Genomic DNA, 286265 nt, shown 5'->3' with positions numbered 1-286265 from the left:
TTCACTAAGTGAAATTCCCTGTTGTAATTGTGGGATCTATTTTTCCTTCTACTATCAGTTAAGAAAGGTTCAGGTGTTCTCTGGGTGGGAGGTGGTAGGAATCAATAATCCACTCTAACTCCCCCTCACACATACTCACAGTGACACACTGAGCTACTGTTAGCAGCTAGTTAGCTCTGAATAAAGACCCTTACGATTCCAAAACACTTGGGCCCTTCAAATGAGCTTCATTCAAGATAGTCAAGAGCCGACACAATAACTATATACATATGTAGACACATTTTAACATTCAATTTATAACCACTAGCTGCCTGCAGAAGCTTGTATGTGAAGAACCATTCTAGCCAGATATGATAATTGAGTGGTTTTAGTATTTTTTACTCAGTAGAAAAAGACTCAAGTCCAAGGAGAAATTACCCAAATATTAGCCCAACAGCCACAACATTAAAACCACTCACAGGTGAAGAAGATAACGTTGACCATCTTATTACAGACACACTCCCAATACCAAGAGCGCTCCCAGAGCAGGACAATACGCCCTGCCAAATCAGAAAAAGGCTTGAAGAACACTTGCATCCAAACTCCAAACATCCCAAACTGATCAAGCATCCAGAGGATACGCTGGAACAATCCAGATCCACTGTCTAAATCTCAGTGCCAGACTCCACAGTACACCAGAGGACCCAAGTCAATGCCTCGAAGGGTCAGACCTGTTTTGATGGCACTGACACAATATTAAGCCGATACTGTGGCTGATCAATGTGTATACTCTTAATAGTATAAATAACTATAATTAACTTAATATACTAATGATATTTTTTTATTTAAGCATCAGTAACTGCAAGTAAACTGCATTCACAACTGTGTATAGGTACTAGCTGTCTGATTCATTCATTCAAATCACTATCAAACACTGTAGTTTGACATTGGTTCATCTATCTATACATCTGTCTCTTTGTTTGTCCCTGTCTAGCTTACTTGAATTTGTGAGGTCAGTTTTTATACAAACTAATATCAGCAATCTGCTTCAAACGACTTTACAATCACCCAAAACCCTTCAACAGAGAAACAGAGACAGACTGCAGGAATCAGTATCGTGCAACCGTGGGCAACATTTAAGATGTTTGAACAATTCTCCTCTACGGTATGTTAACACAAAGAAAGAGAGACCTGCCCGACACTGTGATCCATCACCATGTCTGTGCTTGTGCAGTTAATGCATCCTCATGTAATTAAATTACAAAATCAATACCAGTGAGCTACTAGTAACCTTACAACTGTCTCGTCTCCCTTTGTCTCTGAGCTCCAGCACTGTGATCACATCTTGCAGGTGAAGTTGGACTCAAGTACAAGCATTTTATTTTAACACCTTCCTTCCTCTGAGGCTCTCTGAAGATGCTCTTTTGGCTCAGGTGGTTTTGTCGGGGAGAAAGAGAGGCAAGCCAGTAACCCCCACATCTGGAGAGGTTAGAGGTCACGTGATGGAGGTTGAAGGGCAGTTCCCTGGCTTTAGGCCACGGTCAAGGCAGCAGAGGTCAGTGTCTGAGCCTTAGCCTCATCCTGCCCTTGGCTTTGAGCAGATCAATAAGAGCAGGTTCTCCGTCTGCCCGGGTCAAACGATCAATGGGACATTAACATGTAGCCAAGGGACTACATATCCCGATATCAGAGCGCTTCCCCACCTTTACTATAGGCTGTCTTACAGTATGCTGCCTACTGTCGCTTTGTTTTACAGGTAGAACAAATGATAACTCATAACTTAAATGTAGTCTTAATTATTTCAACTTTTGAAGATCAGCGTTTTGGTAAACTTTCTTATACATGTCTAGTCTGGCCATGTTTTGTTTTTTGGTTGTTTTTTCGGCACAGTTACAATGCAACACAGAATTTTTAAAAAGTATCGTCTAATGTTGTGTGGTGAATAGCTTTCCTACTGAACTTTTTTATTTTTTAAAGAAAAATCTAGTTTCTTCTCTGTTAGCTATTCGTCGCCGCTATCATGGACCTCTCCCGTCCTCTGCAGCTTCTCTGTGACATGGGACGTTTAGACAAACTGAAGCTATGTTGTTTGGACAGGGTTTCCTATTAAACGGCCCTTCCTTTATATTCACACATGGTGCATTTCCAGTCCCAGAGCAATTATACACATGACTACACTTGGAGCTAAAGGAACAGGCTGAATCTTTATCACCAGCCAAAGAGCAGCAGCAGCAGCACCGTGGCTTCTACTGAGCCGCCCAGCTTCTGTGCTTGTGTCTCCATTCCCAGTCAAAGAACAGGGAATATTATTTTATTTTAATCAAAATGAACGGGATTTGGACAAGAAAACTTAACACGTGCCTACATTTGAATTTTGCATTGTTGGCGATATTACTCCAGCGAGAAAGCTGATAATTATTCACTGCAGCTCTGTAAGGTCAATAATATGACCTAACAACTAGAATGACGAGAACAATAGCGAGCCAGGTCCAGACACCACCTCAGTTTTATTTGCTTTTCTGCATTAGTCTCAGTTCAGCTAATAATCAGAGTTGCCCAATCAGAAGACAAGTGATTGGCCTCTCAGAGTGAGAGGGGTGGTGTAAAACTTAATCCATCCATTCAATATTAATATTAAGAAAATACTAATGTCTAATAACAACGTGAAGGCTTGAACCAACCAGTCTGAAAAGATGAACAAAGCCAGAATCGATCTGGGCAGAGCCGTTGAAAATGTGGGTCTGTCTCGGTCTTCTTCTGTTTAATCTTCTCATTCAGTGTCTTCAGTTAAGTTTGGTAAGAGAAAATTGGTTTTGGGGCATGTAAAAACAAATCTTTTCAGCTTAGTGCCCATGTTAAGCTGGAACGGCATATTTTTCGCTATGCTCTCTCCCGTTCAGAAATGCCCACCAAATTAATTTCTCACCGATTTCTTTCTTATCTAATGTCCATTTCTGACAGAAAGGACTCACGAACATGGCACCAAACTAAAATCCAGCATTAATACTAAGGCGATCTGTTCAGCTGATATAAAAAGAGCTGTACACCCCCAAAATGTTTCCAAGTGGAACAAACAGGACATAAAATATTACTAGTGCATGGAAGGAGCTTCTTCCTTTCATCCTCAAACCCCATATGGAAAAATTAAAATAAAAAATACCATCAATGCCGCTGCCACTCCATCTGGGTTCCCCTGAAGCTGCAATCATGTTATCATTGCCAAAGTTTTGGGTTTTTTTTGCCTCATTGCTACGATTCGCAGAACATTTAATGGTCTCTTGTTGCAACATCACTGCCAGTCTCCTCCTCTGCCTCTTAAGACTTGTAGGATATGGGACGGACTGCTTCTATAAAAATAACGTTATCATGTCCGATATTGTTCAGTCTATAATGTCTGTGTGATTTAGCTTGTTGATGTTTTCCTGGAAGAAAACCTGAATGTTTTACTCAGGTTTATATGGAGAAATACACTACATTGCCAAAACTATTTGCTCATCTGCCTTCACATGCATATGATCTTAAGTGACATCCCATAGGGTTTAATATGACATCGGCCCACCCTTTGCAGCTATAACAGCTTCAACTCTTTTTGGAGGGCTGTTCTATCAGGTTGAGGTCAGGACACAGGCCAGTCATGTTCTTCCTCACCAAACTCACTCATCCATGTCTTTATGGACCTTGCTTTGTGCACTGGTGCGCAGTCATGTTGTAACAGGAAGGGGCCATCCCCAAACTGTTCCCACAAAGTTGGGAGCATGAAATTGTCCAAAATATCTTGCTATGCTGAAGCATTCAGAGTTCCTTTCACTGGAACTAAGGGGCCAAACCCAGCTCCTGAAAAAACCCCACACCATAATCCTCCCTCCACCAAACTTCACACTATTAACAATGCAGTCAGACAAGTACCATTCTCCTGGCAACCGCCAAACCCAGATTCGTCCACCATATTGCCAGATGGAGAAGCGTGATTCATCACTCCAGAGAACGCGTCTCCACTGCTGTAAAGTCCAGTGGCGGCGTGCTTTACACCACTGGATCCTACGCTTTGCATTGCACTTGGTGATGCATGGCTTGGATGCAGCTGCTCAGCCATAGAAACCCATTCCATGAAGCTCTCTCGCACTGTTCTTGAGCTAATCTGAAGGCCACATGAAGTTTGGAGGTGTGTAGTGCTTGACTCTGCAGAAAGTTGGCGACCTCTGAGTTGCTGTCCTTCCCGAACACTTCCACTTTCTTATAATACCACCGACAGTTGACAGTGGAATATTTAGTAGCGAGGAAAGTTCACGACTTGACTTGTTGCACAGGTGGCATCCTATCACAGTACCACGCTGGAATTCACTGAGCTCCTGAGAGCGACCCATTCTTTCACAAATGTTTGTAGAAGCAGTCTGCATGCCTATAGGTGCTTGATTATATACACCTGTGGCCATGGGAGTGACTGGAACACCTGAAATCAATTATCTGGATGGGTGAGTGAATACTTTTGGCAATATAGTGTATCACTGTTGACCTTCAATAAACCAGTACTCATTTAGGTTTAGTTTCTAGGTCTATACAGTGAAAGTCAGCTTATGTAATGTCTGAAATGGCCTCCAAATCAAAGAAAGTCCATCAGATTAAGGACAAACGTGTACAGAAATGAGCAGCATTTCCACTCTTCTTGATATTTCTAGGTCTAAGCAGTGGCAGAAAATCTGGCAGCAGCTAAGATGAAGGCAGGACTTTTGAAGATGAGGAAGGATGTTTGAACCTGCTCCCTCTTCTCTGTGTCCCAGCGGGGGGGGGGGGGGGTGTGTATGAGAAGACGAGTCATGTATTATTTAGAGTGAAATCTGACTTTGTGCTTGATCAGAGCTTGACTGAGGGGAGCTGTGACTGGGGTTTTCCCCCTGTGTAAAAATACGAACGTCTGCTCACAAATGAAGGTGAACTTGTGACCTACACAGAGAACTCCTTCTACACCTGCACACGCTGAATGCAAAGGAAAAGGAAACGCATTGCACACTAGATGGGCAGGCCACATCGCTCTCATATGCACTTCTTATCAGACAGCTGTGGGTTAACCTGCAGTCCACGTGGAGGTGTTTAAAGCACCAACAGGCCCGAGCACATGAGTATTGGTAATGTGTCAGGACCGCGGGGACCGGTGTTTTAGCCGGTCCTTAATTAAAGAAGAAACTGTGAGCAGTGTGTTATTCTGCTGCTCAGCAAACGAGCCATAGCTAATATGCTCCTTAAGTCATTAGCGGTTCTGACTCACAGCACCTAGTTAACAGAACAAGGTGTTATAATCCCACGACAAGAGGCTCTGGAGCGGATTCTCCTGTCCAAAGTGGAACACGTTTCTTTTATCAAGTGTCTATTTACTATACGGGAACAAAAAAATGCATTATTCTTTATTAATGTTACGGTGTCAATCAAAACCCTGTGACCACGAGGACGACGACTAAACAAAGCATCAAGGTGCACGTGTGCAGCTGGAGATATTTGTTCATTTGGTGTAATATAGAAATTCACCAGGAATATTCAAATTGTCAAAGTGCATCAATAGGAAAGAGAGACTCAAACCACAAATACATCCTCTGTATCATTTAATCTGTTTAAATCACTGAAAATAAGATTTTTAACCTTCTTTTTTTGGTGAATATTCTTCGTCTTTCGAGAAAATAAGCTTCTTTTTCTTATACCATGTTCCACCTGATCCTCAAAATATTTCTTGCATCAATGAAGCTTTTAAAAGTTTTTGTCTCTGTCAGTTTTGTGGGCACGATTAGTCGAGTGCATGGTTTGCCTCTTCAGATGCTGGTATGAAGATGTAAACGTGCGTTTCTTTTTAAATTAGCATATTTTCTTTTCAATGCAATCACATGATGACTCAGATTCTGGGAGCTACTGCCAATTTTGCAAGGCTTCCGGTGCGGCCAGCAGATATCTGGATGACAGACAATCTGTCCGAGACCTTCCTGTTTCGTGCTCTGGAGAGTGTTTAAAGTCTGACTAGCATTAGACATGAAAGTGGAGTTAAGAGTTAGCAGTTAAAGCCCACTACAGCAGTTATGTTTAAGCAATTTGCTTGACAAATGTGACATGTTAGCTTATTTGCTGGAGAGGGATGACAGGGAGTTTAGCGTCTTTTCACAAACTGCATGAAACCAAGGCCCGCTCAACCACGACGGGTCGAAACTACTTGGACTAACACCCAACAGACTACCAACTGAGAACAGAAAGCTTCGTGTACTAAAGGCTTGTCTTTTTTCAGCCGATTATGCATATTCATGTGTAGATATCTCTACGTAGAGATTACAAACTTGATTGTGTAAGCCTTTCATGGATTTTCTGATAAATCTCATGCCATTAAACCAGTCAGGTTGCCCTGCTTTGCCTGGGTTAAAACAAAAAGGTTGAAAAAACAACTACCTTTGTAATATTAGTGTAAAACAGTTGGGTGGAGTGATATACACAGATCAGACATAACATTACTACCACCTTCCTAATATTGTGTAGGTCTCCCTTGTGCCTCCAAAACAGTTGTGACTCATCAGAGAATGGACATGGGCCTACTGAGGGTGTCCTGTTGTGTCTGGCAACAGGGTGTTGTTAGTGGGGGGCCTTTGGGTCCTATGGGTTGAGGAGGGGTAGCCTGACGTAGCCATACTCAATTCTAGTCAGAATGTGAGTCTGATACTGCTCCATTGGGCTGTGATTATGGGGCGTTTCAACCGAACCAGGAAAAAAAATGCCTCTGCACTCAATTGGATAGACCTATAACCAATCAGAGCAACGGAGTGTGTGACGTATGTTAAGCGACGCATAGTTGTCAACAGAACTCAACTGCACGCACGCTGGAAGAAGTAGAAGAAGAAGATGAGTGTAAACGATTTTTGCCGGTGTTGTCATCTTCTTAGCGACCATCGGAGCCAGCTGATAAATTAAACTTTTGCCGAATCCCGTAGGACGGACGGCAAGAACATCTTTCCGATTAACAAATGCCTTGATCGCATTTATCTGTTCCTCTTTTAAAATGAATGCGCCGTCGATACACATCTCAGTTCTCCAGCGGCAGCCATCTTTGTTGTAAACAAATTCAACCCAAGCGCTCTTTGGTGACGTGGTTGATTACGTTACTGTTGATCATCTGTCCATCATCGTATAAAGCCCGCCCTGAGAATCTGATTGGTACGAACAGCTCCTGTTCGAGCATAATTGCGCCTCAACGGAGCGACACCAGACCGAACTTCCAGACCAAAAAATGTTGTGGGCGGGACTAAGTTCGGCTGGCACCCAGGCTAGAGCAGGGGGGCCTCTGTGGATCATCCCACAGATACTTGATCAGTTTGGGATCTAGTAAATTTGGAGGCCAGGTCAACACCTTGTGCTGTTTTTCATGTTTTTTGAGTTGTTCCTAAACCGTTTTTGTGTGGCTGCTGCCATCAAGCAGCGTCATTGCTATGGGGTGGGTGGTACATGTCTAAGTAACAGCCACATGAATATCAGGTCCAAAAGTTTCCCAGCAGAACTTTAAATTTTACAAGATGGTCAATGTTAGTGGTTTTAATGCTGTGGCTGACCGGGTGTATAATACTGAAGGCCAATGTGAATCTTACTGCAAAGTCTGAAACAGAAGTTCTCCATAGCTGTAAAGTCTACACTACATCTACATCTGATCTGAACGTTCATTCTTGAACATAAAGTGGAACACGTGTATTTTACCCGTTAGAAAAAGTTCGTCTGAAGCCTTTTGTGGCTCCAGACGGTGCCGCATGAAATCATCAAAAACCTGTCGGCATCAGTTAGACTCAGTCGGAGCTGAACGTCGTTTAAAAAAAAAAGACACAACATCTGGAGGTGTGGATGTAGAAAGAAGTGAACTTACAGAACTCTGGAGACTGCTCCTCATCTCTGCTGCTCGAGGCTACGTTAGCTTCGACGAGCAAAACACACCTGGAACGCCAAATTGTAACGAATTGCATTATGGGTAACGTAGTTTGCAAGTTTTCATAACGTAAAGTGGTGTCTCAGGTTCGCCTGTATCTATTTTGAAACTGGTTTTAAATGTCTGAAAATAAAGGAGTATGATAAAAAATGACGGTACATTTCTTCTCTCTCTCTGTATTATTTACATCTTTTTGGAACTTGTTTCACCCAACTGAGCCATAAAAATACCTTCATAGTCCTGAAGAGTGAGTTACCAGCGCTGTCTCAGTTGGCTTGGTTTTATAGAGGAATAAATACAGAATATATATATGTATATGTATGTCTGTAGGTGTTTGACAACTTGGTTTAACAGTTTGATAACATAGAAACTCAAGAAATGGAAGGCAGTACTGAGATTTAAAATTAACTTCTAGTCCTGATGATCAGTTGAGCTTTAACCAAGCAAATCAATTTGATAGATTAGATCAGCATCCCGTTTTATGTATTATCCCCTTTCCCCACTAACTCAGACCATCACCGAACCATGCACTGTGGATGGACAAATGCTGCCACACCCTGCAGGCTGTATTTGAATAACAAATTCAAACAAATGGCAGGTTAACCTTCAAGCTACACTGTACATTGATTCAGTGTTAAATATGCATTCAGAAGATTTATTGTCCTGCGTTGATAGGTCTGTGAAGTTGGGACAAACGCCGCCAAAAGGCGGTTTATTCTGCCTCTCTCCTCCTCTCCGTCTTGTCAACGCTCGGATCTACAATCAAGATAATCCATCATTGTGGCACATAATGCGGAAAAAGATATTAAACTCACTGTGAGAAAATGTATTCCCAGGGACTGAAATGAGAATAAAATGCTGCTTAAGCATTTAGTGAAGGTTAAAAGAGGAGAAGACTGCAGGTGATGCACCTTCAAACTTAGTTATATTATTATATTTATTAATATACTGTATATTCATTTCTTATTCATGACTCCATTAGAACCAGATTAACATTTACATTTTTGTGATCCCTCATAAATTTGTGCTAAAAGAGCGGCAATGAGCGAATGACATGAAAAATCTTTATTGTACTAAAGCAGGATGATGATGTCAGCTTCACTATGCGCTGGTTTTAAAACGTGACACAGACAGTACAACACACACACAGGGTGAGCAACCAGTATCATTTTTAATCTGTAACTGATGTTCAGCATCAGTCTGAGCAAAATCAATGACAAGGAATCATATGTCATGTAATTTTGCGCTGCATTACTACTACAATAAATGTAATTAAATCGTAAAACAAAAAAGATTTGGCTGCTGAATAAAGGAAGCGTTCCAACTAAAAGGAACAACAAGAGGACGCAGACTGAGAAAGCATTCACAGCAAATCCACTAAATACTGATAGCTGTGTTTGTATAGAGACAAGTGCATGCCAGTCTGTCAGGTGGGTGCCTATATTCATCATCTTGGGCGATAAACACCATTAATTCAACAGCTGGAAATGAATATGAAATACCTATATAAGCATTCATTTTCTAAAAACACAACCAAACAAAAAAATGTGGACGAAAAACAGGTTTTATCGATTTATGTAACCAAGTGTGGAAGGAAACAGTATGTAGAGGAAAATGAATATATTTATCTCAATAGATAGGTGACCTGTTACATAACGAGGCAAATATTTCCCCAATAATACAGTTAAACCCTTCTCATTTATCCAGCATGTGTGCAGATGCCAAGGCCCGCTCTGAAGCCTGTTGCCAAGGGCAACCCGTTCAGCCCCTCTGTCTGCTGAACAGATGCCCCTTTGGTCGTCCCAGAGGCTCAGATGTCACCATGCCAACGAGCAGGTGTCCAGTGTGCCACCGGGCTCAAGACCTTAGCATGACATCTTCTGTTGTGAGTGGAGAGGCAGAGGAGCGACGGTGCTGGGATCTCATACAGACTATAACCAAATAAATTTTTTTTTTTAAAAAAAAGCTTGTATATAGAGTTTTCTGTATATTGTTGCCAGAGTTGCAGACTGGGTGTTGATTCTCAGCGGGATCAGCAGCTTCAGCGGTCACTTTTTGCATAACTTCCAGTCCTTTAATTGAACTGTTGGCATCTGTAGCCCTGTTTAGCGGGCTGTAGTCCACACCAGTGCTGGGTCACACATACATCCAGTACAGTATGTTCACAGTTCATTTGCTGCTACGGTGGCAGACTGTACCTGCGGTAGGACATTCTCCAACACGAAACACCATTACTGGCGATGTAATCCTTGTGTGTGAGGTGTCATAGGAGCAAAATCCTCTGCCGTGCACTTCCACCGCTGCCCGACACAGCAGCAGCAGCACACTTCTGCAGAACCTCAGCGGCAGCTAGAAGACGTCAAAATCGTAACCGGCATGTACAAACTATGAATCTATAAATGCAACAGCAGTCTCTTAATTATGTTAAATCTCATGCATACACTTTATCCTTAAATATGTCTAATTATATATTTTTTTTTTAAATGTAATGCTTTTCTTTCTAATGCACATCAAGAGTTCAGTGGTTTATGTTTACGTTCAAGAGCTTATTTTCCTTTTGTCCTGTTTATGATACTACTTACAGTGTTTGCTTCATTTGGTTCAAATGAATTATTAGTATTTTGAGTGCACTTCCAGCTTTCAGAAACCTTTCTTAAAAAAAAAACACGTAAGACATATTTCAAACTGTAGTATTGTAGTTTAATGACGTATTCTTCTTGATGTCTGCAGTTGTAAAGTTCTGTCACTTGGTTATCTTAATGTGTTTTACCTTTATCCTCATCTAAAGCATTTACGCTTCGTAAAAGTGTGTTTCATTTGAACTTGTCGTTCAAAAGCACACAAATTCAAATGGTATGTAAATCGTCAGCGCACAAGTCATCATCCGAGTGTGTGCGGCCTCCAGAAAACGGTATCTGTGATTATTCATGTCATTCAGAGTGAGAGTGATTAAATATTCCTTATACCCTCAGAGCAGCGAAACAAATGAACCACGGCCACGTTCTAACAGGAGCTGACAGATCTTTTAAATAATGTTTATTTATCAACGGTAACATTTTTCAGCCCTCGTACGTTACCCCCTGGCACATGACCTCAGCCGCCTCAAGACCAGCGGCTTCCTCCTCCTCCTCCTCCTCCTCAGCTGGCATTTTTCTTCCTGCTCTGTAAAACTTTGCAGAACTTTGCGCTCTGTTTATCCAGCTCCTTTTAGTTCGTCCTCAAACTCGAACCAGAAAGACACTTGGACGGAGCGAGGCACGAAAGGAAGGAGAACACATAAGGTCGCGGAAGATTCAGCAAAGACGGAAAGTGCGAGAGGAGAGTATGAAAAATTCACGCGTCTTATAGCGTGATGGGAATAATGAAAGCTTCGTTGTGTTCCCAAAGTTTGAATAAACATACAACTGATTAAATGTTGCAGAGAGTAGATTTTAATGCCGGACTGGAGGAAAAAAAAATAAAAAAGATATGTTTAATGGCAAGTATAAGGGCAAACTAAGCTGCAATTCAAATGTATAAATTAATAAATGAATATATGAACATATTCATCTGCATGGGGATACATTATTCACTGCTTTCTTCTTTCTCCAACATCCGGAGATATCATTATACTTGAATTAATACTACGTCTACTTTTACCATCGCGAACTCTCTTTATGCAAGATTTTACTTTCAAGGAGTGTCAGTCTTACTTGGGGTCAAAGGTATAATTTTGCGAGTTGAAGCCAGTATAAAAGCACGGCGGCAGCCAAAGGATGAAGACACACGTGAAGCTTGTTGTTTGCCGTGGTAAAAGGATTGTAACGTTACTCTTGGCTTCCATTCATCTTCAAAAAAAAGAAAAGGATTGTTTTACGTCTAGGCCGCTACAAAGGAAATGCAGGTAAAACCTTCGGCCTGTGCCTGAATTTAATATTTATTACTTAACCGTAGCTTCATTTCTGATTCCTTCTCTTGTGCTGCTTTCTGCGTGTCTTTTTTTTAATTTGCCATTCTTCTTTTTGTGTCGTGTATGTCGGATTCCTGCAGAGATTTTTGCTTTAACTTAACGAGTCCTGTAGCGTTAACAATTCATCGTAGGGTTTAACCACCTTCATTCATGAGTTTATAACTTTTTTACAAAGTATTTCCTGTCCTAATCAGAGCCATATTTACATCAAGCAACAGAAAGATACCCCGCTCTTGTTCTCCGGAAATCTGAGCCCAAGAGGTCTGGTCGCTCCACTGGAACTTGAGTCACCCTTGTTAATATCACGTCGACCCGACTCCAACGTCGGTACAGATGTAGTTCAAGTGTTAATAATAGGCCTGCACTGCTGTAATTTCAATGCATCATTTTCATAAATGTTACGCTAATGAAATAGGGTTGCACATGCAGCAAGTCTTATGAATACACATGAAGAGCGAAACAAAGGGAGTAGAAGTCATTTGAATAGTTGCATTAGAATTGTATATTTATTTTCTATTAAATATGGTAAATAGCTCTCGTCGCTGTTTGTTTTTTTTGTTTTATTTTAATGCGTTTACACACGCTGACACGTTTAAGACTAGCTGATATGACAGTCCCCTCTTGGAAAAGGGCATTAATAAACATGCGTAACATTAAAAGACACACTCTGGGGTTGTGGTTCGGCAGAATGGAAGAGCAAGCACGTTTATTGTTGAATTAAAGGTTTAAACTAGACCGTAAAGAGGGGAGATACTTTTAAAAGATGCTGGTGTTTAACTTTTTCTATGTGTTTAGAAAGTATGGCTGCATGAACTGTTAAGAAAACGCTAAAATTAGATTTTCTTCTGGACAAAAAGCTTCTATGAAGAGAAAACAATACCTAATTTTACAAATATGTTATCTGATATTTATTTACGTTCATTTATGCAAAAAAATATACTTTTTTAAATGTTAATTTAACAATTTATCACCACAGATGTGTGTTAAATGGTTTTCTAATAAAATTAAAATAAATATTAGAACCTATTAAATAATTAAATAAGAAAAATGGGAGCAAACATCAAGAATAAAAAATAATTACTCTGAAAAAATGTCACATTTCAGCATGACATCTTGTTAAGTCTCACTTTGTCGTACAAAGGTGGGGACAGGTTTGCTGTTCACATTGGGACGGATAGATCCGATACACAAAACCCCCGGTGACACAGGAGCCCCCGATGGCTGCCTCACCAACGCCCAGTGTTACAACGCTGCATAAGAAATCATATGCGGGAGGTGCATTTGAATATTCATGACCAAATCCATCGGCTGTTTGTACTGTAGCATTAATTAATTGCTTGAGGGGAGGCTAAACCCAAATACGGAGCTGAAACACTCGGTGCTGAAGCGCAGCAATCCCAAAGAAAGAATTAAAAAGTGAGAAGTGTGTGACTAGCGAGCGCTAACACAGTGTGGTTCTTTGCAAACAGCACGGGACGGTGTTTTAAATAAAGGGGTTTACCGACGAACAGACGCCACAAAGTAAAAACAGCTTCAGAATCTCTCTTTGTTTAAGATTTGCGGGTACACATGTGCCATTAGAAACGTATGAATATTCAGGGGGGGGGAGAGATGGAGTCCCAATCATCTCCTACACAGTTGCTTTGGCAGTGAAAAGAGAGGCGCTGAGAGGAGTTTCACCGCGAAAGACATTAGCATGCCTTTGAAACAAGAGACCTTGCGTATGAACAAGGGCTATCCAGACACACTTTGGAATGTAATTTATATGCACAAACTGAGGTGTGAGGCCAGAGGATGTGAGAGGGGCAGAAAAGAGCCACTCAATACAGGTGTAGCTTTCACCGGCCAGCAATGTAACAACCATTTTTATACTGCCAGCGCCTCTTTACACATCAGCGAGTTTTCTGAACTCAACTGAAACAATCTGACGACCGAAAGAGATAATATACGACGGTTATGGATAATTGGACGCCTTTGTGTACCCTCTGTGATCTTTAAGGAATATGTCGTTTCATCAAAGAGATTCTGTCGATCGTTTCAAGCCGCGCGGAGATAAATGCGTAGACTTTCGACTGTTTGTTTGCGCGGCCCGAGTTACTTTTTGTGCCGCTGCCACCGGTGACCTATGCGCCCGGCTCTCTGAATTATGCATGGTGATTATACGACGCAGTCCTCTGAATTGTAAATTCTCACAATTATACAGCCCATTGTCTATTCATTATTTCAAAACGAATGGGAAATTATGTAAAACTATCTCTAAAGAGGAAAGCAGCGTGTAATATGACTTGCCATATTGTTCATGCAATTCAAATACTTTGCTTTTTTCCTGAGAGTTGATAGTAATCAGATTTAAATGAAATCAGACTTGCATGTCATGTGGGATTATGATACATTTGGAAGATAAGCTATGATAACTACACTACGTGCCATGAGGTGAGAGCGCTCAGGCAAAGAGTGTTTTCCAATTAACTCAATCCTCCCCCAAGGTTAAATATACGAGTGTTGACTGAAAGCTGAACTCATCTTCTTTGCTTGACCAGAGGAAGTGAAGGGCCCGTCTCGCGGGGAATCTCTGCTCCTCTGTAGACTTTCTTTCTTGATCCCTACATACATACTCAACACAACATGACAATACACGCATACGATACACTTACACAGATGCCAAAGCTATCTAAAACACCTCTGCTACTATAGACTCAGCATACTTTAAGGTTCCTGTGTTCAAACATAACAGAACTCAGACCAAAAGTCCTCTTTTCCTATATCAGCGACTTCCTTTGGATCTTTTCTATAATTTTACGAATGTATATTTTTGCATTAAATGTTCTCCTCTCCTCCTCAGTGTGTTTTTATTGTCGTTCCCCGGCTGAGACGTTTTGAGTTCCACTGTGCGAAGTTAACCGCGTTCAGAGTTTGATACCAGGCGACCGACTGTTTTTACATTCGCATGCCCTCGCTGCACTTAACTGGTTTAGAAGCAACGTTTCCTCCCGTGTGCAGCTTTCAAACGCGTGATTAAAATTATAAAGCCTGCAGTGCGAATGCACGGTGAAGTACAGTAGAAGATATTTGTGTTTAATAGTAAATTAAAATGAACAATGCTTCAATATTGATAGATTATAGATTATAGATAGAATTATATATTAAGCAAATAAACGCAATAGATGTCATTGTAAAAAAAAATACAGAAATTATTTCGTACTCTTTTTCTTTGTTTTATTTATTATTTATTTTTCTGTTCTGTTCTGTTCTCCAGTCTACTTTAGTCTTGATCGTTCTGTTTAAGTCTGTTTTGCCCCGTACTAGTCTGTTCCCCGATCGGTTCTGTTCTAAATTGTTATGTTCTGCTGTGTTAATCTACAGAACCTGTTTTGTTCTGTCCTGATCTGTTCCAGGGGATTCTGTCAGTTTCTGTTCCACACTGTTCCAATCAGTTCTGTTCTGACCTGCTCTGTTCTCCAGTGTAATCTAGTCTAGTCTGCTCTACTTTAGTCTGTTTTGCTCTGTACGAGTCTGTTCTTTTCCAGTCTGTTCGGTTCTATTCTAATTTGTTATGTTATATTCCAGTCTGTTCTGTTCTTATATACTGGTTCCTGTTTTGTTCTGTTCTCTTCCGACCTGCTCTGTTCTCCAGTGTAATCTAATCTAGTCTAGTCTGTTCTGCTTTAGTCTGTTTTGCTCTTCACTAGATTGTTCTCATCTGTTCTGTCCCAATCCCTTCTGTTCTGTTCCAATAAATTCCAATCTGTCCCAGACTGTTTTGTCCTATTCCAGTTTGTCCCTTTCTGTTCTGTTCAGTAGGAAATCCAGCAGTGTCTGTTCTCATTTTTCTTTAGTATAGTCTCTGGCTTTAGTCGCATTACATATAGGACCAGCAGCGAGACCACTTCTTCTTCCTCCTCCTCCTCCTCCTCCTCCCTTCTCTGGAAGTGTTACCCTCTCATCCTCTATCTCCCCTCATCCACTATTCTCCTCCTCACCTCCTGCTGCACTCCATCCCTCTGCTGAGCACAGGTATTTGTTTAGGAATCTCTCGGTGGAAATTATACTCCATCTCCGGCGCTCCCTATCAACACACAATTATCATGGGCAATCATGCAGAACAGTGCTGAATTCAGCTGGGACTCCCACTCTGATGACATTACTGACTGCACAGCCCGGCTTCGCTGCTGCTGGAGGTGGCCCGCCCCACACCTGCATTATACCTCTATCTCCGTTTCGCTCCTTTTCTGTTTCCGTCTTTCTCTGTCTTTCTCTTTGTCACACACTGTCACTTGGAAATAGATAGAGGGGTGATTCATTTTTTTTTTTATCTTATTATGATTTAATTTAAAGCAGGAAGTACACCAAACAAGAACTCAATTTCCAAGGGGAGACTTGGCTGAAAGGGCCGCTCCGACCTCAAACAAGACAAATCTTGTGATCTTAGAATTTATTAGCAGCTGCAGACCTTTGCGGCCTCCTCCTTTGACCTGCAGTGAATCACCTCTACATGGCTTCTCATGTGGCCGAGCTGAAGCTGATGTGGTTCAGTGTGGGTAGATAGTAATTTCCAAAAATTTGGAAGTGTGAATCTCCATCATTAGAGCCTTGCGTGAAGTCAATCTCACAAAATAATCAGCGCCTTACATTGTGTCACCCCCTCCTGCATTCTGGGGCAAACCGCAGATGCATTTCCGTACGTACGATGATAAGTACATTATGAATCTTGAAAGGCGCCGAGTTGATGCGGGCACATGAGAATCAACACAGGAGTCCATTCAGATCCTGATCAAATGCTCCATTCATGAGTGAAATTACCATCCGCCTGTCAGCAAAGGTGTGAATTCTTTCATCTGCAGATCCTACCTCTGAAGTTGTGATTAAATGCATAACGCCACATACACTCCACATAGACTCAAGATAAGCAAAATGGGATTTCTGCCTCTCAAGGTGCAGGTTGATCTGTAAATAAAGTGAGAGCGCAGTGCCACCTTGTGGTAATTTGGTCAATTGAGCCAGTTTCATACAAAGATAAGCTATCAACACACCAATATAAATAAAGACATAAAGGAAAAAAGGCACTTAAACTAAAGAAATATATTTTTCTGTTGCAAATTAACATTTTCCTGACTGGTCGTAACTCTTATATCTTCTTTATGTCTAAGTAGCAATGGGCCTTTTTCCACATTGCACAGAAAACAATATGATTCTGTTTAAATCTACATTCTTGAGTCTGTGGGACTACACATCCTTTGAAACTCCTCTGTTAAAATGCGAGCAAATACCTTCATGCAGGGATAAAATGGTTGAGGTTACACACAAAAGCCTACACCTTGTCATTTTAATGGCAAACACATCACTGAAAAACATTTATTTGACAACAACGCCATATCACAATCTCATGTACAAATGTAACAGCATAAACAAACGTGTTGCTTCACTTCAAACCGCAACAATATGATCGAGAAACTGCACAAAAAGCAGAAAATATTAGGCATCGTACGCTCAAAACTAATTTATTTCATGGAGTAACTTGATGATCTTCAACATCCTTCTTACCATCAACAAAAAGGGGACCAAGCAGCAGCGGTAAACCGAGTGCCAACAAATGTTTTCTGTGTGTTCAGAGCCTGTTATTGCTCTTCCATGGCTATAAAGCTGTCCAAAAGCAATTGAAGACACAGAAACAAGCCACACTTGAGCTCCAACACGGGCACTGTGGTTTATTTTGTGTTGATACTCGCATGCCGTCCTGCTGTCGTACGGTCTGTATTGACCAGAATGCCAAATGTGTATTAATGCATGGCTGCAAATAGTCCCAACAAATGCATCATTTCCTCCTATTATCTTTGACCTAATCTAGAAGCTAATCTGAAAGATTTTCCTCTTTGGTATAATTCAGACGGGCTGGGCTTTTGAGAGACTGAAGTGCTACAGAGGAATTCTTGGGATTTGAATATAGATTATCTGTAATACCATGGATGCGGAAAAGGCTGCTGGCCAAAACACACTGCCCCCAACATTACTGTATATACAGAGCATTAAATAGATCGCATCACTTTGCTTTGAATTGTGCACATACACAGTTTAGTTACAGTACTAAGTAAAACTATTTAACTACTTGTTCAAGCAGTGTACAGTCAGTTTAACTTATATTGCCAAGCAAAGAGAAAAAGCTTAATTTAACAACATTTTTCCTCACCAACATTTCATGAACTCGTAACTCTCACAACCACCAACACACAGGATTAAAATTCATGTGCACCACAGGTATTTCTAAATAATCAGGGTTGTTTTGAATTGCATGTGCTATCCCAGTGTTGTTTTCAACTTAGCACAGCTCAGAGTAGCTTATTTTGTATAATTGTGATGCCATTTTTGAGCTCAGATCTTATTTTTAATTTATTTTTTTTGGAACAAAATGTCCAAGCGTGTCAGATCATTTATACCACAGGTCTGCCAAAACAGAATCTACAGAGACCTGCTTATACGCGGCAGCGAGAGTGTGAATATATCAAAATCTGTCCGTCGAAACACTTACGCTCTTCCTTTAACCTGCTGCTTCAGGTCAGTTGTAGTGGATCTGGATGGATCGGCCTATGAGGAGGAAAAGGAGGCCGGCCAGGAGGCAGAAGAAGATGGCGACGGGGGCAAACATGAAGGAGAGGCCGTAGTGGAGGGATAGGTTGAAGTCTGAACACAACAAAGAGCGCTTGGAGTCTACGTAGACCGTTACCACATCCAACACCTGCACCCACAGGACGTACATCACCACCACGCACAGCAGGAAAAGACCTGGCGGTGCATAGAAGAGAAATAGAGTTAATGTTTAATCAGTGGTGGGAGGTCCATTACTGAAGTACCAACAAATTAAAGTAAAAGTAGGTCATTAAGACTCCTGAATTTAAAATTAAAAGTACTAATTCTGCAGAAAATTGACCTCATATTACCACAAATGACAATCTGAGCTGCTGATCCAACTGTGCCCGTGAGTAACCATCTTTAATATTACATTTTATATGTATGCATGTTTTGAAAGCAAAACCTGAAAAGCCTCCAATGATCAGAGTTCTCAGGATCACTTGAGTGGGGTCAAAGTTGTACCATAGAAAAGGTCTTATTACATTTATGTCCTGCACTTATAGGTGTGTGTATACTCACCAGACACCAGGAAGAGGCCGCCCCCTGCTTTATACAAGCGGTGGCTGGCAAATGGAGCAGCACAGATGATGACGAACCCACCGAACGCTACGGCTGCCACGCCGATGAGCATAAAGATGCTCCAGAAGCCTCTGTAGACTGAACAAGAGGGATGTTAGCCAACTGCTTCCAGAGCCACCGGATCGCTGAGGGAAATCACTGAAGGCCAATTTAAATAAATACTCACTAATGGCAGAATCATATGCTGTGGCGTTGTGGGTCTGATGAGACACGGGGAATGGGAAGAGGTAGGCGGGCATGCAAACCTTGGAGTGAGGCTGATTTGCTGCAGAGAGAAAGAATAAATGTGTTTTTGCACCATGATAAGTAGATAAAGAAATTAAAAAGGGACAAAAACTGCAAGTGTCATACATTGCGAAAAGAGAGTGCTGGCTATTTGCATTTGTTTTGTACATTTAACCTCTTACAAATGTGTTTTTCTATTCTTCTTATTTTCTTGTGAGACTCTGGTTTTGATAAATCTTTCTGGAGTCTAACTAAACTGGCACTAACTGTGCACTGATTTTATATTCTCTCCCCGCTCTTCGCTCTTCTCTCTCCTCTCGTCCTTTTCTCCCAACATGTGAAATTCCACAGATCCTCACAAGGTCCTTTCATTTCTCCGGGCCAGTTCCGACAATGGCCCACCATTCAAAGTCCCCGTCAGAAAATAGATGACACACGATCACCTGACGGACGACCAGAATAACATCACATGGCACAGCCTCAAAACAGTCACATGGGGAGGTTTTTCGACCACAATGCAGTCAACAAACGGGCAGGAGCAGCAGCAAATCAGAAGCAGAGATTTACTCCGCAGCAGAGTTGTAGAGCTGCCATGTGACTGTATGGTGGCAGAACGCTGGAGGAGGATAGTCTCTCATCTTAAAAGTGTAAGCTTCAGAAAACAGACAACAGAAATACTTCAACGGCTAATTTAACGCCAGTGCTGTGTTTGGCTTACTGGAAATGCCAGACGACCTTAAATGGCTTCGAAGTACGTGAAATGTGAAAGTGAAAGTTTCTTTATGGTTCTTTTATTTTATGAGCTATAAACAAGTTTCTTAACTTATGACTTCTTTCAGATATACACAGCAGAAAATTATGCACATCTTCTGTAAGGGAAATATGCAGGGACACACAAAGGAAGTACATCTGCTTTGTAGTACACAACTTTTTGCATGCTTTTTATAGTGTTGTACACTCGTTGTGATCTCTGAGTAATCCCAAGTATAAGCAATGACACCTAAATTCTGCACACGTCTGCCTCTGCAGGCCTTCATGGCAGACCAAGGCGGAGGTATCTGTTCAAACATTAAGTGTAGATTGCATTTGAATGCAGCTATAAAACAATGCAAACAGGGACAAAATAAAGCCAGTGTCGCGCATCTCACTTACTGAACCAGAGCTTCCACAGCAGGTGCTCATCATCCACGTCGCTTTCAAAGGAGCACCTCCAGAAGAAGCCCTCGTGGTATAAAGTGACATTGTTACTGTCCTGCTGCACCACCACATCTCCACGCTGGAAAGAGACAGAAGAAAGAGATGTATTGCCAAACGCATTCTGAGTTTAGACGGCCTGCAGAGTGTTGTTTATGTGAGCAGACCTATGGATGCCCCCCATGCTGCTGCAGTTAAAGCCTGTGAGGGCTGTTTCGAGATGATGTGAGGCAGGTGTGCAGTGTGCTGCCACGGTGTCTAGGAGCAGCTTAGCAGCTGTTAGGTAAGGTCAGGGGTTGAGCTGAGCTAGCAGCGGCCTGGTCTAGTTCGGGGTCGAGCGAGAGTGCAGGTTGAGGATGTTCTCGTACAGGAAATGCTCATTGTTGGAGGTTGCTATTTTTGGACATTAAAAAAAATAAAACACACACATCCTAAATTGCCTGTTGTGGTGTCAACTCCCCTTAAAGAAACAAAATTAGAAGACTCTGACCTTCGAGCTTCTAAAAGACAAGCTGAATCCAGGCAGGGTATAAAATTTGCCTTTTCCTACTTTTTTTTTTTTTTTTTTTGACAAACATTTGTTTTAAACTTCCCAAAATCTAACCACAGTGCTGACACTTCTACTAAACTAACTTTCCTGTTGGTTTTCATACCCTGAAATTGGCGAATGGATATCATTTTACACCATGATCATGCTGCATTATAACGTACAGTATTCACCCCGTACCAGACTGGCTTTATTGTGCTGCTATCATGTCTCGATTTCAGTATCAGTGCCCACAGTGAAAAGTTAAGTATGTTCTAGTCGGTGATATTTAATATGGTATCATTCCACAGAGACTACTGGTATTTGTGCTCCCATCACAGGGGCACATGATACAAGCTACGTCTTCAATCACTGCATAGCTGCACACACGCTACATTAACCAGTGTCCTGTTACATGAAGAGGACCTGCAGGGATGCCTCCCCAGGCTGCAGTTTATCTGCTGAAAGAGTGATTGGAGCAACTGATTTCCAAAATAGAGGAAGAAGCTGTCTAGTTTCAAGATCCACCAGTACACAATATATTAATATTTAATCATCAATGTCAGTATTTGGGATCGGAGAAACTGGATCTTCACTGTACACAGTTGAAAGCTTAAATACAAACTAATAGAATTACTGGGGTTGTTTCTTGGATTTGAAGCAGCTTCACTTGAATTCCAGTGGTAACAAATTTAAGTTTTTAACCCCAAAAAGTAAATTAAAGTCTCAAAATACTGAATAAATGTCTGTGTACTGAGTCTCCTTGAGCTGCTGCTGCACCCACCTCTATGGTCACACCGCCGGGGCCAACAGATCCGTCAGGGTTTGGGTGGCATGTCTCTGAGGCCAGAAGCCAGTAATCAGTTCCAAAAGAGAGCAGGGTGAACACAGCTGCCAGCGCCCCAAAGAGCCCTGCAAAAAACAACGCCACACTAAGCTTCATGGTCCGGGATTGACAAGCCACTTGGCAGCGGGACTCAGTCGGACTTTCCTTCCTACAGCAAGTGTATGTGACAAAGTGAGGCACAACCACAAGTCACTCCTCTTGAGCTGTGTTATATCCACTGAGTGAGTCTGTCCTGCTGGTTCTCCTCGGGTTCCTGGATATTGACTCCTCTCCTCTGCTATCTCTCTCTGTGTATGTTATGAGAGGACAAAGTTGTGCACATGACTCCTTTGGACCCTCCACTGGGGTCTGCAGCCAGCCCAGCCCCCCCTCACCCCGGAGCTATTTTTGGTGTCTGATTGAAGGCGGCTGCTCCGCTCCACAGAGGAGCTGAATGTGTGGAGCGTTTGGAGAGTGTGAAGGAAGGAGATCAGCGCAGAAATAGCCGGTGGCAACTGGACACCTAACGTCTACACGGGAATGTCAGGGTAGACTGAGAGGACAGAAGAGGAGTAAAGTACCCTACAACACCCTGCCTAAAACCTCTGCCACTCCAGGACAAGATACAAATAAACACACACACACGACAGCAGCTATCATTTCCCGTAAAGAGGATGATGGAGGTTACTGTAAATGAAGCCTTTCATGTAACTTGTGTGGGACTTTCTGTTGTGTCAGACGCTAGGAAGGCAGATATAACGTATGCCAAAATACGTTTTACAAACTAGCTGTCAGAATTTCTTCACAAAACGTTAATGCTCTAAAGCAGATTTACACACGGTCAATAAATGTTTTGAGAAATCTGATTTTGTGGTCGATCGTGGTCAGAGTGAGTTGAGGGAGACTTCTTGTTTATTAGCATCTAAAGGGAATATTTAGCAGTGAACCTATATGTAGACACTGGCTAATTTACACACTGATGTGACTGAAGGCCGCCCTCAGTCAGGAGCCCTCCACAGAACAGAGTGAAAAACTCACACTTTGTTATTTTGGATGGTTACCAATTCAGCCGCTTTGATTTGACTTCCATCTGTTGATTAGACATCGCCTGTTACACAAACTACTTAGTTTTTCTTTGGCCTTAAAGACGCAAGTGTGATTTGGAAATGTAAAGTAAATACACTGATCTAAGTCCTCAGAATTTTGGCATAAGTGTACACAAAGTTTGTATATTTGTATGTAATCTTTGTATAAGTGTATGGTCCATAGTGAGAAAGGTCAGTCTTAGTATAGACAGTGTTGTCCCATGACACTATCAAATCTTATATAGTAAAATAGATGGTAGCTATCGATTCTTATGTTTGGGTCCTTAACTGATGTTTCATTAGAACGTATTTCACATTTTAACAGTATTGTTTCCTTATACAGCCTGAGCTTAAATAAACTCTGTGGAGGTAGCACAATAAAAGGTTTCTATCTTTGAGATCCTTATGATCCAGCACTCACTTGCAAGTTCATTAGGTGCACTTGTGAAAATGAATGCATTCTAATGTAACAGTCGTGCTCTAACGCTGAAAGGTTCATGAAAGGTTAGGGTATTCAGCATTTGTTTAAAATGACGCAGAGAGCTGTTGATTTGATTTAGCTTTGTTTTCATTTTGGAGGCTGTGTTTTGCAGTGCTGTTGAATTATATTGTGTTAATTATTTTGCCAGCCCCATTTTAGTCAGTGGGCTAGGGTAAATAACAAAGATACTTTTGGGTTTGACCACTGTAGTTTAACAGCACCACAAACTACATCCTACATCCTCCAAAATGATCATACAAGTTGAATGACTGCCTTCCTGACGCTGTTTTCAACATGAACTGAACATTAATAACAGTCACAAAGCTAAGATTTGGAGCAGGACTATTAGAATGTATTTGTCTTCACCAGTGTACGTAATTACTTGTCCAGTAAGGCAACACTGCTTTTTCACACACAATGAACATGTCAATGAGTGATGTAATTCTTTTATGTCCCAGAAGGTGGCGGACAAGTAACAACGGTCTCATAATAATAATAATAATAATCTGATAATCTGATAATCTGAAGGCTTGTTAATAAACAGAAAACATACATGAAAATAGTTAATAATAATGTATTTAAAGTGAGCATAAATATCAACGTTGTAATTAGTTAGGGTTACAAAGAATAATGTTATGCTGATAACATCTTCAAACATTATTGTATGAAATTCGTTTTAAAATATAGCCTACTTCTTAAAATATAATAAATAAATTAACTCAGAGCCAGATGGATATCTAACAAGTTAATGTTCTACAAGAAATAGAAATTTCATCCATTCAATGTTTTAAAAAACAAAAATCTGTGTCCGTGCTACGTCGGTGGACGATACCATCTATCCGGGAGTCGCGGGGGAGTCAGACCAGACAACAAAACAGTTCCGCACCTGAGAAATCAACCACGACACCGAGAGTCAACATTATCGCCGGACTTGAATGTTAAATTTTCCCGTAAAATACTCCGGCGTTAACACCGTTCACGCTGTCTGTGCAAATTTAAAACCCAAGGGTTCATAGCCACCCCCTGCTTTTGAGAACGCCGCCGGGACGGTTTTCTGTTTGGGTGATTTTTACAGTAAGGGCTGATGAGCGCTTCCGCCTTGGCTGTATCCGTGCTGTCATAGAGGGAGGATGAACAACCACAAATGTAGGACTTTTTTTCTGAAGCCAAGAGGACGGACGAGGATTATACAATGCATCTATGTGGTGGGCTTCATGGTGAGTAGCTCTCTGAGGGCTTGGCGGCGCTGGTTTCAGCTGTCTGAGTGAGCCTGTGCGGGGTCATGTAGTCATGCTTTCATAACTCAGGTAAACAAGGGATAAATAAATAAATTTGCTTTAGAGGATATTATTCTGAGACGTGTATAGGGTGTGCATAGGTTATAAACATATATTAAAAAGTCCACTTAAAATAATAAAGAAAGAAATTGACTTAATTGAATTCAAACATGCAAATACTATGCTAATATTCCTTACAAAAAAATCCTTGAATCCCTATTAGCCTATTTCCTGCTTTTATACATGTCTGCAGAGGGTTTATGACCTCTTAGGATGTTTATAAATGTTGTATTTAATAAAACTCGTTGAGTAAATATAACTAATATCATCAGATATATAAATAGGTGTATAGCTATATAAAAGAAGGAAGACGTAACAGAGCAAACCAGGCTGTTGTGACACTTTGAAGTTCACCTCTTCAAAGAATCACTGTCAGTAAAATGTGTTTCACCATGCACTGGTGCTTCCTCAAATTTAAAAACCCGTAGCTTATACTGTTGTATTGTAGTTAACATACCAGCAAAGCAGGTCATTCTGAAGTTATTCAAGATCCAACACCCTTGCTGTTTAAGACTTGACTTGTAGTCATGCTTCAGAGAGCTGTCTCTAACATATCCAGCCTGCATACCTGGTTTAACAATCATCGAATTAAAGGTGACTAAAAGGATCCATGCCGTACAGATTTTTGGCACAAGGAGAAGAGAGGAAAGAACAGAACAGTAATGCTGTTCAAGATTAAGCAATTTGTTTAATGGGCTGTGTTAGAACATTGCATGAGTTGCTGTGTGACTTCAATCAAGTCTTTGGCAAGAGCTCCTCTGATCTCTGCTATGCAGATAAACAGGATGAGCTATGGCTTTCTGTGTCCATTGAGTAGTCAACAATGGCTTTACGTTATTAGTTTGATTTACGTCTTTCCAGTTGACCAGGGTTCTGATGTAACAGGGCTCATGGCTCGTATTGTTTTTTTTAACTCCCTCTGTTTTCTTTAGGACTTGTTCGGGGTGAGCATGATCATCCCACTGCTGAGCCATCATGTGAAGGCTCTCGGAGCAAGTCCCACGGTGGCTGGTATTGTAGGTAAGTTGTGTCGATAATTTGTGGAAATCTGTTTAAGTTGGGTAACTGGCGGCCTGTGGAGTCAGTCCTCAGAGTGACATAACTATTAATGGATAACTGGGCTGAGAAACGTCTTAACCAACCAATGATTTAGGAGAGATATTCGTTTATATTTATATTACAAAGACAAATGCTTAAATAAGTTCACAAATCAAAAAATCGGTTGACAAAAAAAAGTTTTATCAATCTTTAAGCCCAATATACTCCAGATAGGGGAATTACAAATTGCACAGAACAGAATGGTATTGAATGTATATCGTTTGCAGGTTTTTATACATTTTCATGTGTTTTCTTTGGACTGTTGGTTGGACACAACAAGCAGATTGAATGTAACCTCAGGCCTAGGAGGAGGAGGAGGAAGCAATGAGAGAAAATATATATATTTTTTTCTTAATCATGGTAAATAAAGAGTAATATCTGAAGCACATTTTTCCCTAACAGCAGGTGATATATTACTCTATATTGTATGGGCCTGTGCTATAAGTTACATCGAATATTAACATTATGTCAGCATCATTGTAGCATCAGTCTCAGTGAATCTTAGCACACACGTAGCCTTCTCTGCTCAAATCTGAATTAAAACTAACTGATGCTAAACTGTTGCAGGATCCACATATGGAATCTTGCAGCTCTTCTCAAGCACCATAGTCGTAAGTATGGACTTTATTCCTCTCTGAACAAAAAACTGGAACTTTGTCTCTGCGTCTAACCCCCTATTCAGTCCCTCCTGCTTGAGAAGACACGCTCACAGTTAGTGGCCAAAATGGTCGCATTCCACGTCACCCCTGGTATTTTCACGGAGACAATAAACACTGGCTGTTTTTGGTTGATTGTGGTCGCACAATGCAGCCAGTCTCCACATATTCACACACACACGCGCGCACACACAAGCTCCTCCCGGTTAGCCGCAATTGCACAAATTCCCTCGTTCTGCAGAGAAATCGATTTTTAAAACGTTGACGCCACCCCTGAGTGGATGCTGGTTTCAGCAGTAAATGAACATTTCGGTGGCGTGGCGAGAAATCAATCATTCAAAACCGCACCCAAGCAGCAGTCGACAAGAAGACGCTCTGAAGTCTCGTTTTGGGTTTTCTGCGTCTCCTTCCTGCCGCCCAGAGCTCCTGAAATTGGTGTAATTCTCAGGGGTCATGCGACAAATTAAACAGATAAAGGCTCATGTGTTGGTTCCTCTATGCGGACCGGCAGAATCCTAATTAATGTGGGGCTACGCGAACAGCTGGGCCACTATGATAATCCCACTCTGCTACATGCAGAACACAGCAAACTCAATTGGTTCTAATGTCATTATTTCATCAGATGGTTATGTGTACGTGTGTGTGTGTGAGAGAGAGGGCGAGAATCTAATAAAGACTTGTATAACAGTCCTGGCTGCTGCTTACAGAGGAATCCCAAGGTTTTCGGATTTGCGCTTCATTTTTTGAGTCATCTGATCTTTAAGACAGTTAACACTTACGGAGTTTCAAAACAAAAGCAAATATTGAGTTAGCGTTCCAGGTTTTGTCTGGTGGTTTTCATTTCTTTCCTTTGTCTTAATCCCATTATTTAATACGCCCATGTTCTGTTTGTATTTGCGTCACATTTCCTCTTGTGTGATCGGCAGGGCAGCTGGAGCGATGTGGTGGGACGGCGGTACTCTCTGCTGACCTGTCTGCTGCTCAGCGCTCTAGGCTACGCCCTGCTGGGGATGTCCAGCAGCATCGCTTTGTTTGTCCTTGCTCGGATACCCGTGGGTAGGTTGGTGAAAACTGCAAGCCAAAGGGTGCAGGGATTCAGCTATAGGCCTTACTCACAAAACAATACATGCCAGTGTCAAATATGTGGAGGTAAACGGTGCAGAGTTGTGTTTTCCTTCACTCTGGGCGTTATGATCCCTGACTTTACCCTTAAGGCAGTGCCTCCTTTCTAGACAACAATAAAACTTGTCTTGGAGAATCTGTGTCTTAAGGTCAACAACATGGAGCAATTGTCCCTTATCATCACACTATATTATTGGCTTATTATCATTAATGAGTTCATGTGTGGGCAGAGTTGTAGCTAGTTAAGGTGGAGCTATTTTATATACTTTTGGGAAATGTAAACTTAGAGAAAATAATCTCTACAGTTGTCAAAAAAGTAAAAATACAAATTTAAATAACTGAATTCTATTTACCTGCTCTAATATCAGGTCTCTGGTTTAGTATCACACTGGCATGGATTACTGACATGTCTTTTGCAGCACATCTGAAAGAGAGCATACAGTAAAGTCAGTCAGGTAGTTCACATTCTCAATGTGTTCTGTTTCAGGCCTTTTCAAGCACTCCCTGTCCATCTGCAGAGCCCTGCTGTCTGATCTGGTGTCAGAGTCAGAGCGCCCCCTGGTGATGGGACACTTTAATGCAGCCTCCAGCGTTGGATTCATCCTCGGTCCCGTGGTGGGCGGCTACCTCACTGAGCATGAGGGAGGTTTTTATACGTCCTCCTTCACTTGTGCAGCCATCTTCGTTATAAATGCTGGTGGGTCTAAAAGAGAAACAACTGATTTGTATTTTATATATATATATATATATATATATCTAATACCGTGTGTTCATCGTTCCAGGGCTGGTCTGGATGCTTCCATGGAGTGAGACGCTAGCCTACTGTAACGGCACTAACTCCAGCAACAACATGAGCAAAGGTTGTGATGACAACCACTATAGTAAGTCCGCACACAATGGTTCGCATGCAAACAGCCACCTCCCTGTGTTGACAGCAGAGACTGAACCGAATTCCAGAGCTCCTGAGAAGCGTTGTGGTGGTCTCAGGTGGAGGGAGGTGTCTCTGCTCCAGCCTGTCTGGAGACAGCTGTCCTCAGTGTGCTCCAAAATCCACATGGTGGCCTCTTCTGACATGTGGGACCTCTTCCTTGTGCGTCTTCTCATGGCCATAGCTATTATGCTCTACTACAGTAACTTCTCTCTGGCCATGGAGGAGCGTTTTTCACTCAAACCAAAGATGACAGGTTATCTGATCAGCTACAGCAGCACCTTAGGCGCCCTGGCTGGGTTCCTGGTGGGGCCGGTCACCAAGGTCTATGGGAACAACATGTCTGCTCTCCTGCTTCACTCCACAGTGCTAACCTCTTCACTTATTTTCCTCTATGCTGCTGCGCCGAGTGTGTGGCAGGTGCTGCTCACCTCCACCTTCTTTGCTATTTCTACCACTATTGGACGGACATGTATCACAGACCTGGAGCTGCAGAGGGGAGGGGTGCAGGCCAGCGGGACTCTGATCGGAGCTGGGCAGTCAGTTACAGCTGTAGGTCGTGTCCTGGCTCCTCTTCTCTCCGGTCTGGCCCAAGAATTCAGCCCTTGCGGCCCACCCAGTCTGGGAGTCGTGCTGGCTCTAGCAGCTGTCGGTTTACTGCTCAACAGAATCCCTAAATGGGACGGGAGGGGGATGACCAAAACAATTAAACTCTGAGTAACTGAATGAATTTAAATTCTGGAAATCTGGGTGGAAATGCAGATCCACCACTCTTGAGAAGTGCACTTATCTGCAGGAGGCCAGCTGTGACGATGAACAGGGCGGACTCATAGGGGGAACGGCGTTTCCCACTAAAGCGTGTTTTCTAACAGGATGCCTCTGCCAAACGTTAGACGTGACGACATCACTGGATGGAAGTGGCTCGTCACCACCAGCACTACAGTCCTTCTCTCAGGGACAACAGAATCAAAAGTGCAGCACTGAGGTGACGACAAAGCTGCGAGGTTAAATGTGTTTCCCACTGTGCTGCAGTCTGATGAGTCAGAAACATACAGGCCTTATCGCGGCACAAACACACTACTTGATTGACGCCGTGCTTTTAATGCAGTTCTGTAACCACTACATGTTCAAATCCCATGAAGTTGCACTGCAAGCCAAAATAACTACTGCTTCACTCAAACACTCCTTCACAAAATAAAGATGTAACTATGAAGAAAGTCTAGCAATAGGTAATAGATTCTTAAAATAATGAAACTGTGGCAAAAGTGGACAATTTCAATGACAATAAGGCAAATTGCTGTACTTTTTTTTTTTTTTTTTTTTTACAAATTTACCTCAATACCAGCTTTTTCTTCTACTGAACTGTATCAGAAATGGTTCCTGTGGTGGTATATATGTATATATATGGGTGAATGTCTTAAAATTTTACACTTCTAGACATTTGTTAATTTATCTGAAGAGATATTTAAATAGATACTTAAAGAAGTTTTGTTTGTTTGGTTGCTGTATTTCCTCTTCTGTTTATGACGAACCCAATCGCCACCTGGAAAAGAAGGAAAATTTGTCTTTAACATTTATGTAAAGACGTCACTGAATCCTTGAAGTACATGCCTTATTAATGCCAAAAAAAAAAAAAAAAAGAAAGAAGTCACAAGTAATAAAAGACAGTTTTATATGTTTGACTCTATGGTGTTTTGGATTGTATATTAAACATATTGAACTAGATCACACATGCACATCTTCTCATCTTATCTTCCGGTGTAGATGTAGTCATGTCACCTTTGTTGAAGGGGAACTACTGTTTTTTACAACCTGGACCTTATCTCTGGCATAAAATACGATCGTTTACTCACCCATATAACCTTGGTGTCATTTGGAGTCGTTCGGAGGATATTTAGATCCGCGTATATCCATATAGTGGGAGTGACTGGGGCACCGAAAAACGCAGCCTCTAAATAACGCATTATCTTCCGTGAAACTCGTTCATTTCACCAATATTTTGTTATGATACTCTAGTGCTATTCCCCGTTGAGTCCGGAGTTACCGGTTGTCTATTTGCAGACGTGCAGCGGTTTGTTGTTCTTTGGCCAGCTGCCCCTCCCTCTGCCTCTACATCCTCCTTTCAACAGGCTCCTCATCCGTCATCATCATACTCTGGCTCAAAACAGTAAGGACGTCCATCATAAACAAAGTCGTCGTCCACAACCTCAGAATCGGAAAAATATTCAGCCATGTTGCAAAAAACAAGCAGTAGCAAATTACAGGTAAACAAGCTGCGGCGCTCAGAGATGACATCATCCAAGTCAGAGGTTAGTAAGTCAATCTGCAGACCTAGGATGATGATGATAACAGGTAACTCCGGACTCAACGGGGAACAGCACTAGCGTATCATAACAAAATATTGGTGAAATGAACGAATTTCCTGGCAGATAATGCGTTATTTAGAGGCTGCGTTTCGGTGCCCCAGTCACTCCCACTATATGGATACGCGGCACTCCGCTGGATCTAAATATCTTCCGAAGGACTAAAAATGACACCAAAGTTATATGTGTGAGTAAACAATCGTATTTTATGCCAGAAATAAGGTCCAGGTTGTCAAAAAACGGTAGTTCCCTTTTACGTTATATTCACCAGAATAAGAGATAATGGCTTTCAACAACATAGAAAAATTTATTACACAATAGGTACAATTGCAAAGTGGGCCAGAGAGTCCATTAGTGTCACAGACATTCAAAAACAAACTAAAAACAGTAAGTCTTTAGAGTGCTCCACAGCAACGGAAATTTAAATGGTCTACACAAAAATCACCCATGACAGGCAAATAAAATACAGAAACGCTATCATATTTACATGTAAGGAACAAAAATGACAGATAGTTACATTAAAACATTAATAAAATTTCTACAGGAAGGTATACAGTATTTAAAATGAAATCAGCAATGTGCATCAGATGTGCCCGGTGCCTCTCGTCTTTAACGTATTTGTCCATTTTGGCTCAGTTTGAAGGGGGCTTCACCTCTGGTAAAAAACAAAAAAACAATGGACCTCCAGAGTGAGAATGCAGCTCTACAGTTCCTTGACAACCTGACATTAGTTCCACTGCTGCTCGAAGCCCAGGAGCATTATTATTTTTTACTTCTTGGGGTTCCACTGAGGCCGTCTGAGCAGAGGGTTTTGAGTTGCGCTGTCTCTGGGTTCAGCTGCCCAGGCTGGAGGTGGAGACAGAGGCTGCGGCGGCTGCTCCTCCTCCTCCTCCTCTACCTCTTCAGCCCCATGGCGGTCGCTTCTTGAGTTATCCGCCGAGCCGTTGTTACTGCGAACAGAGGGGTTCAAGTGGCGGCGAGAAGCGGGCACGTGGGAATCGCTGTAGTAGGAGTTTGTTCTGGACATGCCGTGCCCCGACCCGACGCTCCCGCTCCTGCTTTCATTCAGGACGTCAAGGGAGGGAACTTCCGTCAGGGTGTCCAACCTGCGCAGAGGCATCCCGGCTCTGGAGGAGGAGCGGGTCGGCTGGCCGAACCGCGAGCGCCGAGTGGGGTAGGCAACCTCTGACATGGTTTCCGGATCATCTGGGGACAAGTGGAGAAAATAGAAAGATAATAAAGAAGTGACTTAACCTATATTATAGTCAAATTGTGATACTGTCGTTGCGTAGTCTAAAATACATTTAAAAGGAAAATAGGAAGGGGAAGTAGGTATTCAGGAGATTTAAAGGTAGATTCAGTACCTGCATAGCTCTGCCTTGCAGACGGAAACTTTGACTCCAGACTCTGTCCAGCAGGAAGAGAGAAGTACTTGTGCGACTTGGGCACCACCTGGGAATAGAGGTGAAGATAAAATGCTGTGTTTCTAACCAAGAATCTGAGAAAATAAAAAGACTAATCCAACACCCTTAAGTTCCTGCTCACCGATGACTGGAAGCTGCCAGGTCGAAGGCTTCGACGGATGCTGGCGTGGCGTCTGATCAGGATCTCTTTGGTTTGGCTGTCATTGGGCAGGGCGTGCTTATTTGTGTATGCGACAGTCTAAATAATTTTTTTTTTAAAAATAGAAAACAACAGTGTTAAACACATTGCAGATCAAAAATTCCATCATTCAGGCCGTTGTGTAAAACCATAACATATCCTTATTACATCAACCTTGTGTCAATAACATCCTCTGGAGACAACAAAGGTTAATGAATACATAAACTGAATGCAGAGACGCTTTAAGTGCATTCTTTAAAGCTCAGATTACTTAACCAAAGCCGCCCACGCCTGTTTGTAACACAATGGTAAGTGTCTGTTTGGACTTTGCGAGCTACCATCCAAACCTCCCCTCACATACACCGCCACTGTTTCCGTCCTGCGGCTCACGGTTCGACCTATAAACATACATAACCACCTTTCTGAGACTCTAAAGGTCGCCATTGTTCTTTAGAGGGAAGACTCGTGAGAATTAACTGCCCCGGTCTGTTTCGCAACAGATCAACACAGCGGCATTAATACAAATTAGCAACTACTCGAAGAAAAAACTGAAGGCACGCTAATTATGATAACTCTAAAGTGGTATGGATTTAAAGAGGTCACACTCCAGTAATTTCAACAGAAGCTAACATAAAAAAAAATTAACAACACAGACAGTAGGAGACGCAGGGTTTGTGTGAACTGTAAATATGCGATGAATGACTTTAAGAGAGGGGTTATTAAGATAATCTGATAAACCGTCGGCCCGAGCACAGAGGCACATGCTCCCTATTTGTCTACACATCAAAGCGTCTCTGAGGGCCTTCCTCGACGGTGATGTCACGTCACCGGTGGAAAAGTACTGGCGGCCACAGCCTATGCAAAACAGTTTCAGAGTTTGTGGTTATGGCATTCGAGTCAAAAAGTCTCTGCTCTCTCTCTTTTTTTGTGTGAAACCCGGGTGAAAATAACACTTTCCTGATTACGGACACATTTACGGACTCGATGTTTAAAGAGATGCAGCCGCACGAGGCTTAATTTTAGAAGCTGGATCAATTTTAAGAAGCCGTGCGTATGTCTTGGCTTGGCCTACTGACGTTGAACCGTCCTGGCACGACAGCCACACAGGTTTCACAGCTCTACACATACAGTCAGCTGCTGAACATTTCAATTGCAAATGCTTGAAAGCTGACTGTAGCTTTCTCACTCATACAGAGTATATATTACAGGATAATGGCTGTAGTTTTGACGTACAGTTTGTGTTTCCTGTGTAGAGGTAACTAGTGCAGCAGTGGTGGAAGCAATTACTAAGTATTATACTAAGTAAAAGTAATAGTATCAATACATTAAACTATAAATACTGTATATTTACATGCACACAGTATATACACTGGTCAGCCATAACTTTGTGATCAGCACAGAGGTAGAGGCCCATTTGGTGATTAACTTCCAGTGATTATGTTAGTAAAGCTTAGCACTGACATTTCCCTCTGAGAGATGAACTGATCAAAATCAAAACCAAACACAACAGGCTGCATTAACACAACATAATCTACAATACTGGGCCCGGTATTATATTGTCTTACTCACAGCTCTAAAATTTTACAACTTTGTGTTGTGCACTGCTGTTTATATACACCAATCAGGCATAACATTATGACCACCTTCCTAATATTGTGTAGGTCTCCCTTGTGCCTCCAAAACAGTTGAGACTCATCAGAGAATAGCACAAAATTTAAATACTACAAATTCTAAATAAAAATCTCTCAAAACTGTTTAAACTACAGTATTCAAATTCGTATGTAACTCTGTGAATACAGCATTCTGCAAAGTTATGCTTATTCTCACCCGTTGTCTGATCTTGTACATGTTCTTGGACAGGATGTCGTGCATGTTCTTCACGTCAGCGGCCAAGAACTTCTTCTTCCCTTTACCGGAGTTTTTCTTTTCCTCACTAAAAAAACAAAAATTGTTGCTTTAGTAACTCTGAAAAGACAATGTGTGATGTGTTGTAATAGTCAGTAACACAGAGAGGGGATCGAGGTTTCGTACTAGAGAGAGACGATGGAAGGAGCAGCGCTGATGTCTCCAGACACCGTGTCCAGGATCTCCATGGCGTTCTGCAGCTCCAGCTTCTTGTAGAGCGCCACGATACTGGACTCGGCCCGGCTGTCTCGGATGAGGATCTTACGCAGGATTCGATTGTTGAACTTCATGAATCTGGTGTTGAGAGGAAGAAGGCGGCATTGATTAAAGTAAGCATCCACCATCTTCTGAAAAGACACACTGTCCTTCAGCAAGTTGGATTTGAATTAGACAGTAATACAGAGACAATGATCGTAAATGCACAAGAATTGTTTTAAAAAGTTTCATTTACTCAACAAATCCACTTCAAAGATTAAAAAATAACAATGTGTTAGTCAATCTGTCAAAGCTAAAAACATTTTCAGCACCATTCATATTCATTTCTACCCCTCTAAATCTATAAAAACGTGTGAGAAATATATTTTAACTTTGAGTATGAATCGTTTTTCACAGCTAATTTTGCGTAACTGAGGCTCAAAGTGTAGGGGACTGAAATATTTTTCCAGCTTTTGTGAAGTTTCTTGTCTAGGTCATGTCTTTCTGACCTGTTTCACTGTCCCAACAAGTACTCAGTCCGTTTTGCCTTAAGGTATTTTCCCTGCAATCCAGTGGATGACTGTTTGTATCTGCGATCTAAAGACATCGGGAGACGTTTGGTATGTTCCCAGATGATGATCTGACAGGTCTGTAATGCAGCTATTTTTGCACTTCCTTATTGCTGATTTTCGCAATCAATCAAGTCACGCCATGTGTGCATTCTCCATAAATGACACGTTTGACAATGAGGCCAGGTGACTAAGACGACAGGATGACTGCCGCTTGGCCGTTTTAACATCTAGAAAACATACTAACATAAATACCCCCATAAACCTTTAAAGCTTAAAAGTCCGTTAACCTAAAAGTCGCTGTTCTTTCTTGCTAATGTGTCAAACAGAACATGTTTATGGTCATGTTTCCACCGCATACTGTGGCTTGTTAAATTGAAGTGAAAACCGGAAATTAGAGACTTGATTAACCCGTCACGCAGGACAGACGCGAAGAGCAGAAACGAAACCAAGAGGAAGAGAATCAGGAATGAGGAGAAAAGGGAAGAAGAGAGAAATGCAAGCAGTGTATGCAGTCGCGGATAAAATTTAAAAAGTAAAAACTGGGGTAAAAAGAAAGAAAGGTAAGTAATGGCTAAAATGAATACATAAACACACACACACACCAGTCTTCATGAGGCTACAATGTGGAACTAGACCTAATTACAATATAAGAGGGATTTTCCCACATGCCATCCTGAGAGAGAGGCTCTCTATTGTCCCTTACATCTACTTTTCCTCATTGTTACGCTCACAGTATGGCTTCTACCTGAATGTCTGTGGTTTGATGATTATCATGGGAGCCTCAGTAGAGAAGCAGCACAGCTCGACTAACAACATCTATTCACGACAAGCTACCAGAGGGCCAAAATTACAAAATTAAGAATATTGCCAAGTCCAGTTATTACAGCAATCAAATATCAAGTAGGAAATCTGCAAAAACACTGAATAAAGATATTTAAAATACATACTGTACATGAAAGGCATTGATATAAAGAATATAAGATAAAACAAATACTAAAATATTGAACGTAATGAGGCTAAAGCTCTGAATTAAAAGAGGTTAACGGGGTTTGTGATATGGAAACTGGGGCATGTGGAAGAGACAATGAGGAACTGAGGAAGTAAAATATCTCAGAGCCACAGGAAGAAAATCATCAGCGTCATGCTGACGGTGGAAGCCGAACATGAGACCAAAGTCTGATCGGTCGTCAACATTCCCACACAGTCCCCACGTGAACAATGGCACTGTCAAAGGGAACAGCAGGTAAAGCAGGTAAACTAAAACCTCCCTTTTACTTTCAGTTCCACTGCAGGGTTCGCTCTTCAGCTCTGTTAGTATGAAGCCATTAATTAAGTGGTTTCCGCTTCGTTCACGAGGGTCAGCAAGAAGTATCTGTTTTGACTGATTTTGATGGCTGACATTTTGTTGAGCAGACCAGAAAATAATCTTACTTGTCTTTCCAGTAGAAGTGGCTCCACTGTCCACAGAGATCCTCTATGCCTGCAATGGTGTGGTCCATGAGCTGAGAAGCAAAGTGAGAGCTGTTTGCACCGTGAGCGGAAACACACTTGTCAGCTACACGCACGCGAGTCCTTCACATACCCTGCAGTGAATCTCCACATTGATGGTGTCGAGGTTGCGGTTGGTTCTGCGGACGTTGATGAACTCAATCAGAGGTCGGATACTGATGCCCTGTGGAGAAGATGTATTGATTGGAAAGTGGCAGCAGGACCTTTGGTTCTCAAACCACTGTGATTGGGTGGACAAGGACCTGACTGGAACTCTTGTGGCTTTAAATCATGTGGTGTGATCAGATCTTACAACAAAATCATGATACAGCACGGGCCACAAATCCGTTTCACTCTGTCCCGCTGATCTTTTCAGACTTCAATAAAAGATTTTTTTATTTATTTGTTTCTAAAAAAACACATAGACATCCTTACCTGAAGAAAGACGGTGAAGAGGATGATAGCGATGGTGGCGGTGACGAAGAGCTGCTTGCGGACGATGTTATCGGGAAGGGTGAAAGCCAAGGCGAACGAAACCGCACCTCGCAGCCCACCGTAGGCCAGGCCGAACTGATCTTTCAGGTTGAACGGGATGGTGCGGAAAGGGTTAATGATCTGAGTCAGGACCAAGACACCTGAGAGAGAGAGAGAGCGGGGCAGGAAAATGATGTGCCATTAGCAAGTTTAAAGCTGCATTGATGGATGTTTTTCGGTAACGGTGAGTGAAGTGATGATAAATGATACTCTAACAAGCAGTTTATCATCTTTCAGCCCATTGTTTTGGCTGTATGGTAAGTCATTTATACTTGTGCCACCCAAACGCTAGTCGGCGCTGCTTCACTTTCAACAATGGTGACTGAAACTTTTGCGAAAATTCCCCCGAAAAGGACTCATGCACATATTTGTATCTCCAAACCTCCTCGGTTAACCTTACCGATTCTTTATTGATCCAAAACAATCAACTAAAAATTTTTTGCAGTCGGAAATACTAACGCGAAAACACGCTACTACCAAGCGGGACCAATCGCAATCATAGTTACATTCCTGGGGAGGTGGATGTCAGCTACGGCGCCAGGCTCTGCGTAGGTGTCTGCGTTATCGCCGTAGCCTGTGCGTCAACTTAACGCAGAAGTCTATACTCCCTATTAGTTGGAGCAGGTAGATAAAGCTTTTAAAGGCGTTTCATAGCCAATTTCAGTATTTAATTGTGTCTGCCAGGAGCTGGTGGAAACCAAACACAGATAAAAGGCGTGTACACACAGGGCCATGGGTAATGTTCTTGTAAACATACAAGAGTTAAATGACAGATCAGTTACATGTTCTTAGTGCTGCATTATCACCATCAGCTGTTGCATGTAAAACAGAATGAACCCAAAGGAAGGGTTTGAACCACGCTACACAGCCGACTGTACACATCAGCAGTTGCATAGACAATGTTCATTTCCTGTAGTTTGCAACTTTAAACTTTGCAGCCACGCTGACGGATGCCAAGACAAACAAAACCTGCAGCTCTAACACGACACAGATACCCTGCCCTTTACTTACCCAGACCTCTCCATATGAAAGCAAAGAGCAGCGTGAAGAGGATGTAGCCCCAGTTCCACTCGTGCTCCGTCGTTATGGTGACGACCCCCAGGAAGAAGAAGATGAGGGTCTCGGAGATGGAGCCGAGCATCTTGACCACGTGTCGGATGGTCGTGCAGGAACGCTGGGAGACGTTTTCCTCCACGTAGTACTTCATGGTGAGGGCACAAGTCACGATGCTGCAGGAGCACATGGACACACCGACGGGTTAAACTTCCTCCGATTCAAATGTTACAACCTGCTGGCATTTCGAAATATACTCACGCCATGATGGACGAGATGGCAAAGAGCTCGGCCACCAGGTAGGCCAGGTAGCTGTACATGAATATGAAGAGCGGCTCGATTTCTCTGACCCTGGAGGTGAATCTTGTGGTGAAGGCGGCCACGAAGCCGAACAGGATCCCGAAGCCCATCCCGCCGAGCCCGACCACGAAGAACCTCGCCACACCCAGGAACACGTCCACAGGCTCCACCACCGGCATGTCCGCCACAAAGTTGAACATGTTGTACAACACCTACAAAAAAAAACAAAAACAAAAAAAAACACATACATTTTTGCACAAGAGAACAGAACCCCCCCCCAATAGGAGGTCATGGGTGGTGTCAGGGGCTGTGGCCTCTAATGACGCCGTTTCAGATAAGAGTGATTTATTTAAATATTTACCCTGCACTGTTTGCAATCTGATAGTCTCATTATACCACGCACCCGGAATGAGTCATGGAAAAGGAGCATTTAGCAGAGTGACCAGCTTTGTTCCTTTTACCCCTGTTGTTCTGCACATGCTGCTGACAATGAACAGCTTGGCCTTTTATTCGCTGCTATTCATTGGGCTGAAGACAGAGTGCATTTAAATAAAAGAGGAATGTATATAAGAATAAGAATCAATGCCATTTATGGATTCATGCTACTAAATTGCGGTTTTAATAGCACATAATAGAGCCGCAACACTTAACCATTCATCTCTCTCTAAAGATTTACCGGTGCACCAAATGTGTGGCAAAATGCAAACTTAAACAAATGCAAAATTGACCTGAGCCTTGTTGTTTTGTGGTTAAAAGACAAGAATTAACACGGCTTTAAAATGTTATTCAGCACTGGACATTTAACTTAGCATATCAGCACATATACCCTCTTGAATTTTCTTTTAAAAATGTAAGTTATATATAGGGTATATAAGGTATGAAGGTATTTGAAATCATTTAGTATGTATAATTTATAGATTTGTTAGTTATTGATTTTTAATCTGTTTTTCTGGGATTTCCTGTTTGTTTTTCATTATTAACAGTTTCTCTTTTTGGTTTTATCACTTTTAACGTGACATTCAGACGATAGTCTCTTAATATCTACTATGCTGGAGTCAAATTTCCCCAGATACCGTCCTGATAAGGTCATAAATGTGCATAGTCATGTCAAACAAGGCCGACTCAAGACAAGTCAAACAGGAAACGTACTCTTTATATAGCCGGGCAGCCGCGTGTCATGTAGCATGGTAACAGTTCCCCGTTTAAATTTGCATATCGGTTGTTGTTATACATCGCGTGAACCTGTCAGAAGCTCAATCTTGGGACTGCCTGACACTGTCCTGTGAGATTTGTTTGCCTTTGCGGCGACCACACTCGTCTCGCCCGAAACTCCAAAGTGTTTGTGTATCAGATTATTACATCTTGTTTGATAGGCGCACTTCTACAACACAAAGGCCTCTGTGCAGGCCACTCCTGGGCTTTTACCGTTCTCCTGGGTAAATGTTTGTCTTCACTTTCTGCCTCTGCTCCACTACTGTGTGTACTAAACAAAAAAAGGGTCACCACACCAGAGCTGAGAGCAGGTTTATGTAGGTGGCTGGGTGTGTTTAAACACAATATGAGGAGGACAAGGAGGGAAATTTGAGCATGATCTCACTTCAGTCAGGAACATGATGTGTGCACTTTAACTCCTCCCATATAACCAAATGCTACAGTGACCTCACAAACTGGTTTGGCCGCATCTGAGCAAATAAACTCTGAATGGTTCATGGCTCGGCATGTGTCAACATATTTGCTTCATGCGCCTAACATTCCCTCACTTACATTGTATTTGTTGTTGTTTTTTTAGTTTTTCTGTTTGATAATGTTGCCAGAGCAAACATCCCAGTACCACAGGTTATGCTCTCATAAATGCACCTTAACTCGGGGGAGTGATTGAACAAATTGTCCAGTATCTGACGAAACCTGAGCTGCGCCTTTTGAGGGTGGAAGAATGGAAAAGCTGCAGACAAGACAATAGTGGGTCTGCTCAGCAGTCTTGACACTAAAGGCCACCAAACAGGGCCTTAAATGGGAGGTGGAGTAACAATGGCCTCCACATAAAACTAAATGATTGTAATGAATGGAGCAAAGGTCAAATAATAATATTAAACTTCCTTCTATTTTTAATTGATTTCTGTATTGTCTCTTTAAAGTTTTTTCTCCACATATGAAGAGACTACTGGCAGACTTTTTTGTAAATTTGTCCATGACTCACACCCCACTACCCTAAACAATACAATTAACACACAACAACAGTTTGACATAGCACCTTTCACCCAATGTTGTCACAACAAATAGTCAACCACAAGTTGCCAAAGCAGGCTGATGTGTTGCAGCAACTCTCAGTTCAATCTAAAGGGCCCTCTGAGCACCTATACGTGTCATAAAAGTAACACCAATCTGCACAAATTCAAACCGTCTTCGCCATCGCCAACTCACCACAGTGACAGCATCATTGAAGAGACATTCTCCGAACACCACGATGTAGAGCTGCTCGTTCACGGACACGTCCTCGAACACATTCAGCACGGCCACGGGGTCCACGGCCGAGATGATGGTGGCGAACAGCAGGTTCTCCTGGAGGTTGATGTCCTGCACGCCGAACGCCTCAATCTGGCATATGGCAAACAGGGACATGCCGATGCCGATGGTGTTCCACAGGGTCCCCACCACTGCAAACCACAACACCTGCACAAGGAACAAGGAAATGTCACGTTCAGTCGGAAGGGGATGTTTAACACCGTTCTGGAAGTCCGGTGACCGGTTTGTGACGAACCGTGCCGACGTTCTCAAAGAAAGGCCTGGTGGGCATGAAGTAGCCTGAGTCCAGGACAATCGGGGGCAGCATGTAGAGGAAGAAGACGTTACTGGAGAGCACAGCGGGGGGCTCCTCATGGACAGAGTGCATGATGGCACCCACGATCAGACCAATGCTGATGAGGAGGCACGACTCAGGCACCCAGATGGTGATTTTGTGGTAGACATGGAAACCTGAGAGAAGAGGGAAAGAATGATTTAGAGGGAAGATACTTGCATCATGTATGAGAATGCCACACTGATTATTGACAAATGAATCATCACCTACATTTGGAGCACAAAAACGTAAAATCTGAGCATGCCACTCACCAATTTTTGCGAATGAAGCCAGCAGCATCCAAAGAGTGATCTCAAATGGTATCTGTATTCTCGCATAATCCATAGTAAACACTGGTAAACTTGCTTTGTCGGCTTCTGGATAGGCCTGCGGTCCATTATCAGGCTTAACCGGGGGCAGAATCGTGACAGACCCCGTTGGTTTAGGAGGAATTTCTGCTCTGGAGCCATACAGAAGACTGAAAGTGGTGCAGATGATTAGTAAAACCCCCGCCCGTTTGGTAATTGTTAAATCCATTGCGCACAAAAATCACAGTCCTTGCAGCGTACTCCAAACGAAAGTGATTTTCCAAAGCCGGTATATTTCAGTCACTCCATCCAACTTCACACAAAAGGAAAAGTATGTAGAGGTGGAAACTAATCAACACCCCCCCGGGAAAAAAAAGAATTAAAAAAAAGTTCACAATCTTAATTTTCTAGTTCTCATTCCAGCATCTGCTCTGAGAGCTACACAAGTGGGAAATGAAAAAGTTTCCCTGTCGACTTTTTTCAGAAGCTGTTCCGGAAGAGTCTCCTTCTAACCGCGCAGGGACAGCACACCTGCGATTTACCTGCAGCGCGTCCATGAGTTCCGATACTGGTTGGGCGCGGCCACGAGCCCCACTCTGATTGGGCGTAGCGCGGAGCAGATAAAAAAGGGTGGGACGGGGGGGGTGTTGTTTCTGCGCCATTCAAGGGCCGCTGGGGAGTTTCGGTGACACCGGCTACCTGAGCCACGAGTTTCAAGTCTCAGTTTTCAGTTTTCCTGATTTCATCTGAAGGGGTCAGTTCTGGTCATCTCAGAGAAAATAATCAAGTCTGGGAAAAATACCCATGATTCAACACTCATTACAACATATAAAGTTCATTTTAGTTTTCAGCATCAAAGCCACGTTGAAACAACCAAATAGTTAATGATGAAAATGTATTTTTAAAAGCCTCCTCTCTTCAGATGACCAAAATGGCAGAGAAGACCAGAAACACATGAAAGTCACACACTTAATTCACAATATGCACAGCATCTCTGTGACACAGAACCTGACATGAATGATAAAGATTAGCTTGACTAATGAAAATAATTCTTAATAAAAAAAAAACAAAAAAAAATAAGCTCAACACTGTGACTAAATTTCAGGATAGTGCAGCCACCAGGAGAACACAGGAGAGACACGATGTCCCGAGCATGTTTTGCCCCTCGGCCTCCATCACATCTGGAGTCCCATGTAAGCGTGCGCGTTGCAAACGGTGTGTGGCTTCCAAAATAAAACCCCAAGTCTTCTGTTCCCCCGTGTCTTAACAGCAGAGGGAAATAAAATGCAACAATCAGAACAATTCAGCCTATGCTCAGCCGCAAACATGAAGCGTGCCAGATGTTTGCCAGCAATTATTTAGCTGCACCCTGGGCTGAATTAAATAAAATGCATGAAGGCACTTCAGATCTTCTACAACCGTGCTTCCAAAAAGTGATGCAAGGGCCTCCTCAAAAGGTTGCAAGTATATGAAACACATTTTCTTGTCATAGTGTCAAAAAATGATCCCATCAAACATTAATTTCACCAGTAAAATGAAATTTACACATCATGTAGGTATTCGTATATTAGCACACAGTAACCATTGTGTTGTTTTAAAGGGTCACAAGCTGGACAGGCAGACTGGCTGAGACCCACTGGTCCATTGTAACCAGGTGTTGCTTGAAACCTCTGAGTTCTGTCAAATGAATACATAAAAAGTTAGACTTAGACTTAGATAAACTTTATTCATCCACAAGGGAAATTGCTTGGTCACAGTAGCAGTAACACTCTTAAGAACCACGGATAAAAAATAAAATAAAAATAAGTAAATAAAAACTAGTAAAATAAAATAAAATAGTATAAGCAAAATGTACAAATTAGCATATTAGTATATATAAATGTACAAGAAATAGAGATAGAAGAATATATATTATATACACAGGGATGATAGTAAGGTGCAATAAAAAATGAGAGAAAGATTGCACTAGTTACCACTTTTTTTTATTTACATGCAATTAACTTTTGGATCTTGGAATTCTGACTGAAATAGCCCATCATTTTAACTTTTAAATTCCCACCATCTCATCTGTTTCTTGGACGTCTGCCTCCAAACAAACCACTGGCAGCTGCATGTGAGGTCGTGTGCGTGTTTCCAGACCAGACTGGGGCGACGGCGCCTCCTACTGGACGGACGAGGCGCTGCGTCCAGCGGAGGTATTACGTCTCGATGTGTCAGAGGGAGTCAGGGCGAGTCTTGACTGCAGTCATCGTCGATGCAACCGGGATGCGCATCAGTATGAAAAGAAACCAGCGCTTTCCTCTGAACGGTATGAAACGTTTGTTTGTTTGCTTGTTTGTTTGTTTCGTGTGTTTATGACATCTCATCATTTCAAGGTTTGTTTGTCGAGGGCGGTATAGATGCTGTCACTGAGCCAGAGCGGCTGCATCCGAATAAGACGTGTTTACAGCGAAGGGAAGAAGATCTCAAATGTCGGGTGTTTTCTTTTTAATTCGTGGCCTGTTTTTATTTTATTTTATTTTTTATTTGTGCTGTGACACCCTGCAGCGCCATGCCCAGCATCACTGACCGAGCGCAGATCATGACGCAATATTTGTTATTGTCCGACTGCCAGTGAATAAAAATACATCCACACTCAAGCATAATGGCAATATCATTGGCTGATGGAGCCATAAATAGATTCCCATTGGGAAGCTCTGGCCTGTATTTATCTCAGCCAAGCCTCAGACAAAAAAGGCAGCTTGTTTTTTCTGCAGGTTTTTAAAAAGACCCAGAGAGTGTTGGTGTAGGATTATGAGGATTATGTCACATATTCGTTTTTTTTTTAAATACTTGTTACATCCAATTCCGGATATGCTGCTTTATGAATCAACATGCCACGCCATTGCAGGCCTCCCTGGTTTTCCAAAGAGAGCGTAAAGGATTACATTTGATCTGTTGAGTCCCTGTTTCCATAACAGAGTGAGGCCTGAGTCCCTTTGTGATCCACTTCTGTCTCTGTCTGATATTTGTGTGTGCTCGTGTGTGTTTTTGAGGAAGAAACTGAACAAAGTCCTTCTGAACCTTTGCTGAATGTTATCTGCACACAGCTGTGTTGAGAGAAGAACAGCAGGTCGTCATCACCAAAGGTTCCTGATGCTCAGATTCTTTATTCACTTCATGTTTGTGCGTGGATACTTGTTCTCCACTTGGGTTTAGAGGCATTTGCATATTCTCCTCCTCTTTGATCAGAAAGCAATTGATGGCACGCCCTCCCTGCATGGGACAGCGCGTCCTCGTGTCCATGGTTACTAAACACATTTCTGCACCAAGTAGACTATCGTAGATCAGACCCCAAGGGACAGCGTGTCAGCACAGGTCAGCTCCAGACCCAATCTGAATCAATACACTGAAATTGAGAAGAACATCGGGGCTGCAGCGGGACGCAGGAAAGGAAGCAGACAGAGTTGATGACAGAGCAGAAGAAGGGGAACATTTGTCAGGAAGGAAGAGGATGTGAGTGAAAGAAGGGGACGTATGAGGGAGAGGCACTGCAGTGCAGCCGGTGTTGACAGTATCTGCAGGGGGCCAGCCTCAAAAACTGGGTCATTTTCGTCTCCAGACCGTCCCAGAGGACCGAAGCCCACCTGAATCTCTCTGCTCGACGCTACACATCAGTTCACTCACATCTCAGCCGCGCGTTCGTTTCATGGTATTTTCTCCCGACGTTAAAGCTAGAAAACCACTGATCTTTAGTGTGTGACTGGGGTCAGAGGTCACCTGCAGGACAGCATGTGGTCAGGATTTAGTGTGTTGCTCGTTGGCACTTCATCAGCGTGGTTGTTTTCAATTAAAGACCTTGAACCTAGAGGTCTGTCATTTTATCCAAGCTGAATTGAGCTGAAATATATGTGGTTTTAACAGCATCACAAAACTGTGTTTTATCTTTACAAAAGCCACAAAAGGAATCATTTTTGTCTTTGGGATTGTGTTATTTCTCAGATTTCTAGCCTTTTATGAGCCAAGAGAAAATGACCAGAAGATCAGTAAGGATCCTTTAGCCATGGTGTCCAAACGACTGGTCAGTTAAGTGATCAGATGATCAGCTGTCGACTATTAAAGGGGAACTACTGTTTTTTACAACCTGGACCTTATTTCTGGCATAAAATACGATTGTTTACTCACCCATATAACTTTTGTGTTATTTGCACTCCTTCAGGAGATAATTAGATCAACGTATATCCATATAGCGGGAGTGACTGGGGCACCGAGACGCAGGCTCTAAATAACGCGTTATCTGCCACGAAACTCGTTCATTTCGCCAATATTTTGTTATGATACGCTAGTGCTATACCCCGTTGAATCCGGAGTTAACTGTTACCATCATCCAGGGTCTGTAGATTAACCTACAGACCCTGGATGATGTCTTCCGACCTGGATGATGTCATCTCTGAGCGACGGTCGGCTTGTTTACCTGTAATTTGCTACTGCTGTGGTTCGTCTATAACCTCAGAACTGGAAAAATATTCAGCCATGTTGCAAAAAACTAGCAGTAGCGTTTCGGTGCCCCAGTCACTCCCACTATGTGGACATACGCTGATCTAATTATCTCCTGAAGGAGTGCAAATAACACAAAGGTTACATAAACGATTGTATTTTATGCTAGAAATAAGGTCCAGGTTGTAAAAAAACAGTAGTTCACCTTTAAAGTTAGCTGGTTTATTGTTTAAATAGGTTTTAAATCAAGAATAGAACGGTTAGATGAAACTTTAAAATGGTCACTTTGGACTTTTTGGATATTGATAAAAGTATTTTAAATAAGATAGCGTCAGATGGCCAACCAACAGTCTAAAATGAAAGATACTTTATTTACAGACAATGTGAAAACTTGTTGTTTTAATTTCTGCTTTGCGTGATCATTTCTAATGATCAGTTGTTAATGGCGGAAATTGCTTCAGGACTAGTTTTGTCTCCCTTCTGGCTGACTGCATGTAGCTGATGACTGTTAGACATATTAAATGAAGATGATCCTATGCTTCCTGTGGCTTTACATTACATCCACAGTGGTTTTCCTAGAGAGCTTCCCTTAGTGCTCCAGGCAGTGGGGATTATATCGTGTCGAAAGACGTCTCCCGCTGTCACTGACTCCCACACGGCCTAATGAGGCAGAGCATCCGTGCTGTAATTGTCATCTGTTTTGGTCTCGCATGAAGGTGCCACAGCGGAGATTAGACTGGCAAAGAGCATCACCGTCGCTGGACTGTGTGTGAGATGACTCTGAGTTCGTGTCAGTGTCGGAGACAGCGTTTTCATTTTCACGTGCTGCGTGACGTCAGAGCGAGCTCACGTGTAAAAATAGACCTCCACTGGAGAAGTCTCCACGCATGAACGAATGCACAGTGACACACACTTGTTCCCACTTCGTCGGTGTGGCATCGATAAACAGCCGCGCACACAAGACGCATGTAAACCATGTCAGATAGTCCCTCATATTTGTATATGAGCGCTCCAAATTTCAAATTATTCCAGCTGATATTTTTAAGAAAAGGCAAGTGGATATATGTGTGGCACCTAAATACCAAAGAGGGAACGTTAACCGAGTCTGACAGGCCGCAGGATATGTAAACATTTACCTCTCTGGGTAATTTAGAGCAGCTTTCAGCTCAGGTTAGTCATCAGACCACTTGCTGTGTCCCTTTCCTTTCCTCTTAACATTTTCTTCGCGCATCCCTTTTCTTCTTTTACGGTTTTTCTCCACTCTCTGTGCTTTGGTTCAGATTGGACTTTAGTTTTCCTGTGCAGAAGCTGAATCAACCCTTGTCATTTCTCTTAGTGACATGTTTCTTTGCACTTCTCACCTGCTCAGAGCACAACAGATGGTATGTTATATTTAAAAGTACTGCTTCCTCTTTCAAATCTTTTTGCCTCTCTGTTTGCTGAAATACGAACGCTTTGTTCTACACTGATACCAAACAAGAAACTGCAGAAAATATGAGAGCAAGACGGGAACAAGGAGAAAGTGGCACCTGACAGGACAAAGGTGAAAATAGAAAAAGCGTGAGAGCAATTGCTTTTATAGTGCAAGTGATATCTCTGCAGTATAGAGCTGAAACAAAGAGATTTGTTTTTCTAAAGCCTCTAAATAGACGATTTTTGTTATATCAGTGACTGGTCACAACAAGTGATTTTCTTACTGATTTTGGGGGCATTTTTCTTAATATAAACAAATAACCCATCAACTAAAAGGCTAAAATTGGCCAAAGAGGACTTGGTTTCATCTTCTGTCTTTTTCTATTGCGTGAAAAAAACAAACAAAAAAAGATGAAGACACACGAGCTGACGAGGGGAAAAAACATAACGACGAGAGGTTGTAAATGTTTCATTGGAGCCAAATCTCCGTGCTGGCACACTTGGCACAGCTTCTGTTTCCTGCTCCCTCCCTGCCGCATGTAAAATTTGGCAGGTGCAGCATAATGAGCAGCCCTACGAGCGCTGTGGCTTTAACTTTGAATTATACCACAAAATAATCACATTATTGTGATGTAAATGTGTGGTTTAAGTGCATACACGTGCAGTACACAGATTGCAAGAAACGGGGCGTTGCCATGAAAACCTGATTATGGGACTCGAGCATCAATTTAAAGGTCTACGATATCCATGATAAATATTTGCAGTCATTCAATTTACCTTTGTCTTTAGGGAAGCATATCCTGATAACCACAGGCCTGATTAACACCATGTTTCTCACTCACAAACAACAAATAGAACAGCACAAGGTGTTGACCTGGCCTCCGAATTCACTAGATCCCAAACTGATCAAGTATCTGTGGGATGATCCACAGAGGACCCTCCCCTCAACACATAGGACCCAAAGGTCCCCACTAACAACATTCTCTTACCAGACACCACAGGACACCCTCAGAAGGCCCGTGTCCATTCTCTGATGAGTCACAAATGTTTTGGAGACACAAAGGAGATCTACAAAATATTAGGAAGGTGGTCGTAATGTTATGCCTGATCGGTGTACATCCTACAAGATGAATACAATACAAACCACGCTTGTGTTGTTGGGTTTTCTGTTTCTCTTTGGGAGTTGATCGACTGTTGCTGTCTCATCTTCACGATCAGACTTCTTAACCTGCGTGTTCGTCATTAATCTGCTGAAAAGCAGAAGAAGTCAAATAGCGCAAATAGCATCGGGAGATTGAGGATGCAGATTCAGTCTGCTGCAGCGCTGCGTTTCATTTTCTACAGCTGTGTGAAAAGTCTCACTTTTCCCTCGCAGAAATATTTCCCACTGCTTATATTAGCACATGAACATGTGGAAAGCAATCACTTGAGCACTGCCGTTTGGTGTTCATCTCAGAGTGAAGCATTTCTGCTGCGGCAGCTTCATGTGAGACTAATATTAGTTGTTTGTCCTTGTGAAAAGAAGAGTGTAACGTCATGCTGAGCTAGTGTGCAGCAAACAGCAGCCTTTATGTGGATAATTACGAGCAATATTCAGATTATTCTGAGGACATCAATCAATGGGGGACATCAGTAAGTGCTGATAATGTCTGATTCTACGAGGACTGGAAATAAATCTTTGTTGTTTTCGTCTTCTGTCTTACAGGTTTATCCCTGACAATCGTGTGACCGCTCCAGATCAACACACAAGAGGACATAAACACAAAGCGTGACGGACGAGTTTTGATTTTCCATCCTCTCGACGTGGTTCTGCTCTTCGGCCCCTTTAATTCTTAAAATCCACCCTCGGCCCCCGACGTGATCCCACCATGTCCGGGAAGGAGCGCAGCCCCCGCCATCGGCCGTGGTCCGTCTACCGGGCCAACACGTTTGATCTCTCGGCTGAGATGATGGGGCTGGCTCTCTCAGGTAACTAAGTAACTGCTACCATGGTTACCCGCATGCTTCGCCGGTAATGACATTACGCGCCTTGTAAATCGGAGCTTCCCCTCCTCTTTTTCTCGGTCACGCAGGCAACAGTCAGGATCCAGACGAGCCGGTGCTGGAGTTTAGCGTGGGTAAGTTCAGGAATTTCACAGATGGTGATGCAGATGGGGCAGACTGTTTATGACGTCATTTAACTGTTAATGGTCCATCTTGTTTCTGTGGGGGGAAAAAAACAGAAGTTTAAAAGAGGAACAAAGTCAGAATCAATGTCGGAAATGTGGGTCCTTCTTGGTCATCACCGTCTATTGAATGAATTCAGTGTATTCAACATAATTTGTGCTTGATTTTTATCCACTGTTCAAACTGAATGAATGACTTAACAACCGCTGCTCATCAAGTGCTAACAACTCAGACCTACTGTATTACAGTGGTGAAGGATTACTGAGCATCCCACTATTAAATCCCACAGTTTGTAATCTCCTGTGTTTATATCTTGCTGCAGCCTGCAGTGAGCTGGTTACCCCTACACTGGACCGTAAACCAACCAGCTTTGTGGCCGTCAGCTGCACGACTCCGCCCCAGGCCTTCTGGACCAAACACGCTCAGACTGAAATCATTGAGGTATTGCACGGCTCGCTCGCCCCTTGCTTCCTGCCTGCTCTTGACTGCTTCTAAAACCCTTTCACCTCTGTCTCTCTTGTCTTCAGGGCACCAGTAACCCTATCTTCCTGAGCAGTATAGCGTTCTTTCAGGACGCTCTCATCACGCAGCAGACTCAGGTCAAGCTGTCTGTCTACGACGTAAAGGACCGCGCACAGGGCACGGTACGCCCCAAATTACCCATTAGGACTCGAATAACACCTGTATTAAACAAATCCCTTATAGTCTAATCTTACCTGGAAATGTGTGCTCTCGTGTGACAGATGTACATGCTCGGCTCGTCCATGTTTTCTGTGAAGGAGCTGCTGCAGGACAAACACCACAGACTGCACTTGACTCTCAGGTAACAGGCAGACATAACGCACTGTAGTTTTTTCCCTCTGTCAACGGTAAATCATGTGCATGCCAAATGTGGGTTCGGGGATGCTGACCCGACTTGATGTTTCTGTGCGTCAGGTCAGCGGAGAGCGAGCGCGTGGGAAACATCACGGTTATCGCCTGGCAAATAGAGGAGAAGCGCGAGCAGAGAGCTCCCGTTGCAAGATTACAGAGAGGAGACACCGTTAATGGAAGGGTGAGTAATAAAGACATCTATTTTTCATGATGCATAATAAGATTAACTTTTTTTTTTTTTTAATGAAAGTATTCTTCGGTCTATTTTTGAGTTCTTTCTAAAGCAAAAAGAAAAACTTCATCTTCTAGTGATTGTCTCCCCTTTTTCCTTGTTACATGAAATGCCTTTAGGCTTGAAAACAAGCTGTTTATAAAGGCAGCATCTGCTTGTAAAAGTCAAGTGGAGCTCAGGAAAATATATTTAACTTCCTGTTATTTTGTCTGAGTTTGTGTATCTATCCACACTTCATCTCTGGTTGCATTGTTTTAAGATGGACAATGAATGAGGAAGTCAGACGTGTAAAGGTCAGACGCATCTCTTTACACAAACATTATTGTTTTCATTTTGTGTGTGTATGTATGTGTGTGCATTTTCCCAGATGGTTCTCCCTGTTGACGAAAGCCTAACAGAATCGATGGGCATTAAATCCAAGTCTTCATCTTTATGTAAAGATCCTCTGCTGAAGGCTGGTGAGTGCATTCCAGTATGAACTATAAATATTACAGCTGCTTCACTGCGAGCTATGAAAGAGTTCATTAACAGGTGACATGCGCGTTACTAGCTGTGTCATAGTGATTCACATCCTGTTCCTGTCTGCTCCAGTGTTCGGAGGCGTCATGTCGCGGACGTACCGCTTCCCCACGACTGACGGGAACCACCTGCGGATCCTGGAGCAGATGGCGGAGAGCGTGCTCTCGTTGCACATCCCTCGACAGTTTGTCAAGCTGCTGCTGGAAGAGGATGCTGTCAGGTAATGGCTGAAAGTGACTACTAAAAAAACTATTTATATGTTCAGAGCGTGCATATCTGTCCATATGATGTGCAGGGTGTTGAAAATGTTGCTAGTCTACAGAGGACCAGCTAGTTCACAGCAAGGCTTATGAACTCTTCCTAAAAATAACATACTGTGTTGTTCTGTCATTGGCTGGTGCATCTAATTTTCTTGTAAACACAATCATTTTCCTAAATGTGTGGAAGATGTGATTCTTTCAGAGTTAGCTTGTAAAATTGTGCAAGAACACTTTGTTTCCAATAGTTTTTGACCTTGGTCTTGACCTGCTCTTGAAACATCTTGACCCCTAGAAGTATTTATTTACAGTTAACTTCAGCCTATTCCTGTCTCACAAAATGCAGATGTTTCCAAGTAGTTTAACTAAACTGTGATGTTCAGTTCACAGATTTAATTTCAATAGTTAGTTTAGTTTCAATAGCCTTTAAACATCAAATATACAAGACACTTAAAAACAGTTACTCAGCAGAATTTAGTTTTCTTACAAATCTTACAAATCACAGTCTGGATTTATATTGCAACCTTTCTAATGAGAGGTACCAACCCCCTTTTAGAAACACTATTATATTGTGCATGTTTTCTAACCTGAATGTGTGTTATCCTTAATGTACCCTATTCAATAACACCATACTCATTACCACTGCTTAATGTTTGCTTGTAATGTCTGTAATTTGAGGAGTCGTAACTGCTCACCTGCCGTTTTCATTGCAAAGTCCGTAACTGCAAAATACAAGCTGAGATCGGCTGGATGCCCTGACTGTTGCTGCATGTGTGTGTGTGTGTGTGATGCACAGAGTGTGTGAGCTGGAAGAACTGGGCGAGCTGTCTCCGTGTTGGGAGAACCTCCGCAGGCAGATCATCACTCAGTACCAGACCATCATTCTCACCTACCAGGAGACCATCAGTGACCTGCACGAGTACAAAGGTTAGAACCGGGAGTTAATTATGTCGCTGTAAAGTGGCACTACAGTAGTTTTACATGTCAATATAAGGGCTGGTTGGTGTCGCTAAAAAGTGGGGATGATTCACGATGTTAATATATTTTCTCCGCCACAATACAGGAATACCAAAGCATGCAATAGACATTATATTTAAGGTCTTCGTGTGCAAGATAGCGGATTCCAGATAGCATATTTAAGTAAACAAACATCTTGTGTATTGATACCTTGATCATTTATAACTACTTTCTCTCCTTTCTGCTACCTCCCAGGTCCTTCATTTAAGTCCAGTATGTTGAAAGCTGAGAGGAAGTTGGAGTTTATTCCCACTAACCTGCATGTGCAGAGGATGAGAGTACAAGGAGAGTCTGGTTATGGTAGGTATTTATGCACATGTGTTTACTGCACGTCTATAACTTTTAATACCGTTTATTTAGTGTTCTTCTCTTATTTTCTGTCTTCTGATCAGACCGGACGTACGATGTTGTGACTATTGGTGCTCCTGCTGCGCATCATCAAGGCTTTAAAGGCTGTGGCCTCCGAAAACTGCTGCACAAGCTGGAAGAAGCCAGGAAACAGTGAGTCGTTGAAGTTCCTACTTGTTGCTACTTGCTCATTGTTGTGTTTGGTTGGAAGTTATTAACAGATCTTTTTGGGATTTTTTATTTTTTTTGCCTCATTCCATCAGCACTTACGAAGAGGAAAGGTAAGATTATGTAAAGTTGTTTGTTGCGTCTTGTTGCCATCTCAAGGCTCCACACCGCATTGTTCCTCTGTTGATTTTATTTTTCATGTCTCTTACACACCTGAAGCTCTGCTGGCTCTGGCCCTAAAGGAATGTCTTACCAGCCTCAGGATGTCGTGAAAGCAAAGGAGCTGATTGGTCAGATTAACACTCTGAAGACACAGGTGTGTTACTACACTGAACGTCTGTCCCGAACCGCCAAGGAGCGCTCAGCCAACGCGCTGGAGCGGACTCTGGCCATCCTGACGGAGAAGGTAAGACGCTGCTCAGAGGAAATGGAGTATTCTAGTTTCTCCCCTCCTTTGCTGAAAACACTTTTCAGTAACTCCTACAGACCAGGATAAATAAATGCATGGAAGTCTATGGGGATATTTATTCTGATGATGACGTAAATTTTAAAATTGAAATGTATTCCCAGAATTACACATCATAATGTTTCCCATATGTCTGATTTGAGTAAAAATAACTAAGTGCATTTTAATTTTCAAACTTTAATTCACATTTGTGTCATTGTCTTGTTTAGTTAAAACACTTTTTCCATCTCCGTTATATTTTGGTCAACCATGCAGATGGGTGAAAATGCAAATTGGATGCATTCTCTATTAATTTAATCTATAAACTAATAAAACATTTAATTGTAACACTGAAAACCTTCTAAAAATCACCCACACCTCACCCGTCTGTCGTCCCCCGTCTCGTCTGGCAGACTCGTCAGCTGGTGGCCGTGTGCGACTCCAAGCTGCTGTCCTCGGCCATCCTCGCCCTGGCAGCCGCCCGCCCAGAGTTCTCTCAGCGAAGCACCCCGTCGCCGTCCTCCTCCTCGCTCTCGCCCTCCTCTCGCTCTCCGTCCCGCTCCCCCTCCCGTCACTCCCCGTCTCGTGCGTCCATCTCACCCTCACGCCACCACGCAGCTCCTCTGGAGAACAGCGAAGGGACTAAAAACAAGCGCGCCTCTTTGCAGGCAGAGTTTCACGAGGAGGAGTGGGTAAGAGTCCATCTGCCTCTTTCTCTTCAAGTGTTTTTTTTTTTTAATATTGTGTTCGCTTACAGTGTGTGTTTGTGTGCAGGAGAAGGTTTGGCTAAATGTCGATAAAAGCCTGGAGTGTGTGATCCAGAGAGTGGACAGGCTGCTGCAGAGAGACAAACTCCAGAGCGACAGTAGCTCTGAGGACGTCTTCCTGCTCGCCACAGAGGAGCAGAGTAACACTAAGAAAGGTATAAACACACTGATTACTCTTATATCTATCATGCATTGACAGTCATCATAGCATCTCTATGTACAGCACAAAGGTCAGAGAGTTAATATGACTGTGTCGCTCTCATGAGGTTCCCATAGTAACCAAGATGTTTTCTGGATACATCCTGAGCATAAAAAGAGGGATTTGTCATCGTCGTCATCATCGTCGCTTCAGCCAACACGTCATTCTCTATTATCATCTCCATCGTCACATCCTCCTCGAAATCAGCAGCCGTCATCGTCGTCGTCCTCTCACACGACTCCTGCATGTCCTTATCGTCCCGTTGATCACATCTGTAGGTTCTCTCTCATCAAACCGGCTTCAGTGTTGAATCCTGCTCTCGTCTAAACATCCTTTACTCTCTGTCGTTTGTAGATTGCAGTCCTGAGGTGGAAAAGACGTCCCCAGGTGAGAGCAGCATCTCCTTAGCAATCAGGCAGTGTATGGGCGAGGAAGGATAAAAGTCAGGCTGCAAGCACAATAAAGGAAACATGAGTTTGATCGGCTTGTTTAGAAAAGCTGTTAAGATGGGAAAATGCAGCACTGATAAATGCACATTAAAACTCCTCATTTGTAAATACACTTTAACCTGATGAATCCATTCAGACTTAAAGAAAAGGTGATAATACTTGAACCTGACATCAGAAAATCAAGTCCAGCCCCTAGTTTAAAATATTACTTTACAAAATCTACTATCCATCATTTTTATATGATCCACTTAAGGTTTATTTAATTCTGTTAAAGAAAGCAAGTAATGAGACAACTCTACTAATTAAATTTCTACCTAATTCTAAAAGTTTCAAGTCGACAAACTGCAGTAAGACGATAAGAAAAACATTTAAAGGTGATAAAGGGAAACAGCCTGTACCATTTGATCTACATATCTGCAGCATGTATGTTTAATTTGGGCTTACCTTCAAACAATATAGGTGTGAATCCATTAATCCAGACATGCAGACCAAATTTTTAAATCCCATTTTTAAAACCAAAGTGTCTTTAAATCGTTGTATTAATGTTATTAATTTCTGATGGGAATCTCGTCCTCCATGTCCGCAGGTGAGTGGAGCGACGCTCTGTATCCTCTCCTCACCACGCTGTCAGACTGCGTGTCTCTGATGAGCGACAAAGCCAAGAAAGCCATGGTGTTTCTGCTGATGCAGGACAGCGCTCCCACCATCGCCATGAGCCTCACCCTGCAGTACCGCCGCGACGTCGTCTTCTGCCAGACGGTCTGTCAGCTTCACTAGCTGCTCCATATGCGTATCTTAAATTAATACGGATATCGCGTTGAACTGAAAACATGACCAATGTCTTTACTGATATTAATTGTACTGCTTACAGCTGACAGCTCTGATCTGCGGCTTCGTTCTCAAGCTGAGGAACTCTCTGTGTGACTCGGGCTTCCTCAGGCAGCTGCACACCATCGGCCTGCTGGTGCAGTACGAGGGCCTGCTCAGCACCTATGGTAACTGTGTGTGAGGATGTGTGTGTGCTTCTTTAAAAATGTGTAACAAAAAAAAAACATTTTAAATTTCAAAGAATCTTATTCCTGGAGTGCCACCTATACCGTTTGAATACTACTATACTGCAAATACCTAATAATGTTGGCTTCTCCATAAAGGGGAGGAGTTGGCCATGCTGGAGGATATGAGCGTCGGAGTGATGGACCTGAGAAACGTCACCTTCAAAGTCACCCAGGCGACTTCGGGCTTCGGCCCAGACATGCTGCCGGTGATCACAGGGAACAGGAACGGCTTCAACGTCAGGGTCCCAATGCCTGGGACGATGTTTGACACGCTGCCACGAGAGATCCAGAACGGGATGTTGCTGCGAGTGCAGCCTGTCCTCTTCAACGTGGGGATCAACGAACAGCAGACGCTGGCTGAGAAGTGAGTCACTAAAATTAAAGACGACAGGAAAGATTAAAGGTTAACAAACATGCACATAACAGGTTGAAGCTAATAGTGAATCTGACGTTGTAAATAACAAAACCGATGCATTATAGTATAAGGTATTTGTTTAGACACTATGGTGAACAGATGTTTAATATATATGTGGTGTTCTGCATAAATCTACTCGCAGAAGGACAGTAAAGAAGGAAATGGTTGGATTGAAAAGGAAGAGGAGATTTTAAGTGGCTATTATTCAAAAACTAGAAAAATTTGAACTCTAATATCATACGCATGTGTCCAGGTTCGGAGACACGTCACTGCAAGAAGTCATCAACATTGAGAGCATGACTCGCCTCAGCTCGTACTATGACCAGTTTAAAGAAGTCCTTCCAGAAGACTGTGAGTTACAGACATGTAGTATCAGAAAGAAAAACGCTGTAGGCCTACCTGATAATTCCTCCTTTTCGTCCTTAGGCCTCCCTCGCTCCCGCAGCACCACCAGCCTGCCCGATCTCCTCAAACTCCTGAACCAGAATGTGAACGCCAAGAAAAGCAAGAATGTGGAGATCCTGTGGCAAGCGGCCGAGGTACACTTGCTCATCGTGTCATCGTATCATCATCTGTGTCGCCCAAAAACTTTACTGTCCGCTAAATTCCTCTTCCTCCAAACCCCGAAGGTATGTCGTCGTCTGAACGGAGTGCGTTTCACCAGCTGCAAGAGCGCCAAGGACCGCACGGCCATGTCTCTCACCCTGGAGCAGTGTCAGATCCTGCAGCAGGAGCACGCCCTGGCCCCGCAAGTCTTCTACCAGGCCTTGGACTGTATGCGTAGGTGAGTCCAAAAGCTCCAAAAGCATCATTTTCTAAAAAAAATAATACAGTAGTCAAAATAAATAATCCATCACTTCTGTCGCTTCACAGTGAGGGCTGCAGGAGAGAGAACACCATGAAGAATGTAGGATGTCGTAAATATGCCTTTAACTCTCTCCAGCTCAAGGCCTTCCCCAGACAATACCGCCCTCCAGAGGGGACGTACGGGAAAGTGGAGACCTAAATGGACTCTTGTGTCTGGCGGAAACCAAAAGACTGAAGTGGATAATGATGGTGGCACCACACAGAAAAAAATACAAACTGGAACAACGACAACCCTTTTGTTTTGTGCTTAGTCACTGTTAAAATGATTAATAATGTCCAAGTGCCAGTGCTGCTGTAGATCGTTTTATACCCCTCTCCTCTCAATAGTACTAGAATCACACACTTTCACAGCCACTTCACAGCCAGCATCAGTAAAAGATACGGCTTTCTGTGTCACATCGTAGCCAGTGAGCAGCAGACAGCGTCGACTGCTGTACCAGTTGTAGCATCAGGAAGCGTCTAGCCGCTCTGGAACTAGGTCGTTTTAACTCGTGTCCCTGACGTGCAAATGGCTCAGCCTTTAGAAAGATGTCCTCCAGATTTCTTATTTGATGTTTTCACTAAATGATGAGGTTAAGTTTTTTTTTCTTGGTAAACATATCAGATGCAGAAACAAACAATTAATGTTTACCACCAAGTCTTGTGTGTGTATCCAAAGTTTTATATATAACTTATTCATATGTGCCACTAAAAGCACACCAATGACCTACACTGTATTTCTTGTGTTACCGCAAACACAGTCACATAGAATGCAGTTGTACAATATGAGTTCCCGGCTTAAAGTATTCCCCAACTACGACATTATTTTTGCCCGTTTGAGTAACATTTGTTATAAACTACTGGGCCTATTGGAGTTTAAAGACTGACATGCTCATTATATTCAATGGGCATCAGGGATGTTACAAAAGTCAGAAGGTTTATAATTGAACAACCCATAGAAACAAAATAAAAAATAACACCAGCTTCCCTCTTAAGGCAACACAAAGCAAAACTTATATGTATAATTCTCTATTTACAAAGCTAGGCTCCATTAAGATGCCAAATTTCACCCTATTTGTCAAATATGGAACCAAACCAGAAACTGTTCACTAAAAGCAGCAAAAAAAAAACACGTCTATTTAAATGTATAGTAACATGCTAACATATATCATCGCCTTTTTTACTTTAAATCCACACGAGAGGATCAGCTTTATCAAAATAAATGTCTTTACCTGTTAGAGATATTTCTCTGGACCTAAACTGCACTGTTAAAAGACCGCCTTTGGTTTATTTTACTGCTGTTAGCCTGCCGTCTGTGTTACCCCACCGTCTCTGCTTCTTCTCATCACAACGATATTCAACACCGTATCACTCCACAACAAGCACAGATCTTCAAGAAACATATATCTGACACTGCTCTGATGTGATTTCAGAGGATGCTTTGTGAGTTTTGAGCGGTGCGTCACATTATTCTGTAACATATCTGCAGATATTTAGGACATTTCTACATATGCAGCACTATAGTGGTACGATAGCCCTTCAGACTTGGGTTCTTATTAATTAAAAGTGTATGTTCTCAGTTTCACAGTTATAATTATGCAGAACTTTATGATCAGATTCAGTTTAAATTAATTTACATTGCATGAAGATTTAATGAAAAACTTCTGCTTGATACTAGTGCAATTAAGAGAATCCATAAGCACTTGATAAATAGTTTTAGGCTAAAGTGAAATAATGCATATTGCATTATTGTACTAACATCAACAACACCTCTTCTGTTGTCAGTTTAACAGCTCAGTGTACCTTAATGTACCATACTTACAAAAACAAGGGATTTTATTTTGAAAATGTTATTTTGCTTAAAAGGTATTTTTCTTACTTTATCTGTGGCTGCCAAATGCTGTTATTAGTTTTATCCATCGTTATTGAGTAAGTTATGACTTTGTTCTGATCTGTTATACATGCACACAGGTTGAAGGAGGTGCTTGGGAGAAGCCTGCACCCCCAACAGAGGTATGAACTGAACCTGGATAGTGAATAAAGGCTTGTTGATGCCAAATCAGTGTGTCACTGAGTTAAATGAATCATTCTGGTGTGTGACTTTAGCTGCAAATACTCTCTCCTGACGAGAGTCCCTTTCAAAAATGTGGTTTGGTGGAATTCATCTGCTGAAAGTGGGAAGTGTGTCTGAGCTCACATCGAATCTTTAAGACACGAGAGCTAGTTTGGAAGCAAGCCCTAAGGTCGAATAAAGAACTCTATGAGATGTGGGAAACTGAACACCTGTATTGCACAGACGCAAAAAAAATGGGCTTTGAATAATTTAGCATCTTGCATCTCTCGAATAGTTTAACTTTTAAAATTAAAAATATTTGCAGATTCATGAATTATGATTTTTTTTTTCAGTAAGGATGGAGAAATAGATGTCTTTTTAAGAATTTCATTCAGATAATTTTTAATAAAAAAAAAAAAAACCGACATATTTAATGAGACATCTTCACACATGCCTGGAGGAGACATTTCAATTGCTCATAAAATGTTTAATTCATGGCTCTCTCTTTTAAACTCAGCTCCTCTGGGTGATTTCCAAAAATGTACAAAGTCTTTTAAAGAGCGATAAAAAATTAGATCTGTTGCAGAAAACTGTCCAGTTCTTAACTATCATGAGCAAGACCGATTCGACATTAATTTGATGTAAAATTTTTTTAAAAATAATCAAATTCAGACATGGCTGAAATGACTTATTTACATCTCAATAAATAAATAAATAAATAAATATTTATCCAACGTATTCGTGATTACGACATTGGCGTTCAAGTGGTAACATCAGCCGTAAATGGTGAGAACGCTGCTGCTTGGCAACTGTTGGCGTCCGGAAGTCACTGATTAGCAAACTAACAACCGGCTAAGATATTAGGCATCATGAATGGGGGAGCATTTTAACATCATGTAACATCTTACGACAAAATTTACATTATTCATTACTAAGTTAATTATTATTATATTATCTTACAATCCAAGTCAAGTCCGTAAACTCGGACTTTTTACGTACCAGAAGAGGGAGTAGTAGTTCATACGTCTCTTCCCATGAGCAAGGTAAACTGGAACACATAATTAATTTACTCTTTTTCTTCTTCATTAAAGCTGGCTTTCTTTCGCCTCTTTTCAAACACTGTAATATAAAATTCAATTTAAAACAAATATGTACTAAAAGTCCCTTTACCTTTTGGGTTAGCGCCGGAAATGACGCCACTACCATAGCTGTACTTTAAGCGTGAAGAGGAATCACTTCGACACTTATTAGTTCACTGTAGTCGGTGTAAATTTGATGTCACGCATGCGCTAACTCCGGTCTGGCATTACACAGAATTAGATTTTTTTTAAAGACGCTTTCAGTGAAAATAAATCTTTATAAGTATACTAGAAAAACTTGTGAAATGCTTAATTACACGGAAATCAGAGCAGAGTGAGACCTCTTAACTTCTCACCCTCCACTCAAGAGTCATTTTGCCCGTATGGCCATCGGGATTTTAATATGTGCTGCAGGTCTAGCTTCAAGGTCTCATCCTTTCTGCAGCCCTGTGTGGAGGAGGTGAGGCGATGCTGTACATCCTCTCCATGACTGTAAATCAGGGCAGCTGCGTTCAGACCTCATCTACATATTCATAGTTCTTTCTGATAGCTGTCGTATTAGCTTGTTGTGTTTTATCATTGCACTGTACCGTACTTTTTATTGCACCGTTATTGTAGATTAGCTCCAACCTTAAATGCTGCTTACACATTAATACACCTGTGTATAATGATAATAATAATTGAAAGCTGTTAGAAGAGCCTTTTCTGTTCAACATTTTGCAGCTAATCCCTTTTAAGGAACTTTTTTAAACGTTGGACTTTGACTTGTGTTAATGGGCTTCAACCTGTTTGCAAAAGACACAGTGTGACAGTCAATAGACAGGATATCCACATTTTGTGTGTACATTTTTTAACTGATCTAAATGTGTTTTATTCTGTGATGGAAATAGATTAAATGTCATCTTGTTTTCTATTCTGTAACTCCTCCCATTCTCCTGTAAGCATTTGATATCTCTCTTTCCGCTCAAAGGTTGTTTTCAGCTGACCAACGCTTGTTCCAGTCTGTGAGAGGATCACACAACAGTTCGTCTTTCTCACACTCAGCTACAGGTGAGTGTTATTCTGTTAAAAAATAATAATTGTCTGGGAGTAATTTATTGTAATTTTCTTTGTCTATATATGTTAGGGAACTGTTAAACCTAACTTATTCATTTACCGACTGGACTGAACACTAACCAGATAGTTTTTTTTTTGTGCCCTTCAGGGTCCAAGATGAGTAAGAAGCTGCTGGTGGACGTAGACTGTGGCGTGGACGATGCTCAGGCCATCATGTTGGCACTGGCTGCCCCCAACGTGAAGCTCCTGGGCATCACCTGCGTTAATGGAAACACCACAGTGGAGAATGTGTGTAAGAACACACTGAGAGTCCTGAACGCCTGCAATAAACTTGAGGTGGGTGCAGCAGCACTGTTGTGATTGTCTGTTCACATTTTCTTCTCAGTCGACAGTGTTGACGCTATCTGGAATTTACTAGCATCATGTGACGATCAGGTTGCTGTTTGTGAAAATGCCCCACAAAGACTCGTTGTTCCTCAAATCGCATGACTCGATGCATTAAGTGGACAACCAGAAGCAAGATTAGATGACTGCAAATATAATTTGTTGCAGAGAAACAGGAATTAAAACATTGTGTTTTTAGTAAATTACTGCTTACAAGTTAAGATTTGAGCAAAGCACATTGTATCACTCGGTGGGGAAAAATATCTTTGAATCCGATTTGACATTAATCAACAAGATGAACATTAACACCATCACACTAAACTAAAATCACAAAGATAACACTTGTAAAAATGTGCTCTGTTCCTCTGGTGTGCTCTTCTGGTCATGGATCAGATTCCAGTGTTTAAAGGTGCTGCTACGTCTATCCTCGGGAACAGGATCGATGCGGGACACTTCCACGGAGAGGACGGCTTTGGGGACGCTCCCGACCCCGACGCTCCCGGTCTGGAGCTAGTTCAGAAGGAGCACGCCGTCTCCGCCATGATCAGGATTGTTAATGAGAACCCGGGAGAGGTGAGAAAAAGAAGAGCCGTGTTTGTGTGTAGGCTGTGTCTGTGCCAAGGTTATAATAGTTTGGGATTTTTCATTTTAGTTTAGTTTTATTTCGTTTTGACACTTTTTCCCCCTCTAATTCAGTTAGTTTTAATTATTTTGTACTGTGGGTTTGCTAGTTTTTATATTTTCAAAAATACTTAGTTTTAGTTTAGTTTTTATTAGTTTTAGTTTTTTCATACTTTGGGTTATTTGTCAGGTGCAGGATTCAAAAAGTTCGGAGTGAGTATTGTATAATAAATTTCAACAAAAGATACGTCTAAAAAAAATGAGGTTGAGTTAATAATGTCTGACTTTTAATTTTTGGGTGAACTATTCCTTTCTCAATAAACATGTTAACCAATGGATCTTCCCACTTGTGGTGTTCCTGCGTATTTACTAACCAGCAGCTATTTGGTCGTCGGTGAAAGCAGTCCATTATAGTTGTCTCCTTCCCCGTGCTACCTGGGCGGGATGTTGCTTCTCTTTCGGGGGGGGGGGGGGGGGGGGGCGGCGGCGGACTCAAAGAGGCCAGCTTGTGTTGGCACTCGACATTAGCCGCCTTGTGCGAACTTCTTAAATGGACTTTGAGATTCGTGGGGTTTCTCCCCTTGAGAAGCAAGACACATATTATGTCACAGTCTGTTTTTATCACTACAAGACACTTGCTTTTATCTTTCTCGTCGTCGTATTCAAAAAAAGTCCCATACAGGACTTTGCTGCTTTCTCCCAGCTTGCCAGGTGACGTCACGGACCGTGAAGTGCAGTAAGGTGCTGCCAGCTGACGTAAAACTACCAGAGCAAAATGAATCGATCATATGAATCCAACCAATTGAGGCTTATAATTAAATTGACAGAGACGAAAACGAAGGGAATTATATCTATAATTTCAGTTTGTTTTAGTTCGTTTTCTAAACACGCAATACAGTTTCAGTTATCGTTTTTTTCTTTTAATTTTTGTTTTTATTTAAACTGAAAACTTTCAATTTTAGTTTTCGTTATTTCGTTCGTTTTCGTTAACGATAATAACCTTGGTCTGCGCTTCGTTCATGTCTGAAGTGTGTGTCTCTTTCCCAGGTATCTCTGGTTGCCACGGCACCCCTCACCAACTTGGCTCTGGCTGTGAGGATGGATCCATCTCTGCCAAGCAAGCTGCGAGGGCTCTACATCATGGGAGGCAACACTGAATGTGAGTCCGTCAACTTGTAGTTTGACAGCTGATTTATTGATCGATAGATTTCTTTGACAAATCTTTAATGATGTTATTTTTGAAGTCTTGAACATTGTCCGGCATCAATTTAAGCATAATATCTTTTGGTTTTAAACTGGCATGACATTTTTCATTATTCTGTTTACCCCTATAATAAAGCACGAGGAAACACCACAGTGTGTGGTGAGTTCAATTTTACTGCTGATCCAGAAGCTGCATACATTGTGCTGAATGACTACCAGTGTCCCACCTACTTGGCCTGCTGGGAGTTTACCTGCAAGCACAAACTGCCCTGGGTAATGCTGCCTTTTACACATGTCAACATGTAGATTCCAGTGACTCACTGACAAACGCCACATTGCTGTACGACTATTATGTTTCGACAAAGATGACAGAAAATGCTGCAGCATGTCCATGTTTACATTTCTCCAGGAGTTCTGCGACGACTGGTTGGCGCAGGACACCGATAAAGCTCGCTTCATGGCACGGATCTTCCGCTACAGCATCAAGGCGGCGCAAAGCGAAAGGATCCAGAAGGAGTTTGTTACTGGCACAGGCTTCATTTCCTGCGACTCGTACGCCATGGCGGCCGCTGTAGACGATTCATTCGTCACAGAGATCGACCAGTACCCAGTCAGCGTGGAGCTGGCGGGCACGTACACCAGAGGAATGATGATAGTAAGCACTGCGTGTTTCATGAAGAAGAATCACAAGGCGTTTATCATGAAGAAGGTGGATATGGAGAAGTTCAAGCAGATGATGATGGATGCTTTAAAATAACAGCTCTGACAGTATTGAGGAGTCGTCATTCCCTGATTTTTTACCTCATACTGGATGTGAAAAAACAATGGTGCTACGACTCAGATTGTCTCGCTAAGCTATTTGTAATTTTAGTGATAGTTGTATACAGGAAACACTAGAACTGACTGAAAGCTGTACTAATTTTCACTTGTTAATGCATACATAGTATACCTCATTTGTATGATGAATCCTAAAAGTAGTTTTTTTAAATAATGCATCTAAATAAAATTGTAATAAATTCTTACACTTCAGTCATTATTTATTTTATTCCAAGTTTCATAACACACAACACAAACACTCATTCATTCAGCATAGCACATTTTTCTTGATGCTCAAAGCTCCAGGCCGTGTAATGGCGCGGTTTATTTACCAGCACTTTATTCTGCTGATGTTTTGATAATCCTTTTTTTTATGTCAGTGTGAAATGTCCTCTCATATTTTGTAGTCCTTTGCTACCCACGTTCTTGTCACGTGTCCGCCACTTGGTTCCTCAGTATCCTTTCCTTCCTCTGAATCTCGATCTTGTGTCCAGCTGCAGAAAAGAGGAGATATATTGGTCAGACTTTGCAACACATCTTGAAAGAGGAGACAAGTTCTCTTCAATGTGAACATACGTGTCCAAAACTTTTTTTAGTTTTTGTTAAGGTCAGTGTGGGGGAAAACACGACTTCCAGGCTCAAATATAGAAAGAGGAATATCAAACATTCCTTGCTTTCTTCATTCTTCCTGTTCCCACCAGACTTTTATCCATTCAGTCCCTCAAGGACTGTCCTAACTTCCTCTTTTGTATTTGATGTCTCATAGGGCAATTTCGAGTTCTGCCAATCTTTTCACAGTTGCGGTGCAATTACCACCGGACTTACCATTGACCTCTTGCATTCAAAGAAGGACGTCTGCAAGGCTTTGCAGTGGCCTTCCTTCAGACACTGACTGGGCATCTTTCCCTCCTGTCATATTAGGAAACCAGGTACAATGTATTAGGTCAGTCCTGTCAGTAAACGGTTCATTTTTTTATCAAAAGACACAACAAGTGCAGCTAACAAAAGCCTTCAGTTCTGTCTGAGAGAGGCAACAAGAGGAATCGGGAAGCGTGTAAGTCTAAATGAAGGTAGTGCTTACATAGCAAGATGTTTTATTTGCTTATAACGTGATTTAAATGTAAAAACTTTTATATCGGTTTCTTTGTAGATATCTAATAGTTTGTAAAATGCTGTAAAAGGTTTATACGTCAATATTTATGCTGTGATCAATAAGATCAATAAGAAACAACACTTTTACTGACAAGCTGCTTAAATTAATATTACAATACAGACATTTGTAATTGAGCACTTGATCTTTTGGCTTGAGTCTTTCCAGGCAAAACTGGGAATACCAGTAATTAATGCTAATAACGAATGCTAATGCCAACATGCTACATTAGCTTTGCTGTCTACGACCTAGTCTATCACAGTATCAGATCAGTCACTCTTCCAAAATGTGTCCATCAGGCTACAGACTGGACAAAATATGCATGTCTAATTTTAAATCCACTTTATCCTTTATCCCCCTGAAAAGTCCTTGTCATTGAGGTCCACCTACTGGAGACAGACCGGCGTAGCTTGGGCAACGCAAACTCTCTTCATCAGCTAAAGCTGTTAGCTTAAAGCGCGTTAGCCAGTTTAGCTAGCAAACGATCATTTGAAGCTTCAACTGTTCATATGTAAACGTATCTTGACTGCCGAATTGAACACCGTCGCACAGCAATGAAAGTAATCTAGAGTGTGTGCATAGTAAACTAAGTGTGTACCATGTATTGTACAATTGAAGGTTTCTATAATGGAGTCTGGCGCAGCGTTCAATGACAGATGTGGCAGGGGCATAGCTAGCCGCGATTATGACCTCAGCAGGCTACCCAAATGTTAGCTAGGTGTTTTATTTTCGCGGTTATAGCTTACACGACACTGTGGTTAGTTGGTTGGGGTTTAGGCTAAACGTGCTCTGCCAGGCTTCATAACACTTACCTTGACAACACAGTCGTGCTGAAGGAGACATGCCTTGAAGTCTTCTCTGATACCGGCGCAAGCTCTGTTATCCTCCTCTTTGTCCTCGTAATACTTCGGCATCGCTCAGAATTCACTTCGACACCAATAATGTCGTACTGATAAACTCAGAAATGTAATAATTAGCTAACCAACAGCAGTGACATCGATGTTGTTATGAAAGCTGCAAGCCACCATGTTTCTGAAAGTGCATGATGGGAAACCGGAAGTGATTGACGCAATGACGTGCTTCCAGTGAATGCTTGTAGTTTTGCCATGTGCGTCAACAAATCATACATCCGTGAAACTCTAACTGCATTTTCTGGTCACATTAGCAAAGCTTTCTACTTTGCTTTCAACTCGTCACCTCCAAAAGTATAATGAAATCAAACCTGGTGATGCAGATGATATGAGTAATGCAAGTAGAACAAAATCACAAAATGGCTATGAATACTACCAACTTTTGTCATTTATTTCAAAGATGTCCATGGAAAATGATGCCATAACCATCAGTCAGGCATACACATGTACACGATGAAGGCACATAAACTGATGGGTGTCAGGGGATGTTGAGCAATGGCTTCTTTCTTTCTTTCTTTCTTTCTCTCCTGTCCACTTTCTGCAAATGAAGTGAGATAATCCCAAGGATCACATGGCCGTTCCATGCATTCAGTTGTATGTGGATCAGTTTGTATGAGGATGCAGAAAAGGAGTATGAGCCAGTCCTTTCAGCATTACAAAAAATTGTCCTTCCACTTTCATATGAACACAGTTTAAGTGGCCTGCTCCCATTCCCATTCTCCCAAATAAAAATTCGATGAAGAGGCAGCGACTGAACCTCTTACTAGATTACAGCTCTAGATGTAGATCACGGGGTGGAGGAGCCTGTTCTGACCAAAATCAAAACATTGTTCATAAATTAAAAATAATAATCATGCATGTAAACGAGCACAATTACCCAAAAAAAAAATAAGTCCCATCTTCATGTCAGTTCAACCATTAGGCACTTCACTAGACCCTTCAATGAACCACCAACCAATGTAAAATGGGTGAAGTTTCACTTAACAGACCACACACACTCTAACCATGTCAAGTGGATTTCAATAAAGTGTTAAGAGAATGTGTGAGAGAGAAATAGATAGATCGTTGCCGTTTATGTATTTACAATCAGTGTCACAATCTGCAGTAATCAGTAGTCGTAATATTCTGTCTAATCAGAAAACAGATATGTGAATGGATCAAATGAATTGTAAAGTGGAGAATTGTGTGAATAAAACTGAAAGTTACATACAGTGATGAAGGATGTGATTGTGACAAAAAAAAGTTAAAAAGCAGTGCAAATCACGCCGTTTCAGATGATAATCTGAAATAAACCTCCCCCTGCCTTGTTTACTAATTCAGCACATATATATAGATATACATATATATATATATATATTCAACCACTTATATGACTGTGTCATTTTTAAAATATTAGTATGTCCAGCAATCAATGTAAAGGCAAAAAGTGAAAGGGAACAAATTCAAATAATGTTGTTGGGACCTGGATATAAGGCACATTTTTTTTCTTACAATTTTGACCCATATCCACAACTACTTCAACAGAATCTATTCACAACTTCCCTAATCTTCTGCCGCGTAACAGCGAAAATGAATTGTTTTAGTTATGGTTCACTTCCAGTGAAAAAGAAACTGGTACAGACTGAACCCAGGTACTCGCACCAGCAGACAAACCACTTTAGCAAGCAGCTGTTCCAATGAAAAACAAAATGTACAACAGCAATTTAGAAAACAAAGGTACACGAAAACACAGACTCTCAACTACCATAAACATCTCTTAATAGAATAAAAATATATTTTACCTCTTGTACAAATTAAAGATTTATTTCAAATAAATTAAGTCACCTTCATAGATCGTCAGTTGTAGCTGTAATAATATATCAGTATAACAATATATTCCTTCAAATGGCGCAAAGGCAATGTCCGATTGGTTTTTCTATAAATGGACACTGAGGTCGTACACAGCCTTTCAGACAAGAGGTGAGATAGATATGGTGTCATGGTAATATTTTCTTGATGGGTTAGAGTAGTTACCACTGGTACTGGCCTATGGTCTAAGTTGTCACCAGTTGGCTACAGGCAGGATTTGTGTTTCAGGACGTGACTTACAATACTCTGGGAGTGAGGAAAACGTTTTAGTTTGAGCTGGTGTTGATCGAGAGCTCGGTCATCTCTGCTGAGAACACAGAGCAACTGGCCATTAGTGATGATAACAACATTCGTGATCATCACGGGCTTGGCTGAGGCGCTAGTGACAGTGCAATGCCCCAGTTTACCCAAAGGTGGCAGCATCGAGTAATAGAGAAGGGTTTGGCAGCATCTACACCAGTGGCCAGTTTGACCAGTTCTCCCACTTGTGATGATTCGACCTCAGTCTTCCAGGAATTTTCTGATTGTTATCAAAGTTGCGGAACAACACAGTCACACTGAGAGCCAGTGCAGGGAGCAGATGATTTCACGCACTCTGCTGCTGTTCATCAGACAGTAGTATTCACATTCTCACAAATAAATGAAGAGCACAAAGAGTGAGGCAGAGGAGGGGAAAGAAAAGGAGAAATCGCTCAGTGAGAAGCAAAATAACAAGATACATCGGGAGGAGCGGAGACGGAGAGGTGGCGTTCTTCAGACAAGCTCAGATGAGCAACTCTAGTGCTTGTTGCTAGGTGCCAGAGGCCCTGCGTAAGCAGTCTAGGAGATTTTGGTCCCCCATGGGGCCATGATTCATGTACCCCCTCCAGAAGAGTCAGCCAGTTATCCTCTTTATATGTATCTGCAGGGAGAGAGCAGACCACAGCGTGAGTTAGTGGATAAAAACAAGGCTGTATGTATCTGGAGCAGGTGATATTTATCACATATTGGACAAGAGATTAACACAGGGCTTACTTCACTGAGGATGGCCCACACAGCAGAGTCTTTGAGTACAGAAAGCCTCAGTGCCAAAACAGGATTGAAGGAAGGATCAACAGCTCCTTCTGCCACACCTTTCTCAAACTGACCTGTGTATTTAAAACAAATGATTAAAAAAAAATGTGTAATTTATCTACAGTTTTACTTAACTATTAACTATTATTTCTTTTAAAGAAACCTTCTTTTTTTCAAGGAATATTAAATTAAAGAAACACAGAGCTAACTAGAAAAAAATATCAGGACAAACAAAGAATTAGAGATGAAAGTTGGAGAAGTTGCCGAAAAAGGTGACGGAGAACATTTCATACACCTTTTGTACATTCGCACGTCAGTGTGAAATCTGATCATGATGGTGCAGTGTGTTTGTAAGCTTTAATACATCTATAAAAATAGAAGACTGTTAAATTAATTTACCGATCCTGTAAAAGCGATCTTCAGTTCGCTTGTACTTCTCTTTGGTCTGCAGTCCACTTTCCTAACAAATGAAGACAATAACAGATAAAATGTAAGCTACAAACTAAAATTGATCTTCATCCAAACAGGTGTCAGCAGCTGTTCTTAGTGGACGTGTGGATCACCGTGACAGAATGTATCACCTCTGACAGGGCATGCAATTCTGTCACGCTCACATTCCTGTCAATAATCAATAAGCTGCGTCCCCCTAAGAGCAACCACTCAATGTAATCTAATCAGAGCTATTTGCACATTGCACGAGGGAAGGGTGACAGACGTGCGTGTGTGTGTTTCCCTACCGAAACAGGCAGTATTTCCACTGTGGTGTTCTCGATCTTGTCCCCAGGATGTTCCTGGTTACCACTGCGAAACAGGAACCTGCCAATCAAATCAAGGATTCATCTGAGTATTTAAAATTTAAGGATGCGCATACAGGACGTGACCCCCAAGCACAGACAAACACAGTCCATCAATATCATCTGTGGACATTAGGTCATGTCCATTAAAATTAATTAAATGGAGGTGTGCTAAACGAGAGTAAACCCCTTTGTGACCCGAGAGCTTAAATCTCAGGTTTACTGACAGTTCATTTGGTTAAAAGATTAAAGCTGGTTATGTCTCATATTTAAATAATAGCTACAGGATCAGAACATTAGAAATTTCTGCTTTTCTGCCAGCAAAAGCAAAAAAATAAATAAAAATCAGTAGATTTCAAAGGAACTGGTTGGAGAGCAAGACTGCAAGATTCAAAGGGTAGATTCACTTGTATTAAATGTTAAACAGCTAGAGAGTATGAGTCAGAGGAAAAGTCCAGAGAGAAGCAACGACAGATTATAATACCTGCATGTTTTGACGAACTGCTGATTAGATGTTGACCAATCAGCACGGCCAAACGGCCACACACTGGAACACAACCTGGCCCCTTTCCCACTAACTGCCACTTACCACATGAGTGACCGACACTGTCTTAACACGATCTTTACAGAAGCAGTCAATCCATCCAGCCATCACATTTTTTTTTTACCCAATATGAACACAAATTCAAGGTCTGCTCTGCTATAAGCTACCAGGATGTCTGTCACCTCCCTTTATGTTCACAGTCTTGCTCTTTTTCCACCAGAGAGAGTAGGTAGCTGGCCCCAGAATGCTTAATTTAGAGCACTCTCATTACCTCACTCTGATCCCTAGAGTCCCACAGTGCAAGCGCACACACACCCACACACACAGAGACACACAAAAGCTCAACCTGAATCCCTGAAGGACGACAGGCTAAAAGAAATGTAAAGATGGATATTTCCATGTGCCTGTACTGAATGTGCAAATGTTAGGGCCGTGACATCAGAATGCTGAATATATGGAACTATAATAAGGAACTATACACATTAAGCACCCCCTCTTTATATTTACCTCTCTATGCTAATAGGCCTGTCAAATTTGAAGAGGACGTAGTCCCCTGCAGTAGGAGTGATGGCCCAGAAGAAATCCTCTCCTAGGTACGTCTTCTCCAACGTGTGACCCTGATACACCTGCAAGATGCAAACGATATCACTTGCTCTTGTGTTCTTCTCATAATTTGGAATTCATCACATTCAGTATGACGTCACATTTACTGTAACTGACTACACAAAAAGATGACAAGCATGGGAACTCTGAAGTGATACCTTCATTGACGTAGAGACCTCAGCTGGGGGATTTACATGCATCTTGTGGAGCAGAGGCTTCAGGAAGTCTTTGTCCTTCAGATTCAGTCAGAGGGGAAACAACTGTTGAGCACAGGAAGTAACTTCTTCTGCTGAAATCAACTGTCAAGATGCGATACTCACTGTGAGTTTCTGAATCTTCCCAGCAAGAGAAGAATGAAGCCCCACATGCTGAAAGAGAGACGGTCTGAACCGCACACGAAGGCTGGATTTTTGACGCTCGCAGTGTTTCTGGGGGGGAAAAAAAAAGAATGAAAGGTCAGGAATAATGAGACTGATTCTCCTCACGCTGACAGTTTTAGCCGTACAGTGAGACAGCACATACCGCATCTTTCTCAGGATTGCAGACTTTCACCCAGAGAATATGATCCAGCAGCCAGTCAATGGGCTTCTCTTTGTAGAACATAAAAATGAACTCAACAATCAGGTTTAGATCTGGAGCCTGGAACATTTTTCCTGCAGGAAAGAAAAAAAAGTTTGTAAATGTTCATTGATCCTCCACAGAAGCTCATCAGCAGCCAGTTTTTTTTTTGCAGCAAGTCAATTCAAATAGCTGAGAAAACCTGTTGCTACACTGTAAGAATTAAAACAAAATGAGCAATTAACTAGGATTTAATAAAATAGTTGTTAATAAAACTTTGTCTCTCTAAGACTCATGAAAGAAGTGGAAAAAATGTTAAAATTTGCCCATAAGGCCCTGAAATGGCTTTAATTGCATATAACAAGTGTTTCAATTGTCAGCTCTGTCTTACATTGTGTGTCAATCTTTATACTTGAGACTACTTAGTGCTGGAATGTGCTGGAGGCACATTGAATGTTCTCACGTCAGTCACAGCCATTTCAAATGAAACTATATTTGGCAAAGAATTAAAGAGAGGGGGGAAAAAAATAAAACGCCCACTGGTGTGAACGAGGTGTGAAAGCAGCATTAACATGGACAGGGTTTCATCAGTCCAAATGATATAATTCTGATCTGTTTAGAGGGATGTTGAATAAAATAGTAAGACATACACTTTAGCTGCCCCTATACATCAAGAAGCTAAGTTTTTTTGACATGCACAAAGTTGTTCTGCCTGCTATGAACTTTCAAATCTATTGGAAATATAACAGAAGAAAAAAAAAACCTCTTAGGCTTTTAATTACATATCATTAGATAGATAAACTAAAAAAAAATGACTCTGAGAAGTACCCTTAGTCTGAGGAATGAAATTAATTGAACTGACAACAAACCATTCACATTTTGTAGTAACATGTTTAACGTGGATTTGCTTTTCCCTGCCAATTGCAGTAACCTAATTTCCACAGTGATCAATATAATTTCCATCTCTTTCTCCTGCTCAGTCCGGACTCATCCACATTGCATTTGATTGTTCGTCATAAATCTACAAGTGTAATGGTAAGTGAATGCCTCGATGAGTGGACTGAAAAATCCATTCAGCCAGACATGCCATTGTTTGCAATCCGCTGACGACACAGATACAGATCTCGCTTTGTTTGACAGAGCCCTGGTGGATGCTCAGTATTGATTGGGTGCTTAATGAGTTGTACCAATGAAGCCCAGCTGAGAGAACTCCAGGATCATCCAGTCCTCCGATGAGAGCTGCAGGGCGAAGTTCTTCATGGTGGCAAAGTAGTTGGGCTTGGCCACAATGTCGTCTTCCAGCTAATGGGACAGATGCGGAGAAAAAAATCGAAATTTAAGGCAGAAGAAACCACTTTTGGGTTGGAGATGGGACTTAATGTTGATGGAGAGGGTGAGCAGCAGGAGGGAGACTCCTCTATGTTTACACAAGGACAACTCTCTGAGCTAAGAAACACTTCTGAGTTGTTAAACTAGAGTAGCAGTCACTACAGTAATAAGCCAATACCTCTTCCCTCCATGTGAGAGCAGTCAATGGAATGAGACAGATAAATAACACAGAAAGATTAAATATTTACAAGGCAGTAAAACTTTACAGTCAGTTTAGGGTGTTTGCTGAACACTTAGTTAAGCTAAGACAACAGATCAGTAGATATCAGATTTCATAGCTGCAGAAATCTAAGAGGATTAGACTAATGACTGAGACTGGCTCCTGACTGGACATAAACAACTTTGGCTCTGAAAAATGACTGTAACAGTGTCCTTCAAGTACTTGTCATGTTTAATTTTGCATGAGAAACTATGAGAAAAGCCAACGTTTGTTTAGCAACGGGATTTCACCCTATGAAAGCACTTCTTAAAATACCCTCTAACAAGTTGTTAGCAGTGTAACGGTACATGACTTCAACCTGAAGTGTCCATATGAAGCTTCCTCCATTAGGTAAACCCCGTGAATCACTCTTCTCCACTTGTTGTCTATCAGCTATAGCATTCTTGCAAGACTGTATTCGAATCTGGACAGATTTTTATTAATCTTGAACAATGTGATAACTCACACTGCACGTTTCAGTTCCTTTAAAGGGGAACTACTGGTTTTTACAACCTGGACCTTATTTCTAGCATAAAGTACGGTCTTTAACTCACCCATATAACTTTTGTGTAATTTGTATTCCTTTGGGAGATAATTAGATCTGCGTATATTGTTATGACCCAGGGTCATAATTCAGTATTTCTTTTGGTCGTGATGTGATTGTTCTGTGTTGTTGTTCCTCCTTGCCTGAGGGTGGTGGTGCTACCACTCTTAGAGATTCTTTCTCCAGGTGCTGTTCCTCCTTGCCTGAGGGTGGTGCTACCACCATTGGTGTCTCTCCAGGTGCTGGCTGATGATTGGATGATTGGACGGACGGAGCTGCTATAAATGGCCGCCGCTTGAGACACTCGTTCTCTTCACCCTACTCCCAACTGCACCAGGCTCGGTTGTACTGTGTTGTGTCATGTTGCTTGTTTATTTGTAATGTTTGATGAGACTTTACTTTAGCAGTCCAGGTAGTAGTAGGGGTGAGTAGCTCTTTCTGTTTATCTAATTTTTTCTCCTGTTTATCTTATAGGGAGTCAGGTTAGAAACCTGTATTTAGTTTTCTTTGTTTTTGGTTAGGTAAGTTAGCTTTGGGTCAAATTGTTTTGTTTGTTGTTTTGGGCCATGCTCACCCTGAAGCTAAATGCTACCATCATTTGCAATAAATTATCTTTTGTTGGACTGCAGCTCTGTGGTAATATTCTTCCTTGGGAGTGGGGAAAGAGGGGAGCATCTATACCTTTTTTTTTCTTGTTGCGTTCGGTTCCCCTAGGCCGGACGTAACAATATCCATGTAGTGGGGGTGACTGGGTCACCGAAACGCAGTCTCTAAATAACGCATTATCTGCCGCGAAACGTGTTCATTTCACCAATATTTTGTTATCGTACCCTAGTGCTATTCCCCTTTGAGTCCTGAGTTAACTGTTTTCATCATCCGGGGTCTGTATATTGACCTACAGACCCCGGATGATGTCTTCTGACCTGGATGATGTCGTCTTAGAGCGGCGTGCGCACCCGCGGCGGTCGGCTTGTTTACCTGGAAATTGCTAGTTTTGTTTGCAACATGGCTGAATATTTTTCCGATTCTGAGGTTTTGAACAAACCATAGCAGTAGCAAATTACAAATGAACGAGTTTCACGGCAGATGAATGCGTTATTTAGAGAGTCCGTTTCGGTGCCCCAGTCACTCCCACTACATGGATATACGCAGATCTAAATGTCTCCTGTACATCGTCCAGCTATGACGTGGACCTTACAGTGAAAGTAAGTAGTCTATGTACAGAGGCAATTTGTTCAATCCAGATGCTGTGTTCATATAGCAGAAAAAAAGAGAAAGAAAAGCTCAACCATGTAGGTTCAGAAAATAAAAAACTGAATTTTGACACTTTTAGAGCTTATAAGGGTCTTTCTTTACTTGTAACGCTTTAGCTCAAATAACACAGTTGGTTTTAATGACTAATCAAAGTTAATTATGAATATGTTGCACCTGTCTAATTGAACATTGAGTATTTTATTTATTTCATACTTAAAAGTGCAGTTTTGTTTATTTTTTCTTACTGACCATATTAAAGTGTTTAAGTGCCTTAGCTGTTAAACTACAAATTATTCTCAATCAATTGCTCTGCTCGATTAATAACTGTTTTTCAAACTACATGATTCTCTGCTGCATTAAACACATGCGTACTCCAAATCTGAAGTACACACTAAACTGTGTACTGCCCCAAACGGAAGAATTAATCTTTTTATTTATGGACATACCTGAACATAATAAACTCCTTTGCTCACAGCATACATCATGAGGAAGGAATAGTCCAGGTTCTGTTTTGTTCGCCATCTAAAACAAAAAAAAACAAACAAAAAAACATAGAAACAACTAAATCAATTTATTGTATTCTCATTATACGTGTGGGAGACATGTCAGACACTGCTTTGCATGCAGAGAGCAAACTTGTACTCTCAGGTACGAGTTGCTACAGCAGCCTGAATAATTTATAAACCAGAGCGGTCGCGTTAATTGTTTGATCTGCAGGTGTTATTTCTGAGTGTGCATGCTCTGTCACATATATACACAAACAAAGACATCGGTGAGGGGACATCACAACAATAAGGGGCAGAGATGAACTCAAAAACTCAGCGAGGTGGTTGAGTGTTGCTTCTGTTTATACCGCTCGCACAAAAATTTAAATTACAGCAAACATGTTGAACAAGATCCTAACTGTGCCGATTCCCATCAGAAGCGTCGGTGCACGCAAACACCCACAAACACAACACGCAGTGCTCTGTGCCTGAAGGCTATTATTCGAGTACATGTTGTAAGTCTCCACAAGTGTCGGCGCAAACTGCACCATAAACACATTTCTAATAGCGCCAGTTGTTAGCCGACTATAAAGAGAAGATGAGCGCGGGGGATAATAAGACCGAGCACTACAGAGAGACGGAGATAGAGGGTGCTGCTGCTGATGACCTTGATCTGACTTTGAGAAATGCCTGTGGAATACTAAGTACCTAGGCAGCCTATCTAAAAGCTCTCGCCTTCTCTCTCCCTCCCACCTTCCCCCTGACTCATCCTTCTAGTTCTTCTGCAATCCTCATCACAGCTCTCCTGAAATTCCATTCTCTCATGGCTGATTTCCCCCCCCCCAACATATTTTCGTCAATTCTTTCCTAATTAAGTGTCAGAGCAAAAACGAGACGTTGTGCCTGCTGCGGTTCTCTTACTTGACTCTGTCTTTGGAATCTCCGAAAGTCTCTTTGAGGTTGGTGAGATCGGGGTAATAGGCGGCCGGCGGGGAGATCACCTCCAGCAAACCTGAATTCAGCTCTGTGGAAAACCTGAGGAAATGAAACCATCTGTTATGATTTGAGGTGTCAAGAAAAGAATACAAAGCTCTCTCTGGGTCACGGTGCCTTTTCAGCTGGTAATATTTTCACCATTTCGGGAGCTGAGAAGTGTACTCACCCTTTCTCCAGTCCAGCAACCACACTTTGAACATATTCCACGTCGGTCTGCAAAGATTGTATTGAGATATTACTCCACAGACGTTTAAACATTTATTTTTTATTTTTTTTAATTCTCTATGCAGATGAATCATGCTTTGTGTAACAGTGTACATAAATAGGCAGTCTCACCTCTCCAACATAGACTATAATGACACAGTCAAGTTTTTCCTCTGGTGACAGCTTATCTATTAAAGAACGCAGAGTTTCTGACAGATAAGACTTCACCTTCCGCTTCACTGTGGGGATCCCCATCACCATGGTTACTGAGAAGAAGACAAAATGTGAGATGTGAGGTGAGAAACAGGAAGGGTCTTTATAGTACACCGTATGCAGAGGTCGGAGTTCCTTCAAGTGGGTGCAAAAACAAATAATATTTGGAGTGAGTGAACAACAGATTACACTCTCCTATGTCAACATGAACAGACATTCGTGACCAGACTGACGGAAGGAAGAGAAAAAAAAAAGTATCTACTCTTCACGAACAAACTTTCCATGCAAAGGCAATAACTGTCAGACTTAAGACATTTAAAGAAACATCATTTATTCTACGTCTGTGTTTATCCTTGGAGATGCAGAGTGCTGCTGAAATAAACAAAATTGGATAAGGAAACAAAATAGGGGAATAAAGCTGGAAGTTTCACCTAAGGTCTAGCGACTCCAGTCTTATCTGAAATCACTGATTAACTGTGATCAATTTGTAAAACGTCAAAATAGTCTACACCTCAAGTGCATATTTCCCAGGTTATCTTTCTGCTGGCAACAAGTTATTTAACCCCTACTGGTGAAATGAGTAGCTTCTCATTTCTTAAACAACCATGTTGAAAGACACATTCTGTGGTCGTGGAAAAGATGTTAGTCTGTTTGAGAAAGGTCAAATCATTGGCATGCATCAAGCAGAGAAAACATCTAAGAAGATTGAAGAAACTACTAAAACTGGGTTAAGAACTGTCCAACGCATTATTAAAAACTGGAAGGATAGTGAGGAACCAGTGCATCAGGGTAGGAAGAGATGAAGTGATGCACCCATCATGCCTAGTGCCTACTGTACAAGCCTGTGGGGGCAGTGCTATGATCTGGGGTTGCTGCAGTTGCTCAGGTCTAGGTTCAGCAACATTATGTGTCCAAAGAATGAGGTCAGATGACTACCTGAATATACTGAATGACCAGATTATTCCATCTATGGATTTTTTTCTTCCCTGATGTTCACGGGCATATTCCAAGATGACAATGCCAGGATTCATGGAGCTCAAATTGTGGTTCAGGGAGCATGAGACATCATTTTCACACATAGATTGGCCACCACAGAGTCCAGACCTTAACCCCATTGAGAATCTTTGGGATGTGCTGGAGAAGGCTTTGTACAGTGGTCAGATTCTCCCATCATCAATACAAGATCTTGGTGAGAAATTATTGCAACACTGGATGGAAATAAATCTTGTGACATTGCAGAAGCTTATCGGAACAACACCACAGAGCATGTGCGCTGTAATCAATGCTAAAGGCGTTGCAACGGAACATTAGAGTGTGAAACCTTTTTTTTGGTGGCGACTTTTTTTTTTTTTGGCCAGGCAGTGTAGATATAAATAAGTGCATTTTGATGAGCTTTAAGTTTTGATACTTGACTTATTAAATCTTAACTGTCATCATTTTATTTTTTATGTCAACTAAGATTCACATTCAGAATACCAGCGAATCAAGAGAGACAGCTCCTTATTGCTCCTGTTGCATAAAGATAAATAGATCACTTCTTTAGCATGGAGAGAATCCCTGAAATACACATTAGACTGAAAAAAAGAGACTGTTGCAACACACAAACCAATTCATTTTACTTGGTTGATTACATGGAGATATTAAAAGAAGGAACAAGCACAATACGACAACACATTCAAATAGGAGGGCAAGCAAGTTCATCAGGATGGCTATCTGACACTTAATCTGCATTTTCCCATTTGCCTGCCAAGAAATATAGGCCAAGAAAGAGACATAAAATAAAGCAATTTGCTCTCTTATCTATGTTCAGCGTCCTTATTCTGTTTACCTGGTCTACATGCCCTGAATTCAATTCCTAGTTTCATATCCAATAGACTGTTCTGCATAAATGTCCCAGAGAAAAGGTAAACAATGCACAATCTTGCCAGAAGTTCTGAAAGACTTGCTTTAGTGTATCTGGAATGAGGCTAGCGTGTTTGTGTGTGTGTGTGTGTGTGTGACTTTAAAGGGGTACACGTGCTGACTGAGCTCATGTGGGGACTCAGGAGCCCTTAACAAACAGGCACAAAACTAATTTGAGGTGCAGCATGAGTGAACAAAACTGTGGATATGCAAAAGTGTGCAATCCTCTAGAGTGATCTGTGCAGCGTGAAGAATCTGTCCCAGTTCTGCTTTGTGTTTCTCACACTGAGCTCCATGTCGTATAGCGACACCCACCACCGCCAAGAAAGTAGGTCGAGGATGAAAGAAGAATGTGGGAGGACGGAAAGGAGACAGGGAGTGACAGAATAGCAGAGAGGAAGGCTGACAATGAGTGAGTGATAATGCATGCAAGGTACAGCATGAGCGAGACGGACTCCAAGCCTGCCCCTCCCTGTGTCTCTTGATCAGCCTGCCCGCATCGCTCTGCCACCCTTTCATCCCCTTCACGGGGGGAAAAGAAAAAGCAAAACAATCTACATTTCTGTCACATCACTGAAAAGAGATGATTCGACGCGCCATACAAAAAAAGGGTGCTTTAGTTCAGCTGTGTCTATAGGCCTTCAATGTCCAGCAAAATGTGTTCAAAGACCATAATGGAGTTTCTATGTTATGTAATTTTTTAATATGCAACTAATAAAAAAGGAGTAAATATGATGAAATACATATAGAATAATGTAATGTCTGGTGGCTTATGTTTTTGGATTATTGCTGTTGTTGTTTCCTATTTTCAACAGCAGAGTCTGGACTTGTTGCTGAGTGCATGTAGGTTTTTGTTATTTGTTAATGGAAAAGCTTTTTGAAAACTGTAAAACTTACAGCGGGTAATTTAGGCATCAATGAACTGCAGTAAATGGGCGAGTAACACCCCGTAGAAACCATAATCGTCAGTAGAAGGCCTCCAATCCCCATCCTGAACGGACCACGCTTTTAAAATGGTCCAGATAAAAGTACTTGCATTTGGAAAAGCGGTCAAGTCATCCCCTCAATAACCAGTCAGAGCGATCATAAATCGCACTTCCATTAACACGGCCTGCAATTTCCAACCTACGGTGTGTTCCGGGAACATTGGCAGAAACAGTAAATGTACACCTTATTGTTTAGTGTGTGCACAGTACCACAGTAGTTTGCCACAATGAAAAGAAGGAATTCACAACAGATTAGATGACTGACAACTGCCGCACATTTACATGACACGCTGTCTGACATACGTCCCAAAACGCCCTCATCTTAGGTATGGGTAAACAACAAACCTGATTATTATAGCCTAATGTCAACAACAAGTGGGCATCGGGTCTGACCCTTTTAGTGAATATGCACCACAAAAAGTTGCTCCCTGTGAAACTCAGCTGCACTGACGTGCGTTGCTAGAAAATAGAACCATGTCCTATTTTTTCTTCATTGTTGCATTGCACCAATGCAGCTGGCCCCTAGTCCAGGTCACCTATGTGTGCTAAAATCAAAGGGGGAACACCATTTTTGTGTGTAATGCCAGTTTGCATGTGTGTGAGGTTGCAAGAGAGAAAAATAATACGCCAAAAAGCTGCAGATTTGCCACTGAAAGGAATTAGTTTCCTGATTAGATTCTGTCGAGTAATGAACTGGAGTCAAGACTCCTGCCACTCAGACGGACACAGTAATCAGCTAAATCTACGCCACTGTGATCCATCTGCGGACGGCTTACAAGCAAAGCAGGAAATGTAATTTGTGTAAACATGCAAAGAAAGTAGCAACGTATGCAAAAGTAAGGTTTCTATTACTCTAATTTGATTGTTTTGCCATTTTTTTTCCCATGTAAAGAACAAATGCAGCATTTTATAGTCCTTGAAAAATCTAAAAAACTGGTAACTTAAGTCACTCTGCCATACTTTATTGTTGGCCAACACAAATCACAACCTGAAGCACAACAGGAAACAGCCAATCAGACACCTTCAAAGCATTGGACTTCCTCATTGTCACCTGAGCCAATCACCTGCAGTCTTGCCAATCACCTGCAGTCTTTTCCACCTGGTATTCACCCCTTCCTTTGTTTGAAGTGAACTCAGCTTCATTCAGACGCACAGCAGCCACTTGATCACACCGTATCACTCAGCATCAGAATCTGTATTATAAACCAGCAGGAATTTGGAAACAGGACTTCTCCTTGGATTGGTGAGTCACATCTCAACTGAAACAAGTTGGAAACTGTTCAGTATCAGAGCTAACAAATGCTAATGCTAACAGGCCTCCACCATTCCATTACCCAACCATTTCTACTGCTGCTTTGGATTTCTGGATAATGACATTTGGCTGAACACTGGTGAGACTGAGGAAAAGCGCATACATTAATGTGGAAAGACTGATGATGATGATGATTCTAATGATGCCTGTTTGCAAAACAGGTTAGGCTTTTATGGATGAAGAGATTCGAGACTGATGGCGAGCTACCCCTTTGAAAGAACTGGACAACTTCTGAAAGGATTCGAGGATTCACCCATTCACCCACCCCACCTATTGGCAGGCCTCAAGCCTACCTGCTTCATGCCCTTTCTCAATGGTGTGGTAGGAACATCACATCATTTACTGCATTCACTGTTCACCTCCTGAACAAAGAACTGCCATATCATACTGCTTTTGATTTAATTGATTGAAAGGTTTGAATTTGAGACTTAGAGGTGCATTTAACGAACTTATACGGAAACCACTACTAGTAGGACTGAATATAAACTATTGCATTGCAACTGTGAGATTTTTTGTTACTGTTTTGGCTTCATCATTTTGCTCATTGTTTTTCTTGATGCATTTCAAGTATTTTTTGTTCTAAGAATATTTAATACAATACCGGTAACATCAGTACTGTGTCTTGTGCTTCACTGATCTTCACACAGCTCCATGAGTCGAACCTTAGCCCAACATGCATTATCCATAGTAGCCTAACAAATTATTATTATTATTCCTCATATCTATTGTGCATTGTTTAATAGGAATATTCTATTGTAAGTGTTACATTTGCTACTGCTATGGTTTGTCCACAACCTCAAAATCTAAACAATACTCAACCATGTTGCAAAAAACTAGCAGTACTAAATTACAGGTAAACAAGCCGACTGTCGCGTGTGTGCACGCTGCTCAGAGATGACATCATCCAGGTCAGAAGACATCATCCGGGGTCTGTAGGATCATGATAACAGGTAACTCCGGACTCAACGGGGAATGGCACTAGCGTACGATAACAAAATATTGGTGAAATGCGTTATTTAGAGGCTGCGTTTCGGTGCCCCAGTCACTCCCACTATATGGATATACGCCGATCTAATTATCTCCCGAACGACTGCAAATTACACAAAAGTTATTTGGGTGAGTAAACGATCGTATTTTATGCTAGTAATAAGGTCCGGGTTGTAAAAAAACAGTAGTTCTCCTTTAAGTGTAGAGAAGTTGTATTAGTAAGGAGGAATAACTGGGACCACGTGGGTCTGAGCAGACACATGACTGTTCTTCCTCTGCTCTGAATAAACACAGTTAGCGGCAACAAAGACCGGAGCAAAAGCATTCCAATGAGAGGGGAAAAGAAGATGAAAAGAGATCGTTAAGTGGAGCCTGTCACATGTTAAATAGCTGGCCAGCACAGCCAACAGTACTACAAACAAAGTAGTGACTGTGTAAAAGGGAAAAAGTTGGCAACCAGACGACTTGCTAAAGGCCACATATGTGTTTAGAACAGGCAAGGTTGTGTTTTACAGTAGTGCTCTCATTGACTTCTGTGTAAAAAGGCGGTTTACTCGGTCCCACTAACACCATATAGTAGGTCTCAGAGGTTCCCTCAGCTGTTTCTTTCCATAATCCTGCTTCAGTTTTAAGTGGGATGATGTCCTAATTTGCGGATATAAATATCCCAATGTCAGATATGCTTAGACTAGCAGAGAAAGTGGATGAAAAGTAGAGGGGAAAAGAAAAATGCAGAGGTAGTCTAAGGAAGACTGAACAACAAACAAAGGACATTAAAGTCACTGTTGGTGCCTTGAGGCAAAAGTTGCTGGTGGCCAATTAAGTATGTCATGTGGCATGCACGGTCAGTGGAGAGGCAAAAAAAAGTCTGAGTGCAATCACTTGTCTCTGTGACCCGCAACTGCACAGATCAACGATCACTTGCCAGAAGCAGAACCCCCAGCTTGGTTGTGCATTCGATCGAACACAACCAACAGCCTGTTAAGGGTGGAGAGCTGGTGACAACAGTGCAGTTGACAGCAGCAAATATTTGCCTGTCTGCCATAATGATGGGCCTGGTATTTTTTAGGGTTTCCTGCTTCACCTTTTTACTGCGTCTGTGTTTCTGTTAAAGCAGATTTTAAAATCAGCAATATTTGAATGAACTGAAATTTAGGTGGTTACTTGAAAATATCAAAGTGGGACATAACAATCCTACTGTTTGTTCAAATCAAGCTAATCGCTCCACTCGCTTCCCAAAGCCCTTCCATACCTTTGTAGATTTTATCTCTTATAATGAATTTTCTTGTTTTGTTGCTAAAACAGGCTGCCTCGCCAGGGAGAGAAAACTTAAATTTGTTCCCAACCTGTCTCTGCTTCCTTTCCTCTAATTTGTCAAGAGCCTCTCTTCTTTCCCCTCAGTCATTGTCATTAGGAATGTGGAAACACCATTGGAGCTGTCAAGGCCCTAAACTTGCTTCCCTCGGGCCCCAAATTCATTCCACCTATCGCGCTCACAAAGCCAGATAAGTAATCCTCTTAAAAGAACTTGATATAGCTGAGGTCACATGCAGCTGTTTTGGGGGTAAATGGGGCACATTCGTGAAAAAAAAAGAAAGCTGCTACACTGGATTTTCTTTTTTCGTGGCCTGAGCCAAAAGATCTCCCAGTGTTTTGTTCAGTATGTGCTCTCAGTGTAAACTGTTGAATAGCAATAACAAAGTGCCACACAGGCTTATTTAAATAAAGGGAAGAATAAGAATGTGCCAGGATTACAAAGTAGGATAGAAAGTTGAAAACAAGCAAGGAAACTATATTTTAATCGCATTAAAAGATCATATACATACTATGCGGACTATAATTATCTGCACTGCAATTGTTGTTCAGCATTGTTCTTTTGTAAAGCTATATCCAGAGGGGGATAGCTGTTGTAAACTTTTCAAACTGAAACCTTGTTGAAACTTGATTCTCCCTCTGGTGTTACAACCGCCTCTGGAGATCTTACTGTGTTTCAGTAGCATAAGCACGCATATAGTGGAGAAAAAAAAAGGCTCATACAGTGGGAACACTGCTGTTGTACTGAATTTGCAGCGCGCATGTGCACTTCTCACCTCCCGTGCGTCCAAGACCAACTTGCACTGCGGGGTGCAGGCTGCCCTCATTGTTGAGAAGATGAGGCATGTGGTGGTAGATATTTGGCACCTGGAGAGGTTTCCTATTGGCAAGCTCCTTCAGTAGTTTTTGGGTCTCATCTGAAAACAGGCACACAGAAAAACGTTGGGCGGATAGTTCAATCAGTTGATGACTGGGGTCAAATTATGTGGACATAACCAAAATTGCTGATTCAATTCCTGGCCGAGAGACGTCCTCCCCCTCCCGTTTCTGCTCTTATTTCCGATCTCTCTACAGTAGACTGTAAGCTGTCAAAGGGAGGCAAAATGCCAAAAGAATAATCTAGTAGAGTTGTTAACACGGACGTGCTCCGGTAGCACGGCGATTCTTTCACTAGAGATTTTGGATGAAGTATTTAAGTATTCACTGACTTACAATATAATGTTAAATCAGAAGCCTTTAAGTGAATACTGTATATAATGATCATAAAATAAAACATTAAAGTCTACATTTAGCCCTATTTACAATGAAAGTAAAACTGATGGATCATTTTCAGTTGGCTTATAAATATAACTTACACCCATGCACTTTAAAGTTAATAGACAATGTACAATACAAGCTTTATAGCAGAGATTCTACTTCTAAAATATGAATATGAAATACTTGCTGCTTTTCTTCATCACAAATATTGACAAAATTAAATATCTTTAGGTTTTGGAATGACTGAATAAAAGGAGCAATCTGATTACATGTGCATCAAATGTTGAAAGAGAATATGTATTTTCCAGGATTTTATGATGATTTACAGATGAGAAGATTACTCAAATACCCTTTGTTGCAACCTTTATAAGCAAAATAAAAACAACAACTTCTAAAATAATCTTGCATTTTAAATTATGTGCTGCGTTCAAAAGTAAGTAAAGTGGAAAAACAACAACCATTTTCACCAGCCAGCAGGCGCTGGGGTGTTACAGCCAGCTAGACTGATGCCTACATAGTGGTTTTGAGGGTGACTAAGAAAAATCAGTTGCGTTTTGTTTTCTCTAGAAATGAGTAAGGAGATAGGTACTTTCCCCTCAACATTGCTGTTGACTGAATATGCCATACATTTCGCTATGACTAAAAACATCTCAGTTGGAGTTAGTGATTCCTCATTGAATGAGTCACTCACCTGAGAAGTTGGTGAGGGCATCTTTGCTGTTGTTAGTTTCAGCAATGGCACGCCTGAACTGCTCGAGAATGTTGTTGAGCTCGGACGAGCGCTGGAGCGTCCTGTGCTCTGCCACGCGAAGACGCTCTCTCAAAGCGTGGAACTCCCGCTGGTATGCTACCAACTTTTCTATAAGGAAAAACAGGGGGCATTAGCAATTGATATAATGTGTTAAATTGTCTATAATCTCTTAACAGAAAGCAAAAAAAAAAAAAAAAAGTGTTTAAAAGGAGAAGCTGTGAAGAAAAAGGGAACAGCTGTGGTTTGTTGGCTGTGTCACACCTTGCGTCAGCCTTGTCTTAGTTCATCTCTGGTGACACAACTAACTCAATGAAATGGACATTTGTATTAGGAACATGTAGGATAACACTCCCAACTACATTTGGCACACCTGGTGCAAAGAGATAGAAAACAATCTTGTTCTGAAATATTCTCAGATGAGGATCACGCTGCCTTCAATGGACAGACGGATGGATCATGGTAAAATCTCCACACTGAAACTGACACACATACATAACTCTTCATTTCAGCAGGTAGCTGAAGTCTGCATTCTTCATGCAAAAGGGGAAACCGGAAGAGCCACTCAGGGGGCTAGGAGATTAGGAAAAAATCCAAGCTGTCTTGAATCATGCTCAGGAGGATTATCCTGTAGTGAAAATATTTGTGTTTTAACGTTCAGATTAGATAAAATTGAAAAATGAGAAGAACCTCTGTGCGTGCCCTTTTAGCTCTGTCGTTTTGTTTACTTTCATCACTTCGGTTTCTCTTCACACGCGCAGGATTCTTTAAGTAGGACGGTCATCAATCATCAGTCAGTCAGTCATCTACTCAACAGGATAAGTGGGCTAAGCCACCAACAAAGGACACACCAACTGCAAACAGCCAACCCTGGGCTTGGTATGTCATGGCCTTTACACAGATCAATTAAAGGAGAATTACCGTGGAAAAGCACTACTGTATCATAACAATATTGGTGAAATGAACAAGTTTCGTGGCAGATAATGCGTTATTTAGATGCTGCGTTTCGTGCCCCAGTCACTCCCACTGTATGGCTATACGCGCGCTCCGCTGGAGCTAAATATCTCCCGAACAACTCCAAATGACACCAAAGTCATATGGGTGAGAAAACGATCGTATTTTATGCCAGAAATAAGGTCCAGGTTGTAAAAAAACAGTAGTTCCCCTTTAACTTCTTGAGCAATTCATGAAGAACAAAGATAACAAAGTTAAAGTTAGTGCGTGAGAACTTCCTTGGTTGCGACTTTTGGCTGAATCATTATGTTTGTGACAATCCACACTGTGAAAAGAAATTTGCAAGTACTTTATAAAAGTTCTCATTATTTTTGGAGATGGTTAAAAATAAGAATGAAGAAGTATATAGTGATCACTGCAGGTTCTAGCTTCTAGTGTTAGAGGAGCGTATTTAGAGGAGAGAAGATTAAATACAAGTGAAGACTCGACTTCTCAGGTGTGTATGTATGTTAGGTGGGGTTGTGGGTTTGGCCCGTCTCTGATCTTCCCCTACTGGTGGATTTATTGTGCCCTTTCACACTGCCCTTCCCAACAACAAACCCCAGACTCCCTTTATCTTCCTCTCTCCATCACTCTCTCTGACTGAGCTATTGTCCATCGACTCTGCTCCGGGTCCTCTGTTGCACAGAACCATGTTGTTCCTCCTGAATGTTGATCTCTGAGGCACACAGACAGATGCTGTCATTTGGCTCCAACCCTCGTGAAAAGGGCAACTTCAAACTAAAACAAGACTTTCATCTTCACATCAGTCCTTTGATTGCTGGACTCCTGCCCTGCTGAGATAAAACCACACCTGCGATCCCACAGCGAAGTAAGAAGACGCATCGAGCAGCGGAGTAAGAGAAGAAAAAGTGGATGAGGTTTCTATTTTAACGATGCATATTCCGTGCACACGTGTATGCAGTGGTAAAACTGTAGGCGGCTTTTTCGGGTGCATTGAGTAATATCACGTTTGCGGTCACATTTACCTTTCCATTGATAAACTCACATTACTGCTCAGTAAAATTTGGACATTTTTGCCTATTAAATTCACACGAGTAAGAAGAATTTGCAGCATTACATCATGAGAAAAAGCACCGTAAACTAACACTGTGAATGGTGAGCCTGTTTTATTGGTCCACAGCCTCTGCATGACTGAATGGGTCCACAAAATACATTAAATAATTAGACCTACCTGAGGCCTGGAGTACATTACAAAATCTCATTATTCTTCTCTGCTCTCTAGCACAATGACTATGACGTGGGGGAAGGGCTAAGTGGCTCGGCTCTGCCTCTGAGCTTGACGATGCCTCCTCTCAGTTTTGCTTTGCATCCAGCCTATTAACACTCATGCCTCATTCCTTCCTCTCCCTTTCACATTTTAATATTATTTAGTGGCCTATATGCAGCGTGTCCAATGTTCTACACCATCTCCACCTTCATCCTCGCTTACTGCATCATTCTTCTTGATCCACAGCCATTCCTCTCCTGCAACATTTTGTCTTGGTGCGTCATCCTTGCTTCCATTGTGATTTATTAAGAAGGATGTATGGGAGGAATGAGGGGGTCAGCTATTTAATGGCCATTCAACAACTAGCCTATAAGACTAACTCGCTCAAGGTCTAACGCGCACACACTTATGCACAAAAAAAAAAAGATAAGCTATTGCCTATAGAAATCTTTCATTTAGCGGTTTTGAAGTTGTCCAGTTGTGTTTCGGACAGGGATGCTATAAATGAGCAGTGGTCTTTCTTTCTGCTGTTCAGAAAAATAGAATAAATATCACTCATGAAGCAGCAATGTCATAAAATTAGCTGATAAGCATTGGTTAAATCCCCCAAAAAGCAATGAAATTAATACAAAACAATACAAATTTAGCAGTAAGCCGCGTATTGCAGTTTCCATTTTTGCAACCAAAAACAAAAAACCAAAACAACACATACATGTTTGGATGATCTGAGAGAAGGTGGAGTCTATCGCAGCCAGGATGGCAACCGCCATGCCCACCCACTTTGAGCTTCAAAACTGCTCTTCGGAAATTCAAAGCGTGATGTCACAAGGGATTTTTAAAATCTTTTAAATCAGGGGGTCTTCAAAGTTTTCCAGGCCAAGGACCCCCAAACTGATGGAGAGATGGAGCGGGGACCCCCTACTTATGTATATGTGTATTTAAAGACATTTAAATTTATGGAGAAAAAAAAATTCGCGACCCCCCCTGCAGTACCTCCGCGGACCCCCTGTTGAAGACCTCTGTTTTAAATGGTAAAAAATTAAAATGTCATTACGAGTGATCTTTAAACGCAAGCAGTGACTCGTATACCGGATGTTATTCTTGTTATTCTTGTTTTACAACACTGTATTTATTCAGAAAACTGAACGTGTGACAAAGAGAGGCAGTCTAAGCCTAGCCTCCCAGATATTCAAACTGCCCTCTTCTGAATTTCAAATTGAGGGCAGGAATGATCTCAGTGCTGAGATATACTTCACAACAATCCAACCCTGAACCCACGACAGTGTTAAGAGTTTTATCAGTCAATCTATTAGCTCATCAAAAGTCCTGACAGCGATCTTGTCCTTGACCTCCTCCCTCCCTTGCTGATGTATGCTGCTGACTGCTAGTCCACGAGTGCTGATGAGGGACTTGTACAGTTTATGTCTGCATGAATGAGAGAGCTGCAGTACATGATACGCAAATGCCACTATTAAAGCAAATATCTTGCAAATTTTCCCAACCACACCAAACAGTCAGCCAGATGACTTTCAGATTTTTAGGAAATCCATACATACAGCATGTGCTAGGCAACAGGAAAGCAATCTGTGAAGTACCTCATTCTCATGAAAAAGTAGTTATTCATTCTCCCTGAAATACAAGCTCGGCAGAATTTACAGATGAGTCTTCACCAGCTGTTGGGAGGAAATTGTGTTTAAAGGGTCATTTAACTGAATTACACACACAAGTGCACAGACACGGACAAAGATAGAAAAATATCCCGTTGTTGCCGTGGAATCGAGTCAGGAAATTTAGATATTTCCCTTCTGTGATCTCTGCTGCAGATCCAATTAAATGGGAATGAATGAGTTTTTATTTTATTTTTTTATTTGGTCACTGCAGAAAAACACATTTAGAAAAATCTCCAAACCTAGCCATGAAACAGTCCCCTTGGGATAAGTCTCATAATCATCCTGAGTAACCACAGGTGGAATACAAGCACACATACAATACAAGATCAGTAGTATACAAGTGTAGGAATCAGCTCAGTCCAGAAATAAACAGGAGTGGGCCAGTTTACCTCAACGACATGTCAATTTTATTTAAATTTCGCTATAAAACAAGCCACCTTAACAATTTGAACAGCCCGTTAACTAGTTTGTTTTGCTGAGAAGCATGTCTACATGTATTATGCACGTACAGAGACCAAGTGGTGCACCTGCTAGCCATGTGGTTCTGCACTGCAGCTGCTACACGCAACACAAAGCATTTAACCGGGCTGTTATCTCCCCAACACAATGAGAAGTCGTTGGTTTTTAGAGACCAGATCTAAACGCACGGATGTGAATTCACAGATGTTAACCTAGATCTGTTAAAGTGACACTGGTTAGGCGAAGTTTTGTTTTCGCGCTCCGTATACATCCCGCGACGCTGAAACACGGGAAAGAACGAGCACACCAACGCACATAAATAACCCTGCGCACGCACAGAATAGTAGTATTGATTTTTTGAGGTATTTTCCTGACAAGAAATGCAACACGATCGATGAGTGGGCAAGCGATACTCCCTGAACAGTTCCGAGTAGTTTGCAGACTGAGAAAAAAACGCACACTTTTATCCCGGTCTGCCCTTTTTTATCTTTGCAATAGCCCTTTCACGTCATTTTCAAAATAAAGAGAAAAAAGTCGCGGGGTCAAAAGTGAAGCAGTAGCTGTAAAAGCCCCTTTGGCAACTTTCCAACACAGATTCTTATTATTTTTTTTTTTTCCTCCTCTCCATGAGCTCATTGTTTCTCCTGACCTCCACCCACTGTTCCTCCACTATTGTGCTGTAAGTCATGATAAGCTACTGTAGCCAGTGGTGTGTCTCTGTTGCAGTGTGTGCTGTCTGACAGCACTTAGCTGAAAGCATGGCCCCTGCCTTGGCTTACTTGAACTCCTCTGGCTCCACTTGGCTGCCGCACGGCCACGATCCGATGGGGACGGCGCTCTTTTTTGGACACTCCACTTCCAGAAATGTCCCCAATCAATTGTTTAATGACATCCAGTGGGACTCGGAGCTCTGAGTCCATTAAAAACTATTTTTAGTGTTGAGAGGATTTGCTGATTTACTGGTTAGTTGACTGACAGGCTGCTTCTCAAACATTAAGGTTCAATATTTGTTCTAGTGTACATGACAGTCAACAGACTATATTTGCAGTGTAAAATGTAACAGCGCAAGGCAGGATATGTTCCAGTACTGACTGCAGTGTCTCTTTTTAAAGGCAGAAACATAAATGAATAATAAGAACACAACAGTAGTCAGATTATAATTATTATAACATTCACAGGGGCCCCTGGACTCAACCCATATGACTCCACTAACAACATCCTGTTGCCAGACACCACAGGACACCCTCAGAAGGCCCATGTCCATGTCTCTGATGAGTCACAACTGTTTTGGAGGCACAAGGGAGACCTACACAATATTAGGAAGGTGGTCATAATGTTGTGGCTGATCTGTGTAAATCACCTTGAGGATAAATGTCACTAAAATTGTAAGCACGCATAATCACATCTACAGATTATTAAATAAGGAACATTCAGAGCCCAACAATCACCGACTCTCTTCTGGACACTGAGGAGAAATTGTCTGGAAAACCTGAATGAATGAATAGAGGGCACTGTGGGAAAGAGGATGTGAATAAGCACGAGGGAAACAACAATGATTGTGAACTTACTAACAGCTGAGTGGCTGTTTAAACAGAATAAGGACTGTCTGGGATAAAATGAGGCAGATGTGTGTGTGTATGACTATGCAGGATACAAGACACACAGAAAATATTATCCCACTGTTTCACTGCCTTGTCAGCACTCTTGTCCTTCCTCTCCATCATACAGCCCACCTCAGGCTTTTCTTACCCTCTCTCTTTTAAAGATTTGGTCTTTCTACTCTCTTCTTCCTTCCAGGCCACTTAGGATATGTCTGGCACCTCGCAGCACGCACAAGCTAAATGTATATGCACACACACACACACACACACAGTCAACAAATGAGAAAACACGATATGCAAGTCATATCCTCTCCTATTCTAACAAATAAACTATACGGCCTGCTCATTCACTGCTATTTTTGTCCCATTGTGTTCGGAAGGAAGACAGAAGACAAGCATGTCTTTAAACTCAGAGGAAGTGAAACATATAGGCTTGAGGAAAGCACGGAGGAAGCAATGTTAGCAAAAAAGGAAGGGGGGTTTATTGAAACAATACGACCGTTAGAGCTGCCTTAATCGAAGGCCGGAAACCACGGGAGAAGTAATCACAGGCACAGCAGCAGCGTTTATAAAACATCTGCAATGCATCCATTTTATAAGTAAATTGAATTTCATCCCACAGTTCCTCTTCTGTATCAGAAGCCCATGCCGGTGCCGCAGCCATGAAAACCTCCGGATCGCATTTTCCACGGCGGCATTCGACTCATTACTGGAGACATCGGCCACACTTAGCGGCTCTGATTTATGTGAAAAGGCTGGATGGCTCTCGCTTACACCTGGAAGGCGTCCACTTAGCACTGCGTACGTTACATCGCAGTAAATGCTGCTCAGACACACGACATTCTTAACCACGTTCAAAGTGAACGAGCGTGAAATCAGATCACAGTGTCAGTTGGCTTCCTCATGCCAGCTTAAGACTGGAAAAGCCTGCTGTTTAGTGCTGTAAACCCAACTAATAGAATGTAAATTAGTGTCTGAGAACTCTCGCTGTCAATGTATATAAATATATATATCTCGCTGACTATACCTGAAGAACAAAATCAACAAACGAGGTGGTTAATGCAGGCATGTTTTGTCATTAGGGCCCAGTTACACCAGCTCAATGTACGCCCAGTTGTAAGAGCAGGCTAGGCATAAAATAGGCCTATGTCACGCAACAATTGAATATCGAAGAACGTCTCTGAGTGGGGAGACGACACTTCCGGTTAGCTTTTTACAATGGCGGAGGCCGATAAATACCACTGGACCAAGTCTCTCCGTAACTTGCCTGAAGTCACCTACGACGACGTGGTTCGGACTGTAAATGAACACTCTCAAGTATGAAACGTCCAAACTTTGGAAGGGATACAAGTTCTTCTGGGAGAAATTCATTTTCAATTACGCTGACTCACCTTCGTTAACGTTAGCTAGCTTGAATGTCAAAGTCAAGTGTATTCATATAGCAGAGATAAGTGTAATACATGTGTCAGATAAAACATCCTTTTTAATTAATCGAATTTTGTTTTATTTACAATCATTGGTGGGAATACATATTTAGTTTCTCAGTGGCTCCGAAACCTTGCCTGACGAGCCCCAAGATTGGTAGCATAGTTAGGTAGCAGCTGTACATGTAAATGTCGCTAGCATGTCAGAGAAGCTCCAGGTCACTACGTGAAGTTGTTACGTTGGTTGTTAGTTGAGTTAGTTGTACGTTAGTTGAGAATTATTATTACTAGTGCAGTGCCCGTCGGAAGTATGTATTCCTATAGTGGGAGCCTACAGGTGCTGTGTATGAGGATTAGTGGAAATATTAGAGCGGAGAAAACCTATTTTACCGATATATTTTACATTTCTTATCCAAACAACGTCAAACTTAGCAGTGCACATCTTCGTGCCCGTAGCGAGACACCTGCCCAGTTTCAAATCAATCGGGCCAACGGTTCGCGAGATATGCGTGCCACAGACACACACACACACACACACACACACACACACACACAGACGCTTCTTGATTTATAGATAGATGGCAGACTACTTGCTAGTTTTCCTGCCGGAGAAGATATTGAGCCTATTAGGGTTACCAGGGCAAAATATCATTTCTCCTTGAGTTTGGTTTCTTCTAAAGCCGATTTGTTAACAGTGCTCAAGATTTGTGCGCATGCTCCGCCTCTTCCTCTCCGTTTTTGGTGAATTTCTGAAAGTGGCTGTTTTTGATGCCATGGCAACCGGAGTAGTGGAAATATTAGAGCGGAGAAAACCTATTTTACCGATATATTTTACATTTCTTATCCAAACAACGTCAAACTTAGCAGTGCACATCTTCGTGCCCGTAGCGAGACACCTGCCCAGTTTCAAATCAATCGGGCCAACGGTTCGCGAGATATGCGTGCCACAGACAGACAGACACACAGACGCTTCTTGATTTATAGATAGATTATTACACTACAAGAACAACTGCGGGTGGAGGCTGCCATTGTTGTCATCGTTACAGTAGCGTTACTAGCAACGACCGGTTCTATTTCCCTACTCCGCGTTCCGGAAGCAGGAAGTGAGACATAAGCCTATACACTAGAAGTAATCAATACTACACTAGGAGTAAAGAAAGATAAAACTTTTTCCGAATGATCTCATTGTGAGGAAGTATATTTGGATACCCACGTTTTTTTATTTTTTTAGAAAGACAAAAACAAACAGTGGTTGCCAGTGTACTTTCACACAAAAAAGTAAAGCACTACACTATAGTGCTGCCCATATCAAGCAACCCAGCATTACTATTCACCTTCTAGTTGATACTGTTATGGTCTTCTTCAGATATAGCCGCAGAGATAGCAGAGGGCCGTCTCTCGCTGGGGGATGGAGACTGACAGAGAAGTACACATGCCGGGAGAGTCATTCAACATGGAGTGTTTGGACAGCTGACTGGCACTGCTCTCATTCACAGCAGTCAAGTGACCGGGAACAAGACAAGCTGTCAGACGCTAAGGTTTACAAATTAAAAAGAAATCAAATTAAAACTTTGCCCAGGATTACCTCTCTATCCCTATAGGCCCACAAACAAAACTAATAAATGTGCCTTTAAGCTACTGAAACATAAATATACACCGATCAACCACAACATTAAAACCTCTGACAGTTGAAGTAAATATCATTGACCATCTTGTGACAATCTAATGTTCCGCTGGGAAACTTTTGAACCTGGCATTCGTGTGGATGCTACTTAGACATGTAGCACCCACCTAGACCGGACTAGGCACCCCCACCACATAGCAACGACGCTCCTTGACGGCAGCAGCCCTCAACCCATAGGCCCCAAAGACCCCCACTAACAACATCCTGTTGTCGGACACCACAGGACACCCTCAGGAGGACCCATGTCCATTCTCTGATGAGTCACAACTGTTTTGGAGGCAACAAAGGAGACCTACACAATATTAGGCAGGCGGTCATAATGTTGTGCCTGATCGGTGTGAAGTCGTGAGCATAAATAATATATGCTTCCTGTTTCTACAACTGCTGGCATTATGTATATTTTAAGAAGGAACTAGTCAAGATGAGAAGCCATATTTAGACACGGTATGTAAAATAAAATGGAAAGTACATTATTTGCTTGTGACGCTGTCACGCAGACTCTTGAAAGGGCCACATACGAATCTGAGTTTGATGTAACGTGGGATTAATATAGTAACCAAAAAATATATAAACAGCCAGCTTCAAGCGTCATGAAGTGACATTTTCTGACGTCAGGATGCCAGTGTGGTTATATCTCTTTTTTTTTTGTCACTTTTGGTTAGTGTCTAGCTCACACCTCCTCCCACTACAATAGTCAGGGTTATGTTTGATCTTTGCGATGTGCACAAACAACAAAAAAAAAAAACAATCGCATATATATATATCTGAATTCCAAAAATAGGCCCATGAATATTTGTCACAAGTCCAAACTCAAAGCTCAAAGCTTAGGAAATGACATGTCAATAGCTCAAACGCAGACAAATAAACTAAAAGATAACACAGAGGAAGCACTTACGGAAACTGATCATATCATCGTATCGACTGCTCATCATTGGTGTTCAGAAATTTTTATGCAAGTGGCAAACAAAACTGGAGCTAGTTACGGAAAATTTGGCCTCCTTGGTGCTACTAGAGGTCACATATTCCACGGGGAACCTTAAAACTGCCGTGTGTTGAGATCTTTATGCCCCCGATACAGCCCAGAGCGTATTTGGCCTTTAAATAGCAAGCACTAGTGCTACTTTGCTCGTGGGCTTTTTTTTTTTCCACGTAAGACGCTCTGACATATCTCAGCAGTAAAAAAAAACCTCGAGCGCAAACAGTAAAAGTGTCACAAGCCAAATTCCTGCTTCCGTTTCGCTGACTTGGTTCTGAGCGTACGTGTTCACTGTCCTGCAATTGACTTGAAAGCAAATATCTCTTTGAAACTATGGATTACTCTCATTGTTGGGAACTCCAGTGGGCTAGGATTTTAGGTGAAGGAAAAAAAAAAGTATCACATGGAAAGTCACAATTTAAAGGCCCACGTGCTCCCTCACATTTTCTCCGTGATGATCAGGGGAGTAACAGAATCCCTTTTGCACATTTTAACGGTTCAAGCGTTGTACATTTGACATCGATATTGTGTGGTACAGATAAAAAAGGTGGTTGTTTCCAACATATAAAAGATAGCAAGCCACTTTATTATCACCTTGGCATCGCGTGAAAACAAGTGACTACAAGATCTGACAGGACAGAGGGCACAGCAATAATCTCTTGACCTGTGCTTATCACACACACACACACACGCACTTTAATCCAAACAGCGGACCCGCCTTTGCCTGCTCTGGTGGTGCCGTTCGCCGGACCTCCATTTAAAGGAAAATATTTCATCAAGCCGATAAGCTCCACCACGGTCATCACAGCATGAAGTCTCGGCTTGGAATTTATCTAAAGGCTGCAATTATTTACACTCTGCTGATAACACAACACACACTAAGGGCCCACAACCCTCCCTCCCCGCACACAGACAGGGCCAGTGCTCATAAGTAAGCGTTCGGCCTTGGGTGGGTGGGTGGGTGGGTGGTGGGGGCTACTCAGACACAGACACACTTGTGTAAAAAGTCAGAACCCAGATGTTTGACAGGATGTGTAAAGATATAGTAAACGGCCAGATGAAAGAAGCCTTATGTTTCTGAAGGCGCAAAACGCAATGGAAGATTAAAATGACTCAGAAGTGGTGTGTGTGTGTGTGTGTGTGAATGGTGTTTTAAACTGATGACGGCATGCTAAATGATCTCTAACTGATTGAGGTTGGACAGAAGCAAAAACTGTGGAAAATGAGCTGGAAGAAATTGGTCTGCCAACCTGTTATACACGTTGTTATAAACGATTTAAACACATTAACTAGTATAAGAGAGTGGCCCATGTGTAATATGGTGAACTGCAGGTTTTACTGGTACACCAATACCCATCTATTGAGCAACAACCGGATGGGTCTAACACCTGCTGTCTTTCGACAAGCTGCAGGTCACACATCAGCTTGATGTCTAACCAGTTTGTTAACCGGGGCCTCCTCCGAACGAACGAAAGCTGTCAGTTCTTGTAAGAGTCAACCGTATATGATTAGTGTGAGAACCGATACATCAAACGTACCTTTCCCATTCTGCCATGCCGTGTACCAGGAGAGGCTGAGGAAAGACGTGAAGAAAATAATTGCGGTGGCCACAGTTCCATTTCTGAGCCTCATCTCATTTCAGCGATGCCTCTCCTCGGCTGAGTTGTCGGGGACCCCGGAGCTGCCGTTGCCTCCCTCTCCCTCCGTGTCTCTCTCTCCGTCTCACGCTGCCTTTCAGGATGTTGAGACGGGCGTAGGCGCAGACATACGGGCGCGACGAGCGGTTAACAAGGCTACAGCCGCGGACTTGTGCGCTTTCGAGGGCAGTTCTCGGATGTGCAGCCGTCGGTCTCCCCGGTGCGTCTTTTTTCCTCTCGTCGTCGTCGTTGTTGTTAGGAGGGTTCAGTCCCGCGGTCAACTGCTTTTCGTGACGATGTAGCTCACATGGTCGGTTAGGAGGGGGGGGGGGAAACGAGCTAGCTGCCGATACAATCCATTATTGTGTTTACAGCCAGTCTTTAGCTACAAGTTACAAGTAGAAGGCATTTCAAGTGTGTGACGGTTGGTCCTCCGGGATAGGCTGCTGGGTCTGTGACGGCGCCCGAAAGGGCTACGCCTCGAATCACGTTGATTCCGCTTCAACTGGCAACAGATGAATACGCAATTAAAAGCAGCGTGTTGCAACCCCACAGAGCCGACGACTCAACGCAGCGCCCAAGTTTTACCTGGCACGGCAGCCGGCGGAGCTGCCGACTGCGACACGGTTTCCGTTAGCCAGTTAGCCACCGGGCTAGCATTAAGTTGAAACTCCGCTGGCTAGGATCCGTCAACCTGCGGTAACCGTAACCACAGCTACCAGAGGAGAGACGACGGTTTTTGCGGTTCGTCGCAGAGTAGCTTCTCGCTCCCGGGTGTCCAACCTCCGTTAACACGCGGCTATAAATAAATCAACCTTCACTCATTACCCCCTTCCAAATATTACACCTCAGCTCGATGTAACGTCTCCTGTAAACTAACTAGCATCGTCCACCTGTCATAACAGCCAGTATGTACAAACTACACTTCCGGTAAGAACTTTCAAAATAAAGCAGTTGCGCCTAAAGTGAACCAGTTTTTTAATTTTAATTATGAAAGCTGTACGTTTTATCAATTCAAATATAAGTCAGCGTTCATTAATTCAAGAATTAAATAATTTGAGATATATTTTCAGCAGAATCTCTCTCTACAGAATGACTCTTATTTATAAATACACAACACAGATATGTGCTAATGACCGAAATACTTAAATTAAAAATATAAAGCTGGATATCTTGTAAATTATCCCATATTTTATTGTGAAATTGGCCAATTTATATCTATTTTACTAGAGGAAAGCGCACCACCTAGTGGCCATGTCCTCAACAACAGCACTAATCTGGATGTTATTTGTATGTTAGCGCCACAGGGCGGCGGTACGGGGCAGTTTCCCCTATTTTATTCGCAGGTACCCCTTTACCTGTCATTGCTTTCTCTGCCATTATAAATGTCATCAAACGACTGAGGCGTGTGTGTGTGTTAGATGTAAATTCAACACCTCTGCACACCGATGCAACTCTCCTAAAATGCATTTTCTATTTAAGTAAATGTTTATGCAAAAACTTAAATGCAAAACCACCTCCACTTGCTTGTGTAGCATTCACATTGTAGTCGTGTGCATGCTGGCGTCGGTATGTGTTATGCTACGTTCAGTGTTTAACTACTGGAAAATAATGTTCTGTTATGGATTATACTGAATGCAGTTCATAGTAAACTTAGAAGTAAAATGCAGTGGTCTTCTTCAGTAGTGGCTACTTACTCTTTTTGTGTAACATTCATTCTGCAAATACAAGACTATTTGGATATTTTGTCCGTGTTGTCAGTTTGTTGAGAACTGGTTTTCTTTGTAAAAGTTTTAAGTAAAACTTTTTTCACTGTAAAACCTGCATGTCCATGCATTTATTTGTACTTGGGTGATTTCTACTTTTAAGTCAGATATTATCAGGAACGCAACAATAACGCACTGTTTCCGTAATCGTTTCTTAAAATTGACTTTACTTGGTCCATTGACTGCATTCAGATAAAATACCTACTCATTCCAAGTAAATTTGCTCTACCCACTGAGATCGTAAAATTAAACTTGTGCCAAACTCAGTCCTTGTTTTTTTGCATTGGAGCCTGGCTTGCATTATGCATGTATGCGTGCAAGTGAGCTTTTATACATTTTCGAGTTATGTTATGTTCCAGACAACTGTTATGTTTCACAGTCTTGACTTTGGGGGAAAACAAGTATATTCTTGAGCTTTCAATTATATGATCCTCATAAATTAATCACTATTAAAGGAAGCCTGAGCAGGGATGGCTTTCTAAATCATTTTGAGTCGTGTATCTTCAGTTAACAAATCTTTATTCACCAAAAACTGTCAAAAAAGGAGAATGGAAATTAAAATTCCCATAAAGATTTCAGTGGAAACTGAATACAACAAATGAACTTGAAATGTATACTCAATAACTGAGTGTGGTAATATTCATTCGTTTTTGAAATGGCACGCATATCCCAGTGCAAACCCATAAACCCAGCGCTTAGTAGGATTAAATGATACGAAAGTCATTCAGAATAACTAACTTATTTTCACACTTCAATAGCAGGGAACTGATTAATTGATCTCATGTATCAAGCTGAGCTGAGAAAGAAGACAAAGTGTAGGCGTGAAGAACATTCATTCTCACAAATTAAAATAGATACTGAAAAAAATATAAATGCTTTGTGAATTCTCACACCTTTCTGTAACAATATCTGTGATGCACACAGCTCAACTGAAATGTATTTGTAGGTTGATGATGATGCAGGGGGAGGGATCCTCTCAGAAGGGCGTCGCTTTGAAGTATTCCTCCAGGGGAATGAGTGATATTCCTCCTACCCAGTCCTGCAGCCACACCTGGACCAGCTCCAGCTTCATGAAGAACCACTTGTGTCCTACTGGCCACTTCGCCATCACAGGATGTCTATGAAAAATAGAGCAGTCCATGAAAATGAATGCACCAAATGTTCCTCTAATTCTGAGCGTTAAAGGAAGCAGACAGACAGTATTACAATACTACGGTCACCTTGAGAACATTGCCTCCTTTGCAAACGTGAGCTCCTCTGGGGACACCTCCACCATCTTGCCTGTTAGTGTGAGTCGAGCACATCTGGGATCCTCTGGATCATACACCATTTGCCTTGAAAAACAAAAGAATATGCTACCGCTGCAACTCACACTGTTCTTCATAGCTCACAAGAAATGTGTTGGAATTGAAATGAGGTCAAATCAGTTAAGCAAACTGCTCAGGGGCTTCAAAAGCACCAGGGTCACTGGTTGTTATCAGGGCACCAGCAGTTAATGTTTCTGGGCCGTTTAGCAAATTAATCTGACCATGACTTAAGTGGAGGGACTTTAAAAGCCGAGGCCTACCTGCAGAATTCTCCTTCTGCCTCTGAGAAGGTGAGAGAAGCATAGGGGTTGCTTTTGAGGTCTGAGACAGTGTTGTCCATTGGAGTGACATAAAAGTAAATCACTCCAGTGCTGTTGTCCAGCGGTCCATCACTGATTGAGAAGATGTTCCCAAAGGGAAGACCTTTGATCTGTGAAGAAAAGAAAGATTAAAGCGATATTAACAGCGATAGATGAGTGAGGACACAGGTTTCTTTCAGTAATAATACTGAATAAACATGAAAGCAACACGTTTAAAATAAAAATGCAAAAAAAAATAAATAAAAAAGGTAGCATTCAAAGGGATTAATTGAAGGACTCTTGGAACAACACTAACATGTAAAGCAGTAAGTAATAATAACTTTCATTTTTACAAATGTTTTTTCAGCTAATCTCTAGAAAATAATAATAATAAATAATAAATATGTCTCTGAGCAGTCTTTTTCAGGAACATCTCACAACACATGGTGAATTTCTGGCACTGAAACATCCGTTTGGGCAGAGGTGGAAAGTAACGAAATACATTTACTCACGTTACAGTATTGAGTAGTTTTTTTGTGTATTTTGTATTTTTCAAGTAGTTTTTAAAATCGGTAATTTAAATTTTACTTGATTACGTTTTGAGTGAAGTATTGTATTTCGCTACATTACAAATCCCATCCGTTACTGAGTAAAAAAAAAAAACGTTGACTAACGAAAACCGAAAAAAAAATCGCGCCCGGAACCACGTAGTGAGTGACGTATGGTCAGCATGTAGGCTACCACTACCAAGCGCCAAGTCTTTCTGTAGGAGATTGAGAACGAGATGGAGGTGGATCAGAAGAGCGACGACGGTTCAGAGACAGTTTGATTGACAGTTGATTGTTTGAAAAAGTTTTATGGGATGGTCAGAACTAAAATTGCACATTATCCCTTTCTAAGGGTCTTACATGTCATGTGTGACATGTGTTATGTTGTCATTACATGTGTATACATTTGTATAGATTTTTATACATTTGTATAGATTGTTCTTTAATTAAAAACTAAACAGTTTTGGATGTATGACCCCTTGTCCTATTTTCACTACATGGGAGAGATCCCCCGCCCCGTTCAAGCCTACATGTTTTTTTTTTAAATGTAACTAAGTAACTTTTACTTAAAATACATTTTAAATTAGCTACTTATTACTTTTACTTGAGTAATTTTTCAGATGGGTAATTTCATTTGTACTTGAGTAATATTTCATCCAAGTATTGGTACTTTTACTTGAGTACGATATTTTAGTACTTTTTCCACCTCTGCGTTTGGGTGTTAATGTATCATATTTTATAAGCTTGTTGCTTCGTTTGTCTTATCTGTGAAGGTCAGATGTTAAGTATGTGGATAATAAATTGTATCTCAGTCTACCTCCCCTGTTCAGAGGGGTGTTTTCCAACATCACACAGATGGCTTCCTTTACTAGTCTTAAACTATTTGCTTTCTGTGGCTAAAATATGTACGTAGTTGTCCTGGATGTACCCCTTGCCCCTTGTGCTTCAGGCGTAGGTGGACTGCTGAATCCTGACCTGAAGGAGGCCATCTTTGTAAAATTGGAAATCCCTTCTCTTTGTAGAGGGGAGGTGGACTGAGACATAAAGTGTGAACAACCCACAGATGTTCCACATGAAAACCTAAACTCCCTACCCGTCATTTAGAACTGAAGGAGCCACTTGGATGAGTGGTGAAATGTCTTTTGGTAACTCAACAAGTCAAGTTGCCTTTGTTTTAGTTTTGTGTTTTGGACGCACCTGACTGCCTTCACAGACAAGACAAGACAGACAAGACAAGACAAGACAACCTAAAAAATGTTCTTAGAATAAAATTAAAACAGTATCTATGGCTGACTTGATTTTTGCACATGATTAGTCTATTAAATATGACACAGCAATGCAGATCCCATAGGTTCCTAAAAAAGCTAAACTTCCCATCCGTCTTTGAGAACTTTGCTTGTTATGTTTAAATGCACTGACCATGACCACGCATTTGTTATAATGTCCCGAAACACATACACCCAGCCCAGGACCAGTCCCCTGTGTGTGTGTGTTACCTTGTCTTGAGTTGAAATGGTCGCCAAATGTCCCCAGTCACTGTAGTGAGCTATGTATCTGGCTGTCCTGGCAGTTTCCTGATGTGGAGGAGGAGGTGGAGGAGGGCTGCTGCTACTGCTGCTGCTGGCAGACTTCTCCACCTTCTCCAGCCGATATGAAAACAGCCGAGAGGAGAGCTGGGCTACATTGTCGCCTTCGGGCTTGACCAGCTCTCCGGGGCTCTCTGCACTGTCTCCGAGGACGTCGGATAACGGATAACCCTGTTTCCACAGCCCGGCGCCGTCCACCAGCAGCGCCGGGGCCACCTCCTCCGACAGGTCCGCGTCCTCCACCACATCGTTGGAGGACACGACCCAGGAGACGGAGCTCCTCAGGGTGTAGCCGAGGCACAGGGAGAGGATGCTGGCAAACACTGCCAAGCGAAAGCAACGGGGCCTCATGTCATTGAGCTGGGAGGAATGGCCGCCCTGCTCCACTCACTCTCTTGTTTACAAACTCACGTGTATGTGCTTTCGTAACACGGGGACACCAGACCCAAAGCGCGTGTTTACAGCGACTCCTACCGACAGACCAGGGGAGAGCATTTTATAACCAAGCCAGGTGCTGACATTGACGCTCTGTATAATGCACTGTGGTAGATATAGGTTTGGTTGACAGTGCATTTACTGGTGGCTACTCAGTTACCTGCATATTTTATATTTCACAAGATTTTTGAAACACACTATACTAAATTCTGCATCTGTGGTCACTTCCCTTGCAATCTCACAAGATTGTGTTTATGTCCTTAATCCTGGAAGGATTACGCAAGTAGGTCTTCATTATATCCTGAAGGTTAACGTCCTGCTTGCAAATATTTGTCAAACATTACATGGTTACAAGTCTCTGCAGGATCGGTGCATTTTACAGCTGTGGAAGACGTAACCCTGCAAAGCTGTGACATGAGCTGGTTATGTCATGTTGGACTGTTAACTGTCCCTGCAGGAAATTATAAATCAGCAAAATCTAAATTTAGTTCAATCTAATTTAACACCTTTGATAAGTTCAATAAGTTTTATGAGTTTATTGAGTACTAAACTATATTTACAACCGTGCAGGAGAGTTCTGTTTGACAGCAATAGTATGGTGATATCAGGTCTCGTCCAGCCTTCATTAAAATACCTGGCAACAAAAGCAGTCAACATTATAAATTTTATTATTCAACATAAACCTTTAACAGCAGTGAATGCTGAATCACATCAAACATTCTTTGTAAACACACCTTATCTTAAAGTGGTCACTGTGGAGAAAGATATTTAAATGACATTTCAGAATATACTCTGCTTCTCTCCCAATAAAACGGCAACACTTCACAATTTAATATAAACACAACAACCTCAACGATTAGCATGGAGTTGAATCAACAACTCTGACCGCCTCAGCAAACATTCAGCACATTAAACTTAAAAAAAGGTAGCATTCGTCTGCAGGGATGTTTACATTCTTGATTTCATACTCTGTTTTCCGTCTTAGTCCATGGTCTTATCACTCCAGGCCATTGACTTCCTCTTGGCTAGCTCCATCCAGGACGGCTGCTCGCTGTCAGACATCGACTGCAACACTGACGGCAGAGTGGGCGACGACGACGGTGACGAAGGCGTAGCCGGATTTTTCCGCAGCCATTTTTCCTCACGAGGCCTCTCTGGAACTTTGGTGGGGCTTGACTCTACAAAAACAAAAGCCTGTGTCACAATGCTGCACATGAGGTGTTTGTGCAGTTATTGTTATTATCAATACTATCATATATATCAACACACCTGCAAGTTTCACCCCTTGCTTTCCCTCTGGCATTGTGTCTTTGCTTTGAGGTGGCGTTTTGGACAAGGCGTGGGCCTCATCGGGTGCCTGCATTTCTGTTTGAACTTTCCCCAATTCCACCTGAGAAAAATACTGTATGTTAGAGCATCACGATACCTTGGTTGTGGTAGTTAAAGAAAAGATCTGGTTATGTTCTGTAGTTCAATAATTGTCAGAAACTGCCAGTGAAAGACCCAATAAAGCTTATTTATCTATGCCAAATTCCTCCATTGGTGTCCAAAACCTATTTAAAATAAATAAATGAGCCACCAGTTGCTCTGACATGTTCAATACCCTTGTGTATTTAATAGAGGACCAAATGCGCAAACTACTCCTAGACATAATCCACTAATCCACATAATTTTCTTTTTTAAAACTTTAAATTACGTTAGTGACCTGTTTTTAGAGATACGCGTTCAGCATGTAGAGGGTTCAGACAGGGGAAGTCAAATAGTATTGAGAGGATGACATATCACGCATGATATGAAAGACAGCAAAGAAGTACCACAAACCCCCTTGGGTCCAGGCGCCATGGCCTCCTCTGCCCGTCTCTGCAAAAAAGCAGCCCTCTCGCTCAGTGAACCAGCCAAAACCGCTCGCCTGATTGAGATGGTCTCCTTTTGCACCGTGGCTTCTCTTTCACCACTTCCAACGACTGAAGCTGAAGGAGGAGCTGCAATTGAAGCGACAGTAGAAACCGAAGTCGAAGCTGAAGTTGTGGATTTGAGCTGGATGGCGGCGTGCAGTCCTCGATTGCTCCAGGGGGATTGCTGCTGGCCTGAGGAAAAGTAAGACTGTGCAAGAGACTGTGTGGTATTCCCCTGTGCAAACTGAGATGTGGTTTCTGTTTGTGAAGAGGAGCGCAAGGGAGACTGGGTCGTCCATGGAGTGGTCCGTACAGTCTGAGACACAGACTGTGAGACCGATTGACTTGTATGTGGCTGATCTTCGCTGCTTTGCCTTGATATTTCTGGTTCTCTAGAGGTATTTGACTGAACACTTGTTGTCAGTGACATTTTCTGTGAAGAGGAGTGCAAGGGAGACCGGGTTGTCCATGGAGTGGTCCGTACAGTCTGAGACACAGACTGTGAGACCGATTGACTTGTATGTGGCTGATCTTCACTGCTTTGCCTTGATATTTCTGGTTCTCTAGAGGTATTTGACTGAACACTTGTTGTCAGTGACATTTTCTGTGAAGAGGAGCGCAAGGGAGAATGGGTCGTCCATGGAATGGCCCGTACAGTCTGAGACACAGACTGTGAGACAGACTGACTTGTATGTGGCTGATCTTCGCTGCTTTGCCTTGATATTTTTGGTTCTCTAAAGGTATTTGACTGAACACTTACTGTCAGTGACGTTTTCTGTTGCGCTGCCACTGGAGATGGTTTAACCATCTGCACCTGACTTCGAACAGTTTCTGCTTTCATTGTATCACCTGGTTGTTGATTCGCAGATTGTACATGCGTTGCACTTTGTTGTGTCTTTACAGTCTGGGTCGGTACTTGTGCACCAGTCCCTGCTTGACCTGCGGACTGCACTTGTGCTTGCGTTCGACCTGCAGGCTGCACGTTTGCCTGTACATTGCTTGTAAAATCTCTGGGGAATCTGCTAGTGAAAAGCTGTTGCAGGCTCCTGGTTTTTTCCATTGCTAGACTCATCCAGGACACCTCAGGCGGGGCCGCCTGAGGGGCAGGTTGTGGTTCCTGGGGTTTACTCTCTGCTTCTTTGGGGTTTGAGGAGGCCGTTGGGACCTCAGCAGGCATGACATGAGGATTGTTGTTAAACGGAGCATTGTGCTTGACTGGAACGTGGAAGCCAGACGGGGTCGGATCTGAGGAGAGACACAACTCTGTTAGATGTGCTTGGCAGCACTGTTAAAGTGTTAAAGCCTGTGTAGTGCTGCAATGAGTACAAAGTTCCCCTGTGATCAGTAAGAATCTTATCTTTCTAAGGAGCTTATTTACCATGTGAAAGTTGTTTCACAGACAAAGCAATAGAGCATGCATCTGAGCAATGTTTTACTCTACATGGAATCAAAAATGTCTAATTCTAAACCGTGTATGTAAGCAAAGGTCTTTTTAAACTTAAAAGCGAACGATTAAACATCTTTTATGTGATATTTATTTATGTATATCACACACAATGGACATTATTAGTGTCATGAATTTCATGTTAAGAGTTCTCAGGGACTCACCTGTTGGTCTGACTTCTTCAGCGGTGGACATTGTACCTAACATGTTTGCTGGCGGCCTTTCAGACACACAACTGGCATTATCACTTATTTTCAGTCTCTTTTGGTCCACAGTCTTTGCGAGCCGGTTAGATGCGGTATCATATCGAAGTCTAAACGACTGAGATGTGGTGCGCAGTTTAACGCCAAACGCTGTCTTTCCGTCTTCCTCCTGAACCTCCTTTGCCTCCACTGCCTCTTCCACCTCCTCCTGGCTACTCTCCAGTTCTCCTCCTTCCACAGCACCTGTGGGGACATTTTTAGACGGTGTCCCTGGTTCTGTCTTTTTAATGCTGTCCTTCCTCTCCCATGGAACAGCTGGGGCTACGGGTGGCGCTGCCTCTTGCCCAAGTCTTCTCAGAGAGAAGGGGCTCGCTTTGAACTGCACGCTTCCAAGCTCCTCCCTTTCCTTCAAACTTTTCTCTTCGGTCACCCTAATTGCCTTATGCTTAGTTTCAGTCTGTTCCAGCACTCCTATAAAACTCCCCGATCGTGGTCTTTCGCCGTCTTGGCTTTTGGAAGTGTTGATGGACAAATGGAAAGAGCCAGATCCTGGGGCAGGTCTCTTAAATCCTCTCATGGTCTCACCCTCAACTTGAACCGGCTGTCGAAGGGAGGAAGACCTGAACGGCGCCATCGAGGTGAAGGTGGTGGATATCTGGTCGGGGGAGACTTCAGCCTTGTTGAGAGTATTCCTCTTGTCGTGGAACGTCACTCGTATCTCGCCCTCCCTTTTGTCCTTCAGTTCTGACTCTATGAAGGACGAGTGAGGTCGTTCACTGGACAGTGCGACCCCGCGTCTGTGAGGTCTGACTCGAAAATTCAGGGAGGGTACAGGGGCTACTGTCACAGAAAGAGCAAGGTCCTGTTGGGGAAGACTTAGACTGGACGATTTGGGTGCTGCCTCCAATGTGACAGGTGCCACCTCTGCAGGTTTTGAAGGAGGGGAGATGTGAGATGCGACGGTAATATTGATCCTTCCTTCTTCTGCTTTCATCGTCACCTCCTCTTGAACACAAAGCGGCTGCTCTTGCTCTTTCTCAGACTCGGGGTGGTCGATGTTGTTTTGGGTGTCTGTATGAGCCTTATGCTGAGTCTGTAAAAGGGAGATATCAAGTGAAGGAGGTGTGATTTGTGTTTTTACAGACAGCACTGTATTTACAGACCAGTGAAAAAGATCACTCACCACATCGAGCTTCTTCTTCGTGCTGGCCCTCTGGTTTTTGGGTTTGATAGACATCCGGTGGCGTGCAGCCGAGGTGTCCAAGCAGGGACTGAACTGGGCTGGTGTGCTAAAGTCTAACGGGGCCTCGACGGAAGAAGGCAAGGAATTGGAAGGGACAGAAAGAGAAAAAGAATGGGATGGGGTCGGTGGAAGGGATTTGGTGGGTGCGGGTTTGGGGGTGGGAGAGAGCGACTGGGAGGTTGGCTGGGATATCGTCTGGAAATAAGAACAAATCATTACATAGCAAATAAACTGTGAAGACAAATGCCTTTAAAAAAAAAAGCTTGGGCTATACATTCCTGATCTTAATGGATAAAACTGCTGATATTGTACATTTTTCTGTGAAAACAGCAACTTATTCCTCCACTAATGACTTATTCTTGCGTTCAACTGATGTCCGAATATAAATAAAAAAGGAATCACTGAGTATGACGATTGCACTGTGCGGCACATCCCTTCAATAATAATAATAATAAAAAAAACATGGACACTGCAGTTTATTTTGAGTCAATCCTGCATAAATAAATCCTCACTAGCGCCCTCGTTGCGCATTAATCTGTGCCTTAAAATAGTCCCCAGCATGTGCACTACTTACTCCTTGTTCGAGGAAAAACTTTTTGCAAAAAAAACAAAACAACATAGCCCAGCTGTTCAGGGGATTATTATACTGTATTCTTTTTTTACATTAAACTATGTATATTTGTGAACCATTTAAAATAAGTAAACCCTCAAAATGGATCAGCAAATTGTCCGCAATCTGCAGAAGCAATCTGACAAGAGTCTGATCAGTGTCACAGCTCAGGAGCAACACTCAAAAGTCCCTCAGATCCACAGATGTGCTCTCGAACCAATCACAGATACATGACCACGTATAGCTTAACCGGGATGATTAATCACCTTGGTGAGGGTGCCATGGGATGTGACGTCCCCTCCAGACATATCAGAAGGGCTCTGCTCCGAATGACCACCTACATCCTCTGGGCGTCTGAACGGAAGAACCATGGGTGGTGGACCAAAATGCATCTTCTGCTGCTGAAGCTTTATCTTTCAGAGCACAGAACAACAAAGTAAAGTCACAACTCCTCTAATTTTGAAGTTCCCGACAACACGCCTGCAATAAAAAGAAACGCCGTACCTGCAGAGCTTTAATTTTGCTGTGCACATTCTCCTGGGATAAGACCCGGACTGGTTCATCGTCTATCAGAACCTGCTCAGCCAGGAAGATGCTGTCGTGGGAGAACGCCCTCGATCCCATCATGCCCTGTGAGCACCTGAGTTAGGAGGAGGGGGAAACAAACAAAAAAGAAAGGATGAAAGACTAGAAATAAGGACACAAACATGAATGTGAAAGGTTTCCTGTCAGGAAGACACTCACACCAAATCTTCATCCGATCCTAGTCCTTTTCCTGCAGTGATGTCACTGACTGACTGGCTGAGTCTGGCGTTTCCCTCTCCGCCTGCTCTCTTACTCCTTCCGAACAGACGTGTTTTCAGAGCCTTGAGCTTGGACTTTTTACGTCCTTAATGGAGATTGAGAGTGAGACAGATCCAGGTCACAGCAGCTCTCTGTCTCTCACACACACACACACACGAGCTCATAACCACCTCTCTGCATCCTATATAGTATTCTCTCAGGATCTTTTCTATTTCTTACATCAAATGTGTGCAAACCTGTAGGATCCGTTAATGACAGCGACAGTCCTTGACGTGTGCCGAGCATGCGTTTAAACGTTAATCAGACCTCCTTCTTTTTTTATAGCTCTGTTTGTAAAACTTGCCTCCCTCTCACTGTAACACTCTTACGTAAATCCCACCTGGAACGTCCTCTGCGCTTTCGTCCGTATCTCCGGAGAAAGACTCCATCGGCCAAGCCCCTGCGGAAAACAAGCACAGGAGAGGCGAGAGGGAAAGTGTTTAAAGAAAGGCAACGTGAACGAAAAGCAAGCGTGCACAAAACCACAAAAGCCGCAGACGTACACTTTCTAAAGGCTGCCGTCTCATGGTGGAGGGCGCTTGGAGTGGTGCTGTATTCTCTGCCCTCTTCCAAGAACACAAAAGAGGTTCAAAGGTTTATTGCTGTTCATTATCAGGACTCTCTACTGTAAATAGGTGGGGTGGGCGAGGAAACTGTGTCCTTAAGATGAACAAAATATACTCAGAGAAGGAGTGTGACTCGTTAAATGTGGTGTTGTCAAGAGAAAATACCTAGACAAGATGCATGAGGATCTTAATGGGACATTGCACTGTGGAGGGTGTATGCATGCTGCTCTAGGCCAGCTCTACTTGAGGGACACTTGACTGATTAACATCCAGATTGGGTTGGTGTACTACAGGATGCAAGATCTAGTTTAACTTTTTGTCTTTGCTTTACTTTTTTGTTTGTTTTACCCTGGGGATTCAGTTTGAGGTGTGCATAAATCTGTGTTTCATGTAGTTGTTCCCGTGTAGCCAAGGAGATGCTGTCAACAGAGCGCGGCCCTTGGCGGTTGCTCAATAAGGCATGATGAGCCAGGTGATGGCTAAACATGCAAAGTCCACACCACACCTCCCATATAACCGAGTACGCCCTGCCTGCTGAAAAGGGCATGAGGAAATGAAGGAGAAGAAGAAGCCGCACGTGATTCCACGAAGCTCCCGGGCCTCCACGCAAACTGGAACTTGTTTGGGAGATAACCTCCACAGCGAATTAAACCGAAGTGCTCGCGAATCAGGCCATTCCTGAGAGTTTTGCCGTCCACTGAGCCGAGCCATGGCCCCCAGAGAAGCAGAGGATAATCCAGTGGATTATTAACATTGCAGAGAGATCCTTGCAAGATTTCCCAGCACCGTAATAATCCACAACAAGGGCTTTATCACAAAAACTTCCCATGCCGCATACTGCAGGAAACAAATTCACCTGAGAGTCACTGGAAAACACACACACACACACACGCACACATTCACACACAGTCCAGCATGAAAAGGAGTCAACTCACCAAGTGATCCTGATGCAAGCTTCTCGGCCTCCCGTTTGCTGTCTCTCTCCACACAGAGTTGTCTCGTCCCACAGCGCTGTCACTGCACTAATGTTAAAACCTCAGGCTCGCGGCGTCCACATCTGCAGACGGAGGGAGATGCAGAGGGGAAGGGAGCGGAGGAAAGTGAGAAACAAGCAGGGAGAAAAGAATGAGAATGAGAAAGAGAGAGAGAGAGAGAGAGAGGAGGCGGAGGGGAGGGAGTGAAGGTCACTCCATCACCGGGTAAGCAAATGCACAAAGAGAAAAGAGGACAGATGAGAAAGTGAGGGAGAAGGAGAGGGAGAGAGGGAGAGAGAGGGAGAGAGGGAGACTCTATTACATTAGTGGCACACTGTGGCCCTCTGCGCTAAGCTCCTTATAAAACGCTAACCTGATTTTAGGCACAGAAATGAGAGTAGAGGGAAAAAAATAAAGCTCCAGTTGGAAAGAGGACATGCATGGAGGAATTATGGCTCATAGAACTGTTTACACATTACACCGGGTTGCTCACTCACCCATATGATCGCAGAGGGGAGTCCATCTGTGTGTGTGTGTGTACAAATGTGTGTCTTTTAAAGTTTTTTTTTGTCAAAGCTGACATACAACGTTAAACATCCACCAGACACTGAAGATTAAACAGCCTTTATAGGATTCTAAAGTGGACACAGGGAGATGTGTGTTGAATGTTTCCCTTGTCATTCATCATGTGCTTCTGCAATCATTAAAAGAGGCACGCTTAAATCCTGCTTCCTGCACATTTACACAGGACGGCATTCAGACGTGGAAAGCACTATCTAGGCCACTGGGCTGCGATCAGCGGGGAGGGAGGGAGGGAGGGAGGGCGGCAGGAGAGCTGGGATGCAAACCCTGCGCATCCACGTTCGTGCCTTGGCATGTGTGGCCCAGCAGCTTCCACCCTGATGAGGCTCCTCATCACACAAATCCTTGTCTCTTCCCCTGGAATATAAATCCAGCCAGAGGCATCCGGATTACAAGCAACAGACCACATGCACCGTGTTCACAGTCCACAGTGACATAAGAGTTTGGGATGTGGTTTTACTTAATTCCCTCATCCATGGGTTTATTGTCCCTAATCTACAGAGGACAATATGCAAGCAGGCTTACCTTACCCCGTAATGATGTGTAATGTGATCACAGCTCACATATGCTGACCTATGGGGAAGCTTTAATGAAATATACTGCATGTTTGCAGCCCTGTCTGCTTCTTGCCTTGGTCCTCTCAGGAGAAAGAATAAAGAAGCACTGACGTGTGTTACAGTATACGTTTGTCTGTGGTTTTCTCATGGATTATAATTTCTTCCGCTCACAGCCCGGATGAGGACCGTGCATATCGAGATTAAGGCCGATAGATAATCCGATCACAGAGCTGTTTGAAGTGATGGGGGGGTGACGTTCATTCACGGGAACTGTTTCCCGAGGAAATTTTATGATTGGAATATCTTCCCACGATTTTTATGGTGAAGCATTTTGCCAGCAAGATCAATAATAAGATAAACCCCACACTTGCATAATAAACTACTGTCTGTTCCTGTAGAGAGATAAAGGTTATCAAAAGTAGATGTTGTCATTTGAAGCCATTTACATTTTTAAATCAATCATTGACCACATGTCGGCGTGTGGGCTTTGCATGAATGCCAGGAATGTTGTGTTAATATGTAAACACATTAACGCATCATCTTTCAAAACCACAGACTCCAGGCCTTTTGAAATAGAGTGCCTATAGCCAGCAGTTTCACTAACAGCTGAGCGAAGGAAAGACAAACTAAAAATACTGTGAGGAAATGCTTTTCCTCACAGTATTTTTTAAGGGTAATAAATGATTGATGATCTGAATTGCTAAGCCAATAATCTAAAAACAGCTTAACACAGAATTGAACATTTCTACTTTCTCTGGTTGGGACCTCTGTTGCACCGCGACACCTCAAACTGCTGATGAAGACCAAGTCATGTGGTCAAACTCTCTGGAGCAGGTGGTGAATGTGCCTCACGCCGAGATTCATTTGTGACTTAGAAATGGTTGTTTAAACTCTCAGCCCTCTGCAGGTCACCGGTTTCTTTTTATTAGTTCCTTGGGTGTGTTATTCCGTCCAAAAAGCAAAAAGGCGTCAGTGTTTTCCCGCAAGACCTGGTCTATTTTAATAAATTATAAATTGTTTCGAGACAAAAGCATATAGGTCCGTTTGGTTTAAATACAGCTTTAACAAACAGTAAGGCCTCAGGTAACAAACACAAGTGTCAGTTCCAGTCATTCATCACGAGTCTCTTTAACTCAAGGTCTCTAAAATAATATAAGATACAAACTAAATAAACTATTTTAATACTGGGTTAAATTCCTCCCACCGTCCAAAGACATGCTCGTTGGGTTAATTGGTGATTCTAAATTGGCCGTAGGTGTGAGTGTGAGTGTGAATGGTTGTCTGTCTCTCTGTGTTAGCACTGAGATAGACTGGCGACCTGTCCAGGGTGTACCCCGCCTCTCGCCCGATCACAGCTGGGATAGGCTCCAGCCCCCCCCCTCGCGACCCTTCACAGGACAAGCGGTTACAGAAGATGAATGAATGCATGAATGAATTTTGGGTTAAATTAATTTTCAATCAGACTTAAAACATTGTTAAACTCATTTTTATTGTCACATTGTTCTTAAATTAGAGGCACTGAATATACAGGAAGTAGGCAGGTTCTTAAGATGGCACATTTAAGTAGTGCAACAGACAGTGCAATGCAATATAAAATACTTCTATAATAAAAATGATTTTAGAAAAAATTATTTCTTCCACTAGATGGCGGTAGAACACCATAAAAATCACCTTCTCTGGAGGCAATTACAAGAGAATTCATAAAAGCAAAAAAAAGGCAGCATAGAAAAAAAAGTAACGTTATAAAAATATAAAATAAAAAGGGACCCTTGTGCATAAATTACCTGTAAAAATGAATATCTTATACATGCACCTGACAAATATAAAAGATTTAATCACACAGTTAGGTGGAATTTAAGGCATGCTGGATCAGCATACAGTAAAACCTCTTGTTATAAGTTAAACCCCATGTAAACCCCCCAGATGTGTGTGAAGAGTAGGTAAATAATAAAATCACCTTCAGGAAAAAAAAAAAAAAAAGCTTTGCGAGTCTCACAGAGTTTTTGTGTGTTTGGTGTGGAAAATGTCTACGCTCGTCTCCTGGCACTGCCTGAGGTCATAGTCACAATATCCAATCGAGAATCGGCCCTGTGGGACAAACATAACTCAGCGTGGAGATTCATGACAGTAACTAACGGTTAAGTATTGGATGTAGAGGATGTAGAGAGTAGTCTCACCTTAGGTCTCTTGAAGTAATCTAAACCTCTTCCTATTTTTATGATCCAACCATTGTCAAACCTGGAAACAAAATAAAGTTCAGTTTACTGGCACAAAACGGAGCCGCCATTATGGACTAAAAGGAGCTTGTGTGAACTTGCAGATCATCTGTACCTGATCTCCCTGTCGTGGATGGTGGAGGAGTACTGCAGATCCAGAGTCACTTCACGAGCACTAAGACTCCCTTTCAGCTCCGCCAGAGCGCTGCTCTGCTGGCTGCTATCACCCTGCTGAACAGAATGAGAGGCGGTTAAACACACACACTGAACGGAGGAGACATCTGTGGCTGCTCCGCATTCATTACATGGTGCAACCTACTTCATCCTGTGACGTGAGGAGGTGGATCCGTTTGACCTTGCAGGAGGCTTTTAGCAGCATCTCACAGAAGCGCAGGAAGTTGTACAGCTGTGGAGAGGAGAGCCGAGGGGATTGTAAGACGATATTATAGATGCAAAGTGCAGCGTACACAACTGAACAAATACACAATAAAGCATGTGTTCTTTTACGGTGTGATATGATATAAACAATATAAATGACACGTACTTAATAGCAAACTGTTCTACAGTCTAAAAGCACAATTGCCTACTTTCTATCGTTTACTAGTAATTTTAAACAAGTTTCAAGATAGTCATCAAGTCCAGGTTGTTTTTTTTTTTTAGAACTAATTAAAGTTGTGATACATATTTCTATGTATTATTGATATTACACTCACATAAAGTACAAATAAAAATAAAAATAATAGATGAGGGATTTTGGCGCCCTCTTGCAGATGCCTCGTTTCAGAAGTTATTAATGCTGCCTTGAATTAATTGAGTTAACTAAAACGTTAAGTGATTAAGACTGACTGAAATAAAAATGAACGGTAGTCGCAAGCTGTAAACAAGTACTGCTTGAGACGGTGCTAAAAGCAAATATCTTACTTGGTGTGTGTGTCGTATGTATGGGTCCTCCACCCAGACCTCTGTCAGAGTGCTGCTGATGTATGGCTTGAACAGCGCCTCGTAGCTGTAACCTGTGGCATCCTCCGATATTCTTATCTGCTCATGGTACTTCCCGTCTGTCAGGACAGGGACGACAGAAAAGAAACAAAAATTAATTCATGAACATATCATGTCATGTTGTTCGACCCAGAACCATGTTAACTCAGTGTTTAGGAGTAAGCCTTGAGACTGGTTAAAAATGCAGTAACTTGGGGTCTTCACACTTTTTAGTTTGTAATTGTACCTATATATTGTACTATAATCTGGGGCTCGATATTTACGGAGTGCAAATTTGTTCGTTAAATAATAAGGCTTTGAGACAGATAACACATGATTACCTATTTTAACTACTTGTTGTAGAGGCTGAGACCTCGTGTCAATGCACACGGTTCATTCCAATATCCACCAATCAGCCATAACTTTATGACCAACTCTCATAATCACTGGTCAAATGAATATCTCATTGTCATGGCACCTGTCAGTAGGTTATATTGGGATATATTAGAGAGCAAATGAACAATTTGTCTTCAGAGTTGATGTTAGAGAGAAGGCTGGCTGTTGTCATCCGATCCAACTGTAGCTCAAATTGCTGGAAAAGTTAATACTGGCTCAAATAGACATGTGTCAGAACACGCAGTGCATCACAGATTGCTTTGTATGGGGGCTGTGTAGCTGCAGACCAGACAGGGTGTCCATACTGACCCCTGTCCACTGCTGAAAGTCCTGACAATGGGCACGTGAGCTCCAGAACTGGATCACAGATCAATGGAAGACGGTGGCCTGGTCTGATAAATCAAGTTTTCTTTTAAGTCGTGTAGATGGACGGCTGCATGTGTATAGTTTAAGTGGGGAACATTTGGCCGGGGGATGCAAGAAACACCCACTTGTTGCTGGCACGGCAGCGTGCTTGGTCTGCAACGATGCTCAGGTTCAGGTGGAGGTACATATCAAAGCAACATCCACATAAGTGCCATGGACCAGGATATCCAGAAGAACATTAAATCCTAATGAGATCTCCAATGTTGTTCATGTCAATGTAGTTTTAATGGTGCGGCTGATCTATGTACAAGTGTGTAGAAATAAACATTAACATGTGGCTGGTTAGTTCACCCATGACCGTGGCCATTTCCTGATTTGCTCTCCGGGGTTTTATTACAGGTGAATTACCTTCTTTCAACTGGTTCACATGAGCTTTGATTTGCTCTGCTCTGTCCATGTAGCCCTTTATCTTCTCCCTGTAGTGCCCTCTCTTCGAGTCATCTTTCACGGCTGCTTAGAAGAGAAGGAAAACACGATGTCTTTCAAGCCGCTTACTCTGTGTTTTATTGTTTAAAAGAGAGACATACGAGACCTTTCAACACGTCCATGAGCAGCTGGATGCCTTCCTGGTAGCAGACCAGAGATTCCTGAAACCGGCCGCTGTTGTCCAGCTCCACCGCCCGCTTCAGGACAGATATTGCGGACGTCTCCATCCCTGGCACATGATTTTGTGTCATTGTTCTGACTATCTATCGTTTTTTAAAAATACTACCTGAATTTAGGAGAAGTTCATGCTTAACTCGAGTCAGAAAAGCTCCTAAATGAAGTAGTGATACCTTCGCCAACTTGACAGCTACACGAGTGCGTTACAAAAATAGCTCCGGCAGAAACGCAAAGGCTAAAGTAGGCTCTGTGATCATCACATGGGCTCACGTTGAATAAACTAAAAGTTAATAAACTTATATCTGTTATATTCAAAATATTTTGTTTTATTTATTTTATTTTAATTTCTAATCATTATTGCAATTAGTCTTTAAGGTTTCTGTAAAGACTGTAAAATAAGAAGAGGAAACATTTCAAAGCGGTTTTGTCACACCGGAGCTATTTCGATGTGACTCCGCGAGCGTTTCCGGTCGAGACTTGGAAGGATAGAGGACTTGTTTGAAACGTGATTACCTTGTTTTCGCTGTTATTTTTTCGGGTTTGAGTACATGTTACGTGTAATTTAGGGGATATGGTGTACATTTTTTTTTAATTTATGATAAAGTTGAGTAACGTCTGATATATGCGTGTTATTTCACGGTTAGCAGGGCTGTAACCTTGGCCTGCGTGTTAGTTTCAGTAGCTGGGGAGTAGCTAGTGGCTCAAAAACACAACATGTCAGGTGTCTGGCGCAGTTTGAGCTTTTTATCCGTCAAGGTAAGAGTCCTTCAGCATTTCTAATGTTTATAACTTCTTAAAATTGCTTTATTTGACATGCCAGTTGATTATATTTTAATATATTTGTTTTGTTCAATACATTTCCCAGCTCTACCAGTCAACACATGAATACTAGAGTACAAGAATCAACTAGTGATATGTGGTGCTAGTGTTTATGTTTATGCTTGTTGCTTAAAAAAAAGAAAGCTGTCTCTATATTGTGTTATGCAGTTGTGCCATTATACATAGAGAAACTGCTGGAAACACACAGCAGGAATAGTTGCTTTCTAGTTAAATCAGTACATTGAATACTGACAAATGAAAATGATACTATGCTTTATACGTTGCAGAACCTGACAGCAGCTACAGTTTTGTCACCCTGTACCTGGTTTGTGTCAGCACGCAGCAAATTTTCCAGATCAAGAATCCCAAAAGAGGTAAGGATCAAGACAAAAGCCCTGTGTGGGATTTAAGGGCCATATTCAATTCAATTCAATTCAATTTTATTTATATAGCGTCAATAACAGTACAAATTGTCTCAAGACGCTTTACAAAACCTAGCCTGAAACCCCCAGAGCAAGCCTGAAGGCGACGGTGGGAAGGAAAAACTCCCTTTTAACAGGAAGAAACCTTGAGCAGAACCAGCTCATATGGAGGGACCCACCTGTCTAAGGCCAGCCGGGTACAGACAGAAAAGAGAGAGAGAGAGCTTACATGTAGAACCTGATGATACAAACTGATGATGTTACATGACAGTTTGAGAATGTAAGAGGAATCATAGGCAGGTTGGCAAAATTTGGTATGATATTCATAATTAGGTTTTATATCTTCATTCGTCTGTCATGTTGCACGGCCGTGTTTCTGCTGCAGCTCAGAATGGACGAACCAACCACAGACTCTAAAGATGGCCTTTAACTATTTTTGCGTTTTTAGCTGCCTCTTTAGGTTCTCCTAGACACCTGGTCATATCTTACAGAGTAAGCTTGAGCCAAGATTGTATTTCATTACTTTCTTCATTTTAGTTCATATTGGTAATATTCCAGCAGGGTCGAGTTTTTGTGCAAACTGGGTACATTCGACAGGAGGTGCAGGGCAGTCATTTAGCTCCCAGCGTTTTATATTTGCCTCAGACGCCTCCTGATTAACTGATTAAGAGTAGTAACGATGCTCCCTTTCTTCGCACTTCTGTCTGATTTACTTATTTCTGCAGCTCATTTGCTATTGCTGCCAGTGGTCAGGAGTTCTGTATTTTTCTTCACAGCTTTTTGCCGAGAGATCAAAAGAACATGACAAATACGGGGGGGATCCAGACCAACCTCATAAACTGCACATAGTGACACGAGTCAAAAGCGTGAAGCGACGGCCGTACTGGGAGAAAGATTACATAAAATTTCTCGGTCTTCAGAAGGTAAGGCTGCTCTCATATTAAAAGTTAAATTACCTTTGTATAATGCCTTGAAGTTTACTAGCACATTAGATATTTGGTAGGTGTGTGTTTTAGGATCGTTGCAGACCAACTGTGTGTAAATGGCTAAATGTTTAGAGCTTTTTTTAAGTACAGCAAAATACTGTTAATGCCGCAAAACAATTTTAAGGAATTTTACTCTTTGCTTCTGCTGCAGTTGCATTTTAGCAGCCTTAAGTGTTTTACACAGAATACCTTGTAGTCTGAAGAAACCGCTTTCATCAGGATAAATGAGCGTTATAGAAGTTAGCTGTGATCGTATCACCTCATACAGATACATCATCTGTCCACTGTTGTCATTAATAACCTTCATTATAATATTTTTTGAAAATCCTCTTAAACTTGTGACACTGACAACCTTGAATACTGACTTCATTCTCTTTGTCTTGCATTTAGTCCCAGGTTCCTGTGATTCACAAAAATACACCTGCAGTCAATAATCTGCTGAAATTTGTCAAGCATCTTGTGAGGTAAGATCAATGTCCCCATAGTGGTAACACACTTGGAATAATAAAATAAAGGCGCTTAACTGTCATACATTTGTTAATTTATTTTTTTAGGATAGAGCCGCTGAAGACTCCCTACGGACTCCCAACAGAAGAGGACATGGCTGACACATTCATTAACAGCAAAGGAGAGCTGATTGTGCGTCGCCTCCTCAAGCCTGTCGACCAGAAGGCCATCGAGTCTTAGCTCGGCTATCGATCACATCAATAGTTCAGTTTTGTATAAATGAAAAGCTACCAATAAACCCCAGCTGAATATGAAAATGCTGTTATCAAAATGTCTCAAGTCCTTCTGCTGCATGAGAATGACCACTAGTTGGCTTTAGTGTTACCAGTTTATCTGAATAGTTTTGCTGAGTAAAAAGCAATCTCTCGTCAGTTTTAATGTGTTCTGGATTTACTTATCAGGGCATGTTGGTTTACCAATTTAAATACCAGCTTATAAAACAGTCTACACCTGAAACCTAAAAGTGAAAGAAGTGTAATCTATCCCCCATGACAATTTAGCAACTATGGCTGAGGTTGTTTGTGCAACGTTAATCAATACAAAGTTGACAGTTGGGGGGAAAAAAGCATTTTCTGACATTTTCTTTCTCTTTTGACCTTATTTCAATAGAGGGTTCAAAGCATTGAGTGTCCACTTAGAGGACCATCTCTCTATTTTCATCTGCTTATCTGTGGTAATTTTTTTTAAATAAAATATTGCAAATACCATACCTTCAGTAGAGTAATACAACAAATAACACAGAAGTACATTTTTAATTCCTTTTATGAAGTCAAACTCTCGCTACAACAAGATGTCAGGTACAAATTCATTGTGATGCAAAAAGATGGTCTTGGCACCCGCATAGACGACTGTCTGGTTCAAGATGAGACTCACACAAGTTACAGAAATGTATGAAATGATATAAACTACCTAACTGAGCGTGTCAGTAATTCATGACAAAGCTCCAAGGTTTAAACAAAGAAGAGAGAAACTCAATAACAAAGAGTAGAGCTACACACACAGTGATGCAGTGCTGTCACTCGAACATAAAACATGGAAGACATTTAATTAAATAAGGCAGAAACAAGCATGCTAATTGCTTTTATCAAATAATTCCACAGATCTTGTAAATTAAACTATGGAAATGAACACAGTGAATGGTAAGTCACTGAGAGGGGGAGGGGGAGGGGGATCAAGGTGGGCTGTCTGCTAGGATTTTATTATTGAGGTAGCCCCGAGAGAGAAAACCAACTGTCAGAACATTTTCAGTCATCTCCAGAGTCTGAATCTGAGTCGTAAGCTCGGCCTCTGATGGTTTTCTTCTCCACTTTAGTGAACTTTGAGCCTGACCTCTGTGGCGCTGTTGGGGGCTCCATCAAGTTCCCACTAGGAGAGGAAAAAAGACGGCGTAAAAAATCAGGTTGAACAGCAGTTATTTTCAGCGGCACTTTCAAAGGTGAAGTAGCGGGTCTGCTGCACGTCTAACCTGTAGTTGATAACATCTGCACAGCCGAGTCTCCACTCAAGCATCTCTGTGGAAAACTCGTCAGTGTTGCCCAGATCAGTGAATCCAACCACATAGTCCTTTGTCTTTCCGTCTATAAGCAAAGCCAGCGTAGGAATGACTTTGATGCGCAGCCTCTCTGTCAGGAACGGGGCCTTCTCTACATCCAGTTTGAGGAATTTAGTCTCGAGGTGCTTCTTTGCCAAGATAGCCAGGTGTTTGTCGAGGATCTTACATCTACACGAGGGGGGGGCGGAGGAGAGAATGACATGGTCGGTTGCTCCTTGACAAAATATTGCAGCTACTAAGATGTACACACAAACATGACCATAAAATAAAAGCACAAAAGTATTTTAAGCACAGTTTGCATTTCAGATGTAAAGAAAATAAATTTAAATAAATATATGTGAATGAATGAATAATAGTTATGACTTACCTGAAGGTTGAGGTTTTGTAGAAGTGGCAGACAACGTTCTTGGTGTCCTTCACTTCGCCGAAAAAGTCTTTCTCACTGGGGATTTCTTTGTACTCCCCGTGGCCTTTTGACAGCCACTCCTTAAAAGCAAAAAGCTCAAATGAATAATAGAACAAAAAGAATTCAAATAGAAGAAACACACTGACAACAAGTAATTTCTTTTGCTGGCTCGTTGGGAATGTGAATAATGGCCTGAAGTCTCCATAAAATGAAGTCAAGCAAGAGTTGGTCTATAAATCTTTCCATCCTCCCAATACGGTCTTTCTAAATAACATGTTAAAACATTCTTGTGGCACTCTGTTGACTTATAAAACAATTACATGTCTGCAGCTGAGCTTCGTGTCAAAACAACAGAAAACCCGTTTTATCCGCCATGCAAACAAAACAGCACAAAACGAGATGCGTGACATGTGTCATCCCGCCGCGTACCTGCTTCTGTTTCTGGGCTTTTTTAAGCGCCTCTAATCGCTTCTCCTTCAGCCTCTCCAAATCATCTACGTCCATTTCACTGAGTTTGCTCATCTGCGCGTCCACCTGCTCCTCCACCAGCTTGGCTGACTGCTCCAGGACCTTCGCAATGATATCCACCGACTGGTTGGCCATGGCTGCTCAAGTGGGAAGAACTATCTGATCATGAAGGGGTGAAGAACAGATGGCGTGAGGTTAGACACATTTGACATGCACATCACTGAAGGATGCCTTTAATATAAAGTCATACTGATAATAAATGCAATGGACAGAATATCAAACAACAGGTTTGACAACATCTGAACACTTTAATGAAGGAGTGATTCATTGCAGGGCTGTTGAGTGAGACGAGGTTTAGCCGAGTGTAGGTCAAGCGTCTCAATAAGGGAAGAGCCACCTTTGTTTCGCTAGCTGATGTTAAACAAAAAGCCATGGTAACAACTGGGCACGCCTTGTTACTCCCGGGTTGTTAGCTAGCATTAGCCTAGCCTTATCTGCGCACAACCTAGTTACTAGAAATTTCCCCTTTCGCTTATTTTGCCCCTAACCGATACAAGTTGGGAAACCCACATAGGACGACTATCATTTGCCAGTAATCAAAAATAAATAAATAAATAAATAAATAAATAAATAAATAAATCTACGCACCGCCAGAGTTTGTGTTTGCGTGCTATGCTAGCTAGCTAACATTAGCCCTCCGATTCCCACAGACGTTATCACACTCTGCCACGTGAACAAATATTTGTTCGGTGTATATTAGATAATGAAAGTTAGTCGCGTGTTGTTTTCAAAAAGAAATAAAACAAATTCATTGTTAAAATGGGGTCAAACAGTTACCTGGTGAAATGACAGATGATCTGCAACGCTTGATGCGCAAAACGGTTGAAGCGGATTTAACGTCACGATGGACGCGCGATGTCACACTAAGCACATCCGGCCGACTTTCAAAATAAAAGTTGTTTTTCAACTTAAGATATAATTAACTAAAAAAATATATTTTTTTTCACAGTTTTCAAAAATCTACATTTTCAAGATGTATCGATTATTTTATTAAGATCCAAAGCATTTTTATTTTAATCCATGTCAATTTAATTATTATACTAATAAGAATGAAACCATTCTACTGATGTAGAAACAATGGTCAGCCTATTGTAGGTTGAACATCATCCAGTTCTAGTTCATAAACGGGGTGGGAAAAAAAATAGTACTCTCCTCCTCCATTCATCTTCTGTACCCGGTTATTCCTGTTAAGGGTCGCAGGGGTCAGCTGGAGCCTATCCCAGCTGCCATCGGGCGGGAGGCGGGGGTACGCCCTGGACAGGTCGCCAGTCCATCACAGGGCTAACACACAGAGACAGACAACCATTCACACTCACATTCACACCTACGGCCAATTTAGAATCACCAATTAACCTAACGAGCATGTCTTTGGACGGTGGGAGGAAGCCGGAGTACCCGGAGAGAACCCACGCAGACACAGGGAGAACATGCAAACTCCACACAGAAAGGCCCAGTGTGATGTGAACTAATTAAATAAATAAAGAGCAAACACATAAACTGAATGATAAAGAATAAAAAAAAAAAACAAGGAGACATAAATTAATACAGACTTTACAGTTTATTACCAAGGTTTAGAAAACTTACAAACAAAGTTCACAGCTTCAGGTCTTCAGGCACAAGCCAGTTTAGAGAAGACAAGACTGGCCAATTGTAACTTCTGGCCATTAACTTCAGGAGAGACATGAATGGTGAAGAGAAGCAACATCTTGAAAGTGAGCGGCGACTCACACATTCTGAATTACATTCATTTCAACAAGTTTAAAAAGACGGATTGATTTGGTTTGCATATAGGGATACTCCTTTAAACAAAAGTCTCAACAACACGCATATCCATGGTGAGATCTGCTGCTAATGACCAATCATAAAAATCTACTTTACAGAAATACAGTAACAGTGTGGCCACAGGTCAGACAAATGTCTCCAGAGTGTGAAGTATACAAGATGAGTCACAGAGTTTAAAAATTCAGATCACCCGTTCCTATGCAATTCCAGCATCATTTCAGACTTTAAGAAACCAGTGAAAACACAGAATATTAGATTAACCCCAAATACAAATGCTTTATGAAAGGTTACATTATCTCTAAGGGACATCTCAATTGTTTGTGGAACAAAGAAGAAATGCATAGGCTACTTATTGATTGCCATGACCCGTTGTCAATGTCCTCCCAAATCAGAGTGCTACTGAGAATCAACAGTTAACCTCATATGAAGTGCTTTGGCCAGCTCAGATTTCCATGTTGGAACATTTATAGAAACAATTAGAGCGAGAAGAGTTACAATTTAAAGACAAGTTACTAAGAATTCACTACTGGTAAACAATACAAGAGGTAATTCCTCTGCATACATTTTTTTTGACAAGGATCTTTAAAAACATTATTTACATACCATAATAACAAGATTTGGCACTTTCTTTGAAAGAGACAAAAAAAAAAAAAAGATACTACTGTATGCAGCAGCTGCAGATACTTCACAGATAAGTGCTAGACGTGAGGAGCACCAAATGAACAATTAAGAAACAAATCATTTTTGTCCTACAGTTTCTGAGATCATTTTATGAGGTGTGCTACAAAGCCAACAGACTAAAAAACTGCTAAAAGATGATTTGTACTGAAACATGATAAAATGTTTATCGTTCTTTTTTTAAAATCTGATCCTTGGACTTATGAGAAACTGCTGTATCAGATGGAAAACACTCACCAGGAAAAGAAAAACTTTAGACTAGAGATGTGCAAGAAATATGTACGCAATACCTGCAAGGACCTTCAGATGAAATGTGACACATGTATGGAAGAGTGTTACGAATCTTAAATAAAATCAGGAATTTGGAAAAGGCTGGTATGATAATCACAGTTGTGGGTGACGGTGAGTATTTACTTCAGTTTGAAGTACTTGTCAGTTGAAGAGTACTGTAAGCAGTGTACATTCAGAATACTTTCATGGCTCCTTCTCGTGTTGTGTGCGTAGCCATTATTTGTGCCTCACTCTCAGGAGGCACAACACCGAAAATCACAATTTGATGTCATGATGTCACGTGAAGGTAGAAAGACAGAAGGTGTAGCTGTAATGGCCACAATATAAAATCGGTACTTCTTCATGATATCTTCAGGGTGCTACCGTAAGCTTGCTGCACAACCACCTGCACATTGTCTAAGATAAAGTCAAAAGCCATGCTCCACACAGACTCCACCGACTGCTGCATGATCCTGCAGAAAAAAAGATCAACAGAGAAAATAAGGAATGAATGAAAAGATAATGATAAACGCATGAAGCTAAACCGTACAGAACTGACCTTTTCATGTATTTTATAATCAGATCCAACTTCTCCAAGTCTTTATCCTCAATCAGGTCTGTGCAGTATTTCACCACCTGTAGGATGTCCTCCTCCATGGGTTCTAGAAAAAGTAAGAAACCATAAAAAGATGCATTATCGCAAACCCACAAACAATAGCAAAAATACAGGTAAATAACATTATAATACATCTGTTCTTCACTGTGTACCTGTTATGGTGGTGACCCATTCTCGTAGGAGAGTTTTAATGTCTGTCAGGTCACAGGCTCCCGCCAACGCTGGAGCAGGACGAGCAGCCAGTTTAGTCACAGATACCTGGATGTCAGGTTTTGAGGTCGACGCTGACGGACCATTTTCAGTCTGGGAAGGGGAAAACAGGTGTGAGCTAGAACGATTAGTCAAGTTCCAAACTTACATATACCATCTTTAACATAAAAACCACAGATCGACTTGCCTTTAGTATGTTTTGATCCCGTGTTTTTATAGGAGATGGAATGGACTTGGCTGGGCTGTTTGTCGTTTGACGCCTCTTTAGCGGTGAAGTTCCTTTCTTAAGAGGGCTGACATTCTTCCTCTTGTAGCGCCGCTTCACCCGACCGATGCCAATTCCTATACCAGGCTGTTTTAGCTGCAGCAGTGGATTCTTCTGATCCGCTGCAGAGAAACCAAGAGGTCAACTGTTAGGATTAAGAGCATACTGAAAAAAGTAAAAGGCTTTTTTTTTTTTTTTTTTACCCCCTGACTTACACATTTTCCCTTGGGGTTGGACATTTGTTACACGGCTGTAGGCAGACTTCAGTTCCTCCTGTAGCTCTTTGGGTAGGGCGGCAAATACGTCTGGATCAACCTGCAGTCAGAATTTGTGGGTGCATTTAAAATGACATTCTATCTGAAGAAATCTGTTAAGTAATGTTAGATTTTACTAACTAAGTGATAACTAACAATAAGTTGCTGAGTTTTCCTTGTTCTGTAAAATGTAATAACCAGAACAATAGAAGATTAATAATCAAGAAAATCATATCAAACGTTGTATCTCTACCTGCGAGAAGCTAGGTAGTTCCAGCACAATTCCTGGACTGTCTGGCTGGTTTGGAATCTGCAGAACCAACGTTCCTGCAGGCGAAGTGTAACGTACAGGGGCAAGAGGAGGACGAGGAGGGGAGGCTGAACGAGAATTAGGAGTGGAAAGCTTCGGATCAGCTGTATGGCAGTTATTTGTTCTCCCATCTCTCTTAGTCCACGACTGCTCCACTTGTTCTCTCAGCTCTGCAGGTAGAGCCTCCAACACCGAGCGATCCACCTTAGAGATCATTCAGAAATAGTTTTCTTAAAATCACTATTCAGCTCTTGTTTCAACAATCGGACAAATCCTTCCAGTCTTTACCTGTGATGGGGAAGGGACCTCAATACTGAAGTTGAGACGTGTTCGGGAATGTTTTGGAGTTTGTCTGCATGCTGGTTGTTCTTTGCTTGTTCCTGGGACTGGCTCAGCAGGCGACAAAGGATGTGGAGAGGAGCTGGACGATGGGACTGTTGTGGAGGAACTCTTTTCCTTATGTGTGACTGCAACATCTGCAACAAGGATCTATGACGTAACTGATCTTACAGACAACAACAAAGATATCACGGGAATGACAAAGACCAAACAAACCTCTGGTGCTCTGTCCCTGGCCCACCAACATCTCTTTAATGGAGCGTATTCGAGGGCCCTTTGAGTCCTGGGCAGCACAACGATTTCCCTCAAGAAGCTGAACCTGGATGCCGACTCCTCTCAAGTCCTGCACCTGCAGCTTCATGGCATGGAACAGCTTGATGACTGCGGCAGCAATCAGCTCACCGCTGTCAGTGGACTGAGCGAGCATCACAGTCCTGACGGAAAGTGACAGATAAAAGTGAGTGTACAAAGAAACCATGACGTGTACAAGCAATGGAGAGAGGACACTGTCAGTCAGTCTTACCTGGCTAGATTATCACATATGCCATGACCACCATATTTAGCCGGTTCCAGTGGTGCTCCAACCTTGCGGACCATAATCTTAAGGGTAACTCTGCGACCTCGAAGTCCTGCTTCTTGTAGACGTTTTTGCACCTCCATGGACAAGTTAGTCAGGAAACACTCTGCCTCATCAACCTGGTAAGTAGTACAAGAGGCTTAGAAAGGACATGTGGAAGAATAAGAAAGATAAAAAACAGATGGCATGGGAGAAATGAAGTATATAAAGTATGTCTAACCTTGGTAAACCGAATGTTGTAGTTCATTTCAGCTGAGACGGATTTCCTTTCCTTCTCGTAGCGGACAGGCCGGTCATCCAGACCCCTACAGAAGCGGAATAGGGTTTGTCCAGTGCGGGGTCCAAACTTCTTCTGCAGTTGAGACAGAGACACTTGCTGGAGGTCCCCACAAGACCTCACACCCATAGCAGCTAGCTTCCTACCCATAACAGGCCCAACACCTAGAAAAAGAAATGATAAAACAGTTTGATGGAATACTTACCACACCAATGCTAACATACTGTAGATAGATGGCACTGGCCAGCAGATGGCGCTGTATATCTACCTGGTAAGCTGGTCACTGGCAGGTCCCGGATAAAATCGTCCACTTCTTCAGACTTGAGAAAGTACTGCCCATTTGGCTTGGCCTTACGGGTCGCCAGTCGAGCCAAAAGGATGTTGGACCCTGAACAGATCAGTCAGCATGGATTTAAAAAGATAAGGCAGCGGTCTCAGAATTTTTTTTTTTTTTACACTATGAGCCAAACATGAACTCACCCATGCCCACTGAAGCACAGCATCCTGTTTTCTCCTTGATGTCTGCTCTGATTGCCCTGGCCAGATCGTCTGGGTTGACACCCACCTCCGCTAGCAGAGCAGAACCGTCTATCAACACTTCATCACAGCTGAGAGCCTCAATGTCATGGGTGTAACTGCAAAGTGCAAATATCAAAGAAGTTACGATACGTTGTAACTGAATGAAAAGGACGTGAGTGGCAGACCGCTTCAGTGTTCATCTTACCCCGCCAGGATCTCATACATGTTTAGTGCCACGTCTTTGTAGGCCTCAAAATCATATGGGACGGCTTGCAGCGAGGGGCACAGCTGTTTTGCTTTTCCAAAAAACATCCCGTTCCTCACACCTGCCTGCCTATGGAAAGAGAAAATATATGTTCAGATTCCTGTTGGTATGAGATCAAGACAGTAATGCTGCTTTTATGTCTTACCTAGCCTCGTAACTGCACGAGGCAATCTCTGCCATTGAGAGAGCAGCAGCATCTTGATCCACTCCGTTGGCGCGGGACTCGGGACTCTCTTGTGTTGGAGTTCTGTGTAGATCATCATCATCATCTGTCCTCTCTGAGAGGAAGGTCACATTTAAGTTACACATGTAAAAGACACACTGTACACTGAGCCAGGCCAGTGAGTCTCACGATCAGGAGTCGCCATGGCAAACAGTTGTAGATTATAATCTCACCAGGTTGAGGATGAGTATATTTCCTCTGATAGTACTGCAGCTCCACCTGAGGGTTTGCCCCAGGTCTCACTGGCACCTTGCCCTGTCCACGGTTACTAGTCACAGCTACAGGCTTCCCTGCAAGAAAGCCACGAAGTAAAGCACGAGCAAGAGCTGGATTTTTAAGGCTATACAGTGTGCTAGTCCCAAACATATTTTTAAAAGACGGCACACAACTAAACAGACAAAGAGAGTCTTGCCTTTCAGGTCCGGTCGATGTCGGATCCCCACAGATACAAAAAAACAGTCCATGTCCACATGGAGAATACAAGATTTAACGCCGACTGGTGCAGATGTACCTGACGCAAACAAATGCATATCAAATCATCATCAGTGGACACAAATATGAACACAGCATCTAAGTGTGCCGCATGTTCTCACATCCAATGTCTATACAGAGCATGTGTTTTCCAATGAACATGCTCTTCTGAAGTTTTAAAGATATTTTTTTAAAATATTTTCCTACATTGAATATCTTCCAGTATAGAAAGTTGGCACATTTAGAGAAAGGGATAAGCATGACATGTGACCAAAGTCCCTGGACGATTTTGAACCCAGAAAGCTTGAGAAGGTAAGGTATTTTTTTGAGCACTAGGTCACAGTGACTCATCCTTTCCTACCTTGACTGTCTGTAGATCCCTGGGCCACGGACTTCCTCAGTCTGTCTCTCCCAGGAAAGCAGGCACCTCCTGCTCCTTTTCGTTTGCTATGCAGTTCATTGACATATTCAGAGAAGCCAGTCCTCCACGTGGAGATCTGGTGCAAACGTGAGTGAGAGTAGAACTCTGAAATCAAACCTCCCGTCTGTTCAAGAAGCTGCACCGAAGACTTGTTGGGTGATGAGAATGACTCGTTGGTGGGAGGATCTGGTTTGGCCGACAAATTGGTCGTGTTGATGGAGGTGGGGTCTGATGACGAGGCTTTGTGGTGACTTCCGTTCAGTCGAACTGGAGAATGTGAAACAGAGCAAGATGAAGGGGAAATGTGAGTCTTTTCAGAAATAATATCAACCTGAGCTGGTGGTTGGAGTTGTTTTGGGAGTGGGTGGGTTTCAGTGGCTTTTATTGCCTCATGGTAGGTGGGTGGTGGAGGTTTTGGCCTCTGCCCACTGGTTCCAGAGGACTGCTCAGATTGCTTTGGAGGACTGTGGGGAAACTCATACGGATCGGGGTTGGTCTGGAACTTGCCTGGAGAACTCTGAGGTTTATTAGTTGAACTCTTGACTTTGCATTTGGACAGGTCCTTGTCGAAAGAGGGTTGATCTGTATCACATGACAGGTCCCCTGGCTTTAAGGCACCATTAACAAGATGAGCGTGTCCATTGGTCAACGGGGCTTCCTTCACCACCTTTGGGGCCCCTGCAAAACAAGGATCTTCTTTTCCACACTCTGGCATTTCATTCACTTTTGAATGGCTCATCATATCCAGTGAGGTCTGCAATAATCCGTTTCTGTGATGCAAAGAGATGACAAACATATATTTTAAGTGTTAGTTGTATAGATTAACTGATAAAAACCCAATAAAGTGACAAAAACAAACTCAACTTGTTACATACTCACATTTGCAGTTCCACTTCCTGTGGGGAAGCAGACTGTGGAGACTTGTGTGGGTGCTTTGTGTGGCTTGGATTAGACAGCGGGTGGGTGTGTAAAGGGCTTCTGTGCCTGGGATCTGTAATGAGGTGACTGGATGCTAAATGACTTGGTTGGGGGTTAACAGAGCGAGCTGCGGAGCTGTGCTGGGTGGACTGAGATTGAGGTCGACTGTGACTGGAGATAGAGACGGAGTTGTTCTGGCAGCTGGCTGACGACTGCTCATTGTTGAGGGCAGAGCGTTGAATTTTGCATTGTGGCAGATGAAGTCTTTGATGGACATTTGGCTGAGGCTGTCCGTGACTTGATCCTGCAATCTCTGAGGTTTGGCGAAGAGTCATGCCAGGGAAGATGGATCCTCTCTGTTTAGCATACAGCTGGTACTGTATGTGAGGCAGGAGATGCCCGGCCTTGATGCTAGTTCAAACAAACGACAAATTAAACACAGAGATTTTCAACACATGCATATCACACGGCAGGATAATAAATGTAGAAATTCCTCCTAGTGCACCAAACACACCTGTCAGTGATCCACTCTGGCCTGATGACCTTTTCCCCTTTGAGCTCCTGAATTTTGCTGTTGGGCAAGTTACTGGCAATGATGTGGGTGGTCTTGGAGCGCGAGTAGTAGACGTGGAACTGGCCGCCGTGCAGCATCATCAGTCTGCGTAGTTCATCTGCGCTCGGATCTGTTCAAAAAGATAAAACAGACAAAAAAAAGTCAAGAATATTATAAATTCAGCTTGCGAAACGCACACCTACAGCAGAAAGGCCAGTTCAGTACACCCTAGGCAGCCTCCTGAATACGGCACATCTTCTTTCCCAGCGTCAATAAGATTCGAGTCTCTAAAAAAAAAGCAGCAATTTTGTCATAGTCACTCCCTAGAGCACATCCATCCAACCGTAGCTTGGCATCTTTTGTCTTTATGACTAGTCCACTGTGTGCTACGGATGTCAAATGACCTCAAATGACAAAGCTGGTGTATACTGCACCAAAGAGACCCCCATTGAGTTTATTTATTCCTGCATCATTTTAGAATGACAATTTATGCTGTGAAGCGTTCACACTGGAGAAATAAAATGGAAAAGTACCTCAAGTCATCCGAACATGATTTTTTCAAACCCCTATTTATGGATCTGCGCGTAGCACCATGAACACAGGAAATATATGTCTGCACATGAGTAAAAACAAGTGAAACATCGTCCCGAAAGAAAACTCCATGCATTCTCTTTGCTCCACACTGAGCATTTTAATGACTTTTTCTTGTGAGCCGATTCGTGTCCCCTTGGCAAACATTATTAGGATCTTACGATTAAAGGCATTATAGACTCTTCAGGGAATTATAATAGTTTCCGTAGAGCTCGATTCTTGTTAAATATGTGAAATTATATCATGCTAACATACGGCTGAAATTGCTGAAAGAAAACGGTACTCTTACGGGACGGTTCTGGGGCTTACTGAAGAAACTGACGGAAGAAAGCAGACGGACCATACATGTAGTCAGCATATATATATATATATATAACCAGCATTGCACTGCATTACCTGTGTAGCCATTGACATAAATAGCCACGCCACTGAAGATGCTGGAGCACGTTCCTTGCTTCTGCTTTTCTCTGGGGGCGTCGAGTTTAAACTGCTCGTCCAGCTTAGAAACCTTGGCAGCCATGTAGCCGCCCTGCACACGTGAAGGAGAGCGGAGTGGTGGTCACGTGAGGTAAACACAAAAAGCATTTTGTGATTCATATAATGACCTAGAATTCATACTATATCACAATAAATAAGTAAACATGCAGTCATACATTTACTAATGTATACACACATATCTATAATGTGTTTTCTGACAAATTGTGCACAGACTATGACTTGATCAAAGCCTTAAAAGGACTTTCCTTTACAATTACATAGATATTCTTATCTACCTACTGTCTAGCCTGTACTGCTCTTAGTGTATGGGGTGTTGTATGATATACAGAGGGCCTAGCCTTACCTAATAAGATAGCTTGTGATATACCTCCATTTCCTATCTGTTATAATGAGTGTGAAATAGGGGGTCAAGGAGGCTGTGTTACTTTCACTTTCCCAGTAATACCGTAAGGCACACTGGGCATTAACTGTGTGCATTTCAAGCCACCGCATCATAATGTGCTCTTCGTGCTGGGAGGTTACATGCTCTATGGATCCCTCACGGCTGGTTGTAACGAGACGAGTGCTGTACTCACCCTTTCAGCCCAGCCATTGTCTTCACCGGTATTGGCTCTCTTCTTCGCCCACCCATCTCGACTCATACTGAAAGCACAGGGGGGGAGCTATTCCTCAGCACTGACACACAACAAGTCCAAGCTGCGTTCAAACACCAGACCACAACTGTTTACTATTGTATTAAACACGCTATAAAATATGATAAAACATATATATATATATATATATAAAACACACAACAAATAGCTTTATATACATGACATAAATGATACCGGTGGTGACTATTATTTTAATTGGTGGAAAGTCATTTCCTGGGTGGGTGTTTGTTGTTGTTGACAGAACTTTCTCTTGAGTGCCAGTCTAATTACACAATCCCTATTGACACCTGACATTTATAAGTGTTATTTTATGAATGCATTTGTATTAATTATTTTTTTTTTGTTGTTGCTGTTGGCTGCAGGTCTTGAGAGGGGACAGCTTTGCGTCCAAGGACATGCTCGGGCAGACTCTCCGCCACTGACAGGTAACACAGCCCCATGTGGCACTTTGTCAGTTCTCTCATGTAGCAGCTCGGTTCAGCTGCTAACATTAGCATAGCCACTCTTAGCAGGTTTGATCATGCACGCCGCTGCGCCACTAAAACCAACAGTAACAACACGATATTTAAAATACGGAGCAGCGAAAGTCTTTTTCTGAGCACTTGCTAACAATGCGGGCAAAAATTAGCTAGCCAAACAAAGAACATGGGTTTACGAGTATGTAACTTCAGCACGGTAACCATGGCTGTAAACAAACAACGGTCTTGAGAGACTGTTGGGTAAGACAAGTCACTTGTTGTTGTTTTTTTTTTACCTTTTATCCTGTCAGAGGATGTTGTTAGCCACAGACTTCTCTCTGCAGATACTGCTCAGCAGAAACGTTGTGTGCGCACTGATTAGGTTAAACGAGGTAAGACCAAAGCAAAGCGAAATGAAAATCCTCACAGACAGTCAAGCTCGACTCCTCGCCTTCGGCTTCGTTATCCAGAACAGCTCCCCCGCGGTGGACTGAGATCCCTTTATTTTGTCACGCCGCCACGCCATGTCTCTCCAACATTTTCGCTCACCCTCCCAGTCCTTTCGCTCTCCATTGCAACCGCCTGATCGCTTTGCTTTCTCTTCTTTCTCGGCGAGTGGCAAAGTGAGCGAGGCAAAACACACGAGTTCCGGTAAGCGGAATTTCAAAATAAAACAGGTCATAGGACAGACGGGTGTATGTGGGAGCATCAGATAAATCATTCCAGTGCATGCTGTGAGTCTGTAACTTTGGGGTTATCATACATTAGACAAAAACTTCAAACAGCACACAGCTTGGACAGCACCACACCACTTCTTCCTCACTAATAAGAAAATTAACTATTCTCCAATGTAGTAGTCTCCAAATATTGCTCTGGTACTAGCAGTTCTTAATGTACTAAATCCAGACAATAAGGTGAAATAGTGGGATGATTTGCCATTCCACATACCACATTATTTATAAGAGCTGTTAATGTCAATCCTCTTTTTGTTAGCCAAGTTTGGCACTTATTCAGGTCACCCACAGGACGTGAGAGAGAGAGAAATAATGTGTTGGCTTTTTAGTGTATTCTAAATGTATTCCAGGCAAAGGCAAGGATGTTAAATACATCCAATAAATAGTATAGTAGTACTAGTAGTTTAGTTTAGTTGCAAATATGGATCGAACCTTCAAGTGTAGTCAGAAGTCTTATTTTAAACTGCATTGTAGCTTTTGTGTTAAATACTGTCTACAAAACAATAGATTCATAGATTTAAGACACTTTATATGAGATAAAAACATAAGAAACTATGTCCTGAAAACATTTTTTTATGTGTATTATTATATAAGTTTGTATCCTCCTTAGCAACTCAACCTAAGAAAATTAAACTGTATTTTATTTTGGAAAAGCACACACACTCAACTTCCGGCTTTTGTGTAGCTTTCCATAGCTACCTTGATCCACGTCGTTCCCGGCGTCTTGTTTTTAGCCTCAAATCATATAGTAATAGTGCCACTATGCGGACAACCGAGTACATGTCACCTGAATTGACCGCAATAGTTCCTGGAAGCTGTGTGTGTACTGTTTTGAACCCACACACGAGGAGGACAAGTCCACGCTAATTTACCGACCGGTTAGAGGTGAACCGTTGCTATGAAGCCGTTAGAAGTAACTGTCAGTCATTGCTCGCTAGCACTGTTCACGTTACATATGGGCTGTTTGCATGGTGGCGATGCCGCCTGCGCCTGCTTTCCTGCGGCAGACAGTCCATCAGGAGTAGTCTAGGATTTTTTTTTTTTTCCCCCCCGGTGTGTGTGCTGTCTGGCTCCGGGCTCGGTTGTCCTCAGATGGCCGGTGCCAGTCGTACAGGCGACTAACGGCCGTGACGCAGAGGCACGTGCGGCATGAACACAGTGGCCCCCTCCGACAGCCTCACCATGACAACAACAATCCTGTACAGTAAGAGGAAATAATAATAATAATAATAATGATAATAATAATAATAACAATAATAAACGTAATAATGATATACATTGTATGCCTTCTGCTGTGGATTTTACACTAGAATAAATTATAAAGTCGTGAAATAAATTCACAGAGCCAGCATCAGAAAATATCCGAATTTGATGTGGACACGTGACCTATTAGCATTTTGAGGTTAATTAAGGTAACTGAGGATAAACTGTAAGTAAATTCCTTTTTTTAAAAAAAAACAACAACATAGATTATTTTTTAACATTAAAGACAGTGGGATTAAGTAGGTCACTGTCCAAATAAACACAAATAAAGGTACAGTGTGGATTAGTTTGCCACAGACTGCATAGTTCAAATTGCCAGGATGCTATTGACCCAGGGCTTGTCGTGTCTCGAAGAGCCCCCTTATTGGTTGTTCTCTGTTGCTATGGTACCAGACATCGGATGCTGAAGCTTCCTGCGCGACAGATGTAATAGTGCAGCAGGAAGTGGATGCAGTGATGGAGAGTCAGAGGAAGAGAGCGAGAGAGAGAGAGAGAGATCTGCACAACTGGGCTGACTGATGAGTCTGACTTTCACACAGAGGCTCACGACTACAGTGCGGATATTGCTGAAGTTGTTTTGATGCAAGGCAAGTATAAGTAAAGTAAATTGTTACATTTTAGGTTAAAGACTTGGTTTTAAGGTTAGCAAAAGGTTTAAGTATTCAGGATGTCACTGCAATGTCGTACGAAGTGATTGAGACACAACTGTGTGCGTACAGTTGCATCAAGAGAGCTAGAGGAGATGAGAAACAACCTCTACACACTCCTCTTTCCTTACACAACAAAAGCGTCTCTACGTGAAAGCAACATATCAGCAAAGTTAGGATCAGTGTAATGAAATAAAAAGGATATTCAGTGAGAGCGATTCTCAAAAAACACTGCAGACTGAGTTCTCGAGCACCCTTATTCTTAAATAATTACCAGAAATGATGCCCATGCTGTATCAAAGAGTAGCTTACTGTGTGTGTACATCTACACTTATTTGCAAGCATTCAAAGTACCTCTTAAAAAGAAATGCTGTTTCATATGAGAAATGTGAAATGAAAAGCTGTAAGCGCTCTTAATATAACACCATTACTCAGTGTGCTATTTACAAAATGTCACTGTTTTGTAGCCTCTGAATCACTACGCACTTACGTCTTTTGTGATTTCTTAAAAAATTTATGAAAACATCTGATCTAAGTGTTAGAGTAACCGCCATCCACCATTTGAATTACCAACATTATATTACCTGTGCCACTAAATCCCTTAACCGTCCCAAGAAAGTAAACTGACTCACTGAATGTCTCATTACATAATCCCACAATGAAAACTGGGACAAAGATGTTTTTGTGAAAGGCATCTCAAAAATGAGCAGATAGGCAACATTTTATTCTCATCTTTTTTCTTCTTTTTTTTTTCTAAAAACAGATAATCCATCAAATATTGCACAGTAAAAACACATAAAAGTGAGAACATCTTATACTTTAAACATCAAACATCATTAGAAAAAGATGCAGACACATTTTCAACTTTGGAGGAAGCGTGCTTGGTTGGTCTCTTTTTAGCATCTTCTCTCCAGAGAAAACAGTCTTGCTGGATAATGATTAATTCCCAAGTAAGAAAAAGGCTTTGCACGCGAGCGATGTCCGTGGGCATTTGGCAAATGATTAGAGACTGCAACTATCCACTGCATACTCAAATTGATTCAATGATGAGGAAGAACGTTCACGTTGGTTGTCCGTGAGATTTCTGCTTCAGAAGGCTTTGCACACAGTGAGGAACCATATGCGCTGCAACATAAGACGTTAGGCTCCATTTCACCCTCCACTGTAGGTGTCAGTGCTGTCCTGTTAGCTGCATAGGGATCCAGAGTATTGTCTCTTTTAAAGTAAATGAGGCCTGGAGATGCAGTAGGCAGGTTAATGCAATCCTCTCCATGTTAGCTAAGTTTGGCACTAATGCGTATCCACTGAAGAGCCTGTCTGGTGTACTGGACGGCATGAGCGATGCTGCTGTGAAGAGTCAATGGCCCAGACAAGGTATTTAAGTAGTTGAAGAACTCTGCAATGAGAAAGGAGGACAGTGCTATTTAAACCTCTCACATTTTTCATGTTAATCTGATAAAACCTATATTTTTGTACCTTTGTTCTCCTTTGCAAGGTTGTCTGCCACCTCCCAGTACTCATAGCTGTACAGGACACTGTTGGTAATGTTCAAGTGAGTCGCTGCCATCTGGTGGATACGTTGGGGAATGCTAATGAGAGAGGCAGAGCTGCTGCCCCCGTGTGAACCCCGTCCCAGGTGTTTGGCATTGGGTGAGAGGGAAGAGGGGGGTCCTCCTGTACCCCTGGAAGTGAAACACATGTACAGCAAAGGGATAAATAATGTTTCAGTGGCTAGAACGAAGAGAAATGGATTGAAGAGAGTTTTTAATGCAAAATTATTATCCACCTACTTCCCAGAGTCGTTCCAACCGGGCGGGGTAGTAGGCACTTTAGGAGAACTCTGTAAAATCACCACGGGTTAGCATGTTATCCACAACTAAATGTTTACCCATTCATAAACGGAAAGGACAAAAAAATATACCTTAAAATAATCCAGCAGTACTTTGGAGTATTTCAGTGCATGGTCCTTCTTTAAACGAAACATCTGCCAGTAGAGGAGAGCCAGGCATCGGAAACTGTGGACACACAAGCGCAAGTCAAAGAGACTCAGACGGACCACAAATCATTCTCAAAATGCAGGTCCTTCGTCGTGAAGACAGATGTGGCATAAACAGAGGAGCTGACATACGCACCACAGAACCGCCAGCTGTTTGTCTTCTTGTCTCGCCCCAGGGCCAGAGTGGCTCTTTAGCCTCATTGCGTACCTTCAGACACAACAGCACTTTTAACAATTGAGCTGCAGTTCGTGCCTATTTGGATACATTTTTTTGCATCAATTTGTAATTCACCTAATAAGTTCCACGGTCTCCGCGTACATGGCGTAAGGAGACTTTGCCTCGAGTGGCCCGTCCTCCATTGCTTTTCCACATTCCATGAATGAGAGAGCAGCGTCAACGTAGTTCACAGCCTTCCCCAGTTTGTCCACCTGGAGGAAGAAAATACTGTATTTTAACATTGTAGTCAGAGCTTTCTTAATCAGTATTCAATCAGAATGAATGAGAAAGACAAATCTATAAACTATAAAAATACAATAAAGAGACTTAAAGTACAATGTAAAACAGGCAGCAGCTAAGTTTGGAACACTATAACACAGCAGAAGGTCGTAGATCTTCATCAAACTTTATCTGCAGGCTTTTGTAATTCACAAGTGTCTTATTTGCTATGCAATAAGCTAACCCCCCATCTTCTTTGTGTAAGCTTAGGCTAAACACATCCAGGACAAATCTCTGCTGCAGAAATGTGTTCTTACGCCTACTGTCTCACCGCAAAGCCCCACACTGCCATTGAATAAATATATAAACTAGGAATGCTTGTACTATTTCTTCGATGAGTGTGCAACATCACTATCAACGATTTCTGCTCAGAGGAAAATCAAAGACTCACCAACGCGTCAGCACGATGTTTCATTCTTTTTGCTTCATGTAGGTAGTACTCAGCATGGTGAGGACTAGGAAAATGATCACAAAACTACATAAGCAGTTGGAAGCACAGTACAGAGTGTTTCATGTCATCAGTAAATCACAATGCCCATGAGTCTGCTGTGTCTTTATCTGACAATTACACAACGTGGGCTGTGCAGTGATGTACTATGTGAACTAAATATGATTGCTCACGATTCGTGGTTTGGCACCGTCCCTCTGTGTCCTGCAGGGGCCCAGGACTCCGGCGTTGGCTGGGGTTGTTTTGACACTTTTACGCACTCCACCTCCATCTTGGGCTGAGTGCACAGAAAAGAAGTGGAATAAACCAAAATGCTGCAAGCTGTGGGCTTTGGACTTAAACAAGTAGCTGTTTTGTCTGTGAAGATTCTCGGTCATCTAGGTCATGGTATGTTCACAAAACAAAGCTGGACTTGTTTGATTTTTCTTGAGGACATTTCACTACTCATCCGAGTAGTCTCTTCAGTCCTAAATGATTGGTGAGGAGTTTAGGTGTTTATTAAGAACATCTTTAGGTGGTGCCCAAGTTAAACTATACCTTAAGGACAAGATGCATTCTTTTCAGGACACATTTAAGCCAGAGAAGACAGATGGCTTGAGAGGCAAGTAAAATAAGCCATCTATGTTAAATTGCAAAACTTCTCTCTGAACAGGGGAGGTGGACTGAGATACCAATAATCAGCCCCTTAAATCTGTGTCAACATCTGTCCCCCAAATGCAGGTAAGTATTGGGTTGACATGTGAGTTTCAGGTGGGCACCACTAACAGATTTTTCTAATAAAAACCTAGGTTTCCCACCAGTCTTTTAGAAGAAACTTCTTGGATGAGTTGCAAAATGTCTTCAAGAAAACTCAAACAAGGTCCAGTGGTCTTTGTTTTTGTGTTACCTTAATAGAAGACTCTTTATTCTTGTCTTTGTTCTTGTGATTGTTGGTTTGCTGCTGCTCAACAGTCTTTGTTTTGGAGGTAGGCTTGGTAGACTCAGGGGTCAGGGGCAAGGGAGACAAGGGAGACAGGGGAGACAATGGCCTCTTATTGTCCAAGTACTCCTCCAAATACCTGCAAGTGCACACAACCACACATTGCATTACATTTTTTTCTCTGCACATGCATTTATGAGACAAGATGGTATGTTTTGTGTATTTTACCCATTGTGCGTGGTCTCAGATGCGAAGGTCTCAGCTGGGAGAGATGAAGACTCTGTGTGGTTTGAGATGTCATTTGTATAAGGAACACTCCTCTTGCTTTCTCTGTGTGACACACCATTCTCCAGCTGGTCGGACACAAACACACAAATGCATGCTTTGAAGAACAAGCCTGTGCCAACGATTTTTTTGCGCCATAAACACATTTAAAAGATGAGAAAAGTAAATATACACATGTCGTCTACCTTGCGTTTCCTTTTGCTGTCAGGGACATGCGTGTGTTTCATAGCCTCTGTTTGCTTGTCCCCGGTTGATGAAGAGGAGGAGGAAGAGGACGTTTTTTTAACAGGGGAATTGGTAGTGCTGTCTGGGACCCTCTTGAGAAGACAGAGGTCTATGTGCACCACCAGATTTCTCAACCCCCGCTGGGAGGGGTATGTAGCCTTGTCTCCTCTTCCAAATGGCACCAGGGTGTAGAGTTTTTGCTTCCCCTCACTTTGCGGACCTTCACTTGTATTACCTGAGCTGGGTCCTTTGGAGTGCACTACCTTCGGCCTGGTAGCATCAGGTCTACCTGGGCCTTGTTGGCCTTTCTTGATGAGTGTCTTGTGAGATGTGGAGTCTGCTGGAACTCTGGCGACTGGAGCCTGAGATTCAGATTCTGAATCTGAATTTGAAGAGGAAGAGGCAGAGGATGAGGAGGATGTTCTATGAGGAGTTGGGGAACGTGAAGAATGAGGAGGCGATGGGTCTGGCTGTAACACTCTCTCCTTTTCACTTCTCCCGCCCTTATTCGTCCTCCTCTGATGGTGTGAGTCGTCTTGAAGGTGGCGTCTCTGGGTATTTGAAGGCACTCTCTGTTTGGTCTGAACCGTTTGCCATTCGTGTCTGTGTGGCTGCTCCCTCTTCCTCCTGTTTTCCTCTCTTACTGTATCCTCACTCTTCCTCCGCCTTTCTATTGCTCCCACCTCCTCCTCCTCCTCTTCCTCCTCCTCTTCTTCAGCTGAACTTTGGATCCAGGGACGTCTCAGAAGCTGCTCCTCCGCCAGCCTCCTGCCTTCGTTTCTCTCCTGTTTCCCTTGTTGTTTTTCCCTATTTCTATCCTCCTTTCTCTCGTGTTTTCTCCCTTGTGCTTGGATCAGATGATCTCGTCTGTGATTTACTCCCTGTTCCTTGGCTTGGGGTTTCTTTTGTGTTGTTTTTGGGTGAATAACATGTGCAGAGGTTGGGGCTGTGGCCTCCCAAGACTTGGACCTATGGTATGACCCGGTACCAGAATTATGAGCAGCTTTAGAGGTAGACTGGGAATGAGAACTGTGACCAGTGTTGGTTTCACGACTGGAGGGAACTAAGTGCTTTGCTCTTGAGGGACTATGTTGTGAGCTAGGCTGAAATAGAACACGGGGTTGGAGGCTGGATCTGCTACCTTGCTCAAAATGTGACCTGTTTTTAGCTTTGGGAGCATCGGAAGGCTGTTTAGAGCTAAGATATAAATTAGACTTGGGTTTAGATTTGTGGCTTTGATTCTGATCAGAATTTAAAACCACAGAGGACTTGGATTTGCTTTGGTTTTGATCTTGGTCCTGCGTGGGTCGAGTCTTGTGCCTGTGCTGATGAGGTGGCTGAACATGAGTATTACTTGTGGGTTTGCTCTTTGTGTTGGTGTTGGGCAACGGGGCAATGTATGGCCTAACCTTTGTCCTGTGGGAACTGGTCGTTAGACTAGGCTGTGTTTGGTTCTGACTCTGAATCTCAGGGTAGTGACTAACCCTGGAAGGAGCAGGTAGACTGGGACTTGGGCTTTTTGGAGGATCTCTAGGTATGGGGCTCGGGCTACGGCTGACTCTTGGGCTCCCACACGGACTGGGGCAAACACTTGGAACCGGACTGGGACTCCGACTGTGCCTTGAACTAGGGCTTGGACTTGGACAGGTGCTGGGAAAAGGGCTGGGGCTAGGGCAGAAGCTATAACCGGGACTAGGCAGGGGGCTGTTGTTGCGGCTGTAATTGAACTGTGGGCTGGGAATAGGGCTTTGGCTAGGGCTATAGTCCTGATCGCTGTCCCACGACCTGGCTGGCGATGGGGCTCGCTGAGTATGGGGGGAGAGCAAGCGTCCTGGAATGCTCTGGGAGGGATCTTGTTCACTGCTGGCAGATTTTTTCCGAGACTTCTTCAGCCATTTATCTAACTGCCACTGGGCAGCAGATGGGTGATCAGTCTAAAGAATAAAAATAGAGAGAGAGAAAATATATTAACACAAAAGGTACATTTGCTGATAGTCAGGGTAGACAAGTTTTTCCAGCAAAACACAAAACAAAGAATATTATATAATATATTTACACATAGACTGTATTGTAGGATTATTATAACTGATGTAACTATATACAATTTTACATCTGGAACTGGTCCTTAAACATTTCCATTAACCTGAAAAAATACCCGAAAGCATCTTGAAACTTAAATGTTCAAAGTAGTTTTCACATGTTTTAAAAATTATTTAGGATTCAATGATATGCTAAAATAATTTCCTAAAAAGGGACATTTTTACATGTAACATATCCATCTGAAAGGTCATCACTAATAAATAATATTTGGAAAAATAAAAACAATATTAACTTTTATCTTGTTAAATTCCACTCCCGTACACGTTTCTTCATGCACTTATTAAGTGATAACAGAATGCAGGATCACATAACATCACACTGAACCAAGTTGAGAAATTACACATATCTCAAACATATGTGCATATTGTCGCACAACAGCTGCACATTCTAAGGGACCAATCTAGAATACACAACAGCCCACGCACATAATACCTTACCGACTCAGCTGCTAAAAAAAACTTTTTAAATTACAAATCTGGATTATGACTCATGTCTGAAACGCTGAATTCCAACAGACATTATAACTCCCGTTCAGCAGCCTACTTGCTACATGGACTCGCAGCCAGGGCAGACTCACACTCGGTGCTTACAGTAGCTCAACCCCCATCCACTTAGAGCAAATGACTCACTTAATGTTTGCTTAACAACTGGCTCGCTAACCATAAGAATCAGAAGAGCGAGAAAGCAGAAGGAGTTAAAAAACAAAGAGGGTACTCACGGCTTGAGACCGAACTTCTTTCTCTCTTACGTGTTCTCTTTTTTCGGTCTTAGCTGACCAGGAGCTAAATTAAACCTTAACTCCTCAAGTCAAACACTGACCCCCCCTCCTTCCCTCTTTCCCCTCATCTCTCGCCCTCTTTCCAGGGAAGACACTGCATCTCTTGTACCGTCTCGACTGCCCTCCCTCCTTCTCCTTCTTTTCTGTCCCTCCCTTTTTCTCTCACTACCTGAATTTGCTGCTTCCACAACTCCAACCCCCATCTTTTCCTTGGGAGACACTCAAACAGTCCACGTAAATGAAAAACACATGGTGTACACCACCCCCCACCACCCCCCACAAACACGCCCTCCCCTCCCTCTCTATAGGGGCCCAATGTAGCACATGTTTAGTAATACAGTTCGCTATGTCGTACAGGGACGTCCATTCATAAAGAGGAGCAGGTTTCCCTTTCATTGCCTATATAGCGCACATCCCAAAGCTACCCCCATATATCCCCACACCTCCAAAGGCCAATCACACTCTACACCTCTGCTCTGAAACACTCATTCAGTATTTAATTAAGATAATAAAACTCAAGCAGTCCACACTCTCCTGTTCAACACTGTTTCGAAAAAGAAGGTAACCCTAGTTGAAAACATGAACTCAAGTCTTGATGACTTCCACCTCCTGAGGGGTTTCCTCTTTATGACTCGGCCTGTTGACATGACACCAATGCACTAATTCCCAAAGCTACCTCTGCTCCACGACCCCCAACCCTCCTCCTCTCCAGCTCACATACATTCCTCATTCCTCTGTCCCTAACCACACCTGCCATCAACTGCCTCTAGGCCACCACTCCCCGTAGAGAATTCACCCAGAGGCACACAGACAGAGGAGGAAAGAAGAGACAAGACACAGACGGAGAAGATAGAAAGCAGAGGAGGCAGCGGCTCCGGCATTAAGTACCTCCTTGTTGCTGCACGGTGGCTGCGCGTTGGCAGGAGACGCAGGATGTGGGTGAACTTCTGGACTCTGGCTGGGGCTCCGGGAATGAAAGCTGCTGCTGGTCGACTCGGCGCTGGAGTCTGAGCCTGAAGAGTCCGAGCTGGAATGTCTCACCCGCCTGCCGTGTGTGTGTGCTCGCTGTGCTGACAGCCTGTCAGTCAACACACACACAAACATCAGAGAGGGGTCAGCGGAGGTACACAAGCGTGTGGAGCAGAAGAACTTTTGTTTGTTTTACACAGTTTAACTCATATTTCCAGACAAACACTCACAAAAAACCTGTACCTGTGTCTGTCCCAGGAAGATGACTCATGAAGGTCCTTTACAAACACAAAACAAACAGCTTTTAACATACAACAGCAAAAAGAATGGCCTACACTCAGGTTAATACCTCTGCTGGTTGAATTACTTCACATAATTAGCTTGTGGGTGTGTGCACCGAACCAGGAGGAGCAGCCAAACAGTCTAGTCTCTGCCCTACATCTACAGTGACATTTACTCAGCATGGTCAAGAATAATGGAAGATGAGCGTCCCCTACCCTTTGGGTGTCATCCTCGTCACTGCTCAGCTTTAGGTCATCAGCGAGCATGCTGTAAACAAACGGTCAAAAAGCCGTGAAGCAATCAGATACCAGTCCTCTCCTTATGCCAGGTTAGAAATCTGTATGAAATCGCTGCATGCAACTCAGTGGTCAGTGCAACTCACTTCAGTTCAACAGTCTTCAGATCTTCCTGAGAATGTCCCTTTTCATCAATATCAAACACATCTAATCCCGCTTGTACATCTAATAGTGCTGTGTTGCATAACAAAGGTAATGTAAGGCGTGCAGTTGACTTACACCGCTGAACATGTGTTTCAAATACAAGGAGGATGTAAAAAGTTAACAAACAGGAGCACATCGGTCTCCACTGACAGCCTTTCAGGAATGCTAAGCGACCTTTGACCTGACCTGTGTTACGCAGCCTGAACCACTGTTAGCTGGCTGACCCTATACGTGTCTCCATCCCTTCACTCTCTCTCTATCATTCCGGCTTTTGCTTGCAGCTGTGAGGGTGAGGAGGTTAATAAAGTTGCAGACATCACATCAGTTGTGTGCGTGTGATGTATTTTATTGCATGTGAACGTGCCACAGTAGCATTTCTGGCTTAATGACCCCAAGTGGATCAGGTTTCCTCAGGCTCTACTTACGATTTGTGAGGTGCAACGTGAGGGTGACGGGTCATTCGCAGCTGGACATCACCCCGACCTGACAGAAATGACCAAACATGGAATTACTTTTAACTAAATTTGCACATCGGATATGCGCACTTATAAACTGGAGAATACATACTTTGTCTTTGTTGTGTAGTGGCTTGTTTTGCTTCCTTGGAACACAGGGACAACAAAAAGTAGTGAGTCAAATTTCTTGTTTAACCTTTAAAACATTGACATTCTGCAGATTAAAGTTGTCAGAAAAAATGTTCTGAGCTGAGACTTTTTCGTTCCACACACCCCTCTCCCTTTTCCGCACCCACTTTACCCACAATGCAACTCAACCGCTTACAGTTTGCTTCGATGATTCAATTGTGCCAGTGTGCCGGCTAGTATCCGAGTTCCACCTAACCATATTTTTTCATTTTCAAACCTGTATTCTCAACCCGCCTAAATCTGACTCAAATTAAATTAAGTTGCTCCGAATTCATAAAAGCATTTTTCTGCACATACAGTATGTAATAGTAGTCTGAAACGTGTGCAGACAGTGTAAAATCAGACGGTGTAACATTCCTCAAACATGCATACATACCTTGGAGTTGTAGAGGATTCGCTGGGCCTGGTCACCCCCTAAGGCTTGCTGGGACGGCCAGGACTGAGTCATGTCCTGTGTAAGAGAAGGTCAAAGGTGAATTGCTGAGACGCCACTATGATCGTCAAAACTGTCTCCATTTCCTCTTGTCTTTAGCAATAAGTTATCTCTCCCATTTGCACACATGCCCCACATTTGACAGCTGACTCTCATTATCAGCTCCGTTACAGCCCACCAGGGGGAGCGTGCCTGGCTGCGGATGTGGGTTAGCTTCGGCGTCTTGGTGCTGGCTGAGAAATGTGAACGACATGCTTGAAGTGGCTGTGATCAGTCAGTGCATAGTAAATTAAAAAACCCCGGCTCATCAGAGCTGCTACTGTGACACGAGCAGGTGCACGCAGTAGCAGCTCATTTGATCTGCACGCGAGCAATTCACACACCGTGGGCTGAAAATGAGATCTATTATACACTGAAACAGATATGATTTAGCTTTTTCTACAGGATTGAGCAGGGTATTTCTGGCCTGTAGGGGTTTTTTTAAGTCTGCATTCTCAAAGATGAGGAATTGTTGAACCAGAACACAAGACAGCTCATCACAACCTTTGCTGCTCGTAAGGAAACCCCGGGGAGATGAGCATAAAAGACGTCAGGTGCAAAAAGTAATCATCAGTCCCTAGTGCAACCGTTACAATCACAGCTTCAGTTTCTTAGCGCGGGCTGCAAGGTATAATCACCGATTGTAGAACACACAAACAGAGGTGAACATCCACTTTTCTGTACTGAAGTGTTTTGGGTATTTTCTGGAAGTACTCACAAGGAAAACTGATGTAGTATCTATACAGTTCACGCCGCCAGCTGGTTGCAGCTTCTTACATGTGAAGATGTTGCTTCGATAGATTTTGCATTGCTGTTCATTGATTACATTCAATCAATATGTGCAGTTTAGAAACCCTAATTTTATTTCTCCTACAGGTGGCGCTTTGGAAATATGGCAAATTTTAAGGGCCACAATTCATGTACCTAACATTTTTTTTTTTTTTTTTTTAGGGTAGCAAATCTTTAAAATTCTCAAATATAGGATTATATGTACATGCCAGATAGGCTCCAGCCTCCCCGCGACCCCTCACAGGAAGAAGTGGTTACAGAAGATGAATGAATGAGTGTATGTATATGCCAAAACTCCTGTGCAAGTATGCTGAGTATTATGTGCTTTTTATGCAGACTACACAACAAAAGAGGACGATGTAGGTTTGGTAGAGGTGTCTGCTCTCTGAGTGCTTTCTAGTTATGATAGTATTTACTCCATATGCAGTAAAATATGGAGTAAATGGTTCAGATATTATGTTATGTGGATGGTGTTGCCGCGTTGCCGCTCACCCTGAGGTGAAATGTTGGGAGCCCGTGATGAACACGCATGCTTGTGCACCTGGACTGTCACGAGAATGCGGCTCATTCCTTATTTCTTCTCCGTGTGCAGCACTCGAGAGGAAACCAGCCACACGGAGGAAGCGCGGCAACCACAGCACACTGTCTTTGCTCCTGCCCTGATTATAATCGCTTCTGATTAGATTGCCTGCAGTCACACTCAGACAAAACCAGACCTCGTGGATCCGGACAAATGGCCTGATTTTTCCACCGTTCATTTACCAATTTAGCGTGATCTGGCTCCTCGGCTGTGTCATAATGTGGAATCATGGGCGTGCAACAGTCATCGGGTGAAGGAGGAGCAGCACGTTGTTGCTCGACTGCTGAAACTGCGTTTAGGGCTCTGGAGAAGGTTTTCAGCTCGGATGTCTGAGGATTTGTGTGTGTGTTAAAAGGTTGGTGGGCTGAGTGCAGATCAGGACGTGTGGTAACAGCAGCTGCTGGGATCTTAAAGGAATCGTGTCGTATTTTGGGAATTGTGTCTCGATGGTGTTCGGTAAACAGATTAGTCCCACTCTCATATATGGCTGTTCAATACAAGGCTGCAAGCCAAGTATAGGCTAGAAACAGGGGAAGATTCAGGCTGGCTCTGATCAAATGAACTAAATTTAAAAGGTCACACGTCGTGATTTTGGAGTGGGGTCAGATTAAAGAAACAATATGTAATGTGTTATTTGGTACAGTTGTTTCAAGTGCAATATCAAAAACCTGCTGTAAGGAAGTATTATATCATTATTTCACTGGAATATATTCATAATATGACTTTTGTTTTAACATGGCCATCACTCTCAATCTTTTCTTATCCTCTCTTCCTCCTCCCTCTTCCCACCCTCAACAGTAAACCCTGGAGGGCAAATGTTTCCTCTCTCCCTGCTCATCCTTTCACTTTATTATGTGTCCTCCATCAGTCACCAAGGACACAGCACCAGCCCTCACCCCTTTCCTCCTCCTCCGACAACAACAAGCTCTCCCCAGGTGGAGCATTATGTGTTGCTATCTTTCTTTCACCCTGTACCGCCCCGTTCGCTGCACCTCTTATTCTCCTCCTTGGCTCGTGCTCACTGTCCCACGCCAGAGCCAGAACATGGGGCGGAAATAAAAAAAAACCCAACATAACATGAAAGGCCAATTAGCCACAAGACCTGTGTGAGAGCAATGCAGTCAAATAGCTGATGGGACCACGAACAGAACGCTAAGCTGCAGCTACTTTGACGATCAGTTTTCTTCTTGTGTGAAAATGCTAAATATTGTCTGCTTCCAGCTTTTCCTCTTTTCTAAAACACTTGTCTATGTTTTATAATAGTTTAATTTCTAATATATCATTAGAAAATCCAATGTTTTGAAAATGTAGTTAATGTGGCATATGAAAATGTCCCGTTTGATTCTGCAAATTTCATAATGAAGACTGATTCATTAACTCACAAGAAGCAATAATCTGCAGATGAACTGATAATGCATGCAACCATTAGGTGCAGCCATCCCCCCTCCATTGAGCCGCAGATGTTTCCTCTTCTAAACAATGTGTGGTGCAATCGGTCTATTGAATCTATATCATATCTGAACTGACCATAAAAGCTGCACGACTCAAACGCAGATGCTACTATTGGTCATTGGTTACCGCTATTATTTTTAAGGCCGTCAGATTCAAATGATTACTTACCTCGAAAATGTCTTTGGCACAGCTGTTGTGTTGGCTTCTTGTTACCTGTGCAAACAGGGTGATAGAGAAACTTCAAACGAGAGACAGCACCACAGGAAGTTAGAACTGACGTCTGCAGTCAGAGGGAGTTTTGAAACAGAGCTACAGAGAGAGGTTTACTTATGAATTAGGCGAGCAAAAAGACAAAGAGCGGTTGCTTAGAGCGCCCTTAAACCACATCTGACCACCTTGTAGTGTGTCCATCGTGTGTACCTCCCTAAAATTTCACACCGAGCACACATTTGCTTTGCATTGATACACTGACAAATATAGCAATGCACACGAATTCACACAATACACAGGTAGTAAGCACATAATGCAATTTCCCCTCAACAGTTGTTGCACGCCACGTGAACCTTCACGTTTGTTTCCACGACAAAGACATATACACACACTGTAAACTTCACCTTCTGCATTCTGCTTCCCGCCTTTTTCGCTGGTGCGCTCTCGACTCAGCGTAGCACTTTACTGTAAACCTTAGGGGCTCGCACAGTAATAGTGAGAGTCGAGAATACTTTGAAGCTTTTAGATGAGTCATATCTTAGAAATCACAGCTGCAGATGATCAGCCGGATGCCGGTTCTGTTGCAAGCAACTTTCTGTTTCCATCCACGTTCTCCCTCCCTCTTTCTCTCGCTCACTCCCCCACTCTCCTCCAGCAATTCAGCTCGCAGTTTTATAGTCACCTCACTGGTATGAAAACCGAGAACCGCGTTGCTCAAGCATTAAGATAAAGGACAAATTCTTTGCATAACTTGCACTTCCCCATCTGCGTGTGCTGTCCATGAGGGAGTGTTGTTTCATTCTGTGAGTTTAGTTTTTTTTTTTGGATATTTGTGAAAACGGAAGATCCTGCTGCACAACCTAGCAGCAAAAAACAAACAAACATTGTTTTCCTTAGCCGCACATTTTTACAACAGCACTTGTTATCTCATTATATTCATCTGGTTTCGGTTTAGTTTCACCTTTATCACTGAAACTACACGGGCAAACCCTCATTTACAATAGACGTTTGCATCGTCTAACATTTCCGTTACACATATTATTCCATATTTAGATGATCTGCTTCTTAATTCTGTGCCCCACTCTTGCCTGTGGTGCCATCTGTGCCGCATAAGAATGCACACTGAAAAAATGTGTGTGCAGTGCATCATTGCATGTCTCTTCTTGCACGCATGAGTCACTACGGTCAGTGTCTGAGTGGTTGGAGTCTGAGCCCGCGGATGGAAAACAGTGTGTGTGTGAAAACTGTCTGATTACCACAACCACAAGGCGGTTATGTGGCCATGGGCACCGGCATGAAAGAAATAAATAAACACAGACAGTCAGTACTTTAGCTCCCCATGGCGGTGCACGAGCCGGGCCTGCTTCATCAGTTTACACTTACAGGGCCATTAGAGTGAATAATATCAGGAAATGTGTTTAATACGTCTATACCCACTAGTACCAAGGGCCACAGCTCTGGTGCAATACCCAGATGAGTCAAATCCCTCGGTGCCAAACAAACCACAACCCATCAAAACACCTGCAACAAGCAGCATGCACACCAGCTACACTATAACCACCTGTTACATTCTTAAAGCATCTGCTATTACTGAAGCTATGTTCAATTTTCAGGTAACTCAGCTTCTCCATCTATTCTGGGAGCTATTATGTACAGTCTGAGGACTTTTAATCTACACGTGTAACCTTTAAGAGTCCAAAATGCAGGCTCACAATTATTAATTAATTAACATTTGATGTCGTGTTTCTTTATCTAATATACATGGCAGTTCATTTGGGTGCAGATTGCTGACTTTAAAGCTACTCACTTACGCCACTGAGCCATGTGTAGGGGATATTTACACAAAGATTGTTTCTTTCTCTTTAAAAGTATGCCATGAGCACTCACCTGAGAATATGCGCATCGGAGCAGAAAGCAGACAATGGAAAGTTTCCCTTTGCCAACGAGGACAGTAGGCATGGTTCCTGGATGGTCAGTGCTCTCCTCTGGTATCCATTCCAGTAAGGACTCAGTGGATGCGGTGCTTCCCTCGCCGTGACGCTGACATTAGTCCGGCTCCTCCTGATGGGTCGTGGATCCTCCGTGCGGGCAGCTGCAGCGTCTCTCTCTCTCTCTCTCTCTCTCTCTCTCTCTCTCTCTCTTCCTCTCTTCCTCTCTCTCTCTCTGTCACTGAGGGAGACAGAGGGCGATGTAGGCGGGCCGGTAACGTCAGAGATGACACACACACGCGGCTCACGCAGAGAGATCACGACTCAGACAGTGGCCTTGTGGATGTTCAAAGCTGGTGCTGCGTAATTGGGAAATCACAGCCGGCCAGAGCTGCTAAACACACCGCTGAAGGGTCACTCGATGATGTGATCCGTTTTATGACTAAGGTTCCAGCTCGCAGATGCGTAGCTATGAATTGTGGGGCCCCTTAACCTGAGTTAATTGATTTTGGTTAGTCACTTGGGGGCAGAGCTGTAAGTTGATTTGGCTAAAGTGTTAGCACTTATTAAAAATAGGAATTAACCACCTTCCATGTTTGTTTAGAGACATATTAAATTAGGTTTTGTAAAATAGGCAGTGTCTAAAGAAGACCGACTACAGTAGAAGTGTAGAAAAGATTTCTGCTAGAACTCAATCTGCTTCCAAGGGTCATCGAGGAGAAAAAAGCTATAAAGGTTGTTAGATCTCACTATAAAGTTGATCCATGTAGGCTTCTATTGGTGCAGCTGAAGTTTGGACCTCTCAAAGACCCATGCGGTCCCTCAGTGTAATGCAAGCTTCAACTGCCCACATCACATGGGTGTATCTTGCACATTGTGTTGGGCTCCAACCTAGGTGCAGTAGATAAGTCTTAGTAACTATCATGATGTGACTCATCTTTGGTGGAGAGAAGTCATGCATATTTGTCACCCAGCCAATTTGATTTTGCATGTTTTCCACTTTTGTATCGTCTCTCTTTAACTGCTAAATACCCCTCTGTGTCCATCTGACTCTGTCAGCTTGTTGTTTGGTGTGGAGTGGGTAGTCTACTGGGAGTTTTTAAAGCTTTTCGTTAAAAATAACTTCCTGCAGTTGCCAGAAACCATATTAAGATTGATGAAAGTCGGCAATTAAACTGTTAGGGACACTCTTCACATCATCTGATCCTTTTATGATATAAAACGTTACTTGGGCTATTTTTAAACGGAATGCAGCAGTTCTTGAGACACATGGAAAGGAGCTGCATCCTCAGATAATCAGTGTGCAGTCTTTATGTTCATTCATTCATTCATTCATTTTCTGTAACCGCTTGTCCTCCAGAGGGTCGCGGGGGTGGGCTTCAGCCTATCCCAGCTGTCATTGGACGAGAGGCAAGGTTAACCCTGGACAGGTCTCCAGTCTATCTCAGGGCTAACACAGAGAGACCGACAACCACACTCACACCTACGACCAATTTAGAATCACCAATGAACCTAGCGAGCATGTCTTTGGATGATAGGAGAAAGCCAGAGTACCCAGAAAGAACCCACAGAGACAGTAAACCTTAAGAACTTAGCAAGTCAAACATGTCGTGTGCCTTGAAACATCTGTCTGTTCACAAAGACACTTTTGTCCACATTTGTGGACAATGGTCTGCACTTACATAGCACTTTCTTTCTACCTTAGTTGGACTGAAACTACTTCATAGTGTTTCTCATCACCCATTCACACACATCAGTGGCAGAAGAGTTGCTATGCAAGGTGCTGGTCTGCCATCAGGAGCAATTTCGGGTTCAGTGTCATGACATGACGCTTATTTTTTCCAACTCTGCTATAAAATTAGGTGTTTTTATTATCACCTTCTCACATTCAATGTATTTCTAGCAGTCTATGCAGAGCCACATCAAATATCCAATCACTTCTTTGACATGTTGTGAACAAAATTAAGTTTATTGTCTCTCGCTGTGGGCTACATCCCCTCTACAGGAAGCGTATGTCCCTTCATTTCTCTTTCCGACACCTTGGCATTGCTTGTGTAGTCCATCCATTACTCTACTTAATGCATTATGGCCTGTGAAGTGGCTCCGGGTTGCACGGACTTTGCCCTGTCATAATGAAATATGAGGCGGCTCAGATGACTTTGGGGGAAGCAGAGAGACGAGGGAGAGGTGGACGCCAGATGATTGATATAATAGAGCTCTGGGTGCATTGATTCAAGGGACCACGGGCATGATCCTTCAAACCACCTATTTTCCTTTATAACAGAAGCTTTATAAAGACAAAGAACCGGGAGCATTTTCATTGATTAAATCTTGAATTTGGTTTTGGCTTGCACGCCCCAGAGGCCACAACGTTCCTCATTTGTTTATGGCACCTGTCAAAGGCCGAACAAAGGGGCAGCCCCAGACTGCTGTGTGACACTGTCGAGCTTTACTGGTTTGTGGATCCAGATGTAGAATCTAATTGAATCTGCAGAATGTGGAAGATCAGAAACATAATGCAGAGAAGAGGAAGACTGTTTGGCTGCAATAATATGAGCCTGCTTGTAGTTTTGACATGGGACAAAAAAGATTTGTCACTTATTTCTATATTTGGTTCTAGCTAATTTGAATTTCCTCTGAGTAAATGAGTTTTCTATATATAAAAATATGTTTGTATGGGTGCATGTGTCTTTGTTTGCAGTTTCATTTACATAGTATGTTCCTTGTATTACTCGTGGACAGATTTATTTATAATAAGCCTAGAAAGTCTACCTAAAAGATCCTAATGACCAGTTAATGAAATAATAATGCAAATCATTTAGAGAGAAGTTAAGTGCTTCAATGGTGTTGTTAAATGCGCCAGTACAATTTCAATTCATCCATCTTCATGCATCAATAATGATTTGAGAAGTAACACTTCTCTTCTTGTTTAGGCCTGATGCTTGATCACTGACCGAGTTGTTCTTTTTTCCACTGCAGGGCTGTGCTGTGAGGCACCGGTCCGGGTTCATAATACTGTGAGCATTTAGAGTTAAAAATAACAGCCCCTTCCCAGACATGTACTAAGCTTGTGCTTTTGGAACAGAAATGTGAAAGCTTGAATTTTACTAGTTAATTATTGAGCAGTCGTCTGTAATTCTGACTTATTTCCTTTGTGTTTTGCTGTGTGTTAATAATGCATACGTGCACTCAGTGGCGACTTTATTGTAGAATCTGTGACAATACAATAAATTTCTAACATATGTCTATTACTGAGGACGTCCTTAAATATGAGACTGGAGTGTGTTTTACATTTTCTGTTGTCCTCATTTACATACATATGAGAAGCTGGCCACTCATGTGTCAGGCTCTTTTCTCTGGTCTAAACTGACTCTCAGCAAGTTTCCTTGATATCATAAAATCTCTCTTAATCTTTCTTGTTTCCTTCGCATGACAACAATATTAGGAGGCGAGGAAAGCTACAACATCTTCCTGTGGAGCGGAGTGGAAATTGTAGGGATGAACTGGGAATGGAGGGATGTGAAATGCCTAGGGCCAGTCTCCACAGCCACACAGTGGCACCCTTGGTTACAGACCCATGGCGACAGGAGCTCAAAGGCACAACGGCATCCCCCGGCGCTGCCTGTTTAGAACACGGCTGGCCTCAAGAGTCAGCCTTCCTGACAACACACTCCTTCTTTCTCTCAGACACGCAGATGTGGGAAGAAGCGGAGATGGAGAGGCACGAGGAGAGCGGGAGTGAGGCTGAGCTACGCCGTCTCGTCTGTGACGCCTGCCTCGGTTGCCATGGAGATCCTGCGAGTATTCCAGATTCCTGCAGGTAGAGACGGAAATGTGGAAAACACTTTCTAACAAGGCGCCTGTTGTTAAGGCTTCTGTTACTGGTAATGATGGCTGAAATAAAAATACATCACTTTAAAATCAAAATGGGAATAGTAAAGTTCAGAAATGGATCAAAAACAGAAAATAGTTAGATATTGTGCACATGAAAGACATGTTTGATTATTCCACCTAGTATATAGAATAATAAATACATGATCTTAGTGTGCTATGCCTTTTTTTGTGGTTTGGGATTTTAATGCTAATTAACTTTTCTGCTTTTCTGATTTCTCTGCTCACATGAACCAGGTAAACCATTCATTCATTCATTCATCTTCTGTAACCGTTTGTCCTGTTAAGGGTCGCGGGGGCTGCTGGAGCCTATCCCAGCTGTCATTGGGCGAGAGGTGGAGTACACCCTGGACAGGTCGCCAGTCTATCACAGGGCTAACACAGAGAGACAGACAACCATTCACACTCACACTCACAGCCACGGCCAAATTAGAATCACCAGTTAACCTAACGAGCATGTCTTGGACAGTAGGAGGAAGCCGGAGTACCCGGAGAGAACCCACGCAGACACAGGGAGAACACACAGAACAGAAATTTAAATTATGCCTCCCAAAGACATTTCTCACTCTGCTCAGCATCCATACAACTCTGGTGATGAACAGACTGGAGTAAAACACTGAACAAAGGGCTCCACCTTGTGGCCAGTGTGAGAAGTGACGCTCTCCTCTGCTACAGTGTTTGCTGCTGTGTGACTGATAAGTCATATGCAAATGTTGTGAGCAGGTGGTGCACTCTTGACTCCACACGGAATCACACACAATAGACTGGTCCCTAATATTTTGTCCTCCCCCTTTCTCATTGATTGGCTTGTTTTGATCAACCCACACTCCTGATATATTCAGTATAACATTAAACAATCAGCCAGATAATCAAATACTAGCATAGGCGCCTTTTGATTCTACTTTATTATATGATTCATTACTTTACTATACTATACTATATGATTCATTGTCTGACCAGTGACGAGATGATTCTGTTTACATGTTATCATTCTTTCAAGTGCTTCAACTTTTTCCTAGTATGTATTTTAAGATTAGCACTTACCAAGCTATGATTTTTTTTCTGTATTTGATCCATTTGTGGGGCGGCACAGTGGTGACCCTGATTCCTCATATCAAGAACGTTCTGGGTTCAAATCCATCGACTGACTGGGCCTTTCTGTGTGGAGTTTGCATGTTCTCCCTGTGTCTGCGTGGGTTCTCTCTGGGTACTCTGGCTTCCTCCCACAGTCCAAAAACATGCTGGTTAGGTTAAATGATGATTTATTATAAACTGGCTGTAGGTGTGCATGTGAGTGTGACTGGTTGTCTGTATCTCTGTGTTAGCCCTGCGACTGACTGGAGACCTGTCCAGGGTGTAGCCCGCCTCTCGCCCGATGACAGCTGGGATAGGCACCAGCCCTCCCGCGACCCTTCACAGGACAAGGAGTTACAGAAGATGAATGAATGAATGAATTAATGATCTGTTTATTCACACAGTAGTGAGCAGTACACTGCTACTTGTGCAGCGTCCAGGGACCAAACTGGGATGTTAGGCGTTTGCTCAAGGCTCCTAAACATAGGAACATCTGTGTGTGGCTAAAGGATACTCACCTACATCTACAGGAATTATTTCTCCTTGCTCCCAGAATGTGTTGTTTTAAAGAAAACAAAAAATCATAATGTAGTTTCCTGCCTTTTTATCTGCTGTGACTCCCACCTTACACATTACAGCTTTTGATTAAATGTGAGCAGATCAAGCAAATATTTTAAACTTGTAGACTGTGTCCTGAGAACCCTTTAATGCCTTGAGAGGCTAAACTACTGTATTAAGTGATGAATGGCATCATTATATGTGTCAGAAAACAGTTTTATTTTCCTAATTTCTACCGTGGTAATTATCTTGTGAGCCCCTCTGTGTGTGATATTGGCTCTTTGGATGAATGCTTACTATATTAAATTGCAGTTTTCTGGGGGATGAGGAGAGCCGTAATATAAAACATCATGGCTCAGAGGTAGAAGACAGATCTCGAGGAAGAAAAGAATCCTATCTGATTGGAATATATCTGAATATATATACCTGTGTTTAAAATGTGTTTTACAATAGGGATTAGGTGATTTGTCTGCTCAGCTGTTTCCCCCTTTTCTTTGCACTGAGGCCCTGTCCATAAACGCAGCTTACAGCAGATAACAACAGACCGCCTGTGGCGTGGTTATAATAAACGGATAAAAGAGCAGGATATGCAAAGCCTATTCATGACATGATGAAGTGCCCTAACAACTGGTTGGACTGGCTTGTCCCTCTCCCGTGATGTCATCCAATAGATGAGTGGCTGGCGGCTGATGCGCATGTATGCAGTCCACTGCCTCAACACATCACAGCGAACCGCACTTGACAGTTTTCCAGGCTGGAGGGGGGAAAACACACACCATTCAAGGGAGGAAACCAGACTCGCTGAATTTCCATCAGCCAGCCGTCATCCGCATCCACCCGAGGTAGAGGGTTTCCCGCAGCCTCTCCCTCTCCCTCTCTTTCTCCCTCTCCACACCGTATGCACCGTTTTTTTGGGATTCAAGATGTTTCTGTTCTAGCGCACAGATGACAGCGTAACCAGGGCGGTGAGCTGTTACAGATACCAAAACACAGCCGCTTTGTTGAATAGGATCTGCTGTGACTGGACATGAATTCGGCGGAACAGACGGTTACATGGTTGATTACGCTCGGGGTGCTGGAGTCGCCGAAGAAGACCATCTCGGATCCTGAAGCGTTTCTGCAGAGCTCCCTGAAAGATGGGGTGGTCTTGTGTAGACTGCTGGAGCGGCTCAGCCCGGGCTCCACGGAAAAAGTAAGGGCAATATGCACCCTCCCCACCGCCGCTCTCCTCTGCATAACCAACCTCCCGCCCCGTCGGCGTGTCTGCGCGTTGCCCAGATCCGTGAAACCGACGCGGTTTGTTGTCTGGCCTCTCTTTCTGCCCACTGATCCATGAGCAAATTTCTTTTGTAGGTCACGGCAGCCTGTGTTATTGTCTGCGATAACAGTACTATGGTTGCACATATACGTGTGTCAGCGTGTAAAAAAAAAAAAGAAAAGAAAAGAGAGAAAGACAGGCCGTTTCCAATGCGTAATGGTGTGCTCTAAAAGAGGCAACGTTACAGCAAAAAGAAAATTGATTGATCAAATTAATCTGGGGCTGAATCACTGTGCTTTTCCTCATAATGAAGGCCTCGCTTAATGTGCTTGGATCTAAACACTCAGGAGAGCTGCCTTTTCCTTTGAAGCCTCTGTTTTAAATTTCCCTTTATTCCAGGGCGACGCTTCTTGTATGTCAATGTATGTTTCTGATAGTGCACAGAGAATGATCATCCAGGGATGAGTGGCTATCTGTGCACGGCAGATAAGAGTGGGCCGCCATTGACTGCAAAGGCGCACAGACGGAGACGGACCCTCTCCCTTTTTAAAGAAACAGCGCAGTGTTTGTGTCTGTCAACGTATAGCGTCAGCCAGTTGAGACAGCTGCCCAAAGGAGGCAATGTTTTCCTGAAAGGAGGGTTGTTGAGTTCGAGGCTGCCACCTCCACAGAGAAAATTTGCCTGTTAAATTCGTTGGTTAAATTACAAACAGGTGCATCCATTTTCTCACAAGGTTGTGGGACAGGGAAGTCAGGTTAGGTTTTGCATACAAAAAAAAAAAACAACCTTCTTTAAGATGGTTTCTCCTCATAGACAGGGCTGCAGTAACTGGGATAATATCCCCTCAAACAGTTGGATGTAGTCCAGTGTGATGGAATATCATCCAGTAGTTTATATGGCTGCCAGGTTTAAAGCTGATTTAGTTGTTTCCAAAGAACTGCTAAGAAGATTTTGCAATACGTGGAAGTCATCGTGGATCACATGTTTACATTATAAAACTAGTGTAATGATCCAATACATATATATGTATGTAAATCAGTATCTTTATTGACATTAAATGCTTTATGTGCGTAAATTGTAAATCCAAAATGGTAGAATGACATTTGAAACAGCAAATATAGTGCAGACAGGCCTCTATACATCTTAATAACAATGGCAGTAAATGTCAACAATGGAAGAGTGAGTTAATCTAGTAAGAATATCAGTGCCTGTGAAATAGTAAATTTATTTTTTGGCCAATGCAGTCCATCAGTATTCCTAGAAATCTGACTATGAAACACTGGCCAATATTTGTATTTCCATGAATTCCTAACGTTGTTATGAATACTGAGAAGTATTTATAATACTAAGATGTATTTATAATGAGGATTACTTAAATTTGGGTTTTAAAGAGGTAGGATTAACAAACTGCCAGTGCCCTCTGGTGGACAAAGTAGATACTGCTTCTTAATTAATATCTGTGGCGTTTCTACTAGTGGTATTGTGATATTTAGTGTAGCAGTGTTGCATTAATATAGGGACATTGTTACTAATCTTTTTTTATGTAATGATAATGCCAATATGTTTTTAACTTTTTGGTACGAGAATAATGAAAGGACATTTCCAGTCCAGTAGATGGTGCTGTTGAGATTTTTCATGATGAGATCAGCTAAGATTAGGGTGTTGGAAGAAGTATTTTTATTTACTCTGGGGACATAATTCATAGTTTATAGTTTAAAGACAATGCAAGACCATAATATATATAACTGCCATACTTACCATGTCACTTTAAAAAAAAGAAAAACGCAATAATATGGTATTGTGGGTTAAGTATCATGATAATATTGCAATGTGTTCCCTCGGGTGATTCCCACCCTTAGGCCACTTTCCCTTGATGTTTATTTAATAATGAGTTTTGGCCCATTATTGTAAGTCTGAGCTGTACTATAATGAGCATAAAGAAAGTAGAAGATGCAGGACACAGCAGGGACAAATGTCACTTGCTACAGCTGCTATACAGCCTTATAGACACAAGATGTAAACAGGTCAAAGTACTGCCTCTCTCCCTTGCGTTGCCTCTTTGCGCCTCAGTTTCCTCCAGTACTTTATAATGTGAGGGAGAGATGCATGACTGTGATACGACCGCCTGTACAGCCTCAGTTCCAAATGGATTGCTTATCATTATCTAAAAAGGACAGCGTTTTTCTTATCAGTGACACACAATTGCTCTGCGCTGCATTTATGGTACATTTATATTTCCTATCTTTGGCCTGGACGCACTAACGTCCATTAACAACATACCCCTCTCATTCCCATGTCAGTGTGAAAAATATGAGAGAAACTGATGGGGAAAAATAAATAAATAGGTTAGCGTTAATAGTGTTATGTGGAAAATGGTTTGCAATATGATAAAAAATTTTTTGGGTAAATGTGGATCATAATCAGTTGACCAGTTACAAGACGTATCAGTACAGAAATATCAGTAGACCTTTTCTGAAAGAGTTTCTCATTTTGTTAAGAGGCTAACCCATACTTTTAACCAAGCTGTTTATTATCTTTTCATTATTTAGAGATGCTAACTCATTATTCTGAGAAAGTCTTACCTTATGTTGACAAGAGTTTCTCATAATTGTAAGATGCTAGCTCAATATTTTCAGGAAGTTATCCATAATACAGGAAGTTTCTAATTTTTTGTCTGTCTTTAGTACTAACTCATTCATTTGATATATTATTTCGTTATTCTGGGTTGGTTTCTCGTTACACTGAGAAAGTTTCTCATCATTGTGAAATGCTAAACTTGAGTCAACATTTGTGTTAGCCTCTCAAACGTTAACATTTCGCCTCATATTGACAACATTTCTCATAAGTATGAGATGCTAACTCAATAATTTGAAATGTTAACTCATTATTTTTGAGAAAGTGTCTCATTAGATGGTCTTTATTTTGAAGTACGGACCCATTATTTTGATACACATACTCCTTATTCTGAGGTTTCTCATTATTTTGAGAAATTTTCTCATTAGTGTGAAACGCTAACTCATTTCTTGAGTTGTCCATTACTGAGAAAGTTTCTGAGTAACTAAATATTTTGTGTCAGCCTCTCAAACGTCAACATTTCGCCTCACGTTAAGACAAAGTTCCTCATAGCTGTGAGATAATTGAGCTAATTCAACATTCTGCTAAGCTAACTCGTCATTTTGAGACAATTTCTCATCGTTTTGAGATGCTAACTCGTCATTTTTAGAACGTTTCCCATTATTGAGATAGTTTCTCATTATTTTGACATGTCTGTGAAAGTTCTCAGTCATCCAGGTCATGGTATACCCCCCCAAAAAAAACGTTTTAAAAAGGCAACTGGACCTTAGAGTTGCCAAAGAGGACCGAGTAGCTTTGAGTAGCTTCTTTCGTTCTAGCTTAAAGTAGCTAAGTCCCCTAGAACTGAAAATCTACTCAGATGAGTGGTGAAACGTCTTCTCAAAAAGACTTTTTTGGATATTTTGACATGGTTTGTCATTACTATGACACGCTTACTCATTATTTTAACATATGGCATTGGAAATCTATTGATTTTAATGAAACTTCTCACTATGAATTATGAAAAAGCTTACCATTATTGATAAAGCTTCCCATTACTGAGATAGTTTCTCATCATTTTGAGAAAGTTTCTCATTACCATAAGAAAGTTTCAGATTATTTTCAGATGCTTACTCATTATTTTGAGCAGGTTCCTCATTATTTTGGGGGGTTTCTCATTATTTCATAGCTTCTCATTATACTGACATGGATTACAGAAGCTCATGAGATGTTCTTTCATAAACTGCATCTTCATGAATGTGTTTTACAGTCATAGTTTATTGTTAATGGAAGCTGTGTGTGTTGACGTTTATGTGTCCGATACATCTTGGCCAACTCCACTAATATGAATGGGTGTGGGGGGGTTGCGTTTTTGTCTTCCTTTATTTCTTTCTGGTTTCTTTTACTATACAGTCTAAGAATTGAAGGGGGTCATTGTAGAAAGCGGTGCACCTACCGGCTACAGTGGGGATCCCTATTTGTCAACGTCATTTCCCTCGACCCAACGCTGCAGCCTAGTCCACTTCCCCGCTGAGCTGTTGGTTTGTGTTCATCCTCTCGGAGCGTCAGGCCCGTGAAAGCTCACACTAGAATGCGCTTGGAAGAAGAAGAAGGAGAAGGAGAAGAAGAAGCTGGAGGAGATAGATTTTTTTAAAGCCGATAAAGTCACAGGAAACCGCAGCGCGCCCGCAGCGTGAAGTGGAAGTTTATCTCTAACCAGCGTTTCCGTCTTTTCAGATTTACCAAGAACCGAAGAACGACGGCGAGTGCCTGAGCAACATAAAGGAGTTTCTCAAGGGCTGCACATCGTTCCGCGTCGAGGTAAGAGCAGATTTCAGGATCTGGGTTCGTGTGTGTGTGTGTGTGTGTCCCTCTCTCTCTCTCTGTTGTTTTGCGGGTATGAATCTGCATGGCACAGATACGCGGAGAGGAGCAGTTTGAGATGTGGGGTTTTCTGCATGTTTGAGAGGATACAATAGACAATGCGTTCATGGAGTGGACGGACGGAGCCCCTGACAGAGGGAGGAGGAGTGAATGAGCAGCCGAGAACAATCACCCATCGCTCGGTTGAGAGAGATTCCCCTGACCCGTCCAGTGGCGATACATATGCAACATTTAAGCATCATACATTGACTAATAAACACTATCACACAGGAGCTTGTTACGTTTAGATGCACACAGATAATGTTTTTCGAATTAATGCACAGCTTTGTCCTCGGGCTCATCATGCCTGGCTTCATTGTCACCATTGTCACCACCACCACCACCACCTCACACTGGTGGAAACCAAACTGCAGCCATGAACAGTTCAGAACCAAGCTTATGTAAGCAGGTCTGCCTCTAACACGGTTATTACAGCCTTGTTCTTATAATAAGTGTAAAGTCTAAACATGTCCGCAGCCTCACCCTTGCAGGCCTGCGTGGAAATATGTGGGTAGTCGTGGGCCCCGTGAGAATGCCACCACAATCTAAAGCAAATTAAGGACAGAGTGTTGTTTATGGCTGTTTATTGGCCAGTGCATAGAGGGGTCATTGAACCACCATGCTCCGACAATGCTGCTCAGTGTTCCTCGGCGTTGCTTCTCCCCGCGGAGAGTCCAGCCATTGAACAAGAGCTGGAGCTGGACTGGTGGGGGTGACACAGAGCACTGTCATATTGAGTGTGCGAAACATCTAGTGGTTGCAGACGGCCGAAATGTCGGCGGAGTGGTAGACGTTTTATTGGGAAAGACCTGTGTTTGTTTTGCTTGACTACAGGGACGGGTTGTGGCAACAGTGTTGAGCATTAATCTGCGGTCCTTATTGTGTTTTTACTGTCATGAAGCCGGTTGTTTTTTGTTTGTTTTTTTAACAATTTTTTGCCCTCACGTGTAAAATTGACATCAAATACAGGAGACTTTTTTTTTTTTTCTAGAGCAGGATTACAGTAATTTGGGACATATCAGTCCTAAGGCTCAACATCTGTAGAGCAAAAGATGGATCTTCTCCAGAGCCCAGAGCACTGCTGGCTCTGACCCCAGGTGGCTGTGGTGGCAGATTAAAGTAGAGGCCGGCTAGATTGGACAGAAGGAGAGAAGGAGTGACGCTGTGCTTTTGCAGTTTCGACCGACCTCTTTTTAGTGCAAGTTAAGCTGGGCGATCGGCCGAGAGTCGCTGTTATAGGTTGTGTTTACATGGAGAACTGTTAATCTGAATAATCGCCCAATCAGAACAAAAAGACCTCATGTAGCAGTGATGTCCCGATCGGTATCGGGGCCGATCCAGGAATTTTAAAAATGATATGTAAAGGATTCGGCTTCATTTAAGTCTGATGTTTTGTAGTTATTTGTTTTTAGTCTGCCATAAGCCAAAACCACGTCGCTGGAGAGTAATCTCTTTTAGTTCTTCGTCTGTTTTCAAAGCCAAAAACTGATGAAGAGGCAGCAAAATCGCGTGACTAAACATGTCTGCTGTGTGGATGTACTTTACTCTGGAAAATCAAGTCATTTGGTAAATGTACAATGTGGATTTTTTAGGGAGTTTGTCATATAATGCTACCATGTTGATTTGCCACCAATTTGCAAAACAGAATCCATGGAGTACACTCTGCACCAAAACAACAACAACACTGAACTGTGTGCTTAAAAGAAGAGAAAAGTTTCCTCGAAACAGCGTCAAGGAAAAAAAAAACTATAGAGAGGGTTACAGAGTTGATGACGTTGGATGACCAGCTCTTATCTGTAGTAGAGAGGATAGGTTTTGGCCGTACGTTGGAGTCAAAGTACGAGCTACCCTCTCCACTCTTTATCTCGAGTCTATATTAGGTTTGATTGAATACAGTCGCACGGTGCACCTGTGATCCAAGTGAATACATGTAAGATATGAAAAGCCTTAGTGAACTTTGACTGGAGGAGAATCTTGTTTATTAAATATCGGATCGAGGCTCAAATTAAATGATCCAGATAGGATCGCGGGTCATTCCTTTCACATAACCACCACAATCAGAGCAAACCGGCACACTCAGAAGGCATGCTCAATGAGACTGAGAGGGGTGCCTTTGATAATCTGTTGAATCGGAAAAAATTAGCAGCTGAAGATCTTGTAAATGTCGTAAAAATCGGTTTTACTCTGGTTGGAACAAACACATTCTCTGTATTCATCTGTGTCTGTACCTGTGTTCTTTGTACGCGTTTGAACCATGTGTGGTAAACATCTTGTGACGTGACAAACTGCTGGTAGGGGCAGAAACACGGAGGCAGCAAAACCACGGGTCTGAAAGGATGAACGAAGCACGCACACATTATCAGATCATGCTACTCGGTGTTTACGTAACCAGTCAAGTTTGAATCTGTAATCAGAATGATTTCTGTCTGGATGAAGAATTATGTAAACATAGATTTGCGTGTCTCTGTGGAGCATTTCGACGTTTCAGCAGGATTGATCTCTTTTAGATTCAATTTAAATATTTGGTTTAGAAGCTGACAACCGTGTCTGACACTTGAGCAGCTGTTGATGCTGACCCTTGACCCCTAATGCCTTTGACCACAGGAAGTGATCATTAGAGTTCCCATGACCCCTCCCTGGTCCCTGTGGTATAGTAACCTTATCCTTCGTCTACCGTGACATTAATTACAGATCCATCTGTCTGCACTAAAGTGATAAGTTGGAATATGTGCTATGAAATTAAAGCAGGAGAATGCTTTGGTATTGTGCAGCTACAGCAGGCATATGTTTATAGATTATTATATATTAAGATAGTTTAAACAGAGAGGCATTTCTGTGGTATGGGCTCTAGGGAGTGACTTTAATCTTTGCGACAAAGCTGCCAACTGTTCCAGCTACCAGATGACAAATTAAATTAAGAAAATGACCCGTCACAGTTTTTCTGCACCCAAGATGACTTCTTTAGATGACGGTGAAGCTACGTAAACTAAAGTAACACGCTGGTTCAGAAGCAGCAGATCTTAAAAGCTGGAACCAGAGAATGTTTGACACTTTTGATTGACTGCATCAGCCCTGATAAATCCAGCTGTCTCCATTTGGATTGCGTGAACTTTCGGCTTTAATTTTAGTCGCGACAAGTCGATTTGTTTATTCACATTTACATTTTCGATCTTTGTTTTCACTCATCTAATAGAAGACATTTAGTTTAGACGTCACCTTGGGCTCTGGAAAACAAAATAAATCTGTTATGCTTTACTTCTCACTTTTAATGCACTCAGAGGAAGTAAGATAAGCTAAACTAAGGCATATTTCACGTGTAGTTTAACTTTAAGTGATGGGCTAAACACACCGACATCTGCAGTCGTCACCGGAGCATGACCCATAAATTTGCCAGGCTGATAAAATCTAATCAGATTTTAAACTCTCTCTCTCTCTCTCTCTCTCTTCGTGCTGTAATCTTGACTTCTTGCTTATCTCGTGGAGGAGGAGGGAGGGGGGGGGCTTTCTGTCTTCAGCCCGGTCGTCAGGAACTGAAACACATGACCAGCTGGATTGAGGTCAGGCGACTGACTTGGCCCGTGAAGAAGAATATACCACTGTTTAGTCAGTTTAGCTGTTGTTTAGCGGTTGGCTGCTGTGACTGTATATTTAGCACAACTGTCTTGAGCATGGGAGCATTTATTATTTTTTTGTCCACTTAATCTGGATGTAAACAACCTTAAAACTGAAACACAACACTTGTAATTAGAGTGATCTCGCTCTCAGAAGTCTGATGTGTGAGCGTATCCCATTAAGTGCAGTAGGCATGGAGTAACAAAGTAGTTCGTTGGCCTCAATCATGGGAGCAATTTGTTGCGCGGTTGCAGCGTGCTGAGTCACAGGAGGGTGTTGCATTATTGTTTCAGACGGCTCTGAGTGATTGGTACCTGACTGTGATGCTCAGGCCTTGCAGACATGTAGAAGCTTGTCGTGCTAATTATATCCACGCACGAATTATAACTAATCGTCATTCGTCGTGCTTCGCTGTTAAACCTCGTGAGATTACTTTTAAGATGGAGGAAGAGCTCAGAAATGTACAGATCAGAGGGGAGTATGAGCTAACGGGTGAGGAAGAGGGTGCTTCCACCTGACCGCTTACCAAGGACGGCGAAGTCTTGTGGCATTGACATGCACACGCATACTCTGTTGTCCAAACACGCACTCGCGCGAGCACAGCCATTCACGTATCACCCCGAGGACATATCTGTAATCAGAGCGGAAGATGAAAGAGCCTCGTATCTCAGTCAGTCACCCTCAGTGTAACTGAAGCGAGGGGTAACTAATCACTGGGAGCCGTGACACAGGAAGAGAGAGGACAGCTACAGACATCAACAGAGATACAATCACTGCCGTTCATATTCACCGAGAGGCCGCTGAGAGTTATGGTGATCCAGACAGTGCTTACAGTTTGACTGGGCTGAGGGGACAAGGATGACATTATTCTACTTTTTTTTTTTTTATTGCCAATCCATGTAAAAAAAAATGCAAAAAATGTGATACTCAATGCTTTCTAAGATCGACTTTTAGCACTTCCGTTAGTCTCACATCTACTGGTTCCCACTGGCCATCACTTCTTGACAATCTTCAGTGTTACTGGTTATGTTTTATCCTATTGATATGACGCTGTCTTCTCTCATATATATCATATATGAGATTACTTGATTACTTCAAACCAGAATGATACGATCTTTGATATACATATAGTTGTGATCAAGGAATATGTAAATTATACACATATCCTGAGGTTGTGGACGAAGACTTTGTTTATGATTATGATTGACGGCCTTACCGTTTTGAGCCAGAGTATACGGATGAGGAGCTCATTGAAAAGAGCGAGGCAGAGAGAGGAGCAGCCGGCCAAAGAACAACAAACCGCTGCACGTCTGCCAATAGATAACAGGTAACTCCGGACTCAGGTTGTAAAAAAAGGGTAGTTCCCCTTTAAGTGCTGTTTACATAGTGCGGGACATAGACGCCGTAACCTACGCACGTTACAGCCGACGAAGGTGCGAGCCATTTATACTTGTGCGCCCGTCAGTCTGGCTCGCTCTGTAACAATGCCACCCAAACGCTAGTCGGCGCGGTGTCTTTGTTGCCTGTCGGGTTAATTTTTGTTTCCACTTCCTGCTTCACTTTCAACAATGACGACTGAAACTTTCGCCGAAATTTCGCCTGATAGACCAGTCATACAAATGTTTGTATCTCCAAATATCCTCATGTATCTCCAAACCTTCATAAAAATATGAATTGAAAATTTGATTTTTTTTTAGCATCATGAGTCATCAGTGCCTCACAGCAAGAAGGTTCTGGGTACGAACCCCTTGGCCGACTGGGCCTTTCTGTGTGGAGTTTGCATGTTCTCCCTGTGTCTGCGTGGGTTCTCTCCAGGTACTCCGGCTTCCTCCCACTGTCCAAAGACATGCTCGCCCAATGACAGCTGGGATAGGCTCCAGCCCCCCCGCGACCCTTAACAGGACAAACGGTTACAGAAGATGAATGAATGAATGAATGAGTCTGATTGGCTATGATTGGCCTCGGCCTTGTGGCTTCGTACTTTTTTGGTTTGAATAAATAATAAGACATCCACTCTCTTGATTAATGTGAGAATCAAATTTTACTAAAATGTCACCGCCCATAGGCAGCTCTTCTGCAAATAAATATAATAAATCACATTGAGGTCTTCGATAAGCAACCATTTGTAAAGACAGGCTGAACTGTCAGGGACTCTTCTGCTTGCAGCTTCTAAGTGAACAAAGTTTAAATGTCATTTTGGTTTTGTAAAAGACAGAAATCAGTGCAGCGAGAACGTGCATAACATGTCCCAACTCCTATTACTAGTTCTTTTTAGCTCAAGCTTTGAGTAGCACTTCACGGGTTAATTATTTACAGAGTTGAATTCTCCACGAGGCCGGTGTTGGTCGATAGATTTGTTCAACCCTACAGTAGGAGAGGCTGTACATGAGTTGGTTGTAAGCAAGATAAACTCATTGTCGGCGTCTTTTGATCGTTTATGAGAATAATAAAATCTAAATATTGTTATTATTCTTATCATTTTATTGCTTGTCACGAAGCACATCAGAGGAGTTCAGTTTCTGTCATCTATAAAGAGGGCTGTGAATGTGTGTCTGTAGCTGCTGTAGATATATGTGTGTCTGCTGAGCTTGTGCGTTACGCCCGCTGCTTTTGTCAAAGATAACGAGAGTTATCGATTGACTGCTCAGTGCTGTCGCTGTGGCCGGCTGACTACACAGTCTTGCTGTGCTGGAATTAGTCATTTATCTTTTAAGAAGGAAATGCATTCGCCGATGACTTTCTGCCACTCACGCTCACGTTCTGTCCTCTCTCTTGTCTACAGCCGTTTGAGGCCAGTGACCTGCTGCTGGGCCTGAACTTCTCAAAGGTGCTGAGCAGCCTGGTTGCTCTGAATAAAGTGACTGCAGGTTAGTCAAAATATATATGCGAAGTGTGCGAGTTTCACGATGACAGGTTACGAGCGTGTGGGCGCTGCCTGCCGATACGAGGTCTGGTTTATTTATACTCTGCCCTTTTTGTTCAGATATCGGCGTGGGCAGTGATTCGGTGTGCGCCCGACACTCTTCAGCCCACCGCATCAAGTCGTTTGAGTCGCTGTCCTCTCAGGCTTCGCTGGGCCGGTCCTCCAAGCTGATGCAGAACCAGTTTCGCAGTCTGGTAAGGTCACCACTCACTGTCACCCAGTAATAGTACAGATCAGGAGCAGAGTGGATCTGAGTCAGTGAGAAGATGCACACAAAACATGTTTAACCCCTCTCATTTATAATGCAATCCAAAGCAGCCGTTAGGGCTAAATTAGAAGCTTTTAGTGTCCTGTTTTTTGATGGGCATGTGTCTGAGAGCTGTTGAATCAATAGTAACCTGAGGCAGTTAATTCAGTAAATAGACCAGTGAGTCTTTTAATATAATTAAATTCCATTTTTTAGTTTAATTCTGGTTGAAATTTGACAGACGGACCAACACAATGGCACAAATTCAGGGAAATGAGCCTGTGGTTACAACATATTTCCTCCCCAGCGTCGTATTAGCATCAAGATGAGACATATTTCCATTTGGCCACATATTTTGCTTTAGTTGAACCTACTGTATGTATTAGGTTTCACAGACAGAAGGCACAATGCATCTTTAACTACAAAATCATCACTGCATCGCTGAGATTTGTACAGACACTGGTGCAGCAACATAATCAGCACTTTCTTTAAATTTTATGCCTCTGAATAATAAATAAGAACAGATAAATGAGTTTAAATATCACTAATAACAATCTAGCTACTTTGGCGTGACAAGCTCAACTGCTGTCTTTCAACTGCTATGTCACACAGTATGCAGGTAATGACCATAGTCCCTGCTGCTATGGAGTTGCTATCCCTTCTTATATTTTTGATCGGACTCGAGTAACTGCTTCTTCCATCTTTCGGAAGTTCTTCATCGGCGTTGTGGTTCGAGCAATTTTGACTGTCAGCCAAAAGCAAACTCCAAAGAGAGACAGGAGGAGCCTACGCACCTTTGCTGTTTACTCTTCTCTTTCACCCAGTCATTTCCCTTTATCTCTCCACTACCGCCTCTCCAGCAGAGGCATAAAACGCCCCCAAAATAGACACAGAAACTTGCTTCAGACAGTAGTTAAACCGAGGGGCCGCATAACTTGCCAGTATCTGTTACATAAGGTCTTTTTTGATCTGTGAATCATGCAGCGCTACTCCAGAGGAGCCCCAGAATATAAATATAGGGCTGGAAATGAGCATAACATCCCCCTCTTTAAAGCTTGTCCCTTGCAACATAGAAAAGAGACGGGGAGATGGACCCGATGAGTAAGACGAGGTATAATGAGCAATAATTGTTGCACAATATTTTCTTTCATGTCTGTTTGCTTTTCCTTTGTCAGGACATGTCGGAAAACAGTGGACAGCAGCTGTTGGTGAGGGCGCGTTTCAACTTCCAGCAGACCAACGAGGATGAGCTCACCTTTAACAAGGGTGATATCATCAGCGTGACTCGTCAGGAGGAGGGCGGCTGGTGGGAGGGGATGCTCAATGGGAGGACCGGGTGGTTTCCTAGCAACTACGTCCGTGAGGTGAAAGGCTCTGGTGAGTGAATCAAGTTAAACCATTTCTGGGGACATTTTTCCAAGACATGTTAATATGCTGGGGTGATTCAGATTGGAAATTGTAGGTAAAATGAAGCAGGGGATTAGATCTTAATCTACACCGATCCGGCATATAATTATGACCCTAGAAGTTAATAACATTGATCATCTTGTGACAATACAATGCTCAGCTGAGAAACTTTTGGACCTGGGATACGTGTGGATGTTACTTAGACATGTAGCACCCACCTAGACCAGACCAGACACCCCCACCCCATAGCAATGACACTCCTTGATGGCAGCAACCATCCCCAGCAGGATGCAGCCTGACACAGGCACACACACAAAAACGTTTAGGAACAACTAAAACATGAAAAACAGTACAAGGTGTTGACCTGACCTCCAAATTCATGGGATGATGCACTGGAACAAGCCTGATCCACAGAGGCCCCTCCCCTCAACCCATAGGACCCAAAGGTCTGTTGCCAGACACCACAGGACACCCTCAGAAGGCCCATGTCCATTATCTGATGAGTCACAACTGTTTCGGAGGCACAAGGGAGACCTACACAATATTAGGAAGGTGGTCATAATGTTATGCCTGATCAGTGTATGTCCTGATATGATAACAGTTATTGACTAATACAATTTTCACAAAGAGCTTCTATGTAGCTGCTCCGATTCTATTTTCAAACTCACTACACCAGGACATTAATATCCTGTATTGCTGTAGTGATTCATTGTATTTATTACAACCTCCCAAGTTGGTATTTACAACCCTCTAAACACACGGTGTAAGCCTCTGTGCACAATATTAGTCCAAAGAGACGTTTTCACATCTCTGTGAGGCTTGCCAACCGCTGAACAACATCACAGCTGCCTTTGTCAGCATCACTCCATCTGGCCTTCTGACGGTAATGCATCTGTTGTTTCTGCAGGGGCCTGTTGTTTTCCTGCTTGTACGACAGGTTGAGGTGCTAGCTGAGTGGCATCTTTATAAAGAGATAGAGGTTCACCTTACAGAGCTAAAACATCAACGCAAAAAGAGATGTGTTACTTTCTTCTTGCCACCCATGGACACACTTAATGTAATGTTTTAACCACTCGGCTCGTTCTGGACGGGTCACGTTATCCCAAGCCTCTTTTACTTGGCTTCTTAATTTTCTTAACAGTTTTACAATCTGTTGCCTAGCACGGTTGTTGTACTTTCACTGGTGTCTAAATTATGTGACAAAAGAGTTGCTGAGGTGAGAAGAGAAACTTCCTGAGGCGTTAAGAAGAAGGAGTGTTATGTTACCTCTCTGTTCTCTGTTATCTGAATTAAAATAAGCGCTGTTAATACACATCTTAATTAACATGCACAATGGCATGCAGCAAAAGGTCATTATTTGTCAGAAGGGTTACATTAAGCAGCAAACGTCTACACTGTGAGATTCATCTTGAAAATGCACGTTTCTATTCTTGGTTCCTTTTTCTTCAGTTCTGAAATTACTGTGCGTTTGCTGAAGTGAGACTATAATTCACGCCCTGTTTAATTTGTTTCCAGACAAACAAGTGTCCCCCAAGTCTGGCACCCTTAAGAGCCCACCTAAAGGCTTTGACACTACTGCAATCAGCAAGACGTACTATAACTTGGTAAGGAAGCAGCTCAAGCATGTCTTTTTTTTTTTTATGTCTTTTTTTCCTATTTTCTCATTTTTGACTTTGTTACTTTGTCTCCTCTCTTCACTAACATCAATCCGACATTTCCGGTACCATCGTTGTTCTCTGAGGGCTTCTTATTGACAGTAGTTGTTCTGTGTCCCGCAGCGACATAAACTCCGTAACCTACGCACACAGCCTACGCCGTTGCGAGCCATTTATACTTGTGCGCCCGTCAGTCTGGCTCGCTCTGTAACAACGGCACCCAAACGCTAGTCGGCGCTGTGTCTTTTTTGCCAGTCGGGTTAATTTTTGTTTCTACTTCCCGCTTCACTTCCAACAATGGCCACTGAAACTTTTGCAGAAATTTTGCCAAAGACGAGTCATACTCATGTCTGTATCTCCGAACCTCCTTAGTTAACCTTTTACTCGACGTGTTCCATCTTTATTGATCCAAAAACAATCGATTGTAACACGTAGTTACATTTCTGGGGAGGTGCATGTCCGACTACTGCGTTAGGGTCTGCGTACGGTCTGGGCTGTTGCCGTAACCGCCTATTGCAGAGCACAGTTGCACGAAAGTCGCAAGTTCTAAAACGTGTTTGTTTCTCCGTTTATGTGATTGCGGGTTACAAAGCTGATTAGATGTGGACACTTTTAATTTAACCCTTTTACCCTTTTTATTCTAGGTGTTGCAGAACATTCTAGAAACAGAGACAGAATACTCCAAGGACCTTCAGAGCCTCCTCACCAACTACCTACGGTCTCTCCCGAACATCGACAGGTACGACTTGTTTAGATATAAATCAGAATTAGGTTTTTATTCTGTGAAGGTTTTATCACGTGGACCTGCATCAGTCACATTTTTACACATATATGGTGAACGGATAAGGATTTACATTTACAACAGATAAATGACTTGACATACATTTAGATGTCACTGAATAAATTACCCTCAACAGTTTCCTTTTCATTCTTCCTCCAGACTGAGCAGCTCTGATGTGGCTCTTATTCTGGGAAACCTCGAGGAGATCAGCACCTTCCAGCAGATGCTCGTCCAATCGCTGGAGGAGTGCACCAAGTTAGTCCCTCCCAGCATGCACAGCAACCACTGCAGCATCATCCTCACTGTTTCATAATAAGCAGAGGGCCATCTAGTGTTAAGCTGCATGTACTGCAGGGATGCTGTATTAGACTTTGTGCAATGACAGCGTTACATATTTGTGACTTTGTTGGACCTTTACATTCCCGTCTTTTTTCTTGTCTGTTTATATTGATCATGTGATAATTTTCTTCTTCTTCAGGCTTCCAGAAAACCAGCAGAGGGTGGGCAGCTTCTTCCTCAACCTCATGCCACAGATGAAGGCTCTCTATGTTGGTTACTGCTCCAACCATCCCTCAGCAGTTAATGTGCTCACCCAGCACAGGTACGTTTACATTGGTTATTATGTTACAGTGTTTGCAGCCTGCTTCCATGGCTCCCCACTGATCTTATAGGCAGTTATTGTTAAAAAGAGAAAGGGGACTGTTTGTATTGTAGTAGCTGGTCTTGGTTACGGTTGTAGTCCCCTGCTGTTTTGCTGATTAAGGCAGATAATGTCGCTGTGGACACACAGTAGTAGTCTGTAGTGTTTACTTACAGAAATGATAAATAAAATGATGGACAGATGATAGGGTAAACGTTTGAAAGACCACATCGCGCTGCAACAACAGGTTTGTGAAAGATTGCCACACCAGAGGACGGACAAGAGCCAGATAAGAGCGATCAGACCTGATTGTGATGAAACATGAACACCAGCAGCTTGATTTTACACCTTCATGAGCAGTAGCTGTCGGACAGACCCCACATCAGAAAGGACATTTTGCTGCTTCACTGATGTTTAAAGACCTGACGCGATAGAAGATGACTCGCTGATAGGCTGAATGTAATTTTGGCCCAGTAGTCTTGGTTATTTGGACCTGTAGGTCCTCTAGGAGGGATGATTCAGCTAATAGAGCCCTGAGTCACATGTGAGTTGACAATGTTGTCAGTGTATGCTTTTTAAATGATGGTAAATTATTGTATTTGGTATTAAATATTACCAATCATGATGGATTTTAACAAATACTGACTGTACAAATTTGTGTAAGAAGCTCTGTTCTAACTAGTTTGTCATTTTTCAAAACTGCAGTTTGTTCAGGCTTCTCTTTTTCTGTACAGTTCTCCTGCTTTTGTTATTTTTTAGAAATATTAGTTTTGATAATATTACTCATTTGTTTAGCTGCTTCTGTGGTTGAGTTGATTTGCCTGGTAGTCAAATAATCAATTGACATAATGATTACTTGCGCCAATTGATTTCTTGCAAATATGCCAGACATGCAAATCCAGTTTCTCCTTATGGCCTTTTTAAAGTACTGTGGGACATAGGCGCCATAATTTACACACACAGCCTGCGGCAGTGTGAGCTATTTATACTCGTGCGCTCGTCAGTCTGGCTCGCTCTGTAAAAACGCCACCAAACGCTCGGTGCTGTGTCTTTTTTTGCCAGTCGGGTTAATTTTTGTTTCTGCTTCCGGCTTCACTTTCAACAATGGCGAATGAAACTGAGACGAGTCGGTGCAAACGTTTGTATCTCCGAACCTCCTCAGTTAACCTTTCCTCGATGTGTTCCATCTTTATTGATCCAGAACAATCAATTCGAAAAATGCGTAGATGGAGAAGCAGCCGGACCAATCACAGCTCTTGCGGTCTGCGTCGCTGCGGGTCTGCGTATGCTCTGCGCTGTAGCTGTAGCGTCTGCATCAACTTAACACAGAAGTCTAAACCGCCTTTTAAGAGGAATTGTTGTTTTTTTCTTATGTATTTAGATTCTAGACTATTGTCAAGGCAAAATAAGATATGGGAAGACTAATAATATGTATATTGTTTTTCTGGCTGCGTATGTGACTGCGTTGGCTTCTAGAAAGTTATTTACCTACTAAATATTAGGTAACACACTGCCTGTCTCTGTTAAAAAGGCAACAGTGAGTTGTAACAACCTGAATACCATTTATGAATGTGTGGAAAATCCTGTGCAGAAATCCTTTATGATATTTGTGAAGAAATGTTCAAAGTCTTTGGTCATCAAGGTTGGATATTAAACAGATAATTAATTCTCTCTGTTTCTCTGTCTGTCCTCGTACAGTGACGTGTTGGGCGAGTTTATGGAGGGACGCGGTGCAGGCACCCCCGGGATCCTCACCCTGACCACAGGCCTCAGTAAACCCTTCATGAGACTGGACAAATACCCGAATTTACTCAAAGAGCTCGAGAGGCACATGGAGGTGTGTGTCCCTGCGTAAACATCAGCCTTGAGCTCTCGTGTCGAGTGCGATCGTTCACTAAGCAGCTTGTTTCTGTTCTTTTAGGAGAGCCACCCTGACAGGCCAGACATTGTGAAGTGCATGGCATCTTTCAAAAATCTGTCTGTAAGTTAAAAATAGTTTGCACACAGCATGTACCAGACCTTATATTAAATTAAGTGAATTTAAAGCAGGCCCTGATGCAGTTGTCTGTTCCTGTCACGCCAGGCTCAGTGCCAGGAGGTGCGGAAACGTAAAGAGCTGGAGCTGCAGATTCTCACCGAGTCCATCCGGCTGTGGGAGGGCGACGACATCAAGACCCTGGGCTCTGTGATCTACATGAGCCACGTCTTAGTCCAGAGTCCCGTTCCAGAGGTACACATAACAATATCTACATCCTTCACCTGCTCTTCACTCTGCTAAAAGCTTCTTCAAATAGTCATAAATTATAAATTGCATTTTTTTTATTGTCCTTTCACTAATTAATATTATTAAACACGCATTAGTAAAAGTAGCTAGTTCGTTCATAATCTCAAGATAATTTATTAAGAATTTGAAACTGAATATGTCTTTAAAAACCTGCAAAAATTACATGAAACTACAAACACAGAATGTGTTTAAACTATGTTTAGATTCACAGAATATTTCAGGTTTGGCCTTTATTCCTGCTGAGAAGACTTTTCAAAAAAGCTGAATAATAATTGTATAACTTCTTTTATGCTTTTTTGATTTGTATTTGTACGTGAAGCTGCTTTTCTTTTATTATGACTACTGCCTGTGCTGTCTTTCTATTACTATACTTATATCCCTATACACTATACAAGTCAAAAAACAAAACAGAGCATTTGTAAAGTGGCGTGTAGCTTTAGTTATTCATGTCATGATATACTCCCCTCCATGGTTGGCTAACAGTGGTTCACAGTGCATGACGATGTGCTGGTCTAGATCACACTGAGAAAACTGCATCATTCGGTGACACTCTGTTGTTGTTATTGTGAATAAAAGCAATATTAAAACAGGTTAAATGTGTAAATTTACAAAAAAAAAAAAGGGATTTTATGACAGCTGTCACGTAAAGGACTGAGTAGTAACAGAAACGTGAGACCGTGTTAGACCCTCCACCTGAGACAAATATCTTTTCATCCTATAATTCTCACCAGTTTAACGTTTTATGTTACCGTGGGTCCTTGATCTTAAAGGGGAACTACTGTTTTTTGCAACCTGGACCTTATTTCTGGCATAAAATACCATCGTTTACTCACCGAAATAACTTTTGTGTCATTTGCACTCGTTTAGGAAATAATTAGATCAACGGAAATCCATATAGCGGGAGTGACGGGGCTGCTGCTGCGAAACTTTTCGCCAATATTTTGTTATGATACACTAGTGCTATTCCACGTTGAGTCCGGAGTTACCTGTTATCATCATCCGGGGTCTGTAGATTGACTGCTATGGTTCGTCCACAACCTTAGAATCGGAAAAATATTGTAGTTCAATCTACAGATGATGATAACAGGTAAGTCCGGGCTCAACAGGGAATAGCACTAGTGTATGATAACAAAATATTGGTAAAATGAACGAGTTTTGCGGCAGATTTTTATTTAGAGGCTGCGTCTCGGTGCCCTGTCACTCCCGCTATATAGATATACGTTCATCTAATTATTTCCTAAATGAGTGCAAATGACCGTATTTTATGCTAGAAATAAGGTCCAGGTTGTAAAAAAACAGCAGTTCCCCTTTAATTGGACCTCAGATCCTTCCATAACAGAGCTCTGATACATAAACTTGGTAGGTCCTTATTATTCTCTTGCATTTACTCGTCGCTATCTCCTCTACATTTCTCTTTCTTTCTGCTTCCTGTTTGTCAGGAGAAGAATGAGCGTTACCTCATGCTCTTCCCCCACGTCCTCCTCATGCTGTCTGCAAGCCCCAGGATGAGTGGCTTCATATTTCAGGTCTGTAATCAGCTACTGGTTCTCATCTAATGCAATGTTCCTTTTTGCAAACGGTTCTCCAGCTTTTAAGATAATGTAGTGGATTAAATGGGATTTCTTCCTCTTATGTCATCTGTCTGATGTGGTGATTTCTCTCTGCAGGGAAAATTGCCCCTGGCCGGCATGATAGTGACCAGACTAGAAGACTGTGAAGCCCATAAAAACTCTTTTGAGCTCAACGGTAAGGCCACATCAGAGGAACACAATGCTGCGCTAAATCATTCACAGGAAGCGCTTTTTAGCGACATTGTCCTTTTCTCTGCAGGCACAATGTTTGACCGTCTCCAGGTGGTGTGCACCAACCAGCAGGACCTGCAGGACTGGGTGGAACACCTGACCAGACAGATCAAACACACTGCAGCCACGGCACCCAGTCACAAACCGCTCACCGTTCCCTGCCACACGGTCAGAGGCTAATGATTACATCCCCAACGAGCAGATAATTTCCTTTGCACTCATTAATACCCAGTGTGGAGCGAACGCTGTGAATGCTGATGCCGAATGTTGATTTGTCGCCGACTATGGCCCCTAAAATCAATATACCATGAGAGGTTGGCTCACATAATGTCTAGCAATCATCTCAAATTACAATGCAGCGTTAAGTGGCTTATTTCTTTCTCTAGAATGGTCGAACACACACAATTGGATTTAATGAAACGAATACAGACGTATAATAATCAAGAGTTATCCAGAGAATAAATTGAATTCGAATAAAAAACTCAACAATTGCGATAATTTTATTTACAATAGGCAAATTTGCACGTTGGTGGCGGTATTATGGAAAGCCGTAACTGTGGGACTTATACAAAGCGGTGGTTTTTGGCTCATTTTAAATTGGAGGGATGTACTGTACATCTGTTGAGAAACTACCTGTGTAGTGCATGGGGATTCCCAAAAGATGCTAGAGGATGTGGCAGGGATGAGGGATGCGTCTGTGATGTTAAAAATCACCTTTATCAGCTTTTTGTGTCAATGAAAACATAAAGAGCTGAACAGTTATTTGTTTAACAAAACCTCCTTGTTGTTTTGTCTCCTCAGCTCCCGTCTCACCCGCTCACTCCCTCCCGACATGCTGAAGGCAGGGCCATGACAGTAGCCCCGACTTATCACACCCTGCCTCACCCGTCCTCCCACGGAACATCTCACAGCACCACGATGTGGGGCCCGCTGGAACCACCCAACACCCCCAAACCCTGGAGCCTGAGCTGCCTGCGACCTGCGCCGCCTCTTCGGCCCTCTGCTGCCCTCTGCTACAAGGAGGTGAGGGACTCAGTTTTTATTTCAGCATCTAGATTATTAGTGATATAGATTACTTACATTTCTTTCCCTTCTGCCCTCTGTGTGCAGGATCTTAGTAAAAGTCCGAAGAGCGTGAAGAAACTGCTCCCTAAGCGCAAACCTGAGAGGAAACAGTCGGAGGAGGAATTCGCCTTGAGGAAGAGTAAGTTTGCTTTAATTTTTTTATGAGTTTCTGTCATGTCACATCCCAGGCTCTGGTTGCCCAGGTAACCCTCTTGTATATTTCCCACTACAAATGTTCCCCAGTGAAGGAAGTAGAAAAACAATAAAAAATATTGCTGGTTTATGGATGGAACCAGCTCTTCTTACCAACGCTGCTCTCTATTTGAAAATACCCGCGCTCCATCTGGGTTCACCTGACGCTCCAAGCCCGCCATCGTCATAGTGACTTGGTGGTGGGAACTGAAGTCGTGGACGGTGCTTCCTTGTGATAAATGTTTGGTAGACTAAAGTTGGGGGCACACTACACAACTTTCAGTCTTTACAAAACTTAACAACTGCTCCTGATGAGGAATCACAGACTACATGATTCATCAAACTAACTAAAGCCAAGTGAACGCGTCAAACTTACGTGCAAACTGTCACAACAGTTGTGGTTCGCACTGCAGCCAGCATTACATAAGCACTCGTGCTCCTGCCACAACTTGATTAGTCTCTGTCAGTCGCTTTTCTCCATCGTTGTTTTGGTATTCCCGCTACTTCCCGTTGTCCCACCGTCTCTTTTTCATTGGCTATTTGCAACACGTGTTTGCAGTTGGCTCGGTAATCAGTTCACACTACAAGATTAAAGATAAAGAGATAAAGAGCCTTTATTTGTCATTATATTATACAAGTATCATATAACGAGATTGCATGGTCAGACATGGAGGGTTGGCACTACCCATGCTGACTGTCCCCAACTAGTGCAGACCGGTGCATCGTGGGTATTGAGGGTAAAATCTGGTCAAGAAATGAACATCCTGTGGTCGCAATATCATTGTTTGTCTGTTGTCAGTAGCTTTAAGGCACTTATGTAGTACTGTGGGACCTAAATGCAAAGAACTACGCATGTAGCCTACGCCGGTGCGCTCATTTTAACATGTGCACTCATCAGTCTGGCTCAGTCTGTAGAAACGCCACCCAAACAGCAGTTCACTTTCAACAATGGCGACTGAAACTTTTGCCGAAATTTCGACGAACACGAGTCATACAAATGCCTGTATCTCCAAAGCTCCTTAGTTAACCTTACTGATTCTTTATTGATCCAAAACAATCATTTTGTGGAGATGGAGAAGCAGCTGGAAACACTAAAGCGGAAACACGCTACTACCAAGTGGACCAATCACAGTTGCCACGGTGCGTAGTTATATTTCTGGGGAGGTGCACGTCAGCTATGAGAGGGCTCCCCCATCTCTTAATGCACAAAAGCGATTATAATAAATGTGTTTCCCAATATGTCCACCTATTCCTTTAAGGTTGTTAATTGTTTTCCCTCTTGCACCTTCTCATTCTCAGGTACAGCAGCTCTGGAAGAAGACGCCCAGATCCTAAAAGTAATCGAGGCGTACTGCACCAGCGCCAAAACCAGGCAGACACTCAACTCCAGTAAGAAACAAGAAGTCTTACTCATAGATCTATATGCTGAAAGGAAGAGAGGTTCATACTGGAGCTTGCTGTCTTTGTACAAACTGTATCTGTATCCTGTGCTTCTTCAACGCTTGTATTCTGAACTGATCCTTCTAACAGAATCTCTTCTTCTTTCTGTCCCTCCTCCATTCCTTACTCTTCGGCATTGCCCTGGTTTTCCTTGAGTTTTCTCCTTTCTCGTGTTTTTTTTCTGTTTCCTCCATACTGTGCTATAATTTCCTCCATGTAATCTGATTTCCGTCATCCCATCATCCACCATTGGTTTTATGATTTACCATTTGTTGCGTGCGCCGCCTCCTCCCCCTGTACGTCACACCTCTTCTTTCGAACCACCATGTCCTCCTCCCCCTACATTTGCAACATCGCTATCGACTCTGCCTGCGACCCCGCCAGCCTGGCAGGGCACCGACCTGATGCACAACCACGTGCTCGCCGACGTGGACCAGTCCTGCGTGGACTCGCCGGGCCGCCGTAGCAGCGTGTCCCGACCAGAACTGACCTCTGACCTCTCGGAGGACTCTGACTATGACTCCATCTGGACCACCCACAGTTACAGGATGGGTTCGGTGCCGCGTAAGAGCTGCATCTCTCACCAGAACTAAAGAACGTACAGTACTGCCACGCTGTACTGTCATGTAACGTACAGCGCGCTTACCTCTTTTACCTTCGATGTATTAAAATGAATAGATTTTTTTTTAATTTATCTATTTATTTTCTATTATATCTGTTCATTTTTTCTGTTAACTTATTTGTTTTTATTTATTTCTGAAGATGTTTTAAGCATCTCCCTGTTGCCTTTGCCACTTTCCCTTTTATGTGCCTCCTCTCTTTCTGTAGTTGTCATGCAGTAAGTGTGTGGTAATTATCGTTAATTTATCTTGAATGTGACCACTCCCCTTGTTTGGCCATAAATGTAGTGGACTCTCCACGGAGAGAACAGGGACTTCGGAGTGGAATAAAGGGGAGGGAGAGTCGTGGGGGGAGGGAGGGGAGAGATGGGGACTGAGCTTTTCCTGTCTGATATTCAGATGTAATTCAGGAACGAGTGTATTCTATTTACCATGTACTACTTCTCTCCAGTATGTGTTTCTTAGAGTATGTATGCTCAAACATAGCACAGATGCTACACAAGCACGCACACACAGGTTCAGGCACATATGCTCCCGCTGTTTGAAAATAGAGCAGCATGCAAATGTAATAACCAAATTGTCAACCTTTTTTTTTATTTTTAATTTAATTTTATCAATGCTGTTTTCACAATTTGAAGTTTTATTCGTGTCATCAGTTCAAATAATTAATTGCAGAATGAAACTCAACACAGCTGTCGAACAGTCCTTCCCAACTTTGTAAAATACAGTACGTCCTTTGTCTTTTGTTGCAGCTGCTACAGAAAGAGGAGACTATCACATACTCTTCACTGTCTTATAAAGATTTTACCAACTGGATAAAAGCCGGTGTACTAAGAATGGGGAAATAGTCTCTTCACCCAAATTACAAAAGAAATACTTCCTCACTTACCTATAGCAGGAGGTAGAGGTGCAGATAGTTTGGGTTTCCTGTGGGTCCTGCAGATATACACTCATTCCACTCTTGTATTCGGTTGGATCTGAAAATTTGGAGAAACTTTCTGCAGGACTAGATACCACCTCTAAACTTAAGTGACTGAATATGGGTGGATGTCTTTTCATTTTGATAGTGTTCTTTTATTGTGTAGTCTCCTAAGCATCAGCCTGACCTTACATCCAATAATTTTCCTGTGCCACAGGGTTGCATATTTACCATGTTTTAAATCTCAAGTTACTGTATTAACAAAATAAAACATTTCATAAAGGTGTAATGTAACAGCCTGGTACTAATAAGCTGTAAACTATGACCTGAAATGGTTACAGTGCTGTAAAACAAGTTGAATGGCTTTGGTCGATTGTGTTTTTCCTCCTGGTACTACTGAACCTGGGCCTTATTTTCTCATGTGTTTGAGCGTAAATGACAGGGATATACATATTTGGATTTGGTGCACTATTAAGCAAGAATGATATACCAGGAAACTGTGAAAGGATTGCAGTGTTATCCTGCCGGTTAACCAGCTCTCCTTGTCAGCTCTTTGTTAATACTCTGCCACCGCATTTGCTATTACGATGTGCACTGATGTAAGGTCAACTTCTTTTGCCGTCCATTTGTAGCACAACTAGTCACAACTTCAGCTTGTCCCTGTCCCCGCGAGGCAGTCGGTGGATGTTGTGTTGCCACAAACTGTTAACGTGTGGACACTACGCTTTTTTCTTTTAACACTATGCTACAGTTACTATACTTCAGCTCTGTAGTGTTGTATCCGGGCGGCTTCGATCAATCATCTAAGCTCAAATGCACGGTAAAACAATGCCCAGGTTCGACGTTATCCTTCCATTGGATAAGTTGTCTTTTTGCTAAACGCTTACTTTCCTGCTTATAGTTAGATATCAAAACTGTTCGTCCATTGTGACTATGAAGCTTAGCATTAAGACCACAAGCTAGTCTGAATCTGTCCTAAAAATCAAGCTACGAACTTTAAAACCTAATACAAACAAAATACAATTGCTTAATATCTACAGTAAATTTTGACTGGATTTACCATTTTACCCTGTTTTCAGTTGCACCTAGTTTGTTTAGCGCGCCTAGCTACACTTAATATTTAAGCTAGGTGTGGTTAAACGCAAGTGACTCTTTACTAAACCCACATGAACTGATTTCAGTCTTCTTGTCTCACTCATGGAGGAAGCAAAGCATTGTATGTATCTGGCCTTACAGTTATGTGCCAGAAGATGAAACTTCAAGCTCGCTAGGCTTGCGGTTTCCCTACGTTATGCTTCGATTAGCTAACCAACCGCTGGCTTCATAGAGATGAGAATGGTGTCGAGCAACTCGTGTAACTTTCTGAAAAAAATGATAAATCTCTTTCCCCAAAATGTTCAAGGCATATAGCTGCTGTTGCATGCTGTGACAATTTAAAACGGTTAGCGTAACGTCACTTACAGGCACCCCTCGCGTCACAACAAACTAGCACCTATACGGCCTCAGAAGCCAGACCTGCCTTCGTGTCGTCTGGCTCGTGAGGCTTCCCGTACTATCTCGCATTGATGACTATTTTTATGAAGAAGTATTTTTCCAGTATTGGTATTAAAAGTACAGATTGACATCCTCTTACAGTAAGCGATGTGAGCGACATATGGAATATATTGGTCCATGTTACAGTTTCAGCTGTTTTCTGAATTTCTTATTTTGTATTTATTGTTTTGTACACAGGCTTTTTTTTTTTTTTTTTTTTTTTAATTTATATCTTATTCTGTATGTCAATGTTTACAAAATGATCCCTGGATGAATATTTTTTTTCTTTTTTTAAAAAAACATTTTACTTGTCTGTATCAACGTTTACACTGAAATTACAGCATCAAGTGTTTGAATTATTTTGCACAATCATGTAACGGGCCAGCGGGTGGGTGGGGTTAAAATCTGTTAAATTCTGTACTTTTTGTCGTCTGCCTAGAGTGTGTATGATATAATCCTAAAGGTAGACTTAAGTATTCAGTGTTACTGTAAAGTAAATGCTCATTCGTAGTGTAAATGCTCACCTTCAGTGTTTTGACTGCATTGAGGGGTAAAAAAATAAATAAAAAAGAAGCAAGAGACTGCAACAAAACAGGAACATTTCTATGTGAACTACTCATTCAACCTCAGAATACTGACAGAGTGGACTTGAAATATAAAGAGCACATACGGTAGTCTCCCTTTCTGTAAATACTAGTTGTCTTGGAGCAAGAAAAAAAAAATCCAGTCTACCTTCTATGAGTATATTTGAGATAAGAATATCACTGTCCTTATATCATGTGCTATACTTTGTGACAGGTGTATTCTGTGGTTAAAGAAATTAAGTCGAACTGTGGGACGGGCAGGGTGAAGAGACTAACTGTCTTTAACCAACATTGTCCTCTGTGTGCTCTAATGTTGTATTCAGTTCACACATGTGACCATGTCTTATCTGCGAAACAGCGCCTTCAGTGTATTTGTTCCACACTGCTGAAGTGTTCAAGTCCCAAACGCTGTATTATGAGTTTTGAATAAATCTGTCATTTGGTAGACGCTGGGCATTCTGGTGATTTGTTGCTGTAAAACGGCAGATCTGGTTGTGTTCAGTTTGTGTTGTCGTTCGGGAAAGATGGCGTAATTCTCACTGATTTTGAATTGTGAATGGCTGATTGACTATATTTGTGTTTTCCTTGCCAGATCTTTCCTCTCGTTTCCTTTCGCTGTCCCCTGACTCTCTTTGTTTTTTGTGTGAGATCTGGCCTGTGCATGACTAACACACTGCTACTACCAGCTGTGCGTGTTTGCTTCTCTTGGATGCTGTCATTTGTTCCAATAAAGTGCAGACTGTGGTCTGAAAAAGTTGAGTTTACTGAAGATGACTGTACTGACTCATTGTGCTAAAAGGTCAGAGGAAATCAAGTACCAGTTGTTGAGTGCTTTTTTGTTTTGGAACAGGACCAGGAAGGGAAACAGGGCTGCATATGATCATACCCGGTGAGGACAAAGTCTTTGTGGACGATCCTAGTCGCAATGGACAAAGTGCATCAGAAGAAAAGTAAGCTACATGAATCTCTTTTTTTTTTTTTTATGCTTCTCCACTGTTTTTGTTCTTGTTTTGAGAAACAATATCCTCTAAGCTCATTATGTGGCTAATGAAAGTCAATATTTAGCTCACATTCCTGTTTATATGGAGCAGTGCATACACTGATTAATGGAGCTGGAGCTGCTTGTGCTGGTTTTGGACTTCATCAACTCTTCCCTGTTTTATTTTATGAACCACCTTCCAGAATATATTTGCATTGTGATATTTACACACATCCAAAACTCGATGATAGCCAAGTCTTTCATCATCTTGAAGAATAGACGTGAAGAGGAACATGGACTTTTCTACCCTAGCTTTGCAAACTGCTGCCTGGTTTGTGCACAACACACGCGTCTTAAAGGGAAAATGCTACGTTTGGGAAAAAATAAATATGCGGCTGAAGTGTGACCTGTATCGAATTGTATTGGCATAATGCAATATTAGCACGCATTCAAACATATGTATAGTCCATACTTTTTGTTTATTCCATACAAAGACTAAAACTTACAGTCCTGCTTTCACATCCTGTCTGTGGCTCCACATAAAATCACAGATGTATAACTTCGAAAAAGTAACTTAAAAACTCAGTAATTTATCTAAAAAGACTGAACCCTGTATATAGTGCATTTATTTGGGACTATTTTCCACTGTGGATTGATTAATACATGTGGTGCTCTAGTGAGTTTTCAGACAGCAGGACAGTTTATGGGAGACTTGTGGTGTAGCTCATCACTTTGTAGAATTGTTCTTAACTCTTTTTGTAGGATTTGTTGACACAGAAAATATATTATTAGTATTGTTTGCAGACTCATGTTCACAATTAAGCTGTTATCTTGTTCAAGGAGCCTGGTGGATGTAGTGTACGCCCTGAGGGATGAGGTCCAAGAGCTCAAACAGGTGAATGTGTGGAATATTTTATGACAGATTGATGGTGTGATTTACTGTTTTTAATAAATTAATTCAACAGTAGCTGGTTTAAGACCTAAAAAGTTGAAAAGATTAATATCACCTTAGCTCTGGGTTGAGAATAGTTGACTTAATGTCTTCTCTTATTCTAGTTTATATGAGTTACATGTTTTTTCTTTCATACACACCACAGGATAATAAGAAGATGAAGAGGTCACTGGAGGAGGAGCAGAGAGCACGGAAGGATCTGGAAAAAGTTGTGAGAAGGGTGTTAAAGAGCATTAATGACCCAACGTGGGACGAGACAAACCTGTGATGCTCGCGCACATTCATCTGAAGCTTCGACAGAGAAAAAAAAGCATGTAAACTGTGGACTTGCTTGCACTGTATGTGAAATGCATACACACACATGCATAATTTAAGGTGGGTCGTGTGAGATCAAGAGTGAATCTGTAAGCCGTTAATTGTGTGTGTTGTCTTTTAAGGGGACTGTCATTACTGCCGCTCTTAAATTACAGGCCTCAATAAGGTGTAATGCTGAACTGCTTTGACTATCTATTCCACAATAACATTCCTTGAACACCAAGCAAAAGGTGAACATAAACTTGTATCATTTCACCAAACATCCTCAGTGTCCATGGCTGTGTTTAGGAAGGACGTGTCTGGAAGACAAGTGGAGAAAGTTTCTTTCTTCTGTTTACAATCATTTAACAGGGCCCGCTGTCCAGCGGTACATAAATGGTACTTTAATGGTATTAATGGTCACAAAGGCCTTGGACAAGTCTGAACTTGAACAGTGTCATTTCATAACCTCTCTTATATTATTTATGGAATGAGTTCTATTTCCTGGACATAAGCTAAGCCTGATATTTTTAGCCTATATCAAAGTTCGTGCCAGGAAACTCATCTTTTGTGTCTTTTTTTTTTTAATCATATTGTCTTCTTTATTGTTTGACCACTTTGCATTTGGACTTTCTTTCTGGGCATCCTAAGGGAATTGTACAGATATTGAACTTGTACTGTATAATGTAAATACTGCTAAAAGATGAGCCTTTGTCCTTTGGGAGAAATAAATGTGTTCTTTGATGAATGACTGTGAGTGACTGCTAAGTATACCCCAGCACTGTAAAGAAACACCGAAGCTATGCTCACACACACACAAAAGCACAAAAGCTCAACTACCAACTGGTGCATATCAATCTCCTGCCCTTGAGGCTCAGACCTTCCTTCACTTAGTTTCACGGTGATTAATTGCACATTTGTTTAGAAAGTCGCTGGTGCTGTCAGCAGTTCCGGTTACACAATACAGTTAAAAGAAGAAGAATCAGCCAGATCAGTTTTACTCATGTTGTCAAAGTTGGTGTTATTTGCAGCATGTTCTGATTTTTCTGCAGCATGTTGTGAACTAATTGACCCTTCGTTGACCTCCCGATTGGTCTGCTGAACACCAATCAGAGGGCTCCCACTTTTAGCCTACTTCCTATGTTACTGTTGCTAGGCTCAACAAGCTAACGTTAGCAATCATGTTAATGTTGACAGCTATGGTTGACAGATATTGGGAAAAAAAAGTTTTAACGTTTTTTCCAATATCCTTTCGTGTTTCCTTTGTGTTTTTCACATTTTGTGTTTATTTTGGGGAATTATAATTACATTACAATTAAGTTTCAATGCTTCGTTTTTCTGTGAGAATGAGCCCCCTGCCGTGTTTTCAAAACCAAAACCTAGCAACAGTAACACAGGAAGTCTGGACTTCGCAAAAGGCAGGAGCTCTCTGATTGGTCGACAGCAGGACCAATCAGAAAGGGAACAAACAGCTGACGTGCGGAACTCTTCATGCGGTACTTCCCTCACACGTGACACCTTCGACTCACCGGGGCGAATGAAACCAACGCACCTTTTTTAAAAAACGCGGGCTATTTTTTAATCTACTTCCGTGTGCCATGTTGCAGTTTCTCTGTTTGTTTGCAAACTCCGGCCTAACACTGTTACACCTGTTGTTGTTATATCGTTTAACAAACAAAGCTTGCGTATTAAAACATTTGTTTCTATAAGATGTCAGTGCAGTTAAGTTTAAGGAAGTTCCTGTCTAATGTTAGCTTTGGATATTCACAACCTCCCCACAAGGATTTACACTAAGACCCCATCCATCATCTTTACCTCTCCAAGCTACTGTAAGTGTTGAAGCTTATCATACCCTTTTACTTTTGTGACTTAATGCTGAAACATCATGACTGGTGTTTTTTTTTTTTTTTTTTCTCTGCTGTGACTAAGGAGAATACTTTCTGATTTGGCCATATTTTATTATTCTTTGATTTGCAATTTGTGGTCAACTGAACAAGCTGTTTAACAGTAAGTTTGTTTATTACCTATTATGTGAAGTTTCTTATATATTGAGCAGACATGCAGCAACATTTGTGTTTACTTGTCATATTTTCAGGGCCGTTCTTTGCTCTTTTTTCGGCCTTCACTGACTCTTTGTGGAAGTATCTTGATTCGTAGCTTTTTATTTCTTTATCAGCGAGGGACTTGTACAGAAAAACATCCAATGTACTGTGGGTGTGTATAGCTGAAGCTGATAATTAAAAAAAAATGATTGCTGTTTTTGTCAATTCTGTATGTGCAGTAAACGTAGTTTCAGCAGCCTGCAACAAAATGAACAATACAAAACAAGTTAAAAACATATACTCTGTGCTTAAACTGACTATTTAAAGTTATGGTTGCAGTTCTAGCTAGACTTTTTTCGGGAAAATTTTAAAATCTTGAATCTGTTTTAAACTAGTTGTGAATTAAAATGGGTTGGAGCTTGAAAATAGTTACCTACCGATGTATCTTGGATGTTTCCTGCAGTTATCATTGAAGCAAGATGATGGAAACACTTGAATGTAAGTGTAGAAATTGAGTATAAAAGCTTTCATTAATACACAGGATTAGATGTTACAATCCCTTGTGCCAAAATCCCAGGCAAAACACATTTAGAGGCCCTGTCCAACTGAGAAGCCCTACCAAACCTACGGTCATGTGATATGACGATTAACCTACAATCTACATGAACTAAGTAAGTGCTGCTGGCTTGTAGGCCCACAGAGCAGCAGAGGATAAATTCAAACATTGTGAAATATAAGCTTAGTAAATTCAACTTTTTATAATATATTACAGTGATTACATCTCAGTGGTTTCTTGGAAAGAACTTTGAATGCATGATTACAAAGGGATGTGAGTGGTTCGATACTGAAGTCATGCATGGTAAGCAATTACTGATTTACCTAAAAGTTTCAAGAGGGCCCCGAACAGTTCTGCCTCACTTCTTAATGTGTTTGTCAAACCTTTGTTGGTGGACCAAAACAATTCAAAGACACTAATACTCTAATAGCTCCTTGCTTTTTAGCGCGGAGACAATCTTCCAAGACATCTTAGGTTTATCTGGGCTTGTTTGTTTGAATCTGAAACACAGTTGACGATAAAGGTGACAGTTTCAGGTTGTGAAACCAAAACAAGGAGCAGAAAAGGCACTTAAATGCCCTTCATAGCTGAGAGGAACTAGAGTCTTGGTTATCTTTGTGTTAAAGACAGACTACACCCACCTTCAAACACCTGTGCACCTCTTATCGTGCAGCTACAGATAACCCTATTTACCATTTCATTTAGATGTCGTGTTCCACTGCGGGCCGGATGTACCAGCAGTGTGGTCGCTTGCCTGGCCTACGCTCTACTTGAAGTGGTTTTATAGTGGAAGTTACTATCGTCACTACCCGGTTTGTACAGTGCACTAGATGAAGGAATATGTTTCTGTCTCAGACTTCAAATAACTCTATGTGATGAAACCATTCATCTTGGTTTCATTTGTTGTCTTGCTGCTGCAACAACGCAGGCTTCATGGTATGTGAGAGTTAATGCTGTTTGGTCTGCTGTGCTCCGTTATGATACACGCTCTGTGTTCGCATCATAAATCTGGTCCACGTGAAACTGAAGCACAAAAAATGGCCTGCAGAAAACAGAACTGTGTGCCTATGATGCTGATTGCATCTTGTATGTTTTTGAAACATCCAGCCTTTTGAAATCTATTGTGTCCCCCGGTAATCGTGACACGCTTTGTTGGGGAGATGATCCCATTCTGCTGCTGTTGGTTGAATAAGCACAGATGTCAACCTTTTCACTGTGACTCTCACCTTGTCCACTCATTAGTAATGAAAACAGTAGGCTTTTGTTTCACGCTGAATATTCCTTCGTGGGAACAAAGGCAGAATTCGCATTCAGCCCGCGAGACAGATCTCGGCAGATAAAGCCAGGCGTTGTTGCCACGCTCTGACCTTGCTGGCTTGACTCTCTAAAAGTGTTTGACTGGCCGGCTGCCACTCAGTCCTCAATAATGAACCGGGGTATGAAAAGAGCCGCTGCCCTGTTACTGGGAAGTTTACCTGGGTGTGTGAGCTAATCTAAAAGCTAATCAAGCTTTTTCTGTTCTGCTGCAAAGCACACGTTGCAGCTCCAACTTTCCTTCATTTACCTATTTTACTTATAGAGACTTAATCTTCCTGTCAAGTGTCTGGTCGGTGAGAAACCTGTGAAATGAAGAGGCAGACGGCTATTATCAGGGTTGTGACCTGCCCCAGCCCCTCTTCGCTCTCTCTGACTCTTTCTTCCTACCGGGATGGAGTGACAGCCTGTCACCGTGGGTGCTCCACAATACGGCTCAGACCCCCCGACTATTGTGGAGCTCAGAAGAAAGAAAAAAAAAAAAAAGCATCAAGGTCTTCCTCTCTCTTTCCTTCACTCTTTTCTCTCTCTTTTCAAAGCAGAGAATCAATCAGCTGTACACACACACACGCACACACCCTCACACATACATACACACAACTCATTTCTTTTCCCTTCCCTCTGTCTATTCAGCAGCCAGTGATCATTTAGACTTGACATGTATTGTGAAAAACTGAGCTGCTTTGCCTCTTTCTTCTTCTCTTTCTTTCACTCCTTTTCTCTTTCAACTGTCTGTCATTAATGTCCAGGTCTTACAATATACGAACAGAGGAGAGGAAGAAAGCGAAGAGTGAGGGATGAATTGATGGATGGGAGGATAAGCACTCAGTGTCCTTTCTTTAAAGATTTGTTATTGTACAGTACTGTCTCCCAGTCATTTTTGGTTGGTGTTTCAGTCTGAAAGCCCGTCCACGTGCTCTTTTGTATGGGAAAGCAATAAGGCCCCATTGAATGAAGCTGAATGGACCTGCCATCCTTAGGGGCTGAGGCCTGAGGACTCCTATTCTTTAGCCCCCAATCTAATTGGAGCTGAAATGAAATGGAGGTTTCTTATGAAAATAGGCTTTGTTTGGCCGCAAGGCTGGTAATTCATAAACAATAAGCAGGGCCCCATTGTGTAGATAATAATATATTCATGCCGCTGGAGATGGGGAGAAGGCAAAGCGAAGGCTGAGGATATATAAGGAGGATAGGCAGAGACAGCGATGGAGAGTGGAGGGATGAGAGGAAGGGGAGGAGGAAGACGAGGGGCTAATAGCAAATAGTGGGTCAGAGAAAATTGGTAATGGTTGGGTAGAGGCAGAGGATTTATTAGAGGAAGTGAAAGGACTAAAAGTGGGTAGGAGTGAAAAGTGAGTGGGAGTGAGGGAGGTGAAAATGACAGGAATAGGAGAGATAGACAAGATAAGAGTGAGGCGAGGAGGGTGGGAGATTGGGAAACGCTCCTGAGTACCTCTAAGCCTACAGGTGACGGGTTTTGGCAGTAGCGGGGGGAGAAGGCAAGTGAGTGAAAGTATCACGAAAAATGGAATAGGTTGCACGGTGCAAATCTGTGTGGAGTTGAGAGAGCGGTGGAGCTGATGGAGTGGATTGGTCAAGTGCAGAGATAGAGCAGAGCAAAAGCAGTCAATGTCTAACAGGCGAGGGGAGACGAGGAGAGAGGAGAGGAGACCGGTGTGTCTGCGGCGGTAGAAATCTGACAGGAGGGATTTCACTGCCTGGAGACAGGAGGGTGGCTGAGGGGGGAAAGAAAAAAAGAAAAAAAGAAAACAGGTGAGCCTTCGTGGCACTTTGATGCATCCATCTACGCAGATTATCTCTCACTGTCATCATCCGTAATTGTGCAGGTCAGATCTGCTTCTCTGTGATGATCTTCAGCTGAGTCTACACATTCTTAAGGAAGTCTCGCTTCTCAACGCGCAGGACCAAAAAAAAAAAGAAAAAAAAAGAAGTGGTGGACTTAAGTGCTCTGTGGAGTGACAGGCTGACTGAGGGGACCCTGCTTCCTGTATCTGATCTGAACAGCTGTCTCTCCGTTCACGTTGCGAGCTATTTGTTGTTTCATTATGGAGTTGTTGTCAAAAACTGACTGGACATACCCATTCCTCTGGACACGCTACAACCTTGACTTCCAATTTTTATCTTTTTAATGTTTTTTCTTCGCTCACAGCTTTCCCCGGACTGAGTTTTACAACAGTGGAGGGGCAGGATGTTGAGGACATGAGTTCAGAATTGAAAATGTAAACCGCTCTGATTTGATTTTAGAGCTATTAACTGGGGGTGAGTAAATCTGAAACGGTACTTTATGGATGTTTGTGTCCGTCCGTCCGTCTGCCTGCCTGCCTGAGTGAGTCTGGGGCGCCTGCATGCTCCTGCACTGACAGGCGAGATTTGATTTGCATATGCGCACGGTGAGAGAGCAATGTCATTTACAGGAAAAGTTTTTCTGTCCATGCTGTGCAAGGAGTTAAAAATGCATGCAGATCAAGTGATGTGATAGAAAGCCTCTCAAATTAAACATATTAATCTTACGGTTCTGTGTCTGTGCTGATGTATTTGAACTGCACATAACTTTATTGTGCATTTAGAAAATTGACTTAGACAATTTTACAGTAAATACATTATATCGACATATTAAAATCGTATTTTAAGAAATTTAAAGAACAAATTGTTGCCTTGCAGAGAGAAATCATTCGCAAATGCTTTACCGTGTTAAGTTGCGCGCAAATCTATTTGGATTCCTCCTGGTTGTTTTTGTTATGTGGGTGCACTGGCCAAGAGGTGGTGGTATTTACTTAGATCCAAACCTGTGCAGTTCTCGGCCACCACAGAGTCTCAGTTTGCGGTTTCAGCCACTAGATGTCAGTATTCATCAACATATGCACCAGAGTTGCAGCATCCTCAAACCACATTCAGCCTGAAGCAAGGGTTTGCGTGCTGACACTTTTTCACTTTCTTGCCTGTGCACATTGCGTTTTATTTTAATGACCATAGATTATTCCAACGTCAAATGGCTCTGCTAATGCTTTTATCAGTTTTTAAAATTTTTTTTTTAACTGTAATTGTACTTTCCCCGATTGTAACATCAGCAGGCAGATTGGTGATAAGTCCTCGTAAGCAAAACTGAGAAATTATCTTTATATTATTGATGTGCCTTAGAATAGATTAGACTGTAAAATTGGTTATTTAATTGTATGTCGCCATAAAGGATATGTATTCACTTTTAATCATATGGTTACTCCTGCCACGAGATGGCAATCACACATAATAGTAACCCTCTCAGCTATCAATATGTGTGAGTGTGTGTTGGGGCCATGGAATGGGTTGTGTGTGTGTGTGTGTGTGTGTGTGTGTGTGAGTGTACTCTCTCCCCACGTGCATTCTTTTGCATAACAAGATGTCTGTACATTGGTGTGTTTCGGACTGCGTTCGTCTCCGTCTTGTGTGCGTGCGTCCCTTCAGCAACCCGCAGCATTTGATGAATATCTGCACACGCGGATCTGGATGTCTTCCCTGCTGGAGGTCCTTGTTTGTTTTGTTTATTTTCATGCACCAAAGTGGTTGCTGGCGGTGTTGGTCACTACAAGTGTCTGGCATTCGGCGCCTGGTAATCAGGCTGCGGGCGAACTGGGTGGCAGCGCTTCGAATGGTTTGCTGGAGATTATCCCAAAATTATCCATGAATTATCCCTCAGAATTACGCCATGCCAGTCAGGCCTCGTCCATTGATGGGACTGGGAAGAGGCAGGGTGTTGGACCAAGAAGTGTGTGCACATGCATTGTCAGGGGGAGATTTGGATGGAGCAGTGTTGGTGTCTGTGTCACGGAGCACGTATTTCTGTGTGTTGGCGTGTGTGTGTGTGTGTGTGTGTGTAATGATTCTGGCAGTGTTGGTACATTGGGGTAATGGAGCATGTTAATCCACATCAAACAGCTATTAGCAGTAGATTTTTACTCGTTTTACTCTTAGTTACACTAAGAGAACGGACATTAAATAAAAATCATTTAGCAACATGCATACTTTTTTTTCACTTTCTCAGTTGCCCGATGTTTGTTTTCCAAGAGAAATTTGTTTTTCTTATGCCAAAAAACACACAAAATTGTTCTAAAATCTAAGAAAGAATTTAGCATTTAGACGTCGAACTATCATCTAATCAATAAAATCTGCCACAGACTGCAGTGCAAGTGTACATTTTTTTTCTTAAAGTGAGGTATTTATCCCCAGGGCTACGGGTTTTCATGCATTGTATTAAACTCATTTCTTCGAGGCTGCTGTCGCTACACATCGTGCTGTCATTAAAGTGTGGCCAGATAGGAGGGACTCGTTGTTTGCTGTGTGGCTGTAGGAGCTCCAGAAGGATGAATAGTGCTGGGTAACCTCTCTGCGATAAGTGTTCGGTAAACGGGTCAGTAGATTGTCCTCCGAGGCTCAATCTGAGCTATTTTCCCTGCCTGAGAACACAAATTATCCTCTGTATTCATCCCATAAACAGACCACCAGTGGCGCAGACTCCACATATAGTTTGTTGTGGCTATGCTTGCGAGCTCAGTCACTCGGTTTTCTTGTGCTCCGGCTGAACGCTGGGTGCTGCTTATGCATGTGGATCACAATATGGGGAAAAACGCATGCATGCTTCTCGCCCGACAAAGGCTAAATGCGGGGCTTGGCGAATACAGTACATGAATGCACAAAGTATAGAAGATGGGAAAACAATTAGGAGAGCGGGTGCAGGTGGAGGATACCAGTGGGGAAAACTCACTAGCAAGGAAGAGGAAGACGCTAAGAGGCGGTGAGGGGCAAAAAGAGGGAGAGGCTGAAGTGGTGAAAGGTTAAGTACTCGTTTCTTTCTTTCTTTTTTTTTTCTGGATGCTGTACTTCCTGCAGGGCCTTGTTTCTTGACCTGCTGGTTAGAGGAGAGGGGCTAAAAAAAAAAAAAAAAAAAAAAATGAGAACGAGGGAAGGAGGGAGAAAAGGCTAAAGCTGCATGTGAGGTTGCAAGGTGAGAGGTGGGAGAGCTAAAATGGGAGGAGTATTTGCCTCTGGCTGATGGGGAACAATTGGACACGCGGGAAAGCGCGCACACACACACTCAAACCAAAAACAAAAATGGACATTCTCACACACACACACACACACACACACTCCGGCGCGCACTCCAACATGCACACACTTAGAACTACAGGCCCAGCAGGCATATGAACTTCAGTGCGGTTGTTGCCATGGCGATACACTGAGTTGCTGACCCCCCGACTCCATTTTTCCTGCCGCTTGGCTATTGAAAGAGATGATTGACAAGTGTCCAAATGTCAGCCGACCCAGCCGGCCACACAGATGGGGGGGAGGAGGAGGGTGTGTGTTTGGGGGGGCGAGGGGGGGGCAGCCATTTTATGTTACTTTCTCTCACAGGGAGGAAGGTGTCTGTGTGTGTATCGATACATATATGCACACATGTGTGTTAAAGCCGAACAAGTACTTAAATAGCAATCATAATAAATTGTATCCACCCCCTGATGCTCCGAACACAATGAGCAAACACATGACCAGAGATACATGTAACGTAGGTGCTGCATTCACATGTAAACACACACACACGCGCGCACAAAGAAATCTTCCAAATAAAGCCCCTTTTGTATGCGAGACAGGGTCGTATATTTGGTTTGTCTTTTGAGCTGCGCTGATAACCCACTCGCTGAAAGGCAGGATCGGCTGCTGGTGGCTATTGAGTTTTTTTTTTTTTTTTAAAGCGTTTAGTACTCGGCTGCTCTCTGTGTGTTTATTTACAGCGACGATGGACTGAATCTACGTGAATCCACTTATTCATGCATCAGACAAAACAAACAGTACTTCACACTCGGCTGTAAGTCAGACACGTTGTCTCACACCATGAATGCTTATTTCACTAAATCTGTTTATATATTTTTCTACCCTTCTTCCTGTACTGCAGTTTTTTTTTTTGTGTGTGTGTGTTTGTGTGTGTGTCTTCTCTCCCTTCCTCACTGTCTCATTGTCCCCAGGCTTGAAGGGATCAGTCTTATCTTGATCACCCACAGCAACACATTAACCTCTTCTCTCTTATCTCTACACTGGTCATTAGTGCCAAAACCCTTAACGTCCTATTGACAAGGGGCACAGAACTGTGTGTGTGTGTGAGAGAGAGTGTGTGTGTGTGTGTGTTCATGCATATGTTGAGTTATTGTAGGTGACATGCGGTTGAGATCTGCTGAGTTGGTGATCTGAGCCGATAACATTATTAGCCTGCACTGTGTGTGTGTGTGTGTGTGTGTGTGTGTGTGTGTGTGTGTGCAAAATGCAAGCAAAAGTGTGAGCAGGAAATGCTCCAACATATCTGCATTCAAAATAAAACAGATTTATGTGCTTTCATTTTGACCGTTTGGTGATCTGTGCATCCTAAAGCATCCGTTTAATAAGTCTTTGATTTATTTTTAACATTTATTTTCTGAATGCAGCATAATTTGGGGCTGAACGCAGCGAGTTGGTGCAAAGTAAGGTCTGAATTACGCTCCCCCTCCCACCTGAAATCTTCGCTGGAAATGTCATAATTCAAAAGCCACCCATCCGTTTTCGCTGCGAGGCCATTTAGGCGGCATTGACGGGGGGAAAATACAAATGTACTTCCTGTCTCTAATGCGGCAGTATTGGTGTTGAATGGGTTACTCCATTTGCTGCTGATGGAGCATTACACTTCAGCTCAGTCAAACAGCTGTCAACAGTAAGTGTATCACAAATTAAATCAGTTCAATGTTATCATGTCTTGACACACAGGCAATCAAATCACTTATTGCGGTGACATTAGCACCTGTTTCATACGCTTAGAAATAACTAACAAAATATACGTTCATAGAAATCCGTTCATTCGTTGCTTTTACGCTGCTCTGGGTCACGCTGCAATTGTTGTTTTTAAATGAGGAATATTATATCGTATATGTTTCTTTTGGAGGCTTATAATCAATGACCCCCTCCCCACCCACCCACCTCCCTTCATTCCATCCGAGAAGCAGAATCCCATTTCTGATAACACACATCATAGAGAGATTTAGGCGTTTAGTTTAAACGTGTGCCACTGTTTGTGGCTAAATGCAGTACTTATCTGTCTGTCTCTGTCTGTTTTTCTGTCTTTTTCCCCTGGCCCTGTGTGTTAGCAGGGCTGACAATCTAACAGGTTAAAAGAATAATTGCAACTCTATTTACCCCAAACAGCCTCTCCTCTGCACATAATTACATCCACACACACACACACTCGTACGCAGACGCACTATCACATACTGAGGCACACTCAGAGGGAGAGAGGCAGAGAGAGAGAGAGAGAGAGAGAGAGAGAGAGAGGGAGAGTCCCTGCACTAATATTTAGGTTGTAACAGTCATGTGTTTGAGTGAACCCTCCTCTTGTCCTCCTCTTCAACGCAAAGCACTGTTAACCACCGGCACTCACCGAGAGAGGAATACACCCCGCATTGGCCGCACTCACCGCGCTGTGGGTGTCGGCGTGCTGTATTTGCGCCTGTGTGCGCCGCATGAAAACATTAGGACAATATCATCCTCCAAGGTGAGGGCGTTCTGACAAATCATTGATTTATAAAACATCAGGAGAAGCTACGATCAGAGACTTCCGTAAGACATCTTCATAGTTCCTTGTTTTATCCGAAGAAGCGTTCAAAATTCGAGGATGCTACGCCTGCAGTCGTAAATAAAACGGAGAAAAGAGCAGTGGAGAAGCTAGAACTGCTGGCATTTCTACTTGACAAGTGACTGATCTGATGTTTATGACTTATAGATTCACTTAAATATTACCAATTCTAAAATATATGTAAATAAAGAAAATATATCTCGCCAGATGACAGCTGGGATAGACTCCAGGCTCCCCGCGACCCTTCACAGGACAAGCGGTTACAGAAGATGAATGAATGACTAAAACATACACTAAGACCAGGTTATTATTAGTAATAGTTGGTACTAGCACTAGCACCAGGGCTGTTTCGACTTGTATATTTCCAGATGATTAAAACTAAATTATTAAAATAAGGATTCAGGAGATGGAATCAGGTTAAATGTGTTTAAATCCCAAATACAATACACTTACTAAGTATGTTCACAAGGAAACTGACACCAGTTTCCTAGAGTATTTTGACTCTAGGAAACTGGAGACAATACAAAGACAAAACGCAGAGTAAAGATGATCGTATGTAAGAAAACTAGCTTAAAAAAAAATCATATACAATAATATCTGATGTGTGTATAGAGGGAGTATAAATGGTGTAAAGAGTGCTGGCATAAATAGAATGTGTGAATAATGTAACGGTAGTTTGTCGTGCAAGATCGTGCGGTATATACATGTGTATAATTGTGCATAATTTTAGATATTTTATAAGAAGAACGTCAAATTAATATTATTGGGAGTTGTTTTGCTTCAACACAGCTGCAGGTGTATCCATCCTTGAGATGTATCGTCTGCAGCTCACTGCTGCAGTGCCCGTGCTCGGACATTGGTGGCGCTGCTGCTGCATTGTGATTAATGACTGCCGCGGCTATACTGTGAATCCACTCACACAGCCCGGCATTACATTAGGAGACATTATCTAAATACTCAACAAAGTGAAATTGAATTTAGGGCTCCTTCTCCAGGCGCGCAACCCCTCCCACCCACCCATTCTGCTGGTTCAACCGGCCCGCTCTAGGATCCCATTCTCTCCTTATTGTTAGACGGAGTCGAGCAGGATCCTCTGCTCCTCATCCACTTTCAAATTGAATCAGTCTCAATTTGACCTTTTATGTACCAGAATCCGCTACAGATGTACAGTATGTGCACGCACGTGGCGTTTGACACGCGTGTGTGTGTGTCTGTGTGGGTGTGTGTGCGCCCATATGTGCCCCCGTGTCAGCTCGCATTGCTTACAGTGAAGTGGAAAACAGCATCTCCCTATTTGCTGCAGAATAGACCAATTAGTGTTTAGCAACAGAGCAGGAACCCATGTGAATGTGTCATTGATTAGCAGGATTTGGCTAATCATCACATCTCATAAACTCACCCGCTAATGTCAGCTGGATCTCCTACAGTACGCCTCCTTCTCCTTGCCCAATCTATCCCTCCATCTCTTCTCCTTCTCCTTTCAGCTCCCTCTTCCCGTCTGTCTTTCCGCACTTGTCTTTTCGCCCATCTGTCTCCGTCTGTCTTCTCCGCTTTTCTTCCTCAGTTTTTCTCCCCCTCTTCTCAGTTTCTTCCTTCCTCTCTTCCGCTTTCTTCTCCGCTTTTTTTTTTTTTTTTTTAAGCTTTTTTTCAATGCTGGAGGGTTTACAGTATAAGGAGCAGAGCGGATGCTGACTTTCCTCGTGCATCAGGAAAGGAGATCCGCGTTGGTGCTGATCTATAAAGGCAATATGTGCTTTTTTTATATATTAATTGTCCTCCGTGACGTTATTAATACTTTTACATTACGCGTCACCAACACTGGATATGGCATTTTTTTGTGTTTCCCTATTTCAGACATGTGATGTTAAAACTCTTGAGAAAGAAACACAAAGACACGACATCATACTATCACTTTCATGCATCCTAAACTTTTTTTAATTGTCCAGTAACCTGCTTCATTTGACACCTTGCATCTCAGTTTAGTCTTTTTAGGTTAAAATACTGAGAGAAAAAAAAAAAAAAAGATGATGTCTCTTAAGTGCTGTTTTCCAAATCTAAGTGGTTTCACATGAAACTGGGCAAAGTGACAAAAGTACTTTTATTTGTTTTTAATTATAATGAACAAAACGCCACTCACTTTCAAGAAGTTGTAATTCTCGGTGGACAACAGGAGTGCAACTTATTATTATTATTTTCTTGATTAATTAATCATTTTTGTACAGAAAACAACACCCTAAAATTGCTTTTCCTCAACCAACTCTACTGATTATTACCGTCCTATATAAATAAAGAATAGCAGCAAATCTTAGACCGTCAATTAATTTCCAAAATGACTGCAATTTTCCTGTTTTTCCGGATTGATCAAATAACTGACTAATCACTATATTTTAAATTAAAATTTGATATTATGTGCCCACCTTTATTTAAAACGGTATTTCTGCAATACCATCAAACTTCAAGTTGAACGTGCGAACAGAAAGTACAGTTGCTCTGGATCCATTTCATCTTTTTACTTTTGAATAAAAAAAGAAATTAAATTAGTGGTTTTGGAGCTTTGCATGTTGTGTAATAGGTATTAGTTATCATATTAATTAACATCTGTTTGACACAGTATGGTGGCCAGCTGGGAGCCTGAAGGAAGACATGTGGTGTGCATGGTAGTGTGTGTGTGTGTGTGTGTGTGCGTGCATGTGTGTGTGTGAAAGGTTGCAAGGGAGGGGGGGGGGGCTCGCAACGTTTGATTTGTTGTGTTGCTAATGTGACACTGATTATACAGGTCAGAGTAAAACAAAGCGGTGAGACGCGGCAATGCTAATACAGACGCTGTGATAACTGGGTTGTCGTCTCTCACACACACACACACGTACGTTCTCAAACACAGATAGACAGATATACCTTCGTGTGAGCGTATATACAAGTGTGCATTCTTGCGTCCTTGTGAAACGACAAGCAAAGACACATTGACGCTCTCTTAACACACACGTTTGCGTGTCACCAAAAAAAACACACACACACACACACACCTCTCAATGACTTCAACAAACCGCACAGAGCCCTTTTTTTGTAAGAGGTAGACTGTTGCCATGGAGAGAAGAGGTTAGTGAATTTGACCTATGCTATCATGCTAGCTTTGGTCCCGCAGCTGTAATTTCAAATGAGAGAAAAAAATATGTGTTTCTCACTGAATTGATTTATCCCTATGTTTATGAGTAGATAAGTGCAGTGATGCTTAGATGGAGGGTTATTTTCATGGGGTGACTCTTTTGTGTGTATTGTGTTTATCTAGGCCACTGTTGATGTAGGGAGTACTGTAGCTCTTTTTCTCACAGCGGGGACCCTCTTTTTGTGTTTGTGTGTATCGGTTTTCTGTATGTGTGCCGGCGATTTGTTTGTGTTTATGTGTGCGCCAATCTCCGCCGCGGGTACAGCGAAGGCATGGGACACATTGTGGTTTATGAAGAGCGGTGCGTGATCAGTCCACCCTGCAACGGTAGCGAAATCAATCACAATAGGATGGAAAAAGTAACGTACAATGCGTTTGTTCTGATTTAGCCGCCACATAACCTGTTCTTTCATTTAAAACGAGACAGTCTTGTGGCCTTGGTTCTTCTCCCTCTACCGTGATGCAGAAAATAAAACGTCTTTCATTGCGTGCAGCAGCGGCCAGCTCTGCGATTTCTGACACAATTAATCCGCAATTGAGTGTATGCGAGCGTGCAACATATGGAAGACGACAAGGGAGCAAATAGGGAGCGGAGATATGGTCATCTGTCTGGGTTTTGGGGTAATTTGTTGGGGCGGGTGTGAATGTTGTTAGAGATGGGCGGGGACGTGTCAATCATGTCTCTGACAGGGCCTTGTATGGGATGTCATGTTGCCCGGCAGCCGAGGCAGAGGAGCCACGGACCCGGAGGCCAAACGGGGGGTCACCGTCTGCCCTAAACGGTCCCCTAGACAGCACAAGGTGCAGATAGGCAAGGCGTTGCTCCGAGAAGGTCAGCCCAGGGGTGATCCAATTCTCTGTGTTTGGGCGTCGGGAGATTGTGTGCTCACCTCTGTCAACCCTTCCACATACAGGTCAGCAAAAATAGGATGGAGACGCAACAACAGCGGGAAGAAGGGTTGACATGAGAGAGGCATAGCGTAACCTGTATGTGTGTGTGTGTGCGTGAATGTATGTATAATTCGACAAACATGGCTGTCTCTCTCTCATCCTTTCTCCAGTCATCTGAACAGGCAATGTAGTGGACACTAATGCGCCTCTTAGTTCTCGGTTGACCCTTAAAGGCCCCTGTGGGGATACCGAGGGGGTGACTTTGCTCCTGCAACCCGGACTTCCATATTCATTGTTTCCTTTTTCCTCTTTTTGTACACTTGTTATCGCTCTTTTATTGTCTGTCTGTACTTCTCTTTTACTGTGTACTCTCAGTTTCTCTTTCAACTTTCCTCCTTGGGGAAGCTTTTCACCTTGCTCCCAACTGCTGAGCATGTTTATGCAGGTCACCGTTGGATATTCCCACGTGACCGTCTTTATCGAGGTATAATACGAATCAATAAAGTTCTGTTGCTTTCAGGTTTTTCTTCATAATGACAACAAAGTGTGGACCCTGCGTGGAGGTCAGGGTTCTTGCCATTTGGATCAGTTTGCGTCGAAGAGCTTGTTAAACATGATGATGTACCTGCTAGAGGACGTAGAAGTAAGTCCTTCAACTCTGAATATCTTGGGAATAATATCTATTATTAAGGACTCGCAGGTTCAGTGGCAGTTGCATGTGCCACGTCGCATTTTCTCATAGAAATGCGGCCTTGAAATGTGTGAGGAGAGTCTGTTGTGTATTTGTGTGTGTGTGCGTCAGGAGGACCAGTGGGAACTACCATCTGGTAGTGAAGGCCAATAGACCGTTGGAGCCTTGCTACGCTACCCTTGTCAGTGGCAGCTGTGTGTTTAAGCAATAGTGTGTGCATGTGTATGCCCAGCACTTTGTGTGTGTGTGTGTGTGTGTGTGTGTGTGTGTGTGTGTGTGTGTGTGTGTGTGTGTGTGTGTGTGTGTGTGTGTGTGTGTGTGTGTGTGTGTGTGTGTGTGTGTTACCATGTGCTTACTAATTACGGCCATGGGTGCCACAGAACGATCAGACCAGTAACGGTCATCATGTGTTGACACATCTAGTTTCTGACCAACCTGTGGTGCTGCCTCCTGTGGCTCTGCAGCAGAGAATCATACAGTAATGACTGCAGAACATCAGTGTGACCACTCTCGTCACCAAAAGTCATTTTTCCAATTCAAATCAATCTTCATTTAAATGGTCACTGATTTTAAAACCTATGCGCCTCATCTTGTCGTCAGAAACCCAAAATATGACAGAAGCTACAACCCTGAGATCTCTGTCAGGCCTAAAAGCTGATATGTGGCAACATTTTGGATTTAAAAAGTATGATGATAGGGAGGAGCCGGACAAAAGCAAAGCCTTATGCAACCACTGACAGCATTAGTTAATGTGGAAATGTTCTTTATAATTAAGCCAACCTGTTTCAAAACCAAAATAATTTAATCAATATTGTGTTAAATCTAATCTGGACCTTGTGAAATGGAATCGAATAGACTCAGGAAATCAGTAGCGATACCCAGCCCTACTCATTTCTGTTTTCATATTTTTTTTTATAGATGCATTGTGTATGTGTGTGTATATACTGCCTGGCCAAAAAAAAGGTCACACACTCTAATATTTAATTGGACCGCCTTTAGCTTTGATTACAGCACGCATTTGCTGTGGCATTGTTTCAATAAGCTTCTGCAATGTCACCAGATTTATTTCCATCCAGTGTTGCATTCATTTTTCACCAAGAACTTGTATTGATGATGGGAGAGTCTGACCACTGCGCAAAGCCTTCTCTACCACATCCCAAAGATTCCCAATGGTGTTAAGGTCTGGACTCTGTGGTGGCCAATCCATGTGTGAAAATGATGTCTCATGCTCCCTGAACCACTCTTTCACAATTTGAGCCCCATGAATCCTGGCATTGTCATCTTGGAATATGCCCGTGCCATCAGGGAAGAAAAAATCCATTGATGGAATAACCTGGTCATTCAGTATATTCAGGTAGTCAGCTGACCTCATTCGTTGGGCAACATAATGTTGCTGAACCTAGACCTGAGCAACTGCAGCAACCCCAGATCATAGCACTGTCCCCACAGGCTTGTACAGTAGGCACTAGACATGATGGGTGCATCACTTCATCTGCCTCTCTTCTTACCCTGATGCCCCCATCACTCTGGAACAGGGTAAATCTGGACTCATCAGACCACATGACCTTCTTCCATTGCTCCAGAGTCCAATCTTTATGCTCCCTAGCAAATTGAAGCCTTTTTTCCAGTTAGCCTCACTGATTAGTGGTTTTGTTCAAGCTACACAGCTGTTCAGTCCCAATCCCTTGAGTTCCCCTCACATTGTACGTGTGGAAATGCTCTTACTTTCACTATTAAACGTAGCCTTGAGTTCTGCTGTTGTTTTTCTTCGATTTGATTTCACCAAACGTTTAAGTGATCTCCGATCATGGTCAATCATGTTTTTTTTCCTACCACATTCCTTCCTGGAAGACGATGGTTCCCCACTATCCTTCCAGTTTTTAATAATGCGTGTCAGTTCTTAACCCAATTTTAGTAGTTTCCAAAATCTCCTTAGATGTTTTGTCTGCTTGATGCATGCCAATGATTTGACCCTTCTCAAACAGACTAACATCTTTTCCACAACAACAGGATGTGTCTTTCGACATGGTTGTTTAAGAAATGAGTACCTACTCATTGCATTAGTTGGGGTTAAATAGCTTGTTGCCAGCTGAAAGATAATCGCCCGTGCTGCAGCTACCCAATAAGGCTCATACCCATTTTTTTTTTTTTTTTCACCAGGCACTGTGTATATGCTCATCATTGCTCATTAAGCTAATCATCATGAGGTATTTCCCTGAATTATAGCAGAGTTTGAAATCTGTCACCAGCGGTGATTTTATGCCAGAACTTTAGAGAGGGGCAACTGTAGCAACAGAGATTGAGTTAGCGTACAGCAGCTAGGAGTATGGTTCAGCCTACAGCGGAGAAACAAAAGATACAAATGTAACCAAGCTTGTCTGAATTAGGGATGTCCCAATCCAATACCGATCTTTTAATATTCAGTATAGGCCGATCCAACTCCCGATCCGATCTTAAATTAACACATCAAGTTGGTAGTATTGAATAACGATCTCCTGCTACCACCCTGTCAAACAAGCACATTGCATAATTTACAAATTTCTGTCTGACTGACTTCATTTTCCAGAGTGAAATACTTCCACTCATCTCGATTTTTGGCTAGATTTGAGGCTAGCCAAATTTGGACTCGGTACAGGAACGGTTTTGGCCTAAAGTAAATAACTACAAAAGATTATACTTACTCAATCCAGTCCAATCATTTTAGAAATGCCTGAATTGGCCCCAATACTGATCAGGACATTCCTATTATGAATATACTATTTCTGTCAGTAAATGAAGAAATGTTGGGATGGGTTCAAGAAAAGTCCCTAAAAAATAACATTTTAACTTTTAGACTTTTTTACAGTCCAAAAAAGAAGATTGCATTGGCCAACGCAAATTTCCAATGGTGTGGCTTTTTCTTCTTGGGGAACAATGAAGTGAAGGAGCTAAGAGGTTACAGGTTATACTACCGCTCACACTACTCAAACATCCACAGTGTTTGTGTAGTTACTGGCACCGCCAGAAGGGGGAGACAAAAACTCTTCAATGACGCTTTAATCAACAATTAAACTATTTTTTGATTCATCACTGAACCGTTAGGTCCACAAAATGTCAGCGAATAGTGGTGAAGGCCCATCAGGATCTTTTAATTAGCTGATTATTCAAATAATTAACTTGTTTATGTATTTCACTTGGTGGCATGAGCACAAGGACAGCCTGATAATAGTTTAAGTCAACAACTAAAGGCCCTGAGCTGGAATGATTAGTTGATTAATAAACTCCTACTGAGTAATTGCAGATATCTTTTTATCTCACACCAAATTTTTGTGTCCTCCAGCTTCTCCAATGTTAAGTTTTACTGCCTTTCTCTGCTTTTGTGTAAACTGACTGTCTTTTGAACTCTTGGCTGGACGAAACAAGTCCAAGACAATTTGCGTCACTCAATTTATTAGGGATGTCCCGATCCGATCACGTGATCGGAAATCGGGGCCGATCACGTGGTTTCAGACTCGATCGGAATCGGACGTTACATCCCGATCAGGGATCGAATATATATATATATATATATTTATATTTATTCTCATTATTTTTTTTTATCAGATCTATAATATTTCAAAACAAATGGGAAAAATAACAGCTTAGTATTTGCTGTTATGTGGTGGTACAGAGTCAGAACAGAACAACACAGAAACAACGTATGCGGCATGACGTCACTTTGCTGCGTGCTGTAAAGGAAGCAGAACACGGCAGCAACTTCAAGCCAGTGGCGCGAATATGTCTGCGGTGTGGAGATATTTTAAAGTTGATGAAGGAAATTTCGCGATTGTTGATATCATAGAAGGATAAAATAAAAAATCAGGGATATCCTGGATCTGTTTCTTCGCTGTTCTTCATTTTTTTTAATGTACTGTAGAAGTATCGGATCGGGACTCGGTATCGGCAGATACTCAAAATCAAATGACTCGGACTCGGACTCGGGGGCAAAAAAACCTGATCGGGACATCCCTACAATTTATCATGTGAGCAAAAAGTGGTTGCGTCACTGCCACCTATATGTAATTTCAAACAGTTAGCCAAAGAAAGAAAAATTTACCATTAGATTTTGTTTCGAAACATACTATGATAAAACTCTGGAGCATTCAGTCCACGTGAATTATAATGTACAAATAAAAAGCCGGGAGACTTTTGAAATCTATCAACGCATTTTAGCCTGTGTCAGTTCATCTGGGATATGAAGCCCGTGCTTAATGAATGTCCACAGTTCTTCATCTGTTCTTGTTCATGCTAACCCCCTCCTTTCCCACCCCCATTCCCCCACCCCTCTCCTATCCCATGGGCAAGCCAAAGGCTGACAGCTTTGTTTGTGTTCTCCACTAAGTGATTTTTAATCAACTGGTCTGCATGAGTCCTCCCATGGGCCAGAGCAGCAGAGGCTGTGAGAGATGGAGCTGAGGGCTGGTGGATGGACGGCTGGAGATAGTGGAAGTGAGAAGCTCCACAGACTGCATCCACAGTAAGCTGGCAAATTTATAAAATGTGGTGAAAACAACACGTCCACACTAGCGCTCGCCAGCCACACGGGAATGTCTGTTGCCGTCTGTGATTGCCTATTATGTGTTATAATACAGACAAAAATCAATATTTTATTATTGCCATGTACATGTTTTTATGGACATTTTCTGTTTCTTTCTACCCGCTCCACAGTAGCCACGGTTAGCATGCTAGAAAGGCTTTAAATGAAGGTCGTTTTCATTGAAACTGTGACTAGAAACTGCACTGGAAAGGAAATGCAGTCATTATTAGGGTAAAAAAAATAGATACAATTTACAGGAATTAAACTCATGTGTTGAAAATTAGTACAACACAAATGAATCCATAAAAGTGTGGACTAGCTGTTAAAAAAGCTCATGACACAAAGTATCAGTAGTCACTATCCAAAGTACCATCATCAAGGACTGGTAGAGTAAATTTACTCTCTGGTATTTTATTTATATGGAATTTCTACAGTTGTATACACGCCACAGTATAGAGCCTTAAAAAAAACTGTATCCATGGCATGTGCACTATTCTGCAAAAAAATGCAGTTGTATGACTCTACAGCTCTTAGTAATGATGCACAAACAGTCCAAATTATTGATCTACTGCTCAGTGTAAACTATTGAGTGTCTTTTATGTAGAGAGTTGTGACTGAGTGAGCGAGGGAGTGTTTTCAGACACTTAAATACAAAGCAGTTCACCCACTTGGGAATGTTACAGGGACACAGAAATACGGTCGGTGTTTGGTGGTGCCAATACCACTGAAACTCCACGATTCCTATTTCATTAAAATACTGCTGCAAACAATGTGGTAACGCACACATAGACAAATTATAAGCAGGTGACTCAGTGAGCTATCACTCTGTTACCCAGAGGAATCTAGCGTTAGCTTTTGTAAACTTTGCATCTGCGGCATTGCTCCAACAGATACCCCTGTCTCAATATATCTCCATGTATGTGTCTCCGTACACGGTGTGTATTTTCCAGACCTGCTGCTGCACCGCCATTCCACATGTTGTAGCTTTTGCCTGGTATCTCCAGTGCCTACAGCATCTCAGATACTTTCAGCACCAATTACCATCACATAATCCTTAGAAAGCAAGTATGAAGGCTACTAAATTATAAATAAGAAGAAGTAATATAGCGTCTCATCATGCCAAGACAAAGAAGTGGAGGTCATAGGTGCTAATTTTGGGGGGATCCATATACATTCATACATACATTAAAATGACTGACTCTAAAGCAAGTGCATTATGTTTTGGACACAGTCGGTTAAAATACCTTGGTGCTGTATCAGTAGTGGGTGCTATTAGCTGCATAAAGTCTAACTTAATCTAATTGCACATGAGTGTTTTGTTTTTAAGGTGACCAGACAAGAAGTGAAGCAAAAGATGCGCCTCTATTTGGGAGTATAAACACAAATTTATCTCTCAAGTTGAATTAATTTCCCACCGATCCAAGGAAATACGGCCTTTACCTACATCCGTCAGTTCATTGCCACAGAAATTCACCTTTAGAAACTGGAATTTGGCCATCAGCTGCACAAACCGAATCTGTCATCGCAAAGATTTATGGGTCAAAGAAATTTCTTGACACAAATTTCGAGTTGACACGCCGCCCTCATTGCCTTTATGCAACGCATTTGAAAAATCTCACATTTTGCCATTTGTAAATAGTTGCCATTTCGAGATTTAGCTTCTTTTGAGGCTTCTTTTTTTGAAGAGAAAATTTTCAGCTTAGTGGGAATTTGAGAGAAAAATGTGGAGGGTGACGGTGGAGGGCTGCTGCCGGCCTGGGACAAACAGGCTAAATGATCAGAGGTAGAATTATGAGTTAGTGCAGTTGTATTTAATTGTTTTACTTCCAAAAAATCATAATGTGTTATTTGCCCAAACTTTAGCACAACAATAAAGCTAAAATTCATTAGTTTTTCTTCATTATGTTTTGTTCATGGTTTTCTATGAGGGCTGTAGGTTCAGGCTTAGAATCCGATATAACCACATCATCATTAAATCGGCTTGACTGTTTGTTTTTTGTTGTACTGTGCCGTCGATTGTCTTGATTCTTCAGTTATTGTCTTAATTAGACATGTACGTGCGGTGTTAAATTTCCAGAAAACTTCAAATCAGTTAAATATACGGCTCTTGGTGAAAGGCTTCGACGCACTGCTGTCACTCCGTCACGATAATGAAATGTCACTTTTGAGTGCATTATACAGAAATTTCCTTGCGTCTCAGCTGACATTTCAAACCACGTGATACTATATAATGTGCCGTAGAGTCGAATGTGCACATGCGGATTGCCGTCTGGCGGCTGTCAAACCGGAGGCGTCTAGTCTATGATGCCACTTATTAATAGACGGGATTAGTCTACAGATCATATACGTTGTTATTATTTCATTTGGTAATCCACAGACAGAGCTGCGACTCGGATTCTCACCTAATCAAAGCAAGCAGCCATACGGTACACCCTCTCTCCATAAACACGAACATGATGTATATAGTCTGCTCCTGCACAGCGCTGGATGTTGTCTGTTAAATGCAGAAAAAAACACAAGTTCAAGGATATTTGGCAGCGTTTAAGGTCTGGACCTGTTTACTTGTATTTATTTAGTTTCATGGCTGCAGTGTCATATAATCCACTTAAAGGTCATGTGGATAAATATCACATTACGAGCCCTGGAGCGGGACAGAGTAGATAAAGCCAGGGAGAAATTATGACACTCACCATCTCTTCGCAGATGAGCCTACACACAGAGCGAAGAGGGGGAAAAAAGGCCACGGACTGAGGTCTCTATTTAGTGTTTTAACTACTCTCATTCCGTTCAATCCATCCTGAACAAGTCAAGGTCTTGGGCCTTCAGAGAAATGGAGCGAGTCGGTTGAGTGTTAGTGTATCAGAGCCGAAGGGAGTTGGAGGGGGGGGGGGGGCTGCTCGTAAGAGCTATGCTTGTGCACTTTTCCTATTGTTAAACAACCTTCAGGGAGAAAGGCAGCTACTCCTAATATTGCCAATCAGGCCTTCAGATTGAAGGCAGAGATGAGAAATGATGAGGAGGCTGTATCTGTAGAGCATGAGTTTCAAAAAATGATTCCGTCCTGGCGTCGCTCGCTGCTGCCGTCCGTCCTCCATCCAGTGAAATAAGCTTGCGGGACAAAGTTCTACCTTCTTTTCATGACTGGATTTGTTCAATGATCACATCACAGAATACCAGTTGCTCACATGTGGACAGCACTCGGGGAGAAATGATACTAGTCTTGCCTCAACTTAAACGGCGGCAGACTGTGGCGTACATGTGAGTTACAGTGAACGCATTCAGCATGCTATACACACACACATGCTATCTCACTCAGCTGTTTGCTACCCTGGGTGTCTGGTCTCTTTCCCTCTTTTTTTTTGCTCTGCAGAAGCAGATGCAGAGGAGCAGAGATAACTCTTAACTTTGTTTTGACACTTTTGATTAAGGACCATTGAAGGAACACCTGTATGGCGGGAGGGAACAATGCACCAAGCCCGTAGAGAGATTGATTTTGTGCATTAGAGAAGCAGCCTTTGTCTAAAGCCACGAGGCCCTTTGTTATGCTAACCAGCCGTGGAAGATTTCCAATTCAATTTCACCTGAACGCTGGTCAGCCGCACGCTCCATTGTATGGCGTCCCTCGGGCCCCGGCAGCCCCCCCACCACCACCACCACCGCTGTCGCCGCCGCTGCCTCTCCCCTGTCGTCTCTCAAACTGCAATTTAGCCACTGAGGAGGGTGCGTTCGTATGTGAGTGAGTTGGGGTGCGCGTGTGTGTGTGGGGGGGGGTGTGTGCTGCTGCTGCGTCCTAGATTGACAGCCGACTGGATACTCTTGCCACAATATTCACTGCATCCTGTCCTTGTGTGTGCAGTGGGCCGCAGAGAGGATCACAGTGAAATGAGATGATATTAATTATCCTAATCCTGATAGCTCTCTCTGGAACTCTGCTTCCACTCATCTGTCTCAGGAGAGGACTTGGATGGTCAGACAGAGAGAATGTCAGAGAAATGAAATGAAAAGCCGGCAAATTCAGCGGAGAATACTCGCAACAAAGAGGCTGCTTACTGAATAAAGTAGTTTTGCTGTTCTCTCTTTCTTTCACGTCTCCTTTTCATGATTTCGCGGCCTCTTAATCGTTCAGCCCTTTCCAGACATTCCACTCTTACGTCGCAGTTCGTTTGACTATTTGGATTCGGTTAAGCATTTAGGAAAAACTGCATTTAAGTAAATACAAAAAACAGTTATGTTTGTTTAATATTCCTTACCAAGTTTAACTTTTAAAAGAAGTTCAACTTGTGTGCGTGCCTGGAGTGCCTTGAAATTATTATTTATATTTTTGCCAAATTATTTTCAGATAAAACATAAAGGAGGAGCCATTTTAATTGAATATCTCTCTCCAAAAGAGCACATTATAATTGAACCAGAGGGGAAAAGCAGGCGGCATGAATAGGCCTGTTTTACATAGAGATTTGTATTAAGATCAGAGTCTCTACAGTGATGAAATAACACAATGCTCAGCTGCAACCATTTACTCTGATACATGCAGTAAGAGAAACTTCCTAACTCACTCATTATGCTTGATGATTGTATTATTTTAGTGGCGTCACACTCCACCAGGCTGGATTTTGATAACATGGCTCTCAGAGCTCATAGTCATTAATTAGTTTTCTTGCCTTTATGTCGCGAAAAGAAAGCTGCTTAGAGTGAAATGCAACTTAAAAATTATTTGAAGTTGCACTTTTAACGCGCGTGTAACGCCTTCTAGTTTTTGTGTCTGTGCTGGACTTTTGTTTTTGTTTTTTTTTTCCTCTGCTGCTATGTAGAATTTCTTTATGATATCCGATTCATGATTTAGCAATCAAACACAGTGTTGTTTGTGCAGTTTATTCCTCTGCGTTTAAAATTAATTGATTTGTCGTTCATCTGTGCGTTTGCACGCTTGTTTCCGATTCTGATAGTTCTTTGTCCCTGTAATGCGGCACATCAACATAAATGTGCGCGCAGAAAGGCCTAATCCTGGCCTGAAGTGGAGGTACAGTATATTTAGAGCGCTTTTGATTGTGAAGGTTGTTATTATTGAATTTGAGTGACGATCACGGTCGTTTGATCATGAATCAATGCCTCGCTGTTACGTCGCAATGTGCTTGAGGGGACGCAGAAGTGTAGAAATTGTTTCATGGGGCATTTTTTTTTTTTTTTTTTTGCATTTCCTGGTCTTTGAGGGGCTCTTGTCTTCTCTCTTGAGCTCGCCCCGTAGCCTGATGAGACCCCTGCAGGCTCCACCACACTTGCTCACTCGCACCCTGAAACCACTGCACCAGACAAAGTGAAGTGAGGAGAATAGCTGTTTACCCCCTTGTGCCTGAGGTATCAGTGCCAGGATAGAGTGGCACATCTTCGCGCCCTCCCCCCTCCACCCCTCCACCCCTCCTCCCCGCCCTCCCCTACCCTTCAATAGGCTTGTGAAGTGTGAAGTATATTTTTGTTCTCGTGTTTTTATACCAATTTTAATTCCACAGCTGCATATCTGAGAAGCAGGATTTCCTTGGTTAGCTTCCCAGATTTTCTTTCTCTCCATCTTGCCATTTCCCTCCCTTGTATCCTCCCTCTCCCTCACCCGCCCCGTCCCCTTCTCCTACCCCTACAATCCCTAACCTCTCTGTGTCTCTCTTCCCCGCACCCCCCCTCCTCCCCACACACACAACACTCCCCACCCCCTTCCGTTGCCTGGGGGCTGATTATTTTAGTGGAAATACCGCCATCATGTATCGCTGCCAGATTCTGCCAGCCCAAGCCTCTGCCACCCCGCCCCTCCCTTCCCGCCCCCATACCCACATCCCTCCACTTAGAATAACCAATCTGATGATGTGACAGTTTCTTTCTCCCCGTAGAAAATCTGCCTCTAACCCTTTTTCTCTCCCTCTTGCGTTTTGGATTCCAGCGTTGTTTGACATGTTATGGAAGGGTTTCAGCTTCCCACCTCCGCAATCCTTATTCTATCCCAGGGAAGCGGTTGGCATGGGAATCTAATACTTGGCAAAGAGGGCAAGGAAGGAGGAGGTGATGGCGGGGAGGTGGGGTGCGGTGTTTTTTTAAAAAAAAAAAAAATCTTTTTAAACACACAGTGTTTCTTCCTGAAATAACCACTTCATTTCCAGCAATGCATCTGTTTTTAACTTCACTATACGGCGCCGCGATGTTTTGTAACTTCGCACAAAGTTGACAGGAAAAAAACTGTGTCGGTGTTATGTGTGTGTGTGTGTGTGTGTGTGTGTGTGCGTGCATGTGGTTGCTTGTGTGTCATGTAACTATGCCAATGGTCTTCGGCCCTTAGGTCGATGGTCACCGGTTGCCATGGCGCTCGCAGGAGGAGAAATCAGGTCCAGTTACAAAGCTTTGATGAGAGAGACATAAAAGCCTCTTTCTTCATAACACCTAGACGCACCGTAAGAGTTGTAGCTCAGCTGTGCGCCCCTCGGAGCCTGCGGCGAAGCCCGGCCTCAGTTTGCAGACACGTAGCTCGGGCTAAAGCACAACTGACAGGTTCGCTCACATGCCAATCACGCGCTCTTAAAATTTCACTCCTGCGCCCGGTGCAATGGTGGTCATTAACTAATTTTTTGTCATCTTCTGTCATCAGCTTCATTGTCACGCAATCATATAGTTAGAATTTGCCAATTATGATTCACTTCTGTGGGTTTAAGGTATTTTTGGCTCAAGGTAAGCCTGGAAGAGGTTAATCAACGCTCTCTTGTTACATTGTCTCAGTTAATGTATTGCCCAAAAGTGCTCTCTCTCTCTCTGTTTCTTTCTCTGTCTCTTTCTCTCTCTCTCTGCCTCTCTCTGTCTGTATTTCAGAGTGGCTCAGCCTTGGTGGGATCTGGCTGCCTGCAGATAACTGCAGTCTTTGTGCAGCCCATTCTAAGCAGTTACATACTGTTCCATTCAGACAGGGTTAAATTATTTATTTGTCCATTCTGATCATGCATTTCCATCTTACGTCCGTGAACCGATACGTTTATTCACTCACGTATGTTTTTTTTGACATTGCAACACTAATGAGCACAAAAAGCCATGATTTAAAATAATGCCACTGTAGTCTGGTGCTAATCAGCGGCCTGCTACATGTCCGGTCGGGAGCGCTGCGTGCGTCGCGCTCCATATTAACATGTATGGGAGGGGAGATGAGCGCAGATAGCCCTGTCTGCGCCGAGTTGTTTATCAATGTGCGGTTCTTCTCAGCATGCAGAGCAGTCGTGGCAGCCCCCAGTGTGAGGCTGAGCAGGCAGAGCTGTCATTGTTTAACGCCTCCCCTGATTAGTTTACTCTCGCCTGATTAGAAATTAATTAAAATGATGACACAGATCCCAGCAGAGGAGAAGGAGAAAGAGGGGGAGGAGGTTGAGGAAAATGAGGGATATGCACGGGGGGGGGGGAGGAGAGGGAGGAAGAGGGGGTTGCGAGGTGAAAAGAGGGTTAGCGGTTTGTCGGCGATGTCCGTTGGGAAGGGGTGAAGTTAAGTCGGGGAGCTTTTAGCCGCAGAGTGTGCAGTAGGGAGGGATTTGGCGTGGGGTGTGTTGCAGGCATGAGGGGTAAGTGTTTTGGGGCAGAGAGGGGGGGGTTTGCGTGCAGGGAGTGGTGCTCCGGCGGGGGGACAAACATGGCTTAATAAGTGACTCTTGTCGCAATCAGAACATCGTTTCCTCATGCATTCTAATGAGCTGGATGTTGCAGCGGAGATCAGTTCACGCTCTAATTTATTCAATATATTTTGTGTATTCACCCTGTTTATTTAATAACAGGGACCGTGCACATTAATCAACATCTCAGCCATCATCGCATCAGCGCAAATATTCCGGAGTGAGTTTTCTATCCGTTGCGCCCGGGGTCATGTCACAGCTTCTCAAGACAACGCCGCTGGCAAACATTGTGCCGCAGCTATCTGCTTCTTGGTTATTGGATCTGTGGGCATGGTGAATGTTGCCGTGCGCGTCAGAACAAAAGCTTTGAGTATTACATCGAGGCCCGATAAGATCGTGTTCGAGCAAATATCAGCGTTGTAAACATTTGAGTGTGTAGCCGGGAGCTTACATGTCACTCATGGATGAGCCTGTAATTCCATCTGCTAATAATGCTCCCTGAAGTCGCCCTCCTGTTATCCCCCTTTTTATTTCTCCCTCTCTCATCATTGTCTCAGAGAAAGCTGCGCCCGACCAGAAGAGACGCTTTTAATCCACTGGGGGACTGTGCAAGTTTATCCCTCTTAGCAGGCAACTTTTGATCTCAAACCTAAAGTGTTGCTTTTCATTTTGCGTCAACTTGTTGCTCTGTTGGCTCACCAGTCATTTTCACTGCAATGCCATGTCATCTCTTTTCCACCTCCTTTTTTTTTTTTCTCCCTTTGCCCTTCCGTTATTCGTGCCATAATGTAATCAAAGGGTTGAAAAAGGTAGTGGATGAGCCGTGGGTGCCTGTGTGTGTGTGTGTGTGTGTGTGTATGTGTGTTTCAGGGGGCCGTGTGGTAAGGAGACTAGTGGGTTTCCCATAGCGATGAGGGCCCGTGGTTCTCCTGGTAACCTAATTGGCATGTGTTTCCTGGCGGGTCTTATTGTGGCCTCTCCTAATCACTGTCCCCAGCCCTAACAAGAGCGACCTACAGTATTGCTGCAGCACTGAAGGAGCATGTCTTTTGTTGTTTTATTTCTTTCTCTTTCTTCCTCTTGTCTGTCCTCATCCCCCTCGTCCTAACAGAGGGACTCGTTGAGACGGCCTGATTACCACAGTCAGATCCAGAAATGCGTGTATTTGTGTGTGTTCACACATGCATGTGGATGTGAATGAGCTTACCGTTTTTTCCCCCCCCCGCTGTAAAACCAGTTGGTTTATTGAGGCAGACTCCTGCCCAACTGAGCATGTAAACCCTAATTGGGAAATGCTTTAAATAATTTCTAATTAGTACAAGTGTGGTAATAATTGGCTGGGTAATCTGAGGATTAATTAGCAGTGTTGTGTATGTGCGTTGGTGAGTGACTGTGAATGAGTGCATGCATGTGTGCTCAGTGAGCACGTGTGTGGGTCATTGTGTATGTGTGCACGGGCGTGTGTGTCTGTGCGCTCGCGAACACACTCAGTCGGGCCTGGACGGGCGGCTGAATAGACCCCAGGTTCTGCAGCTTGCTAATGGAATCCTGTCCACTCAAGGAGGTCTGTGGAGGAGGGAGGCCAAGACAGAAGCACCTTTGTTGGCCAAGTTGTACCGTGGGTGGCCCCCCTGCCTGCAGACCCTCATTTGTATCACGGTGGGCATCCACCCCCTCTCCTATGACCCCCACCTTATTTAACAGCTAACCTCGCCTCCACCTCCCCTTCACCTCGCCGAGCCGTCCCAGCTCGAGCCCCCCCACCCCTCACGGTGCACACTGCTCTCATCTTCTTTCTTTGGCTAAATGACACGTTTTATTTTCTTTGACCCAATATGCTCCCAAGCCCGGCTGCTGCTCCCCCCCCCCCCCCTCGCCCCGGTTTTTACCTAGATGTATTCTTCTGCCACTTTCTCCTCTCCAGTCACGTTCACCCTCTTCTACCCTCCTCCACATCTTCTACCCTCTTCCCATCTTCCTGTGGAGGAGAGGGCGAGCGAGCGCTGGGCTCTTGAGTTGTGTACTTCCACCTGGTCTACCCCCTAATTACTGCATCCTTTCTTTTGAGAAGAAAAAAAAAAAAAAAGAGGAATGGAGAAAAAAAGAAGGAAATGAGGAACAAGAAGACTACAACCACTTGTTGCTCCAAGCATTGGTTTTATAACACTCCCCATTGAACTGGTATCATTTATCAATGAGAACATAAGCTTTTATGGATTCACTGGATTACGAATTTTTAGTTCCATAAAAGCTTTACTTTGAAGAACATTTCGAGCTCCGTATCACAAAAGATTTCACTGCCGTCCTCGTTTCCCCCTACAGTATATTAAGTCTCCACTCAGAAGTTTTGTCATCCACTTTCCTACCTCAGCACTCATGCTGTAAATCGTTCTCCCTCCCGCTCCTGTCACCTTCTGCCTGCCTTCTCTCGCTCGCTCTCTCTGTGGCAGATGGTTCTTAAGGCCGTACAACCGGGAAGCAGTAAGCAAGTAAACAAACAAGCCGGGATCAATATCCCGGGAGACTAATTGAACAATGTCGCAAACAATTTTTGTGAAGCCCGCTTTTAGCCGTTTGTTGTTCTACACAGCTCTCGCCCGAGCTCGAGACGCAACGGCTGACAGCCAAGGTCGGTATGATGAAGTATGTGTTGGTCGCCGAAAGCTAGCATCACTCAGACGCAGTGTATTACAAATTATAATGTAATTCCTACATAAATACTCACCTATAAGTAAGCACCATGAGAATTAGTGTATATTCACAAATACTCAAGTTTAATTTCATACATTTCTGTTGCTTTTGCAAGATGTAAAGTCAGAGATTTCTGGAACGGGGTGAAATTATTATTTAATGACTTAAAAAATGCTTCCTGCAATAATGAAAAGTCGATGTGCATTGCTAATTCTTCGGAGAAATATTAACCTTCCTTATTTCCACCCTTTCTAAACTTAGCATGTACTAATCTTGCAACACAGTGCACCTCGCCGTGTTTTACGGCGCTTCTGTGACTGATGACACACAGATTTAGCTAATGGTGCTCAAAGGTGCTTATCACTTCCTTGCTAATCTGGTTAGTGAGATGCATTTACACAGGTCGTAGATTTATTACTGACGAACCTCCCTCCGCCGCTGACACACACACACACACACATGTTGAGGATGTGAGTTTTTTTTTTACGGCAGGTTTTAAGCTGTCCCGGTTTTCCTGAGTGATGTTTGCTCAATCCGTGAGGCTAGTCCGGGTGCCTGGCCCATTCTGTGACATTTACTGGGCTGGTACAAGGACGTACCCTTTTCCTTCCCCTCCTCTTCCTCCCATTCCTCCCAGTTAATCAGACTGGTGTGAAAAGGAGGCTGATAAGCCCATTGTCTGGCTGACAATGTCTTGGTGATAGGCCCGTAGTGGCCAACTGGTGCTCTGTCCCTTCTCCTCCTGCATCAACCCATCCCATATTTCCTTGCCCCACACCCCTCTGTTCTCACCCCTCCCCTCTCCTCACCCCTTTATCAGCCCTTCTTCACCCTTTTTCTCAAAACTCGTACCCCCCTTCGCCTTTGCCATGTCTGCCCCCCCCCCCCCCCCCCCCACATCCCCACACCCCTACACAGCCCAAGCTTTCCCTCCCTGACCCCTCTCTTCTTTCCCCTCTCTGCTCACCCTGCTCTTCCCTCTTTTCCATTGAGCGGCGCAGAGCCACCAGAGGGAACTCATTAGTGCACTGCTCCCAGGTTAATTGGCTAGCTCAAAGAAAAGGACTGAGAAAGAAGAAATGAATGAGAAGAACACCCACTCTGTCCAGGGAGAAAAGGGAATCGACCTGTGTGTTTCTCACACTGGCAGCTCCTCTAAACAGTGATGCAGCTGCTGTCACTCCAGATGTGATCCTCTCCCACTGATTAGCACTGCAGCCCTGCTAACTGTGCATGCAGAGGGGGCAAGGCCTTGGCCCCTATTGTTGGATTTATCTACCGTGGAACTATGTAACAAATCTGTAAGGCGCCCCATGTGACAGGTTCATATTTCTCTAAGAAAAGGAAAACGATAATATCAAGCTGAATTGAAAGCGTTATCTGCCGGCTATCTGGATGAGTCAATGCAGAGATGGCGGCGGTGGACTTGTGCGCGTCCGTGCTTCCATGAGAGACTCAACGGAGTGTGCTTCAGCGCCCCGGAGGGCACGGCACGGCCCTCCATGTCCTAAGAAACAGAGGGAAATGACTCTTGAGGGAGTGTGTTGTAGGAGTGGTGCTTATGACAATACCAGGAGTGTGTGAGTGGAGTCTGGAGTGCTGTCCACTCTTTAATTAACCACGCCGCTTCCTGTCACCTTGGGCAACCAGCACATGTCAGCCAAAAAAACACGGCCGGCCTCAAATTGCCAAAACAATATTGTTGCGCTAATGGTATCACTATACGATGATGACTGCAAATTACTTGTGCGCGTTCAACAAATATCTCCACAACAGATTTTGTTTATTGACTTATCGCCCGGCCCTTGCAAAGGCTTTAGAGCGAAACCACATTGTTCCTCGTACAAACAAAATGGGAGCTATTTGGAACTGAGGTCTGATCAAAAATTATTGCAAAAAGAAAACATAAATACAACTGCTTAAAGAAGATATTTGAGGTTCTGCTGCTAGGTAGGATTTATAGCTTTGCAATAAAAGGAAAACCTAAAATTTGGCCTTTTTTTTTATAGAAGTTAAAACTCTTATCAAGGATGAGGATGTCAGATTCCTCCAAGAGTGGATGTTCTGGCCCTGTTAATGCTTTCTATTGATTTTACTCCTTTGCATAAACAATATTTGGTATAATTCAGATTAGAGATTCCAATTTAACTATTTACATCTATGCTAAACAAAAGGATGTAATAAGAATTCACATTCAAAACAGCAATCAGAGCTTCGAATCTGCTGGAAATGTAACGGAAGTATAAGAAGTATGACCAAGACGGACCCATGTTTTCACCTGCGCCGCTCACAGCTGTTTCCTCTCAACCACGTTTCTTTCTTCTCCCGGAAAACCCGTCAGCGTCACTTGATGTTTACCCCACGTGGGGGCAAACGCGTGCCGAAAGAATGCATTTATTCCAACCAGACAAACGTGATCAGATTAAGCGTTTACATGGTTATTATGCGCTTAATATTTATCTATATTAAGCTTTACACCGCCACTCTCAATGCGATTGAAATTCTCTTTAGATAGGGCCAGTCTGCTGCGGTTACATGAGTCATTTCTATTCTGATTGGGCTATTATTCTGATTATTAGTGGCGTATTAATGCTGCATATACAGTTGATTCCCGTTTTTTTTTTTTTTTTTTTTTTTTTTTTTTTTTGCAACCGAGCAGCAAATAAGGGCTGACTCTATAATGGATGTGTAAAACCTCTGACAGCAACACATTTGAAAAATACAGTCTTTCTTGTTAAGTGTTCAAATATTCACTTTCAAAGATCCTTCTTACATGCCGAGGGGGGTTGGTAGGGGGGGGGTTGAACCACCAACCTTACAATTACTGGCCAAGCTGGCTCTATCACCTGAGATACTCCCACTGATGTAAATAACATATCATTGGTAGGTTGAGGTTCAAAATTATAGAGTGATATCGAGAGACGAGGACACAAGAGGCCTGAGTAAATAATAAACAACGCTTCTTCCTTCTTCTCTTTCGCTCCCCCCTTTTTTTTTCTTCTTCTTTTCTCCTCTCTTTCTCACCGGTGGGATGATAACAGGATCAGGGGTTCACTGGGCTTCAGCCAGCGCGGGGATCATATTCACATGCGAACGGTTGAGGCTCTCTCCAGACTGCACGTAACGGAGCGAGGCGGATTAGGAGTAGGGATAGCAACAGCATTAGTCACAAGCTCATCCTTTGCCGTCTTCACTTCTCCTCTGGCTCTGCTTCAGTTTGTTGGACATCGCTACTTGTAAACCCGCCCCGCCACCACCAACACACACACACACACACACACGATGCACGCACACACTAACCTCCCCCCTTGTCTTTTCAGCTGAGAGAGAAAGCAAAAAGCAAGACAGGGGGGCACTGCATAGATTCGCTGCCATTGTGTGTCAATCATTCTCTGTCTGTGTGTGTATATACATATGTGTGTGTGTGTGAGTGTGAGAGAGAAAGAGAGAGAGAGAGCTCTTGCCTCCAGTGATTAGCTCTGTCAATGCTGGGCTCTTGCTGCTTACAGAATAATACAGTAAGGCCTTGAGGAGCAGGAGGGAGAGAAGAGGAAGGCGGTATGCCTGTAGGCCTGCCGGCTCTGCGGTCAATGGTTTTTGCTATTGTGTGTGTGCGTGTGTGTGTGTGTGTACCTGCGGTTGTGTGTCTGTGGGAGAGAGACGGCGTTTACGCATCTGTCTTCTGGACTATCTGCTTGTGTGGGAGTGTGTATTTTTGGACGCGAATTCACGCTGAGTTGCCTGGTTTTGTTAGACGACGCATGAAATAAGATGTTGATGCCTGAATGTCAGAGAATTAAAATCTGAGCACATGAAAGGAAAACAATTGATGCCGCTGGACGAAAATCACACGAGGAGTATATCCCCGTGCACTGGTCAGCCTTCCTGTCCTGCTCTCTTTTTTTTTTAGTCTTCAGTTTGCTGTGTCTCCCTCACACACACACACACACACACACACATATCCGCTCACCGTTTTGCTCATGTCATAAGTGGGTGTGCAGAGTATCGCCTTGAGCTGCAGATGAACATGAAATGAACACAAACTAGGGTAGTGACAGTTTTAAATCGGCTTTAGATCACTATGAAAGGTAAAGGATTAGGATGCGTTTTTCAGTCCTGAGGAGATAGGACACAGTCTTGGAGGAGAGCCCACTCCTCTCAGCCCACTGTGGGCCGGGTGTCTATCTTCTAATCTTCTAAAGCACTCTTACACCATTTGCATGTAGCATGGCCTACATAGTTAGCATATGCCCATCTATATAGGCCATGATGAAAGGAAGGGGGGGGGGGGGGGGAGAAATAAAAAAATATATAACATGTCTTTTATGATGGGAGAACAGTTGTCTTGTGTGATCTAACCATCAGTTTCACCGGTTTCTGTTTTATTTCTCCATCTAGATTACAAACTGTTACAAAAACAAAAGTGTCTTTGGATTTTTCAGTGCAACTTCTAGCCTCAACACGAGCCGTCACATTTAATGTCTTACAGCTTGTGTCTTTGGCCTTCGGATTTTAAAATTTGAATTTTTAAGTATCGCTTTACAAATAAGCTAATTTCCAGTCACTTTGGGCATTTCTTTTATAACTGGCTAAAATCTATTAAAGGAAATTATTAAAAAAAAGAAAATTTTAATTGATTACTTTTATTATTTTGATATTTCTTGATTTTGAAGCAGGTTTCTCAACAAATGAGACCAAATAATGATAAAAGGTTGTCATTTCTGTCCCAATAAAGCATTAATTTAATCCAAATTTAGTCAATATGTTCCTAATCTAATCGCTCTAATTCTGAATATATAAGATACCGTGTAGGCCGTACACTGGTCTTTTGATTTCTGTGGGTTTTGTCAGCTTTTTTTTTTTTTTTTTTTTTTAAACCAAATCAGGCATGAAACCATCCCGGAAAGACGTTTTTTTTTTTTTTTTTTTTTTAACGCTTTCTCTCCGTTTCCCCTTCCAGTGCACGCAGGGAACTCGCAACAAAATCAAATTAAATTTTCCATTGAAAATGTTGCTCTTGTTATTCAGATGCCGGTTTAGGGGTCTTTTGTGTGAATCTAATTATTCTCCACTATCAGGACGGTCCACAGGGTAATTAGTCACTTCTCACCAAAGTCCTCCCTGCATCCTCAGATTCTTATCACCATAACTCTGACATTTTAAAAAGAGACATTTTTTTTTGTCTCTTTTATGATACCCAGGAGTTTTTGTCGTGTTATTTTATTCCTGCCGCGCGTTCGGCTATTTTAAGCAATTTGGTTGATGCGCGTAAATGGCCACTGCTTTCCGAAAACGCACCTGCTTTTCAGTGGCATCGAGGTGGAAAAGGAGAGAAAGCGGGGTGGGATAAAAAAAAATAAAAAGCACGACGATGCTGTTTTTTTTTTTTTTTTTTTTTACAGACACGCGCAAATGTTGCTGTGTGCCAATCAGTGCAATAATGCCGCGTACAGCTGGGGGAGGCGAGGATCCGACGAAGGAGGAACAGTGGCCTGAAATCAACAGGAGCCGATGAATAGGTGCTTTAAGGTCCGGCCGCGGAGAGAGGTCCGCAGCAGCAGCAGGACAATTCAGCGCCTGCATGGCTCTCTCCATGAATTGCAACACTTAGAGTTGGGGTGAATTGGTCAGTGTGAGTGGCTGTAATAGTCTCTCTAACAGGAAAAACGAACTCATCACTGCGAAAAATAAACTATATCATTGAGCACCGCAATGGCAAACTATGTTTTGAAAAATTCACCTATAAACAAAATGAACAAAAAGACAATATGGGGGGAAAAAAGTGGTTATCCGTTTTGAGCTTTTTACTTTAAAAAAAAAAAATCCAGTGAAATATTTGCTTCCGCCTCAAACCTTTGTCTATGTTTTCTGATATTTAATTGCTGAAAATCGACTCTGCAGCTGATTGTTGCACAGCTTGAGGTGATTTTTTTATTTTTTTTTTTATTTCTGGTCCATGTGTTTTAATCTTAAATAGTAAAGGCTGTGGAGTGAGGACTAATAATGGCTCTGTGTAGTCTGTAATTAGGCATACTCACCCTCTGGTTGCAATTCAAGAGAAAACTTTATATTTAACAGGGGAACAAAACGGTTTAGTATAATCTGATGCTGCAGTTGCTGCACCACCACCTTTGCAAAAGTAAAAAATAAATAAATAAATCAGAGCCAATCTAAATTTTGTTTGCCATGTAAATGTTGAGTGCAGTGCAGGAAGCAGCAGACCTCTGCTCCTCTAATGCATAATGCTCATTTGTGCCACCTGTAGGCTGTGACCTTTTAGGGGAGTGTTATAAAAAAATTGAAAAAAATGCGTGCATCAAATCTATTATTCAGCCAAGTAGTGAGAGACGGCTTTGTGGTGGCTTTAAGGATAAAATATGAGTCCATTATATAATTAAGAAAAATAACAGACGGTGAGGGAGCAGGGGAACAGGATGCGGAGACGGGATCGGTCAGATCAGCAGATCTTGGCTGACAGCTGGAGCAGCGATGACTTACCAGTAATTAAGATGGGAGATAACAAAAACATCACGAGTGAGTGTGTGTGTGTGTGTGTGTGTGTGTGTGTGTGTGTGTGATGCAGCGAGTTTGGCATGTCTGTATCTGCGCCTGCAAACATCAATTTATTTGTGCTTCACACACGCTACCTGCCGAGTGTTGATAATATGTGATTTTGGTGGGTTTTTTTTTTTTAGAAAGAGAGAAAGAAAAAGAGAGTGTCTGTTGAGCTGGTTGGTGGGGAGGTGGTGGTGTTTTCTAATCAGAGTCACTGTCGTTTTGTTGTCACCTGCTCCCAGACAGACAAAGTGGCATTTCCTGACTGTTCCCATCCCCGTCTGAGTTATCTGACACCCAAAAATACGGCTACGGGGAAGCAGGGAGACGAGGCACCACAGCCTTATCCCGGTAAGGAGATGGCTTCTTATCAGATCAGGCTAGGAAGTTTATTTTATGGAGTAAATCTGGATAGAGGGGATAAAGAAATGACACATCCCTTGCGGACACAAAGGGAGAAGGAGATTAGTCCTTCAGCAGCATATATGGCTTTAGTTCAACCTGACAGGCAGCGGATTGAAAGGTCATGAAATAATAATCCCCCTATTCTTCTGCTCTAATCCTACGAGGGTGTGTTTCACTATGGGAACGTATAGGCTGAGGCTATGTGCTGCAGGGTGGATGTTCATTTTGTGTTGTCACTGTATTTAGATAGGCATCCAACACTGATTTAAATTAATTAGACTAATTATGATTGAAGAGGGTTCTCTTTTTTTTTATGATGAATGTCAGTGCCAGCCCGTCTGACTCTGGTGTTCTTTTCTGTTTGTACACACCCTGGAGGTTATTTTATGCGCTGTCTGGCTTCTTGTTTTTGCTTGTTTTGTTTTTAGTGGAGGTTAAAGGGTCATTACAAAGGGTCTCCTATCACCAGGAGCCGTTTCCTCCACCGCAACGCGTCCAGCATCAGGTGTGAACACATGCTTCAGTGCGGAGTGTGTGTGTGTTTGGACGCAAGTTGGGTCCGAGCTCGCACAAGAGGGGGGAGATTATGCCATTTAGGCAAGTGTGATCCAGCCCGGTGGAAGTGTGTGTGTGTGTGTGGGCATGTGTTATGTGTTTAGAGTGCGGAGGGTAGAGACGTGAAGGGAGGGGTTACAGGCTGCCCAATAGCCTGATTATCAAGCGTCGAAAATGAGAGAGAGAGGGAGAGAGGGAGAGAAATTCAGCGCAAACTAATGTGTTTCACACAATTACTCGATTAATAATTCTTATTCCATTACAGTGCCATGGAGACTCGGAGAAAGAAAGAGAGTGACAGTGGGAGAGAGAGAGAGATTTTCTGAAACGGGAAAGGAGACAGGGAGAAAGGGAGGCGGGAGGGAGAGAGAGAGAGGGAGCACATCAGGCTAAGAGATCTGCAGTGGCTGTATATTTCCCAATGCCTAGTTAAGGCTGCAAGGCAGGGGTCAGGAAACTTAATTATAGCGTAAGTGGATAGAAACTGCAGAATGATAAAGAGAAACATGCAGGCAGATTGGAATGGCAAGGACAGGTTTAATACTATCTTCTCCTGTCTGCCTCCCTCCCACAATACAAGCCAGACCTGCAATCACACAAGGAAACGGCCCATACACCCCGCCTGACAATAACACTAATGCATATCAAAATTACATACTCCACAACTGCAAGGCATTTTGCATGTCCACTATTACTTTCCAATTTTGTGAGTTCAAGAAAATACATATCCCATGTAATGGTTGTATCAGAGGAACTTATTTCCACGCTGTGTGTGTGTGTGTGTGTGTGTGTCAGAGCTCCAGATAAGCGTTCACCTGTGGTTGAACAAAAGTTATTAAACCGTATCTACGCTGATGGACCAGCTGAATAAATAATCTGCCGCCTTTCTTTTTTAAATATTTAGCTCCGACATTAATTCTCCGTCCTCTCCTCTTTATTTATTTTCCTTAATATCTCCAAGTCCAGATTTTTTTTTCTTTTTTTTTTTTTTTAAAAAGGAAGCCACACGTGTGTCTGGTAATTCCGCATGCCTTGATTTGGATTTCAAATCACTGGCGGCTCAATGGGCGGCCCAATACACACCGTCCACCGTGCGAGCTCTGCAATCTATTTGCACTGTATAAGATTTGCATATCTGCTGCTCATGAGGCAAGGCTTTAATTTCCTCCTCCTGCAGATAAACATCACCTTGTTGGAGCAGATGGGCGGAGGCAGGATGGGGTCAATGAAGAAGAGGCAGGGACAATGGCATTGGTTCAGACACTGAATGAGGAGAAGTATTAAAATTGCACAATTTCCATATGGTGGCTTTTTTTAAAAAAAATATATATTTATATATAAATTAGGATAAAATGTGATATGAGGGGAAGCTGCAGAATTCTGTGAGGGGAAGAAAGGTTGGAGGACGAGGTAGGAATTCAGTTTGCAGAAGTGCACAGAAGACCAACTTTCTAACTTTAATTCGAGCTCGTAGAGTTGTACATGAAGTCATCTTGATCTATATATATTGTCTCGGTCAATATCTATGTAAAATATAATTAATAATCTCCACGGAGCTCGGTTCTGCGTCCCGCTACTGTTGGCATATTGTGATCACTGATCACTCCAGATGAGGTGTGCCACGTTCTGTGAATCAGAGTGTCAACTAAGCACCTTTCTTATGACAATATTACACACAATGGAAATGATTAATTAGCTTCGAATAGATGGAATTTAATCTGAGCTGGAATTCACTTTGCGCGTAAGGAGGTAAATTGGGCGTTAAGGTTAGACAAAGTGAACTTTCCATAATTTTCACTTTAACTTACAGAATGTGCATTGTGGGAGGTCACGCATTGTTCGGCAGCATTTGTATTAGAGGAGGGAGACAGGGATGGCAAGAATAGTTTCTGAATAATGAGCAGCTCATGCGGGAGTTATGTAAACCTCTTGTTATTTGGATGTAGGAACCTTGTAATTAAAGTACTTCTACAGGGGATGGTTCTGCTTTCCGCCTTGAGGGGAGCAGGGCAAGGCTCGAGGTTACAAAGGGTTAGAGGGGGCGTCTGAGGTGGAGGCAAGAACACTCCAGGCTTTTATTAGCTTGCATTAATCTTATAGTTATTTATTTATCTATCACGGACACCTATGCAAATCAGGATCCCAAGTTATGGACCCTGCTAATGACACAAACGAGAGTAATTAATTAGAATCAGGGGCGCGTATACACACAAGCATTATACATGTGCAAGCCCTCATGTAACAAGTTCATCTAATTTTCAAAGACACCACACAGTCGGATAAGACGAGAGGAGAGAGGAGAAGGCAAGAAATCTGCATCACAGTGTTAATTTAATCAGACTTCAGTAATACCTCTTCTTCTCCTCTCTCCCCAGGCGGCTCGCGGTTTCTCTGCTAGCTTGAGGAGAAGATGAAGGGAGCTTTCAGCCTCTTAGAAGATGAGGGTTAAAGAACGGAGAGATTAAGGAAGTGAGAGAGCGACTGAAAAGAGGGCTGGGGATTATGTCATCTACAATTGATGTGCTCTCTTAATGTACCTTTAAACATGTGCCACTGGGGCCTGCTTTTATAATGTCTATTCACGCACGGGAGAAGGGGGTTGAAGTATTAACCCAGAAATACTTTGCAACAGATGTGTGGCTCGTGTATTGAGAGTAGTTATCAGGGTTTATGTCACTTTGATATGTATACAGCGTGCGGAGAGATCGTCTCTGTCAAAGGAAGTCCGTTTCTCCTCGGCTTCCCATACACTGCCATGCATTGTGCCGATCTCCATATCAAATAGAGATCCTTTATCGAGTGATCGTGAGGACTGAATGTGTCTTTATTCCGCGTCTTCAGCTCGAATGAGAACGTTCCTGCAATCTGGTCCAACTTGGACTAAGAGCAAAGGATTTATTAAATTGAGTGATTCTCCTCTAACTGCTGGATGAATCGTCTCTCAAATTGCTGCTTGTTTCAACAAAGTGACAGAAGAGGGAGAGAGTATGTGTGTGGAAGATCTACAGATCTTATCCATAAGAATGTTACAGGGTTAAGTGTACTTGGAGGGGTCTCTGTGTGTGTGTATAAATGTACGTGTAGACTTGTCTATGTGCCTGTAGTGTGTGCAACCATTCGATTAAATCCACAGCTATCACTAACAGGATTAGCTGAGTGGACAGCAGAAGTCTATCATTGCTTATTGATTTCCCCTGATTCCCATCAGCCCATCAGGGCAGGACATTCTGTGAGTGGCCCCAGTGGGAATCGCTGCAATGGGCCCGGGTTAACGTATTGTGGCTAACGTATCTGAGAGGCTTCAAAGCGGGCGCCCATCTTTCTGTGTCAGGAAAAGTCAAATAAGTCAAAGCTATCAGGGGCAACAGATGCCTCGGTCGCTCCCTCCTGTGTGGAAAATGTAGTTTCACTCCATCTCAAGTGAAACACTCGAGGATCAATCTGATCAATGGATTACTGAGACAGTAATGTTGAGCAACAGCAAGTGAATTTGTTCTGACACAGTGGAGGTCAGAGTATTCTTTTCTTTCCCGTGGTCAATGTTTTGTCAGATTAGACAGTGAAATATTGGCATTTTATTGTAAGCTTGTCCGAATCTCTCCTGTTTGCATGTCACAGTTTGAGGTAACAGGGATTTATACTTGAGGCGAAAGGTTAACCGGAGTCCTGAGATATCCACAGCATAGGTCTTGATTTACAGTTCACTGCGTGTCATTTCTGCAACATTCAAACAAGCCATTTTATGTTCCTAACAGTCACTGTGTTTGTACTTTTCCAAAGCATTCATAATATTAACACGCAAAATTTTTGAGAACCCACGTGTCAGTTAAGTATCTTAGTCTACAGCAAAGGTGAAGACCTTGCTGACATAGCCACAATCCAGCATTAAAGGCTATATACAGCCTTGATTCTGTCCCTGTAATCCCAAAAGCTTATTTAAAATATATATATTTATATATGATGAGCTGTGTTGTATTGTGCATGAAATCGTTTGGACAAACAACCCTAAATTTAATACAATTTATTGCGATCTGACTTAAAGCTGCAGCTGGCCTTGTTAGCGCCAAGTCTGTTGTAGGTCCAAGAGAGGACGGAAGATGTCGGGCTAGTTTTCCATAACTTAGGTTGCAGATCGCAGATTTTCTTTTTATATTAGATTCAGGGGTCAGCATATGAAACTTTGGCTTGTTTTTGTCACTTCTAGGGAGCAGGAGCATAGAATTTGACTTAATGGATGTTTCCGCTCCACGAAGATGAACACAAGCGAGGAATTTGTGGACAAGGGATGTCACAGTACCGGACATTTGCAAGTCAGTACCACGTCCACTGAATTTATTTATTAATTAACTCAATTACATACTAAAAATGATACTAATCACATAAACTTATTTGCACGTACGAAGTAATATTCTGCCAAACTGAACCATAGATGTCAGACTACTAACATAATGAGTACCGGGGTCACTTTAAAATCTATCGCTAGATTAGCCTAAACAAGTTAGCCTTTGTGGACGTTGTAAGCATTGCAACAATAGATGCAGCCATGACAGTTCACCGGCTGTAAAGCTAAGTCTTTAATTCTGTGCTTACAGTATATATTGAGGCACTTAATTTTGCATTTGTTCCAAATGCTCTGTGACAGTGTTTGCATTCTGGCTTTTGGTCAATAATTTTGTCGCCCCAAATCAAATGCTCAAGTGTCTCCTTACTCAACTCAGGTGGGTTTTATTGGATGGTTCCCCATGTTTTGCAGTGGTTTTGCACTTATCACCACCAGTGTACACGTTGTTATCATTTGGTATTTCCAGTGCTGCAGCATCTGTTTGATCCTTTTCATATTTTTGTTGGTTTCCTGTTATGGATACACTGTGTGTACTCTTGGAAAAATCCCTTTTTCTTAATATAATATAATTTCTTGTTTATAACAGAAACAAAAATTACGTGATGATTTCTACAGTAAAAATTAATTCTTCTTAAACTTTATCTGCAACATACAAAGAGGCAGATCCTCTGATGTTCAAATGGAACACGCAAATTGAATCATGCTTTAAAGGTCAAACATAAGTGGCAACGAGGTTGCGCTGACAGGGTTGTTTGTCCAAACGATTTCATGCACAACACTGAAGCTCATTTGTTAATTGTTCCATTTTCCTCTGTCACGAATGACTGCGCTGCTGTCTCCTTCCTTAAAGAATAAGTGATGAAAAAGTGAATACGGAGGGATAGAGGGCGCAGTGCATCTATGTGAGAAGGAGAGATGGCGAGATACTAACAGAAGATAATAATCTAGGGGAAGCTGACAGCAGTTCACCCTCAATGGTTCAGATGTCAAAGGCTAAAAGAGGTCCACAGAAATTAATAATAGCGTTTGTGAAAGGGCGAGGAAGACATGTGCGAGGAGGTTTAAAGCTGTACCTCTGGATGCAACTGTGACAGGACCAGAAGAATTAGTCCAATTAAAAGTGGTAATTGCTTTGCTAATTTCTCCTATTAATTTCTCAGAGTGTACGAAAGAGTGGGAGCATAATGGGCGAAATGTTTTAACCCTTCAGTGCCTAAATTCCTTCCCTCACCTCCTCTTCACTGATGTCTTGAGGCTCTGCATAATGGCTCATCTCAGCTTTCCATCCCTTATTCATACACCTCTGTTTTTTTTCTTCTTCCCCCTCTGAGCTTCAAACATGTCTTTTCTTTTCTTGAAAGCCTGATGAGTCCTAATTGTTTTGTGATAGTGGCAGTTTGTTAAAAATGGCAATTGCAACGTGGACAATAATTTATTTGGAGCATCGCATGAGAGATTTCTGGTCATAATCATGGTAATAATCATCACCAATACATTTTAATATAATAATTACACAACAATAGAACTGCAGCTATTGTCTATGATTTTCCATTTTTCACTTACGCCTTTTAAAAAGTAAGTGGCACTTACTTCTTTTAAGAAGAGGAAGTGGAAAAATATTTGTTGATAGTTCCCAATACAACAGTTGACTGCTAGGAAACATTGTAAACTACCATAGTGCACCACAGACTTTAGCTGTAATTATGATTTGGAGATTTTTTTATGAAAGTTCCAATATTTAAATAAACATATGCACAATAAACATCAACTTACGTCAGCTAAAAAACTCAAATTTAATGGATGTGATATTATGTTATCAGTGCATGTAGTTTTCTTTCTTGCATGACCACCATCTGTCTTTAAAATGACCATCCAACATGTAGTGTGCATATGAGACCAGTGCTTTGTATAAGCAGCGTTATGCAAAGGACTGGAGTCTGGCTTTAATGTGTCTTTCACAAATACTAGTGGTGATAACAAGGTTGTTAGAGGTCACAGTGAGGAGAAGCTCAGTACCAAGTATGTCACTCTGATTTGCATCATGACAGAAAAACAAAGAGTAGGTTGAGCTGTCATATGGTAACTGAGCCTTTTATTAGTAACGACATGCTAATAATGCTGGTTAAGACCTCTGTTTGTTCTCAAAATGGCCTCACATCTCTGTGTCATGGAAACATTTGCTTAAGATTCAGGTCCACGTGCCCAGGGCTTTATGCTTTTGACTCCAGCTTCTGAGATTTTCCCATCTTTAACGGACGATACTTGTAAATCAGCGATTCCGGGAATCATTGCATAGTCGGCAGTATCACATTTTTGTCTCACTCTGATGTTTAACATCTAATGTAGCGTTAACTCCTTGCCGTTTCTGCACAATTTTGTGCATTTCACGGTTGCAAAATATTTGGTTTATTGAATAATTGCATAATTAAGCAGGTGTGCAGGTGTTTCTAAAGTAGTGCTTAACCATTTTAAGGCCCCCACCCTTATAGAAGCTAGGGAGTATGAATCGATCGTAATAAGATATTTAAAGTGTCCAAACCCTGTCTGTGTCGTAGAACTTCATTGTTTCCCAAACTCTTAAGAACCCATATTTGAGCCACACTTTTGCACTAGTTTGTCGATATAAACTATATGAGCACTATAACTTATTTCAAAACAGCCACCTACACTTTGCTACTTGCAAACAGACATAATTCTGACCAGTAATATAAGTTTGGATATATCTCCAACACACAAGAAAGTAAGAAAGTAATTGGATCCGTTGGATTCATAGACCTGTGCTCATATGAGTGCTCAGATGAAACACAGCATAGATGTGCTAAGAGGCCACACAAAAATAGCAGGCAGTAGTGGACATTAATGGTCCGCTGTGGAGAGATTGGCAAGGACCTGAAGTCAAACTGCTTGCAGACGGTTCATGTCAAGTATATATCCAGTGTCTTTGACGTTGCATTTTAAAACATGGGCGATTACGTCAGTACATTCACAATAACCTACAAGAACAACTGACAGTGTTGTCAAGTAAGTAGACATTTCAGCCCTCTAGGCTAACGCAATATTGTTGACAGATGTTAAAACTGACTTAAAATCTCAACTCCAGCTGTCGTTGATGAATTCAAACCCTGTGTTGACTGTGTTTCCCCAAAGTTTATTTTTTTCTCTCACTGCAAATGAACCCTACTTCCATTTTAAATCCTTATTATTCTTTTAGTTTGACTGACAGTTGGCAAACCACCTTGGAGGTTACATCACCGCACAAAACAATAGACATACAGCAAGTTGTTTCACGTCAGTCTCCGCTTTGTTTACATTCACTTACATTCACATTTCGGTGGCACAGTCAATCCTCCCTGATCTGGCACAATAATCTGAACACTATCCTGTAGTGTGTGTTGTGCTGGTATTTCCAAATCTTGTTGTGTGTGCAAGTTTGACATTAGAGAGATGATTATCTGTGAAGTTTCTCTTTATGTGATGCAGTCCGATTTGGAAACACAGCCAATATTTGTTTGCAGGATCATTCCTGGATTGTATGCTGTAAGAAAACTGTAGAAAATCTGTCCTTTAAACATCTACAAGAACACCCGTTGTGTCTTTCGCACCAGGAAAATCTGCCTCCTCATTGTCACATATTTCGAATGCCAAAAGAACAGAGAAGTTTTTTTATTGTTATTATTACTAATCATCGTAACATTTTGTGGTGACTGGACATTACTATTGCAGGGTCAGAGAGGAAGGTTTCCCTCACAATGCTGTCTTGTCTGACTTGATTATAGCCCATGCACATGTCAGAAAATATTCTGGGAACGAATGAATTTTCTCTTCTGCTCCAGCTGACAAGGTGGTCAGCTATGTAATTTGTACCCGTCTAGCTGTAAGTGTGTAGAGTAGGCAGTCCATTGAATTCCCATCCGTCATGGTTAGTTACACGCTTGTCAGCTGCTCTGCCACTGCCCAGCGGTCTAGCCATCACCCCTGACCTGGAAGCATTATATCTAAATCACATTACATGGCCCTGTGTTCCTTAGTTCCCTTTTGAAGTCACTAGAGTGAGACATCTGTCCAGCCCTGTTTGGGTTTACGTCCCACTCAGCCACCACATCTTAATTAGCTGATCTGATTTTCTGTGTGTCTCTGTGCGTGTGTCTGTGTGTTTTGCAGTGTGCATGTATGTTGGATATTGGTTTGTTTGTGGGCTGAGGAGATTGACAGGCTGATGGGAAGATAATACGCTGAGAACGACGAGCAAAAGGACCTTGAATTCATTCATTGTGACGATAATGAATCCGAGCGAAAATCCTTGTGTTTGTTCATTAGCTATTAAGACCGGATGACACAGCCTTCCTGGCACTGTCAGCCACAGATGTCCCTCACTGAAGGATTCTGTAGCACCTGAGTCCTTCCTGGCTAATAAGGTTGTAATTAGCACAGCGCTGAGAGGTGCATGGCCCTGAGACAAGCTTCTCAGTTTGAGAAAAATAAAAATAAAATAAGTTTCAGTTAGTTTTTAAGTTCCAACTTCACACAGAGCTGTGTAGTTTTATTCCCACTTGTAAGCCGTTGTCTCTGAGCGTTTGTGTGAGACCATTCTTACATGCTACCTCTATCTTTTTATATCTCTACCTGGAATTTGATGCACCTATAACGAAGCGAAATTGATTTCCGTTGTCTCGCGTCCTTGTCAGTCCTGTGAATTGATCGCGGCTTAGCGTACATATAGCGGCGTCCCTTTTTATGTCCTGTGTCTGAGCTTTGACCAAAGAGCAGAGGGATGGAGGGACGAGAAGTCAATTAAATTTATTTTTATTTGCAATATAAGTGACGCAGAAGTGTGAGGAGGAGGTTGAAGAAAAGACTTATATCTCTTAACGTTAGACCCTGAACCCAGAGCTAGAAACTTTGTGCTACACAAAGGTTTCATTTGTATCCTGCTGGAAAACTAATTAGCCTCGCGGTACTTGACCCCTACCTTTTATACTCATAGAGTTGGTGCACTGTGTGTCTTGTGCTTAAGGTGTGCTGTCACTGCTTTACATGGCAACACTAAGACATTTTGTGGTCGGTACCATTAGCCCAAGAAAGGTAGCTATGTTGTTAGCTGCAGAGTAATAATGAACATATAAGCAGAGGAATGAGCCACTTTCTCCTCTGAACAGTATCTCGGAGCGTTGATAAATATACACCATTTGCATCAACTAAGGTTGAATCAGTTTTAAGTGGTATCTCATTTTGTTGGGAATATTTTCTCCTTTGCAACTGCATGAAAATATTTTTCGCATTTTTCCGCTCAAGCGCTAAAACACTGATGTAAACTGCTTAAAAGTTGCTCCTTTCAAGGCCCCCGAAGTCACCTTTCTCTTGACCTCAGCGGTCTACATCTGTTTTTAACGAACACAGCAAAGTGGGATACAGTTAAGACCCCATTTTATCTTGAGCTGGCATTCACTGCCCCCGAGATCCCATGGTAAATGTGCCGGCAAGAGAGTAAAAAAAAAAAAAATATCAGTCTTTTAGTCTAGGCAAGAAGAGGGACCTGCTAAAGATAGGATCAGGTTGTTGTAAAGGGTAGGTGAAAGTTAAGTGAATCCAGGGGTAAGAAAATCTTTAGAATAAGTTATTGAGAGAGTAGTTCAAGGAGCGTATAAGGTTTGAAAATTTTCACATTGCTATTTTTAGACGGTTCTCAACTAGCATATACCGTTCGGTTGAGGAAACAATTCATACAGCACTCGAAAAGACGTGAGATGTAAGCACATTGAGAGTTTTCAGAATAAAAGCACTCCTATTAGAGGTTGAACGACTTACAATTTTTTTAAAAGTCGACTAATATGTGGTTGCAAAAATGAAATCTATACTCCTGACCTACGTACATATTGCAACGTTTCACACAAAGGAAACTACGAAGGCTTTTCTGCAAGTTTACTGAAGCTTGAACACAAACTACAGTCGGCCGTAGCCCACGTCAACACCATAAACACCAACAGTCTGACACTTCTAATATGCGGCTCTCACTTGGCAATCTCTCAGCTCTGCCATAACTCCCGTCTCTCGCACGGAGCGTAAACTGACATCAAGGACAAAAACCACGCTCTGCAACCACAGCAACGATGTCAAATGTTAGAACACAACAGAACTACATGCGCTTATTAATACTGTGCGTTGCAGATATGTGTTGTCTATGTAAATCAGCATTGTCAATAGCATTTAATAGTACCTAACAGCATGTTGTTTGATAGGATAGTACAGCCAGAATAAAAAAAAATACAGTATATCTCCGAAGCCTTTTCTGTGTGTAACAGCTCAACCAGCAAATTATTATTTTACAGCGTCCTTCTCTCTGTTACCTCAGGTCGTTTGATGAAGTTGTTAACTGACTTCTGTCCAGAGGATTTGGACCACTCCTTTGTTAGCATTAGCGGAGGCTTTTTCAGATGAGTGTGTATTGCAGTAGAACATGTGTTGTATTTTAGGACTGACTAGTATGGGCTTCATCTTTAGTGAAGTATTTCCACACACAATGATCCGCTACCAGTTTGCTGCAATGACTGACTGGGCTCTTCACCTGTCTTCTTGGAGGCGTCGGTGTTGTTACGTTGTCACGTGATCGGCGACTAGTCGACTTCCTGCAAAAAGCGTCATGGCACAGCAGTAAAGTCAACTAGTCGGCTATTTGGTACAACCCCTGCTCCCCATTAACACCAGAGAACCTAGTTTGTCTTAAACAGCACCCCTCAGAATCTCTGCACGAAAAATTACTCACAAGCCTGCCGGTAGACAAAGAGAACCCAATCAAACAAACTAAACCGAAATATTATGCTTTGGTATTTATTTATTCAGGAGAATGAGTCAATATTACAAATTTATGAGGTGCAAAAGTAAGTGTACCTCAAGGATTAAAAATTAATTTAAATAACAAGAGTTTCCAATCAGCGTATTGAGACTCAAAAAGAAAGTCAAGGACCTGTCACAGTCTGATCTTCACAACACCTGTTTGTGGAAGACAAAGGAGCTTTCTGAGGACCTTCAGAAAACTTGCTGTTGGTGCTCATCAGGCTGGAAAAGATTTACAAAACCATCTCTAAAGAGTTTGAAATCCACAAATCGACAGTCAGTGAACAAATGGAGATTCACCTCCACAGCCAGAGACAACCAACAAAGATCACTCCAAAAGCAAGACGCACAATAGTTCAAGAAGTTCACAAAGGTAGCCAGGCTAACGTCTAAGCAGCTAAAGGCCTCTCTCACATGTTAATGTTCATGAGTCCACAAGCAGGGGAACACTGAACAACCATGGTGTGTAGAATTATTTGTATGAATCTTGTAGTGTGTGCCTTTACATGTTAATTTTTATGCAGAGTTGTCAAACATTCTGAGAGGTGCAAACACTTTTAAGCAGCACTGTTTAAGCATGTGCTTTTCTAGATTACATTAACATCTGTTATTAAATGTGTTCCCATACTTGCGTCGAGATCTTAGCATTACAAAAATCTACATAATCAAGAACAGTACTTTTCCTAGTAATACTAATGTCCTAAAACAAAAGTGTTGTCTCCAATGCAGACAAAAGACTTTTTTTTTTTTCCATATCTTATGTTGACCCACAGTCTAATGTAGGCCATGTATCCATTGCATAATGGTTGCATCATAGATAAAATGAGAGCACTGCTCACTGTTCGTACAAGCCGAGTATAACAGGTTAAAGTAACAGTATACATCGGTAATAACTGAATTACGTACAAACTATGAAAACATCTCACTGTAAATGGTTTGCAGAGTGTGGAAATTTGCAAATAGCCTTTTGAATGAATATAAATATTAACACAGACAAAGAAATCTGAACACTTTTTATCAGGGCTTTTCGATACCACACACTTAATGGCCACTTAAATGTCTTTGAAGATCCTCCTAGCAACATGCATCAAGTAGGCCACATCACGAGTTGCAGAAAGCATGGGATTTTTATGCTTTTGCAAAGGTGCTGCAGGAGCTTTTGATTTGCTTGGTCCAACCAAAAAGTTATCTCTGTGTTGTATCTACTGCATACATGCAAGTAGGTCCTACAGACGTCTGTCAGACAAGACTTGTGTCTCTTGATGTCAGACCCTGAACCCAGAGCTAGAAACATCGTGCTATTAAATGGTTTCATTTGTATCCTCCCGGAAAACTAATTAGCCTCACGGTACTTGACCCCTACCTCCTCTCCTTATATAGTGTCTACACTGTGCTGTCACTGCTTTACATGGCAACACAAAGACATTTCTGATTAGCACCATTAGCCTAAAAAAAAAAAAAAACGTGGATATGTTGTTGGCTGCAGAGTAATACTGAGCCACTGTCTCCTCTAAACTGTATCTTTGAGTGCTGGTAGATATATTTGCTTCATACTCGTGTTACGATCTTCTGCGGTTGAATTACCTTCAAGCTGTGTCTCATGCATCAGGTTGGCTGCGTTATACGTTGCATATAGCATATGATTTTTATTAGGGACGCACTGAAATTTTTCGGCCAAAAACCAAAAATGCGCATTCGGCCGAAAATTTATCGCCGAAACAACGCGGCCGAAACAGGATGTTGTGATGATGCAAGCAACAACCGCAGCAATTTTCGGCCGAAAACCGAAAATGCTCTTTTGGGCCATTTTTGGCCGAAAATTTTCGGTGCATCCCTAATTTTTATGCAGTTGCAAAGGAGTGACAAAAGCTTTAGATAGGCTTGGTGCCATCAAGATATGATATCGACTTCATTGTGACCTGATTCTGTGACCTCACTCCTTCAGTGCTGAAGTAAACGGTTCAGTATGTAACTTACACAAGTGTGATTCTGAAAACTTTGGAGCACACACCAAGTATTATCCAAAATCTAGCACACTTGAAAAGGTCAACAGTAATAAACTCTGTATATCTGACATTTCAGTTCAAGACAAACTGTGCTTGCCAAAATATGGACAATATTCAGTTTTTGCATGTTCCAGTCCTCTTTTATGAACCTGCTTCAAAGTTACTGTCTGACTTGAGGATTGCTTGCAGAGTAGTTTAGGTCTTTTTCATGCTCTGGCCTTAGGACATCCAGAAAAAAAAGCTGTTTTTCTTTTTGTGGCCTCTACAGTAAGAATTGCAACATTTCACAATAAAAGACGGTTGAATACCTTCCAGCAGCCCCGTTCAGTTTTCCCTCGTATTCACTTCTTTCTGCGTCCATTTTTCAGAACAACCTTCAATTTCCTTTTAAGGTCAGGTATACTTTGCACAGGTACACATTTTTTACAACTGTTGCACAATTAAACAAACCATACATGAATGTAGTGTAACTGAAGAAGGAGAGTTAAAGAAAAACTTTATTATTTTTATTTTTTTTAAAAAACAACATTTTTGGACTCGCAGTGTTTCCTACAAGATTTTTTATGAGACCCTGGCGTGTGTAGTTCTTCTGCATGAACACTAAACAAAAGGCTGTTGAGATGTGGCTTTCTATGGACAGATGTATGTAAGATTAAATAAAGTATAAGGGAATTTTATAATAAACAGTTGGCTTTCAATCTAAGTTTAAAATTTAGCTAGTTCACTTTTTGTCTGGAGTCATTTCCTCGCTTAAAATCATTTTAAATCTCCATGGTCTAAAAAATCAAGTGGATTTTAAACGGTGGTGGTAACGTACATTTTTATTTGTGAACAACCAAATAGCTTCACAGACATGTTGTCTGTGCCGTTTTCTCAGTCAGGTTTAATTGAAAATAGAGCAGGTGAGCAACAGGTGAATGTGATGGGGGGGGGAAGCAGCTTTGGAGAGGAGAGAGCAGTAAGAAAAACGTAAGCGTTGTTTAAGACGTACAAAACTATTTCCAATTTGTTATGTGACCATGTCGGAGTAAATTACGTTACGATCGTATGAGTCAAACACTTAATAGTTTTCTTTCTTTCTTTTTTTGCTGCAGTACTGTGAGTGGTCCCTCATTCTTTTGAATAACGTTTCTTATTGCTCGACACACAGAAAAAGACTCTTCTACTATGAGGTGCCTTGATGTACCTCTGCCTGCATCCAGTGGTTTGAGTGTGTGCATTAGCCTTATTGACGGATGATGTGATAGAGAGCATGACAAACTGTGATTCCCGCCAGCTTAGCCCGCTGACTTCCTGTACACATGGATGGGATAATGTAAGATAATGTTGCCAAATGACAGTGACTTCCGCCTCTGTTTTGTTTATGTCCACCACTAGCAAGAAGGCTTTTGCACTTTGGATGAAGCGTGCATTTTTTTGTTGGATTGTGTTGTTTTTCTGTGCTGCTTGAAATCAAACAGGTATACGTACTGTAACGAAAATTGCTATTTGTTTTTTCCTGAAACCGAAGTGAGAGTCCTAACCAACTTGAAAACACTTAAAACATGTCAGTAATCTCGCTGAATTCACACAGGTGTACACAGCTTTAGGGTTGTAAATAAGTGCACAAAGACAAACAATATGGAAACATTCATATCACATTTACCAGCCTATATTATGTTATTTAGGCATAGTTTTGTTTTATTGAAACAACTTCCCTTTCTTGTGCTCATTCATTAACTCTCTCCAAACCAGATAATTTGCTTGGATTTATTAGATTGTCACCAGAACATTGGTTGGATAATGGATTTGTTTGTATGTGTGTCCATGTCTACATGGAATCCATCCGTTATTGTCTGTCAATCGGAAGAAGAGGAAAAAAAAGTGTCTGTATACCGTATAGCCACGCTCACTAGTAACAAGTGCATACGCACCGCTTTTAGCTCCTTCTGTTGTTGTGTTCTCAGTCCAAGGCCGCGTGCCATTCAGGCAGGGCTCTCAGAACTTCCATCCAAACCTCTGCTGCCTTCAATTAGCATTTAACTCATGAGAGTCAGTCAGTGTCTCCTTGTTCACCGAAGTAGCTGGGAATTCAATTTCTCCCTGCCTCCCTCGCACAATAGGCAGAGGAATGGGTTAGAGACAACATCAAAATGATATAGAGTCCTTGTAATCATCTGCTCCTCCTCTGTCTCCCTCTGTCCTCCACCTCTCTCACTTTGTCTTTCCTGTTCCCTCCGCTTCTGTTTGCAATTTTCCTCGCCGTGCTACAGAATCAGGCTATTTAAATTTGCTAATTGATATGTGGAGATTCAAAAATAAGTTCATTTTCAGTCATTTGTGACACAGGTATACCTGCATAACTGAACTCGTGGCAGATATTCTGTATTGTCACGTGACTACTTCCTTTAAATAAACAAATCAAGTGGAAATAGATGATGAATTGATTTGCTGTCACCTCTAGAAGAACAGAATGATTATTGGTAGACTAAATCAGCAATTAAAAAACAGCCCCATTTTAGTCAGGACACTTTTTCCGTGATTTCGCCTTCATCAAAACCTCGTTTTAAGTTTCATTTTCTGATTTTTATTACATGTACTGTACCTGTGAAGCTCATGCAGGCGAGCAAACCGGTGAACGGCATTGACGTGATGTGTTTCCATCAAGGCTACAGTATGTTATTGTTTCAGAGGAATGCGGCTGAGAGCATTGTTGCTGTGTCTTGGTACTTCAGGCGCTTGTAGGTAGGAATACTGAAAAAAAAAAAAAAAAGGAAACACTCATAAATGGATTTTGATTGTTTTGAAAAACATACATATTTCTATAATGTTTTCTGTAATTATTTCACTGATTCACTTCAGCATGTCTGCTGTAAGGGCTGTCAGGGTTAATTATTATATAGAGATTTTCTACTCGTACATAAAAGGTGCAACCGAAACAACAAAGCTGCAGTAACGGCTTATAACGTCATATAAATATATTATTTTTGTTGTTGTTGTTGTTGTTTCAATCACTATTTTATTTATCACTATGATAAATGATTTATCACTATCACTACTAAAATGTCATTAGGTCAGTTTGCCAAGATTACCTTTTAAGCCCAAGGCTGAATTTTCATATAGTCTTTAATGTATGTGTGTGTGGGTGTGTGTGTGTGTGTGTGTGCGCACTACAATGTAAGATAATGAAACGCAGCATTTCTTCACATTTTTGGAAGGTGATGGAACCATCCTAATAATTTGTTATAACACTATTTGCTCTAACATTGTCTTAATTGATTATTAGGATTACACTAATAACTATCTGTCAGTCAGCCGGCCCGTTAATCAACTACTTATTTTAGTTCTCCTCACATTAGAGCATGACTGATATAATAATATTCTCCAGCTGAACAGCTTATCAAAGGTTTTCACCACTTCTCTCAATCCTCCAGTCTGTTCTGATTGAGGTGTTTTTATTGCACAGCAATTGTCACCTGAGCTGAATCAGATCTTCATGTATTGTTTTCCACTTATTATATGAGTTGTAGCTCCTCTACACTAAAGTTTCATGTTGTCAAACGTCTTCCATGTTGAGTCACTATTTGCTATCAACTTCTACCTTCTTTTTTTTTTATTAGCAACTACATGTGTTTGCAGCCTTGAGCATTGCCCCTGTAGATGGCCATGACGTAAATATGTTTACACATATATATAACACACAACCTGAATCTGCAGCAATGCACGTCCAGGTCCACAGATACACTCCAACAAAAAAATATTCGCAAATTATACATCCTCCTGGCAAGGCCATGTTGCACTCACACTGATCTCACTCCTGCAGTGCGTATTTGCTTATGAACGCAGTTGGACAACTGTTGAATCGCGATTGAAATCATCCGTCTGATGGGGTCTAATGATCAGCGCTTCATTTGAGCAACAAATGGTTATTTTTTTAATTCCTCTGAGACAGAAGAACTGACAGAAAAGCACCACAAACTTCTCAAAACATCTGCATACACATAATAAGAACACACATATAGCACATGGCACAGGCGCACGCACACACTCGTTGGTCCATCAAGCCACTCTCCATCCGTATATCCAAGGGTCTCCTGCGACCTTCCCCCCAACAAGGCCAAGGGATATTCATACTGATTTATTCAAAGGGACGGTTCTCATTCAATTTTCTCCATATTCATAAGCGTGTTTCGCACCCCCGCTCTCGTTTTCCTTTTCAGCTTTAAATTAAAGGTACAGGAACGAGCCAGGCCTTTCATCTAGGGCTGGGGGTGGAGGGGTGTGGGAGGAAAGCAAAGGCGTATGTGTGTGTTTGTGTGTGTGTGTGTGTGTGTGTGTTGGGTGGGGGGAGGTGGGGGAGAGTCGGGCAAAGGGAAGGGAGGGATTGGTAGTGGTGAGACTCTCTCCACTCTGTATTTATTAGCCCCCCACTCCCTCCACTTTGCCTCCCTCACCCCCACCCCGCCTCTTCCTCCCTTAGTCCTCCTCCTCCTCATCCCCCAACGACACCTGGCGAAAAATGATTCATTAATTCAGAAAGCAGCATTTTTGAAAGCCGTATTTCAAAGGCATCGACAGGACAGAGAGAGGAGTTGAGTGGGGTAGGGTGAGCCGGGAGAGCTGAGCGAACAGGAGGAGGAGGAGGAGGAGATGGAAGAGGTGGTGGTGGAGGAGGAGAGGGCAGGGGGAGGCCGAGCCAAGGTGTTTGAAGGGGCAGAGTACACTTCAAGTTTCTGTCACGGCGAAGCTTAAGCTGAAGAAGAAAGAATGGGAATGAGGTTGACGGTAAAGGGGATACCTTAGGTTTACCGCACGTTGCTTTAATCTGCATTAACATTACAGACGTTATAATAAATGTTTGCAAACTTTATTTAATTGGAAAATATATGTTGTGTTATAAACTACAAGTTAAGACTTAAATGCATGCTTTTAATTTGCAGAAATACTTTATATAGATATTATTGTTATAATTTCACCTGTTGACAAATCGGAAGATTCTTCCAAGTCCCTGTGGCTGTGATGCATTCACTGACACACACACACACACATTTATACACACAAGTGGTAAACACCAACAGTGGGATCATGTGTCGGCCACTCCCAGTCCAGCTGAATCTTTCATACGGCTGCAGATGATGTGGTTAATTATAGATGGCAGGACAAGCCGGGATCCTTAGCCTCAATTAGACGGGGCCACAGGGTTACTGACCTGCACAACAACTGTCAGTGCCTATTACACACTACACATGGCCAGTGACAGCGAGAGGGTCTGGGGGTGGAGGGCAGGGCTGGGTTACAAGGGCTACTACTGTATCCTTTTCTTTCCCGGCAAAAAGCGACACACACACAAGCGCGCAGGCACGAAGGACACACACGCACAAAATCAGAAACCCACAAATGAAAACACAGTTGTCTCAAGAAGGCTGATTTTGTAATCAGTGGAATTAATCTCATTATTAGTTTATTACTGTGGCCTGATTGTGCCTGTGTTTGTGTGTGTGCACCATGTACAGCACTGTCTAAATGTTGTTGTTTTTTTAATTTTTCAATTAACATCATACAAAGCGCAGTTACCCAAAAAAAAAAAAAAAAAAAAACCCTAATCAAATCAGTATTTTGTGTGACCACCCTTTGCCTTTTAAAACAGCACTAGCTACCCTCTGTTCTTCTGCAGATTCAGTCCAGCGCTGTGTCTTCTGCGTCTATGCCCCTAGTCTATGTAATCCCAGACTGACGTGATGATGTGGTGTTCAGGGTCAAACCATCTGTTGTGGGCCTCACTGTTCTTCATGACCGGCTGTATGTTTGGGGTCACTGTTATACTTCACAATCAATCCGGCGCCTTTCCAGTGGACTTGATAAAACTGTCAAATCTCCAACTCCATCTCCAGTGCCGCAAGTTTAAACCCGTCCACATGTGAAGCTATTTGCTCACCGCCCGTCACTTTGTAGCTCACAGTTGGTCGTGCAATGACAACAACATAAAAATATTGCTAGCATATGGATGGAGCAAGCTCTACATTACCGTCAGCAAGGATCCAAGCCGGCTATCAGCATGGTGACTCTGGTCGTAGGAACTAAAGTTGTAGACAATGTTTCTGTGCCATTTGGGTGACCCTCAAAGTTGTGATTCGTTCAGTGCTATAACTCTCTGAATTTCAATAATATTACATAGTCCTTCACCTTGCCTCACTCCGTCTAGCACTCTCCCATCCATTGGCTGCCTTTTATAAGAGCCATCACATGCTTTCCTTTCTCTGCACTACGGTTCTTGTGCTTTTTTTTTTGCACACAGAAGCCACTGGGCATAGTTTTCCCATCATGGGATTGGCTATTCCATATCAACCACTTCAGAGATGACTTTTTTTTTTGCCAACTGCAAGCTGATGGCACTGCTGGATATCTTTCTATTTCAAGGTGAAGTCAGCTTGATGAGTCTTTTGTCTCAGTTTTCTTTTGCCGCTACATCGCGCTTATGTTTGGGCTTCTGCAGAAGAGCATGGGCAGCACGTGCGTCTGTTGTTTTTCCAGAAACGTTGATGATGCAGGATGACCTCCTTCTGTTTAGGTGCTACGTTGTGATGTAACAGCAAGGTTCACCTAGTTTTTAAACCCATTTTAATCTTCTTTACTTTAGTCAAACGTCCATTCTTTCTTGTTCATTATTAGAACCTTATGTTTATTATCATTGTTTAATTGTGTACCAGGATGTATATCTGAGTTTCCTATATTTTTAGTTTTAGCACTGACACACTAAAGCAGAAGACATAAAAAAATTTTGAGACATCTAAAGTGCCTGTACTGTGTGTGTCTGCACTTTTGAAATTCTTCTAAAAAAATTGTGAACTTTTTGGTTGACGTTTTAAATAAATGTTTCATTATTTCTTGTGAAACACAGTGAAGGAAACAAGACTGGTTTTAGTAGTTAGACCAAAGGAAATAGGGAGAGTTGAGGAAAGTTGATAAAAAAATAAAAAAAAGGAGAGCTACAAAGTCTGGGGTTGATGGATGGGTCCATGTTTATTCCGTAAACCTAACCAAGATGTGTTTGTGTCTAAAACGAACAACTAAACCTTGACCATAGTGTTTATCATAGGAAATAATTTTATTTTTTGACAGTGATGTGAAACTGATTTAGAAATCATTAACAATCTATATCATTCTGCGTCAATCAAGACGACATAGTGGAATAACGCATGAGCCGATAGACCGTCGTACAGGTGCCTCTATTCGCTGAACTGATTGGGATTCCTGGATCAACTTTGACCTGCATACTGTAGCTGTTCTCATGCATCCAAGTAAAATAATTGCATATATTTTGTGCACTTGTTTTACCTCTCAATGAAGAGCTCAGGTAACTGTTGCTGAACTTATCTGATTACGCTTGTCGTGTTTCAGATGGCGTCCAGGAAACCTGCTGAGCACAGTGTTATCATAACTGAAACAAAACGTACATATATCAGACACGAGTTGAATTTTTCTTTTTTTATAACATGCATGCAAGCCAGACAAACCTCCAATAGAGGTGAAAGGAACAGATAAAAAAAAATGTTCTGTCAAATTTTTTGCAATTGTCCAAACATTATTTTTTTTTCTGTATAATCCCTTGTTGTGACCTCCAACAACCTTGGATGAAAGCGAGCATGTAAAAACATTAGCATGACCCATGCGTCGGCACACAGCATTGATATTCGCCGTGTTTTTCTCACGGAGGTAACTCTTGGTGTAGTATGTCCCATTCCCAGGGTGTCTCTCGGAATACTGTCCCTGGGAACAAAACCAGGCAAATAGCCCTGAAATCTATCATATAATGATCCAGCCCTAATGACTATGGCTTCAGGAATAGGACAGTCCTTGAGTTAATCACTGCTGTCTACCTTAAACTCTCTATCTTGTAATTACCGTGTCCTCCTGGCCCCCCGTCCCCTCTCCTTTTTTACCACCACTTTATCCTCCTGCCTACTGCACAGGATGAAAGTTTCTTTTCAAAAAAAAAAAAAAATAATACATTTCCCTGAAACTTCAGCCAATTATTTTGCTCAAAGACGAGAGGATGCAGCAGGAGCAAGCTTTTATTTCTTGATCAGAACTCCAGCACAAGCCGCCGCCTCTGCCCCGCATCCTCCGCCCTCCTCCTCCACCTCTCTCCTCCTCCCTGTTGCCTTACCTGTACTCACCTATGTCTGTCTGTGCAGGTGAGCGAGAGCCAAGCCACCTTTGGGACCTGCTGATTAGGGTATTAAAAATAAATGGGCTCAGTTTAGGGGGAGGGGGGGGGTGGCAGGGTGGTATATATTTCTGTTAATTTTTCTTCCCCCCCCCTTGCCCTCCCTCTCCTATGTAGTGACTGATCTGGCAGAATATGATAGCATGGGCTGTCACGGTAATAATTAGGCCCATTTTCCGTGAGGTCATCTTACAGGGACGCTGGGCGGCTGTGGTTCACACACAGGGTGCTCTATGCGGCTCCTGCCCCAGAGCCCCCAGGATATGATCGTCCACACAGGCCAACAAAGAATCACTCCGCAGCAAATGAGCGAAACATAAAACACCTACAATCTGATATGGACCACGGTTCCCAACGCTTTATACGCTGGGAGAGTTTACCTCGCTGGGCTTTTACAGCTGAAAATCAAACAGCCTTTTATTAAATTGTCCCCCGTCTACAACATTAAACAGGATCTGTGTGAGGATTAACGGTGCCCGGGGAATTATTTGCGATGGATTTCAAAAGGGCGAGCCCGGGTGTATTTGTTTGTACAACACAATCAAGAAATTAAATGTGAAAACTTTGTCTTAAAATAAAACCTGAAAGTGTGAGGTATACGTTTGATAATGGTTTTGTTACCAGAAAGGCAACAGTGCCAAGTCAGAGCGCAACATATTTCAGTTCCATTCAAAACACTCCCTGGTTGGGTCAACAGCTGCAGGCTAGAATTAGAAATCAATTATTCAGCTTCGACAAGCTCATTAAGTCTCTGAATAGGATTTTCTGTTCTGAGTCTGCCTGCTCATTTCTCCTAGCTTGCAGTTTCTAATTAGTATTTCTTTTCTCTTTAAAGTTTGATTGGAGTTTGGGTAAAAAAAAGCATTGACTTAACACTCCACAGGCCTGCTGGCTTCTCCGAACAGTATCATTATCTGTAGAAGAGGCTGTATCGGTACATTGGAAGACCACTAAGGTTGTTTGCTTTCAGTTTGGGCACCGTCTAATGATTGGTGTCATCAGGCTAAATTAGGCATTAATAATCAAAGGAGTGTAATCTGGGTAAATTAAGCATTAATAATCAAAGGATGACTGGAAATTATCACACGCAGTAAATGAAGCAGCACTAATCAGCAGTAAGAAAGAGGGCACGAGGCCAACAAAGTATTTTGAGACAGGGAAAATGGAAGGATGTGCACAGGCAAATGCATTCATAATCAGCTCCTGCTGAAAGACTACTCGGCACTAAAATGATTGATGTCGTCATGGAAACATCCATCCACTCCGTTCGATGGCATCCTTACGAGCGGAGCCCGACATAAGCTTGCATTTCATAATGTTGCCTACATCACCTACAGTGCAAGGAGGCATATTTGCCAACCCATTCCCCATCCATCCCTCATTCTCACTAGCTGCGCTGCCTCCTCCCATCCTTCTCTCTCTCTCTCTCTCTCTCTCTCTCCTCTCTCCCTCTCTTCCTCTCCTCCCTTCCTCTCCTCTCCACATTGTGTGTGTCTATCTGATCCCGTGGCCTTTTGTTGCGCTATGAAAGGCCTGATGCCACACTCATTATTTTCTCCTTTATCTCTCTCCCCACTGCTCTGATTAGAACAGTCGCCCCTGACAGACGCCCTCAGCCAGCTCCTATCCATTACACTGTGTGTGTATGAGAGTGTGTGTGTGAGAGAGTGTGCATGTGTGTTTGAAAGAGAGAGAGAGAGACATATGAATCTACTTACCTATATAAACCATAAGTGTTTTCGCCACTTTAAAAGAATACCTTACAGAGGAGTACATAAGGAAATTAGCCGTATTTTGATCATTTTAAGGTTTTCGTTAAATGTAATTACACTCACACACATGCACACATCTCACACTGTTTCAGTTGCACTCACATACACACACCTTCACACACCCAGGGAAAAGAGACTGACTCAAGTTTTCCGTTTTTTGTGTTTTTGGCGCTACAAAGTAGAGGAGGAACAAAGTCCTCAGCTTTCCGTGTGCACACAACACCGTGCTTCCGTGTGTGCGAATCGATAAACCTTAACAGCCGCGTTCCCTTCCCCTCCCCTTCCAGTGAGAAACAACACACGAGTGAGAAAAATAGAAACCGAACTGACGATTTTAGGGATTTTCTGCTGATGCAACTGACCTCGAATGAGAAATCCACGCGGCGGCGGCGGCCCTGCAGTGTCGAGTAGACGGCGTAACACAAGGTGTCGCGTATACAAAGTGTGCACAAAATCAGCAGGGGGCATTTAATGCATCACTCGCTAATCTCCAATAAGCTGTTTACAGTTAAAAGATTTAATTTATGCGTGAAACTGTCACACCGACTTATAGGGAACACTTTAAAATATTTTCAGATACACGTTAAATAGAACAAAAGGCCTTTTTTTTTTTTTTTACACATATATTATTTTCTTATAGGTGCCCTTCTCCCAAGTCTGAATGTGTCATTATCTTTTAAATTGTATTATTATGCAGAATGAAGCAGAAATTTGATGAAACTCAGATGGATTCACCTGAGTTAATGGAATATGGGTTTAAGAGGGAACTAATTATCCTAGTTTAGCAGGGAGTGAATGTATTTCTTTGCAAGGCCTGATTTTGAATGTAAACATTAATGGCCTCCTTGATTAGCATAAGAATGGCACGTTATTGTCCTGCTCACTCTGCATCCTATTGGATATGCATCTGTGCTGCTGCAGACGCGCACGCACGCACACACACAAACACAGACCACTAGATTTAATACACTTATTACCTGCCTTATCTCGGAACGATGCCATTACTGTTTTTTATTGTTTTGCTAATCCATAAAATTCATTTCTTCAATCAAATTACATTTTTAATGCCCAATGACATTACTTTTTTTTTTTTTTTTTTTTTAATTTGCAGGAGCCAAGACAAAAACAAACAAAAAAGGCAAGCTCCAACTTTTAAAGTAGAGGACAATATTTAATATAAGCTGAAGAGGCTGAGTCATTATGATGCTGTTCTTCCTGTGCCGCCGGCGTAAGTCGTTGCTGCATAAACAAAGGAGAAAACGAACAAACTCGAAGCGAAAGGAGGAAACGTGGGACCCAGGTGAAGAGTTAAATTAAGAAAAGAAGGCAATGAGGAGAGTTAAAGGGCAGGTGAAGAAGGAAAGCTTTGACTTAGGCCCTCCCGGGGACGATGACCTTATTTCAAATTCTGGGCGAGGGAGTATAGTTAGGCAACTGAGGAGCCCCCCCCAGAAGTCTCGCACGCACACACACACACACACAAAATCAAACACACTTTCAAGACTGAGTTCAGGAATAGAGAGCCCCCCCTGAAGTCCTGCGGCTCCCTCAAAGGCCAAGCCGCTGCCCCTGTCGTTAGTACAGCTACACAATAGGTTAACACATATAATATTCCTCCAAGGTTCAGCTTCATATTCTTGGTGCACTAGTGGCAGCCCAGGCACTCGAATGCGTAATTTTTGTTTAGAGTGTACCTGTACGCCGCGTCTGTAGATGTACCCGTGAGATCTTCGCCTTCACGTTCGTGTGCGAGCTCGGTTTCTCGGAGTAGATGCAAAGCGTGGTACACGGTTCACTTTTAACCTGCTTCCCCAGTAACCTGAGTTGATGTAGCCTCGACGGAGCCATGGCAACCGAGTAAACTGCATCCTTTATCGATGCCAAAGCGTACACACAGATTTTTTAAAAAACCATTGGGCTTCATGGCGCTTACTTAATGACTCCCTTCATACACGGGAAATTTCTCTATTGATGCTTACACCTTGCACCATAGCTACTTTGGGAAACACCAGTGCGTGCAAATAAAAACTTGTAATAACGCTGAAGGCTTGGCAACAACTTACCCCGTTGCAACTGTTTTCATATCCTAGGTAAAGTAATCACGCTGGAAAAGCTTGTGTAGGTCTACTCACCAAAAATGTTGGAAAACTGACACAATTACACCATAGGATGAGTCGTTATCTTCCCAATGCTAGCATTCAAGCCAGTGATGATTAAAGTTATAGCAATCTACAGATCTCGAGAAAAGCTCCCCACACTTTGCTTCAGACAGAGACGTTGAGGAGAACTCGCCGTTCTCTCCCTTTAAAAGACTCTCGCTTTTCATTTCTCCAGTCATCGCTTTCCTGTCATCCTTACCTTTACCTTGTGTCGCTCTGTTTTGGTGCAGCCGCGGCAATTTAACGCTGAAAAGTGTAAAAACATGCATCAATAGCTGAATGGGCCGCAGAGTGCACCGCCGCTAACAAGGTCTAAGTGTAAAAGTGGTTAACTGTGGCTCACAGTCATCCTGGCTCTCGTCCCATCTCCTGCCTCCCCTGATCCAACTGGCTGCTCATACCGCCTTAATTTTCATCCACTTTTTTATTTATTTATTTTATTTTTTTTGTCTTGTCAATCTCTGTATGCGGCTGATGTCTAACATGACAGATTTCACTGTCATCAAAAAAAGATTTTCCATTAATGGGTCGTGACCTTGTCTGACTAGTGTACTTAAAAACCTTCTCTGCCGCGAGGTGCACTTTCCCCCCCGAATCGCTCCTCCCGCTCCTTGACCCCCCCTCCACTCCTCACCCCAACTTTCCATTTCACCTCGTCTCCTCGCCATAATCTCCCTTTTTTTTTCTCCCTTCCTCCATAAATTTTCTGCTCCTCTCACCTTACAAGAGCCCCCCTCTGTTGTTTGTGGGGGCTTGCCTGATAGCCATTAGTGTTACACCCTATTACATCAGTAATGACTGACTGTGAGCTCTAATTAGAGATGTGTTAGGGAGAGCTGACTTACCCCTCCACCTCCTCCTTCTTCTGCTTTTCCGCAAAGCTGTTACTGTGACTCCATCGCCGTGGCGACACCATTAGCACAGCACCTCTAAGAGTTGCAACTCCTGACTGTTAAAACCATTATGTTCATTACAGGCCAATCAGAGGGGAAGGTGTTATGGCTAATTGATAAGCTGAACAATGCATAAAATCTTGTCTCTAATTGCCCTGCGGGAGAAGGAGAAAGCACCCTGGGAGAAAGAGACAGTGAGAGAATGAAAGAGAGAACGAGAGTGAGGAAGCAACCGGCGTGCTAATTTCAAAATCTGATATTTTTCCACTCGAATAATTTAGGCTTACAATATGTCTTCATCCAAACATGCTGTAGATTTTTCCCCCCTTCTTGAATAATGGGATGTTTCTTCTGGGTTTGTCATCTGTGATAAGATGATTATCTGAAAGGTCTGTGGCACATTGTGAAGAGAGTCTCGCCTTCTCTGCTGGAGTAGGTAATCCTGGGTAATAGCATTATGGACACAGTGTTTTCCTAAAGCCCGTGATTATCCGCTGCTGTTTGCCGTGGGATTGACATTGGCCTCCCTGGTCTCTCTCTCTTTCCCTCTCCCTCACCCTCTCTCTCTCTCGCTCTCTCTTTTTTTTTCTCCTCACTCTTTTTCTCACTTTTCTCACTTCGTGTCATCCTGTCTCTGACTCACCACTCCATCAAGCCCTCATATGCTCTTCTCTTACGGCTCTAACAAGAGAAGAAGATGAAAATAGAGCACATGGAGCAACAAAAGAACAAATTGCTTGTAGACAAGAGTGCCCCAGATTTGAATGACATGTTATGCTCTCTCTTTGTCGAAAAAAAAAAATAAAAAAATTCGCACTTTCACTTTGGCACTTTGAGGTTACCATCCTGCTCTAAAGTCAATAAGGACTCGGTGCATTATGTTGTTTGATAAAATATGTTTTGAAGCCCTATACAAACCAGGTGAAGCAGCAACACCGGCTGAGCACTAGATCTACAGCCGAGCAACATGCGATTCATTTCTTTTAATTCCTCACACAGATTGTCAACTTTCTGCGATGTTTGTTGCCTCTGAATGTTTTTGACATCTTCATGTTTTCGAGTGTGTTAGTGAGAGCCTAAACGAACCGAGCCAAGACCTCTGCTTTTAGCCAATTGGCTCCCTCTTCCCTTAACGCTTTTAAGCCTGAACTTGATCTGATATCTCCCTCTCTCGCTGTCATTCTTGCCCCGCCTCACCCTCTTATGCTTACCTTACCACTACCGTGTCAATCTCCTGCTCGCTTGGCCTACGTATAGTGCCCATTTGATGCAGCCAATCTTGCAAAGTGACAAAGTAATCTCTGGTGGTGAATCTGTAAAAAATAAAATGGCGGCATGTAAAAGTTGCAGCGAGACCACATTTTTACCGCGAAGAAAGTCAGTAAAATGGTTTATTATCAGCTAGTTTATTCAGTCTAAGCCAAGAAACGCGACAGGGGTTATCTGGAGATTGTGTCCCAGGGAATAACTGTAGAGATCCTTTGAATGCTCACAGTCACTGTACAATGATGAATTACCAATTCTGGACTAAAGCGTCTCCGAGACTCTGTTTTTCTGCCGCTACTTATTGCTAAACAATAGAAAGCCATGGAATTACTCTTACAGGACCCACAAATTTTTCACCTTGGCTCCCTCGGTGAGCAGATGGATGTGTGAAGCAGCACCTGCCAGCTACAGCAGCTACAAGTCAGGGAGTCTTGTCAGCTCTGGCAGCCCTGCAGCCAGGATGCTGCAACAGGCAAAGGCTGCGGCGTGCCGGATTCATTAACAATGAAGGAGGTGCTCAACTAGACTCTGCTCCTGTGTTTGCAAAACAAACGAGACGTGTGAGGGTTTAGACTGAGAAGAAATTAACGCGTGAGGTAATCAACGCCGTGGTGAGAGGAGCAGACTGAGCGGTGTGAGGAAACATACGCTCACCGTGCTGTTTCTGTGCAACCGGTGTAAATAAGAAACTTTTTAATCAGCCCTGCTGTGTTATAGGAAGTGTGAGGGTTTCTCCACCTAGAAGCTGTCAGGACCACATGCTCACAAGCTGTGCACCTTCATGTAAACGAAATCTAATTGGAGACTGTGGACTTCACAGCTTGAAGCGATATTTGATGATTCCAGGATCATATTGTTGAAACGGGTGTATGTCCTGAGTAAAAACAGCCTCCAAAGTCAATACGTGCCCCCCAATCCCCTCCCAAAACCTCCCTCCCTTTTGCATCCTCTTCTGTTCCAGGATCACTAATGGGAGTCAGTATCCAGGAGGAGGCGAAGGGGGTGCAGGGCTCCTCGCCAAGTCCTCGCCCCTCCTCCCCGAATGCGGCACAGCTGCCTTTCAGAACCCCGCCGCTCCAGCCCATTCATCCTGGAGAGCCCAAAAAAAAAAAGTGGCTATTTATTAGAATACTTGTTTTGTATTGTTCTGTGCCACACAAAAGACGCTTCATTATGTTAGAAGCAAGCCCCTTTCGCAGAGAGAAACAATAACTTGGAATTGTCTTTTTTAGAGTGTATAATAAATGTCATTTCTTCTTGTCTCTGCCCCTCAGTGTGTGTTGAGTGGTGGGTTTGGGCACCGGGCATGGATGGCCTTGGCACTCGAGCGGCCAGATTGTAGTGGGAGTAGCGGTCTTACATGAAGCTTTGGAGGGGTTTAGGACGGCTTTAGGAGAATGGAGGGAGAAATCTGCCCACTTTGTCTGGAGTAGAGGGAACGAGGGGAACATGTAAGTTTGCATATGACAATTCCGTACGAGAGAAATACAATTTAGCCACTATTAATGTTTAACCTGTAGGCTAGTTGACTTGTCTGTTGTATTATTATGTTGATTTATTTTATTGCCTAGATGCGGATTTAAAAAAAATAAAAAAACAACAGTGTCAAGCGAATTTAAACGCTTTTTAGTCGCAGTGATTACGCTTATACTGAAATAAATGTCTTTGCTGAGAACCTTTTTTTTTTATTCCGGAGCGTCTGCGCTCTGCTGCTGTGTTCGGTTTGGTGCAGAAAATACGCGTTTCCAGCTGCAGGCTGTCGTTTTTTATTTTGGGACAAGTGAGCGCCACAAGGGCTTGGCTGCACAGAGCGCGCAGTTCTGTGGCTCATGATGCTACCAGTTGCTCTCCAGCCGGCTCAGTTAGATTTTCCGAAGTGACATTATCGGCTGCTGATCTGCTCCGGACTGAAGTCTTGTCATGTGTGGCACCTTTATTTAGACAGAGAGAAAATAAAATAAAAAATGTCGCTTGCTATAAAATACGCATTTATTATTTAATGACGATTTGCTCGTCTGGTGCGAGAGTCAGTATTTATGTTACTACATTTTCAGGCAGCAATCAGATTTTAGGATGTTTATCTTTTAAAAGCTCAGAAGCAGGTGCTTTGTTTCTGAAGCGCGATTAAATAATAATCCCCGGTTTATTTCCAGGTGATCAGAACTCCTTTTATCCCCATTGCCCTGTTCCACGAGCGCTGGTTTGTGCGCACACGCACCGCACGTGGAAAATGTGGTCCTCGCTCAGGTGAACTGCTTTGGGGGGGTGAAAAAAAAAAAAAAAAAAAGATTAAAGGGGGCAACCCAGATACAATCGGTGTCGAGTATTTTGTGCGTAAAGCAGTGACGCACGTCGGCCGCTGTGCATGACTCTGAACGCTTGTGATCATATGTATTTAAAATCGTTCCCATATATATTTATGTGTTGTAAGAGTGGGGAGTGAGTGCGCGTGTGTGTTAGGTGAGGGTGGGGGGTAGGGGTGGGGTGGGGTGGGGTGGGGGGGTCGGATAACTGCTTTGACCCTTGGCCCCAGTCGTGCACCGTCATCGCAGTGCACACACATCATGTTACAGAGGCCGCGCACAAAGGAGCGAGGAGGTTTGAAAAGAGGTTTGTTAAAAGAGGAGTGACTGACGGGGGATGACAGAGGAAGTAAACAGGGGGCCACCGGGGTCCGCCAGCGTCACTAGAAAAGCTAATTCTCCATGTAGAAACTCAACAATAATAGATTTTTTTTTTAAGTATCCCCGAACAGTTCTTGAAAATACGCCGTAAACAAGTCGTTTTCGATTTTCTTTTTTTGTATTCGTCTGTTTTTTTTAAGGCAGTGCTTTGAGAAATGTGTTAATTCACATTTTAAATAACAACTTTGCCTAAATTCAGTTTGCATTATTGGAGTTATATGTGCTTATCTGGTTTGATTAAAATGTCAAATACATATTTTATTTACGAATCTGACAGTTTTACTATTAATAATGTAGTTGTTAATTCTTTATTAGAAAGAGAACGCGGATCGACTGCAATGTTTACTTTTACATTACTTATTTATTTATTTGGTTCGTTGTGTGATCGCTTCCCCGGCTCTCACTTCTATCTCTCCGGGCTCCCATCATTATATTGTCATATCTTCCTCGGGCCTTAAGCCACACGGCCCGGGCCACTGGAAACGTTTATTGACCACTGTGACATCCCGTTAACCCTATTACCAAAGACGCGTGGATCCGTCCGAGTGATCCCGGTCCCTCAGGCCCTGAACGGGGAGCCGTATCAAGCTAAGCTCTAATTAAAATAAAAACAGCAAAGAACGATAGAATGATTAAATCGTTAGTCTCGCCGCGGGAAGTGGTATTTCGTTTTCCCTTTCAATTAGAGGTTGATTGGGCTTTTCAGGGGAGGTCAGCTGTGAAATCTGGATTATATATGCGCGCGGACTCGAAGAAACATAGGCGGCTTTCCTCTTGTGGGTCTATAGACGGGCTGGGTATTAAAGAAGAGGCGTAAAATGTAACAGCCACGTTAAAAAAAAAAAATAAAGAAATAAAAAAAATAAAAGGCGTCTCCTAAAGATGACAGCAGCGGGGCAGTTTACATGTTCTTCCTCATCTATAGCGGCACACGGAGGCACGGCCAGGACACCATCACCAGCAGACGGCGATAACGGCGCTTTGCCCCACCAATTTCACGTCATTATATGGCTATCCAGCTGTACGGGCTTCTCCCCTTAGACCAACAGTTTTTTTTTACTAAATCTCTTTTTCTGCGTCGAGGGTGCGTAATTTCTCCCTCTGACACCTACTATTACTATATACCTTAATTACATACCTGGAAGGAGAGAGAGAGAGAGACAGGGAGAGACAGGGAGAGGGAGAGAGATGGTCTGGAAATTGATTTTGAGGCGCTATTTCAGCATCAAGTCGTCTGAGATTGGATTGGTTTGGGTAGGCTGTAGTGTAATTCCAGTGCATAATAATACAGTTGGGCCCCGGCTTCTAGGGCGCCGCGATGGATGTAAGAATAACTTGTTAAATATAGGAGCGCAGATGTTTAGGAAAAAGCAGAGAGTTGAAAAAAATAATAATAATTTCATCCACACTTTTATTAGAGCCTCTGAATTCATAAGCCGCTTGATTTGGAAGCTAAAGTGATTATTAAAATTCAGCAGCCATACCTTAAAAAAAAAAAAATAAAATATGTTGAGATGTTTGACTCATCGTAATCACAGACTGCTGCACCCACCGTTTGGCCGCTACATCACTGCTAACAAATCTTAGTTATTTTTGTGGTTTAAGACTCTGAGAGCCTGTTTGGAAATTTCAAATCCCTCGTGCTATTTGTGGGATTGACCCTCCTTTCTGCCTCCTCCTCCTCCTCCCCTCCTCCGCCTCCTCCTCCTTCTTCTCCTCCTCCTCCGGTGTGTTCTTCCTCTATGGTCCTCTAGTCACCTGACCAAACGCCATGCAAATCATTCCGCTGCTGGAGCCTCATTGGCCGCTTGTGGCTCATTTAACCGCTGTCAGTGCGCATCATATGGCCGCCGCTTTAACCAACTTCTCAACTCCGACAGGGAAAGTGGCTCCAATGCGCATTCTATCACAGTGGATGTGAACCAACCCAGCTGAAGACAGGGCGAAATACTGGTTGGAGAACATTTTATATGCCTCTTCGGATTAATTTTCATCTCGCATTTCTTTCATTTGGGGTTAGAATATTAAATTTGTAACCCAGTCGTCCTGAGCGCGCCCGTACTTGTGCGCGCCTGACTAATCTTGAAATAGACTTTTTCTCTGTTGGTGGCGAAGTTTAAAACCAGGTGAATGTATAGCATGATGATGGAAACTGACCTTCATTCCCCCGGCCCCCAAACAAATACGGCCACGGGGCAAACGGGGCCGAATAGCGGGTCCAAAGCGAATCAGGAACGGGTGAAGAGACCGATGAACGCGTTCATGGTGTGGTCCCGTGGGCAGCGGAGAAAGATGGCACAGGAAAACCCCAAAATGCACAACTCTGAGATCAGCAAGCGGCTGGGCGCCGAGTGGAAGGTGATGTCCGAGGCTGAGAAGCGTCCTTTCATCGACGAGGCGAAACGGTTGCGAGCCATGCACATGAAGGAGCATCCGGATTACAAGTACCGGCCAAGACGGAAGACCAAGACGTTGCTGAAAAAGGACAAATATTCCCTTGCCGGTGGACTGCTTTCTGGGCCCAGTGGTGGCGGTGGAGTTGGTTTAGGGGTCGGCATGAGTTCATCCGGGGTCGGGCAGAGGTTAGAAAGCCCCGGGGGTCACGGAGGCTCCGCCAGCTCCGGCTACGCGCACATGAACGGCTGGGCGAACGGCGCGTACTCGGGGCAGGTAGCTGCAGCCGCAGCGGCGGCAGCAATGATGCAGGAGGCTCAGCTAGCCTACAGCCAGCACCCTGGGAGCGGAGCGCACCACCACCACCACTCACACCACCATCATTCTCACAACCCCCAGCCCATGCACCGCTATGACATGACAGCCCTGCAGTACAGCCCCATCTCGAACTCTCAGAGCTACATGAACGCTTCTCCATCCGGCTACGGCGGGATCACCTACACACAGCACCAGGGCTCCAGCGTCTCCTCCTCAGCTGCCATGGGGACGTTAGGGTCGTTGGTGAAGTCGGAGCCGAGTGTAAGCCCTCCCGTCAGCAGCACACACTCACGGGGTCCTTGCCCCGGAGACTTGAGAGAGATGATAAGCATGTATTTACCGACCGGAGAGCCGGGGGACCCGTCAATGCAAAGTAGACTCCATGCCTTGCCGCAGCATTACCAGAGCGCCACGGCTGGAGTGAACGGGACGGTCCCTCTAACACACATTTAGAACTCACAGAATAATTGAAAACTGCAAACGAACACATAACCAAATATTTACCTCTTTTCTAAATAACCCCGGTCCCGAGAACTACCTGCATTTTGTACAGAATGTTTATGATATTGTAAATGAAGGTTAAATAGCATATTCATCTCGGCTTTTTTTTAATAGCCACCAGTGGAATTATATAACGAATATGATGCTGAGATATTGGTTATTGTGCTATCATCTTTTTGTCCATCACTTCACAGTCTTAGTTGAGGGTTGCGCGAGGTTCACATGGGGGTATTTGCTTCAATTGTTTTATAATATTTTTTTTTTTTTTTTTTTTTTTGGGAGGGGGGAGGGTTCTTGTAACTTATTTGAAAATGAGATAACGTGTCATAATCATAAGAAAGTGCTTTAAAAAGATATGGGAAAATCACATTCTTTAAAACATTTGTGTTCATTTGCAGAAGCCTGTGTCTTAACTCTTGGAAACCATCTCTTTTTATTGTAACACGCTAATTATTGTAAATTGTGGATAATTTTAATATTTCAAAGGATGACGGGCAACTGCTGTTGTAATTTAAGTGCTTTTCTGCAAGTGAAAAGCCCTGATATTGCAATGAAGAATAATTGAATAAATTTCACAAGATGTTGCTTTGATTCTTAAGAGAACGGTCTTAGATTGGTTCTTTTTCACAATTTTTTTCCCTCCATTTTTCTCTCTGTTTTTTTTGGACAAAGGTGTTTTAGAACGCAAGCATATCACCGTGACTCCCCAAGAAAAATAGCTTCTCTTAAAAATTTTTTGCCATCGCTGCGGAACACAGATCCCACGAGTTATTTAAATTGCCCAATTGTTCGTGCGTAATTGTGCGTAAAAGCTACATTCTACAGGGCTATCAGGGAACCATTTTAGTAGATGGATGTTGTTTGACGATCTTAGGTTTTATGTGGTTATTAGAAATGTGTTCATAAATTGTAGAAACTCTCTCTCCTGTATTTCAGAAGCTTTGAGGTCAAAATATAATTAATCAAAATTCAGGGCAGGCTGAGATGATGGCCCACATTCTCCTCTCATATAAATGTAATTCCTTACACGTTTGCTTTTGAATATATTTGATCCAAAAACAATGAGAAGGCCAAACATGACAACCACCTGTTTGTGTTTTTAACAGGACGTTTTCATTTATTAATGGGAATAAATATTTTTAAATAATGGTAGAAACAATTAATTCTTTACCCCTCGTAGCAGCTTGTGAGATTCGACTGTGTTCACAGTAAATTTAAGGATTAAAAGTATATATGTTTTTCAAATTTTAGTCTTATTCTGATTGGTTTACAGTATATTTCATAAACATCTCATCAGTAGTTACATTTTTATTTTGCAAATGATTTACAAAGAGGTGCCAGACGTCCCTTTCTTGATCAGATCACTCCAGATTTAAAACTCCCAAAAAATGCTCTGAATTTTTTTTTAACACAAATTGAATAACCTCCTAAAAGTTTGTTTTTTAAAATGCAGCTTTACATTCGATTGTTTTTTTTATTATTATTATTTATTAAATGAATATAAGTTAAACATTTAAATCATTAAATTAGACTGATATGTTTTTGAGGTAAATTTTGTGAATACCAGGCTGAAGTTCGGTTGTAATTTCACTGCTTCTGTTTTCGACATTTAACAAAGGACTGAGACAGAAATAGTAAAGGACACTAATATATAATGAAGAGTGTGTTTAAGATGATTATTTGTTGCAAGAAAAAAAATAAATTAACTACTATTTTCAATCATCTTTTCATGAGCTGGAAGACTTGGCTTACATTACATCCCTAACCCCTCGGGACATGGATTTTTATATATATATATATATATATACATCATCCTCCTAATCTACCTATTGCTTACTATTGTTTATTATTGGGACTGAAAATATATCAGCAATCAGATAATATAACATACTTTTTAGATCGATTTTCACGTGTTGATCTACAATACAGAATAAAAACGTGACTAAAGTCTTTACATCATTAGCTGCGTTTTGGTGATGTGCTAATCAAATCAACCTTGCTTATAGACGGGAACACAGCAATCAAATAATGATATAACCTGTATTTTACATGGGTTTCATTCTTATTGCATGACCCAGTCCTGTGGGAAGCAGTCAGGCTGTGGTGGAGCTGTTTCTGTATTCTGCACTTGACCCCGACTAAAGTCAGGGAAGTAGCAAAGCTGCATGAGGCTCGAACAGGGATTTTAAACAAGGCTCTATGCCACCACGACAAGAAACTTGAATAAGAAGTCAGTGCTCGAAGAAGAAACTCCTAAGGCCCCTTTTTTCAGACATAACCAAAGTTGCACTCATTGTACAAAAAAAAAACAACCTCCAGAACAAACTGTTGCACAGACTGGATTTATCCAAGTGGCCATCAAACTCCTCACATGTAGCTTATGGAGTTACTTATGACTGATCTGAATTTCAAGGATTTTAGATGAATGGTGGGTCTTTACCTTGAACGCAACATTTGCCTTGAGGATCAAACACAAAAAGCTACCTGCGTCACTATGAAAAATATTAATCCTCCTTAAAATAATTAAAATCAGCCTGAAGATGACTTCATTTTTTGACAGGCCACAGCTGCTTTTGACATGTGCGGCTTTTCACTGCCTCTAGGCCTCATAGGAAGATACGGAATAACCATACACATGCAAATGAGGGAAATTTATGCCTACTTAGGCATCTTAAAAAATCAATTAATCTCAAATACATAGTTAAAGGGCCTATTTCACACTGATGAAGACGTGCATGGTATGTCAATTAAACCTGTTAGGCCTTACAGTAAAAGCGTGCAACGTCTGGCTGCGCATTAATCTATTGAAATGAATCGGAGGAACAATGTCTGGAAATTAGTTTCAATTCTAAAAACCCCCCAAAAAAGAAAACGGCATCTATGGAGACATCTCCGCACTGCGGCGCGCACCGTATGGCAGAGGATGGCCTCCTCGCGTGTTTTGCATCTGTTTCCATCTTATCTGTTGATGTGAAGAGATGCGGATTAACACTGAAAGCCCGGAGAGGCGGAGCGCGTCACGGCGCATCGCCAGGCTAAAAGAGGAGCGTTCTGGCAAATTTAACCCGAATAAATTACACCTTGAGGTGGAAGAGGGGTAAGTGTAGGGTGCAACGTATACAGGCTATGTGGATGCGCGTTTGCTGGTGCTTCGTGCGCGTGTGTGTGAGTGAGTGAGTGCGCTTGTTTGTGTCTGTGTGTGCGTGTGTGTGTGTTTGCGCGCACGCGTGTGTTTAGCTGACCGGCCAATAAATCTCTCCACCGAGCGATACTCTTATCTTGTAGCCACCGATATATTCCGTGCTAGGAGGCCATCAGCTCCGGCGCACACTCGGTTGTTCGTAAAGCCCCGATCCCTTGCACTCCCTGTCCTAAATGGGGATAATTAGCGTCACTTTATCACGCCTCTGCATATTTTCTCCGCGTCTCCCCCCCTTTCCTAAAAAAATTACCAAGCAGCCTGCTCTCGTCGCCCGCTCTGTCACAGAAGATTATGGAGACAGATTGCACAGAGCGAATGTGCCGGGCGAGATTAGCGCGGAATAGAGAAAGCAACTGGGCCAATGAATTCCTCGGAAGGGCCTTATCGTGCAATTACACGTTGACATGTTTAACAATCTTGCTGCCTCTTAATCCTGCAGTGCTGCTCTATCTACCCACAGCTACCACGCTATATGCCGGCACACAGACCTAATGCACCGAAACGCAGCACAAATGTACTGAAAGTTATGAGAAATTGCTTTATTTTCAAACTTTGTCCAGCATCCACCAAACGCATTTTTCCCATTTTTGTTGTATTTTTCAGATTTCTCCGTTGTTGGATTAGCAACTGCACTGGAAGTTTTTGAAAAGAGGTGAGATATTAAAATGCATCTTTAAAAACAAAAAAATGGTTTGTTGTTAACTTAAATCATATTTCACTTAAACATTTTTTTAAGAACGCCGTGTTTCATCCGGAGTGGTGATAGGACGCAAGAAGTGGCCGACTTGTTCGGAGTTAAATGTAGAGTTTTCCATCTCCCTGCCCAACACACGCACTCACCACCACCACCATCCCGACCCACAGCCCCCTCCCCGTCCCTTCTGCCTGGCGGTATATCGGGGCCTGTGTGGGAGTGATTGTGGAGCGCCACTGTAGGAATTTGGCAGCGTCCGTGGTTTGGAGAGCCGCCCCACGCTGAGCCCCATTCAGCGGCCAGCGCGCTGTGAGGTTGGGAAGTTTCAGTCAGCCGTACAACTCAATGGCCCCCACAAAGGCGATTACAAGCCCCAGCGCATTCCTGTAGGGACCTGGGAGCGGCGCAGGTGCGAGGGGGACCGGGGTAACCCGTCAGAGGAGTGATAAAAACGGGACAGTGCTGGGACCACACAAAGCCAGCCACTCCACAGGAACCGGGGGTTTTTTTTGGGAGGAAGGAGGAGAAAGGAAAGAATAAGTCTGTAGAAGATGCAAGTTTGGGGGGCTGGGGTGCAGCATACTGAGTGGCCTCACTGTCCATCACTGAATGAAAGTGCCAGAGGACTCCCAATCAGGGCTGAAGCAAGAGGTTTACTAAGGTCATGAGTCCAATGTCCCCCAATACAACCTGAAAAAAAAGAAATATTATTTATAGTTTAACTTGTTAATGATATTTTCACGTAATTAGTAACATCTCAGTGTTTTGAAGCTTTTTCTGCTCTGCCAGGTGACTAATTATTTTTAAATATACAAAAACTATTTAAACGTATTGATTGGCATAACCCAGGAGAGTCATATTTTTAAAAATACCCCGACCAAAACTATCTGTTCACAAATATACAGTATTTTCCTTCTTTGAAATATGTTAGCAGACTGATTACACCATTACATTCTGATCACTCTATATTTACAATCTCAGCACCTGAAGGCAAACAAAATTTACAGCTCAAAGCAATATTTTCCCCAGGGAAAAGCCAATTTCCTGTTGTCCACCATACCTATAGTGTAAGTTTGCCAGTGTTGGGTTTCTTCTTCTTGTTCTGCCACATCTAAGTGGTCAAAACGTCTGTTTATGCAGCTTTAGATATGTGTGAGTAGAAACAACCGTGACACTGAAACCCAAAGTGTTAGACTCGGATATGGGAGACCGCTGTTAACGTGTCACTTACCCCTGGTTTCCTTTACCTCACTGACAACCGTTTTAACCAGAAACACTTTAACTGCCTGCTGTATATAGTAGGTATAGGAATACAAAACATTACTCATCTGTAATTAGTTGCATGTAATGTATGGATTTGTATAATGGAGTCTTTGTGCAGGACACAAATTTAGAACCGAGTGTATATTATTGCACATATACTTTTATGCTTTATTTTGCTAGTAGTGCGACATCCAGGCCAAGCAGCACCAATATTTTTTGCAACCCTTTAGACTTGCTTTTCCCATCTGTTTGGTATTCTCGGGTTCAGTGAAGAGATGGCACGTGGCATGCAGGCGGGACATGTGCAAACAAGTGGGCGTTTTATTCAGATGAAGCGAAGCAAGGTGTTAGTACGTTTGCGGTAACTGTGTCTCGCGGCTTATTAACATAAAAGTAGTCTGTCGGGTAAAACCTACACTACAGACTACAGAGGGTTGGGTTATAATCCTTAGCATGAAGGCCTCCTTTCAAACTTTTCTGGGAACAGGGGCGTCACATATTTTATTCTTAAGATGCATTTGTAATACATGATGTGTTGCAGAATTATGGCTGAAAAGACACTGGACTGATGACATGAACACAACCGAGTCACCAACAGCGTTTAAACAGTTCAATAGATTTAAGTTTTTTAGATCACTGTCAGGCAGCCCAGATAGCATGATATGACTCAACATTAAGCACATCAACAAACAAACTCTGCCTTTGGCTGCAGATTTTTTGTGCCATGTTGTCAGGTCTTTGAAGTTCCGCACCGTCCCCACGATAATACCACCATTTAGTCTGTGAATATTCTCAGTCATCCAGGTCATGGTATATCCAAAAAAGCATTTAAAAAACTGGACTTGTGGAGTTTTTTTTGAGAGGACGTTTCCCCACTCATCCGAGTAGCTTCTTCAGAATTCACATTACAGTTTCCAAGCTCTGCCGACAATGCAAGTAGCATCCAAGGTCACGGTGGGCTAGAGCCTATCCCAGCTGGCAAAGTATCATCAAGGTTATGAGTTCACTTTATGTCATAGTGAAATGTTGAATCTACTCTATGGATATTTTGGAGACTTATAATTAATTATATACATCACATTCATTGCGACTAGTAGTGCTTTGAGACACGCAGTATATAAAATGGGATCACATTGTGCAGACACAATGCAGGTTTCTACGTTGTTGTGCACCCTTGGACAAATCTGTTCCTCATTTTAGCTTTTCTGCAGATATCTTTGGACATTTTTCCAGAATCACAGTACTTGTTTTTCTTGCTGTGACTTTCTAGCCACATAACATTAGTTGCCGCTGAGCGAAATGTGTCATCGCAATGTTTCGCCCTCCATTCTTTATCGTATCAGTCCCTTTTTTCACGTTAATTATCCATATTTAGATGCTTAATTGCTTTGGCATTTTGCAATTTCTACGTAGCAATACAACCCGCCAATGCTTTGGCTGAAGCTACCTAGACAACAAGTTAATGCATGTGCAATCAAAGACTAGACAATAGCTAATTAATATGCACGCTCTCCACCGACTGGACCAGGGGGTACAGGTGCTTTACGTGTGGTCATAGATCAGAGTCACTGGAAAGAGTTTACTCGGTTTCCGTCACCGTACGTGCAAAGGATTTGGTGAACCCCAAATGACATTTGACATTTGTCCTATCAGACCATTTACAGATTTCAGCAGTTGTCTTGTTCAGAACAGTGACAAGTCCTCCACCCCGAACAACTGTTTAGGACGTTTGTCCCCACTCTCTGACTACATGGATGTAATATGGCCAAGATACTTTTTCATTTGATTGGATTTAGGCACAAAATCTGTTTGGTTTGGTTTAGTCATCTTGGTTCAAATATTGAAGTTAAACATATGTTTGTTTGAAACAGCCAAAACTTACAAAACACTGGATTATTGGCAAACTCCAATGTTTTGTTGACCCATCCATTTACCTGACCTCCTCCCTACCTTACTGTGGCCACTAGAGGGCACTGCCACAATGAAATGTAACCATGGGTCAAAATAAGCCCGATATAACCACTGGCAAAAACTACATACTACGTGCTCTGCAACTCAAAAGAACAGTCAATAAAACCTGGATGTTTTAAACCCAATTTTCTCAATATTTCCTTGTATTTGTTCAAATCAGACAAACAATCTTTAATACCCATGGCCCAAAAAAAAACATTGAATCACATGATAAGTTTGGAGTATCCTCTACAGCTCTCCTGCTCGTGCACTCTAAGGAAGAATCTTTAGCCGAGAATTTACTTAGTTTTTTTCTATTATTTCAACATAAGTGGTTCCACAAAGCATTTCTTTCAAGGAGTGTTGGAGACAAACAAACCCAAGTTTGTTTGGCTGCATGGGTCGAACTATTACAGCTGCTCACGAGCGAGTGGGAATTTGGAATAAAATGTTAATAAAAGCGGGGTAAGTGGCTTCCCGTTCCTCACTTAATATATGCAATAACCTTGAGTCATGACTGAATCAGTTATTAGAAGTTTTTTCCAACTACTGAGAGCATCTCCTAAAAAAAATTATAACACGCTTTGAAGCATGTGAGCTGTAATAGGAACTTTTTAATACAACATTCTGTGGTGCTCGGGGGTGAGCACTGAATTTGAAAGTAATGGCACCTCCTGCAGACTATTATTACTTTCCTTCTTTATTTTTTGCTTTCTTTTTCTTTCTCTTCCATTCGAACAGAGTCTTCGACAAAAAAAAAAAAACCCAAAAAACATATTTTTACCAGAACCTAATAATTTCAGCAGGTTAAATTCATTCATTTATCTAAAAATAACAGCAGTATTATCAGACACACTGCTTCTTTCTGTCCAACTAGCCCCTGCAGAATAATGACTCAACCTCTTTGATCATGCATAGACTCACTCTGTCTCTGAACTGGATTACTAGTCATGCTAGCTGCATGAATTTAAGTTTGTTCTCCACTTTGGTCACAGTTAAGTAGTTGTGAAAGTTATCTGATACTCTATCTCTACAGCCAAAAGATGGAGTGACATGATATTTTGAGCAGACATTCATGTCTCGTAATGATTCGTTTTATCTCCTGAATTTTCGAGTAACGCCACCATGATGATGACATTTGAGGTTTTCTTTAACCCTTAACAAATTTAATGATCCCTTAACTTTTCAATTAGTGCAGTTATTAGGTCAAAATCAGCATTCTTATAAAGTTATACTAAATACTTGCAAAACTAATTCTGATCACACCCAGAAGCAGTTTGTGTTTGATGCTAATTAGCAAACGTTACCATATTAAGACACTGAACACTGTAAATATTCTCCCATTAAACGTATGCTGCATTCATGTTATATCAGAGATTATATATATTACAGGTTTCTGGCTTGTATTTAAATGTGCCACTGGAAAACTCTGAAAGTAACAGTTTTTATATACATGATTTGACCCTTGGTAACATGGCGATACCAGAAACTCAATGAAGACGTAAAGTCCCATCCCTTCGACTGATCGTCAGTGGGAAAACAAAAAACAAAGCGAAACCAGTTTAGCAGTCTGTGTTTGAATTGTGCCTTGAAGTAAACTAATTTGCAAATTAAAAGTCGTTAAATTATTACTTGTCCTATAAATGGTGAAGTAACATTTAGTTTTGCATGGAACTTGCATCCCTTACATCGCTGGGCAGCCGGTGGCAAGAGAAATTTATGATGGCGTCACTTGCAAAACGTTTGGACGTGTTATCTTTCTATGTACATATTTTCACAATCCTATATCAAGCAACAACCTCCAGGGAAAAAAAAAATTAACCCAACGCGAAAAGTACCAAAAAACTGCAGTTCTACGAATGGCCACTAGAGGCTTTCAACAAAAGTGAGTCCCAGCTAAGTAGTTATTACTTAGTTAGGCACAGCGCTCTTAAGCAATCTTTAAATATTACTGTGTTTTATGATAAACTGCAATTTTCTTGACTTACAGCATTATCATAATTGACGTTAACATTTTAATTCATGTCACAATTCAAAACAAAAAAAAATATCTTTGGCCTCTGACTAAATATTAACAATTACTTGAAATAAAGTCTGCCGGTGGTCCAGTGGAAGGGACGAGACTTGGCCCCTTTTGTCACGCACATTAAATTCATCTCAGCTCTGTTGATGGTGTGAAACCTCAACGTGGGAATTTCACCCATACCTGTAATCCGTATTTTCGTGTTAGCTTTGTCATTGTGATCAATGTTTGGATTCTGTCCTCACGCATTACACTCAAAGAACCACGGTGTCAAAGTAAAGATTATAGATAGACCCTTTGCTTTCTTCTCATAAATGTTACAACCAGCTCCCTGTTTGACTCCCTGCTCACTCTCAGTAAGTCACTCAATAAAGCGTGGTTTACAGCACACCTGCAGCGTTGCTCTATCGCTGGCCCACACGCACGCAAACCCACCAGATGCTGTAAAGGATTTCTGCTCCTCTGTGGCAGGTGATAATTCTCAACGCAACAGCGAGAGGTTAATGAGGGGTCAAAGAGTTCCGATAAGAAACAGCGGCTTTACGGTGCCTACCTCAACCTGCAGCGCGCTGATAGCCGTTTGAACTGGCTGACCTTTGAACTCTGCCGGGTCAAGTGATCAACACACTGGGTCGTTTAGATAGGTCAGATTGGAACACGTGAAGGATGTGTATGTCACGGCAAAATGTTTGAGAGGGGCAGATAAATTGTTCTTAATGATTATAACCCTATACACAATTTGTTTCCAGAGCCATTAGATTGTTGTCAGCTATCAGACTGTTTAAGGCGTGGGATACATTTGATTAATTTGTCATTGAGTTGATGGCCTGCTGGCTATTAAACATTCAGCAGATTGGACTGTGTGTTTTCTCTTTCTAATTATTTGTATGAACACATTGTACACAGGATGTATTTGTTATACGACTACCAAACCACCGGGTCCTTCCCTCTGTAGTTATTGATATTTTATGTCTCCACAAATCAATGTTTTCTGACTCTGCATCTGTTTTTGTCTCTCTTCCAGCAAAGTGATCATCCTGGCAGTGGACGCGGATCGCTGAGGGGATACTGTGATTAACAGATAGCACCTCGTCTCTTCTGCCGGCAGGCCGTCATTACGTCGAGCACTAGGAGATAGGTGCTGTGGGCAAAAAGACCTTTTGGAAAATGTCAGCCGCAGTCAGAGCCCCAAATTTCCTCTATTAGCTCTTTCCCCCTGTGATGCTACCTACTCTAAACCCCTTAATTACACAACCCCCTTATCCCATCGGCCAGTGTACAGTGTTTTTTTGTTTTTTATGTTTTTTTTTTTTTTTTTATGGGGCTTACCTTAAGATTGGACGTGACGGGAAAAAAAATAAATAAATAAAAATCCCCAGCCCCGTATTTTACCCGTCTTAGCAAATACAAAAATACTGCAATGGGAGCAATAGCAGCAGTCCCTTTCATTGGAGCCAGCTTTACTGTCTTAATACTCTTAGTCCCTCAGTTGGCATGTTTTCCAAGAACCCGCTGCAGATTTCAGATTTGTCAAATCCGTCAAAACGCCTGTAATGAATATTTTCTACAGCATTGAGTGTGTTTAACGGGCTGTTTGACCAGCCCAAAAGTAAAATTGTGCAGATCTGGTGCTAGGTCCAGAGAATCAGTGGTGAACAAAAAACAAAACAAAAAAAACAAACTCTGGCAGACTTGTCTTTTATCTAGAGAAACGGAAAGGAAATAAACATTTATTATCTTTATATGTTGTTAGCTTCTAATTAACATCTTTGTTGTGCATGAGTGTACGTGTTATGTAATTTTATTTTTATTTCTTTTCCAAAAAAAATAAGTTTTTTGATGCAATCTTGTGAAACCAAGGGTCTTTGTTATGTACTTACATTTAGTTTTTTTTTTTGTTGTTGTTGTTGACTTAAACAGCTTTTGCTTAAAAAAGAAAAAGTGAAGAAGACGACGACATATTAAATAAACTCTTGCATCTTATTACAGCCTAATAATGAAATATTGTGCCTCCCGTCATTTATTTATTTTCACGTTCGGTTCCCGAGGTGAATTAACGCTTCAAAGTGAGAAGTTACATAAAAAGTTTTAACATTTTAAACCATGTATTAATTTCAAGGCCTAAATGTGCCCTCAATTATTTTACCATTGCCCCCCGAGTAATTGATTTTGGGTAGAGAAAAGCGAGAGGTGGAGGGGTGATCCGTGTTGATGTGTGAAAACCACAAAGCCAATAAATGAAAAATAACTGACGTTGTAATTGCTAGGAGTGTTCTAACCTTGCTTTATTGATTTTTTTATTTTTTTCATCAAGGCATTTGGCTAACATCAAAGTTAGGACCATAATAACATAAATTGTTTCACAGCTGTCTGTAATAATTTCTCTCTCTCTCCTTCTTTCTCTCCCTCTCTCTCTATATATATATTTTCTGCTCTTGCATTAGCCTGCCTGCCGGTCTATCATTGACTCGTTCAGGTGTGTGCAAGGTGCCACACAAAGACAAACACTCGTGAGACGCCGGTCCAGCAGTGTGTGCTGAGGCGCACAAAGACGGAGCATGTACAGAGACTAGATAATGAGCATCTCAGGTGACTACATGCAGTGATTACCAGGTTGCTGGTGTTATATAGGAACTATATCACATTAAACATACACTCCCACTCTGTGCGCGCACGTACTGTATACACACACACACACACACACACACAGACGCACACTCTTGAGAGATCCCTGGTTATCACACCCTTCCAGATTGTTCTGAACTACTTATGGAAAACACACACACACACACGCGCGCACACACACATCTCAAGATGTGGCCACTCTTGCCAATACGAGCCCAGTGTTAAGAACAGTTGTTGTCGTTGTTGTCGTCGCCGTCGTGTGGTTTTTTTTTAGCATCTCTAAATTCCTAGCGTTGCTAAGGTGCTTTGGGAGGGGATTAACAGAGGCTGGCGCCGATGAGCAAGCCTTGCAGATTTCCAACCGGCAGGAAAAAGACAAAGAAAGAGGGGAAAGAAGGAGGGAAAAACAGCAGAGGGTTAGACAACGGGGAAATGGCAGGAACAGCTTGTGTAAACATGATGACTTGAGAGAGGTAAAGAGGTAAGAAACGAATGAGGGTTGAGTAACAGAAAGTGAGACTAAGTAAGCATCCTAAAGTATAAGTATCCTAAAGAGGAGGCCTCAACTTTCATACAGACAAGTGGGAGGACACTCCCTTCTCTCTTTCTCTCTGCCCTCATTGCCTTTTTTTTTTTTCTTCCATCTGTATTTACCAAATTTTTCTTTAACCCTGTCTCCGTGTCCGTCACCGTGCTTTCTCTCCTCTCTATTTCTTCCTATCTCTTTATTCCCTCAAGGGCAGCAGTTTCAGATCCAGACGCTTTTGTCTCCCTTTCTCTCTGTCACAACTTCAAACAGTGCCGGCGTTCAGGTCATGCTGATGTGCCCCGGAGCATCGGTGACTGTGCTGTCTCAGGTGAACGTCTCCCAGCGTGTCCTTGATGACACGCTCTCCCTTTCTCCCATCTCGCCGCTTTTAATTAGTGCGGCAAGCGGCGGAGGCAGCTGAGCCACGTTTACCAATAATCGACCTGCTCGTGGGCGCCTCGGTGAAAACAGTGAAATACTTTTAATGCTTCTGCTGCAGGGGGGAAAAAGGGGAAAAAAACAACAACTTCATTTTCACTAAATCCCTGGGGACGTGCTCAGAGGAGAAATCTGAATGTATTTTTGTTAGAGTGAAATCTCCATTAACCAGAGAAGGTGCACCAAAGGGAGGCCCTCGTGCTTTTCTTTGAGTTCTCTCCTCAGGCTCAGCGTCTCAGGTAAAGTGTAACTGGATGCGGCCTGTTTGTGGAATACAAGGCACTTGACCAAGGGCCAGCTCTGCTCCTCCCTTGCCTCCCACCCCCTCCCTCCCCTATCCTTCCCCTACCTGGTTCAGGTTACCCCTCAGGCCCCCCTTCCTCCTTCCCTTACCGTGAGTGATGGCAGGCAGTGTGTTTTGCAGCCACATCGGTGTCCGCGGATGCTGAAAAGCGTGTGTCTGTATGTTTGTACTCTACCCAGACAGGTGTTTCTGTTTGGGCCCGGCAGCTGGGCCCCTGTAACTGTGCCCGTCTCGGCCGCGCTGGCTAATGTGACCGGGTTGGCTGAGGTGTGGAGGCGGCTGTCTTTCAACCACTGATCCCTCAGAACTACTCATCTGATCAGGCTGGATCTGCGCTTCGCGGCTGCCGGGGTCACACAACCCAACCCCGGGGTCAACCAGCTAATTACAGACCCCTGTGTCCTCCGTCTCTGTCACCACCGGGGATATGGGGAAGGTGGGGCGTAGAGAGAGGAAGCTTGAGAGGGAGAAAGAAAGAGAATATTGACTTAGACATCAAAAGGTCAACAGCAAGGATAACCAAGCTGTACTTTTTTTTTCTTTTTCCTCCTCTGTGAAAAGAGTGTGCGGCTCTGGTTTGCAGCATCTTGGTCTCACCCTTCCCAGCCCTCAGGCAGAGACAGGAGCCTAGACCCATGACACCAGAGCTGCGTCATTGTATGTGGATTTATGTATCAGCCTCCCACTAACTTTACATTCTTGGCCTGTGCCAGTTTCTGTCTCTGTTTTCCTGTCTTTGTTTTCGAGATTTACTGTAGCAGCACAATAAATTGCCCCTATCACAACTCTATAGTGAGGCAAACTCCGCCGCTGAGAAGTGTAGAGTCCATGTGTTGTGTGTGATTTCCTCCGGTCTGACCTTTAGCGGCGAGCGTCGACTGAACTGGGATTTGAAGGATGCTGCACACTGGTACCAGTGAGAGAGCACACACACACATAAAAAAAAATAAGTGCCGTACCACTATTATATTATATTAGGCTGCAGGTTCATTAATCACAAATGCGAGGGCTTCTCAGCCAACGTAGGAAATTAATCAAAAAACGGGACATTAATCACATGCATGAACAGCAGTAGTTACACCTGTGACAATGCCATCTGATTTAAACGTGTTACTCCAGCCTGTGTTAATGATGCCACCCAGGGCCAGGCAAAGCAACCTCTCTGCCATCACTGAAACAATAATGCACTAACTATGAAGCGATTTTCTTACATGTAGTGAAGGGGTATGCTGATGCACACTGCACAGGGGTCAGTGGGTGTTGCGGCAATTACCAGGTGCAGCTTTTTCCTCACAGCTTGACCACTGGGTTTTTCACTCTGACTGTTGAAATGTCTGTTGAAAATTATATTAGTCATACTTTCCAACCGTTTTGCCCTTGACAAATAGATTATGAATTTAAAACACAGGCCGGCGCACAAAACGAGTTGCTGTCAAAGACAAAAAAAAAAAGGTTTGATTTGCAAAGAGTTGAAACAAAATACATGCACAGAAATTGGAGTGGTGAGTTGGAATTGTGGTATTGTTTATGTGAGAGATACAGAAATCGGGGGCGAGGGATGGGGGGGGTTGTCAAGTAACACACTGCATGTGTGGTTACACTGCCCTCTTTTGAATGCACTGCAGCGTTTCCCGGTGTGTCTGCAGCAGCAGTGCGAAACACTGACATATTTCTGGCCCGACTGAAGGTCATTTAAAAGAAACGGAACAAATAAACCTCTAAGTATAATGATGGTAATATAAAAGGAAACAGGACACATTATAAATCTCAAACTGAAAGCATATGCTACCAGAGAAAGTGCTGCCTTAGAAATATTGTTCCAGTCAGAAGAATCCAAGGGAAAGAAAATCTATCATCAATTACACTGTTTTTCGTTCATGAAGGAAAACTTTACGAATAATTAGCTCTGGACTCTGGAATATCTCAGAGTTCAGAGCAGTAATATTCACACTTTTTTAGGTTTTTGAACAAGACTATGAATTTAAAAACTGAAAATATAAGACACTGCACTTTTCCTAAACACATACAAATGCTGACATTATAACACATGTTTATTTTTCTAACGCTGCCTTTCATTTTATGTAAAACACTGCATATGAGAAAACCTCAAGACTTCATTTATTTTTCTAATACCGAATTCATATTCTTGTCTTTTTCATCCACATACAGTTTATTTAAGTTAACCGCTGCAATCTACTAAAACAGATGTTTCCAGCTGCATATTCTTGTAAATCAACTCTATCCACTGTAATACAACAGCTCCGTGCGTGCTTAACTATTTACATTACTCAATAATAATAAAGAAAATATGTAAAAATATGCACCAAGAGATAAGAAAAGGAAATAGCTGATCTGTGTTTTGATTTCCGTGAGAGGGCAACCTTTCAAGCGTCTATTCATATACAGTTTTCCGAGACTCTAGAGTGAAACCTACTAATTAAAAGAGAAAGAAATTAAAGCTCCGGCGCTGATCAGGCTGTCGTCTTTGTCTTATCTTAGAGAAGATGCTGAGAAAGGTCAAATCAAGACAAAATGATTTACTGTGTGCTGGATGTCATGTACCAAATTTAAATACTTTTTGTTTTTATATATTTAAATTTCTGTTAACACTGGGAGCCTTTGAAAAGCTCTGGAAGTGTTTTTATGTATGTCACATCAAGAAAGCAAGGCATGACCTTTTACCTTCATTGAGTTCAGTTTTGAATTAAGCAGGAGGAATTAATGGTATCAGCTCACCGCTGCAGTGGTAATTATGAAACTGTTACACACAGGCTGCTGTAATATCATTTACCAGTGCCTTTACAAATTTGTGTTCTTTTCGCAGCGTCTCTGAGACTGAAAATGCCTCAGACAGACGCGTCTTTCAGTTCTGATCCGCCGACTGTACCCCGCCTCTGAGTTCGTGCCGCGGCTCGGGCTGCACTCTGGTCCAACTACACCCTTCCCTGACCCCTGCAGCCTGACAGGCAGCTCTGATAAACTCATATCGCACATGGCAGGGAAACCGAAGACCTGGCCTAATTAGCAGGCAGGACGAGAAAGATGGCGAGAGGAGGGGGAGAGAGAGAGAGAAAGGAGGGAGCAGAAGATTGGAAATCAAAACGAGGAAGACTTTATTAACAGAGCCGGTGACCCCTGCTTATTTATTCATGGGATTACTAAAGAGGACATTGGAACGGAGCGCCCTGCCAAGTTCTCAACAAGCATGTGGCGCCTGTTTACTGCTCTGCTCTTGATAGGTTGCTAAGCATTACAAACTGCCCTCTTTTTATTTCTCTCTTTTCCTGCTGCCCTTTCTCCTTCCCTACCTTACATACAAACACATACTACTTGACACCTTCATCAGTCGACTTACCTGTCCAGGTATTCCTGTAATCCAGGCCAAGCCTTGTCAGGTGGAAGAAAGTCTATCCCAGGGCAGAGGAGGAGGAGGAGGAGGGGGGTGTTGCAGTAAGTCTAGCCGGTGATGAGGTGGAGGAGGGAGGGAGGGAGGGAGTGGACCAGAGACAGGGGGCAGGTAAAGGGGATCGTATTCAGGCTCCTGGGGACAGGAGGCTTGGCGTGGCACCGCACTGCCCACCCAACATCAACACTCTCAGGTTCCCTTGCTCAGATGGGCCAGATAATCACCCTCTCTCCACAGGGACCATCTGGAGGCAGGGAGGGAGGTGAGGGGCCATATTTTATTTCCATAAAACATAAATTCACTTTTCTGCAGGTGAGATGCGAGAAAAAAAAAAAAATGACACTACATGTTTTCCCCCCTCCTCCCTCTACCTGACATCAGATTCACATAAAAACATCCACACATGAGCGCAACATGTAACACCCTGTCCGGAGAAAACATCTCACATGTTTTCACGCTCACAGCAGTGTTCCCTCTCATCTCTGAGTGTCTCCGGGTTTGATTGACGCTCATATCCCCGTGGAGATCAGAGGACAGCCACTGTGATTATCATCTCACCGTGGAAACCGAGACACCCTTAATCCCATAATAATCCTTCACAGTCAGTCAGCGCCGGAGTATCCTGACCTCCTGCAAGGAAAGCACATGCACACAAAATACACGTGCACACACACACACACACATTTTTTCAGGATACAAATACTTTAAACTCCACTGTTCCACCGTTTAACAGCAGACACAGACCGACACCTCACATGTGCTTTGCCGTTTATCATTTTCGCTCACACTTTTTTAAGTCTGTGGACATCGCAGGGACTAACGACCCTCCGTGAGAGAAGAGACGCCTCCTCTCCGAACAAGAACAACACTCACCTGCTGCCTCTCGTTTTCAATGGCAGCATCTGGTGGTGGTGGTGGGTTATCTGTTAAGGTTTCAAAACATGTCAGAGATACTGTTGCAAAGTTTTCATAGAAGTGATAATGTCTTTACATCCTTACAGATAAAGAACAAAAAAAAAAAAAAAAAGCTTAGAAACTTTAGCCTGGCACTCCTGTAACACTGTTGGAAAAAAAAGGATGAATGTCCACGCTGCAAAACAAGACACATCAGCTTTTTTTCCTCTTTAATCCACTTCCTTAACAACATATGCTTTACATTACATTACCCACAGTGCACCGGTAAAAGGTTCTAGTGTGTTGGGCCGGTAGAATGCGTGTTTTTCTCTTGAATGTGGTAAACACGACCCAATTTGAAGCCAACGACAGCCCCAGGTGATGACACTGATCAGCCATAACATTATGACCACCTTCCTAATATTGTGTATGTCTACTTTGTTGCCTCCAAAACAGTTGTGACTCATCAGAGAATGGACATGGGTCTTCTGAGGGTGTCCTGCGGTGTCTGGTAACAGGATGTTGTTATTGTGGGCCTTTGGGTCCTATGGGTTGAGGGGACGGGACCTCTGTGGATCATCCCACAGATACTTGATCAGTTTGGGATCTAGTGAATTTGGAGGCCAGGTCAACACCTCATGAGGATTTTTTTCAGGCTGCATCCTGCTGGGGATGGCTGCTGCCATCGAGGAGTGTCATTGCTATGGGGTGGGGGTGCCTGATCTGGTCTCTAGTGGGTGCTACATGGGTTTTGTTTCTCTTTCGTGTTGTTACATTGGAATCACTCCATTGGAAGCTGATTATGCTCCAGTTAAGATATGCAGTGCCAGTCAAATTGTTGAGTGGGTTTTATGCAGTAATGGACAGAAGAGTGACATCGACCTGTAACAGATGTCGTCTGAGCACCGTAAAGTTGAACAAAAGTTGTCTCTGATTGGTTGCAGGACTATCCCATTGCATCTTATCCTCTGTATCAGCTGCATCTAGACTCATAGTCTGATAAGAAATTAACCCGGCTACACCAGGTGAGGGCTGTTGGTCATGCAATTACATTGTGGATTTCCCGCCTCCCCCCTCTGGGGTTCCCTTTTAAAACGGATATAACGTCTAAATGGTATTTTGAACTTGGAGAAAAGTCGTATGACATCTACTGTATATCTGGACAAAATACAGAAATAGGTAAAAAAAAATAATAAATACAAACACTGCAGGCTCGTAGCATAATCAGCCTAATGATGCAATCAGCTGGCACCCCTGGTATCTGGTTAGCTGTTGACGCTGATGACGGTAAATAAAATCAAAAGCTTGAAAGTGCTGCAATACTTCTGAGAATACTCACAGTATGTTGTGGAAAAGAGAGATGATTGGCACAGGCTTTACAGAATGCCCGATGGACCTTGATAACCTGAATAACAGGCTGAATCTTGTTGATTCAGTTATCCTTTCAGTCAAATGCAGCTGCTTTGGATTCATGCACATATGCAGGGAATTCCTGTGCCACACGACTGCTGCACTTTTATGCAGCCATTCAGAATATCTAACAAAGATTTTGTAGGCAGGTTATTATTCTTTGTTTCTGTTTTATGACTGATGAAAGGCAACGTGTCAGTGGACGTCAGCTAATTTACAGCACAGGTCCCCATGAGTTACACTGACCCCAAATGGTCAGTTCTGGCGTCCCCTGAAACAGCTGCAGTTTCAGACCTCGTCCGGTCTGCGATAACTTCAGTACATTAAGTTTTCAGCTGCAACAACAGCACTTCATTTAGACTAAAAAGAACAGTTAGCAGTGGTGTAGCATCAGTATATGTAATTATGCACAGCAGAGCCACTTCTTTTAAACAGGGCATTGAGTGTATTTACTGCCCAAATACAGTAAAACCACAGATGCATTTGAGTAAGAGGTGAATATTTCTATGCACTTGAAAAAAACTGGAATGATCACATTTACGCCACTTTAATTTTTAGGCAGCTTCTGGGTTCAGTTTCTGGTGTTTGCAGCAGGAGCTTGTGCATATGCTCATAATTTCTGTTTCATGAACTTGATCAAATCCTGGTGGGTTTCACTTTCATAACTAGGGAAATGTTGGGTCAGACTTTTTTTTCCTCACTTTTCTCCTGTTGTTCTCTTTCTATTTAGACTTGATTTGACCTTTGTCCTGCGTTCGTCTGTCCGTCTGCGTGCTCAGTGTACATGCAAGCTCTGCGAGGCGGCTCATTTTCAAACTGAGCAACTGCAGCTTTTCTGGAGAAGTGGAGTGATGGCTGGTTCATGTTCCTGAAGCCCCGACTGCAGCGAGATGTGCTCAGCAGGGCGTCCGGGAGTCAATGGATGTCACTGTTTAACAAGCTGTTACAGCACTGTCCCACAGACAAGAAAAACTGCAGATAGGACAAAGAAAGACTCTGCTAGTGTGCGTGGATATGGTAATAACACATACAGAATTGTGTGCCCCTTCAATTTGCTAACATGGTTAGCAAGCTGAAGGGGAACACACCATATGCACACCCGGCGGGGGGTCCAAATGGGTCATTATTTCACTTCCTAAGAAGAAATTGGTAGCTCTGCTTTAAATTTCTCTTTTTGACTCACTGGAAATCCAGATATACAAAATTTCCTGCAATTACGTTTGACAATCTGGATTTCTTTACAACACTAGAGAATGTGATAGTCTTTTATTACTGACAGTCGTGGGGGAATAATTATCACAGGGTTTCATGGTACTTAATCATTTCCTGTTAGTGCGAGGTCCCTAGGTTAGACAAACACAGCGGTGACTGTGGCTAATTTTAGAAGTATGTTACAAGCAGTTTTTCTTCTTCTGTTTTATTTCTGACTTAAGAAAACACAATCTACGTACACAAATCTTTTTGAATTCGGCCTTACTGTGAAATTAATAAATAGATAAACAATTTAGTCCATAAATGGTGATGATTAAACATATTAACGTGGACATAAATTGATTTATAGACCTAACTGACGTAATTTTACATATTGACATTGCTTCTGCATTTCTTCATCTTAGTATTAACTTCCTATTTATTTACTTTTGAAGTTAGCAGTTATTTTGTATTTATTTATTATTATAATTTGACCGATATGGCGCTCCATAGTTTCTGTCCTCAAGAGTCTTCACCTTAACACTTGGCAGAAATTCAATTCAATTCAATCTTATGTATATAGTGTCGATAATGATACAAATCGTCTCAAGACGCTTTACAACAGCTGATCTGAAACCCGGCCTGAAACCCCCAGAGTAAGCCTGAAGGCGACGGTGGCAAGGAAAAACTCCCGTTTAACAGGAACCAACCATGAACATGGCCAGCCGGGTAGAGACAGAAAAGAGAGCAAAAGAAATGACCTGTTAACTGAGCAGATAAGATTTGGATCTTTATAAACTATATTATTACATAAAAGTGAGTTGTAGTTGGGATTTCTCAAACAAAACCTCATTCTTATATTTACATAGCATGTAACCAACAGCTGGTGCCTCAAGTATGAAAGTGGCCCTCAAGCCACTGGCCTAAATAAAAACACACAACCAAAAATCTACTGTGTCTGAACATAAATATGCAGATTACATATTGGATTTAATCATTAGTATTCATTTATTTTTTATTTACGTTTTCATGTTTTTGGGGCACCATGCATTACACAGTTAAGTGACTTTTATTTTTACTAGGCCAAATCAGCCACAAAAAAGATGTTTGCAACTAAACGGCAATAAATTCAGATTTATGAACCAGAAAAAAAAAAAAAAAGAAAAAAAAAGAAGAGAGAAACTAAAATAATCCCAACACACTCACTAAAGATTAGGTTGCATGTTTGGTAGTTAACATTCGTATCCGAGGGGAAGTAATTTAACCACTCAGTTTCCTTAATGCTTTGAGCTGATATTGACATTTCAAAGTTTCAAGAAAGGTTTTCAGTGCCGTTCGTTGGACATGTATTGATCACTTTCTATCATTTTCCGCAGGTAAATGAATGGAGAAACGAGGCCTGCGGTGCGTTCGGCTGTTCCCTTTTCATCACATTTTCTCTAAAATACCAAAGTATCATCAGAGTTTGCTCCGGTCTGAACGGCCTTTATTGGTTACTGCCTAGGTGTTTTTCATCACAAGCTTAGTTTATGGTCATAGCTGCTCAGAGGATGATAATTTTCCCACCACCAGCTGAGACGTCTGAAACCTGTAGCTGCTGATTGAATTAACACATTAACAAATGTAAAATAAATATATATATATATATAAATTAAAGGGTCTATATTTGACAAATACTGTCCACCTGATAAATGTCAGAGTCTTTACATATTAGAATTAGGTGCTCACTTCCCTCTCCTCTCTCGTTCTGTGTCCCGGATACACACAAACATACTGTGCTGTAGACACACTTTGGGGAGAGAGTGCACCAGCTCACTAACACCACAGGGTATCACATTTTTATGACTGGTCACAGTGGTGTAACTACAGCACACATCCATCTCTTCGGCATTAGCGTGATAGATGTATTTTTCATGCTGCCATTAGGGCTGAAGCCGTATGCTGTGCAAGGCTTGTGTATGCTAATGTGCCCTCTCACACCTGCAGTTTCCAATTACCCCTGAGGAATGGAGCCAAGACTCGGTTTGCAGCCACCAGCAATAATATGAGTAATGGCAAAATTGCACAAGTCCTTTTGTAGAAAATTGGAAAAAAAAGGAAAAAAAAGAAGAGAGAAATCATTCAAGAGTGGGTTGGAGAGGGCATGGAATTAGAGGTACGAAAGGGAAAGACAGGTGAAGGCATGGAGAGGAAGTCTGAACAAAAAAGAGATTTGGGGGTCTCCACCTTTTTTTTTTTTTTTTTTGCCTTAAAATTTTAGCCACTATAATTTAACTCCCAGCAGCTTTGAACAACAGCAGTCTAGCTTCATCAACTTTCAGTGGTGTCTTAGCATTTAACGCTGTGTGAAGCGTACACTCGTCTCGCTTTGCTCCATCATCTCAGCTCCTCAATCATCAGGTTCAAAGCTGATTTTTTTTGTTCCTGCAGACAAACCTGAGCCAACTCTGCTTCCTTCTCCTCTCTCTCTCTCTCTCTGCTCCGTGCACGTTGAGCCAATTATGCTGATTAGATATTTGTTATGACCACGTGAGAGAGACAGAGAGACACAGAGACAGACAGATGATACTTGATAGGCCTATTTTCAGCGTATTGAGCTGCTGATAGCGTGTGTGTGAGTGTGTGTGTTGGATAGGGTTCTTGTGGCTGTTGGCCTCGATAACAGAGGGCGGAAAATCAATCACCTTCTTTGACAGCCATGTGAGCGGCCCCGCCCCTTTATTCCCGCAAACCCCCCCCCCCCCCCCCCCCATCCCTCCCTCCTGCTTCTCTTCTTGTCAGCTTGTGTCCTGTCACTTACATAGAGTGTGATCCGCAAACACACACGCACATGTCACAGCCTATATAGGCATGCACGCATAAGCAGGCGAAGAGGCACCTGGTGAAGCCCTGGCAGGATTAGAGAGTTGTATGAGTTGGTGAGGAACACATGTTCAGGTCACCGTCTCCCTGACTCTGCTGTGTTATTGCTCCAAACACTGCTCTTCTTATTATACTCCCCTCTCTGCTTTTCTTCTTTTCTCTCCCTTTCCGTCCTCAACCCCCTTCCTCCTCTCCCTCGCATCCCCACGTGTGTGTGTGTGTGTGTGTGCGCGCACGGGCTGAATGTGTTTAAGGGGTGAGGAGGGGGCCACCAAATCCGCAGAGAGGACTTGGCAGTTGCTTTTCTCCCTCTCGCTTCATTGCTTCGGTCCTTCCCAAATCCTATTTCACGGTGCCAAGCATCCGCTCCCTGGGATCTCACAGCTCCCATCTCCAGACGCAGGTTTAAGCCCCTCTCTTGGCACCGGGACCGGGCATGAAGAGAAGGCATGTGACGCACACCAGCACCGGCAGAGACACAAACACACCTATTATCTCTGCTCAGAGAGGGACCGGCGACTTGCAGCGCTTCACTCACACCTCCTCAGTCTCGCAAGCCGCGTTAACTCCAACACGAGTTAGTTAGTCGGGAGGTCACACCTAAACCCTGTAAGCTGTTTCACTCAAACGCGTCCATCCGTCTAAATCGCTCGTGCAATCACCCCAAACACACTCAAAAACTCATTCAGTCAAGTAACAACAAATCAGCCTAATGTAGGCGACACTGTTGAAGCGTCATGAATTAGTAAACAGCAGACAAAAGGCGGCAGGCCTAATTGTCACCTTCTGTTAATTTGTTCTCCCGTGATACAGGGTAAACTCGTGCTTTAACGGTCCTCCAATTACAGCTAATCAAAGCAATTAATTAGCCACCAAATTACCTGAATCTACACCAGCGGAGCCGCGGAGCAAATATGAGCATGTTGCATTTTTTTGAGGCTGCTGGTGTGTTTTTGCGCACTGGCCACTAGATGGCACCACATACCAGAGTTTGCTCTAACAGGCCTCTACTTACATCCTTGGTGGATCAGTGACAAACCACAGTCAGAGATCATAATGCAATGAAATGAAATTAACTGGTCTTTTAGTTGACAAGTGGACCTAAAGATATGTTCTTCCACAGAGTTAAATAGTTCCAGTCACCCATTATTTTGAGGTGGTTAGCACTGATGCCTCACAGCGAGAAGGTCCAGGGTTTGAATCCATGCGCCGACTGGGCCTTTCTGTGTGGAGTTTGCACGTTCTCCCTGTGTCTGCGTGGGTTCTCTCCGGGTACCCCGGCTTCCTCCCACTGTCCAAAGACATGCTCATTAGGTTATTTGGTGATTAGGTGTGCATGTGAGTCTGTCTCTCAGTGTTAGCCCTGCGATGGACTGGCGACCGGCCTCTCGCCCAATGACAGCTGGGATAGGCTCCAGCAGACCCTTGGACCCTTTACAGGAACAAGCGGTTACAGAAGATGAATGAATGAATGAATGAACACAAAGCACTATATGGGTTATAAAGCTATATTTTCACATTTGGAACCAAAAAAGTTATTTGTAGAAATATTAATCAAACATATTTCATTATTTGCTAGTGAGGCATCACGAGCACCATAAATTTTCTAAAAAACATTAAACATTTTTGAAATGTTTTGCACTTAAGGCTGATAAATAATCACATTTGTATGCGCCGGCAGTGTGTCCTCTCCCGTGAAGGATATCCACACATGGCTTTCAGAGTCAGTTGTTTGTCACATCTCGTCCAATTCTCATTCTTTCACGTTTCCCGCAGCCAGAGAGTTGATACGGGGATAATTCATACAAACAGCATAATAGGATCCAGTGTTTGTGCTGACTACGGTGCAGTGTCAGCGGCTCGCTAAGCGACAAGAGCTGCGATGATCAAACGGTACACGAAAAAACAGTGCTAAAAATCTCTTGTGTTAATATTTTATCAGTTTAGCGAATATGCATCATGTCAGAAGATGCATTTTATCTTGTTTTGTGCAATATTGCAGCAGCTAATGACCTCTGAACAATGTACAACGTAGTTTTTATTCCTTTTTAATTTTCTACTGTTCAATCATCTGTCTGGGGTCAACACACATATTCTGTAGAAACTGGAAAATGAAATATCTTAAAAGCTTTACGTCTTTAATCGTACACATTGCACGGTTTACATTATACTTAAGGCAAAACTTTAATCTTGGGCCGTCATTGACCTGTTGCCCTTTGTGCACTGTGCATGTTGCCAAGTTCTCAGTATTAAAAACAATGTGCACAGCAGACTACATGTGGAAACCTCACTACACCAGTTCTTTGTTTATAATTCAGTTTTTCTAAAAAGATTAAAAAAATATATGCTGTGAGGTGAAAAATAAGAATTTGAAACGCAAACTGCCTTACAAGACAGAGCCACAAGATTAGGCAACAATGGAAGACCTTCCTTTGTTGACGCTTTGCTTTCACGATGCACATTTCCTCACTGTTAATCAAATTACCAGAAACAGCTGACTGGGATTTTTGGAGCCCCTGGGAGTATATATCCACATCTCTAAACAACTGTGTGGATTGTGCGGATCCCACTGACATGACAACTATTACAGCTATACAATACAAAGATTACAGTCGGATGCCTCATATTTTTCACACTCTATCATCATCTGCTCAGGATTTGAGTCTGCACTCGAGCCTATACTGAATGTGAGCAATTACATGCATTTGTAAAGTAATTAAACACATCTTGACCACTTTGCATAGATCTCATTATTTCCGTACAGTGTGAAAAAGTAGAAACACAGAGCCCACATGCACAGCTTACAGATTTTACCCACACTGGCTTGATGGCAGCACGAGGAACCCACTGCCCCATATGTGGATCTCTCTCGCCCACACAGGAGACAGAAGGAAGGAATGAACAATGACCCCGTTCTTCCACTCAGATGGAACAGCAATAGTCAGTCAACTATGTGATAATATCAGCAACAGCAGTGGAAACATCAACCTATGCTGCAAATTGAGCAGCAGTTTTGGCCCAGTTCATTTAGAAATCAAGGCCAGCTGCCCACTGAGGGAAACACATCACATACTGACAGATTTCTGGATCAGTACAGAACCAGAATTAGTTTGTGTGTGTGTGTGTGTGTGTGTGTGTGTGTGTGTGAGGAATTTAAGATTTCTGTTAGTCTTAATACAGTGTTTTTACTGCTGCGGTTAGAGTTCACTTGTTTTAAAATAAAAGGATGAACAGATACCATCGACACAACATGACATTAAAAAATCCATAAAACAGCCACGGCCCATAAACAAAGAACATGTTGTAATCTGTCCACTGAGGCGGACTCATCATTAGGCTACACTAAGTGCCCCCCGGGGCCTCGAGGGAGGTAAACAGCCGCATCAAGCATTAGCAGGTCGGAGATGAAAGTACTGGATCCCTATGCATTATTAATGGCGTCTGCGCTAATTGAAAGTCATAACTCGGCAAATGAAACGTCTGGGGGAGACATCACGCCTTTCTGCCCCGCTGCCAGAAGATGCCCCTCGACGGACGCTCAGCTAATTTTAGATTTTCTATTGACCACCGGTGAAGGTGAGGTTTTGTAAGTAACACTGCGACAACAAGTATAGAAATGGTTGGACTCCAGCTGCAATGAGTGGTTGTCACAAAGCATAACAGTGAGCTGTGACTTCAGTTATCGTTTTAACTAATTCATTTGAGAGAATTCATTATTTTTTATTGAAATGTTACTTCATCATGTCTTCTATTATCTCTTTCTTGACATTGTGTATTTGTGTGAAATAAGTGATTCTTCACGTACTGTCAAATAAACTGTAAAATAAACAGTGTGAATGGAAAAGTGGGGCAGAGAAATGGGTGTCAGCTCCTAAATAAGGGTTTAGAAGTTGTGTATAATGGTTTTAATAAAGAAAAAAATCTATGTGATTACAATAATCAATACTTTTATGATTTCTCATAAAGCACTAACATAAATGAACAAGAGCAGCATTCATGAAACTGCTTTTTGAGTTGTTTGTGCACTTATTTCTGGAAAGGGAGAAGGCCAAAATCTAACCTCTTATTTACGACTGACGATTATCAACAGCTTTTATTGATTCTACAAAAGATTATTAGAAATGTGGGATCCCTGAGTATATTAATGATTTATTAACATACACAACTACCCCAGAATTTGTTTTTAGGATGTATTAATAAAGTCTTTAGTTTCCATTTGGGTACTATAATTGCCTTAATATAAAATAACGTAATGTAAAGGAACACTGCAACTGAGTGAAGGGTTTCGAAGTTCACTGCTGAGAACTCACACGTCATGTAGGATCACTGCATCATTATAGAAATATTACACTGACGTCTTAACGTGCATGAGTGCATGTGTGCGTGCGTGTTTAGTCAGAGGATGTTGTGGAGACGGGCAAGTAGTATTTAGGGCATGTGAAATGTGTCTGCCTAAATATACTCAGAGGTTAAATTTACTGCAGCCAAACTAGTTGTGTCAATGCAAAGCACTGAGCACATTGGTGGAAAGTCATTTGAAGCATCTGCTTAAGTAAACTGTGAGATACTTGTACTTTTTTTTATCTGACAGCTGGTAATTTTGCAGATTAATATTTTGCAAAAATAGAATGAGGATATAAAATGTCACATTGCTGCACGGTGAATGTGACCACCCTGTGTAGATTTGAATGCATCAGTAAACATTTATCAACCCAATGGCTTCTATTACTTTATTTTAATTTCAGCTGGTGATGCTGTATTTTAAAGGGAGGGATTGTTGTTGCTATTTTAAGTAAAGATTCTGAACAGCTTTAACAGCTGCACTATTAATTTTGCAACTACCTATAGTTGCCCAAGTTTGTGATAACACTGAAAACCCCCATTCATTTGACATACACTTGCCAGTTCATTAGGCACACCAGAGAAAACAAGTACATGCATTGCACAGCACTAAACCTGAGCTTCATGGAGGTTATGGTATTTGTTTAAAACAACCAAGGGAACTGTCTATTCAACTGTGTTTTCAATTTGAAGAGTTGTGATTGGTAGAAATATTAAATTGTATTATGTCGTACAGACAAATGTTTTTTGTCACTTTAGCCACATAGCTGTTTTCAATACTGTAAATGTGTGTATATATACGAGTTATCCCCCCCCCCCCCCCCCCGTTTACATTTCGACTTTACAGTCTATATTTTATATTAAAGTCTATATTTAATTTTATTTTTCTCACTTTTCAAT

At 42.4% G+C, this 286265-nt stretch overlaps 16 protein-coding genes across 18 annotated transcripts; 6 read left to right on the top strand and 10 right to left on the bottom strand.

Moving 5' to 3' along the window:
• Positions 1-18256: 18256 nt before the first annotated feature.
• tmem182a (transmembrane protein 182a) lies at positions 18257-22200 on the bottom strand. Its single transcript, XM_084545293.1, has 5 exons — positions 21797-22200; positions 20445-20568; positions 19234-19332; positions 19008-19145; positions 18257-18641 (listed from the first exon to the last, which is right to left on the bottom strand). Exons 1-5 carry the CDS (start codon positions 21953-21955, stop codon positions 18415-18417), a joined length of 747 nt encoding a protein of 248 aa, XP_084401419.1. The 5' UTR covers positions 21956-22200; the 3' UTR covers positions 18257-18414.
• A 2369-nt stretch (positions 22201-24569) lies between these two features.
• mfsd9 (major facilitator superfamily domain containing 9) lies at positions 24570-30989 on the top strand. Its single transcript, XM_084545237.1, has 6 exons — positions 24570-24621; positions 25674-25761; positions 26407-26450; positions 27422-27551; positions 28105-28314; positions 28400-30989. Exons 1-6 carry the CDS (start codon positions 24619-24621, stop codon positions 29260-29262), a joined length of 1338 nt encoding a protein of 445 aa, XP_084401363.1. The 5' UTR covers positions 24570-24618; the 3' UTR covers positions 29263-30989.
• Positions 30990-31185: 196 nt separating this feature from the next.
• Positions 31186-42208, bottom strand: slc9a2 (solute carrier family 9 member 2). The gene is made up of 13 exons (XM_084545236.1): positions 41666-42208; positions 41316-41530; positions 40979-41227; positions 38519-38769; positions 38216-38433; positions 37106-37305; positions 36765-36854; positions 36614-36684; positions 34542-34709; positions 34338-34443; positions 32454-32570; positions 32273-32360; positions 31186-32114 (listed from the first exon to the last, which is right to left on the bottom strand). The coding sequence occupies exons 1-13, from the start codon at positions 41928-41930 to the stop codon at positions 31678-31680; spliced, it is 2475 nt and encodes an 824-aa protein (XP_084401362.1). The 5' UTR covers positions 41931-42208; the 3' UTR covers positions 31186-31677.
• A 7250-nt stretch (positions 42209-49458) lies between these two features.
• Positions 49459-57548, top strand: inpp4aa (inositol polyphosphate-4-phosphatase type I Aa; the record flags this gene model as incomplete). The annotated part of the gene is made up of 22 exons (XM_084545641.1): positions 49459-49558; positions 49663-49707; positions 50079-50197; positions 50284-50400; positions 50500-50579; positions 50693-50810; positions 51229-51319; positions 51453-51600; positions 52434-52564; positions 52850-52954; positions 53047-53155; positions 53390-53576; positions 54029-54307; positions 54390-54537; positions 54936-54968; positions 55617-55789; positions 55902-56025; positions 56182-56449; positions 56754-56851; positions 56927-57039; positions 57130-57284; positions 57374-57548. The coding sequence occupies 22 exons, from the start codon at positions 49459-49461 to the stop codon at positions 57504-57506; spliced, it is 2874 nt and encodes a 957-aa protein (XP_084401767.1). The 3' UTR covers positions 57507-57548.
• A 3058-nt stretch (positions 57549-60606) lies between these two features.
• Positions 60607-64588, top strand: LOC311488497 (inosine-uridine preferring nucleoside hydrolase). The gene is made up of 7 exons (XM_084545235.1): positions 60607-60938; positions 61449-61528; positions 61683-61870; positions 62312-62491; positions 63587-63698; positions 63879-64015; positions 64152-64588. Exons 1-7 carry the CDS (start codon positions 60862-60864, stop codon positions 64497-64499), a joined length of 1122 nt encoding a protein of 373 aa, XP_084401361.1. The 5' UTR covers positions 60607-60861; the 3' UTR covers positions 64500-64588.
• Positions 64589-64766: 178 nt separating this feature from the next.
• On the bottom strand, positions 64767-66764 carry coa5 (cytochrome C oxidase assembly factor 5). The gene is made up of 3 exons (XM_084545234.1): positions 66521-66764; positions 65384-65467; positions 64767-65052 (listed from the first exon to the last, which is right to left on the bottom strand). Exons 1-3 carry the CDS (start codon positions 66620-66622, stop codon positions 65011-65013), a joined length of 228 nt encoding a protein of 75 aa, XP_084401360.1. The 5' UTR covers positions 66623-66764; the 3' UTR covers positions 64767-65010.
• A 150-nt stretch (positions 66765-66914) lies between these two features.
• On the bottom strand, positions 66915-98509 carry mgat4a (alpha-1,3-mannosyl-glycoprotein 4-beta-N-acetylglucosaminyltransferase A). The gene is made up of 16 exons (XM_084545123.1): positions 97386-98509; positions 85753-85920; positions 84581-84721; positions 77223-77356; positions 77053-77099; positions 76812-76925; positions 75852-75927; positions 73207-73321; positions 71984-72114; positions 71782-71889; positions 71620-71694; positions 71366-71484; positions 70258-70336; positions 69920-69980; positions 69482-69594; positions 66915-69368 (listed from the first exon to the last, which is right to left on the bottom strand). Exons 1-16 carry the CDS (start codon positions 97477-97479, stop codon positions 69342-69344), a joined length of 1602 nt encoding a protein of 533 aa, XP_084401249.1. The 5' UTR covers positions 97480-98509; the 3' UTR covers positions 66915-69341.
• Positions 98510-99752: 1243 nt separating this feature from the next.
• On the bottom strand, positions 99753-103403 carry creg2 (cellular repressor of E1A-stimulated genes 2). Its single transcript, XM_084544856.1, has 4 exons — positions 102901-103403; positions 100818-100987; positions 100471-100584; positions 99753-100368 (listed from the first exon to the last, which is right to left on the bottom strand). The coding sequence occupies exons 1-4, from the start codon at positions 103339-103341 to the stop codon at positions 100227-100229; spliced, it is 867 nt and encodes a 288-aa protein (XP_084400982.1). The 5' UTR covers positions 103342-103403; the 3' UTR covers positions 99753-100226.
• Positions 103404-104087: 684 nt separating this feature from the next.
• cracdla (cracd like a) lies at positions 104088-111704 on the bottom strand (the record flags this gene model as incomplete). The annotated part of the gene is made up of 11 exons (XM_084545640.1): positions 104088-104651; positions 104695-104815; positions 105211-105636; positions 106081-106565; positions 106929-108060; positions 108151-108405; positions 109087-109233; positions 109325-109460; positions 109565-109709; positions 110004-110063; positions 111701-111704. The coding sequence occupies 11 exons, from the start codon at positions 111702-111704 to the stop codon at positions 104407-104409; spliced, it is 3156 nt and encodes a 1051-aa protein (XP_084401766.1). The 3' UTR covers positions 104088-104406.
• Positions 111705-113523: 1819 nt separating this feature from the next.
• mitd1 (MIT, microtubule interacting and transport, domain containing 1) lies at positions 113524-117217 on the bottom strand. Of its 2 annotated transcripts, none has more exons than XM_084545292.1 (7): positions 116891-117217; positions 116707-116808; positions 115480-115616; positions 114878-114964; positions 114674-114786; positions 114520-114580; positions 113524-114430 (listed from the first exon to the last, which is right to left on the bottom strand). In XM_084545292.1, the coding sequence occupies exons 1-7, from the start codon at positions 117033-117035 to the stop codon at positions 114335-114337; spliced, it is 741 nt and encodes a 246-aa protein (XP_084401418.1). In that variant the 5' UTR covers positions 117036-117217; the 3' UTR covers positions 113524-114334. The 2 variants fall into 2 exon arrangements, with proteins under 2 accessions (XP_084401418.1, XP_084401417.1); XM_084545291.1 differs by having other exon boundaries at positions 114674-114789; positions 116891-117216.
• A 210-nt stretch (positions 117218-117427) lies between these two features.
• On the top strand, positions 117428-120052 carry mrpl30 (mitochondrial ribosomal protein L30). The gene is made up of 5 exons (XM_084544917.1): positions 117428-117717; positions 118068-118154; positions 118979-119125; positions 119579-119652; positions 119743-120052. Exons 1-5 carry the CDS (start codon positions 117676-117678, stop codon positions 119873-119875), a joined length of 483 nt encoding a protein of 160 aa, XP_084401043.1. The 5' UTR covers positions 117428-117675; the 3' UTR covers positions 119876-120052.
• A 376-nt stretch (positions 120053-120428) lies between these two features.
• txndc9 (thioredoxin domain containing 9) lies at positions 120429-123039 on the bottom strand. Of its 2 annotated transcripts, none has more exons than XM_084544570.1 (5): positions 122959-123039; positions 122083-122280; positions 121615-121733; positions 121161-121415; positions 120429-121060 (listed from the first exon to the last, which is right to left on the bottom strand). In XM_084544570.1, the coding sequence occupies exons 2-5, from the start codon at positions 122254-122256 to the stop codon at positions 120940-120942; spliced, it is 669 nt and encodes a 222-aa protein (XP_084400696.1). In that variant the 5' UTR covers positions 122257-122280; positions 122959-123039; the 3' UTR covers positions 120429-120939. The 2 variants fall into 2 exon arrangements, with proteins under 2 accessions (XP_084400696.1, XP_084400697.1); XM_084544571.1 differs by having other exon boundaries at positions 122083-122276; positions 122959-122997.
• Positions 123040-123724: 685 nt separating this feature from the next.
• On the bottom strand, positions 123725-133949 carry rev1 (REV1 DNA directed polymerase). Its single transcript, XM_084545233.1, has 22 exons — positions 133626-133949; positions 132794-132860; positions 132117-132249; positions 131091-131259; positions 130538-130987; positions 129599-130428; positions 129179-129277; positions 128940-129056; positions 128689-128821; positions 128484-128612; positions 128240-128394; positions 128028-128147; positions 127703-127923; positions 127429-127601; positions 127122-127339; positions 126855-127042; positions 126510-126770; positions 126218-126317; positions 125925-126124; positions 125680-125830; positions 125471-125573; positions 123725-125384 (listed from the first exon to the last, which is right to left on the bottom strand). The coding sequence occupies exons 2-22, from the start codon at positions 132857-132859 to the stop codon at positions 125273-125275; spliced, it is 4128 nt and encodes a 1375-aa protein (XP_084401359.1). The 5' UTR covers position 132860; positions 133626-133949; the 3' UTR covers positions 123725-125272.
• A 2343-nt stretch (positions 133950-136292) lies between these two features.
• aff3 (AF4/FMR2 family, member 3) lies at positions 136293-151191 on the bottom strand. Its single transcript, XM_084545658.1, has 19 exons — positions 150946-151191; positions 149017-149061; positions 145932-146006; positions 145479-145512; positions 145337-145394; positions 144687-144738; positions 144433-144467; positions 144109-144298; positions 140303-142276; positions 140061-140185; positions 139800-139971; positions 139087-139190; positions 138857-138920; positions 138262-138398; positions 138106-138177; positions 137895-137988; positions 137764-137813; positions 137450-137655; positions 136293-137369 (listed from the first exon to the last, which is right to left on the bottom strand). The coding sequence occupies exons 1-19, from the start codon at positions 151015-151017 to the stop codon at positions 137248-137250; spliced, it is 3681 nt and encodes a 1226-aa protein (XP_084401784.1). The 5' UTR covers positions 151018-151191; the 3' UTR covers positions 136293-137247.
• Positions 151192-157090: 5899 nt separating this feature from the next.
• arhgef7a (Rho guanine nucleotide exchange factor (GEF) 7a) lies at positions 157091-187312 on the top strand. Its single transcript, XM_084545122.1, has 21 exons — positions 157091-157701; positions 162059-162142; positions 168639-168723; positions 168840-168973; positions 170202-170403; positions 171949-172037; positions 172733-172827; positions 173029-173124; positions 173348-173470; positions 175208-175346; positions 175431-175490; positions 175593-175739; positions 177233-177319; positions 177461-177539; positions 177624-177763; positions 178397-178618; positions 178706-178799; positions 180152-180241; positions 184799-184898; positions 185768-185822; positions 186025-187312. Exons 1-21 carry the CDS (start codon positions 157537-157539, stop codon positions 186145-186147), a joined length of 2409 nt encoding a protein of 802 aa, XP_084401248.1. The 5' UTR covers positions 157091-157536; the 3' UTR covers positions 186148-187312.
• A 69838-nt stretch (positions 187313-257150) lies between these two features.
• sox1a (SRY-box transcription factor 1a) lies at positions 257151-262664 on the top strand (the record flags this gene model as incomplete). Its single annotated transcript, XM_084544260.1, is given in 6 exon segments — positions 257151-257993; positions 262330-262356; positions 262358-262381; positions 262383-262425; positions 262428-262480; positions 262483-262664. Coding segments are annotated over 6 exon segments (1083 nt in total). The 3' UTR covers positions 262576-262664.
• Positions 262665-286265: the final 23601 nt, after the last annotated feature.

This window comes from Chelon labrosus (assembly GCF_963514085.1).
Source record: "Chelon labrosus genome assembly, chromosome: 5".
Lineage (NCBI taxonomy): Eukaryota > Metazoa > Chordata > Actinopteri > Mugiliformes > Mugilidae > Chelon > Chelon labrosus.
This window is presented reverse-complemented; position numbering and strand designations above follow the sequence as displayed.

Excerpts from the sequence above, each read along its gene's own strand:
- mitd1 (XM_084545291.1), bottom strand. The coding sequence starts at position 117,035 with ATGACACAAAATCATGTGCCAGGGATGGAGACGTCCGCAATATCTGTC. Across the intron at positions 116,809-116,890 it reads GCTCATGGACGTGTTGAAAG|CCGTGAAAGATGACTCGAAG; the intron begins GTCTCGTATGTC and ends TCTTCTAAGCAG. Across the intron at positions 114,790-114,877 it reads TCCTCACGTCACAGGATGAA|CAGGGTGATAGCAGCCAGCA; the intron begins GTAGGTTGCACC and ends CATTCTGTTCAG.
- mgat4a (XM_084545123.1), bottom strand. The coding sequence starts at position 97,479 with ATGAGGCTCAGAAATGGAACTGTGGCCACCGCAATTATTTTCTTCACG. Across the intron at positions 75,928-76,811 it reads GATTCCAAAGACAGAGTCAA|ATGGCGAACAAAACAGAACC; the intron begins GTAAGAGAACCG and ends TTTTTGTTTTAG. Across the intron at positions 69,369-69,481 it reads TGTGGGCCATCCTCAGTGAA|ATACATATAAAGAGGATAAC; the intron begins GTAAGCCCTGTG and ends CTCTCCCTGCAG.
- mrpl30 (XM_084544917.1), top strand. The coding sequence starts at position 117,676 with ATGTCAGGTGTCTGGCGCAGTTTGAGCTTTTTATCCGTCAAG. Across the intron at positions 118,155-118,978 it reads GATCAAGAATCCCAAAAGAG|CTTTTTGCCGAGAGATCAAA; the intron begins GTAAGGATCAAG and ends TTTTCTTCACAG. Across the intron at positions 119,126-119,578 it reads AATTTCTCGGTCTTCAGAAG|TCCCAGGTTCCTGTGATTCA; the intron begins GTAAGGCTGCTC and ends TCTTGCATTTAG.
- aff3 (XM_084545658.1), bottom strand. The coding sequence starts at position 151,017 with ATGCCTACTGTCCTCGTTGGCAAAGGGAAACTTTCCATTGTCTGCTTT. Across the intron at positions 140,186-140,302 it reads ACAGCAAAAGGAAACGCAAG|CTGGAGAATGGTGTGTCACA; the intron begins GTAGACGACATG and ends GTGTCCGACCAG. Across the intron at positions 139,972-140,060 it reads TCTGAGACCACGCACAATGG|GTATTTGGAGGAGTACTTGG; the intron begins GTAAAATACACA and ends GTGCACTTGCAG.
- slc9a2 (XM_084545236.1), bottom strand. The coding sequence starts at position 41,930 with ATGGATTTAACAATTACCAAACGGGCGGGGGTTTTACTAATCATCTGC. Across the intron at positions 34,444-34,541 it reads CCTTCCATCGTCTCTCTCTA|TGAGGAAAAGAAAAACTCCG; the intron begins GTACGAAACCTC and ends TTGTTTTTTTAG. Across the intron at positions 32,571-34,337 it reads TGTACAAGATCAGACAACGG|ACTGTCGCATACACAAATAA; the intron begins GTGAGAATAAGC and ends AAAATTATTTAG.
- rev1 (XM_084545233.1), bottom strand. The coding sequence starts at position 132,859 with ATGAGTCGAGATGGGTGGGCGAAGAAGAGAGCCAATACCGGTGAAGAC. Across the intron at positions 128,395-128,483 it reads ATGTATGAGATCCTGGCGGG|TTACACCCATGACATTGAGG; the intron begins GTAAGATGAACA and ends TGCACTTTGCAG. Across the intron at positions 128,148-128,239 it reads CTGTGCTTCAGTGGGCATGG|GGTCCAACATCCTTTTGGCT; the intron begins GTGAGTTCATGT and ends TGATCTGTTCAG.
- coa5 (XM_084545234.1), bottom strand. The coding sequence starts at position 66,622 with ATGCCGAAGTATTACGAGGACAAAGAGGAGGATAACAGAGCTTGCGCC. Across the intron at positions 65,468-66,520 it reads AGCACGACTGTGTTGTCAAG|GAGGGAAAGATGCCCAGTCA; the intron begins GTAAGTGTTATG and ends CTAATATGACAG. Across the intron at positions 65,053-65,383 it reads TTGAATGCAAGAGGTCAATG|CTGGACACAAGATCGAGATT; the intron begins GTAAGTCCGGTG and ends TCTTTTCTGCAG.
- arhgef7a (XM_084545122.1), top strand. The coding sequence starts at position 157,537 with ATGAATTCGGCGGAACAGACGGTTACATGGTTGATTACGCTCGGGGTG. Across the intron at positions 162,143-168,638 it reads GCACATCGTTCCGCGTCGAG|CCGTTTGAGGCCAGTGACCT; the intron begins GTAAGAGCAGAT and ends TCTTGTCTACAG. Across the intron at positions 180,242-184,798 it reads CAGGCAGACACTCAACTCCA|GACCAGGAAGGGAAACAGGG; the intron begins GTAAGAAACAAG and ends GTTTTGGAACAG.
- LOC311488497 (XM_084545235.1), top strand. The coding sequence starts at position 60,862 with ATGGCCATCGGGATTTTAATATGTGCTGCAGGTCTAGCTTCAAGGTCT. Across the intron at positions 61,529-61,682 it reads TTTCTCACACTCAGCTACAG|GGTCCAAGATGAGTAAGAAG; the intron begins GTGAGTGTTATT and ends TGTGCCCTTCAG. Across the intron at positions 64,016-64,151 it reads GCAAGCACAAACTGCCCTGG|GAGTTCTGCGACGACTGGTT; the intron begins GTAATGCTGCCT and ends ACATTTCTCCAG.
- tmem182a (XM_084545293.1), bottom strand. The coding sequence starts at position 21,955 with ATGAAGCTTAGTGTGGCGTTGTTTTTTGCAGGGCTCTTTGGGGCGCTG. Across the intron at positions 20,569-21,796 it reads CCGGCGGTGTGACCATAGAG|CGTGGAGATGTGGTGGTGCA; the intron begins GTGGGTGCAGCA and ends GTCTCTTTCCAG. Across the intron at positions 19,146-19,233 it reads AGCATATGATTCTGCCATTA|TCTACAGAGGCTTCTGGAGC; the intron begins GTGAGTATTTAT and ends CCTCTTGTTCAG.
- mfsd9 (XM_084545237.1), top strand. Across the intron at positions 25,762-26,406 it reads CACGGTGGCTGGTATTGTAG|GATCCACATATGGAATCTTG; the intron begins GTAAGTTGTGTC and ends AAACTGTTGCAG. Across the intron at positions 26,451-27,421 it reads TCTTCTCAAGCACCATAGTC|GGCAGCTGGAGCGATGTGGT; the intron begins GTAAGTATGGAC and ends TGTGATCGGCAG.
- creg2 (XM_084544856.1), bottom strand. The coding sequence starts at position 103,341 with ATGAGGCCCCGTTGCTTTCGCTTGGCAGTGTTTGCCAGCATCCTCTCC. Across the intron at positions 100,585-100,817 it reads GCAGAAGGAGAATTCTGCAG|GCAAATGGTGTATGATCCAG; the intron begins GTAGGCCTCGGC and ends TTGTTTTTCAAG. Across the intron at positions 100,369-100,470 it reads AAGGAGGCAATGTTCTCAAG|ACATCCTGTGATGGCGAAGT; the intron begins GTGACCGTAGTA and ends TATTTTTCATAG.
- txndc9 (XM_084544570.1), bottom strand. The coding sequence starts at position 122,256 with ATGGCCAACCAGTCGGTGGATATCATTGCGAAGGTCCTGGAGCAGTCA. Across the intron at positions 121,734-122,082 it reads AAGCCCAGAAACAGAAGCAG|GAGTGGCTGTCAAAAGGCCA; the intron begins GTACGCGGCGGG and ends TTTGCTTTTAAG. Across the intron at positions 121,061-121,160 it reads GCAGATGTTATCAACTACAG|TGGGAACTTGATGGAGCCCC; the intron begins GTTAGACGTGCA and ends TTCCTCTCCTAG.